The sequence below is a fragment of the Leuresthes tenuis genome, unplaced genomic scaffold (genome assembly GCF_036924035.1).
Source record: "Leuresthes tenuis unplaced genomic scaffold, fLeuTen1.0.hap1 SCAF_16, whole genome shotgun sequence".
Taxonomy (NCBI): Eukaryota; Metazoa; Chordata; class Actinopteri; order Atheriniformes; family Atherinopsidae; genus Leuresthes; species Leuresthes tenuis.
In genome coordinates, this window is record NW_027325370.1 from 14,477,725 (window position 1) to 14,699,065 (window position 221,341).

At 39.9% G+C, this 221,341-nt stretch overlaps 14 protein-coding genes across 29 annotated transcripts; 6 read left to right on the top strand and 8 right to left on the bottom strand.

The window, feature by feature from the left end:
- Positions 1-8,785: 8,785 nt before the first annotated feature.
- On the bottom strand, positions 8,786-12,401 carry ubiad1 (UbiA prenyltransferase domain containing 1). 2 transcript variants are annotated; one of them, XM_072367527.1, is made up of 4 exons: positions 12,215-12,401; positions 11,620-11,738; positions 10,743-11,363; positions 8,786-9,725 (listed from the first exon to the last, which is right to left on the bottom strand). In XM_072367527.1, exons 3-4 carry the CDS (start codon positions 11,305-11,307, stop codon positions 9,238-9,240), a joined length of 1,053 nt encoding a protein of 350 aa, XP_072223628.1. In that variant the 5' UTR covers positions 11,308-11,363; positions 11,620-11,738; positions 12,215-12,401; the 3' UTR covers positions 8,786-9,237. The 2 variants fall into 2 exon arrangements, with proteins under 2 accessions (XP_072223628.1, XP_072223627.1); XM_072367526.1 differs by lacking the exon at positions 11,620-11,738.
- A 2,390-nt stretch (positions 12,402-14,791) lies between these two features.
- Positions 14,792-25,751, top strand: mmp23ba (matrix metallopeptidase 23ba). Its single transcript, XM_072366200.1, has 8 exons — positions 14,792-15,207; positions 20,329-20,465; positions 21,155-21,294; positions 21,748-21,915; positions 22,035-22,199; positions 22,996-23,106; positions 24,086-24,212; positions 24,318-25,751. Exons 1-8 carry the CDS (start codon positions 15,073-15,075, stop codon positions 24,490-24,492), a joined length of 1,158 nt encoding a protein of 385 aa, XP_072222301.1. The 5' UTR covers positions 14,792-15,072; the 3' UTR covers positions 24,493-25,751.
- cdk11b (cyclin dependent kinase 11B) lies at positions 25,469-37,359 on the bottom strand. 6 transcript variants are annotated; one of them, XM_072366195.1, is made up of 21 exons: positions 37,307-37,359; positions 36,162-36,292; positions 35,619-35,758; positions 35,332-35,459; positions 35,099-35,243; positions 34,872-34,922; positions 34,558-34,694; positions 34,235-34,360; positions 34,041-34,139; positions 33,570-33,719; positions 33,407-33,481; positions 32,061-32,278; positions 31,870-31,960; positions 31,664-31,785; positions 31,454-31,559; positions 31,183-31,304; positions 30,205-30,312; positions 29,700-29,816; positions 29,158-29,306; positions 26,572-26,761; positions 25,469-26,032 (listed from the first exon to the last, which is right to left on the bottom strand). In XM_072366195.1, the coding sequence occupies exons 2-21, from the start codon at positions 36,270-36,272 to the stop codon at positions 25,940-25,942; spliced, it is 2,478 nt and encodes an 825-aa protein (XP_072222296.1). In that variant the 5' UTR covers positions 36,273-36,292; positions 37,307-37,359; the 3' UTR covers positions 25,469-25,939. The 6 variants fall into 6 exon arrangements, with proteins under 6 accessions (XP_072222296.1, XP_072222295.1, XP_072222299.1 ...); XM_072366194.1 differs by having other exon boundaries at positions 34,549-34,694; XM_072366198.1 differs by lacking the exon at positions 34,872-34,922.
- A 5,567-nt stretch (positions 37,360-42,926) lies between these two features.
- On the top strand, positions 42,927-47,624 carry szrd1 (SUZ RNA binding domain containing 1). The gene is made up of 4 exons (XM_072366995.1): positions 42,927-43,112; positions 44,392-44,441; positions 44,749-45,015; positions 45,626-47,624. Exons 1-4 carry the CDS (start codon positions 43,065-43,067, stop codon positions 45,735-45,737), a joined length of 477 nt encoding a protein of 158 aa, XP_072223096.1. The 5' UTR covers positions 42,927-43,064; the 3' UTR covers positions 45,738-47,624.
- An 82-nt stretch (positions 47,625-47,706) lies between these two features.
- Positions 47,707-62,736, bottom strand: atp13a2 (ATPase cation transporting 13A2). Of its 3 annotated transcripts, none has more exons than XM_072366611.1 (29): positions 62,605-62,736; positions 58,607-58,683; positions 57,802-57,969; positions 57,270-57,328; positions 57,085-57,151; positions 56,914-56,993; positions 56,694-56,771; positions 56,545-56,614; positions 56,278-56,412; positions 56,104-56,170; positions 55,419-55,550; positions 54,715-54,876; positions 54,294-54,404; positions 54,125-54,171; positions 53,842-54,030; positions 53,561-53,767; positions 53,120-53,230; positions 52,620-52,776; positions 52,330-52,441; positions 52,131-52,255; positions 51,833-52,011; positions 51,358-51,450; positions 51,199-51,278; positions 50,642-50,794; positions 50,450-50,546; positions 49,730-49,953; positions 49,432-49,583; positions 49,077-49,249; positions 47,707-47,998 (listed from the first exon to the last, which is right to left on the bottom strand). In XM_072366611.1, the coding sequence occupies exons 1-29, from the start codon at positions 62,615-62,617 to the stop codon at positions 47,840-47,842; spliced, it is 3,477 nt and encodes a 1,158-aa protein (XP_072222712.1). In that variant the 5' UTR covers positions 62,618-62,736; the 3' UTR covers positions 47,707-47,839. The 3 variants fall into 3 exon arrangements, with proteins under 3 accessions (XP_072222712.1, XP_072222713.1, XP_072222711.1); XM_072366612.1 differs by lacking the exon at positions 62,605-62,736 and adding an exon at positions 60,679-60,690; XM_072366610.1 differs by lacking the exon at positions 62,605-62,736 and having other exon boundaries at positions 58,607-58,699.
- Positions 62,737-64,138: 1,402 nt separating this feature from the next.
- LOC140271389 (succinate dehydrogenase [ubiquinone] iron-sulfur subunit, mitochondrial-like) lies at positions 64,139-67,181 on the bottom strand. Its single transcript, XM_072366588.1, has 8 exons — positions 67,071-67,181; positions 66,016-66,149; positions 65,832-65,917; positions 65,578-65,714; positions 65,315-65,431; positions 65,029-65,130; positions 64,546-64,668; positions 64,139-64,459 (listed from the first exon to the last, which is right to left on the bottom strand). Exons 1-8 carry the CDS (start codon positions 67,128-67,130, stop codon positions 64,379-64,381), a joined length of 840 nt encoding a protein of 279 aa, XP_072222689.1. The 5' UTR covers positions 67,131-67,181; the 3' UTR covers positions 64,139-64,378.
- Positions 67,182-74,341: 7,160 nt separating this feature from the next.
- tmem240a (transmembrane protein 240a) lies at positions 74,342-92,557 on the bottom strand. Its single transcript, XM_072366949.1, has 4 exons — positions 91,631-92,557; positions 91,144-91,250; positions 87,470-87,678; positions 74,342-75,667 (listed from the first exon to the last, which is right to left on the bottom strand). Exons 1-4 carry the CDS (start codon positions 91,685-91,687, stop codon positions 75,513-75,515), a joined length of 528 nt encoding a protein of 175 aa, XP_072223050.1. The 5' UTR covers positions 91,688-92,557; the 3' UTR covers positions 74,342-75,512.
- Positions 92,558-94,845: 2,288 nt separating this feature from the next.
- Positions 94,846-100,853, top strand: otud3 (OTU deubiquitinase 3). The gene is made up of 8 exons (XM_072367585.1): positions 94,846-94,983; positions 96,351-96,653; positions 98,200-98,348; positions 98,633-98,745; positions 98,870-98,992; positions 99,432-99,564; positions 99,797-99,984; positions 100,192-100,853. The coding sequence occupies exons 2-8, from the start codon at positions 96,448-96,450 to the stop codon at positions 100,354-100,356; spliced, it is 1,077 nt and encodes a 358-aa protein (XP_072223686.1). The 5' UTR covers positions 94,846-94,983; positions 96,351-96,447; the 3' UTR covers positions 100,357-100,853.
- A 2,186-nt stretch (positions 100,854-103,039) lies between these two features.
- Positions 103,040-109,386, bottom strand: bcas2 (BCAS2 pre-mRNA processing factor). The gene is made up of 7 exons (XM_072366693.1): positions 109,197-109,386; positions 106,235-106,327; positions 105,739-105,809; positions 104,226-104,387; positions 104,083-104,133; positions 103,914-103,994; positions 103,040-103,812 (listed from the first exon to the last, which is right to left on the bottom strand). Exons 1-7 carry the CDS (start codon positions 109,287-109,289, stop codon positions 103,686-103,688), a joined length of 678 nt encoding a protein of 225 aa, XP_072222794.1. The 5' UTR covers positions 109,290-109,386; the 3' UTR covers positions 103,040-103,685.
- A 5,813-nt stretch (positions 109,387-115,199) lies between these two features.
- On the top strand, positions 115,200-140,712 carry trim33 (tripartite motif containing 33). Of its 4 annotated transcripts, XM_072366370.1 has the most exons (21): positions 115,200-115,808; positions 119,444-119,562; positions 120,287-120,440; positions 121,933-122,065; positions 122,747-122,863; positions 122,979-123,093; positions 123,464-123,610; positions 124,072-124,189; positions 124,400-124,665; positions 126,709-126,906; positions 128,633-128,689; positions 128,962-129,162; positions 129,429-129,561; positions 129,767-129,830; positions 132,601-132,754; positions 132,920-133,335; positions 133,643-133,754; positions 133,835-133,909; positions 135,934-136,086; positions 137,568-137,618; positions 140,013-140,712. In XM_072366370.1, exons 1-21 carry the CDS (start codon positions 115,232-115,234, stop codon positions 140,229-140,231), a joined length of 3,579 nt encoding a protein of 1,192 aa, XP_072222471.1. In that variant the 5' UTR covers positions 115,200-115,231; the 3' UTR covers positions 140,232-140,712. The 4 variants fall into 4 exon arrangements, with proteins under 4 accessions (XP_072222471.1, XP_072222472.1, XP_072222473.1 ...); XM_072366371.1 differs by lacking the exon at positions 137,568-137,618; XM_072366372.1 differs by lacking the exon at positions 128,633-128,689.
- Positions 140,713-143,240: 2,528 nt separating this feature from the next.
- Positions 143,241-151,053, top strand: slc66a1 (solute carrier family 66 member 1). Its single transcript, XM_072367984.1, has 8 exons — positions 143,241-143,341; positions 144,058-144,251; positions 144,340-144,469; positions 145,446-145,533; positions 146,758-146,912; positions 147,016-147,108; positions 148,341-148,526; positions 150,082-151,053. The coding sequence occupies exons 2-8, from the start codon at positions 144,061-144,063 to the stop codon at positions 150,169-150,171; spliced, it is 933 nt and encodes a 310-aa protein (XP_072224085.1). The 5' UTR covers positions 143,241-143,341; positions 144,058-144,060; the 3' UTR covers positions 150,172-151,053.
- A 900-nt stretch (positions 151,054-151,953) lies between these two features.
- Positions 151,954-164,994, top strand: nr1h5 (nuclear receptor subfamily 1, group H, member 5). Of its 4 annotated transcripts, none has more exons than XM_072367986.1 (11): positions 151,954-152,089; positions 156,140-156,279; positions 160,531-160,929; positions 161,009-161,149; positions 161,275-161,399; positions 162,120-162,218; positions 162,311-162,407; positions 163,855-163,971; positions 164,062-164,151; positions 164,245-164,358; positions 164,473-164,994. In XM_072367986.1, exons 2-11 carry the CDS (start codon positions 156,183-156,185, stop codon positions 164,673-164,675), a joined length of 1,482 nt encoding a protein of 493 aa, XP_072224087.1. In that variant the 5' UTR covers positions 151,954-152,089; positions 156,140-156,182; the 3' UTR covers positions 164,676-164,994. The 4 variants fall into 4 exon arrangements, with proteins under 4 accessions (XP_072224087.1, XP_072224089.1, XP_072224088.1 ...); XM_072367988.1 differs by having other exon boundaries at positions 156,144-156,279; XM_072367987.1 differs by lacking the exon at positions 151,954-152,089 and adding an exon at positions 152,804-153,219.
- A 212-nt stretch (positions 164,995-165,206) lies between these two features.
- On the bottom strand, positions 165,207-176,581 carry brpf3b (bromodomain and PHD finger containing, 3b). Of its 2 annotated transcripts, none has more exons than XM_072366378.1 (13): positions 176,268-176,581; positions 173,629-175,190; positions 173,176-173,332; positions 172,910-173,041; positions 171,710-171,838; positions 170,224-170,536; positions 169,259-169,549; positions 167,974-168,570; positions 167,554-167,635; positions 167,376-167,461; positions 167,163-167,257; positions 166,909-167,063; positions 165,207-166,377 (listed from the first exon to the last, which is right to left on the bottom strand). In XM_072366378.1, exons 2-13 carry the CDS (start codon positions 175,164-175,166, stop codon positions 166,194-166,196), a joined length of 3,759 nt encoding a protein of 1,252 aa, XP_072222479.1. In that variant the 5' UTR covers positions 175,167-175,190; positions 176,268-176,581; the 3' UTR covers positions 165,207-166,193. The 2 variants fall into 2 exon arrangements, with proteins under 2 accessions (XP_072222479.1, XP_072222478.1); XM_072366377.1 differs by having other exon boundaries at positions 167,376-167,464.
- A 1,409-nt stretch (positions 176,582-177,990) lies between these two features.
- mapk13 (mitogen-activated protein kinase 13) lies at positions 177,991-188,125 on the bottom strand. Its single transcript, XM_072366547.1, has 12 exons — positions 187,919-188,125; positions 185,728-185,857; positions 185,487-185,545; positions 183,864-183,969; positions 183,462-183,491; positions 182,472-182,519; positions 182,107-182,221; positions 181,442-181,513; positions 180,838-180,917; positions 179,548-179,626; positions 178,848-179,021; positions 177,991-178,395 (listed from the first exon to the last, which is right to left on the bottom strand). Exons 1-12 carry the CDS (start codon positions 188,029-188,031, stop codon positions 178,310-178,312), a joined length of 1,092 nt encoding a protein of 363 aa, XP_072222648.1. The 5' UTR covers positions 188,032-188,125; the 3' UTR covers positions 177,991-178,309.
- Between the last annotated feature and the right edge of the window lie 33,216 nt (positions 188,126-221,341).

Genomic DNA, 221,341 nt, shown 5'->3' on the forward strand with positions numbered 1-221,341 from the left:
ACAGGAGAGTAAGGAAGCAGCTCCGATGTCCCGCTACATAAATGTATCACATGTGGAAAAGATGAGCTACCAGCGGTCCGACCAGCATCAAGGGAGATTTTACAAAACCATTCAATGCAAATGAAATGTATTAAAAAACAGAAAAGCCCCTCTTCAGGGCTGAAGCCTTGTTGTGAAGCTCTCCCTGAATGAACCGGCCGAGGAGGAGGAGATACTGGGGGGCGGAGGAGGACAACAGCCAGGCCAGCATTCCAGGGATGTGATATACAGTTGCGAGTGTTCTTACAGAAACAGCATCCTGCTGCATAGACAAACAGGTTGACGGTAGAGGATCTGAGCAGACGGAGGAAGAAGGGAGACAGCCCTGCTGCTGGAGGATGCAGCCAGCATTTAGTCCTTTGTGCGTTGTGTCAGCAAGGATTACCACCGTGACGGAGGAGGAGAGGAGAGGGAGGAGAATGGCCAGGAAGAGTGGCTGCCCGACGATAGCGCTGCATTCAGTTTGACGTTTCGCTTGCTAAAAACAAGCCGGTGGGCTTTGCTCTGGGCAGGCTTCCTCTGATGCTATATGCTATATTCCATCACTGGGGGCTTTGAGCATCAGTAACACGAGTGTGAAGCAGACACTCTGTCCTTACAGAGCAATATGTACAAACACATGCGCATCGAGCCCTGCATAAGGATGTACAGCCCTCTTCTCTTCCTTTCGTAGCCCGTGGGGACACCATTCGCCCTGCTGCCAATGAGCAGACAAGCAGAGGACAGAGGGGAGGGGGGAGGGGCATGCATTTTGGGGGGCAGGGTCTGGACGTTTCTTGGATGTTTTTTTTGGTTTTTTTTTGGTTGGCGAGGGAGTTAATTTGGGTGAAAAAAAAAGGGGTGGGGCTGGAAATGAATTTGATGAATGGACACCTGCCACAGTCCTCATTTTCAGCTGTAAACTGGATTGTGTCGCCGCTGCTGCTTTTAGATGAAGCAGCTCACAGTCTCCTCCAGGCTCACTCAGAAAACAAAGATCAGGGAGGTTGTGTGTGTGTGTGTGTGTGTGTGTGTGTGTGCGTTTCCCAGAAGCTTTCCTAGCCTTGAACAATTCTCTTAAATGTGGCCACAGCTGTGAGAGACATCGACAATATGGTTCCAAAACCAGCCAAAACGGCATTCTGCTGATAGTGGCGTACACACATGACTGTACAGCTGGTACTGGCGGGATATGAATAACTAGTAAATGAATGGACGCTTAGGAAGTGGTTGAGACACAAGCTTATAATGAAGTTGATTACGCCACTCTCCCATCTAGTCAACAAAGCCTCTGCTGTCCATGTAACGGACAAGTTGGTCGTGAACATACAAAAGGAGGCATTCAGTTGCACTCAACTCCTCTTCACATAGACATTAATGCAGCACAAATGCAAACAAATATTCAATCAAACATTAGTCATCACAGCGGGAGAATAGATGAAATTTTTATTTTATTTTTTTAATTTTAGATGCTGGAATACGGCTGCAAGGTGCGTCTGATCAAAAAACAATTCCAGCACATATAAGAAAACCTTTATTTAGAGCCCTGCTGTATTACAAAAAGAAAAAGGTGGCAGGAAAGTTACTTAGCTCTGAAAACTCAAATGATTGAGTTAAAGATTCAGCAGGTGATCCTTACTACTGGGGACAAATCCATACTATCAACGCCTTGTGAATTGTCATCTTTAACAATGAAAACACACCATTCTGTCTGTCACATACATAATATAAATATTCTTCACGCTTTACAAAATGTATGGAAAAGCAATATGGATCTTGAAATGGATCCTGTCCTCATAGAAACTGCTGTCATCAGTACCAAAGTATTTCACATATAAGAGATGCTCATACAGCCTGTCAAACTGCTTGACTCAATGCTGTCTCTCTCACAAGAGCGTGACATTTTTGCAGCTCAAACTGTCCTCCTTTGGACCAGGAACATGTTGGTCTAACTCTTTATTCTGGCTGGAAGGAAGAAAAAAGGTAAAGGTTGTTTGTATTCTGTGATACTGACGTGCAATAAGTTGCGAGTGTGAGAGTTTTTGGCAGAGTTGGACATGTGACAATTCAAAGTACCTCAGACTGATGTAAAAAGATAGTAAATGTTGTTTTATCTGCTTTAATGAGACTGACACAACCATGACAGCCAAAAATGTAATTCACCCAGCAATTTTCCGACAGATCAAAGAGGCAGCAGGCAAAGCAAGTAGTTTGGACGTCCCTTTGCATACATTATCTAGTTCCTCTCGAGCCAGAGGAGATATAATCTCCAGCAGGTTCTGGGTCATCCCAGTATCTCCCACCAGTTAGACATCCATCCAAAAAAAAGCTCAATGGAAGGCACTAGTGCCATCCTGATGAGAGGTTAAAACATCTGGCTCCTGCCAACACTAAGGAGCAATAGCTAAGTAGCTATAGTACTACTCTTGGCCTCTTCTCCTGTCTGTAAACACTCAGTGAGCCTATCCACCCAATGGAAAAAAGTAATTATAGCCAGCTGTATTCCCAAACTCATTATTTCAGTCTATTAAAAGCTTACTTAACCTCTTTACCTGGAGCAGCAGTTCATTCTTGTTTTACTCACAACCCTGAAGGATCAACAACATCTTTTGAAAAAAAAACCCAAAGGTCTCAGACTCTGAGAAGCATCACTTTAAAGTACTGCAGATGTTTGCTCATTCCTATCATGCAGACATCTGCGCTGCTGGAGGCAACCGCAGCTAGAAGAGTCTGTTAACCCATAAAGGCCGGATGTAATGCGTGCTCGTGTCTTCTTTTTCAGACTGGAGTGGCGTCTACATGCTTTTACCTTTAAAGTCTTTTCAGCCTTTCGGGGCACATGCTCACTTTCGAGAAAAACTTTTTTTCTTAAATACCGATGAACATCAGGGCGTGGCCAATCATTTCAAACAAGAAGTTCAAGGTTAAATGTTTTCTGTTTCTCAGCCAGACAAAGAGCGTTACAGATATCCCGATGAGGCCGCTGTACGTGTTCTACCTTGCGCAAATTGAGCAGACCGGAGTTGGATGCACTGCAACCTGAAGAGGAATTACATTTCTTTTGTCAGTAATTCTGCTTTCAGCAACATAAATCCAACAGTACAGGCTTGTGCATGTGGATATTTAAACGACCTCTTGTGAAAACTTTGCTGACAGCAGCTATTACCCACCTTTATAAGTCAATATCCCAGTAGTCTGGAAGCCACAAATGTCTTCCTCTTTTTTGTTAAATGATGCCTAGTTTAAGCCTTTTTTTTTTTTAAACAGCAACAAGAAACACTGTTCAACACCCTTTGAAAATGTGGAGTAATTCCACCCCCTTCCTTTTCTTATCAAAGGGAATCAACCGATCGAGTATATGTCACTACACAACCAGCTTTTTACGTGGTGGAAACCAACAAGAGCAGCTTCCTAACATAGGACACAGCAGATGACTGAAACTTGAAACAAAGTAGGTGTGGCTGAGGACAATCCCAACTATGACCATTTGCAGCTCCTGTATGTGGCAGCTGCAACCCGGCTTCATCACCAACCAGAAAAGTGCAGCTGTACATCATAATGTTATAATCCTTGCACATGTCAGTTCATCTAAAACAGCCAGAGTAAATCCTGTCAAGTCCAGGCACTTCTTTCTCAGCCATCGCTCCAATCAATAATGAAAATGACTTGTTCCTCATTCACGAATCTGTTTTTACGACTTGAAGTGACGTGAGAGTGCATGTTCCAATAATACAACACAATGAAAAGCACGTACAAGCTGGACGAGGTTGACCTGTTACAGCCCGTTTTCACCAGGAGAGACAATGTGACACATTTGCCATTATTAGGGGTCTAGCAGCGAAGCTGCAGAACCCTATTGTTTTAGTAGCTTTTCCTATTATTATTATTATTGATCTACTTTCCGCTGCAATTGAAGTCTATGGCAGCCCCATTAACGCAATGGTAAAAAGTTGTGAAATTTGGCACATCTAATTAGGACAGTCCCATTAGCAAATTCAACAAATTTCGTGCCCAAATTCAAAACTCTCTAGCGCCACCAACATGTCAAAGTTTGAAGCCCATTCAGCTAAATAACTTTTGACTCGTTGATCCAAATTTCAAAAACAACATATCGCTGGAATCCTTGGATCATGACAAGTCCAACGCACCCTATGACGTCATTTTCCGTCTAACTAGATTTTCCGCCATCTTGGATTTTGTTGAAAACCTTCAAAAAGTTTCACAGGTCACAAATTTTAACCAATTCTCATGAAAATTGGCACACATTATCTCTGGACAAATCCGCACAAAGGATACGAAGCGGATTTTTCAATTTCGACTTTGTTCACCCAGTACATCCAATCAAAGTTGACGGCGACAACGCCAAAAAGGACGTGAGGCCATATCTCAGCAACCGGTTGGTCTTTTGACATCAAACTTATGACACTGACTCATAACTCGATCCTTAACAGGCCTAAGAATTTAAGTGATCTTTGACCTATAGGTGGCGCTATTTTTAGCAAAAATGCATTTTTGCTCATAACTTTACACCTGTTTGTCCAAATATCACAAATGAGGTACCGTTGTAATCCGTGGATATAGCCGAGGTCAAACAATCTCATGACGTCATGCGCGCCATCTTTGATTGTCCGCCATTTTGAATTATATCAAAAACCTTCAAAACAGATTACAGGTCACCCAGATTGTCTGATTTCCACGGGACTTGACATATAGAAGGTTCAGATCAAGCCTCACAAGAGCTATCATGTTGATTTTTTTATTTCGTTTCCGTTGGCCCGTAGCAGCCAATCAAACTCAGCGATGACGCGCCAAACACGACGTGAGGCCATATCTCAGCAACCATTTAATCTTTTGACATCAAACTTCTAATACAGACTCATGACCAAGTCTGTATGAAGCCCAAGAGGTCTGGTGCACTTCCACCCAGTGGGGGCGCTATAAGTAGAAAAACTGCATTTTGCTCATAGCTTTGGAGCCGTTGGTTCAAATTGGACAAATGAGGTACCGTTGGAATCCCTGGATGAAGACGAGTTCATCTGAAATACCAAACTTGGTCTATGGACTCATGATGCCCTCCTGAGCAGCCGCAGGCTTACCTGCTGTTCTGCTAGACCCCGCCATCGCTGCTTGCAGCTATATTTCTAAATACAGTGACAGTCACAAGACGTGAAATGCTGACTAAAACACAATATGTCCAAGGCATTTCTATTTAAAGCGTTATTGTCCGTTTCTAAAATTAACAACTGAAGTTCGCTGTCAGTTCAAGCAGCTTCGTATCAATCGCTATTATGATGGTCAGATTTTGAGAATACAATTAACTGAACGCCTTTCTTGCTTTGTTTTTTTGCAGCTACTGCTTGGTTCACCTCATGCTAAGAGATATTTGATCAGCCATATGCTGTAATCTACCCTCTCTCCTTTTGGTAAATTATGTACAGTATACTGCGTGGCTTTATATGGATGGCAGGGCTGTACGTAGCACTAGCTTGTCTAACGTTGACGGTAGCTAGCTAACTAATGTTTGGCCAAACTGTACTGGTATAAAAACAACTTCTTTCATAGTGTAGCTACTTACCGGGTCTTTGTCAAGAATGTCTACTTTGTGGTCAAATAAAAATCCATGTCGCTGTCTACTACTAACGATGACATGGTTTGTTTTGGGACAAATAAGTATTTACTTGACTGAAAGGTTTTGCTGCACACAGCCATGACAACACGCCCATGCATTGCGTCACTACTAATGCTACCTTCATGCGCTCCTCGTAATAAACAAAACAAATCATGACACGGTCTCAAATAATCATCAACCAGGTTAATGTAACTAATATTTTGTGACACCTGCATTGTTGATTTTAAAACATACAAGGAAAGAAACCATTGGACAACAAAAAACATATTTAGTTCGGAACCATATCGAGGGGTAATCTGATTAATGCTCAATATTTTGATTAATAAACCATGAACAGTGGTAGAAAAAATAGAAAGAAGTAAAACTGCTAAATTATTAGAGTCAGGGGTGCTAAATTATTAACGATGAATTATAAACATAACCTAAATAGATACAAAAAAAAGGTAGAAACATATGTGACAATGTCTCCAAATATTTTATTTAGTAGTAGGCTTGGTCTTTGTGTCTTGGTGGTCATGAGACATTCAAAGGTCAGCAACAGTCAGATTTTTCATATCTTATGCTTGATACGTGCCCTTATTTTTCTTATTTCACGGGATCTGCATTAGATGCAGGAATTACATTAATCTTATCGAGGACTGCGATGGCCTCACATTATCGTAAGCATGGCTATGTTTCATTTAAAAAAAAGAAAGGGGGGGTAGGGCTTGCTTACAGAAGGAGGTCAGCTGCCCAATTAAAGCATTGGAGTCTAAATTTACTCAAACGGTGTATCAAAAATATCAGATAAGGTTCTCAACTTCAAAAACTTAAAATAAATACGCCAAAGATAAACAGCTGGCAATTAGCTTAGCAATATAAAATAAACGCATCAGATACAAAAACACTATGACATTTCTTGATCATCTGGCTTATGTTGGTTGCTGCTGCCTTTTAGTAAAATAAGTTTGTTTTTTTTAAAGGAGGCATAGTATGGCAATTGTTCTTATAGAAAAGACATGTCACCCAAATACAGAATTTGACCTTTGAAATCATGCTGTGTACATATGATCAAACATCACACCCAACAGCTGAACTACAAAATCTGTTCCCACAGATAGGGCATTTAAGAATGACCACACAAACACGTAACAGCTGCCAGTCCATGTTGTTCTAACAGCTGTTCAACACTGCCACCTGCTGACAAATGGGCAAATTCTTCTGCTTTTGCCTGTTGCTAAATTTGCCCTTCAACTGAAACTGAGACAATGATTTTAACTGAAAAGAGTAAAAATCCTCTATCTATAGTTTATCCTCTATCATTATGCACTTCTTCACCCATGTTGTCTTGAATCAAAAACAGTGCTCTTCATATGAATTCCTTTCAATCACACAAGAGGTTATTCTTGACGTGTGGTGTTTTAGGTAAGGTAAAAAAAGTTTATTCGAGCAGGGTTTGTTTGCTGACCATTTTGTGCTTACAGCCAAAAAATGTTGCACTGTAATAGTAGGTACAAAAGGTCGGGGACACTGGCTCGAAGGCTTCCCTTGAACGTGAACATGTCCAAATACTCTGCTGGTCAGTGCCAGTTTTGTATAGTATTGTGCTGATGTCTTTAAGCCACTCCTTATTTATTGCCAGGAAAATGGATAACTGGTGCAGCAATTTCTTTAAGTAACTGGTATGAGCACCATTATTTTTCCAACACTGTCTAAACCCTCTTAGACAAGCTTTCTTGTGATTTCTTTAAGTAGTCTTTTGGAATAGTTCTCCTGGCTTCTTGAAGGCCATCTCAAAACTGTTCTTTGGATGTCGGCTGCCTTTTGTTCCGTTCTCTGTCAGATGATCCCACACTGCTTCAATAATGTTGAGGTCCGGGATCTGGAGAGGATTCATCCCTCCATAAGACCTGTTGTCGCTTATTTTCAGTCCGGTTCTTGTGTCATTAGGCATAGCTCAGCCTTTTCCCACTATTTTCCTTCCTTAAAAATGGCTTCTTGACAGCCACCCTTCCATGTAGAGCATTTCTGATGAGACTTCAGTGAAGAGTCGACTGATCAACTGAAGGTCCAGATGCATCTCTCAGGTCTTTGCCTGATTTTTTTCTATTTCTTAAAGGCATCCCTTTCAGATACTGTGTGTCAGTTGTAGAAAGTGTTCAGGGTTGACACTTTTTATTTTGTCCAGTTTCTTCAAAAATGTTAAGGATACACAGCACATCATGCTCAGATGTGCCACTGTTCCAGCTAACAGCTCTTTAGGTGTCAATTTGTGGCAAAAATACTATTTTCATGTGTGTCAAACTGTGTTATCTTCAGCATTTTTTTGTGTGTGTGTGTGTGGATGCAACTAAAGAAATGAGGACAAATTATGTCTTTGCAACTAGCTGCTGGTAACAAAGTGCTTCTTTGATATGTTATCTGTTATGTGTAAACACAATACTGGTTTGTCCCCTGCATTAAGGTGCCTTCTATTCCTCAAATGGCTCATAGGTCAGTGTTATGTGGTTTCACAGAAAATAGAAAATAATAAAACAAAAAAGGTTCAGGCACACAGACTGGACTGAAAATGAATGAAAAAGCTAAACAATGTCCTAAGAAAAACTGCAGAATTATTGCTCGAGACCACTTTAAGAGATTACAACAGATACCAACCCCAAGGAAACAGAATATAAAGACATTAAGACAAGCGAGACATCTACACTTATGATACGAACTATATGTAGATTACTATTATCTGAGGTGTTTTTCCACATGAAGAAATGTGTGACAAGGCAGGTCACAATCACCAAGGAAATTTTAAAAAAAATAAGATAAGAAGAATCCTTGTATTCTTGTGTGTTAATAGTATATAGATATGATTTTAATACCAACTGATTACTAATAAAAGGGAAATGTTTGCGTTATGGAAGATGAGTGTGGTCGTCCACACCAGACTCAAGCTTAATAAAAACTCTACAGTTCGTACTCTAACTAACGTGTCCAACAGCCCTTTGCTTCCCACAGTTCAAATGGATGTTACACCTCAAAAGAAAGTGTTAATATTCTTTCAGATTCATGAAACCTTTCTATTTGTCTAAATCAAAAGTTTTAACATCCATTTCGAGTTCATCATTAAACTAATTCTTCCGATTTTACCAGAAATGAAGACATGGCAAATCAGCATAAATGAGTTTTATTACAATCCGATAAAATACTATTTGGCTCTTGAAAAATTAAATCACAATGACCAAATTAGCTCTATGTACTATACAGACATAAAGAAAGTTCAGTTTGGTTTATTGATGCTTTCGGGTGTCAATGTTATGTGTGGTGTCTTTAAGAATTACAAATATGGCAACTGCAGGGTATTCGTCCTTCTTCAAATGATGAAAATGTTGCCAGCCTCTTTAAAATGACACTGACACTTTGCATTTACACATCGTGGAAGGCTTAATACTGCAAAGAAACCCTCCTCATTATGCCAGAGGAGCATCTAGACTAAATGTGTTTAGCTTATAAATTAAATAAATTAAAGCCAACAAAATCCTCGTGACAGCCTTGTACAAATACAAAGAAGTACATAAACTAGTCTGTATTAAAAGAAAATTTGAAGTATCAAATCTAGTCAGTCACAGTAATGGCAAGCTGCTTGGAGGTGCCAGAATGATCCCAAACACATAGAAAAGTCCCATAAGGAGGTTGAGCTTGGCTGTTTTCTGGGGGATCTTGGCGTAGCATCGACTCCTGAACTGCTTCTCCAGGGGGAAGGCCATGGGCAGCGTGAGCAGAGGTAGCGCCATGCTGATGGTGTAACGGGTGGCGAGGATGCAAAAGAGCACATAAGGGGCGAAGAGCAGGAGGTTGTAGAGGACGTATGATAGTGTGGGCCCTATAAGGATGGCCAGGGTGACGATGCCCGCTTGCTTGTCAGAGTCCATGTCTCTTGTGTTGTTGCTGTGGAGGATAGCTTCTGTGTTGAGGGCCAGCGGGACAGCGTACACCAGAGGCAGCACCGAGAGGTAGCCAACCTGCACAGCGTGGGCGAACATGACTGCCAGAGGGCCGAAGGTGATGAGGATTACTACGTCTCCCAGGGCCACGTACTTGAAGCCAATGCCTGGGTAAAAAAAAAAGTAAACAGGGAGCCAAATTTAAGCTGGTTATAACTTGTCAACACACCCCAAAAGTACATATTATATAATATATATCCATAGGTTATAATATATAATATCACAGTTTGGTTCATACTTTGCAATATGTGGAACTCAGGGAGGTCAACTGCTGTGTCAGGTATGCAGAAAAATGTCAAATGCTGAAATCATTTTTCAGAGTAAGCTGCTATGACCAAAGAAGTCCTCCAGCAGGTAGCATGACATTCACTTGTGAAACCTTCAGTGCTGCAGGGTGCGACACTGTGGCATCAAGTCCATTGTATGGCTTAAACTTAACACTCACTCGATTGCATTTCCCATAACGTGACTACAATTAAAAGCATTTACTGTCCAGAGATAACACATCAGCAGCGGCATCAGCGTCACCGGGAGAGTAAAATACCTTGTGACGTTCCCACGCAACCAATATTTTACTGTTTCCACTTCTAGGGAATGACCATGGCTTATACTGTGTGAGAGTAGTCAAACTTACTAAACTGAAACAAGTTTCTGAGGAACTAAATCCTTTTTTTTTTTTTTTTTGTCTGCAGCCAAGGTGACATCTTTTGTTTGTGCCTTCTTCCTTGAAACTGCAGCTCTGGATCATAAGCACTGCTCTGTTTATTTCCAGCCATACAAAACACTGCCCTTTACCATCATTATCTGTTAACACTGTGCAGCTTAATTTAATCACCCCAAACCAATGGGCCGGATGTCTCTTTTCTATTCAGTGCCATTTCAAATATTTGTTTGGTAATTGGCAGGAACACAGCTGCTGTTAGCTTTTGCCCTTCAATAAAATATGACAGAGTCATCATGACTGTGCTATGCTTACTCTCCTGCCATTTTTTTTTTTTAAGGGTCATCAACATGAAATGCTGCCTAAAGAAGCTTAAAGTATGATGTGTTTATTTATATTGATTTGACTGACTGATTAACAGTGAGGCAGCAATTCAAGAAACTCAGGTTTACGTTCGACTTACCTCCCGTGTATAAAAAAGAGCTGGAGAGTCCCCCAAAGTAAATCAGGGCTAGGTGCTCCAGCCTAAGTGTAGACAGGAAATAGAGCAGAGTGGCACACAAGCACCCCAAAGAATATAACAAAGCGCCAAACATGACAACATCTTGTGGCGCCAAAATTTCATCCACTAGAGTCCTATCATCACTCTTCTTGTGGTCAATTCCTTTAGAGAAGTCATAGTATGTGTTTACAAGGTTTCCTGCCCCATGGACAACAAGGACAGCGATGGCGCACACCAGCAGGACGACCAAGTCCACAGAACCCTCCAGTTTGTATGCCAAGGCGCTGCCGAGGGCCACAGGCGTTAGCGAGGCGCTGAAGCTCCACGGTCTCAGCGCTAGCACATAGGCCGCACACTTGAGTCTGACATCTGAGGCGACCCGGGCCATCCTCGACATAAAGTCAGTGGCAGAACGGTGATTTTGCACAGAGTTATTCACGCCCGTCTGCCACTGTTGGCCATTATGGCCATTAGATCCAGCCAGTACAAATGTTTCTGCCCTGCTTTGCATCTGCTCTTTAGCCATTCCTCTGCGAGGGCTCTGCACCTTCAGCAAAACTTCCAAGTGTTCGTTCGGTGTTCCTGTTGGAATAAAAAAAAAAACACACAAGTAAGTTCACAAGGCAGACAGCAGCTCTGAAACAGGACAAGTACTACATGTTCTAAGATTTCATTTTTCTGTTAAGACAAGTGCATTGAGATTTAAAATATATTGTTAAATATGTGTATATATAAATTGTTTGTTTTTTGTCAATTTTGTTAATTTAGGGTATCCCTGAAGTCTTTTTAATGCTTCTGTCCCACTGTACTCCCATTTTGCGTCACGCTTTGGTCGTACCGTGTCTGTTTGTGAAAATGTGACCCCTTTTTATCTTACAGATCTTCTGTCTATTCAGAGAAGAGGCCCACTGACTCCTCAGGCTATAGAATCTGTGCCCAACAGGTCCGCTCGGTAATCTGTCCAAACCGCAAATACGGAGTTGATTACTTTCTTGAATTAACCTGACAATTACAAATTTCCAGGGAGCACTGGGCACACTGATGTTTTTTTATTTAACAAACTACTTCGTTTTAGGTATGCATATAAATTGCTTGACAAATCCTGATGCTGCAATCTGAAACTAAGTGTGCTGTCAGACACTTTACATCTGAACTGAAGTGAGTGGTTTTGAAGCAGAGTACTGGCTAACTACTAATCTTGACAGTACACGTGGCATTTCGTCCGGTACCACAAATACTCAAATGTTAATTAAACTACTTGCAGGAGAAAACAACACACTCGTAGTCGCCACTAAGCACAGAGCCGAGGAAAGATAAACAGTCTGAGGCTAACTACTCAGATTATAGGATTAAAGCTAGCAGGCTAGCCGCTGAGCTAATGTTGAGCACACGGAGACAGAGAGGAGGAAATGTCTGAAATCAGCAGTTCTTACCTGCTACGTCTCCAGTATCCAACACAAACTCTGTTTTTCTACGCTTACAAACATATTTCTCAGCACGCCGAGCCTGGTGCTGCTAGAGGTAGATGGAGAGATTACGTGTCAACTCCGAGGGTACGTGACTGGCTGGCCGCTGGAAGCCCTACTGCACCTGACGGGCGCCATTTCCTCAGTCACGAGTGTAACGTCACTTAGTGGTCGAAGAAATCGTATCTCGCACAACTGGGTTCCGCCACCAGTTTGTTCGCATTGCCTCTTTTTTTTTTTTTGGTATTCAGAGGTCTGGTTGTATGAATTAAAACAGATTGTTCCAAACAGTCTAAATTCCAATTGGGGAACACTATTCTAACCTATTTAACACATAATATAGGGATTTAAGGCGTATGGCCAACTGGGGGAATTGGAACTGAGACTCAATCAAGGACAATTGGACATCATTGATACAAGTGTGCTGCTGAACCTCAATTCTGAATTTCCTCCTTTCAGTCAGGGTGTGTATGTTACCATTCACAACACTAATCACATGCACCAAACAGGATTATTTCAAAGTGTCAGCACAGAAGCAGAGATGCTTCGTTTTACTGTGGAGATCCCTGGTCCTAGATAGTGCCAAGGATCCAGTGTTTACTTTTTCTACATGCCGTCTTTGGAAACAATGCTCAGATGACTTATCTACTATAAATGGTAGATAAGGTGAGAATGACACCCCTGTGTACATATTTGACCTATGATCCATTATCTAGAGCTGTGAAAGCAGAAATTCTTCTGTTGAAAGTGAAAGAAATTGAAGGTTTCAGGTTACAACTTAAAGCCATTGTGTTCAGGAATCTAGAGGAAGGAATTCAAAATGTTTTTTCTTGGCTACCTTGTGGCTAAAAGTTATCAATTCTTTCTGATAATATTCTCAAAACCTATCTATTGACTTGTCACCAGTAGGTAAAGCACCGACAGAATTAATGTAGTTAATGATTACATTGTTAGATTTCTGTGATCTGCAAGCCAGACCAGTGAGTCATAGCAACACCAGAACCCTGAAACTGACTGCAGTCGTGTTCATTAGATTTCTACCAACAGAAAAAAGAAAGAAGCTTAGTGATTATCACTACCTACAGCAGGCTTCAGTTGGAGTCCTGACGTGACCTTGTATAATCAGAATAAAAAGGAAGATTTTAACTAAGTAGCAGCAAAATATCACACAATCAGTCCCTTTGAGCCATGTGCTCATTCTAAATGTCAGGATCACACAGATATGATGCCACAACTGGATTACAGACCTGACTTTGGCCTCCACTGGGTATTGGTCCTTTCCCAAGATTTTTAACAGAAATATAACATCATCTTATTAGAATTACGGCCCTTTGAGTTCTATACTAGTTCTGTTTATAGCAGATATTTCAACACACAGCACCCAAAAATCCCTTGACACATGCAATGTTATCAGAGTATCAACAAAGGTGGAATGTAACAAAGTAAATTTACTCAAGCATTGCATTTAAGTACAAAATTGGAATAAACATACTTTGTTTTTCCATAAATTTACCTTTACATTTAATTTACCACATATCAGCAATATTGATCATTTTGAGGTTTGGGCTGTTGGTTCGATTAAGCAATATATAGACTGTTGTGTGATATGCTACATTAGATGGAAGGTCAAAAGTATTTTTCACGTCCTTTTTATGTATAAACCTGGTTGCATAATCTTTATACAAACAATGCAATATGCAACATTCCTCCTCTAACTTCTGTTTACAAGTCCTGCCACCTTTAAAAAAGAAAAAGAAATTCAGCTGTCTGGCCCTTGCAGCAAAATATGACACCTAACCTCTTGTACTCATCTGTTCCTATGTTTCTATTTGATTCCATTCTTCTGTGGCTCTGTTATCTGTACTTCTACTCCCCTTGTTCTGTTTCAATGCCTGCCATATCTCCACCTGATTCAGCGCTCTTAATGCCTTCATATTTGGACTCTAGAGAAAGGCATCTCCATTTCCACAAGTTATGAGTAAAACAAGAGTGCGTTATGATCTGGGAGCCCGCTTGATGTGTGGTTTTACATACTGTAAACACTGCCCAGCAATCTCATATCCTTTCTGATTGTGATACCTGAATTGTTGAAATTAATTCTACTCCTGCATGACCTGATCTCAGATTCTTTTTAGCATTCTTATTAGCCTGCCACAAACTTGTTATCTCATTGAACTCCAGTGACTCAGCTTACAGCACTGTGAACTAAATCAACTTTGCCAAGTCAGTGCAAACTCGGTGGCTCCTGTTAATGTTCAAAACGGTATCGCGGTCATGTCAACAAGAACTTTGAAGCTTTTGAACTTTGCAAAAATTAAACTCATATTGAATTGTTTTACTAGAATCTGGGTCATCCGATAGGTCACATAGTCTTTTCTGCCCTGCCTCCGTGTCTGTGTTTTTTTTTTTTCCTCCTTTCTTTTTTTCCCAGCAGTATTACATAAACCTTGAAAATCATGTCCTGAATAGCCCATCTGATTCTGCTTTAAATGAGCTCTGGTTGCAACAAGCGGCGAGACGCACAGTGCGCGTTTGGTTTTCATTAGATCGTCTCGACACTGACCCCCTGCCCCAGCAGCAGAAATGTGAAGCCAGCCCGCTGGCAGGCGCGCTGTGCGGAAGAGAGCCGAGCAGAGTTGATGTGCAGTCTGCGCTGCTCTCACTATCCGGTCCGCAGGCTGGACTGCAGCTCTGAGAAGCTATCCAAATAACACGCCAATGATGCGTGCCATGGCCAAGAAGTAGTATCCAAGTGCATCGATGGTAAACTAGTCTTCGTAGAGCGAAACTATATTGTTATTTCCTGGAGGTGTGATATCGCAACCATGGTGTGCTGTCGGACTCCCAGAGTTTTACGGAGAAGTGATGGGAGCTTCGCTCCTCTGCTGGCCGCTGCGCTGCTCAGCCTTCTGTTCGCAGGGATGCAACTAACCACAGCGTTTCCCTCCTGGAGATTAGAGGTATGCTGTGACCACTTCATGACATAGAAGAGCTAGTTGGTTAAGAGGCTATTTATCATTTCAGAGAACTCATTTTAAAACTGTATTGAGAACTTCATTCAGAATTCTGAACTCTGCAGAATTCTCTCCATCTACACATCATGCTACATATTAGGAAGGCAAAATCTAAAGATATTAGCTGATTGTTTTATCAAAGCCCATACACTTCTAACAGTAACAAACTATGTTCTGCACTTAGACTGTTTCATTCCTAGTCACCTTCTTCAACTTGGAGAAATTGTGAATGTAAATGTGAAAGATTGATAGGCTATGTATTGAAATCAAGTGATTATTTTGTGGGACGTTTATCACCTGAATTTACCATAAATAGAATATGATTGCTAACTTTTTACAATAGGTGTAGTAGACACTGACGTTGTGTACATTTGGGAAGAAAAAAATCTACAACTCTTTGAGGAAGTTTGTACTTTAGCGGAGATATCCAGATGCTTAGATGAGAAGAAATACTTTATAAAATAAGTTTAAACACTATTCTCTGTCCATACACTTTCAGAGTCTGTGTTTCTCTTTAAATGCATCGTCAGTGAGACATCACTGACTCACTTATAGAAATAGGCATCAAATCCTGTTAATGTTCAGTTAAAGCTGAACTAGATGATAAATAACCAGAATTAGCTCAGGCAGCAGAGTGGATCCCGTACAGTAATATGCTCTTTCACATGCTTCAGTCATTGCCAGCCACCCACTGCGATATAGACCTGGAGGGATAGCTTTATGTAATTTCCTTTGCCACACAACTCTCATTAAGTGTCAATCAAGAAAACAGCCGGCAGGGATTGCATAACTGCCTTAGATAAGCTACAGGCGGCAATAAAAAGCAGCATGTGTAAAAGACTTGGGCGTACCAGTGAATACGTTTGTAGTCAAATGTGACTTATACTGAAAGTACATTATTAAGTACATTAATTATTCCGGAACATGCAAAAGGTATTCAAAGGACCATATTCATGAACACTATTTGCTTTGACAAATTCAAAAGATCCAACTTTCTTTTCAGATTCTGCTTGCAAAGTAAATGTGTGGGCTGGGAGAAAATTCAACTGACACTTTGTGCTTTCAATTATGTACAAAATCTAAACTTCTGAACAGAGCCTTCTGTGTTTTTGAGACTAGGAATGAAAAGCATAATCCCTTGTTTAGCAGTTTGAGGTTAAACTCTTCCAGACTCCCCTCAGGATCCTCTGAGATTTGTCCTCAAATGTTTTGCTCTGCGAGTCAGCACTCACTACTGGCTTCTAGGTTTAGTCTAGAGGGCTTGCTCAGGTCCTCGTGGTTTGTGTTTCATCTCAGTTTGAGCCAGAGGGCGAGAGTAGATGTGCAGTGAATATAACACAACACAGAAAAAGCTGGTCTGGCCGTAATACATCAATCGCCTCATAAGTCACTGAACACATGACTTCAGTGTGTCAACTGAGGTCAGGGCAGCAACTGCTGTATAAAAACCGTGGCCTGTAAATGTTATTCAGTGGAGAAACATTATTCTTTATTTCAGAAAAGGATTCCTTATCAAGTTCAACAACAATAGCGAAACAGTACACCAGACTGCCTGTCCCTGTTTCACTATTTTGGGAAGGAAATAAAGGAAGTACTGCATCTATTAGTCTTGACTGGGCGAAGCAGGAACAGGAACCAGAGGATAGGCTGTAGGATGCAAATTGAAGGGAGCAGCTTTTATTTTTGGTTTCCTTCTTCAGCATTTTACCACAGTAAAAAACAATAATAATGGTGAAGTTTCAGTAGCATAATTTGACATGACTGTGTACACATTTAAATCTTGAGGCAACTTTAAAAACAACAAAGTGTCTGCATTCAGAGGAGAGGGTAAGATATGTTGAGCTGTATGAACTGTGAATCTCTTCATTGAGGAATTTGTGGTGTTATTCTGACACTGAACTGCTCATCAGTCCTGAACTAAATTGATCTGAGGTTATGAAAGTTTAACTGTACATGTTAAAGAAGTTAACTGATTAAGGCTTCATGGGCTATCTTGTTTCCATGTTTTCTATGGTTATGCATGGATTTATATTGGCTATATTTCACAGCTCTGTATCAGAATAGAACAGAGAACAAGGCAGCAGTTTGCAGTCTTTTTGTTTGTTTGTGTAGCCTTTAGCAACAGCAGTCCTATTGAATGTTGCCAGTAGAGTCCAATCAACATTGGGTTTTTTTTAATGTTGATTTAGATCATTATGGAGAAAAAGATTCAGATATCCACATATCAGACAGTAGACGCAGTATTTAATTGCAAAAACAATACTGAACACACATTCCTTCAGAAATCAATATAATTTGCTTTTCAGAGCTGCTGTTCCGTGAAAAAAAAATCTGTCTTCATTGTGTGCGCTCATTTAATTTCGTCTCTCATTTTCTGAGCCTCTGCTGTCATCTACGATCATGTCAGTTTCTTTCTTGTCCTCCAGAATGGAGCACAGCCACCACCCCAAAGCTCTCAACCTAAGGGAAAAAATTGTTAGGCCCTTTGAAGTTTTCCAGATTTCTTTTATGTTTCAGACTCATCTTAAAATGAATGTGATTAATTTTCTTTTTCCTCATAATACAAACAGTTCAATTTTCCACAATGTCTGAGAAAAAGCAGATTTTTGAGTTTTGTAAACACTATAATATCCCATTTGCACAACTAGTCAGAGCCTTCAATTAGCAATTGACGAAAGCACCTTTGGCAGCCTCAAGTCTTCTTGGAAATGATCCTACCAGCTTGGTATACCTTTCTTTTGGAAGTTTCTCCCATTCACAGTGGCACACGTTTTACAGCTAAACCTGACCTAAGTGAGCATGAGTGCATTTTCATTTCTCTAAAGCCCCTTCAAAGAAGAAGTAGGTGAAAGCTATTTTGCTTTTGGGCATTTGAAAGGCTTCAGAACATTTTTTTTTGTGTCCTTCTCCAGATCTGAGCCTTGACATGATGCAGTTGAACAGCTGTTCTGTCAGTTCTATTGACCTCATGGCTTAGTTTTCTGTGAGATCTTAAATTGACAGATGTGTTCACTTGCAATTGTTATCAGTGAATTGAAGGGCACAGATGGATGCCAGACAAGGTGCTCAGTTGAAAATATAGGAAAATGTGGAAAAAAACGTTTAAGTATCGGAAAACTTTATGAATATACTTTCAATAAAATATGTTTGAGAGGGGAAATGATGGGATCATAATGTTCTACCACTGTATTTCCCAATACATTCTCAGTACTGTGCAACAGTCTTGTGCCACCTCTCATTTCTTTATATTTTTCGTCCAAAGCAGCCAGACTTTCTTGTAATCTTTTAAAGTGCTTTCTCCTGGCTCTCTGAAGGTCTTTCAAGTTTTTGGCTTTTGACTGCTGTTTCACTTCATTTCAGTTCCGTCCTTGTACCTGACTATTTTAAGAGAAATGTGGTATTTGTTTGAAAAGCCACTTAACACTGACTTTTGACTCATTCGGTCATAAAAAAGGCATCTAACACAAATGGTGAACCAGTGTTGTGTGTACAGCAGACAAAGTACTTATTTTAAGATGTATACTTAGGCCTTGTTTAACTAGCAGCCAGTTGCAAAATACACATAATTTGTTTCTAAAAGAAAAAAAAGAAAATCAGGCAAAGACCTGAGACAGGACCTGAGAGATGCATCTGGACCTTCAGCTGATCCATCGACTGTTCACTAAAGCCTCATCAGAAATGGTCTCCATGGAAGGGTGGCTGTCAAGAAGCCATTTTTAAGGAAGGGGAACAGGGAGAAAAGGCTGAGGTATGCCAAATGACACAAGAAGTGGACTGAAAATCAGTGGCAACAGGTCTTATGGAGGGAGGAATCCTCCCCAGAGCCCGGACCTCAACATTATTGAAGCAGTGTGGGATCATCTTGACAGAGAACGGAACAAAAGGCAGCCAACATCCAAAGAAGAGCTTTGAAATGTCCTTCTCGAAGCCTGGAGAACTATACCTGAAGACTACTTAAGGACTTCACAAGAAAGCTTGTCTAAGAGGGTTTAGACAGTGTCAAAGTGCTCATACCAAATATTGATATTCAAGCTTGTTAGGATTGTACAAACTCTGTTTTTGCTGGTATTTCCGTTTATTTTTTGCAGATGTTTCAATAAATCCCTTTATTCTTGTTTTCTTGGCAATGTAAAAAGCAATGAGGAGTGGCTCGAGACCTTTGCACCATACAGTATAAAGCTGTTTTGATCAGCAGAATATTTTGACATATTAATTACTGTAAAGACACAACCTGACTCTGCACCATGTGTCTGCTTAGCTGTGAAGCAGTAGGAGCCATTAGAAAAGCTATGCTAACGTTTTATTTCCCCAGATTATATTCTTTGGATATGAAAGTTTGAGGACATCATTAAAATGCATGCAAATACAGTTATAGCGGTCATCAGTCAACAGACGGGACAAGACACATTCTTGTTGTAAAGCACAGAACAGGCTTCTTGGGTCAGAATCATGGCCTCTCTTCAAGTGTTGAAAAGAGGATTTATTACTTAAACCCATCTCCATAAAAAGTTATAGATTTATCAACCGCTGCTATCTTGGAATATTGCATTCATGGAGAACCACATTTTAACTTCAGTCAGAGAATATTTATGAAATCGCTTAAAAGCAAAGCACCCATAGACGGCCTTTTAAAGCTGTAAAAGAGTGCAGAATCCAGATGTGATTATCTGGAGTTGATGTTCCACATCCCCAAAGAGATATCAGCCACAGTGGATCTGTGAAAAGGCTCATACCTAATATTGTTAAAACATCTTTACAGCTGACCAGTGTCCCTTTAGTTAAGATGAAATGCCTTTGCTTGAAAATCAAATATCCAACTCTTTTGTGCAAAACACTGAAATAGGAGCTATGCTTGTCAAAACAACAAATACTGTCTAGCGCCTGCGGCTAAAAAGGTTAGACCCAATAACCTTCACTGTCCTAACAAAATGGAATTATTTATTTCTAAATTCCTTTGAAAGCCTGAGCTGTATTTCTGCTTTCTTCACGAGTAAAGAGTCAGGCCTCAGGTCCTAACATTACTTAACACTGTGAGGTGAATCATTAAAGGTTTTTGCTTTGTCTAAGGAAGAAGCTCACACCACTGTGTTGCTCATCGGGATCCGCAAAGAGGCCCGGTCACAAGTGCTTCACCTGTCCAGGAACAAGCGCTACACCCTGACTCCAGAGCAGCTCAAATGGGACAAGTTCAAGCTAACATACAAGTATTTGCTCACAGCCTCCTTTACACTCAGTACAACAACTTTAAAGAGATTTCATGGATGTTGGAAATATAAAACAGAGACAAAATGCATGCAGCTGTTTATAGATGAAAAGCATCTCATTCTCATGTCATCCAAATACATTAAAGGTTGTCTACCAGAGATTGGTCTAAGTTATCATCTGACAATGATCACTATACAGAACTCTGGGCTTTCATTTGAGGAGAAGAGGAAAATGAAAAAGCACACAGAGGACCTCTGCACTCACACTGCAGTGGCTTTGCTTCAAAACAATTTGGACCGTACGACACCAGCTTTTCACAAAAGTTCCAGCGACTGTACTTTTTCTGGAGCTGTGAAATGATCCCATAAAGTCTTCAATGGGAAGATTAGACTACAGGGTCTCAGTCACTGAGTTTTGGTAATCCAACAACCTTAAGTGGACAGCAGACGAGCATTAGCCAAATTTTGAATAGTTTTTGAATTAGAGAAATATAATAAGTATCGGTGTAAATCTAACCTTGGCTGAGATGTACAAGAATATGAAGTCTCGGTAATGGAGCTGTACTTGCAGTGCTTGTGGGATTTCTGGTGTCTGAACAGTAGCCATTGTGTTTTGGCAGATTCCTCCACTGTGGAGGAATGTGTGCACAAACCTGAACTGACTACACAATTCTGTTGCTTCTCAACAGGTTGCTCTCCTTCCCTACAAACTTGATAAATGCCAGCGACACACGCCGAGGCATTGCCAGGGCTTTTGGCATGTGGAGCGACGTGTCGCCATTCACATTCAGAGAGGTGCCAGAGGACGAAGAGGCAGACATTAAGATTGGTGGGTACACTGCATGCGGCTGTATCAGTCCCCCAACAGATGTTCCTTGGCTCTGAGCTCCAGACTTCTGCTTTGTCGTTACTGTTTCTCTCTCCATGCTGTCATCACCAAAATGTCTTAGTCTCCAACTCATTAAATCACACTACTGTATATTATCAAACTCATACTCAGCATGATTCATAATTCCAAAGTGAATAAATGAATGCTTGACAACTTCCATATGTGTCAGCCCATGGCAAAGCAGTCAAAATCATGCTTTATCTGTCCCTCTGAGTGGACTCAAGGGTCCTCCATAAATTCTCATGACAGTGAGAGGCATAGTTATCATGCAGGGCGAAGGAGGTAAGGAGGTATCTGTCTTTTGTAATTCATCATCTCTTGCACAAAGCAGAAAAAAATGAAATAATGGCTTCCCTTCTCGACTCTGAGATACATGTCTCTTTGTTTTGGCAGGCTTCTACCCCGTCAACCACACAGACTGTTTGCAGTCCTATTTGCACCATTGTTTCGACGGTATCACGGGAGAATTGGCTCATGCTTTCTTCCCGCCAACGGGCGAGATTCACTTTGACGACCACGAATACTGGATTCTGGGAGACATGCGCTTCAGCTGGAAGAAAGGCATGCATCTTCATTATCTTTGTCGAAACTGCTGATATTTAACCCCAGGTGGGATGAATGCAGCTGACTCTGAACTGGACAACAACATGGGAAACTAACCGGCATTATCTTCGTTGCAGGGGTTTGGCTGACGGATCTTGTCCATGTGGCAACTCATGAAATAGGCCATGTCCTTGGACTCATGCACTCCATGAACCCAAAAGCTATAATGCACTTGAATGCAACTTTGACAGGGCGCAAGCTAATCACGCAGGATGAGGTGTGGGGTTTGCACCGTCTCTATGGTACGTCCTCATGTTTCTTACATTCTTAAAGGAATGCAATGCACTTGTTTTTCTAAAGAGCAGTGGAGGACTCGGGACTTATTTGGTTTGAATAACACATCATTTATCCAAAAAGCTCTTGAAAGAATAGAAGATAAACAGGAAGTCCATTTCTCTTGCTGAGATCAGACTACATGATGGGCCCAACTTGACAGATCTGGGGCATTGGAAGCAAAAAATGAGTCTTCAATAGCTGCAGAAATCTTGGACCTGGTGGAACTTTTACAAAATATCTCATGAAATTTTTGTTAAACATGCTTACAGCAAAAGTGGATCCAAATGCCCAATCAGCTGTCATGAGAGATGGCAAGCTCCTATTAGATGCAGTCCAACGTGCAGTCTGCCATGACTGTAGGCCAAGTCAGGGCAAAGCATTTAAGTCTTAAAATGATGTTCTACTCTGACATAGTGATTATCCCAAAGTGCAAACACATTTTGTAGTCTGATCCTGGCATTAGAGGAATTACATTTCTATATACACTTGTGAAGAACCAGCAATACAAAATCTATGATTCATTTTTGGTCAGAGTGAACAAGAATGTAGACCACAGTGTTTGTCTGTGACGACTGACAGTGAAAGCAAACGTGGCATTAATGAATACTGTATAAACTACTCGTGAGTCATCATTAGCGTGTATTAAAGTGAGTCATATTCACTGGCATGAAAAGCAGATCAGGGATCCAGTTTCTTTTGCTGCTGACTGGGATGTGCTGTCTGGTCCTCCTCCTGCTCACTCCATCTCCCCCTCTCTTCCAGGTTGTTTGGACCGGTTATTTATCTGTCCTGCCTGGGCTCGGAAAGGCTATTGCGACAGCAAGCGCAAGCTGATGCAAAAGCACTGCCCCTCCAGCTGTGATTTCTGTTACGGTAAGACAGCAGAAAGCAGCAGCAGTCCAGAGGAAAAGAAAAAAAAAAAGAAGGTTTTCACTCAATCGAGCAGCGCAAGGAGCTGCTGTGAACCGTTTGCCAATGGAGCAACGGGAGCCAACAGGTCCAGCCACACAGAGCTGTGATGGAGTTTTTCAAGAATCTGATTTTAGGGGAAGATTACACTGTCCACTGGAAGAGTTTTATATTGTATTTCTGGAAAACAGCCGCATTTCCAGGGAGGCTCAGTAGAGCCGCTACCTGTCGATTGCTGTATTAATGAGAGCTGCTTTACACTAAGTCTCTGACACATCAGCAATCTGAATCCCTAAGCCTCTTTAGGTTTACAGTGGGATGCTCGGGTGTCGAGGTCTCCTGTTGCACAACAGGAAATGGTTCCTCTTAAGTATCACAGCCCATAGATTGTTGTGGCTTTCAGAGATTTTTGTCAGCAACAAGGGACAGTGTGGAGACACATGATGATACGATTCCTGGCTCGGAGTAATCTGTTCCTCGTTGTTGATTGGGAGACGTTGTACGGCTGTGGAAAATTCCTAAGTGACTCCAAACCGCTGGAATTTCAGACTGTGGCTTGAGGGTTAGAGACACACAAGGTCAATTTGGATTTTTGCGGCATTAACGAGAATGACTGTTTCTTAGGCAGACTATGAGTTGATCACAAGCTGGCCTGTTGTGCTTGTCAGGAACCAGATGCGAGAAATTATAGTGATTTTTGCCATGGCATATGATAAGTGCCTGAGATGATAAAGTTTGCATCAAACCTTTTAAACTTCATTATTATATTTGTGAGGGAAATATGCCATCTCCTGATTATAAAAGACACCGAGGTATGAGGTCATCTCAGATCTCTGTAAGCTCCTCTGAATAGCAGAGAACATTTTAGGTTCAATAAGCCTTGGTCTTTGCATTTATTATCGCGGTGCACCTGTTAAGAGTGTTTCTTTTCGATCCTCCTCAGAATTCCCTTTCCCCACGGTCCCTCCAACTCCGACTCCCCCGAGGACCAAACACAAACTGGTCATCGAGGGCAAGACGCTTACTTTTCGTTGTGGGAAAAAAATTGCATCGAGGCGAGGCAAAGTACAGTGAGTGTCTCTAATTTTTTGATCCGTTTTTAATCAGCCTACCTGGCTGCAGTGATGCAGCAGTGTTGCATTGAATGGTTTCTGAAGTCTGACTCCATGTTGCAGCTGGTACAAAGACGGGGAGCTGCTGGAGTACTCTCGCCCAAACTACATCTCCCTGAAAGACGACCACATCACTATAGTGGCCAACGCCATCAACGAAGGCCTGTACACGTGTATTGTGAGGAAAAAGAATAAAGTTCTCACCAACTACTCGTGGAGGGTACGTGTGCGCTTCTGAGGGCCCCGTCAGCTCCACCGCATGCCGAACAGGACACAAGGGCACATATTTCAGTTTTGTTTTTGTTTTAAACACCCTTCTTGTATCATCCCACATAGCATTATCTACTGTTGACTGCCATTCTTAAATGCATTGTCATATGTGCAAATAATAAACGCTCCGTAACAGGTAGCATTAATGCGGAAACAGGCTACCTGACTGTGAAAAGCTGTTCATGGCAGACAATGAGGTCTGCGTTTTCTTTGGTGATGAAGTCTGAGCAGATCTTGACAGCTGTTTGGGACAATTAAATCTACTCTGGATTTGATTTGATCGCCGATCAAAATTAAGCCACTACAGCCAGAATATGCAATGTTGTCTACAGCCTTTGGATCTATCTGGACCTTTAAACAGCACATGGAGCGCCTCAGACGTCTAGCTTACTTTACTAGCCTAAGAGTGAAGCCAGCAGTCTGCCTCTAGATCCCGGGCAGTCGGTCCTACCAGCAGCTCTTTCCAAGCTTATTCAACACATCAGGTGTAATAATCTGCAGAAGGGGCTCCGGCGGGGGTAGGGGACATATAAAACTGATTAATGAATATTTCCATTTAGTGCTGGCTATAGAAGCCCCTGGACAGGAGGGTTTTTCTGCGCCTGATGCTGTTTAAGTAGCGTGTGGTCTTGCAGGGAGCTGAGCTGTACTATTTATTTTTCTTTGGCTCACAATCAGAGAATTTATTGGTTTAATTCAGATGCCGTAAAGTCATTTAAAAACAAAGGCAGAGCAAAGTCGGGGGCCTCTTTTCCCCTGAAAGAACAAAGTATTATGACAAAGAGTGCAGTGCTAAGAATGACATCACTTTTGGACAGGGACTACTGAGTTTAGATGAGGGCTGGATTTCTTTTAGGCTCAACTTCCCTTCATTTTTTTTTTTTCCCTGGCTGTTTGCATAGCATAGACAGAGTTTATAAATACTGGGAAAATCGTAGACAAAGCAAAGTTTCAAACTTTATTTCTATCAGAAACACTGTCTCCCCATCATCACGTGAGCTGACATTTCCAAGTAAATTTAAAACACAATGTTGAATGGAACATACAGCAAACGCTGCATCATTATACAGTAGCTCAGACAGCCAGGAAATACCAACCATCTATGAAATCTGGTCCTCTTTCATGAAGTATAAGAAGGGAAATAAAACAGAAGTCAAACATGTGAGCTAAATTCTAACAGATTTATGGTTGCCTCCTCTTGAAGAGCCAGAATGGTCTCATTGAAAATGGCTTCAAAATGCAGAGAAGCGCCTAAAATTCAACATGTTTAAGCCATCAGTCTTGCTGTTAGACAGTCCTGACTATTTGGTAACAGTTGCTGTTGACCAGCTACTGATCTGGCCTGACGCAGTAAACCCGCACCAGATCTCTCCATCCTTCTCTGTTAGAAAGCCACGTGTCCTGCAGTTTGGGGCTCAAAATTTTAGGCTGAATCCTGGGCCGACTGCAGACGCTCCCTGGTTGCTGGTGGTGAGGTGGAAGCCTGTGTCCTTCAGATCGTCATCGCCCTGGGGAGATGATGGAAACAAAATAAGCTGATGGGGAAACTTCTGAGATCATCTTTTTTATCATAGACCTGATAAATACTACACTGGTTTACCGCTGAAAAACGACAAACTTGAGTTTTCAACTTGCTATTCCACATAAGCATGCATAAAGATTAAAATTATTAACACTTTGATTATTATTTCTGGCTTTCAGCGAGTCTTTATGAACTTGTGGTACATTTCACATGTCGTTCTACCCCAACGAGAATAAAAACAAGATGACAACCATTGACTGCGTCGCGATGGTCCAGTTTGTGTGCAAATTGACAAATATCTGACACTTGTGCTGAAAAATATCAGTATTAGACTGAAGGTTATAGACGAGTAGGACCACTGCTGAAAACATTAGGAACTTAAGGGGGCTCATCTTGGAAAACACAAAGAGGAAATACTCTGACACAAAGCAGAAGTCTGTAGGTCTGTAATCTATTTAACACACACAGTGTGCAGAAAGCCTGGTAGCCGTATGTAATGGAGAAAGTGGATTCTAATGTCCTTACCAGGTGACTGTAGGCAAGGCCTCCCTCGGGTGGACGAGGACTGGTGCCTCTCTTCACCCTCTGTTGCTCACTCTTGGCCGGCCAGGTGGGGAACATGGAGGGGTCGATGGGGAGTGGCGTCTCTCTGAAGTACTCGTGCTTGAGGGCCTCGTCTGATATGATCCTCTTACTGGGGCAGTAGGTGAGAAACCTGACAGGCAGACAACAGGAGTTAATGTGGATATGCTTCACTCACTTAATTCAATTTGAATGATTTTGATAAAGAGGCAACCTGGCGCCAGACCCCTGTAAGGCTGCCCTCACCTCAGATTCTTTCTGCAATTTAAACAGGCCTGGTGTTTAGCTCACTAAAGGCCGTTTCCCCATTTGGAAAATCAATCAGATCTTTGTAGGCAGGATTAACTACGCAGGAATCATCCTTCTGTGCCAGAGCCAAAAAATAGCGACGCTAAATGGCCAACAGATGACACAAGAGCAAATGAAAATGACGCGGCTGCATAGGTTGTTTGATGAGCCACCAGGCAACCAGTAGATAATACTAACTGCCTCTGTGTCAACCAAAGACTGATTTGATCACAGTCTAATGGTTTCACCGGATGTGTAGCGTTCTAAAAGTAAGAGAAAAACACTTTACAGCCACAGAAAGAAACTTTAATATCACCTGTATTAATAGAGCTACAGATACTCCTGCCTTAAAATGCAGCTCAGACACAAAGGGGTCAGAGTTTCAGCAAAAAGCTCTAATTATACAGGTTTATCATGGCATAGTGGAGAACTGCTCAGTTGGGATAATTGGCTTTCAAGAGAACTGTGTCTGATTATAATCCTCTACATGTGAGCAGGGTCAGTGTGCAAGAAAAAGTGAAAAACTGACATTTTCAATTAAAAAAAAAAAAAAGAATAAATATATAACTTTACTCCACTTTAATGTGGAAGACTCGAGGAAACTTTGTAACGCATTAGGCCAAAGCTGGTGTTGAATTCCTTAAGCTTGTTGACATGTTACTAGAAAAAAGAAAATCACTGCGTTAGTCTGACCAATGCCAAATTTTTACATTGCTTGGAAACATTCCACCAAAAATCATATGCAACCGACGTTCTCACAACCAGACAAACGCGGCCAGATAAGTGGCAGAATGGCTCGTACGTTTGCTCACAGCTCAGTGTCGCTATGTAAAATCAAATCCTATTTATACGTCTAAAACAACCACATTTGACATACATCCAGTGCATGTCCACCGGGACAAAGATAGTGACCCAATTAAATGACCAAATCAAGCCGTCTAAACTTAACAGTGAATGTAAGACCGCCGAATGTTTTGGAACTGGGTGCTCCTTCTGTAAGAGTGACCTTGCTCCTCATCTGGATCGCCATGACGCAGCCAATTTTCACTTGAGAAAAATTCCAGCACCCATGTCACAAGGTGTTGGAACACAATTACTAAAAGAACAGAACACCAGCAGCATTTAACCAGACTTAAACCAGAATGTCACAACTCGAACATTATGAAGCACAGCAAGGTCAGCAATCACTTGTGTGTTGAGATCCCTCCCCAGGTTGGATAGTAAATACCTCGATCTTCTTTCCAACACAGGGGGGTGTGATATTCCAAACAGCTCTGTGATTTCTACCTGCCAAACTACACCTACAAATGCCTTCTGGCTGCTCCGAGGCTTTTCAAACAGAACCTCTCTCCGTGCTGACCTGCTGTGGTCTGAATGTGTCCCTGGGTAAAATGCTTTTTGAGTTTTCTGACAGCTGGAAGGTTTCAGCAGCACTAATCTAATCTGACTCAGAAAATCTGCTACAAAACAGTAAATTCTTCATGTGAATTGATCATTTTATTTAACATTACTGATATGGCACAGTTTGCTTGTTTTGTTTTCCGTCGTTAGCACCTAGTAACTAACGCCTTTTTTGGATAATATCTCAGTCAAAGTTCCAAGTGAGTCAAGCTGATACGATATGGTGACATGAAAACACTGGACAGACAATCATCACAGGATGTGCACCAGGACCAAATAAAAGGCCCCACTTTTAAAAAGTGGAGCACAGCTCCAAGCAGCAGCTATTTCTTTGCTCCAAGGACGTGTCTTTCTACAACAATGGGAGCTTGAACGTCCATGTCAAGGTCAGTTGAAGAGGCCCAGTTTAGAACAGACATACAAAATAACCACCGATTTGGAGACAACTTTCAAAAAAAAAAAAAAATGTTTATGTGATTACAGGAGGATCTGAGAGAGAGAGCAGATCAAACTGTAGGAACTGGAAATCGTAGCCCCAGACGATGAGGTTTTTCTTAAACCACTGAATGTATTTTGCTTGAAATTTTCAGTTTATTTGGTCAGCAATTATCACGTCTCATCTCATACCACAAGGCTTCTATGAACTTGTTCACCTTTCATGAAACTAACAAACAGACACAAATGGTCTTCTCATGATGTCAGACCAGTAATCTGAGCATAATCCAGCTTCAGCAACTTAAAAAAAACCCAGTTTAATCAGACTGACTGCAGTGAAGTGTTCGCATGTAATGTGGCTAATGTGTGGGATATGACATGGTGTGATGTCTTTAAGACTCCTACTTGTTCATGAGGTCGAAGCCTTGGTCTGACAGCAGCGCTCCAAAGCGCTTCCGCAGGTTGTTGTAGGGATACTCTGTGAAAGTCATCTTCTTCACAGCAGGCAACTCATTGTAGCCGGGCCAGATCTTCTCGCTGGGCGAACCGAGGTCCTACAGTCAACACACACAAACACACACATGAGTCTGGAGACATGCTTTTAGTGCAAGGAGCGATAGATATGAGATATATAACTGATCAGATCAGTGTGATGTATGTTTCATTAGTTTAACTGATCAAAGAGTGTGACACGGGAAGAATGAATGATATCAGTCCACACGGCTGCAGTGCTCTATATGGATTAGACACTGAAGGGTATTCAACCAACTATGGAGAGTTGTGCAGTTTCATAACTCCATCAGGTGCCTAACAACAGCTCCACCTTGAGATGAGCTGCAAAACTGCATCCTGAAGGCTTACAGACACTACATTAGATTTTCAGACCGTAAGTTTTACTTTATGGTGACGATTTAGTTCATTGCTTAAGTGCAAAAGATGACATTTACCTTGAAAATCTTGTTAATTTGGTCAATTTCAGATTTTCCAGGGAAAAGAGGTTTCTGAGTGAGAAGTTCGCCAAATATGCAGCCCACAGACCACATGTCCACAGCTGTGGAGTACTCCTGTGGAGAGAAGAACAAACACAGCGGTAGTCCGCAGAAACAAGGACTAGACAGTCTGCCTGGCATGTTTATGTTTGAGTTTGTCTCATGTGTGAAAGTGGATGTGCTCTGACAGCTCGCTGGGCCTCTGCCGTCTGGCTGCATAAATCATACACTCTACAACTCCAAAAGCATTTTGTGGTACTTGGTATCTTACAAGCCAAATGTTTCACAGATGTTGTCTTCTAATGATCTAATGAAAAAACATTTCTGCCCGAAACAGTCGATCAAGATGACGCAATCACCTCCACGAAAGCTCCCCACCTTAATGTGTTCGATTTCAGCTGTCGCACAGGTATTTCATCCAACTCCTAAAGTTTGGATAAGCTGTGTGAACTTGAATTCTCACCTTAGCTCCCAGCAGCAGCTCTGGCGATCGGTACCAAAGGGTCACCACAATGGGAGTGTACGGCTTCAGGGGGGAATCGTACTCTCGCGCCAAACCAAAGTCCCCGATCTGCGGTGCAGAAAAGATGGAGAAAAGACTCTAAAAGACCACAAATTTTTCTATTTGTGGCAAGAGTTATGTTTCAGTAACATTCCGCTCAAGATGTTTGTCATTCTGATATGAAAAACTGGGGCATAAGCCAACTTTTTCAAATTAAAAGTTGCATCAAATTTACATTAACATCCGATTTATTTGCACACAAATAAATGTCATGCACTCTTTGAAGCTCATGGTCTAAATGACCTATAGTTAAGGTGTGTCGTTTCTGAAAAAGTGTGGTTCATGCTGCCAAAATTCAAGGGGAGAAAGAAAAGACGAATGAAAGGAATTTCTCATCCATGTGCTCACAAAAACTGTTTTTAAGAAAACCTGAATACAGTTTTTCAGTTCCAGAATAAGGTCTCTTCTTTAGCGTTAGGACACAACATTCATGAGCCAAATTATGATTCCAGGGATTGGATCTGTCTCAGATTTCAAGCAATACAACTTATTTAGTGCCAATAAGGCTTTAAATGTTCTCTATCCTCAGATTTCACACCCTCTTATTTACAAGTCACATACTTTGGGAAACTCAAAGGCATTTTTAAAAACTGCAGAACATCAACATGAGCTCTAAAGACAGACCACTTAAGGTCTTTGTTCAACATATACTGGCCGATTATTATCTCACAATCAGAAAATATAACTACAAATGCAGGGCTGAACTTAAAAAATAATTCTATGCCAACGTATTTCACATTCTCTGGTACGTGCGATGGAATTTTACTCTTTAATTTGGTTGTTCAGAGACCACAAGAAGAGGAGTCGTTGCCAGGGTAACAGCAAACTAATTATTTTACTTTACAGAGCCTCAGTTAGAGCAGCAGAAGTAAGGCGTACCTTAAGGATTCCCTTATGGCTCAGCAGCAGATTGGAGGTCTTAAGATCACGATGGAGAATCCAGTTGTCATGGAGATGTCGGACTCCTCGAAGAAGCTGAATCATCAAAGTCTTAACTTCTCCTGAAAGAATAAATGTCACAGTTGAGCTTTTTAAAAAGGGGTGCAAACAGATCTTTTAAAACTAAAAAACATCATATTTAACATCAGAACGCATATTTCCTATTCTTCTACACAGACTTGGATCAAAACTCAACAATGAGTCACATTACCTGGCAGAAAGGGCTGCTTCATTGTTTCCATCAGGCTCTTCAGGTCATGTTCAACATAGTTCATCACAATGTAGATCTTGTCCATGTTGCTTCCAACAACTATTTCCTGATAACGTGGGGGAAAGGAAAGAGTAGAGTGAGATAAAGCACTCTGAAAGGCACCGATAACAAGATGATATTAATGTAGGAATCATTTTCTACTTCTCTTACCCTCACAGTGACAATGTTTGGATGCTGAGCTTTCAGAATTGTATTGATCTCTCTTAAAGATGTGATGGGAAAGCCCTCCTTTTCCTTCTCCATCTTCAGCCTCTTCAGGGCAACAATCTCATCTGCGGACAGAACAGATGTTTATCAGCTAAAAACCCAACCGAAAACCCTGAAAGCTAACGTACCGAAGTGCTCATTTTCCTTACCGGTCTTCTTGTCCTTCGCTCTGTACACCACACCATAGGTTCCCTCTTCTATTCGGTTCAAACACTGGAATTCCTCAACACTGCGGCAACCCTGAACACAAAATGGGATTCGGCGCGATATCGTACTGGCAGCCATGAGATACTCTGTGATGATTTGAGGTGCAGAGCATCTGTGCTGTGTTGGTACTCACCTGTAAAGCTGGTAAATATTTCGGCAGCTCCTTCTTCAGCTCCACGGGGGAAATTGGGGGCGAGTCTGGGATGTAGTTCTCCTCGGGAGTGGGGGAGCGGGAATGAGTTTGAGAGTGAGGGGTGGGGTCACCATCTCCTGCTTCATCTTCCTCCTCATCCTCTTCGTCCATATCCTCACCACTCTCCTCTGAATCATGATCAAAACGGGACTCTGGCACTGTGAGAAAAAGTGCATCTGCTGAGGAGAACTGTTGAATTTAGATATGGCCCAATTACATGCTTCTAATGCATAGATTTGATTAAAGAGCAACTAAATGTTATTATCATTATAGTCAATGAATTTGTTATCTTCGACTAATCGGATATATATATATATATATATATACACACACATACACACACAGCTGTTTTTGTGTGACCCACAGCAATCTATTGAATGCAATCTAACTACCGACTTTTTAGCAAAATCATGCCACAAATGATGTCTTTAAGAAAACTTCAGAGACTCCCGAAAAGGTACTTCACAATCTTTCAACGGGATAAGTATAAATACAAATTATAGATGTACGGCAGACAAAGCTGAATAAGCTTTAAATACAAATGTGATTCATGCATTCTTTTTTTTTGCATTTTATATGCACTCTTGCTGCTCATCTTTCTAAACTGACTCACATCCTTCTACTATAATGGAAGATGGGTTTGTGTTTGTGTGTTGGCTCAGTCCATATTCAAACCTCCACCACACACAACTCAGAGGGCCAAGCCTTTGCATATTTTCCTAATGACATTAAGTCTTTGATTTCATTTTCTACATTACATCTTAATATCACAGAGTCTTGGTTCTGAAAGCCAGAGTTGTTGTCTCTTGATCTGATCTAATGTCTCCTAGAACCGTGATTTCCACTTAAGAAGAGCTAAATTTGTTAGCACTAAATATCTAGAGAGAAGAAAAAAGTCTTCAACAAGAGGCCATCTGTGTAATGATTAGTAACATGAATCTTTGGTTTGTCATCATTATGACTCTGCTGTTCCCATCTTACATGTGAGGGCTCTCAGTCAGTGACATTCTGGAAAATGACAGATTTCTCACAAAACTCAGCAGAACATTTAGGCTCAATCCCGGCTTCCCTATTCGACTGTACCTCTCAGTTTTGCATTATTAAAGATAGGTTGGGGTTAGGGTCATCTAACCATCCAAATAGTTCACCAAAAAGGATGAGGGGCAAAGCAGGGAACTGGGCTTGAGCCTTAACGTGAACGTTTTATATCATCTGGATCTTATTAAACTTTTCTCGTTAGCTCTTTTTAAAAAAGGACTGAAAATACACACAGGTGGTTTACTCACCTGCAGGTATGTGGTTTCCATTTTCCCTCTCCAATTCAAAGTCTTCCTCTGACTGTTCTTCCTCACTCACATCCTCTGAAAGAGAGAAACCACTTATGCTGATTCGTTACTGGACACAACAGAACCCCGTGAGACTCAGAAACAGAGAAGTTGTACGTTTTACCTGCACTCTGCTCAGACCGTCCTGAACCTGAAACAGACTCCTCCTCCTCCTCCTCCTCTTCTTCCTCTTCCTCTTCCTCCTCCTCCTCCTCACTTTGGCTGCTGGACTCCCCCTCTTCATCCTCCTCTTCCCCAGAGCCTGATCCTGAGGCTACACGGGATGAAGATGACGAGAGCATAGAAAAAAAAATGAATCAACTGAAAAACTGAAGAGATGGAAAGTGGGTGGGGCTGCAGGCAAGTATGTGATGCAAGACTCATTTGCATATTCAGGATTGCTCCTCACCAAATAAGTCAAATGTTCAGAGTAACACCAAAGTCATTTTAGGGGAAAATGGGACTGTCATCAACAAAAAAAAAAAACTTATAAAGGCTTCAATAAATGCAAAATGAATTTACTGTTGCATAGATTTTGAACATCACTTGAAAGGGTTCTGATGGTTGCTGTAAGTGTCACCAAATGACGTCTTACCCATCGAGGATTCTGCTGTGCTGGTCTTTCTTTCAGTGTCACTGATGTCCTGGAGGTCTGCAAGCAGGTCTTTGATATCTGGCTTCTCCTCCTTCAACGCTAAAAAAAAAAAAAAAAAATGAATAAAATACACTTAGCGTGAGCTACACTGACATGTGAGGAATCTTTACACACACACACGATGGTAAACTCACTTGCACTTTTCCGTGGTTCGCTGTGATCGGACCTCTCCAGGGGAACACGAGTGGGACTACGACTGCGGTGACTTTGTTTTGGCTTGTCGTCGTAATCGTCCGGCAACATCCGATGGTGAGACAGCACTTTGAGTGAGAAAATCTGATTAAATTTTGCCGCCATTTGGCCCAGACAGTTTTGTTCTTGTGCAATCAGGGAGATTTTTTTTCTGCTATGCATTTGGCTTAGCTTCTCAGCATGAAAACTGACAAAAGCTGCTACTTGGCACTGTTCTAAGTCCAAAAACGCGTCGTCAAGTCAAGCAGTCGCTTACCTTCTCGACCTTCTCGACGAGTCCCTCTTTCTTTGCGCCGCTCTTCAATTCTTCTCTCCCGATCTTTTATGTCCCGTTGCTCTTTTTGCTGTTCACGAAGCTTTCGGTCCCGTTCACGCTGGCGCTCCAACTGCTCCAGCCGGTCCCTGTTTTGAATACAAAAATAGCACTGTCCAGTAAACATCTGTTCAGACATCCCAAAACATCATAATAAATCTGCACTATTTATGTAACCTTTATTTAATTAGCTCTTAAGAGAAAACACAAGTATGCTGACTTGTGTTGGTAATAAATGATAAATGTTAGGAACCCTGCAAGCCTACCCTAGTGGTTTTTTGTAGGTTTTGGAGAGTGCATGCACACCGACAGAAAAACTGAGGGGGAAAAAAATCTAGATTAAGTTACATATTGCTAACAAAATGAGGGGGGAAAAAAATTAGGGTACTTTCTGAAAGGCATTTTGAATACAGCAATATCGGTGTCGGTCACATTCAAAATTATAGCCATTTTCCAAGGATGAAATCAATACTTTTCCAAGTTTGGTGCTCACCTTTCTCTGCGTGAATGAGCTCTGGCCTGTTCCCTTCGTTTCTGTCTCTCCCAGTCTCGCCGCACTTTGTCCTCTTCCCACTGACGTTTCCTGCGGTCACTCTCGCGCTCCTTCTCCTTATCTTTGGGTCGCGCATGTTTCCCTCCTGTTTTGGTGAAAACCCACGAGTCTCAAACACGTAATATATCGATGCAAAACGTCTCTAATTCTGTACTGAAGGAGCACGCTCTCACCGCCTTCAGCTGAGTGACTGCGATGACGTCTTTTATCTTTTCTCTTCTCCTCCTTTCTGTGGTGAGATTTGTCCTTCCGAGCTACCTGCTGTGGAGGCTTGATTGCAAGGGATTCATCTTCCTCTCCTCTGTCAGAAATATATGGAAAACGCTGTGAGACTTTATGACGGCAGTAAATATATAACAAATAATGTAACTTTCACAGACAAAAAAAAATCCTAAACCTCTATTTATTAGCAGGCAAGTTATTCATAATACTTCAAATGTTTTAATTCAACTTCAAGTACCTGTCCTCGGTTGAGTCTTCCCGTGTATACGGGGAATTACGAATTGTTATTTCCATTCTTTGATCACGTAGTTCTCCTTCCTCCGGAGTGTCTCGTTTGGCTTCCCGATCATCCGCCTGTGAAACAAGGCTCTGTGTGGACTGTACAAAACACGGAGAGCAGGATTTGTGGTTAGAGCCAGAGAGCTTTACAATGTTCGTAGGATGACTACAATAAGGCTTAAACAGATTGCCAGACATTTATGCTGTTCAGTCTCAACTAATTTCTTGCCAAAACAGAACTACATAAAAACTTAAATGTTCTCACCAGAACTATTTCTTTGCACTACTGTTGTTGCCACAGAAGAAAATATTTAGAGAACGAGATGCTCAACAGTTAAGTTGGCTTCAAAAAAAAATTATGACATCACAACAGCATTATTTGACAGAAATCTTAGCAAATTATAGCACAATATTATGGCATCATTAAAAATGAAATTCACAATTTTGTTTTCATGCACGTGTAATGTGGTTATTAGATTAATGTATCTTTGAGATACTTTACATTTTTCTGGCGCTTAGGATTTGTTCTCTCTTCTAATTCTCTTCTGCGTTTTTTCTCTAGTAGGATTTCATCAAGGGTTTTTACTTTCCAAGTCTCCTTTTCGTCCCCCATCAGCGTCCAATCTACACCGCCTGCGTCACATGACAAACACACAGTCACACAGTGCAATCATTTCAGCTTACGGTCGTTTCAGTGATAAAGACACAGTTGTAAATACAGAAAACAAATATAGTTAGAATAGATGCTTGGCAGAAGACCTGAACAAAAAAAACTGTTATAATCGCATCAATTACACATATATTGCAAAACAAACTGTAATATTTCCATCACTATTTCCACATTGGATGTTTGACTGGTACTCTTTTAATTACATCATTTAGATGGACACCCTCCGAAACTGTAGTTTAAAGGCATCTAAGGGAAGAAACTGTGTCACCATTTGTTTATCTTAAGGAAATTATCACTCAACAGTCAATAATAATAATAAAAAATTTAAAAAAGAGCATCAATTGAAGCAGACTTCATGAATTTGGATGTAAAGCACCACTCTCCATATTTTGGTTTACACCAAATGAAAAATTAGAGTTTCATAAGTTTATTATCATTAGTCAATATTAGAAGTTTAAATTGAAAAGAGAGAAATAAGAAATTATTTAGTAGTCTTGTTTACAATAAATACCCTTTTCACAGTTATCAAGTACGTACTTAAAAGTCAAGTGGTTGTACCTTAAATTGCGTTTGTTATCAATGGGATTGCATAGCAAAATGTAGCAAAGCTAAGTCCGCTAAACAGCCAACATACTTTATTATTTCAGTCAGAGCCGGTTAATAGACTGAGAGGAAGCAGTGTATGCCGGCAAAAAGAGCAAAATGGTGGAGAACTTCATCACTTTTAAACCTGCGAGGATCTGTGCGTCAAATTGTTGATGCTAACACGTTAGCTAGCAAACGTTAGCTAAATTAGCATGCGCGACTGTTGCTAAATAACTTCTGCGGCTAACTACGCAATACTGAAAGAAAATACTAATACAGTCAATACATTTATAAATTGGGGAGCACATTTTGGTATCCATAACTGAAATCAAACGCCTAGATACGGAGCATGATGATATTATTCAACGAGCAGATGAAATGGCTAAACAAACCTGAAGTCTGCGCAGTGTTACTTGTAGCTCACCGGAAGTCTCAATGCGTAAGCAACGTTTGGAAAACGTTCGGTGTGAAACAATGATTTCCTTTAATATAATTTAGGCAAAGCTGCAGTAATCAAACTGATTTTTGCTTCTGATTACCAGTCATGAGTGTAATCAATAAGATATTCTTGCTATTACTGGCACCCATAAATACCTCATAGTTCATCCTGGAAACTAGATTTCTAGATTAAAGAATAACTTTCTAATTATCACAGAAATTAGTTTATACTGACTGTTGAAATAAACAGAAATTAATACGTCAATAAATGTAATTTTATCATAACTTAAAAGTTTAATCTGTGTAATCAAACAAAGACCTAGTTGAAAATCATAAATATCATTATGGGTTACTCTGTGATTATGTTTCCAGGAACAGAATTGCTGGAGAATTTTTTTATTCAACAAAGAAGCCCAACCAGATGTAATCGTTTATCATCTGTTGTACATCTAATGTGATATTGTATTGAACCAAATTAAGTTTTCGTGCATGGGTTGGAGTATCATAAAAGTTTTCAATATTTAATTGTTATGCTTTGAAGTTTCCTATCGGTACAGGATGTGATAAAACCAGAAAGTTAAAGCACAGGATTGAGCCAGCCTTTATCACTGAGAGGAAGTCATATCATAGAGTCAAGGCTGTATACAACCAGTGGCGTTATGAAAGGCTGCCCTCAGTGAACGCATGCGCTATGGCCAAAGTCTCATACTGATCAGGAGGTACAGCTCTCTGTGCCAGTCATGGGTGAAAACAAGCAGGAGAGCAGGTGAGCAAAATCATTTTATTTGAATGAAGGAAGGAAGGAAATTAACTGAATTCTTAACTGACTGGCTTCATAATGAATTTATAATGAATTATAAGCAGGTTTTCTAAGCGGTCAGAAGTGCTTAAAGAAAATGAGTTAACTTTAATAAGCAAAATGATTATGTGTAATGGCACCAACTCAACTCGGCTCAACTAGCCATTTGTGTCTTTGATTGTTTTCAAAATGCTTTTTGATATAATCCAAAATTATGATAAAAGCACAAATGAAGCATACAATGATGATACAATGGAAAAGAAAAAAAATTCTGCAGGTAACTGAAAATAGTACAAAGACAACATATCAATTGCTGAAAGTGAAAATGTATCGTTCAAGAGTAAATATATCATTCTTGATGCCAGAAAAAAAAATAAAGATAAAAAAGATACCCCACAATAAACAAGACTGGAACAATTATATAATGCAAAGAAATAAACACCGATAAAACAGATATCTTACAACTAATTGGGTTAATTGGAAACATGTCAGTTATGCTATTGTGGCGTAAAGAAAGCGCATCCTCGTGAGGAGGATGAGTTTGCTGTAAGGATGAGGAGGGAGTTCCCTCCTCTGTGAAAGAGCACATGGACAAATAATCACCATTCACTGCTTCACAACATGCTATTTGCTGAGATTTTCATAATCCACAGTAGATAGCATAGAGAATCAAGATAAATGTCTACATAACAGTCATGATCAAAAAGCAATCAAATTAAAAAAGACCTGATTCTGTGGTTGATATCAGTACATGGGCCCAGGAACACTACTGAAAACCATTCTGGCTCTGTAGTGAAACAGACCTGTGGCTAAACTAGTCTGTCTGTAATCCTTTTACATTAGGATTACAGTTACAGGAAGAACCCAACCCTTTAACACAGAGAAAACATTTGAGATACCATGAAACAAATAGTACAAGACAGTAGACCTCAAACTGATAAGCAACTTGAGATATATATATAATATGAATGTAAAAAATTTGATGAGTTGTCTTTGTGAAAATTTGAATTAAATGCAGCCTTTACATAAAGCTTTCCAACGCACATGTTTGTTGTTTTATGTTTGTCTTCACTGCATTGTAATCCTTTTATTACAGTTGAACAGTAAAGAGGTGAGCGAGCGCTGACTGCAGCAGACAAACCTCTGAGACAGGAAAAAGAAAGGCTTCCCTCATGGAGACCAACAGTGTCGGAAGTGTGCAGTATGACCGCTGGAATGAGGACAATATTAACATGAGCGTGGAGCCTTCACAGTCCACAGCGAGGAGGTGAGATGAACTTTGTCCTGACATAAAGATAGACATCAAATATATAGTTCACACATATTAAATAACTGAATCATACAGCTGAGGAGAAAACTCAAAAAGCTCTATTTGGATGGGATGAAGTCATATGTTTGGACTAAATTGATGTATGGGCTTTGATGGTGTTTAGAAATATTAATTTTTCTCCTATCAGTGAGTTTTTAAACCCAACATTAGTTTAATTCTAATGTGCTCACAAGCTTACAAAACCTTTACAGTCTAATTCAAGTTATCACATGGTGGAAAAGGGTAATAAGTTGTCTTGTTTTTCTTTTGCATTAACAGAATCTACAACAGAGTCTGTGTGGGCAGTACTGGAAATGTCATGAAGACAGCAGCAGCTATAGCTGCATTGGTGTCCATTTATATCATTGGATACGTCACAGGATACTACATCCATAGGTGCTGATGGTAAAACCCAGTCAGGAAAAAAAATAGATGGACATTGTGTGAAATCAAATCTCAGATCAATCTAGAGATTCCAGGGAAACAATGAAGGATGTTTAAACTGCTCAATCTGAGTGTTCAAGACATGACAAATATTTTCATTTATATAGAAAGTTGTACAAATCTCTTCATCATTTGGAACTCCAAATAATAATCAAGGGTTAACACAACAGTGGTTTCACAATTTTTATGGAATGTATTTGCTTTTCTTTACACTAACACAGATTTTTTTATATATCTATAAGACTGGAATTTGATTTCCCACCCTGTGAATGCACATCAGACACAAAGGGCCTGTGCCACCGTTTGTGAGAGTACATCTGTAGTACATTGTCACTTCATACTTGTCTGGTGGAGTAGGGTGATGTTTTTGTAAGCTTTAGCAGCCTGATTATGCCAAGACGTAGGCACATTAATGCATGACATTAAGTCTTATTCATGTATGTTTTAATGAAAATGTACTCTTAGAATCAAGACTAATTCTGTCTACAACCAATTAATCTTATTGAGACTGATTCTGCAATTCTTAGTTGATGTAGAAACACAGCAGTGATATAATCAGATTTTCACTATATGTATATGAACCTTATAAAACTGTCTTTAAGATGGTATTGTGTGTACAAATTTTGACTCTCAGTCCCTCTGGTGCTATGCAATGAAAACTCAAATCAGTATTTTAAATAAAAATACCATTTTATTTCACACAGTGTGCTTTCTTTATTATATCTCTTTATTGTCATGATTCATTGTTGAGCTGAAGGTGAAAAAGCACCCAACGTAGGATTAATGATGAAGGACATGAGAAAACATGATGAAAAAGAACAAAGGCTTTATTGAAAACTAAACTAAAAGCCTTGCCAAGACAGGAATAATAAACTACAAACTAAACTCACACAGAACAAAGGCATATCACACCCCTTCTTCGAAAACCAACAAAGAAATCCAGAGTACAAGAGTACGAGTACAAAAGTGACAGAAACAAACAACATTTAACAATTTGGCACTGAACAAAGACAAAGCTGGAGGACATATTCTGTGGGGAGTGATATCAGATGAGAATCAGGTGTGGCAATCATTAACTGAAGACTGGGTGTAAACAGGAAGTAAATTAACAGAATATAAATGGGGAAAATGCTACCAAATAAAACAAGGAAAACCAAAAGACAAAATCAAACACAAAAACTCTATGACAATATTTGGTGGAAAAGATGGACAAAATGTCTATCTATATATCTTTACTATATATGTGAAAAAAGCCCCTAAATGCAAAGCAAGGCCACTGTATTTGTATTGCTTATTTCAGAGACAAAGGGAATTCAAATCGATTTACATAAAGCACAAAAGAAAAAACCTGCAGAGAAGAAAAAATTAGAGAAGAAAAACATTCAATGCATAGTATGAAACAATAGCCATCCCAAAGTAAAGCAGCATGAAAACACAACTTAAAAGAAGAAGAGAAAATCAACCATCCAACAAAACATAAGTGCAGACCAGTTAAAGGAAAGTATGGTCAAGTTTGATAGAATTTTTGAGAGAAATAAATGAGCAGTCTAAATTAATCTGATCTGTCACTGACATTTGAACCTTCACTACATTTAGACTGCAAACGTTCATATTTGTTAATGACTGAGTAGACTGCAAATGTAAACTAGAGGCTTCTAACTTACATTTGACTGCATAGAAATCTCTTCAATGTCCCTTGACAGAAGGTTCTCCCTAAGAATTAGGAAGCACTGTTGTTCCCAATTGACTAAGTACAAATATTAGATTTCAATAAAATCTGTGTTGGCTATTGATTGTACTGAATCAATCAGAATGGTTTGGTGATGTAATCACTAACAACACAAGACACTCCAATATTGTTTTTAAAAATCAAGCCTATATAGCTGTATAACCGGCTGATCGTGCATATAAATTGTAATTAAAAAAATGATTGTTCATAGCAAATATTTACATGATACCATAAAACAGAAAAATCTCCAGCCATAAAAAGACAAGCTGACATGCATATTAGCTTTGATATTTGGATGCATCTTTAATGTCGATCCGGTACATCCGGCCCAGATGACTTGGACAGCATAATTTGTCAACCTCTCTTGTCTGAGAACTAAACTCAGACAATAAAGAGGTAATAAATCTACATTCCTGCACACATAAACAGGATAAGAAGTACAGTATGTTGACTTTATGAGCCAAACTCATTTTAGTTTTTTTTACACAACACTTTTACAAGACAAACAACATGTTTAAGATCCTTTTACGATGTAGGTCGGCCTGAGAGGACATTCATCCCTTATCAATACTAAGGTAAACGGATGTCTGTGTTCAGATTAAGACCCTGACAAAGCCAAGTTATTCAAAATGTTCATCTTCAATTTTCAGTGTAAAGAAAACAAAGGATAAAACTCAACAACTTAAAGTTGAGTCAATATTAAAACCTAGTAGAAACCTACTTTGACAGGCAGTAGTTATATCCATCATTTAAACTGGGTCTAATCAAATGATCAAAATCATGCTGACATAAATGTATACAGATGCACTGTAATGTTTCTGTTGTTTAAGTTTGCTTTGCCATATTCTAAAGGTATAATCAAAGTATCTTTGATAATCTTTGTAATTAATTACATATCTTTTCAAATGTATTCTGGATTGATGATAGTAATATAGTGTTTAGTAATCTTATTCAGTCTGCAAGTCAACTAATACTTTACCATGCAGCTCAATAAACAATTACATTATAATGACAGAAATCAAGCACATATTAGATTACATTACCATCACTTTACTTGCAGTTAAATGCCCAGATGGGTTCAGGGATGCAGCAGACCTGTTTTAAAACCAAATTTCTATGATCTGTTACCTTCCTTGTGTCACATGTTGACATTTTGAGTTAGGAAGGTACGGCCACAGCAAATCAGGAAGTAAACAGAGTGCACGTCTGTTTAACACGAGTCGTCAACAGAATATATTTATATTTTTATATATATGTATATATATGATTACTTTGTTTCCTGTCACTTCGCGGGCCCTTTCCCCTAGGTTGTATGGGGTATCACGAAGTGGGGAACTCCGCCAGAGTGATGTCACAGTCTGCAGACGGCGGAGGCGGATCTGGAGGAGCTCCGTAAAGTCAACTCCACAGCGTGTCTGAGCAAAATGAAACATGGATGAGGAGGTCGCTGAAAGTTGGGAGGAAGCTGCTGATAGTGGGGTAAAGAATGAAAGACACATCATACTTTTAGTTTAAGACTATTGTGCTTTGGGGTGCCTTTAAATAAGTCTCATGTAGAAGTTATCTCAACGCCGCTCCATGTTAGCGACTTCCACGGGCCAACAATGTGGCTAAAGCTAACGTTAGCTTCAAGAAACTTCGCGAGTCAAGTAGCGTTAGCTATCGAGTTAGTCAGGTTTAACGCGAATTTAACCAGTCAAGCGACTTTAGCTATGTAGGCATTTTGTTGGAAATGGCGTAAATTTGCCAGTCTTTAGCCAACACTGTCCAGCTAATGAATGTGGCTACACGAGGCTAGCTAAATTCAAGGAATGGGAGTTCAATTCAGAAACGCTATGGTTGATGCTAGCTAACGCAATGCTAAGTTAGCTAGTCATTTCCAGGGTCACGTTTAAATTGTATCAGTTAACTTCGGTTTTCTCATTAGCAAATAAACAAACCTCGGACTAGACTGTTGAAGACCCACTCATAAACCAGTCTTGTCTTGTATTCAATTCGGCACACTTGTATCAAATAAATGACTTATTCTTAGTATGTGACATGTTAAACAGCGACTCTCTGTCTCTTAGTTGTGACAGTTAAGCAATTCCATCGACGAGGACCAATATTGTAGATCTGTTCAAATTAAATGGAAATTATTGTTCGTAAGGTAAAGGTGATTTGGATATATTTGATAACTTGATAAGTTGCTGAAGATTTGTAGCTGATGTTGTACTACACAGTCGTCTGTGTTTCGTTTCGCTTGGCATGGCTTAAATTCGTGATAATGGCTCTCTGAACTAAGCTGATTTCCTGTAGCTTCGAGAGCTTGGTTGTTCGGCAAAAATGACCGGGGTTGCGAGCTGGTAGTGTTGCCAAACTGGTCAGTTGCAACATACGGCTAACATTAGATAACCATCGTCATGGTATTTTGGCAGACTGTCGTTAGTTGACTACGTCATGAACGTGGCTCTGAAGGGAAGCTGATCAGGACGTCAGCAGCTCCTCAGGCTCATCTTACAGATGTTTGGACACATTTTTTTGCTGCGGTTAGTCAGGACTTCACTTTGCGTTATATTTACATCTTTTGCTGGTAACATATCTAAAGTTGTCTAACTGAACACTCTGTTATGACTTGGCAGCTGTCATCACAAGTATAAATAGATTGTAACTGAATCCTGCTTTCCATCTACTCTCTAACTTAGTACCTGCTGCTCCCCTTCCTGTCCCAAATCAGTGTTAGTTTACATAAATTTGTGTTTGCACTGCTTTCCCACAGGAAATGGAAAAACGGTTGGAGGAGAAGCTTCGGATCAGCCATAAAGAAAAGTAAGGTCCTCAAATGCTCAAGAAAAATGACTCAAAGATATATCTGTGTTGTTTTATGTTTGCTTGAGTTACCATTGCAAACAACACTTGACCGTTTATTTCCATAGATATACACCTGAACACAAACAGTATGTAAACAGTTTGCAAATGGGAAAGGGAAGTGGATCCTTACAATTCAGAAATTGCCATGTTGTACCAGATATGTGTCTTCATTGATAAGAAGGGAATATCTTAATCACAAAGATGTTCATCGTCAATCTTTTGGCCATCTTAATATTTTTTTTTAAATGTATTTATTTTCTTCCAGGGAATCCAATAATTCTCCCCGATCTCCATTAAAGACAACAATGGTAATACAGGACAACTCTTTACCAGCAGCACCCCCACCTCAGATACGCATCTTAAAGCGGCCTGCAAGTAACGGGTCATTGGGATCACTGATGAACCAGAACAGGCCCACGCCGCAGGTCAAGTCCCTGGCTCAGCGAGAAGCAGAGTATGCAGAGGCCAGGAAGAGAATACTGGGCAGCGCCTGCCCAGAGGAGACTCCTCAGGACAAACCCAACATTGACAGGTAATAATCATGTATGGACAAGTTTGGAAGTTTACTAACAGTCTAAGAAAGTCTAGTATTTGCTTGTGTTTATCTTTAATGAACAGGTTTTACAACTCACATGTCGGCATGGTTGTGAAAATCCTTGCTTCCCATTCCCTATTCTGCCGTTACTTTTGGTTTCATTATGCAGACTACAGCTGGCAGAGGCAGAATGTTTTAGTCCTTTAGTGTCGCAAAGTCTTCATTAACAAGAAAACGAGACTAAAAATGATTGTTGAAAACTTTCTGAAATGTAGCCTTCAGATTACCTGACTGAATAAAAGGAAGTTTTTTTTTTAAACAAATAAATTATAGGTTGCACGCTGTAAAGAAAAATCTGTAATATTTTGAAAATAAAGTTTCTATAGTCAAGGGTAACATTAAACTCATCCACCGAGATGTGTCTGGTGTGAAACTAGATGGATTCAGTAGTTAGAACAGTTCAGAGGAAGATATGCATTGAAAACAAAACCTGCTGCTGAATTTAGCCAACTGGCAACAAGTTGTGAGCAGTTTCTGTCTAGCAGCTGGCACATGGGAACGGATTTTGTCTTTAATTTATTCCCGTTTTCTTTCTTCCCTCTGCCAGGCCAGGCCGCAATAACTCTACATTGCCTTCAGAGGACACCAGATCTAACAATCATACTGTCCGGCAGCCTGCCGGCCCAGACGGCACCCAAGGGTTCCGACAGCACAGATAAGTGGGCCTCGAGGGTGACGGAGCCATCGAGGGGAGAGAGATCAAGGGCCATCTGAGATCAAACACAGTACTGTATCTTTAAACTTCCTTCCTTCAGTTCCCCGATATCAGACGGGCTGTGAGTGCGGCAGCGCTGCCCTCATCGTCCTTCTTGCAGTCATGTGGAACCATCAGGCAGCGAGGAACTCCAGCAGGAAGTCTGTGGATCTATGCTCTCCTCTTTCCCCACTCCAGTCTGTTTGGCACTGTGATTATGGACATTTTCTGAACTCACTGTGATGATCACCCTTTAAGAGATACCCCCCCACACACACACACACACCTCCATCTCTCTCCTCATTCTGTCCCCATGTGAGGGAGGCCGAGGGGCAGAAACAAAGACTTGAAAAAATTATGGTTCAGAGGTGAGGTGAAATGAGGGGCCATATCGAAAGTAGCTGGTTCCTGTGCAGCAGCTTCTTCCCAGCAATAATACCAGACATCACCTTTCACGGTTTTAATTTTTCAAGTGATGGCTCACTAGATTTTTATTTTTCTCACTTGTATTCATCAACAGTAGGGATGCACTGATATCTTTTAAATTCAGATTAAAGTTCCTGTACATAAATAAGAATCTCTTTATGAAAAACAACATTCAAAATTGAGATTTTATAAATGAAACCTTTTTTTATTTGGTGGTAAAATACCAAAATGCTTCATTTTGGTTTTTCTAGTACAGTTAAAACAAATGATATACGAGACACCATCGTGGCTAAAAACACAACGGAGCTGTTCAAGGTATCAGTGCATCCCTGATATGTAAATTGCCATTTGTTTTTAAAAACAGAGGTAGGGGTCGTGTGTGTCAAGTTGTATATCTGACAAGTTTTGTTTACTTTTTTAATGCTTTTCAGCTGTCTTCCTTGGACTGTAATTTCATAGTTTCTATTTAAAAGTAAAAGAAAAAAAAATGGAAGTGGGGAAAGTGGATTTGTCCTTTTTCTTTTCTTTTTAGTAGCTTTTCTGCCCTTTCTTGTATGAAACGGTGGCGATGTCAGAGCAGTGTTTTAATTGAGCTGAACCAAAAGCCCTTTTTAAAATCAACGATTAAAAGGCGGTGTATGCAGCAATTTAAAGAGGAATCAGATGGTGGAATGAATTTACTGCTGTACTTCACAAAGCCTGTGTGTCTTGTCTCCACCATGTCAGCAGTGTTGCTTGTTTCTTCATGTCCTCCTCTGAAGTACAACGTGTAGGAACTCAGGTCCACATGAATGAGACTGAATGAATGAAATGAACTAAGATTGTATTTTTCCAGCGGGTTTGATTGCTCAGACAACTTATGTCCGTATTTAAACTTGGGGTGGCACTTAAGAGGCAGTGCTCTGTAGAGTGAAATATAACTGAAATTATGTCTGTCTCAAGATAAATGAATGCTAGGAGTGTTTTTTTTTTTTCTTTTTCTGTCATTGTTTGCATCATGGTCACAATGGTAACATCGCTCCCTGTGGGACTGTCGAGTGAAAAACAGCAGGTTGTGAACTAGAGTAGTCGACAACGTGGCTTTCCAGGACCAGTGTGCCCAGTAATGTTTTTTTTTTCACTTTTAATTGTTCAGAAGAGATCTCAAAGCCATATTTAGTGGTGCAACATCATCAATACAAAAGGCTCTTAAGGTAATGGTTGAATTCAGCTTGTGCCTCTTGTATCACATCTTTACTTCATGGTTGTTGATTTTATTGCTTTAGTTCAAGAAGCTGAAAATATCTGAAGGAGAGTTCTCAATATTGGTAAGAAACTTTAGTTCCTGAAATCTAGTGGCAGAGCAGGAACGGATGGGCATAGCTGAGCTCAAAATACAAACTGCCTGTAAATACTGATTTAATAAAATTATTTACTAAAAATGGGATTACATGTTGATGCATGTTCATTACTTCACATTTAAAAAAAAAAGCTAACTTAAAGGCAAACATGTCTCAGAACAGCCAGGCTGTAGATAACATAAAAATAGTTTTTATTTTTTTTACAGGTAAACATGACTTTGCATTGTTGTTCAAGTTCAGGATGTGGTTAGGAAATCCAACATCATTTGGCATCGGTGACCGATGGAGAGCCAGTGAGATGCTAGCTGAAGGAGAGATCTGTTGGGGACAGGTTTTGATTGAGGGGCGGCCATGACGTGGAGTCGGACAGGAGGACCTTTAGACGTTTGTACTGTTTCTTGGATGGTCGCCTGCCACGGAGCCACCGAAGGCAGTTCAGAATGCCCAAATCTATCAGCATCTGGAGAGAAAAATAAAGGATGGTAAATGCTTATAAAGAGGACGATGGGAATGGCACATGCTTCGACATGTTAAAGGTGACGTTTGTTAGCACAGTAACGATGAAAGCACACAAGACTCCAGGTTTATACTCAGAGGCAATTTTTGTAAACAATTTCAGGTGCAATAGAAAAAAAAGTTAAAGAAAAAGTACAACCTGAGGGTTAAGGTCCCTACATATTCATTACAAAAAAAAAGAAGAAATGTCTCACTTTCTCAGACTAAAGTGTCCACTCTGCAGTTGAGATGTTAGTACATCTGATTAAGTAGTAGTGATTTAATATCCAGCAGTTAATGTCTGTGATACATTCTGACAATGGTGTTTTGTCCATGGAAAGATTCAAACAGTTTACTTAAACTTAAAACTGTGTTTTAAGTATTATGTCACTGCATATTTCATAAATCTTATTACAAGCTTAATGTTCGGATCATTCTAACGTCACAAGGCAGAGCCGTTCTCATCATAAAGGAGGTGAAAACAACAGTTGAAGTTTGTTTAATGGTTACCGTCCAATCTGAAAGAGACAAATTACTAAACCAACAAAAGAACTCCAGAAGAGGCACATAAACAACTTTTTGATTTATGTGATCTCACATTAGATTTGTTTTAGGTCAGACTGTGAGTCCTTAGCAATAAACCTGTTATTAGGGTATGAAAATATGTTGATTTGTGATGCTATATATATATATATATATATATAAAATTCTAACATGAAACATTTGACACAATTTCTTTAAAATAGTTTGGTTTATGATGTCTGGATTTGGTACAATTATAAAGCAAAGTTGTGTCCAGACATACAGGTCGTTAAATGTAGCAGTTTTAGTTCTTGCCTTGTTTTTAAACAAAAATTTTAGTGAAGTTGGCCGACCTCTCCAAATGTCCGATCCGTTTGATCAGACTTTTCCATTTTGCAGAGGAACACAGGTAGGCTTGCTTTGCAATATCTAACGAACAAGTGTTTTTAAGTAACAATGAAGATAGATCAGATCAACAACTATTCAAAGAGGGCATAAACGAGCTCCATATCGTCACTCACCTCCAAGACGAAACAAACCAGGAGGTTGAGAGCAGCTACAGCGACGAGCAGCATTTTAAAGTTCATATCAGGGATGTTGTACAGTTGAAGAATCCGGCTGAAGAAAGGCCCTGGATACAACACCAGCCAGATCATGACACCAAAGTGGATGAACAGCAGACAAAGGAAGATCACTGGAAACATGAGAAAAGAGTCGCATCTGAGGCTTCAATCTTTGACAGTTTCCCCTTATAATGTGAGGCTCAACAAAAACGACAATAAAGAACAGTCAGTTGAGAAAGAAAAAAAGCACTGGCCTGAATGCGTCACCCTTACGACTGATAATCATCTGTCCTGAATCTATGCGATGACTCACCGTTGTGGTAGAGAGGTTTCTTGTGAGGGTAGCTCTTGGTGACCACCACTGCCATGATAATGTACTGTAAACCTGACAAGTCAAACACACTCGTGTTCTCCATGTTGGGCAGATTGGCTGTTCCAAATTCAGTTGAATTGAGTGGAATGTACCTGAAAAACACAAGTGATGACGCATTACATCATACAGTTTTATAAAGTGTAGATCGGATGCTGGGCTTTTTTTCAAACTGGAGAGATTTGATTTGATCTAGAATTACATTTGAGTTAAAAATGAAGCTTTCAGTCATTCAACTGACCATTCCTGAGTGGTAGTGATGAAGAACACAGCCAGCTGGCCCATGACGATCATGCATGTGTGTATGAAGAGGCTGCCAAAGACGGGCAGCGCCAGTAGACTGGCAGGAGGTCTGCAGGGGTGAAGCTCCTCACTGGGGCCTCCTCTGCCCATCACAATGGCCAGCAACGTCACCAAAGCAAGGTCACAAAACAGGAACTGTAGGTCGGCTACGCTCGTCTTCACCTAGACACACACATTGAGAACACTCATATAGATCTATGCTTGTAACAAGCGTTCAGTGAATGTCATTAAGTCTGTAATTATGACTTTATTGAACAGAAAGATTTATATGTAAAGTCAGCTGAGCTGCTGTTTGGTACAGATTTTTTATTCCCCCCCCACAGACATCAGAAAATTGATTTGTGCTGTAGACAGGACGTTAGGGGTGGAAAATTGAAATTTTCTGTTCAGTATGAACGTGCAAAATTAACTATTTGCTTCAGCAGTCTGGCTAGATCTCTGGACCTGGTCAAGGCAGTGAAACGTTTTGCCCTGAAAGCGTGAGAAGAAATGCGTAAAAAGGTAGTGGAAATATTTTAAACTGAACAGTTTAATGTTCAACAACATAAATACAAATGTGCTGCAGAAACATGTAACATTTAAAGCACCGGGGATGGAGTAGAAAACGATCACTAGTATGAAAATGGGGTTGTGATAGTTTCCCCTCACTGCTACTCACTGTGTTCAGGATAAGGACGGAGCAGAACTGAATGAGGCTGTACAACGCCATGTACCGGAAGAGACTGAAGGAGGTGACCAGAGAACACCGGCCCTCTCTGCACAGACACAGACAGAAAAAAAAAGTCTTTTTTTTCTTTTTTCTTCCTCTGCTTCAAACATTTTCAAAGACGTCATCCTCCTATGTCCTCACCTGATAAGCAGCGGTACGCAGCTGATGTTTTCAGTCTTGGAAGTAAACGGTGAAGCGACCGAAGCTTCTGCCTCAGACAGGGAAACCCCGACGTCAGCGGCTCTCAGGGCCCCGCAGTCATTGGCCCCGTCGCCACACATGCCCACTCGGTAACTGCAGAAAAAGATCAATTACAGACGTTTGACGTAAAGTCAAGCAGCAAACAGTGTTGTCCAGCTGTGGACTAATTGCATTAGTTCTAACATTCCACACCAACTATGCAGTTATCATGCCACTATGGGAACATCTCGTCCAACATCTTATGTGAACATACCCCATAAGGTAGAGACAGGCAAGTTTTTGTTGCCTCCTTAACTTGAACCGTAGGCCTACACTGTACCATTTGAAGCACCCAAGACAGCAGGGTGTTGAAGCCAGTGCAGATGAGCTTTAAGTTGCTCTCCTCAGCCTTTCACATTGCATCTAAAAATCCATTTATCCCCATCTAAAATATTGCACCATATTATCGCAATCTTTGTTCTTTTCTTATGAGCAAAAAGACGAAAAAAACCACTCACTTCAGTTTCTGCAGCTCTTTCACCAGCTGGGTTTTCTGGTCAGGGGCCATGCGTGCAAATATGGTGGCTTGCATCAAAACCTGCAATAACAGAGTTTCAAGCCATCTTTCCTTTGATGGTAGGGATATTCTTTTGCAGAGATCATACAGCTTACGTTACCTTTGGAAGATACTCTGAGAAGTGCTCACAGAGTGCAGCAAAGGACTTGCCACTAATAGCCAAGTGATGGCCAAAACCACCCTGATACAGACCCTGAGAGGAGAGAAAGAACAATAACGGCAACCAATCTTCATCCAGAAAATGGAGCTCATGACTGTGCTGTTCTGCACGTCACTGCGGTAACGACAGATATCACTGAATACAACAAATCCAATCAGTAAAATCTTGCATGCACCAATGTGTGAATATGAGGTCATCCCATGCAATATTGATTAACGGATAACACAATTATGGCGACAGTGAAAACTGCCTTTGTGTGTAAATGAATGCGCTGAGCTGAGAATCCAAAACAGAACTACAATTCTCCTCTTCTTGGGTTTCAGAATAGAATCCCCCCCCCTCAGATTGAAACACCACTGAACACTTTGCTGTGCTGAACATTATACTGCAGAGCTGTATTTTTAGGAAGACCAACCTGACTGATGACCTCTGTGGAGCTTTGGCCAGCAATGGCCCCTCCATCCTCCAGGCTGAACCTCAGGGTGGGCATAGACTGGGCAGTGCGGGGGGTTACAGTGACGAAAATCACATTCTCATCAGACCTCACCATTCCACAGCTTTTTGCTACATTTACTGCAGTAAGAATGTTGTCTCCTATGAAAGGAAGGGCAAAACAAGATATATAAATGGATGCTATTGGCAACTGAATGCCTTTAAAATGACAATAAACAGAGGAAATCCAAAGAGCAAGCAGGCAGAGAAAATAGTCTCACCAGTGACCATAACACAGCGGATGTGCGCCAGTCTCAGGATGTTAATAACCCCGGCACTCTCAGGCTTCACCAGGTTCTTCATTATAAGCAAGCCCAGGAACTGCATGTCTTTCTCTACTTCACCGCTGCAGACCGACACACAGCCGAATTAACACACATCGAAAATCAAAGACACCAGAGAGGCAGACTGAATTCTCACCGATCGATGGTCCTTAAGTCAGACTTCACATCTACGGGTTTACACGCGAGTGCAAGAACCCTGAGGCCTTCACTGGAGAAGTTGTGCAGTTGGCTGGAGAACTGCTCTGGGACTGTAAACACAAAGCGCACCGTGCTGTATTAACGTAGATCTGATAAAGGAAGCAACTGATCTAAACACATGGAAAATAATTTGATTCCAAATAATCAAAAAAACATTTATATACATTATTTTTTTAATTAAATGAATAGTTCGCCTAAATTTGCCTAATAAAACATATCTGACTGAACCTGTCTCAGCTCGACAGAGGCTGGCCACCATCTCAGGGGAACCTTTGATGAAAGCCAGAGCAAAGCGTCCCCCGTGGGCCACCGTCACCACGCTCATCCTCTGCAGGGCCGAGGAGAACGGAAACCTCTGAACAATGGCCGCTGCCTCGCTTATGGGCTGAGAGCGAAAAACAAAAAGGAATTCATGCAGTAACTCCAGGCAGATAAAGAGTCTTTCATAACAAAAAAAAGCAGGGATTACACTGTAACTACTGTTCTTATTCACCATCTGCTGATAGTGAATTCATGTGATGTCTTTTCAATGCTAAAGCCCTTGACCGTTTATCTAAATTCCACAAGGTCCTGGAATTCTGTTTGTGTCAGGATCATTTTTGCAGCACCAAGGCTCAAGAGAAAGTAAGACTAATACAAGTGTCACAGTATTGCAGTCATTGAAGGATTGTTCACTTCAAAAACTATTATTGTTTGAGCCATATTGAGTGATGTTAGGGGGCACTCACCGTTCCCTGAGCTTGAGGCTGGTGAGTTGGAGGTCTCATAACAGCCAAAACTTTGTGACCTCCAAATTCTGCATCTAACACATCCCCGTCCCCCTCTGGCTCCTGGAGAGTCTGGGAAATTGGAGACAACATTAGTTTAATATAACGTTTCTCACTATTGATTTAAAAGTTACTTTTGATATTCATTCTAGGTTCAAAATGGAAAGCTCTCTCAGTGATGGAAAAGTAAAAGTGGGATACATTAACAAATCCTAATTTCTGAGCGTAACCATCCATTCTCAAGAATATAGACCAAAATGAGTCGGTGGTACGTTAATGTCTTTAGACAACAATAAAACGTCAGTACTTTGGCTTCTTAAGATGAACGACAAAAGGTTTTGTAAGTCAAGCGGCATGTCCAGGTGACACATGCCATGTCTAATAAGCCTTAAAGTATCATACCCAGCCAGTAGACTCAACCATCTTCAGCTCCAAGGGGTCTCCGAGAGGCTGACCTTGCAGCAGTGTAACAGTGTGACAGCAGGCTAGGCCAGTCTGCAGGGGACCCGGGGGCAGGAGTGTGGGCCCCGGAACCAGCTCTGAGAAACCAGCGGGTCCCCCCTCCATCACTCCCCACACATCCAGACCCTCCTCTGTCAGAGTTCCTGTCTGGAAAAGCAAAAATACTGTGATTATACTATAGTAGCACCAACAAACAGTCCATTAACAGATTCCACCCGCACCTTGTCAAAGCAGAAAAGTGAAATCTTGCCACAGATGTTGATGCGTGGTGGACTGATGCAGAAGATACCGCGACTCTTCAACCTCCGCTGGGCGTAGATAGTTCCTGTGGTGATGGCAGCAGGCAGGGCGGGGGGCACTGCAATCGTTACAATGTCCAAGCTTCTAACAACCAACTGCAGCCAGGTCACCTGGACACATGCAGTCATACGTCAGTGGGAACAATTCATTTAAGTACAGACTTATAAGTACAACATCATTTTGCCCTTATATTGTAGCACTTACATTGGTTCTGAGGAGGACCACAAAAATGTAAATGGTGCCAATGAGAGCTGAAGCAAGAAGAACAATATTAGACAGCGTAGATAATCTGAGTAACTAGCTTAAACGTGAAGACTAAATTTGCTTCTTTATACACTCTTGAAACAAATGTGGTAGGGTTGTTAAAGCTTACCAACGCAACCTAGAATGAGCAGGAACTTGACAGCATCTTTGTAAAATCGGAAGTTGATTGGCTGGGGGTACAAAATGGAGCTGACCAGGTCGCCTTTGGCTGTGAAAAACCCTGCAGACGAGGCAGAAGCAGCACAGATGGCTTTACTTGGAGAACACAAAGAAGACGTTAATGTTGCCCTGAGCAGTTCTCTTGGAAATGCCAAGTCTGTGTCTTTGAGGCCTAAAAAAATATAACTCTAAACAACAAATACCAATGCCAGGAATGTGGATTGCTTCATTTCTGCATGTACATCCACTTACTGTCACTGTCCCATACAGCTATTAGAAGTCAAAATCTCCAGAGGGTGCGTTAAACAAGTACAGTGAAAGCCGACAGATATCTGTATTAACCACCACTGCTCTGAAATATCTTCACTAACCAGTGCTTGTGACCACAGCAACAGCCCCGCTGCCTCCTGGCCTTCCTCCTTTGGCCTGAATGAGCTGGGTACCACAGAAAAGAGTGTGTCGGCGCTCAGTGTCGGAGCTGTACATCCTGTCACCAGCCGGCAGTGGGGTTTTCAGCACGGGGACACTTTCACCTGAAACGCATGAATGGGACAGGCTTCGGAACCATTTGGCATCCCACACAGACACTTTTATCACCAGATTTTGTTCATTCTCGGAGTGATTTACAAAATCACAACGTAGAGCCCAGATTCACGACGTGAAAACATCTCTATTAAACATCTCAGCACTATGAAGGGGCAAGAAATCAATTGCTTGGAACGCTCGCATACAGCAAGCTTATATTCTAAATGCACTTTCTAATTAAGAAAACCAATTCGCCCAAAGTCACTTCTGAATTTGTGACTCTAATCACGGTCCAGGTTGTGAAGTGTGGCCTGAGCAAAGTCACGAAAGCTTTATGAATTAACTTTATTAAAATGACTGAAAAGGGCAAAGTTTCCTTTTCAGGGGCGTTCACTCCTCAAAATCTAAAGCTATTGTTAAGAGTTCTGAAAGAATTTAATCACCTCATGGTATCACATTAACACATTAAATGAACTTGTAGCTAAAAACGAACAAAAAAACAAACAAACACATAATCTTTCCAGTTAGTCCTTGAAGGTCTGGCAATTACCCGTGAGCATGCTCTCATTGACGAGACACTCCCCAGCCAGCAGGGCAGCATCACACGGCAGCAGCAGACCCTCCTGGGGGATGATTAGACAGTCACCAGGTACCAGCTCCTCTGAGCTAACACGCTCCTCCACTGAGAGAAACAGAACAAGAGTGAAGAGTCCCGGGTTTAATGGCGACCAAAACATTATTATGTGCCTCTCTGAGGTGCTATTAGTTGCTAGATCTTGCAACGTGAACCATTTCTTTGAAGTTACGCTTACTTTTTCAGCCTTTTGTTGCCCCTGTCCCAAACTTTCTTGAGATATATTGCTGCCGTCAAATTCAAACCCATTTTAAACCTTTAGGGTATAATAAAAAAAACAACTAACAAATAAAAACTTTCTGCCTGCATTGAATTGTGAATATTCATCTGGACGCAAACATGAATCGATTAACCTTTTCAACAGACTCTCAGTTCCATATATTGCAAAGAGTTTTCTGATTATTATGACATACCCCCACTGTTTAAATCGTAATTCTTTCTCAGCAAAGTCGTTAAGATTTTGCTTTTAAATTCTGCTGCTCTGACACATTCAGATCAAACTCGTTATTTCAGAGATTATTGCAGGAATCAAAATGATCCCAAATGTTGGTCCATTAAACAGCCGCACAGACTTTCTGAAACCAAAAGACACTGGACTCACCTCCCGAGGCTTTGCGTATCGTGACGGTTGTAACCAACCGGGCCATGTTGCGAAGAGTGACGCTTTGCTGTAACGAGTGAAGTCAAATGAAGTTTAGAAAATGTTATTTACATCTATATCCAGAACTATATGCAGAACCATATAATTAAATGTTGCTGCTCTCATAAGGCTCACCTTTCGAGTTTCATAAAGTGAGACAGCGATGGAAATAATGGAGATAATAAATATACATAAGGCGTAAAAATAATACGAATCAGTCATCCACAGGGTGATACTGAACATTTGGAACACATAGAATGGGTTGAGGACCTGCAAACACAGAAAAAAATTAAAATAAATCAACTTTCAATCAATTATGACTTCAAAGTATATATATATATATATATATATATATATATATATATATATATATATATATATATATGGGATCTTTCATTTCACCTCTTCGAACAGCATCCTCATGTAAGACTTCACAGGTACATCAATAAGGTTGGCCCCAAATATCTGCCTCCTGAAAGATACACGTTATGAATTACTCAGCAGCCGCCTCTGGGATGAAAAAAAGCCTAGACTCATATATCCTCCCGTACCTCAAGCTCTGTTCCAGGGGACTCAAGCCCTTCTGGAAGCCATACAGGTCTTTACACGTCCAGTCCTCATTGAGGACACTGAGGACAGAGATGAAAGAGTTTTACACCGTTAGAAATGTCATCAGAGCATTCAACAGCCACGTTCACATATTTCAAAGGGATTTGTCTCGAGGTATTTTCTTCTGGTTGCATATGGTTGCGGCACTTTTGCTGTCGGTACCTAACACGACAGAAAGCTCCCTTCCTGTCCAGCCAGATGTAACGCATTCCTTCAAACACGTAGAAGCGCAGCAGCGTTTTCTGTAACGCGGTGAAAAAAAAACAGTTTCAGGTCTGGAGATCTGCATCACTCAGCACATCATCCTATGAAAAACATTTCAACAGTCCTTACCTCCTCCTTGCACAGCAGAACCGTATCTCTCCATTCAGCCTGCTCCAGCTGTCCCAACACCTCCAAACTGGAGGGAAACGATGAAGTAAGCAGAGAATAGGTTACGTTTTCCCTTTAGACTTCTTAATAGGCGTCTCAGAAAGTTTCAAGATTATACTGTTGGAGGACAAAAGCATGGAGCTCACCAGCCCTCCTCCACCTCCTCTGTAAGCACCTCCACCACATGCTGCTGGCCAAAAGTGTCCTGAGGGAAAATATCACATAAGTGCAGGAGCTTTTGTTGGAAACTGGCGTCATGACTGACCAAAATAAGACTCAACTAACAGAAAACACTGGCCTAGTCGACAATGTTTATAAGGTTTCATGCTGGAAATAAGCTTATTATGATGTAAAGAAGTACAAATAAGAACAGTTCCAGACAGTTAGCATATCATAACAAGTGGAAACCTTATTTCTAACATTCCTACTTTAAATTAAGGGCTGTTGATGTCATTTAAATGTTCAATTATGCAGTGCTTTTATGCACTTAACATAACTTAACATATAAGCAATATAATGACTGCACTAAGACACTTTGTATTAGCTTTGACAGCTCATCTATTATTTTACATGCAAGTTTCATACAGCTTTAAAAGGACAATGTGAAGGATAGTCGCAGGCATCAAACTGCAGCTGTCAAACTGGGTTTTAATTCTGCACGTGGATTTATTTTCTCACTCTGAGCAGCAGAATATCTGCCAAAGCCAGAGGGCAGGAGCAGCAGCGGGCAAGGACAGCGAGCCTCGGGCGCCAGTGAAACACAATCAGGAGGAGACCCAAGGACAGCAAGGCAGCGACACGACACAACCACACCCGCCAGCGCACCCACTTATACCCCTGTACGTCCTGCAGGAGCAAAAAGTCACACAGTTCTTTCATTCAAACACAGGCTCAGTTTCATTTTCAAACAGAGGTTCGTTTAAATAGATCTCATCTGCTTATCAAAATGCACAAGATAACTAGAAAGGCACTTTGTCCAAAGGTCAAACTGTCCAGTTTTAAAGACAGCAACCTGAATCTGAGCGTTAATGTGCTCTTCTCTTGCCTATATAATCGACTTCTCTAATGAAATTCGGTTTCACCTAACTTTGCCGACTAACAAATAACAATGATAGATTTGTCCACCTCCATTCTTTTCAAAGAAGAGGAAATGGCCACTGTAGAAAAACACAGATGTGACAGCACCTTGTTTAGCTGGTTATAATGCCACCAAATGTGACTTAAAGTATTTCCAACCACTTGTTCCTCTATATCAGATGTACAGTACCCTGTGCACATACATGTGGCAGGTGGTAGGCACCGCATCCTGTAAACAAATCACACAACCATTACCACTTCAGTCTGCCCATCTGTCCCCATAGACTTTTCTTATGTTGGTTGCACCTTCTTATTTTTCTTGGCCACATTTTGTTGCTGCATTAAGCTTTACTTGCTACATCGGCAGTCACTGTATGTATAGCAGAAACACTAAGGGGGATCTTACCATGTGTGAGTCGGGACTGAGCAGGGGGTCCCGTGGACTGGGTGACGGGAGTCCGCTCAGCGGCTCCACCGCACTTCCTACAGAACAGGACATGAAACATTAAAGGTTCCTCTGCTATCACATTTACAATCAGGAGCAGAACACACACCTCTAAAGTCAATATTAACCAAACACAAAACCACAACACCCATTGTCTCATATGCTAATTCATATATCCTCAATGCTTTTCCTCAACTCCTCTCCTTGCTTCTTCGTCCTTCCAACCAGAGATGTGAGCGGAGGAGGCGATGAGGAGACAAGAGGGAAGGAGGCAAGGTGACAGGCTTTTAACAAACGGGGACATCCTCGCTTCTGAGCCCTAATATTTAGTAGACCGACCATCAGTTAAACGAGAGGTGTGGCACGGCTGTAATCATATTTCCAGTATTCTCTTAAAACCCAACATTGTATTTAAGTATTTCTGTCAGATTATTATCAGATGAAGGTTGAAATTGGTTGATACAGGATACATCTGAGCAGCAGCAGCAGCTGCCTGGCTACATGAGGCGAGGCAGTGGCCTCATATCATTATCTATTCTACTCAGGCTCGGTCTGTGATGCAATGGAAATGTGCATCTTTACCGCTACATAAGCCTGTTGTTTCGAGTGTATAGCAACACACTGCTGGAGTCCAGGAAAACAGCAAGATGCACACAATAGATAGCACAAAGATTGCTACACACACACACACACACACACACACACACAACCACTCTATGTAGTCTGTTTTACAACCATTTGAAATTGATCATCACAGCCATAATGGTAACATCCAAAGACATCAGTCATGATCAGAGCCGCTGACTGTCCCAGCAGCTGGAGGACCAGTTCCGGTAGTGTTTTCTATCAATGTAAAAAAGATGGGATGGTGTGTGTAAAATAAAAATGAAAACATTTACAGTATGTGCACAGTAAATGAAAACAGTGATGACCTGCTCTCCATCTTTGCTTGAGATGCTCTCAAGATTTTGCCACAACTTTTCTGTGGCCCTTGTCCCAACATTTTGGAAGAAAAATAACTGGCAGTAGGTCAGGAGATAGAGAGTTTATCTTCCATTTTGAAGATCGCTGGTTTGAGCCCCAACTTCTCCAGTCTACCTGCTGAAGTATTCTCATCTATACCATCCCTCAATGTGTTCCTCACTTAGAAATCACTTTGGTATTGGGTTCAAATATGGGCTACTTTTAAAGATGTAAAAAGAAATGAATGAATTCAAAAAGGCATAACCTTTTTGAGCTTCAGCAATTGTTTTAAATGTTTGCCTGCACCCCTGAATTTGATGAATGAGTTTTGGTCACAAATGGATGGATGCATTCTGTTTGTATTTTCATGCCATCCCAACTCACATCAGAGCATTTCAAAAGACAGAAAACAAACAAAGGAATAGATTATATGTGCAAACATCCCTTCATGTGTGTGTGTGTTAATTTGGTAATGAACTAAGTAAGTGTGAGGTTTTGACTAAGTTATGCAACTTAACCTTGACCGAGGCACAAAGCTTACTGTGTGTTCAATTAGGGCACAAAACTGCGGTATTAGTTTGGTTTAAAATAGTTAAAATAGTGTTTAAGGACGGCCAATTCGTTTTCTTAATTCACATACAAGCAATGCCATTAAACAAATACATCTGCAAAAAAAAAAAAAAGAAAGAAAAAGATATCACAGTGTTTCTAGTTTTAATAAAACTATAAGAACACAACGCAAACACTGACAAACTTTAGGAAAATACACAAGAAAACACAGTCACCATAAACGTCAATAAGGTCGGTAAACACACCTCAGTGCGACCGAAACACTTGCAGCTCCGAGACAAACATCAGTTTTAAACATCCCATAACGTACTGCAGGTTTGTTATTGTGTCCTGGGAAAATCGGTGTTTGAATAATATGCGATAACCGGGGAGGAAAAAGACGACATGAATTGCAGTTAAAGTTATTTGTTTGTTCGGAAGCGCACTTCCGCCTCCAATTACAAGAAAAATACCGACGACAAAACAATTTTCGAAACGCTTGAAGAAGAAACTGAGCTTACCGTCAACTCCTGACCGTGAGTGTAAATGATTTCCCAAAATGACAAAAGGATCACATATAGTTCATCTGCTAATCAATCCTATCTTATGCTACTGCTTCTGAGCGTGCGCGTAGGCACGAGCGCCACTTGTTCAACTGGTTTTTAAACTGGTACTGGACTATTTGGGCTTTTTTTTTTCTGACAGCAAATAAATGAAAAAAAAGCTCATCTTCTACACTCAAAAAATGAGGCGAAAATAAATACCGTAAACATCTTTTACGCCTGTTGCTACATTGTAATCTTCACGCGCGGAGAAATGGACAGAATAGATAGGAAATGCACGGCAACCCAAACAACAGATGGGAAACAACAGGTATCAATGCTTTGTAGATTGGCAAAGACAGGCATACTTCTCTATAGATTATGTTTTTCTCCATTTGATACCAACCTCTCTCATCGGAGCCATCAAAAATAAACATTTAAACTACTGGTTAAACATCAAGTTAGCATTAAGGTAATAGAAATAGTTCTGTTTGCCCACTAATTACTCCTATAGGTACTTGTATCCTGTTGTGAAAAGTCATTTTGATGCTCTGTCTACACACCGAGCACAAACTACAGGAACAAAAAGCATGGGGTCCTCTGCCTTATGCAAATACTTGTGATATAATCTTGTGAAAGTTTATCTGGAATTTGCGGGTTTTGCCAAATCACATGCTGGGCATTGTCTAACTAGGCCATTCTCAACCAAAAGCATCAGATATGTAATAAAACCCTGCTCAATTCCAGATTCCAGTGTAACAAGAGGAATAACCTGTTAAAAGAAAACTCTCACAATACAGCAATATCAATACAGGTCTTAGGTTAATGTATAAAGTTTCAGCATGTTTTGTGTGACCATTTCAGTGACAAACCTCACCCATAGGAATTCAAGACAACTGCAAGCGATCATTACACTGCTCCTCACTCCTGTCCCAGACATAAATGAATAACTCTGTTCAAACAGAACAAACTTTCCATGGTGTCAAAAACAGGGAACTGTGGTGTGTACAGATGACGAGACAGACACAAGACAGTCAACTGAGCTGAGGCTGCAAAAAAGCATTCCGCAACCTCAAGTAGCACAAAGAACAGGGTTTACTGGAAGGATATGACAAGGCCCACATCCGCTGGATGGACTGTCAAATTCTATCTTGATTTCTTTATTGTAGATGGACCTGGATTTTTTTTTTAATGCCGTTGATAGTATGTTAGGGTATTTGTGACATGAGCATTACAGATGAACAGTCTGCATCAATCATGGTCACATTAATATCTAAAACACAAAATGTGCTGCAGTGATAAAAGCCAAGAACTTACTAGAATCAGCAGTTGTAGACGTAAGAGTAATATTAACGTTAGTTACAGTTGTGCTTTATTTAGCACCTGATTTAAAGGCACTGATGCAGTAGTAAGATCTGTGGTGTAAGCTGTTTGAAACTGAATGGAATTCCCTGCATTCCAATAAGATGGAGGTACATTTGGATATGAGAAAATGTGACTAACTCTTTTCTTTAGTTCTGGTGAATTCAAGTTAAACTGCTTTAAGTTGCACAAGAAATAATCAACATAAGTAAATGTTTTACCTGGTTCTCTGATTATGATAATTCACCTATAATAAAGGTCATAACCAGATAGTTAACTAGCCTGTCTTTAAGCTCTGTTATTGCAGTGTGCATTCACTGACTACTGCAGACTTTTACATCATGTTACTGATGAAAGGAAGTGGTTTTTTCACAGGAACTGACCATAGATTAAATGACTGTGACAGTTTAGGTAAACAGCTCTGAGCACTGGACGGCGGGATATCAACCCCAGCTGTCTGGCAGTTGCTAACAGTTAGCAAACACAACGTGCAGCCTTCTCTGTGAAAGAAACGCCACCTAAAAAGCAGTAAGAACCTCTTACCACGCCTGTCCATCTTCTCGTCACGATGACACCATTCCCATAGTTCCTCTCAATGACGGTCTGTCTTTTTACCACGCATTACACCTCCTTTCAAAACGTGCAGCTACAGCAGCTTCACCTTTCTACGGCAAGTCTAATCGTCCAAAATTGTCACATGCTTGACCAATGAACGTCACAAGCCGTGACGTTAGATTTTGCGTTGCCAACAGTGGTCTTTTTCTTTAACAAGGGATTCAATGTCTTAAACAAGGTCATCCGGAAACTTCTCTAGTCTATTAATTTGGTGCCATGTCGAAAAGTTTTGTGAAAATGTTAAAAATGCAAGTGGCACATGGTTTGATTACATGTATATTGATTAAGATAAGTAATTAATCAAGAAAACGTGGTAAAATAAACACCTAAATCTGTGTTTTGGATGTTTTCTCTTCAAAATATTTATGTTTAAGTGTCGCTTTCATGAAATAATCTCTTTAGTTGCTGGTCTACGAGGGGTTATTGCTGATGTGATGTAGCTTTGGTTTAACCCTTGTTACTTTCTGGTATTGTGGGGCTCAAATTGAGCATCTTCATGAAAAGGCTCCTAAAGCAACAACACCTGTGTCATGGTTTATAGTTTCTGAATCATTAAACATTCAGTAAAGTTCATGTTCAGTTGGTATCTACAGCATTTCAATTTGCCTTTCAATTTGTAAGCGCTTCATTTGTTGTGTAATTTGTTTGGTTTTGCTTCCTGTTCTTGTTCTACACCTGAGTTTATACTTATTTTTCTTTTTAATTCAGTGCTTGCGGTTTTATTCCGGGTTTAAAAAATAATCTACTCGTTAAGCTACTGCTCTTGCCTTTAGGCAATTTACAAAGATCCCAGTTTACTCAGTGTCTAATCGTGTGTGAGAGTGTTGTTTTAGGCGTGTATTTAAGGCTTTATCAGCATAGTATCAGTTTCAATTGCTATTTTGCTTCTGTACCGTGTGAAAAGGGCTACCAATTGTCACTCGCCTGCTTTGTGTTATTCATCACTTCCCGCAGTGTACACACTATTAAGTTTCCTTTGCTCATTGCCAGATTGTTTTTCCTCTTGTCAGTACAGTTCTGTTTTGTCTGGCTTTGTATTTTCTTTGATTTTTCTGGATTCTCTGCCCCATCACCATTTTTGGTTTTGTTCCATTAGTTTAAGCAGTTTTAAGTTTAAGCAGTTTTAATCAACTTTGGTCTTCCTTCTGTGACAACTCCAAATGAGTTATAAAAAGATGTTCAGCGGTAGGATTTCACTGGACCTTGTTCTCATTGCGACAGCAGAACATACAATTATCTAATTCTAACAAAGAAAAAAACTTTTGATAAGATGTTTTCTCTTGATGTTTAGATTCTTAAATATGTTTATTGCAATATAAGTTGGAACAGCAATCAACAAAAGCAGATCTTGTTCTTTTATAATCAGCGTGTGTACCTCCATATACTCCACACATCTTCAGTGAACAGGGTCATGCGAGCCTACTGTTATTACTATGCAGACAATAGGCAAAACCGTGGTCCGTTATGTTGCAGCACACATTAAATTTAGCTTAACAGTTCCTTACAGAATACCTTTCTCACAATGTACAGTTCCTTTATACAACCACATTCACACACATTCACACACAGAGACAACCTCAGGCACTCATCAAAATCATAAAAGGTGCTAATGTAGCAAAGTTTTGTGTCGGTTCATCTCTTCTTCCTAACGCAGCTTGAGGTATTAGAAAGTGGATCTTGAGCCAGTCTAATTTACAGATGTTCATGTGGCTGCTGCTTTCTTCTCTTTGTAAGTCGCCATCATTTTCTTGATCTCTGCAATGGCTTTTCCGGGGTTGAGACCCTGTAGAAAAGTGCGACGAGCAAACAGTGAGACACTGAAACTCCTCATTCAGTGAGAAAATGTGCGAGTTAATGGCTTTCAAATACCTTGGGGCAAGTCTTAGTGCAGTTCATGATAGTGTGGCAGCGGTAAAGTGAGAAGGGGTCCTGAAGTCTAGACAAACGTTCCTCTGTGAATTCATCACGGGAGTCAATCATCCACCTGTATGCCTATGGGATAACAACAGTGTTCATTGTTACTTTTTTTTTTTATAACAAGGAAAGACAGACATTGCTTTTGGAGACTCTCCACCTTCACATTTTCATTTAGAGTAGAGTTTGCTAATCCTCAAACTACAATATACAGACGGATATGGAAAAATTCAGACTGTTATCAACATTCAGAAGTTGATGATGTCATACCAATTCAAATATCAACATTGTGTGGCGTACAGAACCGACTAAAATTAATCTAAGTCTTAATATTTTTTTGTTCATTTTCCCCATTTGTCTTTTATCTAAACAACTGAGATATTCCTCTCATATATAAAACATGAATGATATAGATGTCTTGAGTATGTCTTCACCCACCTGCATGAGGACAGCAGGTCCCAGGTATTTGTCTCCGTTCCACCAGTAGCTTGGACAGCTGGTGCTGCAGCAAGCACACAGGATGCACTCATACAGGCCGTCCTGTTGAGTTAAACAGTTTGTTACAAGCTCATTCGTCACTGTGGCCTGCTGTGACTCTCTACACAACCCATAATTCAAAGTGGTAATATTAAAAAGTAATGTCATAAACTTTAAGACCCCTGTTTGGACTCCTCGCAGTGCTTGGGAGTTATGTGAGGTTAGAGAAGAAAGTCGGTGTATTTACCAGTTTTTGTCTGTCCTCCACTGACTGGTAATACTGCTCTTTCCCCTCCTGAGTCCCCTCCTTCTTCTTCAGGTATGGCTCAATGGATTTGTACTGTGCGTAGAAGTTGCTCATATCCTGGTGGAATTGATGACATGAGTACAGCGATTCTATCTTATGATGTATACTTCCTTATATGCCATTTTAGCTCCTTTTTCAGTCATTTGCGTGTTCTTGCATTAATAAAAGGTGTTGAGAAACATTTCCACTCTTGCAGTACTTACAGGCACTAGATCTTTGACGACATACATGTGTGGCAGTGGGTAGATTTTGACGGGTTTGCTAGTGTTTGTATCAATCTTGTTCAGGCATGCCAGTGTGTTGCCTCCATTTATGTTCATGGCACACGAGCCGCAGATACCTGAAGAAATTCACAAATGTCGGGTCAAAAAAAAGAACTTGAAAAAAAATCTGCTGTGATAGAAGTAGTTTTCAGCAGTATGTGCAAGTTGAGGACCAGATGGCCTTTCTTTCTTACCCTCACGGCAGGAACGTCTGAATGTGAGCGTGGGGTCAATTTCATTCTTGATCTTGATGAGGGCATCCAGAACCATCGGGCCGCAACTGTGTTAACACGAATATGTGTTGGTTGATTACAACAAAGGCATTTATTTGTAATGAGGTCAAATACTGCTCAGAAGCGTTCTGTTAAAAGGACTTACGTATTGAGATCAACATCATACGTCTGCATTCGTGGTTTGTCTCCGGAGGTGTCGGGGTCCCAGCGGTAAATCTGGAACTTCTTGATCCTGGGTTCAGGAGCCGGAGCAGCTGCAGTCTGAGCATACCGCACCATCTGTATGACAGGTAATAAGAGATGCAATGTACATATGTACAGAAGAGCACATCATAATTTGACCTTGTTGTTGGTTACATCAACTAAGGTTAAAATGGAAAGTGTTTGGTAATTTTATCCTGTGACTCAAGACGACAGATATGGTGTTTGTGTATTTTAAGTTTTATTTTTACTTAAGTACATTAGAATGAAGTAACAAAATAACACCACATAATAGAGGTACCAAATCAATTAAATGAACTAACTGTAAGCCTGTGATATGTTTTTGAGTCCTATATTCCATTACACTACTTCCATATGAAAGGACTGAGGCTCCCCCTAGTGGCAGGTCGGGTAAACTGACAGGGAACAGTTACATCACAGCAGTCCTGTGATTATCTAACTGACTTTCTAAGGACAATGAAAGATGATCTCAACAACAATAATTTAAGTTATATGGCATTCTATGAGGCTCAGATAGATAATTGTGTACCCTAGCTACTTTGCTGAACAAATTCCAGATGACATAATAAGTTTAAAAGAGGAGGAAAACTCCCCTAAAAGCTCAGTCTGTTCTCTTTAGGTATTTATGCAAGGTACATTTTTTTGTATAAAGATGAAGATAGGTGGACTGTTTTTGTTTAACTGTTTTTTTTCCCATAGTCATTCACATATGACAATATGACAGTGAGGCAGATAATACACTTTCTGTGACACTTACACAAACCATCTAGCCTGACAGCATGGTGTTATATCACAGCTATATCAACGTTCATTGTACTGAGTTTATGTAGTGATACTGTAGCCCAGCAATAGTTAAACTGTGGAAAAATAATAATAATAATAACACAAACACTCAGTTGTGAATACTAATATCTCTCAGTAAAGCCCATGAGGCTCAACAGCCCTAACACTGAATAATTTTAATAATTTTCTACTTACCACCATCATCCCAGAATTCCTGAAGGCCAGAACATTTCGGCTGAGACAAACTACGGACATCTTGCCGGTTGGATACGTTAAAGACGTTTGAGAGTAATAGCTCCTCAGTCACTGTGAAGGCTGGAAGGCTCACTTTTGTCTGAAGTGTGAGCTGAAGCCGCGCCCGCTATGTGCGCCACGTAAGGACTGCGTCATTGAGGTTGCTTTCACGTACACGCTCACAGCTCGGCCATTCACCTATCAGACTACAAACAGACATATTTTGATTATATTTTGGGCTGCAGATGGAGTGGAATGATTGATAAGAAAACACCAGAGGGTAATATTTTACAAGTTTTATTTCTTTATATAAAATATTATTTTTATAGAGATCTTTTAGACTAAACTTGACGCACAATTTGTTGAAAGGTATATATCCGAAATTCATTGAAGGTAGCATACGTATGAGACTCTTTCACAACTCTCATTGCTGTAAAGGAGGGTCAGTTACGTATATGAATGCAATGTTATGCCGGTGGTTTGTGTAATTATTTTTAATGTGTTTGCCCTTATCTTGCAATCACCTGTTTGAAATAACTTTATCTTTGTTCAAATGTATTGATTTCTTCAGTCATTTTTTTCATACCCTCAGAGGTATTATAGTTTTTACTGTGTTCCTATAGATTTGTCTGATTACGTTGATCTCTATATGTATAACTCCATGCCATATTAAAAGCACACGGTGGATTTTGTGTTGTACTTCGGACACAGTTACTTAACGTGTCCTTGACTCGTAGAGAACAAGCGTCTCGCATCTGAGAAGGAGACCAGACCCAAACCTGCCTGCACACATATAAATGTGCACGGCAATGTCTTCATTTGGGAGAAAGCATTGTGATCTAAATGTACCTGGCCTGAGATTGAGGAAGACGGTTTCAGTTTCCCTTTGATTTCCTGGAGACTAATCTTGTTTAAGAAGCTGCTGTGGAATGACATTACATTTAAAAAAAATCAGTATCTCTTGTCAAGGTGAAGCTACCAGTCTATGTCTAGCGTTAAACTGATTATCTATAACTCTCAGTTGAACAAATAAGGTGCTAGTACTATGTTTATACAAGAAAATAAGATCAAATATACCAAGACAATATACAGTAGAAGCCTAATACGTTTAAATAAAGGAGAGGGCTCTGTCCTCTCTTGTACAAAATAAGGAATATGTATGAGTTTATGCAGCAGCACAACATGTTTAGGTTTATTGAATTCAATAATTTAAATTAAAACTTTAAGGCATTAGATATGAAAATGCCCCAGACAGTGTAGAACATGCAGGTGGTTTATGCATATATCTTTCTAGCAACAAGACAATATTAGCTCGCTGCACACATTTACACATCACAAGTGTAAATGTGGAGGACTTTAAATCAAAGAGAATTGTGAACAGAAGCAGCACCACTTATCATAGAAAAAGGAGAAATCACTCATGTATGAACTTGGGAAAAAAAGTCTAGAGGGTAAGAAACCAGATGAGGGCAGAGCATGACCATGTGAGGGATGAAAGCTATGCAGCAGGAAAGAGGGTGAGCCACATGATCCCGGAAAATAGAGCTGAAAGGATGGCTCTGGTAGACTGAAAGCAGAGTGAAGAACTTGCCTATGAGGGAACTCATGGAGACAGGAATGCACTAGATTGAGACTGAAAGCAACTGATAACACCTTAAAGAGAAACACACAGCAGAGAGACGCAGGAATGGTTCCTTAAGGCCAGCAAGATGGACAGGAAGATCAAGCTCCTTATCCGGAAAAACATGGAGCTGCGAGGGCTTTCCCTAAAAATCAACAGAGACAAGGTTAAGAGAAGAAATGAGGAAGAAAAAGGAAATGAGGCAGATCAGAAGCTGAAGAAACAGAACAAAAAGGAAGATGAAGTATAGACAGAGGAAAGGGAACATTGAGAATGGAGAAAGAGAAACTATGGAGAGAAAGGAAAAGGGAATCATCCTATCACCCATCTAGCTTTTCCTCCTCTTCTCTCCTCTTACAGAGTTGGATGGAAGGTTGCATGTTTTCCTCAAAATATTGAGTAGTCTATCTCTATGTAACCATTGTGTGGATGTTAATACGAAGAATATGCAAACACACCTGCTGTCATGAGAATCTGACAACAAAGCTTTCAGAAGTTTTTAGCTTTTTTATCATCTTTGACTTTTTCGTTGATGTTCCCCGGAACATAAATTAGGAAATGTCACAGAGTCTGTATGTTTTGCTGCTGCAGATAACAGGTTAGTAACAATCTGTAAAAACTACAATCTAAAGCTGTCAAAAGGCAGCAGATCTGTCTGAAAGCTGTGAAACATGTACAAACTGTCCTTGAATTTATAAAGTGAGGTCAAACTGACTTTCTACTTCCCTTAATCCGAGAGGTAACTGGCTTGTTATCGTCTAGTATCGCTCTTGGCTGTGAGTAGCTGTTAAACAAAAATACCAGAGGCCAACAGCGGTAGTAACTGCCAGAGCAGAGGCAGTCGGTGTGATAATTGAATTTTGTTCCTGGCAGGACAGCAGGAGCAGAGCTGAAGGAGGGATTCAGGGCCTTCCTCCCTGGGTGGGATAAACTCACTGCCATATTAGATCATGTCAGACCTGTCATGCTTTGTGTCATGTTCACCGCAGAAGGACTACAGAGGTTTTATTGAAGGTAGTGATCTTCATTTGTGATGTATTCTACAGAATGCTTAAAATATGGTTGCTGGAGTGACCTTGTTGGCAGCAGGAGTGTCGGGAATGCCAGAAATGCCCGATTAACACCCAATCAAAGTCAAGTTAATCACAGATTTTTCTCTGTTTTGTTTGATTTTTTTCTGGTTGGAGGCCAATTGATGAAATCCAACCACGGCAACATCGTCTGCACAAGGTTGTAATACATCAGAGGTAGTTTTACATCTCTGTATCAGTTTTACATGTTTAAATCATATCAATTAGAACCGTCAGTATCGTTCAACTTCAGGTTATTGAAGTCAGCCTGGAGATAAAATCATAAAAATGTTTTCATATTTATGATATCTGAGTGGCTTCCTTTTAATCCTGCCAAATAAACTGAATCTGGAAGATTTGACAACATAACATTATTATTATATTCTTAGAAACCCAATTCACACTTCAAAGATTTATTTCATGGCCAGGTCTTAACTGTCAAAATGATTTGTTTCTAAAACAATTCATCATGTTGCTTCCCTTTGTTTTCCTCGTTGTCTGACAACCAAGCACCAGACAAGCAGATTCTAAGATACTTCAGGGGGTGTGATGCTCAGTGTAAGTGATTTACTTTATACAGTTTTATCATATAGATTCAATTAGCATCCCATATCCATGTGCTTTGGGTATGAAAATGCTGATTGCTACCATTGTACACCTGCAAGAACGACTAAGAGTCATTGCCAGGCAGAACAGTGGTGTTTGGACCCTCTAGGACTAGAAAAAAAAAACTTCTGTTTTGGTTGTGGCCTTAACTAACATGTTTTAATTTTTCTATATTTTTATGTCTATGTTTAACTTCTAAATATAGTTGAACTTGCAAACTGACTTTGCCACGAAATCACAATTTAATGTTACTGTATCATTTATAGCATCACAACAATATTTTTGATGAGTGTTTATAAAGCTGCATATTTGGCTCGTGTAGGCAATGTTTTTCTTTTTTTGCGATCGTCTCTCAGGACCTGTCCTTCCATTCGGGGACCAACCACACCATCATGACAGGTGGAACCCACAGGGCACCACGGAGTCACAAGGTGTTTACTTGGGCCAACACCAGCAGAGCAGGGAAAGGCACTTTAATTTGTTCCATTAACAATCACTGGATTAGCTGTTAAATATTGACTCTGAAAGGTCAATAGGTTAGGCTAAATGTAGTGTTACATACAGAGCTGCTGTTACTTCACTGGCTAATCCCATTAAAGGAAATGTGGGATTGTAAACTCATTCTCTTTGATGTTTTTCTCTGCCCGCAGCCCCCTGCTTTTTGAGCTGATGCACTGCAAGATAAGCGAGCCATAGTGAGTTCAGTGCCATGTGCATGTTGATGATACTCTGCTTTTTGATCAGATATTCATGAGTCATGATTTTTGCATTATAAGAAAAAAAATTGTGAGGACCTCAGTGCCATCCTCAGTCCAAACTGGTAATACTTCATTCACTGTGCATGGCCAGGCACGAGAAGGCCATTTCTATGAATGACAAAGTCACTGGCTGGCTTCAAGTAGCCTCTTTTTTCTTCCCCTCAGGTAACCAATCAGGACAGTGAGACTGGGTGAATAACAACAATATTGATGAGATGGGAAATATAGCGTTATTGTGTTTGGTAGAGAAGGAAAGACATATGCGCCTATATTTCAGCAAATTAGAGTTGGATCCGCTTCTGCAGGGAGTTGGTAAGTATCCTTAAGGTATTTCATTAAGATGCAGGCACTGCTTCTCTGTTGCTGACTTGATTTACCACCACAAAGAAAAGCATCCGTCTCTAGAGATGGCTTTGCTAGCTCAAGTTGCATAATGATGTGCATAATGTGTTCAATACTGGAATCACAGAGGTGTCTCAGTCTTACTCAGTCTTATTGTTTTTATAAAATTACATTTAAGTGCTCGGGATGTTCTGCACAAGCAGAAATGTATGCATCGATTATAGGAAATATGTTAAAGCTCAAAGCCCACTTACTGTAGACCTGTTGTGTTTTAATTCAGTGGGAGACTAAAACTGGCTCAGGCTGACTGTGGCTACAAGTGTGCAGACGACACATCCAGGTAAGAAATCTTCAGACAGGGTTCAGACTGGCAGATAAGTAAAACAAAAGCATGTCGACGCAAAATATAAATCTAATTATAATCAAATCCAAAATCAACCTTTGAATAAAACTGCTCACTGGAAAAGCTGCCACCTACTCATCTAAAGATGGAGTTTTGACTGAAGTAATGATAGACACAAGAGTAGATGATGCAAAAGAGAAAATGGACAACTGATGGAAGCAGATGGGCCCTTTATTACACTAACTCATGCTTCTTCCTGGGACCCAGAAATTGTACCCCCTTACACTATTCTTGAGGATTGTCCAATCCCTTAAATACACATTGAGAAGACAGGGAAATAGGAGAGAGAAGGCTTCTTGAGGAGCTAAGAGCTAAAAAAAAAAAAAAAAAAAGGTGTATCATATGTCCTTTATTTCAAAATGTGATGCACAAATTTTGGCATCGCTTTGGACACCCACATCTGGCATTTTTTTGGCCTCTCGTTGCTTGTGTCCCTTTCTCGCATCTCTTGTTCTTATATCCTGGGAGGAGCTCAGATGCAGGGAGGTAAGGAAATGTGTTAGCATAATAAAAAGCACCCCAGGTGTGGGGGTTGGCAAGGTTGGCATCTTCCTCCCTGTGGAAATTGCAGTAGGAATCACAGTTGCACAAAGGTGTTTCATTTGCACAAGGTGAAGATACAACCTTCTAGGCACAGTCTGGACTATGTGTGCAATGCTTCCCAGGCAGGAGCAACCATTCCATTTTCAGAGATTCAAGCAGATATCATCCTCCAAGAGGCAGCCTCTTTGATGAACCCTTTAATGCCCTGCTCTACCATTTGATAGATTCCATTTTCCTATTTTCTAACTTTATGGCAATTTATCGGAAATCTTGGGATGTCAGCCTACCTGAGTGAGTGTAGGACCTTTTGAAAGTCTTACTCGGAAGTGATTTCCCAACCATTTAAGATGTATTGTCATCATTCTTGGCCAAAGGAAATGAAAAAAGAGTGCAAAGAAACATTTACATACATAAACTGAGTAATTTAGAGAAAAACATTAAATATATTCGGCCCATTTAAATGTGATAAAAATCTGCATGTTTTTTTTTTTGTTCTCATTTTTCTTTCCATCCCAGCTTTTTCTGATTTGGGGTTGTATTTGTGCAGGTTCTGCTACACAGCACAGTGCTGCACTACCCTAGTGTGATCAATATTCTTGAAGTTCTTTGGCTGTCAAACAGGGGTTAGTGTTGTCCTTTTAGCAATCGTACATGCAGTTCACTCTGAGAGTTTGTTCTTCCAGATCCCTGCTTAACCTTTCTTTTACTACAGTTTGTCTATTACATTGTGAACTGTGGAAACAGCTCTGTGATGACATTATGCTCTCTTCCACTAGCCTCTTCCTGCCTTGTGGGTTGTGTTGTGTAATTTTGTGCTTAGAGAAACTCATGACCCGACTATCTATAAAGCTGGGAATTTTGCATTTGTTAGGGTTTGTGAATTTTCCAACTTTGGATTTGATTTCCTTATCTTGTTTTTTTCTTGTCTGTGTTCTTAGAATTTTGAGTTATTGGTTTGAATTTGGATTTATTGTTATTTATACTGTTTGTATTAGTTCATTCTTGATAGTTCATTTTGTTCATTGCCTTTGTTGTTATTCTTGCTCTTGTCTGTGCTCTTAGTTTTGTTTTGCCTCAGCTCTGTACTTGAGTCCTGGTCTCAATTTAGTTTCTAGTTTGCTCTGTTCCATGTCCTCACCAGTAGTTGTCCTCAGCTCCACACTCACCTGTTGTCAATCTGTCACAGGGGCAGTCATCAGTTCCCCACAGTATTTCTGCACCTTGGTTTGTCTCAGTTTTTGTCAGATCCTCGCCATTACCATCTTCTTGGTTGTTCTCTGTGTTTCTGTTTATCACTTGTTTGTTTTCACCATCTGGTTTGTAATGTAATTTAGTTTTTATTTTCACTGTTTAGCTTGCTGTTTTTCGGCTCTGCCCCCTTGTTCCATGAGCCTCGTCTTTGGGTTCACTTCAAAAACCGCCACAAAATCGTTACGGCATTATCAGACATTTCCCCATAATGGTTTTGAATAAACCATAGCCCCGAGAATCTTTCCTTTCTTTTAATCCAGAAATTTACAAAACTGAACAGAACAGTCATCTAGCTTAAAAAAAGTAAAATTTTCTCCTTTATTATCAATTCTATAGAGAAATTTGGCTCAGAGTGATGCCTGAGAAACATGTATTTCCAACAGAATTTGGAGGCTGTCATTATGTGCTACTGGAACTATTCGAGGGCTTTTCTCAGCTCCGTGAACATTGTCAGTCACTTCAGAAGTGCTGTTAGTCAGTGCTCTCGAAATTTTGTTTGAATTTTAATAAACCAAATTGAGGCCGTCAGCAGGACCTCGCTCTATGATCGGCACTCTTAAATAACCTCTCGCTATGAGAACGTGTTCTCATCAGTGCTCATACGACTGGAGTGACACAATCAAACATCAGAGGTCACTGTTGTGCTTCAATGGCACTTTTAATAAAACAGACATTTCATCCTCACAACAGCAATGTCTGGACAGAGAGGGTGAGGAGGGGGGCTGGGTGAGGGTTCCCTCTGCTGATAGGCTGGTTGCTCCTGATAAGTGAGAAGGAATTGGTGACAGAAAATTAAACTGTGCTGTTGAGCACAATATGGAGAACATGAACGGATGTGTGTGTGTGTGTGTGTGTGTTAACTGACTCATCTTGGCTGGCATTTATTTCTCTCTGCTTGACTACTAAACAATGATAGTTTAGCAAGGAGAACCCCAACCAAAACCACACCTGCTCCCCTCCCCCTCACATATTTACAGGAAAAATTAATACATTCAGTTAATTCACTAAGTAACAAAGCTAATTAATCTGTGTTTTTAGCAGAAATCACATGGTTTCACATCCAGTTTTCAAACAGACTCATCTTTCTATTCCTTTCCTATAATCTTTACCCACACAGTCCATTATTCGGTTTTCTATTGATAAACGACTTGCACAAAAATCCCCCCCCCACGCACCCCCCTTTTAAAGACTGGTAAATCCCACTTTCCCATATTTATAACTATTTACAGAAGCAGCAGTCTAACGTCACAAAAACCCACCCACCCTACAGTCTCATTCACCCCACCCTACGCCATCAAAGTTCCTCCGTCCCACCCGATAAAGAAAGAAAAAAAAAGACACCCGTCAGGCCTCCCCATTCCACATACTGCCCACATCTTACCCTGTTCTAAAAGAGCATGCCAAGTTAAACAATGAACACAGAAAATGTCTCTATACAGAAAAACACCCTTAAAAATGTATTTTTTTTCTCTTCCTCCCACAATGGTGGACATGGACTTAAGACAAGATTTCAGTGGCAACAAATAATCGTCATCTCGCTCCATTCTGGGATTCTTTTTTAAGTGCTGATAGGGACAGGGTTTAATCATAAGAAAGTCCTGTCAGAGGGGATTATGGGAGCCATGTTATCAACAGTGGGAGGGCAGTTTTCCAGGGTCTCTGAGGCAACATTTGGCCATGGGGCAGTTTGGAACGAAGGGGGTGCATTGGTTTGGGAGGTAGGGGGAGAAGAATTTTTAGGGGAAGAGGGAGATCTAAGTTTTTTTTTATTTATTCATTTCTTGTTTTGTTTTCTTTCTTTTTTTAGAGTCAGAGGTGTCGGGGACTGGGGTGGCCGTTGTGGTAGAGCTTCTGCTTGATATGGACCATGTTGCCGCTGGAGTCCTCCAGCTGTCTGAGCTGAGCTCGGCGACGGAGGTCTCGAAGATTGCAGAACTGTGGCAGCCATGACCAGGATGGAGTATCTGCATGATGAAGATGAAAGCAAACAAAGAAAGGAAAAAACAAAAATCGTATATGAGTAAGGCGTTGTAGCATGGAATCACAAGGTAAAATGATTCAAGAAAATGCGCCTCTGATGTTTATTACAAACTGGAGTGTTAAAGGTAAACCCAGATTTGGTCATTTCATCTGCATCAGGGCTTCAAATGAAAGAACTGCTTTGATTGAATTATCACAAACTGTAACAAAGAGTGAACAAAATGTGCACAGTGAGCCTCCTAAATGTCTGGCACAGCTGGCCACTTTGTCCAGTTGGCACTGGCGAGGCGTGACAGTGTACATTTACTCAATGACTGTACTTCAGTACAATTTCGGGATACTTAAATGTTTCAACCTTGTGCTACTTTATACTTCCACTCCACATTTCAGAGGAAAATATTGTACTTTCTACTTCACTACATTTATTTGAGTAGCTTTGGCTACTAATAACTTTCATTATAAAGGATTTTATACAATGGATAATGTAAAAATCTTTAAAAAAAACAAAAAACACATTGCTAAAAGATTAAACCACTTGTGTTCAACATTTTTAGCTTCAAATGTCTTACAAAGAGCAAAGATGTGTGTGTCTGATGTTCTTTTACTTTTACTCAAATAGAACTTTTCATTTACCTGCAAAAGGAATATTTTCACATTGCTACTTTACAGCTAATTTGTAATCCAGCCTCTGGTAGCATGCAGTTGGATGAAATCAAAGTTTGTTTTTCAGAAATTAAAAAGGAAACTGCATTTCTTCTTTGTTTTACTGCATGATAAATGTTTCAGTGGATCATTAAAGACAAGGGGCTGGCAGGACTGTTTATTTTTAAAAAGTTTCTTAAGAAACAAAGAAAAGCTAAAAGGTTTCTATTTTCACAGTTACACATGCTTGTCATACATCTTAAAACACATGAATACTAGTCTAATCTAAAATAACACATAAATACGCCATCTTAGACAAGCATTTTCTTTGATAAAGAACAGTCATCTAGCTTGAACAACTCAGTTCTACAGGGTTTAGCATGATATGGCCCTGTTCAATGTGAGTTCAGATATTTTCTAAGCTTATTTTTTGCCTTTAGAGATACTGATGGGAAACATCAGCCATACTGTGTGCCAAGGTAGCACCCAGAGTCTGAGCATTTTAAACAGACAATAATAAGAATATTTGCCAATATTAAAACCAAAAAACAGCAGTGCAAATAAAGTGAAACTGATGACACCTCATTGGAATTGTGTCATAATCACAATGAGTCACAGCACTGATGATGCTCTGTGCTCCCTTACTTCACTCCTACTCCAAAGTATCTATGATAAAGTTTGTGTTGGCAGTAGAAGCAATACTGTCTCTCTTGTGCTGTGCTGACAGAAGCAACAGTAATGAAATACAGGCTTATAAAGACCAAAGCCGAGTAGCTAGATGACACACTCATGGGATAGAGACACACAACAGTGTGAAATCCTTCTTAGTCTGGTTATTTGTCTCAAAATCCAGTTAGAGGCAGACAAGATTTAACAACATCCAGCAACACAGAGGACTATTTTCTATCTTTTTCTATGCAAATGAATCCAAGCCCTTCAATGTCACTTCCTTTGTCCTGCAGTACATATGAATTCAGAACCAGGCTGGCACTAATTTCACAATAAAACTGGAGACTGGCTGCTGATTTGCTTTTCTATGATCTCTTTTCTTATTTCATGTCTTGCTTTGTTGAAGAGATCATGATTCTCGTACATGCCAACCGTGTTTCATGGCAGTAATGTGAACATCCATCGCTGTTTTCATACAGATAAACACAAATTCTACATTTTTCATCATGGCACCCAGAACAACCTTTTAAGCAATGCAATTCAGTTTTGTGTTCGAATCATAATTAACTCTAACCTTTAACCAGAAAAAGAAGATTTGTATGCAAAAGATATCAATATCTGAGCTAAATGTTGAAAGGTCTGATTTCTCCTACATTGTTTATAGCTTTATGTGCAAGTAAAAGGTCTGCAAAGTTACATTACATTACGTTTATTAAGCAGGTTCTTTTATCCAAAGTGACTTACAAGCTAGGAAGGCATTTTAGGATTCAGTGTCTTGTCTTGCCCAAATAATTCAAACAAAAAAAAAACCAAAAAACCAAAACATTTTCCACCACATTATATGCAGCTCCTAAAGTGGCTAACGCACCTCAGACAGTCCGTAGAAGATTGAAGGAACCAATCCTGACTACTTGCAGGATGGCACTTTACAGCTATTTTTGCATGCAGATAGAATAAACATGAAGCAAGATATGAGGTGAAGTTAGCCTGGGGTGAGCAGATGCTTGGCCCATCTGAACGAGCAGGCTCTAAGGGCGCTAATACACCACACAGACGTGAAGAACCAGCAGCAACTAGAGGCTCCCTGCTGGATCTTCTCACAATGCCAACATTTGAAAAAAAAACAAAATAGCACTTGAACACTCCACAAAGATAAGTTACAACTATCGACCAAGATGTACAATCTAAAATCGTGCACAAGACATAGATCACCAGTACAGAAGGAGTTAATAGTATGTGTGTTATACAATAAGGGAAAGCAGATGACTGTGTAGATTATTTAAAAAAAGGTAAACATAGTGTGTGCTTTGTGTTTTTCAATCATTTCAAACAAAGCCTGTCTCTCTTGAGTTACTCAATGTGGACATGTTGTTGTCCAAGTGCTGCTTGTCTGGGATAAATTAAGTTATCTTTCTGTTGTTACTGCAGCCTCTCTTCTTGTGCTCTTATTTGCTACTGAACAGCCAATCAGAATGAACAATTTCACTACATACTGACATACCAAAAATACACAAGAGACAGATATTCAGAGATGTACCAGACATGCCCACTGGCAGATTGTTGGCTCAGTGTGTAAGACCTGCCCTGAAACTTTAAAATTTACTTTATGAAGTTAATACATACAATTCTCAAGGACACATTAATGACTGCTGGAGAAAGATTTTCTGTGCTGCAGAAATGTACAGTATGAGAGACCTTATGTGCTTTTAAATACCCAAATCTAGTTATACTAAAGTTAGTATTTTTAAAGAAAATATAAACTGGGTTTAAAGAAGATATTTACAGATTGTCCAATTTAAAAAATAAAAATAAAAAAAAGAGGACAAAAAAAGGTGCGTTACGGTTTATGTAGTCTATGGAATGCTGTGTAAAAGTGAGTTATGAGCCTCAGACAACAAAGAGGAAAAGCTAATGCTTGGTATGTCCTGCCACCACCAGCTTCATCACGGCTCTAACTTCTAATTCTGGTAAGTAGGGGTTATTTTAAAGAGAGGGCAGTGTGACAGAGGAGGAATAAAAGATTGGAACATTGAAATATTGGATGAGGATGGTAAATGGCATCAAGTGCACAGTGGCATTGGCCTTGACTCTTTACTTTTGTTTTTGGGCAGCTGCCTATGTCTGCTTGTGTCCTAACATTATTTACCAAGAGAAATAACGACTCCTTCTTTCAGTCTTAGGTAGTTCTGTCCAAAGAGAATGCACATGCTTTCTAATATCAAAGTCTGCCAGGAAATAGAGTGCAATTTCATGAGTTTGAGGGACATAATGTGAAGAGGGAGCATAGATTCGGGCTTGTCAGGTTATAAACTGGAGCCAGCAAGGCAGATTGAGGTCCACAGAGACAGCTGGGGGAGAAGGAGGGGAGAGCCCCAGACAGTAAGCCCGGTAGCAAATGGCCGTGCTTGAGGATGAGCAAGAGGGAGTGGTGGTTGAGCTGGGAGGAGTGGGGGTGAGGTGCTGGGTGGAGGAGGGATGTGAGAGAAAGTGAGTTATTTATAGCTGTGAATGGGTATGCTGTCCACAAGGACTGCTCTGAAGGGTATCCAAAGGAAAAGGGGCAACGAAGACAGGTTTATCTCATTTGAATAAAAGGATGGAGATGGAGATAGAGTCAGGAGGAATGATAATGCGAGGCAGAAAATGGAAGGCAAAGACACAATTGTTATGCTGTTTTAGAGCAGAGGGAAGCCAGAGGGGGAGTTAATACTGAACGCCAAGTCATCATTTTCTCAATTTTTGAGAAAGTCCTTGTGTTTTTCTTAGCAAAAGAATCTCTGGCATCAGATATTAACTGCAAATTGGCGATAAGAGAAAAAAATGTTGCTGCAGCAGGAAGCTTCGTAAAGGAAATGGCCAGGAGAAGATTCAATAAATGAGGAGGAGGGGGAGGAGTTAGAGATGGAATTAGGAGAAGAAAAAAAAGCAATGGGAATCACTGTGCATCTCGATGCACGGTGTGTGTGTTCCTCACTTGCCATTCCAGCTGCTCTCTTGTTCTATTTATAGCTGCAGAGGAGAGAGTGTGTATATGTGTGTAAGTGGGGGTAGAGATGTGACAGCATCTCCATCCTGCTCCCACACACACTCATGGTGCCTGGCTCTGTCAGCCTCACCTTCACTCCTCATCTCAGGGAGGCTAAACGAGTCTGACCTAGCTCCAACGTCACAGTGACACACACACTCACACACACACACCCACACACACAGAGGCGAGGGGCATTCCCTCCCAGTGCAAAAAACCCCTATATACCCCATTCTATAAGTGCTGCTAATTAATACAGATGTTCTCTTCACTTTGAGTGTTTTTTATCCTTATGACGATGTATTTTACGCTGTTGTAACACACTGCAGAAAACACCATTGTCTCCTTGCTGCAAAACCTTCAGCACCATCAAATATCAAACCCTGAACCATTTAAACGCCTTATTCATCAGACCAGACAGAGAAATCAAAATACAACATGTTGTATTTGATCTTTAAAAGTTGCATTTGGGCGCTTGAGAATGACAAGTCAAGTATTTACTGTCATTCTTTGGCTTCATACTTTCCCCATTCTGCCTGAGGAGGTTTTCCATGGCAGACCTGGTATTCAGGTCACATATCACCTACTTTATTTCTTAAAAATGAAGATCCAGGCCACCTCCACATCGCAGGCATGCACAGATACTGTGAGCCGTACAGCAGAAAGCCAGTTTGTTTTAACAGTTTTGTCTAGATTTTCAGCTTCTTTAAATTAAACTGAAACTGAAATTAAACTATCAGCGTTTCCCCACTTGAATTTGAATCTGGAAGGGTGGGAGATTCCTGAGAAACCACCACAATCATAAGAAAATGAAATTCTGCTCATCACCTCCCATGCACGCAGATGACTCCAGTGTGTTGTTAGAGGTTGATGTGACAGAAAGCTCTATAAGGGTACAATGAGGGCAAGGTTTCACATGTGTGACTGAATGCTGTTCAGCCTTTTATTTCCTCGCTTGTCTCTACACAATAATCACATAAGCCCAGTGACGTTGGTGAACTATACACCACATGTTCTGTCTCATTAAATCCGCCGCATTCCTTCTCCTTTGCTTTAACAACATGCATCCTTCATCCGTCAGGAGGAGATGGGAAGAGAAATGGAACATATTTCTGAAAGAGTGTGCTGGCAGAAGACAGGAAATGATGGTGCAACTGTCGGGCTCTAAACACACAGTTGTTGGGAATGTAACATTCCCGGCAGCACAACGGATGGTGACAATGAAATATGTCAATCTCTGCGATTTGAACCAGCTTTGAAACCGCAATCACTGATTCTGTCGTAAGATATTTCTTTATGCTAAATGTGCATGAGAAGCATGTTCTTTTGTTAATATAACAACTTTCTCGAACATTTCCACCATTTGCACCTCTCTAATGACGATCTCAGCCACTCTTGCATTGCTTTGCAAAGAAGATCAAACTATCTAAACAAAGAAGATAGTTTGTCCAGATGAAACGGGTCAGGTATGGAGGAGGTACTTTTAAGAGTCCTGGTACTTTCAGTGTAACTGTACTGAACATTTCTGATTAGTTGATTCACCCTACATGATATTTCTGCTTCTCTGTCTCACTGTTACTCACTAAATCAGTTTCATCCGAGGTCTACTGCAGGTATAATTGGAACCGTTAGTGAATGCGACCTTCAAACTTGGCCATTCAGACAGCTCACAGAGAAAGATACAGAAGCTGAGCGAGCTCGAGAAGGAATGAGGACAGAGAGTGTTGATTGCAGGAATAAAACAGTGAATCTGGGAAATAAAATATTATTTTACCATATATGTTCTGGTGATTACTTTTTATCTGTGTGTGTGTGTGTGTGTGTGTGTGTGTGTGTGTGTGTGTGAAGGTGAAGAGTACATCTTCCTTGCCACTGTGGCTTCACTGCACTCTGTTTGAACTGTAACTCAGCCCCATAGCCCTGAAACAAAGTTTTTTTTCTTTCATCACAGGTCAGCAGAGTAACTTGAGTTAGCTTCACAAGACGTTAAACCCCAATGGAAATGCACGCAACACCAATTTTAATGTACATTTGAGTTCCTTCAGAAAAGCCCGTGGGCCTAAAAATGAACAGGAACTTCTGACAGAAAGTGGCTTTTCTCACTGGATGGTGAGTAGGATTAAATGCATCCCCGATATTTTAAAACCCTTTTGTTCCCTTTTTTTAAAAACAAAAATGACCCCTGATTTTGTGCCTCCAAGTCATGCAATAGTTCTCAGCAGGTTTAAAACAGAAGAAATTTAGGTCTGGATTTATTTTTGACCAGTTTGAAGCAGTTGATCAATCAGTTTTCAATCATTCTTTTGTCCAGTTTGACGTGTGGTTACTACGTGTAATTTGAGGAAAAGAAGAGCAATTTAGAAGTTTGGTCAACGTTAGCCAGTAGATGAGTGAGGAGTAAACTTTGATGTATATGTAACCCAAATGCTTGATAAAAGCTCCATTCAAAGTTTCAACTATGTTCATTTTAAAGAATCATCCTTTCAACAGGCTTCATTTTGTTGTCCATAAACGTATGCACTGCATTTCCCGAATTGTTCTATTTAATCTATTCTACATTATCGTCGAGGTTAGTGTAGTATGCGTTCATGCTGAAACCACCACACCAGATTGCTCCATATCAGCCTGAAGCTCTATAGATGTTTTCCATCCTGTTTTTTTCACAATCTGCACCAATTGCTGCAGACTTCTCTTATGTTTCTTCTTAACAATATGTCCTGAATGTGCCTCGACAGTTTTATGACAGTGAAGCATGATAACATCATAAACTGTTCATGAACAGATTTCAAGAACATCGACCATTGCATTTTTGAGACTGTCAGACAGCTCTCCGGTCTTCATCAATGAGTAAAAGAAACTGGAAACAATACGTCCCTTTTTATGCAGTAAAACTGTCATTCATTGGGTAATTACTGTCATGTGAGTACTGAGAATTAAGCACAGGTTAGTCTTATTATTGTCTACAAAGAAAACCTAATTTAATCTCATTAAAAGGTTGGCGACGATTGTGTCCTCCACACATTTTATGCCTGAAACTTTTTAACTTACAAAACAGTCCTTTTTGTTGTTGAATAATTTAGGGACATTTTACTAAAATAATTTAATTATACCCTGTATTAAAAGAATGTATTCACATAGGATTTATAAAGCATATTCTGAATCCTGTAGCTGAAATTTAGGGATGCCAAACATTCTGACTGCAGCCGTATATCACTGGGCCTGCTATGCTGGGTGGGCTGCCATATTTCTGGTTTGTGAGAGTATGGTGTGGCTTCCATTCCACTGAACTGACAGTGGTGTAACCAGGAAAGATATTACATGAACTAATAGCTGTGTAAATAATACAGACACATTTCAGATGGCTTGTCCTGGCTGAAATTATGTGAAAAAGGTTCTGCCTATTGATGGATTAACCTAATTGACTGATATTGATTCAACATCACGTCAGACACCTTGTACGTTGCCTGCACTTCCTTTGAAAAGATTTCCCGACCTTGTTAGAGCATGATAAGCATCCCGACAAAATGAAGTGCTGCCTTTCTTTTTAGTTCTTGGAGTCAGGTGAGCTCACTTGAATTACAAGGACTCCACCCACCTTCAACACGAAGACAGGTCTAATGTGGAGGAATAACTGGAACCAGATGCATACAGAGCAGGAAAAGTATGGGTGTAAATAAAGAAAATAAGGACAGATTGATCAGTGTTAGGTGCTTCAGTTTCGGGTTTTTGAAATTGACAGCTAAAAAAAGCAGACTGTGAAAATGGCAAATGTAGCACCATACACAGTTTTACTAAAGCAAGGGCCCTTAATGCATGTTTGCCGTTAGTGTAAATGGATCAGCGGATGTCACGGCACAAAAGTTTATTTCCAATGGGTGTTTCTACATCTTACAGGTAATGGATGACTGAAGGTGGGGATGCATAGATTTTTTTAAATTCTACACTGATAAAGATGTTTAAAAAAAGAAATTTGGCTAGCTGTTGATACCAATTTTTGTCATTTATTTTTCTTTTAATGCCAGGGAAACAATTCTTTTTTATTCTTGACTAAATTAAATGCGAATGAATCATGTCAGTTTCAGGGCAGATGTTATCCCATTTGTCCATGGGCTACTTCTAGTCAACACACTGAATATCAGCTAACACTGATATTGGTCAGATAAATCGGTTTAGGTTCACCTTTTGGTCATTTGTCATTTTTTTGGGAAATCCTTTATTCAACTCCTCCTCCTTGTATAATCCACTATAGAGCCTGAACCATAGACTTGTGTGTAGATCTTACATCAGTGGAGCTGAATGAGTTTAAACTGATTTTAATTACTGTGTCTTTAACTAAGGAAAGACTTGTTGATGTAAACAACTCTTTTAACTGTACATTTACCTTCATTTAAGTTATGTCAAAATGACATGATATGATATTTACTTACTTTTGGCATTATTGAAGAATATGACAGCTGCCAGGCTTTACATGTCAACTTTTGTACAATTGCTATTCATCCCTGAATAATATTGTGGTGACTTAACAAAGGGAACTGTGCAAGCAGGACCCCATCCAAATAAAGTACTACCAAGCTCCATTTTGATTAAACATAGTATCTCTTTGGCTTGATCTTTATTACATATTTTACTGAATTTCCTCCCAAATGAGCTGTTAATCTTAGATTATCGTTTTTTAGAAAACTGACAAAGTAAAAATGGAAATAAATATGCTTGTGTGCACATAGCTGATTTGTCAATGGATGGTTTGTCAAAAAAAGGCAGTAAGCTGGCACTAATTCTCCAACCAGAATGGAGAAGCAGAGAGCCCATCCAGATGTTGGTAGCTAAATAAATGGGGGCCAGTCAAACTTCAAACTAAGGACAACAAACTCTGAGTGAACTTTAAAAGCAGGAAATAAAATAAATTGGATTTTTTTTTAAAAACTATCTGGCTTCTAACAGCTTTATTAAATATATATATATTTTGATTTCATTATACATTTTAGATCCAATCTTATCCAATCACAGAATGTGAAATACTTGTTATTCAAAAATTCACACGTTCCAGTTTTATTATAAAGACAAAAATATTATACAGTTACTAGAAGTTTTGACCCACAGACATCCCTCAGTACATGGTCGTCCATACCTGTTTCAACCATATGATGTCCACTTTCTGTGCTTTTCTAGTGTTAATTTGGCCACAAACACTTATAAGGAGGAAGAAGGGCATGCCCCTTGGCCTCTTATGCAAGAAATCACAAGTCAAGTCCTGCATGATGTTCAACAGTCATGGTACTGTTTACTTCCCTCCCACTCACGTTTCTATACTTTTCTCCAGTGCTCTCTCAGTATAAAGTCTTAAACTTGCAAACAGTATTTAGGGTTAGAATTTAACTGAAAACTACTATGTTTTGGAAAAGTAGACAAATGTATTCTACAGCTGGATAAATGCAGTTACATTTAGACTGCAGTTGTAAGGGGGTTCATTTCTGAAGCTTTTTCCAGGCCAAGTGCTAGGACTGGTTGCCAGGCAACAAGCAGAGACTCTTTGAAGTTATGACACCAAAAATGATCATTTTAATTCTTCCTGATTGTAGCTTGGTCTTTGACTGAGTGATCTGAATATTTGAATCAATTTCCAGACAAGCTTTATTGTTGTGATGGACTGAAAGTTTCCTTCAAACTTGATAAAAGTGTCTTAATTAGAGTCAGTCTTTGGTCTTCAACTGGCTATACTTTATTTACAGGTTGTCCTTGAGAAATAATTATTTAAAGATTACACTGTTTTTAACCTTTGCTTCAATTAAGCCTTATTTTATAGATGCCTTCTGCACAATTCCATGTTTCTCTCATAATACTCGTTCAAACTTGTGAAAGAAATACATGTAAGCTAGGTCTTTAGCTAACAATATAGGCATTGCCTTGAATGCTAAATCCTAACTCATACTCTCCAACAGGATTGATAATATCACTTAAGTCCCTGCCTCCCTTCTCTGTCTGCGTGTCAATTGTAGAACAGATTTTAAGATCTTGAATAAGCTTATTTGCATAACTGGTTAACCCCCACATGAGCCTGATTGCTATGAGAGATTCTTTCTCAGAGCAACCAAGTGAATCCCAAGCCTTTCTCATCACAATGGAGACAGCATAGGCACCTCAGCAGTCATAGTTATGCGTCATAGCTTTGCTGAGCTAGCATCCTCAATAAAATTCAAAACTTCTTTTATCTTGAGCGTTATTCTATTTTTCATTCGCTGGTTTCCTGTCATGAAATTGCCATTTTGCCCGTTTGCACCCTGCAAAGCCGTTCATTAGTCTTCCCAATTAGGTTTAACTTAATGGAAATAATTGGAGGTTGCAGATCTCAATTATTCTTAATCCTTTTGATATTTTTGTTTCACTCTCCTGCATTGCTTTGCTATTTTGCTGTTGCAGCATCCCAAATGAGATTGCTGAATATTTTAGCATTATTACATTATGTTTAGCATTAAGCAGAGGTACTCTGTTTGACCCGGCCAAAAGGCCAAACTAAATGTTTGATATTTAATCAAAACCACTGCAGAAATGTTGTTACAAAAAAAAATAGATAGAAGTGCTGAGGAATGATTTTGTTTGGTATTAGCTGTCACAAGGACATCAGCTTTTCTGTTTGGTTCAATGTTAACTCAACATTTTGGCTTAGAGGCTATTGCTAAAAGACCTACCAAGGTACAGCGATATAGTTCAGCGATTACACTAATGTATGCCATTTAGTTTAATGTAAGAATGGTGCACAGAAGTATACATCTGTGTGGAATTCAGTGTTAGTCAGCGGTTCAAGTAAGGCTAAAATAATTCTCATATTTTCTCCTCTAAAACAAGCATTTATATTTATTCACTTCCTTTCGATATGACTTGCAATATGCAAAAGAAAAGAGTTAAATTTAGTTTTAATGACGGTGCCATTACATTAGCTGCTTCTTGAAAACAGATTAGTTAAATAATTCTACGTATTTAGGCAGTCCTAAAGTGAAGACAGACGTTTAAATGTTTGCCTTGTTTTAGCTGGTGCTTCTGATGTGCCTGCATCTGATTCATCACACAGTTGGAAGGTTTCCAAGAGGTCGCAGTAAACTGAGAAAAAAAATGGTGAGAAGAGCCAAAAATGGGCCAAGCAATGGGGGGGAGGTCATTTTCCAGAGCTCCACCAACTGCTGTGTTAAACTGGCAAGCCCTGAAAGATGCAGATACATGGTGGATAACCACACATGCAAATATTCCTGAATTCAGGCATTTTGTGAATTTTATTAACCACAAAGTAGATGCTCTTTATTTCCTCTGTCAAAGATTATTAGTTTATTTGGTGTCATTTGGCACTGCGTTCACACCTCACAACTGAACTGAATAGCAGAGGATTTCTGTGCTTCTTAGTGATTGCAGCTGACTTAATGTGAATCTGCAGCAGTTAAAAAGCAGATGGTGTCCTTACCGTAGTACCGGCTCGCCCTCCAGGCCCTGACGGCACAGTGTAGGACTCCGTCCAGCCACAACAGCAGCCAGCTGATGCAGAAGCCCAACAGCAGCCCCAGCATCAAGTCCATCTCCTGCTTGGTCACACTGTCACTCACAAAGTAGTTCTCTGAAGAGTCCACCAAGGAATGGTCCCCATCATACGGGATTACATAGTGGATATGATGCCTGGAGTAAGGACAGACAAGGGAAGATGATGGAAGCGGCAGATATACAGCATGTATATATTTTTTACAAACCCCTCTAATTGGCAGGTTTCTCTTGAGATTTCTGAATTTTAATAAGATTGCACTAATCTGCACTTTGCGGAAACCCCCCGAGGCCTTCTTAAGGACATTTGGGTGTCTGTGGGCAGCACATTAGGCAGAAAAGTTTATGCTTGAGTCGTAATTTCAGAGTTACAAAAGCATGTGGCATGAAAAGAAATTGACCATTACTAATTTAATTACATTTTTTTTGTTACCACTGAGCAAAGTCTTTACACACAAAAAAACCTCTCAGGTTAAAAAACGCAACATGACCTAAAATATTCCCATTATGTGAGCTCTTATACTCTATCACAAGCACTTATTTTGCGAAAGTTGTCCTTGCCGATTTTAATTTAGTTTTGGAATAAAAGGCTGCATTTTAAACACAAACAGCTTCCCAAACCTCTCTTTAACTTTTACTTAATAAGAGAAACAAGAAAATACTACATTTTAACCAACATTACAATTAGAGAGTGCAGATTTAAAGAAAACTGATGTTTCGCACAGATCAGTGAATATATCACTCTACTGCATTAGGATCTCATGGATGATACCCTCACATCGAGGTCTGCACAACAATAATTGCGATTTAGTGGTCAGCGATCATCCAGGTATGCTCGCATTGCAACATTGTCCAGTTCTACTTTAAATCTGACACTTCTACTTAATATCGAAGTCAATATACTGATATTACCAGCCCTTCTGGGAAGGGATGAGGACTCTTTTCAACCTAAAAAACACGAGAGTTGTCTGACAAACACTGTAAGGGAACACAGCGGGAGCTGAGAGATCTGACTGCTGGGAGTGGATACAGGTGCACTCACACACTTGAGAACATTACGCTGATAGCAGCTTTGGACCGATGGAGGGATTCTGAAGATATTTTACCGCAGCGATGTAGAATAGCACTTCTGTGAGTCTGAAAGATAGACTGAATCAACAAAACTGAAGTAGTGGGTACTGAGATTTCCTGACTTTTCCAAGCTCCATAAACAGCAGAATGTGTGTATATAATATATATATATATATATGTATATACATCTTTCATCCTTCATGTTCACAGGGGGACTTTTGCATTTAATTCAATTAAATATTGTTAAACTGATCTCTTACAGACGCCTTAGAAAAGATTCCAGAGTGTCTGATCTTTACTGGCAAAAATGTATGAGTCACTGGACGTTAAGCGGAAGTTATAAAGATGCTTTCTGTTTGTTTGGCATCTACAGAAATAATTTCCACCCTTAGAATTTCAACTTCATTAATAGAAAATCCACCCACGCTGAGTGATTGACAGATAGCTTGGAAACGGAGTGCAGGAACACTGGAGCACTGAACAGGTTGAAAAAAAGAAGAGAGAGAAAAAAAAACAGATCTTACAGATAAGCACCTTAAGTGTCTTACTCAAGTAACATGGCCTCGTGAGGGATCAACCCTCAAAGTTGGACCTCCCTGAACTGGGCGATGCAGCCACTAAAGTCCATTAATGCTGAAATGTTCTCTCAAAGAAGAAGAACAATGTGCCACATAAAATAAGGCTTTTGCCCAAATGCCTGTAAACAAAATCAAGGATGACTTTATGCTACATTTATGAAATAAAACTTTCCAAACTTTTTTGTTTATGTTTATGCATCAACTTATCTTTACCCTGCAAGTTCTTGTGCCCGCTTACTTTTTTTTACTGTAAAAAGAGAGCAACCACGAAGCAATCATTTTAAGGTGGAAAAGCTTCAGTAGCAGCATTTAATGTATCAACGTAAAGAAGACAGAAGCTACTATCGTTGGTCAGGCTTCAGTCTGTTCAAAAGGGTACAGCTTTATCCAGTGGCCTCCAAATCAGAGCATGAACGCTGCCAAATAAAAATGACACTGGCTGTGTCCTAATGCTGTATAAGGTGAGTGCTGTGAGCGTCCCAACACCTCCATGCTTCATGGATGGAAGGACATGCAGGCAAAGCACAAGCTTTTCTCTCTCCATCCACATATATCTGCTGTTTATGTGAGAACAGATGACTGACTCTCATCCAGGGGTGTTTCCAGGTCAATGACAGACACTGTGTGGTTAAAGTAACCTGAGCACTAACAGGAGGAGCAGAAGTTTGACTGTGCACATTTCTTTGATAAGTGGCTTGGTATCAAATAAATAAAAGACAAATTTGTACTGCTGTATCTTGCAATTTCAGAATGATGTCAGCAGGAAGGATGGCATGACAATTTAAATACAAAACAAGATCAGATCAGATATGCATCAACTCATCTCATTTGATTAGTTATGATGTCAGTGAAGCCTTTCCCAAACTTTGACTCAGATTATCCCTCTCTGACAAGAGTAATCTAATATGACTGATGATGACCCATTTATGGATTTACAGGCTAAAAAAGAAAACAAGTTGAACTGACTTCTTAATGCTGCTAATGAACTGCTAACACATCAGCCCCCTTCACTGCAGTATGCACACTGTAGAATGCTGTTTAGTTTTAATGTGCATCTGTTCAGCATGTGCCAACATGAACTGGTTGCTTGCAGGACATGGGCCAATCAGGCTCTAACATCTGAGGACACTTTGACTTGATCCATTTGATATAAAGGATTCTCACTTTAAATTTTTCTCTAACACTGTTGCCATTTCCCCAGGATCTATGGAGACCTAAGTCCAGAAAAAAAAAAAAAAAGTAAAGGCTCACCTCTGCCTCTGCTCACCCACAGCCCTGTCTCCTATGCAAACTGCATTATACTGAAAGAAAATGCATAATAACTCTAATCAAATCCCAACTCATATATTAATTATGAGTGTCTTGCTGCTGTTTTTCGACACTTCAAACAGGCTCTCACTGTGAGAGCAAGCAGCAGGTAGGCTGATGAGCAGCCAATACCTTGAGCCCCCTTCTTAAGCCATAACCCCTTCACTTCAGCTCTCGTTCGTTCATAATTGGCCCAGCTGGTTTTATATTCTCTCCGACACCGTGTAGGCCCGTGTGAGGCGCACAGCGCACTTGATGCTCAGATTGTTTTTGAACGGCCTTACATCGCCCATAGTTCATTACCTATTTATGGCTCCGACACACACCTTCGTATGCAGCAAAGCCTCGCAGCTAGTACATGAATAAAGCACCCACCGATTAAACGTGAGCTCGGACTGTCTATCAGAGGGAATGACAAAAAAAAAAAAGAAACCTCAATGGAAACATCAGTTGCTATGTGAGAGCGCAGACAGGATGAATACAGGTTGGCTTTGCGGGGCTTCACTGAGGGGCTTCACTAATCGTTCAGGCCTCTTTAGCAATTAAGAATTGACGGGCAATGGAAAAAAAAAAGACTTCTCCCTCACACACACACATACACAAGCCACCGTATTTATCCAAGATGTTATATGATGATGGCATTTACCTTCCACAGTTGCAGTGACAGACGCGGTCCTCCCCTCGTAGATGCGGTAAGATGTAGTTGTGAAAGCGATCCAGTAGTGCGTTCATGTCCATTAAACAGGCTATCGCCTGCAAAGAACCATACCAGTCAGCTGGGACATGCCAAGCAGTAGGCTAGGCTATTACTAAAAACAGCGAATTGTTTTCATTGGGCTATTCTTACGATGAATGATGATACAATTCACAAAGAAAAGGGCAGAAATTATCATTGCACATCCTTCCGACTCTAAGAGGTGGTGTACTTGCCTGAAAACGGACTTAGATTATTTATTTATGACAGCAGGTAATTATAGGTAGGCTAACCTACTTCCACATGTCATTGATAGGCCTGCTCTAAGTGTCTCTCAAAAAATCTGGCATATTTATGAGACATTTCCATTTCTCTGATTGCATCTCAGTGAGGAAATTAGAACATCATATTGTGGCTGAGGGTGGTGAAGATGTCTTACCATTACAACTGAAGCACCAAGAATCATAAAAATCATGGTGGTTGTGATCATATGCATCAAAACTTCCAAACTGACCGCCGTCCTGTGGCCCGGGGTTCTACCCGCGGCAGTGGGGACGCTCCGGCTGGGCTTTGGGCGCTCTCTCCCGGCAGGAGCCGCTCATGGAGCCGCCGCGCCGCTCCTGGCTCCCCGTGCCTTCAAACTGCCCGGTCACCCTCCGTCTCCTCCTACACACGACAAGCCACTCTCTCAGCCTTCACTGCGCCCTCTCCATCCAAGTAACCCCCCACCACCACCACCCGGTCGGTCGGTCGGATGCGGCTGCTGCTTGATCCACAGAGGCAGTCAGATCCTAATTACCGATTCAAAAGTGATCCGGTCTTCCAGCTGCGTTTCTATCCCCTGTCCGACTTTTTTAAAATCATAACCTAAAGAAAACAAACGATTTGCTTCTTTGATATCCTTTGATGCTGCCTTGGTATCCTCTTTCTCCTTTTCCAAGTTCCACCGAACCCGGTCTGCGCTTTAATGCCGGTAAATCCTGTCCTCCATCGGAGGAAACGCTCGATTTCTCTCGCCTGGACGTTTCAGAGAGCTGCACCAACTCCTCTCACGGCCGTCGCCCTTGTCTTTCATGGAATGCTTGATAACATCGACATGAGGTCCAAATAGCTCCAGTCCGCAGCTAGACCCACCCTGCGCCCCGAGTCCTGTCCGTATCCAGCAACGGCAGCTGCATCAACACCCGGAGCCAGACGCGCATGATTATCCCATCCTGGCTTCCAGCAGCTACACGAGCATCCGCTCCCACCTCCAGTGCGTGTGCGCGTGTGTACCAAAGAGTGTATACAGTGGGCGGTATAAGGGGGAAGAACTGCAAGCTCCCTTTACGGCATAGGCTCAGGCTATATGCTCATTATTTATAGCCTAGTGGCTACCTGCAGATTCACCAGAGCGAGCTTCGGCTATGGCACTCTTATTATGATTGAACAATATTTTCTCCAAAGGCTTTACCCCGTTTACTCCGCAGTGCCTCCGCACATGGTTTGCACACACGCCTTGCTCTCGATTTGTCTTCCAGCTACTGCTACTCTTCAGATTTTTGACTCTGCGACATTTCTGATGTTTCTAGTGTTACTACCCTGCTGGTGCCATGTCCACAAAAAAGCTTTAGAAGAAATGTCCACACATTCTATAGGCACTGAACTTGTTTTGGAGAAGCCTGCAACTTTAGCTCATTTTCATTTGCAGAGGCAAAGAAATAGAGAAAATGAATTCACGAGGAGCATAAAAGTGCAGCTATCATTGCAATAGTTAGTGGCCACTAACCTCAGACACGACGATCCTAATATCATAAGCATTCTCAGAGAAGATTGTTACTTTCAGCGTCAGCTTTTATTCTCAATATGGTAAAAATTTAAATCTATGACAGAAAATCTGGATGTGATCTATTTAAGTTCGTCGTAGTAATGGCTAAACAATGTAAATTAAGCAAATTAATATACAAATGTGCCATGTTAATCTGAGTAATAGCAATCAACGATGACGTTCACTGTTTCAGCACTATGGACAGCAAACACACAGCATCGTTACACCTGCGAAAATAGAAATAAACATTTAATTAAGTCACTATTGTTTTTGCTGAATAGCTCATATTTAAAGCCAGCTGAACTAAAAATATGAATATACTGTGTTTAAGAACTCTTCATCCTTCATAGTGCAGAAGTGTAAAACATCTGTTGTCACCCACAGGCACGGTGCTACACACAAGAAGATAGCCAAGCAGGGTACCAGTGTACCAGCCTCTAATTAACATCTACAGGGCGTGGGATGGGAGTAATGTAAACATTTAATCATAAAATAGCTTGGAAGGTTATTAGACACAAATATGAGTGCAGCTACAGATATAAAGCTGAGTGCAACATGAAAAAAGATTCCATAGGTTATGAATATGGTCAATCATTTAACGCTCTAAAAACCCAAATTAGCTTGCAAAGGCAAACAAGTTCAAGTTTTAAGAGTCATAAAAAGAAGACAACATTGGCTGCTGGTGGTGTCAATATATATAACCTTAAAATAAATAAATGAACAAACAAAAGATTGATCAGATCATAAATGGACAATATTGAATTCTATGAAATTTTCCCTGATGATCTTTCCTGCTAACTTATTGACACACACACAAACATGCTGTATATGCGTATACAGTCATATATATATATATATATATATATATATATATACAGTACAGGCCAAAAGTTTGGACACACCATCCCAGTCAATGCGTTTTCTTCATTGTCGTGACTATTTACATTGTAGATTCTCACTGAAGGCATCAAAACTATGAATGAACACATGCGGAGTGATGTACTTAACAAAAAAGGTGAAATAACTGAAAACATGTTTTATATTCTATTTTCTTCAAAATAGCCACCCTTTGCTCTGATTACTGCTTTGCACACTCTTGGCATTCTCTCGATGAGCTGGCCTGTACTGTATATATATCTTTATACATATCATTATTATATTCCAAAAGGCTTTGCCCACTTTTATTTTCAATGTTCTTGTAGATTCTAGTTTTAGGATGTAAAATTGTTTTACTGTCTCCACTTGTGTGGTGATGCAGTTTTATACCTAGAGGCTCATTTTTATTGCAGCTTGTCTGCTGGTATTGCTTTCTTTTTCTTTCTTTCTCTTTTTACATGGCAAACATCCTGTTTATTGCTTTTCAGCCCACTCCTCCCCCACATTATAGTCACCAACTGTGTGGAGTCATCACAAAGAGCTGGTAGTGAGTAGTTTTACACGAGTGGCAGAAGGTGGACACATTTTGAGAGGCAAGATGGCTTACAAATTTGTTACAGTCTCCTTCTTCGTCCTGATAGATAGATAGATAGATAGATAGATAGATAGATAGATAGATAGATAGATAGATAGATAGATAGATAGATAGATAGATAGATAGATAGATAGATAGATAGATAGATAGATAGATAGATAGATAGATAGATAGATAGATAGATAGATAGATAGATAGATAGATAGATTTTTTATAACCTTGTAGAATGGTCTTATTTTTAGAAACTTATCAAGTCGTATGTGTTAAAAAGCTCTGTTGTTTTCTATTAAAACGTTTTTCTTTTTTTAAATAATTTAGCCGGTTTCTATCAACAGTTTTTTAACTGGCTTTGTATTTTGGCCCTCACCCTCTTCCGTACGTTTTGACGTACATGGATGGACGTATGCGGAACTGAGTTGTAAACAAAAACGGACAATCACTACATTCCTTCTTATTTTGAGCCAAAACACCCACAAAAACGGGGACATATCTCGTCGACTGCAGTGTCTTTAGGGTAAGCGTCTGGGTTAAGATACCTTGAGGCTCTTTATGATATGAACCGAGAAGATATGATTTGTTTTATAACGTCCACTGGTGTTTTACTAGTTAGCCACTAGCTAGTTGTTGAATCTTATGTTAGCTACAAGCTAACATGACGCCGATGATACTCCAGTTGAATTGATCAACTTTATCAAGTGAAATCACTTTAACGAGTAAAAAACTTTCAGTTCTGGTACTGCTTTATATATATTTAATAATAAGCGTCAAATCTATTGACCGGTTTGCTGTATGTTTGAGAAAACAAACTAAACTGTCATGTAGCTTCGGTTCTAACGTGGCATTGAAGTAATAAATTAACTTGACACATCAGTATTGTCCAAGATCACATTTTATCTCTAAAACATATTTAGCCAAATGAAAAAGAAGGGGACTGAATATCTACTTATGCTTTATTATGAATACCGTCTTGAGTTTGGTAAAGTGAAACTTACTGGATAAAGTTGACAGAATTACCTTTTCTTCTTAAATTTTATTTTCTCAGTGTTGTAAACCTCACAGATTTAGAAACTGTTTGCAAAATCAAAACCATTTGTGCCAAAGAATTTAAACTAGATTGTGGAGTAACTTTGGGGTGTTTTTTGTTACTTTGCAAGCCCCGGCTGTATTTGACCCTTCCTGTTTTGATGTATTTCAGATATTAGTTCACTGAAAACAAAACACACCGTGGCAGAGTATTGTTGAGTATTGTTTTCAATCATTTTAAGCATCCACTGTTTAAAAAGTATCAAACTCAATAATCATACTTTTTTAAAAAAAAGATGAAAAGAATGAAAGGAAGTACAATGTCTCAATTTTTAAAATCCATAATTAAACTTGTACAGATATGCATAAATGTCCTTTAGGTTAAGTGTTATTAAATGAACAGACGCTAAATGTGACGTTTTCTCTCTATTAGTCTGAACAAAGGGCATTTACAGAGGCGAAATAAAACTGAAAAGGTGTTTTGAAGTACCCTTTTTGTATAATATAGTAATATAGTTTCTTTTTTTTGATAAGTGCATGCCTTATTTAGTTATTTTATTATTTTTTTACATGTTTGGACCGGGAGGAGAACTGTGCCCCAATTTCGTTGTGGTTGTGTACACTGTACAACTGTGCAATTGCAATAAAGTCTGTTCAATAAAAGGAGAGGTGGGGAACTTTGATAGACTAGCCCCATAACGCCTTCTACATCAGACATTAGAGAGACTGTGGTGTGGTGTTGGTCTGCAAAATACAGTTTCATGGAGGACTGGTTTGAATGACACCTAATGTATGTTATGATGTCCTTTATCCTTTATTTATTTTTAACGATATACCACTATTTGTATTTTTAAATAGGTCACTGATGAGTGTCAGTGTTTAATGAGGTGCCAGCTCATTACCGAAGGAAGACTTTCTTTGTTGTTGTGGGCCTGAGGAAACGATTGCAGCCAACATGTCAAGGAAACAGACACCGAAACCTGTACGGAGCAATAAAAAGAGTGAACTGGAACGCAAGAGGGATGAGCGGGCAGCACACCGGGCCATTGTGAAAGACCGCAAGAACCGCCCCCAGGATGGTGATGAAGGTGCAGAGTTTGTCAGCTTCTCCAATCAGCTCCAGGCACTGGGTCTCAAGCTCAGAGAGGTCCCTGGAGATGGGTAAGGGCCAAACAAATCTGTCGATTTTAAGCTTGTCTGTTCCTGCAAACCCCGTCCTTACATGTTATAACATGCAAGGACATTATGGCAGACATTATGGTAGATCACTTCTACCTAGAATGCTGTATGTGCTTTTTATTTTTCCAAAACAACCATGCCTCATTCTGTGGGACTCTTGAAGGTTCTCTGTGGTAAAAATCTAAACTCCATGGCTCACTGAATAACACATTTTCAGATTTATGGGGCCAAACAAATGCCACAGTTGTGTTTTTGAGTTGGTAGTGACTCGAGACAACCAAAAATATGCATTCCCACACAGAAAGAAGTCATTTTTTTTATATTGTGTCCCCTTTAAAGGCAAGCTATATAGAATTTTTATTAGTTAGTGTTTGTTAATGCAACAGTTCAAACTTGGCTCTACTGCACTTTGAGCTGCTGTATAATTCTGCATTCTAATGACTTTGAAGCTCAAAACAATTTTATTTTCAACCTTAAGATTGAGATAAACCAAAATAAGTTTTTTGCCATTTTAGGAAACTTTACCCAAGTTACTGAGTAAGAAGTCTGACTCCCTATTTGTAGAAATAGGGAGGACCTTAAGTCAGCCGCAGAGCAAAGCAGTAGATAAAACACAACTTACAGATGTTACATTAATAAATACAAATATTTCCACATTTCCACACAACCATGTAAGCTAAGCTGCTACATTGTGGGATTTTATGAGAATTTTTATGTCAACTTCTTGCTGACAGAGTCTGCATATGAGTGTGTGTGTGAGAAAGAGAGAGAGAGAGAGAGAGACAACACAGTGAAATGATGGCTGCTTTTTAGTCTTTACACCCATGTCCTGTTATTGGCTAGTATTTACACCCCTTGTGATCAAAGGTTACAGCCCAGTGACATGTCTAAAACAACAAAATGTGAAGAAACGGGCTAATACACCTCCAGTGGGTCATAGAATAGGGTGTGATTGGTGTGTGGATGTGAATTACTCCAGTATGGAAGTCTAATGGTTTGTTCCTGCAGGGATCAGTGTTGTTAGGCAGCTGTTGAATCAGTACCGTTTGGCCTTTAAAAAGTCACTCTGTGAACCACAAGAACTGACTGTTCACTGAATATATCCCCACACTTTGACATCACCTTTATTCACTTCATCTGTGAGTGGACATGATGTTTTAAGTCATCTGCACACAGAAAACTTAGATTCAAATTATGTTACCGACCCGAGTCCACAGCAAGTAACGGTGGAATTTAAATTGTTCCACTTTTTTTCCATCTGTTCTGAGACGTGTATGTACTTAGCAGAAGTCGTATTTTTTATATTTACGCCACTACTGTCCAGAGAGTTTGGAAAGCTTGTGTTTTACAAAACATTTGCCTAGCAGTGCTTTTTCTAATGAAGACACCATTCTAATGTTTAAGCCATTTAAACATAAGAATAACAATCCACTGAGAAGAAGAAGAATATTTTGCAAAAACACCGAGCCTCTTAACTATTCTGTTGGCACCACTTTGGTACACCAGTCGTGATCTTTGTTTCCTGCAGAAACTGCTTGTTCAGAGCCCTCGGTGACCAGTTGGAGGGTCACTCACGTGGTCACCTGCGGCTTCGCCAGGAGACTGTCCAGTATATGATGTCTCATCGACAGGACTTTGAACCCTTCGTTGAGGATGATGTCCCCTTTGCACAGCACTGTAAGGAAAAGCCTCACAGGGCAAGACTGACTCTATCCAAACAGAACTAGAATAATGCATTTTATTTTAAGGTTTCACAAAGTCCACAAGGCCACCATTATTGGCCAATTTGAACTATTCTTGGCTTTTATTTGTTTGTAATGACATTTTCATACGAGTATGAATAATGATGAATTCAGCTTTGAACTGTTATTATATTATGTGACAATAAGAGCATTTTGTGATGAAACAGCATTTGATTATACCACACAAAGTGGATCAAAACAATTTCTTTCTTTCCCCAGTGTCCAACCTTTCCCAGCCTGGTACGTTTGCTGGCAATGACGCTATTGTTGCATTTGCTCGCAGTCAACAGGTGAAAGTGGTAATCCATCAGCTGAACACACCGCTTTGGGAGGTAGGCCCAGAGCTTCAGGCAGAGGCTTTCAAATGAAATCACTTTATATAATGTACTATATTACCCATGTGGGATCCAACTTACCTGAAGTATGCCACAGTTTATTATTTTGTTTCCTTTGCAGATAAATGGCGCAGAGAAGCAGGTGTGCAGAGAGCTGCACATTGCCTACCGTTACGGAGATCATTACGACAGCGTGAGACGGATCGGAGATAACTCTGAGACTCCTGCTCAGCTCCGCATTGAGGTAAATAATACACCATGACTAAGGACTGGGTCGAATGCCGACTTTTAAGATATAGCAGTCATTTTTCAAACAAGGTATGAAATCATAGAGGACCGTTCAAACTGATATAATCTAACTCCGTCTGTGTCCCCTGTAAAACTGCCAGTGTCAGTTTCTCCCACTTCTTCTTCTGTGTTTGTCAGCAACACAAAACTTTTGTCACAATTTAAAAGCAAGTGATTGACTCCCGAATATATTTGGCAAAACGCTCGCATATATATATTATTTTACAAGCTCCGTGAAGGACTTCAGTTCAGCGCTGCGCTCCTCACTTTCTATCTCAAACACTTTTTCCAGGACATGAATTTTGGTTCATATCGCCGAGCCCTACAAAGGATATGCATCTTTAGATATCGTACATTTATGGAGGCGTCCTTGATTGAGATGTTTCTGTTCTCAGAATCTGCAGAATTCACATGGTCATCAGCGTGAGTTCGGAGACGGTCAGCGGGACAGGCAGAAAAAACCCTCTCCAACATCGTCTGAAGAGGAAAACGTGATCCTCAGCTCCATCAAGAATCGAGGAATCCAGGGTCAGAAGATGGACTTGACTCTTTATCTGCTGAAAGAATAAGACCATCAGGAGTCAGTTCAGTTAGAGACGTGATAACCCTCATACCTTCAAGCTTGTCTGTTCAGCTAACTTCTCATTGAGCTTGTAAACATGCCAGAATGTTAGTGAGTAGACTGGATTATATGAAGAATAACAAATCAAGCTAATTGATTCAGCTCAAGTGTTTACTGTGTGTGTGTTTCCTGCCTCAGGTGATGAGGAAAACCTGCTCCAGCTGAGTGCAGCAACAATAAATGCTGAATGGCTTGTTGGCTCTTTGCTTGGCCAGCCGTGCCAGGGCCAGTGCTCCTCTGGATCCTGCTCATCCTGCAGAGCTGCAGACACAGACTGCAGTGAGCATAAACAGCCAGCAGAGGGCACCAACGTACAAAAACCCAAGGTTGGCATTCACGTTTTAAGTTGCAGTCCTATTTATTTAGCTTGTAAAATTAATTGACAATGCCCATGGCATTTAATATACAAACTGCATAATTCTTCTCTTTGCTCTCTTTTAAGGATGGAGCTAACAATGTTGGAAACAAATATTTAGAGAAAAATACACTCAAGTTAAGGTGAAATAATAATTTGTTGTTTTCTTTGTCCCCAGCTGTCGAACAAGCAGAGGAAAGAGCAGCAGCGGCAAGAGAAGAAGAAGCGTCAGGAGGAGAGGCATCGGCAAAAGTTTCTCCAGAGTAAAGGAGGCCAGGACCAGAACAAGAACCTGCCAGAGGCTGTTACTTTAGTACCAGCTCTCAACACTCTCAGTATATAGAATGGAGCATGGCCCAAAATCCGCACTGCTACTTTAGCTACCAGTGGTTAACCACAAAGTTTTGCACATAGTCGAATTCAGTGATTCTATCACAGTGGATAACTTTTCCTAAAGAGAGCCCTATAGTTTCTTTGCAAAGAGTATAACTGTGCCTGCAAACTTGTTTGTGTGAGATGTGTGATGTGAGAGACGGAGTGATAGAAACTAACTCACGATCAGTATTTCTGTTGGAGTTTGATTTTGTTCGGTTCCTGGTTTGTGTACGTAGAAACTCCTGGACCTGGTCTACCTACTGCGCTACCTTTCTCCTTTCTATGCTGGACATCTGGCTTTCCGTGACAACCATGCAGATAATCTCGTGCAACCAGACTTTTTGATTTGCCACAGATTGATTGCAACGTTTTTTTTTTTCCGACGATCCTGTTTGTGATCAAAGAGGGACAGAAATGATCGTTATGCTCACTGTGTAAGGAACAAAAATAAATGATTATTTACTGTTTTGGTCTGAGCCAGACAGTGTATTACAAATGATCCAGCTGAACATGTGTAAAGGGCTTGTGTATGTCACATAGGTACAGAAGTAATCATTTTCTGACATCTTTACATTTGATTTTTTTTTTTTTCTAAAAGTGCCTCCTTCAAATTTGGCACCAACATTCACTTTGACTCCAAAGTAAAGTTCAGTTGTGATCTCATAAAAGTCATTTTTGACCATAATTTAAGATTTATGACAGACTGTCGAATAAATGTCCAACAGGATGAAATTATGAAGTGATGACATTTCTTACCCAAAAGGTCAACTTCACATGATGTCACAATGCGCCTCAGAAAAAAACCCACTTTTATAGCCATTATTCAAAGCTATAACTCTGGAACCGAAGGGGAGATATTGTGAATATCTGTGGCACTCGCTCAGATACCGCTGATGTTCACGGGAAATTGAAAGGGATTTCAGGTCCTTTATAATGCCATGTTAAGGATATATATGTCCATGTTTTCTAATTTGTGGCTTCTTTGCAGCAACGTCCATGTTTGAACCCTTGTCCTCTCTCCTGTCCGTAAATCTGTGCTCTCTGTTTGCATTATTGATCAAACTTCAACACATATAATGCATTTGAGTGGCTTTTGTTTCTTTCTGATACCTTACAGATACTTTAAGGTCTTGAAATTAGATAAGTACAGCCTCAGATTAACAGCACATGACAGATTACACAATGTTTTTTAAGTTTCTGAAAAGCAATAATGATTCATTAGGTTGCAGAACCAGCTTTAGCAGCATAGACTTGAGGTAACTGTTTCTGTATGACGTTATCAGTCTGTCACATAGTAGCGTTGTCCACTCTCCTTTACAATGTTGCTTCATCTCATTGAGCTTTGCAGATATTGGTTTATTGCACAGCTCTCTTAAGGTCCCGCCACAGCATTTCACTCAGGCTGAGGTCTGCACTTTGACTTTGACTTTGTTGATTCTTCTCTTTTTCAGCCATTCTGTTGTAGATTTGCTGCTGTGTTTTTGGATCTTCGTCCTCCTTTATGACCTTGTTTTAGCCAAGCTTTAGCTGTCAGACACAGAGGACTATGCAACTGACCCAATGACTGCAAGGCGTCCAGGTTCTGTTGTCCCGTAGCTGCATAACAGGCCCAAGTCATTACCTCTTCACCACCATGCTCGATCACTAGTGTTTGTGCTGATATTCTGTGTTTGGTTTTCTCTAAACGTGCTGCTGTGTATTATGACCAAACGTCTCCACTTTGGTCTGGTCTGTCCAAAGGACATTGTTCCAGAAGTCTTGTGGCTTGTTCAGAGGAAACTTTGCAAATCTAAGCTGTGCTGCCATGTTCTTTTTAGAGAGAAGAGGCTTCCTCCTGAAAACCTTCCAAACAAGCCGTATTTGTTCAGTCTTTTTCTAATTGTGCTGTCATGAACTTTTAACTTGTGAACTGAGACCTGTAGAGTCTGAGATGTAGGTTGTTTTTCTTTTCTTTTTGCTGTTTTGTCTGAGAATTGTAGTCTGACCTTGGGATAAACCTGTTATGTCTGACTGGAAACCGTCTTGCATGGCTTACGTAACAGTTTCTTCTTTTTAGATCATTGCTGAGGTCTTTCTCCTTGGCCTTGTATTAACACACATCCGGTGAAACCTGCAAAACTTCTGCTGTCACGCGTCATCGGATACGTTCCATTATCAGCACCTGGCTGCTATTTACCCCTTTAATTCCTGTGGAATGTGTGTGGAAGTTTTTCCACACTCTAATGCTTCTGCATTTTGGCTTAGCTTTTGTCAGCTTAATATGTCCTCTGCCTTTGTTCATCTGAGGTTGTATCTATACAGTTTTAAGACCTGGTTAGGACCAAGTGATTTTAGTTTTATTATTATACATGTAAAACCTGAAAGAGGGGGGAACTTTCATTCCACACTCACCACTCATATACATCAGAAAGTGGTCTTTTTTTGAAGCTGCCAGTCATTGAAGTTGTGTGTAGCGAGCACAAAAGAATGATCTTTTGGTCAGCTAAGCTCCAATTAGATTGGAAATAGACAGAAGGTAGAGACTGACTTCGTTGTTGTGTCCTCTTATGTTCCAATTAGAAATACTGTTTGTATGAGACCATTATCACACTGGAAGCAAGACTTAAATGTGGACATTTATAGAGAAAAAAAACCCCCCAAAACATTGAGAAAAAGTTTGTTTTATCAAAACCACAAAAATATTTCATGAACTGAAGAGAATGGAGGGTCACCAATTATGTACATGTTTTCTAAACACACTGTTGAAAATGCAATTTAAAAAGGACCTGTAGACTGATTTAAATGACATTTTATAGCAAGACGGCAACATCGGAGGCATGGATAAAATAATGTTGAATTGGACTGCTTGTGCAGTACCACCAATAAAAAGAAGAGAGATGAAGCACTGGCTCACTCCTCTGTAAAGCTCCCTGAGGACCGCCAACATTAGCATTACCTCAGAAACTGCCAGTGAGGCTGCAGCAGAGGGATGTGTACCGACTGAAATAAGTCAAGATATATCTTATGCATCATGCCCAACTTGTAATAAGATGATAAATGTGTTCATTTTTGGAGCAAATTGTACAAAGTCACCCTTTAAACAAATGCAAAAAAAAAAAAAAGTAGTAATGTTTTGACAGGTGTAAAGTAGCTAAATGAAGTTTTAATGGTCCCAGATGTTATAGTTACTAGATTAACTGTCAAACATTCTCCACAGAAGAAACTTCCTCCTCAGTCTGCCTCTTAGTCCAAACAAAGAGAAATCAGTTTCATCACTGGCTTGAGTCCAATGCTGTGAGGCTGAACCGTGCTGCTGTCCTAGAAATCCTGTCGGATGTTCTCCTTGTTCTCGTCCCCTTGCTGTTGTCTGAGCTGAGCAACTTCGTTTTCCAGCTGGACGATAGCTCGCTCGATCTCATAGTTCTTACTGACCAGTGACACCCAGCTGTAAGGGGGAAAAATACAGATGTTAAAACAGAGGGGAATCTAACTTGCATGCTCCCTGCATACAGAGAAATAAACACGTAGGCTCTTTTAATGACGTACTTGGACTCAAGCTCTCGCAGTTTGGCTCCGGCTGCTAACTGATCATTCTTACGCTGCCAGTTCAGATCTTGAATTTGTTTCCTGTGTATCAAAATACAGAGATTCGAAAATGCGAAAAACCGGCCGAACAGCACTTTCAGCAAGTGAATATTATCGAGTCATCATTCACCTGAATTTATGAAGTTCCTTTTGAGCCACCTCAATCATGCAGGCCAAGTTACTAAAAAGGAAGAGGACAGACTATAGAGTCAGCTTTCTTCAGATTGACTACGCGCAGTGTTCCGGTTTATAGAAAAGGCTGTTATCACATACTCATTGTAGACTTTCCACGCATTGGTTCCATACTGCGACATGAGCTCCAGGTTCTCAATGCGGACTGCCTGGTGCTCCAGCTGGGCCATCGAGTTGTTCACACACTCCTGCCACGCTGTAATGTCATTCTTCTGTCCTGCTGTGGGCGCTGGCAGCTCATATCTCCACAGGGGGGGGGGACGGACAAATAAAGTTGGAAAAAAAAAAAAAATTTAAACATTTTGGAAAAACATTCCAGCAAAACTGAAAAGACTTTATAGAGGCTGCCGTTCCATCTGCAGCTGACATTCAAATGTACCGAATGTCTTCAGTTTGAAGGGCAAGAGAACAAAAAGCTTTTCATGGCTCAGTTAACAGTGTGTACTAACGCGGGTTTCATCTTTTTTGCATCAACTCTTCACTTGTGGGCACTGACGTGTGCGAATCATTTGATTTCTATTACTGGAGTAAAAAGGACAAAAGGACCTGTTCCTCACACGATCAGCATCTACAGAAACAGGCTTTTCTGTGCAAGTACACCACAAACCTGCACCGAGCCTTGTGCACAAACACAATTTACATTATGTGACCCTCGCACTTTAAACCATTGCACGCACGTTTCTTTGAAACTTCTTTACCAAACTGGAGTTTATCTAAGTGGATAAACCAGTATGTAATGGTGTATTTTGCACTTTCAATGCCTATTTCTAATTTGTGAACACAGATGTTAAAGGATAACCAGCAGTTTTAATGACTCCACAAGTAGCCACTGGAACTTTGAGAATGAACTCCGGAGACATGTTTTTCCTTATGTGCATCCTCTGTAACAGATTTTAGTTCAGAATAATCACGCATGCTCTTTATGCAACCTTGATTAAGAAGCTATTTATACAACGGATGGGCACGTCTGGTAATGGTTATCAGATCAACCTTGTAAGAGGTGAAGGTGACGAGTTCTACGCTCTCAGGATGGCCTTCGGAGGATAAGATACGGAGACGTGAGTTAGAGACATGGCTATGAAGACAGAGGGCCGGGCCTACTCTGAGGGGGTGGACACTGTTGATGCCTTTTAAAAAATAAACGATGCACAGTTGGAGTTTAAGGTTGATTTATAATGGTGGATAAGGTCACGGCCAGTTCCAAAAAATAATAAGGAGAGGAGGCGGAGACTGGGAGGAGCCCCTTAGAGAATAAGAGACAAAGCCCAGAGGAAGCTAGTCAGTCCATCCAGATTGTCTCATCGTATAAGTCTGGCCTGTATTTCAGATAGTGGCTAAATAAATGCACCCCGCTTTCACATTGCAGTCTTTGGAAAATCATTTTTGCCTCACTATTCTACATTTACCACGGATACATATGAAACAACAATTTCTGATTATTCTTCAACTGAGACTGTTCCTGAGATCCAGACTGACGTGACTAAACTTATTGTCTCACGAATACTTCATCAGTAGTATGTTCATTTTTTTATTTTTACAGATAAAGAAGCTCAAGTAGCAGTACAACTACCACCAGGCTTCAGCAGTGGTTTACCTCTTCATGCTCAGGAGATCCATGGGCTGCCGAGACGCTAACCGCTCAAATTCATTCCTCATAATTTCTGTCTGAGGGGAGAAAAACAAAAAAAAAAAAGTTATTTCTGTACGACTCGCTGAACACTTGAAGAAGTTAATCGCTGTGGTGGAAAGTTCTGTTCACAAAGCACAGCGAATCCACACCAACGTTTCCAAGGTTGATTATGCTTCACGAAGTAGAGTAACTGCAACTCTGAAGAAGTCTGAACTTACACGAGTGCTTATACATACAAAAGGTGGAGTGTCCCATAAAGGTGGGCAACGTGCACAACAGACAGGGACAGATAAGATTCTTACTTGCCGACTTTGCCACCTCAACTGAGCAAGCAAGAAACTTCACTTAGAAAAACATGTTTAAATCACGTGAAAAACACAGGATGAGGCACCCGTTGTTTGTAAGACAGAAAAACAACACATTCTTAAGGAGGCTCCATGACATTTTCCATCACAATCACCTCAAAAGCAGAGAAGTCAGGCGTGGGCAGGTAGCTCAGGTAGTTCTTCGTTGGTCGGTACCTTCTGGTCTCCTCCTCAACCAACGCTGCAGCCTGAACGATTAGAATGAATTTGAATATTTAATACAGAAAAAGCTCTGCAGCTACAAGGAAATGTACATTTTCAGCTTTGTGCAAGTTCAAATATTCACTGATAATGAAACCCATCGAACCACCAAAAACACCTTCACACAAAAAATAATAAATCTATCATTTTGACAGGGGTCAAACAAGGTCAAACCCAATGTTAGAGTGCATCTGAGACTCTAAAATGGCCTCTGATTAAATGATTTTGAGATTCTTGTTGTATTTGAATAGGAACAGAAAAGATTTAAACGTGAACCTTTTCTCATGAGTGGCTTGGTCCAAAGCCAAAACATTCTCATTTCTACCATGTTGAAATATTCCTAAACACAGTACGTTAAACTTTCGTACAAGTTTCTGAACAACAAACAAAACTCACGATAGATTACATGTTATTCACTCACATATTTTCATTTCATAAAAAAAATATTTAGGAAAAGTTGTTTAATTTCGTATGAAGCTCCACCATAGAACAGAAGAAAATTAACAATTATATACTATTAAAAATTATCCGAGTCTACATGAGGGGCCTTATTTGGTAAATAGTCCAGAAGTAAAGGTAGAATTCTCAGTGAAGATGCCCTGATTCGTATATTCAAGGAGTCAGGGCTCAGGAAAGTCATTAAACTCTAAATGAGTAGCTGCTCTCTGTCGCTCTACATTCCTGCGGGTGGAGTGCAGAGACGGCTCTCTGTATATCAGCTGGTAACGTATCAAATCAAAATAACTTCATCCAGAATGAGCAGAATTTGTTTAGAAGCCCCAGTTCCAGTACAAACCTTATATAGACAGACGACAAACCTATAAAAACAACAAATACTGCTTCAGACAATTTAAAAGTAATGAAAATAGTTAACCAATAGAAGATGCCGTTTCTGGGACACAGCTGTGTGAATGCTGACTGCTGAATGAGTGCAATTTAATCTGCTAAAGAAGCAGAAGCGTTCATTATAATATAGAACATCACATGCTTGAGGGACTGGATGAATAGTCTTTTTTGCTTGGGATGGTTTCTAACTGAATTAACTGACCTGGAAGTATCTGAGCAACACACGATTAAAGCTGTTTCGAATTCTCTAAATGCTAAGGAAACGAGCTTCAGTGCATCCTTCACCATCTCTCTTAGCAGAGTAAAATTGGGGTCATCCTTGAAGAAAGAACGGGGATTATTACGTCCCTCCGTTCCTTGGGGTTTTCGCTTTCCCAGTGACACTCGATCATTTTCATCCAGACGTGCCAACTGCCATTTCATGTGGATAAATAGGAGGACAGGAGGGTGCGAATGAGCAGCCTGTGACAACACTATACTTCACTCTTTCCCGTTTTTATTACGAACCTTGAAAATAAAGTAAATTCAATATAATCTCTGATACTAACGTGAAATATAAGAGAAAACCATTGAGTAACAATGTGATAAGATTGTATTAGATGAAGAATCTGAAGCACTTCTGTAGAATACTTATTGAACCTATATATATTGAACAGTTTCATTGCAGCACAGTCACCTCAGTCTAAATCCTAAAGAGTTTATTCCTACTATCTCTCCTTAACCCCATGACGTTTTCCAAAGAGGTCAGGAGCTTAGGAAAAGACTCCATTCTACCCTAAGTCTTAGCTTGAGGTACTCAAGAGCTGGAAGGCAAAAGTGGAAGCATTTTAAGCCAAATTCAGTACAAAATGATGAAGTCTTAATGAGTTGTTCTACAAGACTGAAAGACGGTGTATTGTTGGCATAAGTGGAAACTCAAACAGAATTGTCGACAAATTCAATTGGAAGCTGAAGAGTACTGTGCTCAGAAGGTCAAAGGTTAGGTGAATATTTCTTGAAAGGTGGTGTTTTGTTAACTTATGTGGAACCTAAAGCAAAGGTATTAACAAGAGGAATTGGGTCAAAGGCTAATCAAGTCACTAGAACAAGAATATACATACAGATGGAAAAAGAGTTGATTTAGGTCAAAACAGTTGATTTGATCAAGTGTATGTAAGCTGTAATGTGAAGAGAAAACATGTTAAAGTAAGGTTAAGAAATAAATAGAGTTTTATCTTGGATAAAAGGTTGTGTTTATGTATAAGAGATAAACATAAGACAAATTGGGTTATGTGGATGTGCAAGGCTGTGTTTCTGATGTGTGTGGGTCTGCAGTATGGCTGCGTGTGTCTGAACAAACATGACACACAGACAGAGGATCAAACCTCCACTGAATTTAAGCTGAGTGCAACCCTGTAACTCTGACCTCCTGAGCCAGGGCAGCAAACCCTATTAGAACCATTTTGACACCGTTAGCACTAAACAGAGTAGAGGAGCACATCTGAGTAGGTTTTATATTCAAAGTATCAAAAATGTGGAAAAAAAAAAAAAGGCGCAAGATCAATTTACCTGTTACTCATTTAGGTGTTTCTCAGGAATTTATAGTATTTGAAAGGTAATGGGTATAAGAGCAAATTTCATTGACGGACGAAATAAATTCTCAAAAAAACTTAACATTTTAAAAGGAAAAATAGAATCAGAAATGGTCTCAAAAAGTGGAAATGTTTGACATTCAATTGGTTTAAACAGCGCAAAGGTAAGCGGCAAACAAACGTGGGAAAGTTTATGAATGGACGACAACTAGTATGAACACTGAATTAGCATTTAATCAAACATAATCAAGCTCTCAGTTATTACTGAGTCTGATAGGCTTTTAACATAGCTGCGCTAAAACTAAGTCCTACTAAAACATATTAATTTGAGAATTTAAAAAGAAAGTAATATATGTGTACAGCTAATTGATCCAGTGTGCCATTTCCATGTAGCATGGTCAGCTAACACGCTTCGGTTGTCAAAAGCTCGATTACTCACCGCTTCTCTGACACCTGCGGCATCGTATCCTTGGTCAAAATACGGCAAAGCGTCGACAAACACCTCGCCAGCAACCGAAGCCGTCCCGGCCATTTTTAGTTAGTGCAAATACTGTTAAATTAGCTAATTTAGGTCTCTTTATGCTAAACAAACTAGTCGGCTGGCTGAAGACAAGTTTTTCCGGTGACTTACCCTCAAAATACAAACCTTAACACCGTCACGTGTCTGTGGGTTGCGACACCTGGTGGAGCGGAGTGAAACTGCAGATCGATTAGCCCATGATATGAGATACACTGTAGTAAAGATTTTTGCTTTGTGTAAACAAAATGGACTTGTAATTAAATCAGTTTAGTATTTATTATTTTACATCCACAAACCTATCAGCATCTTCAGTGTGTTCATGTTGTCCATCAGATGGAGGAACTGATTAAAATTCATTGCATGCAGCTGCTTGTAAAGCCATGGCATTTAAACATGGCATTTAAACAGTTTAAGACCCAGCCTGAGTTGCTTGTTTAGAAGATCCTTATATTCAGTACACTGAACTCTGTTCTGTAATTATACTAGCATAAATTTCAGTGGTGAATGGAAATAAGGAATAGTTTTAATTTCAAAGCAGTGACAATGTAATTTGCACAAGATCATCTTCAGCCCAGATAGAAACCTGCAGAAAAACCGATATACAAAAAAAAATTGAGCAGTTATCTTCAACTTAGTTGTCTGATAGTGATGTAAGAATAAAGCACTTAATTGCAATTTCCTAAACATCTTTAAAGGAATCTGTAAGCATGCATTAAGAAAGTAATATAAATGTCCATAGTTTATTGTTGTTTTAGTCAAATGAGGAAGAATTGAGATGAAACTTCTAAGGAAAGGAGAAGATCCCTTATTAGACTTATTTTTAAACCCCTTACTTTTGTGAAGGTTCCTGTATCACACAACATCTAATGTCATTTATAAAAGGGAAAACCTAGTGAGGAACCATGAGAAACAATTGGAGATGCTTAAATGTCCTTAAACATTATCTATTATAATCTTAAAGTTGGACTACATCAAACATTCAATTTAGAATAAAAATTTGTTATGGTACTGTAGTGTCTGATACTTACCAGCTGTGCGAAGGAGTGCAGGAAACAGGGCGTCTCAAGATAGCAAATTCATATAGTCGAACATGAAACATTTTGAGACTAACACACTCCTCATTAGTGCATCCAGCGGAGGCTCGCCAAATATGTATACCTTATCTTCTGGCTCTGCACCTGTGGACAGGGATGCGCATCATCTTCAAGGTCACCAAATAAGGAAAGGTTTTATCTTGATAAAGGGAAGAAACACCCACAGTGAGACAGAGATTGCATTTGAGCTTTGAATATCTCTCGAGACTTGATGCATCATTCTGTAATTCGGATACAGACTTGGTTGACAATAAAAGGTTTAGATCAAGTCTGTGTCAGCAGAATTCTTCCCATACCATCTTCACATCGGCTGTTTGAAGGCGACCATCCCCATTACACCACAGCACCTAATTCCAAATCATAAAATTAGAAAAAAAAAGGGGGAGTAAAACAAAAATTAGGTTATATAATTCTTTCTCAAATGCAATTTAGCTAGAAATAGATTCCTTCTGTTATCCAGTGTTTATGCTGGGTTGTTATTTTAAAACTGTACCTCTAATCTGGTTTGCTTCGCTGTGTCAGCCCTGTAAAGGATTGGATGCTGTGCATGGTGCACCCCTCCTTTTGCCCTCTTTTCATTTGAATAACCTTATTTTGTATGGCATGTTTATCTTCCATAAATGTAAACCGTTTAACAGTAAACCCAATTTTCACCACATCAAGGATCAGATTATACATAAAAACACTAGGACTAAATGGTCAGAAGGGCAGCATGAATTTGTTAAATACAATGCACAAAAATGTTCATTAGAATATGTATCGCTCATTTCATTCTGTTTATTTTCTCCAGCTCTTTTCTCTAACTGTATTACTTGCGTTTTGTATAATTTGTGTTATCCATTTATAGAAAATTGAAAAATGAATCATATTGAAACTAAAGAAGCATTTAGGGTGAGCCTGCTCCAACCACAATAAAGTCTCCTTGTCAACCAGACAGCTTTCATTTTACTTATTATGGGTGCCCAATGCCAAAGGCAGGGCACACATATTACTATTGATCATACTTATTATTCTCCCGCTTCCGTCACGTTTTTCGGCGCGCGACTCGTCCCGCAGCGAAGGTCCGACTAAAATAAAAAATACATGGCTGCGTGCGCGCCGATCGGGAGAGGTGTGCTTGTATTTTTCTCTCTCATAACTCGAGCGGAATAGCGGATAAATGGGAAAAAGCGGGCAAATTGTCAATGGGAAAATGAATGGAGAAGGCCTTAACGAGGCACTTTTGGGCTCTTCGAGCCCAAAACTGCCTCCCCTTGGAGGCCTCTGAACTCAGCCATACAAGGTCACACACACATCATTCAAAGTTTGTGTGTGACAGGAAAGACTTAGCTTTAACTGTGGTAAAGGGCTTGTTAATAGCTTATACGGCTTTGACACAACGGCAGTTTACGTTTTAGGTGTCCAGAGGAGGTCGTCTCATGTCAGTTACACTGTAACTGTCACTCTAAAAATCTTTAAAAATCAATTTCTCGAACAAATTCCTCTCACGTCCAAAATATCTGTCTGATCTGGATAAATTATACATCAAAACGTAGGTATTTTAGTTGTCTTTCACCCAAATGTGACTGTCATTGAGCTGGGCCTCACAGATTTCTCACAAATCCCCTCTGAGCGAAGAGAGGGAACATTCCATCCCATTATAAAACGGCCGAGCCCTGAAATCAGTCGGAAAAATCATTTTAAAACTGCCATAATAAAGGAGCCACGGGGGGTAGAAGAATAAAAATGACACCGCTGGCTTCCCCCGTCCCTTCTGGCGCTCACGGTGAAAGAATTATTCGGATACGACTTCTACTTTTCGAACAGCGAGCGTTTTTATCCAGATTTCTGCCTCAATATGAAAACCCCATGATTTTAAGGGGACAAAGTGAGGTGCAGATTTGTCAGTGGGCACGTGCAGCTGTTGCCCACAGCAACTAATGAGGAGGCCAGAATCAACGAGCCCCAAACTGTCCTATTTTAGAGGGCAGTAACTCAGCCATACGGTATCACAGAGACATCATTCAAACTTTAAAATGTTCACAAGACATTCAGCTATTATGTGATTATACAGCTTTTTCAAATATTAAGCCAATTCTGAAATATGACAGTTTAAAAAAACATGAACATTTTTGCTCCTTCTTGATTTTTATGAATGAGAAGATTAGAGTGGCAGACTGATCATTTTAACTTTTTCTGATATTCAAACAAATGCCTCTAACTTTCATGCTGTTTAACTCAGACAAACATATTATACCTTAAAATGTAGGTACACTTGTCCTCTTTCAGCTGATGTAACTACTAAATAGCTCCCATTTACAGAATTACAGCTATGAGCCTTGAAGCGAGAGAAACCTTTCAATTTCTCTCACTAACTCCAATGGAAATTTGGTGGAACGCCAGAGACAGGTTCAACTGTGTTCAACTCGCTGCCGTTTAAATTTTTTTCACTCCATTGAAATAAACCTACATTGCCGCGTTCCTCCAAGCCTTCTGCTTCTTACGGTCTTCAAATTATTTTCCTCGCTCTTCCGGTTTTCTCACAGGAGGTCATAGTATCCAAAATGCAATTTCTGCAGGTTATACAGGGAGAGAGCTGCAGCTGTTGACAAACATTGCTATCACTGATGACATCACTCTTCCACTGAAGCCATTTTAACTATTAATCACTTGATTTCTGATAAATTTCCACTAGATTCAGCTTTTTGAGCATGTTCAACTAATCCATTCAGCTACTTTTCTGCCTTCTTAAAGCTCCAGCTCCTTTCAAAAAGACATTTCAGGCCTTTTGAAACAACATGGCGGCCCTATTGTAAAAGCTTTATGCCAGCCTGTGTTCACTCATGTTTTCCATTATTCAGAACATATTAACAGGTTCATGCCAGCCCCTGATGAGACAAATGCGCGCGATAGCGCGCACTAACTCATGTTTTCCATTAATCTGAACAGATTAATAGGATCAGGCCAGACCCTGATGAGACAAATGCGTGCGATAGCGCGCACTAACTCTTGTTTTTCATTAATCTGAACAGATTAATAGGTTCAGGCCAGACCCTGATGAGACAAATGCGCACGATAGCGCGCACTAACTCATGTTTTTCATTAATCTGAACAGATTAATAGGTTCATGCCAGCCCCTGATGAGACAAATGCGCGCGATAGCATGCACTAACTCATGTTTTCCATTAATCTGAACAGATTAATAGGTTCAGGCCAGACCCTGATGAGACAAATGCGCGCGATAGCGCGCACTAACTCATGTTTTCCATTAATCTGAACAGATTAATAGGTTCAGGCCAGACCCTGATGAGACAAATGCGCGCGACAGCGCGCACTAACTCTTGTTTTTCATTAATCTGAACAGATTAATAGGTTCAGGCCAGACCCTGATGAGACAAATGCGCGCGACAGCGCGCACTAACTCATGTTTTTCATTAATCTGAACAGATTAATAGGTTCATGCCAGCCCCTGATGAGACAAATGCGCGCGATAGCACGCACTAACTCATGTTTTCCATTAATCTGAACAGATTAATAGGTTCAGGCCAGACCCTGATGAGACAAATGCGCGCGATAGCGCGCACTAACTCATGTTTTTCATTAATCTGAACAGATTAATAGGTTCATGCCAGCCCCTGATGAGACAAATGCGCGCGATAGCGCGCACTAACTCATAAATTTTCATTAATCTGAACAGATTAACAGGTTCATGGCAGCTGCTGACGAGACAAATGCGCGCGATAGCCAGCACTAACTCATAAATTTCCATTAATCTGAACAGATTAACAGGTTCATGCCAGCTGCTGACGAGACAAATGCGCGCGATAGCACGCACTAACTCGTGTTTCCATTACTTTAAACACATCAGTTGTGATAATAGGTTCATGCCAGCCGCTGACTCATATGTTTTCCATTATTCTGAACAGATCAACTGGGCCTTATGTGTCGAAAGCAGGCAGATTTCACCAGAACAACCCTGTCCTCCTCTGTCTCTCTCTGGCTCAGGCCTTTTGCGTGGTTAACCTCACTCATGCTGTATAAAGCAGGCAGGTTTCACCAGAACAACCCAAAATCTCATTTTTCAGACTGGATTTGAAATATCTGGCAACTAGTAGCTCTCAGCTCTCATCTGTGTGTCTGTGTGGACGGGCAGAAGACGGGCAGCAGCTGTGCACCCATCAAAATTTCTTCAGAAATTTTCTAGTTCATTATATTCTGTTTGGCTCAGTTATTACCAGTCTTGTGAATTGCGTACAGCTGTTTGACGAAAAAAACAAAAAACTCATCACTGCTGTAATATCGAAATTAGCTGATGTGCAGATATATTACATTAGATTTCGTTGTCTACTTTGAACTGCTCTGATCTTGAATCACATTTAAGTACATAATGATGCTGTAATTTAATAGCAGGCTATATAATTGCTGATGAAACTTAAACCCAGATGCTGGCCAGCTGTGCTAATTACATGCACAATCTCAATAAGGTTGTCATCTCTCTCCTTCATCTACTTTTTATTTTATTTTGCCTGGCTTTACACACTTACTTGAGTCCATTCTGTTCATTACTGTTGGGGGAAAGTAAAATATTGAATCCACTTCATACTTTTTAAGTAATAGTTTTCTATATCCTATTTATTTAGACAAGACAGATAGAAAACACCTTTTTTCATTTCGTAATAATATAATTTAACAAATGGTAACATACAGTAAAATCAGCAAAGTCACCGTATGAACAAATTAACTTTCATAAGAACAACGCTATAGCCTTGGATAAAAACATGCTGGTGAACATGAGTCTTGTTTTGACGTCATGGCGTAATCATACGTACTCCTGGTTCGACAAGTTACGCAGGACGTGAAGTGGTTGTAAGAGGAAGGAAGATGGCGGATAACAAAGGCGAGGAGGATATGGAACCGTCTGCTAATTCGGACTCAGTACCTTCAGCACAAGAAAACGAGCAGTCGGATACAAAACCCGATAATTCTGTAATAGTAATAGAGGCAAATACAAAAGAAGACGATGAAACAGAGTCCCTCCAGAATGCTAACGAGGCACCTACACCCACCAGCGAAGGAGGGGACGCTAGCTGCGGTGGGACTGTTGTTGCGGCAGGGGAAACCAATGGTAGCGTTAGCAACGCAGTTAGTCCAGCTGATACTAGTAGCACCAATGCAGAGTCAACGGCGACAGAGACTCTCCCAGCCGCTGATGCTCCGGGTAGCGGACCCGCCACCGAAATGTCTCCCCCTCCCACTGCCCCAGCAGCCACACCGGTACCCGCGACCATTAATTTACTGGATACCTGCGCAGTGTGTAAACAAAGTCTTCAGAACCGAGACTGTGAACCAAAACTTTTGCCTTGTCTGCACTCCTTTTGCCTAAAATGTATCCCACAGCCTGACAGACAGATAAGCGTTCAGGTGCCAGGGCCACACGGACAAACTGACACACACATAGGTGAGTGTTTCTTGAGTAAGGATTTACGTTTGAGTAATCTGTCAAAGGGAAAGACGAGTTCCTGTATGTTGGGATTTTTGGTTTCAGTTGTTGGTAGTGTAAATTTCAACAGGTTTGTGTATGATGCTTGAGTATAACTTCTAACATCTGATACTGACTATTACATTTCTCGGAAGGTAGCTATCGCTGGTGAAAACTACGGTTAATCTCCTCTCATATCTGAAATATTCGGGCAAACATATGGTTATAAATCAGATTTATTGGAAAATTATTCAGCTATTAAATTGACAGCAGTGTAATAGTTCCAAGGCTCTGTCATAATTGGTCAACGACGAGGCTTTTTCCTGCCGAAATGTAGTCATTGCTGCAGATTTGAGTAGAGTATGTAGCAGCGTGATCACAAGGGCATCAGTGGATGCCGATCGAGTTCTGATAATGCAGCACTGCATAGTCTCCTGCATCGGTTTTTATGCTACTTACTTGCATTAATATTCTAAACAAATGTGTTCACAGGGGATTGATAGAAGTCCAGATGTTATGTTACAGTGTAAACAGAATGTTGTGGATTTACCTGCAATACCCTTACCTTGAAATTATGAGGCATTTCCTTGTCTTTTCTAATTATTGGGCTTTATTCTCAATGTGTATGCCATATGTCTGACGTGGCATCCATGTTGTGTACTTAAAGCAGTATTTTCTTTTATTAATGGAGTGCAGAATAATTTTTGCTGCTCAGTTAAATATGAACAAATGTGTCTTATTACTTCACAGCTTTTTAAAGATTCATAAATCACTTGGTCTGCTCAGTCCATTTTTGGAAAGCTTAATGGTCAGTTACTTGGCAGAAACCGCAAGACTCAGTAAACAAGAGATGAGCTTTTGTACTAGAGACTACAGGAGTGCACACTAAAGATAAACTGTAGTCTCCATGTGTTTATCAGGTCTGCTAATGATGGCAGGAGATGAAAAAGTATTATCTCTGCTCAAGAGTAAATTTATGTGTTCTCTCTTTTTTTAAAATTTATTTTTGATTTTTTACTGTCGAATCAAAAACTATCCTGACCTAATCAATCTCCTAAAGGCCAATCCAATAAATTAAACATCAGCCATAATTGTCTGCCAGCAGTTGACATCATGTCATGTAGCATAACTGACAAGATATTTAGTAGTATCTTCAGTCATTATAATACTAAGCTTGGCAAACGTTTATATGAAACTTATCTGTACAGCGGCAGGCTACACCTAGTAAGTGTTGTATTTCAGGTTTGATAAAGGCACTTCCATGTGTTTCATTATGTCACATCTTCAAATTCAGATTTTTAGATTAAGCTTGTTGTTTTACATGCTTACAGTGCCCACCACCAAGCTTTGTAGAATCACTTTATGTTCCATAAAGATTTTTATCTAAATGGAAAGTGATAAATTGAAGTGATCTAAATTCTGGTTTTTGGATTATATTGGCATCTGTCTTCACTTGAAATATTCGTTTGGCCACAGTAGCTGCCAGACATATCTTAAATCAATAGTTGGAAGTTGGGGTCTGATGGCATTTCATTTATATGATGATGAACTGCACTGTAACTTTCCACAGTACTGTCCTCTGTGATCACGCTATCAGAATAGAATTAATTGGCCACCTCCACTTGAACAGTTAAATCATTTGAAAGGTTTTAAGTAACCAAGATGAAGTATTTATTAACAGGACTTCACACAAATTATTAGAAGTTAGGCCATACTGGGGAGGGTCAGAGCATTTAGCTAGGCTACTTATTAATGATATTAAACCTTGTGCTTTAATGGTTAAAGTGGCTTACTGATGACAAGTTAACAGGATGTTGCCAAATTTAGTACAAGATTAATTATCATGTTTGAGTAGAGTCTGTTGTCTAGTCACACACACAAAAAATGTAAGAGCAGTAAGCTTCTTCCTTGTTACATTTAATTTTATCCATTTGACTTTTATAGGTCTTCTGAATTTGTTAATTGAATTTAACAAATGAATTTGTTACAGTTGACAGAATCCAATTAATTTTCAGGTTTGGTTTATATGACGCAGAGTGTGCAAAAGACATGAGTAAATGGTTTGGCTCTTATGGAGTTGCGGTTAGAAACAAAATATGGTGCCTTTCTTCTGAGTTATTTACTCGAGAATTGATTTAGAAATGAATTGTGCCACCAGACACCATGATCGTCTGGTCAAATTGGCAGACGATAGTAGACACTTGTGATGTGGAGGTTATCCTTTATCTTCTTACTTATAAGTCTGAGTATTTCGAGGTACCTGACATATGTATCTGAACAATGATGAATGATATGCAGAGTTGGATGCTCTGACTAGTACAATACTGATTGATAAGGAAACCTGTTTTCCTCATAGACTTACTCATTTCTTGTGGAAAACACTGATGTGATTAAAACACAAATAATTTGCTGCTGTCATGAAATTAATTTAGCTCAAGAATGGTGCATCAAAGCTAAATCTGCTTTGTGACCATTGTATTTTCTTTTTGCAGAGTTGAGATGTAATTTCTTCTCCATGTCTTTCTCTTTTTCCTTATTCTCCTCTTTCTTTAAATTAGATTTCTTCTTCTTATCCTTTCCCTCCTTTTTTTTTTTTTTTTTGCTTCTACATAATATTTTCATTAGCGGAGCGGTGTGCTTTTGATTAATTTAAGGAAACAAAACCCTGGGCTTTGATTGTGTCTGTATCATACATACAGCCATGGAGCAGAGCACAGAGTACTCCAGCTGTACCACACAGCTGTCACAGCGTGGTGCATTTGTGTTTGTACATACATGCGTGTACGTGTGCTCTTTTGGGTTTTGTGGTTCTTCAACACAGTTCCAGTCCAGCTGCTTCCACAACCAATCCCACAGGGACCTGTGCAGATGGAGCCTACACAAACCGGCTGTGTGCTGCTCACGCCAGTGTAGGCTGGCTGAAACCGGCTTATACTGGTTTTTTTTTTTTACCTCAGCTGGCTGACTTTAGGGGGAATTTATGGGTTCATGAGGTAGAAGAGAGGCAACATATAAAGCTGACTTCATTTAAAACGTTGATATGAGGTTTGATATCGCGACTGATTTTAGACTTCAGAAATTAAGCGGCACAGTTAATGCACTAAACTAATTATTTGTTGGCGCGTATGGTTTTAACACTAATTCATCTAAATCTATTACGAAAGCCAAATAAAATGATTACGTAGAGCAGCCGTTGTTATTGGGTCATGTGATTTTTTTTAAAATTCTGATTTTAAAAAAAAAAAAAAAAAAAAAAAATGCCAAGGATGATGAGATTGAATCTTCAGGAGACGAGCACTAAATCGATTAGCCCCAATGAATAGGCACAGATTTTCCTCTGTGCCAAGAATTTTTGATAACGGGAATTTGCTGAAAGGAAATTAGAAGTAGTTAGCTAAAGGCCTGTTTTGTTTTGAGCTGGACCATTCTATGAGACTGAAGGGGGGTTTATAAGTCAGGTAATGACTTGCGTATGATGTTGTCAATGATGGGGATTGACTGCTGCCATAGACTTTGTTTCTTTAATCATTCATTAATCAAATATCACTGAAGGCTGAATTCAACGACCAGACTTTTGACCCGTGTCTCCCTTATCTTTCCTTTTCCATCTCCAGTAAATGTTATGCGGTGTGCGGTTTGCCACCAGGACTACAAACAGAGTGACATTATTGACAACTACTTTGTCAAAGATACCACTGAGAACACCAGCACGTCTGATGAAAAAGCTGCACAGGTATGTGAGAATGGAAATGCTTCTAATTAAATCTTTGCTGGTTGGTGAGCTTCCAGGTTTCTGAGATTCAACTTCTAATGACGTGAAAACAAGTTTAAGTCTTCTCTTAATGTGTTTGCCAGAACAGAAGTGCATGACTTCCAGTTTGTTGCAAAAATAAGATCATACATTCTATTAACTTCAACTATGTAAGCCAAGAGGGTGGATAGATATGACTAATGAACTGATAATGCATTATTGAAAAGGCTGGTACGAATGTGACACTGTTGGGGGGGAAAAAAGTCCTCTACAAGGCTTTATTCTTGTTATAAGAATAGTTGTGGATGTTTCTTTTGTATGGAACAGTTTTATGTACAATTCAAACTACTGTCATTGTTCAACAAAAAAGAGCTAGAGAACAAGACTGTTACTTTCAGCTGTTGAAGTCACAAAGAGTCTGTTCAGTATACACACTCCAAAGAAAAGCACACACTAACATTTTGTTGGACCATCTGTTCTTGTGGCACCAACAAAACCACGCTGTGCGTCGCCTGAAGCGTTACTCAGACAACTAACTAATTTTAGACAGTCCATGACCGCTTATTTAACGGTACCATTCGCGATTTCTGAGAATACGACGGACACGGGAGCCATATCAACATCCGCGTTGTTTCTAGAGAAACTGCATCCCAATCCGATTCTGTGGTAAGTTATTTTAGCTGCTTATTGTTGTTATCTTTCCAAGGTTTGCACCAGTTGTGAAGATAATGCAGGGACCATAGGATTTTGTGTGGAGTGTGGAGAATGGCTGTGTAAGACCTGTGTGGAGGCCCACCAGAGAGTCAAAATAACCAAGGACCACAAAATTCGCACAAAGGAAGACACTGACGCGTCCTCTGGTAAGATCACCCTTTCTCACAATCTTGTAGAGCTGTGAGCGCGGCACTCGTGCTCATTCCTGCTTACCTTTGTATTGCTCGTTGTTATTGTAGCTGGAACTCAATACATATGCAGGGACAGATGCACTGGTGGAACTTGCCAGCAGCATTTTTAAGTCAGTGATTTGATAGGCAGCCCGCAGTAAAGACTGAAATTAGCTTAAATTAAAATTCAGTGTATCCACATAATAAAAGAAGAGCTGCCAATCACTAAATGGATGAGTCATGTTTAATGGTGGGAGGAAAAAACAGTATTCAAGTGAATTTGACTTGCAGAGAAGATGCAGCACATGTGCATGTCATGCAGGTCGAGATACTTAAATCAAATTGCACGACAATGCGTTTGTCTTTTACTGCATTCCTATGAAATGCATAAAAGTTTACAGAAATGCCAAACTGCTGTTTTATTTGAAAGAAAGAGATTGAGATTGGGGATTCATTCTTTTAATGAAACCTCAAGGTTTGTTTCTGGTTAAGGCAGTTACTTCCTCTGCTGAATTACCACCACTAGCAGCATAGCCTATAGCACCACCCTTTCTTTAATCTCCTTGTTTATTGTGTTCAAACCAATTCCTGAAAAATTGTCTCTCCACATTTTTTTTTTATGCTTTTGCTCAGGATGGCTTCAGATTTGCTTGAGGAATGGATAGAAACCTGACTAGTGCATCATTAAATTTATATATAAGAGTTTGTGATGGGAGGTTATATTTTCGTATCTTGTGAAACTCTAGGTTCTCTGCAACTGAATAAGACCGTAAATACTTAGGTACGAGAGTATCCAATGGTTTTGTTACTCTCCTCCCTTTCACACAGTTGGAATTAGAAATCTGACGGCAACTCATCAATTTTTGGCAGCTTAGTCTGGTTGGTTTTGTCCCTCTATGGTGTATGTGTTAGGTCAGGATGAGAACAGCTATTGAGGTTCCTCATATTAGCTTCTGCTGCTTCCTCTGCTGTTACTTCATTGTTTTACAGGAGTTTAATATCAGGTAACAATGTAACTGCAGGTTTCTTGTTTTTCACCAATTAAATATTGTACTCTATATTATAATTTTGTGTAGGCGGCAGTGTCATGATCAAAGCTTACCTTTCATCTTGTCCTGCATCTTGTGTGCTTTACTCAGGCGACACTGAAGTATTTACAGCTGTGAGAACTCTTCTCCTACAGAGAATCTTCTGCTGTGAAGTGCATGTGTGAACAGCAACTATAGGGAAAGTCTGGACCTAATTCTATACAAATTCTTCAGTGTTCATGTGTGAAAGCACTTTAGTTTCATGCAGGTGGACAGAAACGATTGTACAAAAATGTTATCAGATGATTATGTAGTAATTGTTATGACATAACTTATTCATGTGATTTCACCACTTCTGTTTCTCACACTCCAGTTTCTTCTTGTTACTTATTTTTTTTTCCTTGGGCGTTAATTATGACTTTTCATCTGTGTTTCGACAGAGTCCGTCACTACATCGGGACAGAGGCCTGTTTTCTGTCCTATTCACAAGCAGGAGCCTCTGAAACTTTTCTGTGAGACGTGTGACACATTGACCTGTAGGGACTGTCAGCTTCTGGAACACAAGGAGCACAGGTAGATCAGTGTGGACTCACCAACTTACTGTCAGTTCTGTTTTTTCAGCTTCCTTATCAGGTAATGTACCAGTACTTATAAAAAATCTTGCCAGCAAAGGTATTTGTCCATATACTCATAATTAATCAGATTAAAGAATCATTAGTTGTTTATAAAATTGACATGTTGCAGGCCACGGTTTAGAGTTTTAGATATGATTTAAAACTGAGCAGATTCAAAAAAAAAAAAATTTTTCCCCACAGCAAAAAAATAAGTCTTTGATGGGATGCCAACCCAGCAGCCAGCTACTGGTTTCAGATCATTATTATAATCATTATAAAATCAGTTGCAGAAATATGAAAGATGCCATAGATAAATACAAGGCAGTCACAAGTTGCGAATGTGCACAGTAATCTGGTCAGGTTTTAAGATGTGTGCTTTACAAACAGACAAAATGGTAATAGCTGCTATCTCTGTGGCACAGATGATATATTTTCAACTACATAAATATCGTTGTACTCATGCAACATGCTGGAGAAATAAGACATTTTGAGCATTCCCAATTTTAAGTTTATTATCCAAAAGCCTGATTTATTACTTTTTTATTACCCCTCCTGATAATTTGTGCTTTCCTGTTATATTCAAACCAAAGCTAAACTGTTCCTTGAACATAATGGTGAGTTGTTATCCTCCTTCTCCCAGGTATCAGTTTCTGGAAGAAGCCTTCCAGAACCATAAAGGATTCATTGAGACCAACATGGCTAAGCTACAGGAAAAAAAGAACTATGTCCATTTCTCTCTCACTCACGTGCAAAGCAGGTGAGTTTTGCATGACCAGATTCCTCTTCGGCACACACAACAGCCAGTTTCTGAATGTCTTTACTGATGGCTGTTATTTCTAAGCAAAACATTGACTATGTTTCTTTAAATCCAGGTTAAAGGAGCTGAATGAGACCCATAAGAAGGTGGAGCATGAAATCAAAATTGCAGTGTTTACTCTTATAAATGAAATCAACAAAAAGGGCAAGTCTTTGCTGCAGCAGTTGGAGGTAAGAGCATATGTGCTGCAAAATGACTCAGAAAGCTGACTGCTTTGTTGGAGTGGATTTAAAGCCGTAGTAGCGTCTATTTATGAGAGCTCCACCTGTGCCTGTTTATGAACTATAACCTCACTGATACAGTCATTTTATCTGTGCAGTCAGTGTTGACGTCACTGAAATGATGTGCTTGGCACAGTGTTTTTGTGTTGTGTGTCTGGACTACATCCATACATACAGATATGACGAGACATCCGACATCATTTGTTTTTTATTAAAAGAACCTATACTTACTATTTTCATAGTTTACTAAGTTTAAACTTTAACAGTATGATTTATTTATTTATTTATTTTTGGACAATCTCCCTCTCTCTCTATTCAGAGTGTGACCAAAGAGCGCAGCATGAGGCTTGTAGCTCAGCATAAGGATACCACCCAACTGGCCCAGCAGATCCACCATGTGCTAAACTTCTGCCACTGGGCCATCACATCCGGCAGCAGCACAGCACTGCTCTACAGCAAGAGACCGGTATGTTTCTCACGGCCCCCTCGTGATTAACAGTTAAAGACACTAAAACGTGATAAAAACATCAGCCAATGTGTGACTGCTTTGTAAGCACGGAAAGATACGCTGAGCTTTGCTTTGAGAGGAACATTTGAATCGGTAGGGAATGTATCGGTAGTGATTGTGTCCTGAAAGTCTCTATTAAGGCATAATCCAGGACCACAGCACTTTGTTTGGGGTATGTTTCTGGCCAGGATAATTCTATATACATTCATATACATTACAAGTTGCCTTTTTGAATGTTTTTATTTTTACTATGTGAATTGATCTCTTAACACAGCGCAGTAAGTAAATGATGATGCTGATTTCATTTTGGGATTGTATAGTATTGCTTCTTCAATACTTTTAGATGGATAAACTCATTCACTCTGATGTGGCCAAGTTGAGTTACTGACAAACATTATTCTCTCTGCATGTGCATATAGATCATGTACCAGCTTCGTCAGGTCTTCAAGGCGAGACTGGAGCCAGCACCACAGTCCAATGGAGTTGTGCGATTTTTCTGTGACCCCACCTTCTGGGCCAAAAATGTGGTAAATCTTGGTGAGAGAAACTTATTTTCTCAGTATCCATCAAAAGTCTATGAATTTTAATTTTAGATGTGGTCTTTAGGTTTACTTTGTTCTGGTTAAAAGAAGGTTTTATATATTTCTACATTAAACTGTCCTTAGCGTGTGATCGGATGAAAAAGGAAAAAAAAAAGAATGTTTCAGGGCTGTCTGTAGCTCATTGACATCCATCTCATGTTTTTAGGTAATTTGGTAATTGAGAAACCCCCACAGTCTGCACAACCTCCCGGTGTGATTTTGGGAGGACCAGCTATTTCACCAGGCCAAGGTCATCCAGGCAAACACCAAGGACAGATCAATCTGGCTCAGCTCCGGCTGCAACACATGCAGCATGCTTACGCACAGCAGAAACAGCAGCAACAGCAGCAGCAGCAGCAACAGATGCGCATTGCCTCCCAAATGTCCCAGCAGCATGCCAGACAAGCAGGTCCCCCCATGGTTCAGCAACAGGTATGGACATTTTGTAAATTTTGTGCTCCACTTGGTACATTTACTGTGGCGAGACAAAATATTAGGGAGTCTTTCTGTCATTGGTATTTTATTGAATGCATTTTCAGTTTCTCTTTAGACTTCAGAGGAGCCTGATCTCTGAACAGTTTGTCAGTGGTGGGAAGTTGTCTATAGAAGATTTGAATTATTTCACAATCAAGGACTCCTTGAGATTTTATCAGATTTGAACACATTTGGCTCCGAATGCAGGGCTTCAAGGAGAACCTTCTAAGTTTTCTAATTTGTAGACGTTTTGTAGACACAAGTCGTTTTAAATTTTCAATGTCCGTTACAATAAATTATAATTTTGATGAACATTACTCTCAATTACATTTCAGAGAAACATTTGTTTTTAGATGGACTTCATACCTTGTAAAAATGCTTTCAGTTCACTGGGAAGCTGAGTTCTAGTGTTGGGAAGTTCGACTCTTTTGACTGAATCGGCTCTTTTACTCTCGAACAGTAAATTGAACGAATCTTTGAACGAGTCATTTCGTTCATTTTTCCCCTGCTGTGGGCGTTTCACAAAATGGCCACGGTTCTAAACACTTAACACTGAAGGCAACATAGTTTGCTTCAGCTGAGCTAACAAAATACAATACACAAAATGCCACAAACAATTCAAACCATGTGAAAACCTGGGAAAGCAAATAAACAATAAGGTGACTTGTGTCTGTATCCTCCCTGCCATTGCTGTTTAAAGCCCGACACTGACTCAGTAGCTGTCACGTGACAAATTAACGAACGAGAGCGATCCGTTCAGCCCTGTCACGTGACAGCTGGTAGAGGACAAGTGAATGTAAAACTCACATTGATTTTGACAATTAGTAACACAATTAAGTGAGAAAAAAAGTAACAATAAGTTCCCTAAAATGTTACATAGTGCATTTATTATTATTATTATTATTATTATTATTATTATTATTATTATTATTATTATTATTATTATTATTTTATATAATTTTATGGTAGAGTATAACACAAAATCAATATGTTGATATAATTTTCAAAAGTATCTATTCACATTATAACATTATCATTTATCTATTTACACACTTCACGCATTATATACACAACAACACTATACATATCTACAAGAACCAAAGACCACTAATTAATTATGATTTCATGACAAATGAATGAACATCACAAATCGGACCTCATTCATTTCCTCCTTCGTTTCTCAGTCCACAGTAGAACGACACATCACTACTGAGTTCCAGTCAGTAGTTACTTTTGTTTTCGTTTTCAGTTGTTATGCACCGTGCAGTAAGTTTTACTGAGCAGAAGCAGGACATTATTTTTGGGGGTTTTGTTTAAGAACAGGTTATTTTTCCTGCCACAACATCACCACTTGACAGTAGCCGAATACAAACAAACGGCTATGAAAAAAAAACATGTAGCGACATCATTCCTGTGCTGGATAAGTGGATATCAGACAGAATTTAGCCAGGCGTTGCTCTCTCTTTACATGTTCAGCCTGATGTTGCCTTCACTACACTGATATCTGTTGGGAAGCTTGTGTGTCAAAGGGATCTCTGTAACTCTCATTCAGTGCACATTGCACTGCTTGGACAATCACTAGTTCCTCTCTGGCCCTCACTGAACTGATTCCCATTTCAATTAAGAAACATTTTTTTGTGTCATGGCACCACAGGAATTTATTAACTCGGGGGCGATGATTAAGTGGATTTAAAAAGTCTAGACTCAGGAAAGGATTATCTAACTCGCACACATTTCAGATTCTTGGAGGCTTGAGAAGCTGTAATCAAGGTTTTTCTGTGAAATCGATGACTGAAATGATGAATTGATATTTCAGATGTTCAGTTCACTTTTGGCTGATTGATGATTGAATTTTCAACAGACCTCCAACTATTACATATTGATTATTTTCTGCTCACAAATAAATTAATCTGTAGCTTGGCTGCTGTATGATAATTTGCTTTGGTTGTGGTATGTTTTTCATGCACCATTTCTCTCTCTCTCTCTTTTTTTTTTTAATAGCCCCCAAGACTCATCAGTATGCAGCAACTACAAAGAGGGCCTGGGGGTATGAATGGTGGACCCGGTCCCTCAATGTACCCTTCTTCCCATCACATGCGTCTACCTGGTCCACAACCACAAAGTCGAATGCCGACCGCTCAGCCAAGACACAATGGACAGCAGTATTCCCCCATGATGCAGCCTCAGTTACAGAGACAGGTCAGTACCAGATGCACTTCTGTGGAAATGGAACATCCCAGATCTCACTATTAAATCAATTATTTATCCAAAAATGTCAGTTTTGATATAATAGCAGGTACTGTATAGATACAACTGGGAGGCTGGTCTGATGCAGCCAAACAGCCTACTTAAATAAGCAGTTTCCTGTATTAACAGAATCCTGTTAACGCAGCCTTTTTCTGCCTAATACATATAATGATTTGAGACAACTAACTGACATTAAGGCAAAGTTTTGCAAGTATGTTTTTACTAATCTGCATAATTAATGCCTGGGCTCCTTTTGGTTTAAATTGTTCAGCACATTTTGGCTAGAACTTTGTTTGTTTGGCTAAAAAGTAGTAGATAATTTCAGGTGCCGATCGAATTAAATGTTATTATGCATCCAAGATAAATGTGTTTGTCAGTCAACAAGTAAGAACTAGAAATGTGATTTATTATTAAATAGTTTTTCTACTGAAGAACTGCAACCGAGTGCAATTGTTAACTTTATTTGTTGAAGTATTTGCTTGATACAATACCTGACAGTTAAAGTTTGGCTGATTTTTCATTACTGTCCCCGTATGAAATCTTTATATGCTAGAAAAGGCTGAACACTATCTTTAACTTTCCCAAATGTTGTTTTCTGAGTTGCCACATTTCAGATAAAGTCATTTATTTAAAGTCAAATTTCATTAGCTGTGTGCCTGGTGTAATTAATAGGAAAAGGATAGGGAAAAAGGGAAAATAGGATTTACTTTTTGGTATTGAATATGCATTATTATTATTATTATTATTAAATACGGGTTACTCTATTTTCTACAATCATGTCTGGTCACTTTGATAATTAAAATGAAATTCAGAGTGAAATGGACATTTCCTTAACATTTAGATTCACACACACCAGAGAGCTCAAAGAGAGCTGACGGGCTAAAAGCAAACCCAGCCTGTAACCAGATTACTTTTTCCTCTAAGTTTCTTTAACCCTTTCCCAGAAATGCTTCAAGTGTTATCTTTGTTTATGCCAGATGTCAGAAAGGATATTTGTTGTAGTTGCTATAATTGTTTCCACTTGATCTCTCCTAACATGCACCAGTTGTAATCACTAAAAGTGTTTGGAACTTAACTTCACAGGTGCCTACAAGTAAATTGTATTTTCTTAAGTTCATGCTGTGGAAACAGTCCCATTAAATGTCTTATCTGCCCAGAAGTTTTGATGGTTTCTTAAAACCAACCCTGGATCAAGGCTGCCGTTATTCTTATAAAAATACAAAAGGCTATGTTAGAATTAAAGTGTAGGAATTCAAAATGACATGCAAAATCCTGCTTGGGGAGAATGTTCTGTGCAAATTTAGCCATCAAACATTCCCAACTCGTGTTACATTTAGTCTCAGTACAATTATTTGTTCTATGGAAAACACTTTTTAAAGAACACAAAACTGTCTCAGTTAAGTTTTAAGTGCAAACGAATGGTAAGAAGAAATTTAAATTCAGTGAAAGGACTCTATTTGGATTGATACATACGTACCTTATTTTACAAAGAAACAGTTGAGACAGCTGAAACAGATAATTGTTAATTCAGGTCTGCAAAGCACTGCCTCACCAGTGTATCTATACTGTTTGTCTAGTGACGTATGCAGTGCAGAATGAAAATGTTCATTTAATTTTCTGCATGTGAGACGAGGTAAGAGAAACATCCACTATATAGCCCCTTTTTCTTTGTGTCCAGATGTCTATAGAATCTGAGATGAGCCACCAAAGGTTTCGTTTCTTACTGCAATCAGGGGTTTGGCACCTTTTTCCTTCTTTGTCATTTACATGTCTTGTGCAGCATGTGTGCTCACTCAACTGCATGATAATGACACCATGATGTTTCTGTGAAACAGATATTTAGTTCCTTTTTTTTTTTTTTTTTAAACCTCAGAGTGACCTCCCTTATTGTTTTTGTCCTCCCTCCTTTCTCCCATTTTCCTTCCCTCTTTTCTGGTCATTAACCTTCTTTTTTACTTTTTGTATGAATTCCTTTTCCTCCATCCTTCTCTGTCTTTCCCCGTGTAGCATTCCAACCCAGGACACGCGGGGCCTTTCCCAGTGGCATCGCTGCACAATGCCAATCCCACAAGTCCTACAAGTGCCAGTATGGCTGGTGCTCATGCTCACCGTGGCCCTGCCAGCCCCATTATTGGTCCCATTGAGCTCATCCCCTCTGTCACCAATCCTGAGAATCTGCCCTGCCTACCTGAGATCCCGCCAATTCAAGTGAGCACATTTCAATCTTGCCTCAGTTTTCTTTTCAAATTGATAGAATTGTAAAATCATAAATGATTCACCTAATATTTCAAATCTGAGTTATCTTGTTTGAGAGGAAAAGTAAAAAAAAAAAAAAAAAAAAGAAGTAAAATGCTTAAAATAAACAAAAAATATTACAATTTGTTAGATGGTGTTCGATAATATTAGTCTTTTCCAAAAATCTGTTGACCTGTGGAGTAATCGGTACTCACCAGTATGCTCTCTTAAATTGCCAGTTGGAAGATGCAGGTTCCAGCAACCTTGGACACCTTCTTTCTCGTTACATCACAGCCAGCACGCAGCATCAGCTTGGCTCAGTGGACATGAACCCCTCACCTGGACCGTCCACACTCTCTCCTGGATCGTCAGGTACCTACAAGCTCAGAAAGAAGCGCTCATCACATCCAACAGAGCTTCTGTTTTTTTCTGTATTCTAAGGCTGAAATTTAAAAGAACATTATCGGATATACAATACATTCCTGACTTAATGAAAAGATTACCATGTTATGATAAACTGTGTCATATTAATTGTAAAGTTTGACCTCATCAATTCCTACCTTTTTTTTGTCTGCAGGTCTTTCCAATGCCCACACACCAGCACGGCCCTCCAGTGCATCCAGCACAGGCAGCAGAGGCAGGTAGGATACTTTGAAACGTCTTGAACAGCAAAACATTCATAGAATTTCATGAAAACTTTCACACAGACGAGATCTTAATTTGACTAAGATGAGCAAATGTCCTCTTTATGAGTTATGTGTAGCATAAATGCTTTTGATCATTTGTTTTTTTTTTCCTTTAGTCAAATAATTATTAACCATGTATTCAAATTTGCCCATAAATAAGATGTGTATAGGTTTGATCTGGCACTAGGCGCTGGACTGTCTTCCAGAAGCTCACCATAATAATATGGGATGTAATATCATATCCATCCCCATATGTATTTGGATAGCTACATTTTTTGTTTAGACATTGTGCTTCATGATGCTAGATTTTTAGATATTAATGAATAAATGCTCCCATAGACAGTCCTCTTACTCACCGTATAACCACTTCAACTACTTCAGTGCAGTAAACGCATAGTGTTCAAAGATTAAAAACAATTGGATCCTCCTTCGTTAAACAGTTCCTGGCCTGCTGTGTGTCTGTTAAACACCAATTCAGAAACGGAAGAGTTCACAAATACCACTTTGATAAGTGTCAATATGAGGAGTGAACTGTAGTTAAAAAGCAGGTGTGCATAGGTTAGAAATGCCTTAATGACTCAATGCAAGACTGCAGTTTGCACATGAGGAACAGCGTTCTACGGACTGTTGAATCAAACAAAGCTGGCAAAAGGAACGTGTAGTGAAAAAGGAACAGCTCATAAGATAACAACCTCAGCTGCCAAAGCTGGCAGTGCTTGTGCTGTGGACCAGGCTTGTGCTGTGGGCCAGGCTTGTGCTGTGGACCAGGCTTGTGCTGTGGGCCAGGCTTGTGCTGTGGACCAGGCTTGTGCTGTGGACCAGGCTTGTGCTGTGGGCCAGGCTTGTGCTGTGGGCCAGGCTTGTGCTGTGGGCCAGGCTTGTGCTGTGGACCAGGCTTGTGCTGTGGACCATTATGTGCTGTGGGCCAGGCTTGTGCTGTGGGCCAGGCTTGTGCTGTGGACCAGGCTTGTGCTGTGGACCAGGCTTGTGCTGTGGGCCAGGCTTGTGCTGTGGACCAGGCTTGTGCTGTGGACCAGGCTTGTGCTGTGGACCAGGCTTGTGCTGTGGACCAGGCTTGTGCTGTGGGCCAGGCTTGTGCTGTGGGCCAGGCTTGTGCTGTGGGCCAGGCTTGTGCTGTGGACCAGGCTTGTGCTGTGGACCATTATGTGCTGTGGGCCAGGCTTGTGCTGTGGGCCAGGCTTGTGCTGTGGACCAGGCTTGTGCTGTGGACCATTATGTGCTGTGGGCCAGGCTTGTGCTGTGGGCCAGGCTTGTGCTGTGGGCCAGGCTTGTGCTGTGGGCCAGGCTTGTGCTGTGGACCAGGCTTGTGCTGTGGGCCAGGCTTGTGCTGTGGGCCAGGCTTGTGCTGTGGACCAGGCTTGTGCTGTGGACCATTATGTGCTGTGGGCCAGGCTTGTGCTGTGGGCCAGGCTTGTGCTGTGGACCAGGCTTGTGCTGTGGACCATTATGTGCTGTGGGCCAGGCTTGTGCTGTGGACCAGGCTTGTGCTGTGGGCCAGGCTTGTGCTGTGGGCCAGGCTTGTGCTGTGGGCCAGGCTTGTGCTGTGGACCATTATATGCTGTGGACCAGGCTTGTGCTGTGGGCCAGGCTTGTGCTGTGGACCAGGCTTGTGCTGTGGACCATTATATGCTGTGGGCCAGGCTTGTGCTGTGGACCAGGCTTGTGCTGTGGACCAGGCTTGTGCTGTGGACCAGGCTTGTGCTGTGGACCAGGCTTGTGCTGTGGGCCAGGCTTGTGCTGTAGGCCAGGCTTGTGCTTTGGCTGCCTGTAGAACTGACACACAGCCATTTATTGATGATTTCACCACTAGATAATTGAAAATATTTCCGAAACATTTCATCATCTATGACAGCGGACCTAAACACATCCTATGTCCAAAACTGCCATGGACCAGATGAATATCTTTGAAGGGGAGGATGCATCACATGTTCTTGTTGCTTCAGTGGAGACGATTTTTTTTTTTGCTGTATTAAATGTCATCATTTTGTTTGACTTTACGTATGATTGTGCTCTCAATATCCAGCGCAGTTCCTCCATTATTTATGCAAAGCCACATAAATTAAGATGAGTCGTTTTCCCTTCGATAGTTGTATCGATTATTTTATTTATGATTTTATTTTCAAATGAAATGTCCCAAGCAGAGAGCCTAAGGAACAAAAATGCTTTCCAAATATCTACAGTTTCCTTTGTTCCTCTTTAAGTTATGATATTAAAAAATCTATCCATGCCAACATTATAGTCACTTAGAACTTAATAAATATCGATGCAAACGGGACATTCTGAAATTTCAGATGATAAGAAACTGCAGGAGAAAACATTCAAGCGGCAGGATGCAGACGGGGCCTCATTAAATTTATATTTTCGCTGTTTGCTTTGACCTCTTCTGTGCTGCAACATGAACCAGGTTGTTAGTGTGATGACGGGATATGAAAGAGCATTTATAGTATGAAAAGTTAAGTGTTCTCAACTGCAGTCGTGCCCTTTATTTTACAATAACCATTTTATTTTTAACCTTAACTAGTCACTCAACTAGTAATTGATTTACTGTCCTGTCTGCAGAAACTGAGTTAAAACAATTGAATCCTTTTGCTGTCTCGGTTTATTAGGACATTCTAGTTACAACAAGTAATTGATCATTTTGATGTCATAAATGAGTTTAAGTGGTTGACAATTTCCTCATGGTTTGCTGTTGTGTGTGTTTCAGCTGTAGTTCTGCAGGGAGGGCGGGGCCTGGAGGTGGAGCCACTTCAGAGCAGGTTAAGGTGAAAAAGGAGCCTGGTACAGAGGACAGCTACACCTGTACAGCTTCTTCTATGAAGACAGAGCGGGGCCAAGATGCTGGGAGGAGTGCCTGCATGGTATGATCACCGTCTTTCACCCTACTTTTAAAATAAACCATACAGTATGGAAATGTGATAATAAATGAGACAAAACTCCATGTTCAGAATCTCAAATCTTTGCTTTTGATATAGTGAGCCTTGTCCATTTGACTTTTACTTCCATGTTTATTTGGTCGTACGCAGATGAGCAGTCCAGAGAACAGCCCCCTGGGAACAGTAGCAGCAAGCCAAGATCCCCACAAGGTTCTTGGTGAGATCATCAAAACAGAACCCGAGTCAGAAACGCCTTGTTCTGGACTAAATGGCGACGGTGCCACCACATCATCTTCTTCCATAATGAGCTCCACTACCTCCTCGTCTACTGAGAACACCAGCAGTAAAGCAAACCCTCCACTCACCAATGGAAACTTCAACAAGGGGACTAAGACCACAGATAACGCAGGATCTGAAGCTACAGGGGGTCCTGAAGGGAAAGAGGATGATCCCAATGAAGACTGGTGTGCTGTTTGTATCAATGGTGGTGACCTTCTATGTTGTGACCACTGTCCTAAAGTGTTTCACATGAAATGCCACGTACCCACTATAAAAATCTTCCCAAGGTAAGTGATCAGTGGAGCTTAATCTGATCATATAAAGTTATTTAAGAATATAACAAGTATTACTTTTTTTTTTTTTTTGTTTAAACTGAGGGAGCCATTATTTGGGATCATCTAGATAAAAAAAAAAAAAAAAGATGTTTAAATTTTACTATGTCACAGTTGCCACACTTTAGACACTGACTAATTTAATCCCTGATTTTTAGTGAGACCCCCAGCGGTGAAGATGAATATATCAGCATGAACATCTTGCAATACCCCACTCTTGGTTATTCTTAATGTTCTGGTCGGTGTGATTTTTGTGTCCCAGGGGTGACTTTCTCTGCACGTTTTGCCGGAATCTAAGCAGCCCTGAAATCGAGTACTGTGACGACAACAGGAAACTCAAAGGAGAGGAGAGTCTAAGTCCTGAAGACCAAAGGGTCAGTCCAGTCACCACATCCTCAGAAAGCGCCGTCATGATTAGTTTGAGTAATCTAATTCTCTCTTCCTCTTTCTGCAGCGATGTGAACGCCTCCTGTTGTACATTTTCTGTCATGAACTCAGCATGGGCTTTAGGGAACCTGTTCCCAGCTCTGTAAGTGTTTCCACCTGACACACACAGCATCTGTCCTTTTATTCTATGCGATGGCTCAAAGGTTGTGAAACATTTTTCCTCGCTTGTCATTCACCACATTCATGTCCACAGCTAAGCTGAGCAGGTGGTGCCTATTAGCTTTGAAGCAGCACGCCACAGATGGCTCCAAACACAATTGATCGGGCCATTGATTTCAGCTTGCAGCTTGCTTTTACTTTTTTCCTCCCCTGCTTGTGGTGAAAATCAAATTTTTTGGGATAATATGGTGGCACAAAGAGAGGAGGAAAGACTGAACAGCACATCACAGCAGAAACATTTTGGCCAATCAGGGGATGCAAGGAATATCTGTTTATTTTAATTTATTTCAATGCTTCAGACCTCTGGAGAGAACGAAGAGGGGGAGCGACCCTCATATCATAGCACTGAATCCGATAGAATAAATGCTATTTTCTTACTGTTTCACAGTGGTTATATTCCAAGGGAAAAAACTAAAGCTTCTAAACCTAATCATAACCTTGCGGGGTGGTGCCACATGGATTTAGTGCCCTGCCTATGTGTGATTTTTAAATTGCATTCCAACCTGTATGCAGACAACCAGGCTATGCATTTCCAGGATTTCCAGTTAGTTTCCCCAGCTGTCTCTTTCTACAATAAATTCCCTGTACTATCACACAGTGACCATCCACAGCCCAGCCATATACACGGCTGTCATACAGCCTTGTTCTGATTAATAGCTAGTTGGTAGTTCTCTCGGTCTAGGAGCATTTTTATGAGCTCTCAGGCTTGCAGACGCAGTAGAAGAAAGGAAAGGACGAGGGCACTTTTATTTCATACTCGCTGACCTGATACAGGCAATGCTGAGATAAGGCTCCAATCGGTGAGCCATTGACAATTCATTTACTCGCCAGTTATGGACCTAAATCAATAGGTTAGTGCTCCAGTGAGCCTGTAAAGCTCCACCTGTCACATGATTTAAACACCTAACCATCTGACTCCTATCACTGAGGCCTCACCAGGCACCACCACACAGTGGACACCATGTATGAAGTGTGTGTGTGTGTGTGTGTGTGTGTGTGTGTGTGTGTGTGTGTGTGTGTGCCTAAACCTCTCAGTGGTGTTGCTGCAGTGTGGCTGTGCTGTCTGCCCAGATACTCTAAACTCTCACCTAGGAAAAAAACTAATTACACAAGGACTTAGAATGTTTCATGGGCTTTTATTCAGTCAGTAGTGTAGATTTATAATGTCAATATCAATAAAAAAATTAATGAATAAAACATGGTTTAAGCCAGTCTGTTCCAGTTTTCATGTGCCTTTTAGAATTTAGGCTTATTGGTTTAATCAAGGCCAGGTTTTCAGGTTGAATTGAATTTTTAGTTTTAGCCCTTTTTGAAACAGGATCACTGACTGCCTGAGAGAAGGAAAAAAAACAACTGAACTTAAACAAATATCTGACTGATAAGTGTGTGTGAAGCTCTGTGACAACAAAGTCAACATAACTCGGCACATTGAGATTTATTTATTTATTCCATATTAACATCATCACTGGTAACTTTTTTTTGTTATGAACAGTTTAACCTGCGGAAATACCAAACTACTGTTTTTATATTAAAGAAAGGGATTCATCTTTAGGGAAAATTTAAAAATCTTTAAGTAAATTGTTTGTGTTTGTGGCGAAATCGTTTCTCATTAAGTTTGCTTATTGATTTTAAACAAATTTTCCACTTAATTTGACATTTTTCAAGAGCATCGAAAACAGTATGGATTATTTTCCTGATGATATGTATCTAGTTTGAATCTAGTCTCCATTTAAAAGGGCTGAAATAAAGGCAACTGTTAATGGTGTATAAGTAATTTATGCCACAATTTGTACGGAGTCATTGTACTATTTCACAAGCTTCCAAAACCTAAACATCGGTTCTTCACTTTGTGCACACAATTCTCTGCCAGTAGCTTTTAAGGCAAATACAAACACTTTCATCTGAAATAATTAAAGATGTCATCTGACCCACTTTCGTTTAACTCAGGTACCCAACTACTACAAGATCATTAAACAGCCCATGGACTTGAAGAGGGTGAAGAAGAAGCTGCAGTTACGAAGCTCTCAGTACTACAAGTCCATCCAAGAGTTTGTGTCCGATATGCGCCTTATCTTCAAAAACTGTGCAAAGTACAATGAGGTGAGCAGCATGAGTTTCAGCCTGCTTTGGGGAATGGCATCTGGCTTGTGAGTGTGCATGCAAACACGGATTACACCGACATATTTAGAAGTTTTAAGTGCCACAAGCTAAATGAAGACCCCGTGCTTGCAGTTTTGTACAGCGACTAACATGGTTGGAGGAGGGAGTGTTTAGGTATCACTGTGTTCACTTCACACTGGCTGCAGGAACACTGTCTGCACCCCATTAACACCGTCTGCATCTCAACACCACACATTTGTGTTTTAATCCGTGAACACTTTATACTTTCTCAGTAACGTATATTTATGCATATTCTTCTTTGGGGGAGAAAAATGTATTTCTAATTATGATGGATGCATTTTGTTTTGCTGTCTCCTGACTTTGAGGTGCTACTGTGGATTAAATTGCTCGTGATATCATGTCTGTCTGGACTGGAACACAGTTGCATACATAGATCCACAAAGTACACTGTGTGATCATGTATTATTCCTTCCAACATCATTAAGGACAACCCTTTTTTTTTTAAGAAGAAGCTCAAACTGCCTGGAACAAATTTCTTTGTCTAACAGCAATTTTGAGGGATCTGAACCTAAACTATACCTATATTTTAATATAGCCTAAATTAACAGCAAGTAAATTTCTTATATGTAAACAATATTGTAATGATTGATAAAACGTTTGAGAATTTTGTTAAAATCATTTACTAAAATATAGTAATGGACATTTCAGCAGGAATGTAACTGATATTGGTCATTTGTTTGGTTTGGTGGTCATTCATTCCTTTTTTTTCCGTTTTTGTTTTGCTGTGGATAAAAGTGTCAGTTACATTTGTAAAGGTAAATTTAATCTGATGTAAGAAAACGTCAACTTTTCTTAGGGAAACTTACATTTTGAATAAAGTACTTATACATGTAATATAATCCGTGTACCCAACACAAAGTATTCCAGTTTCCAGATTCAGCTTCACAAAATTTTGGTCAAATAACGCCTACAAAATACAGCAATACAGTCTTCTTTTAACCCCTTAAAGAATGTTCACGTTTCCTGAGAACATTTCCTTCTGAAATAAAATACTATTAGCTGCAGCAGCTTAATATATGATTGAGTAAGTCCTACAATGGTGTTAAACCTACAGACAACACATGCAATGATCTATTATTTTTACAAACGGGCTGCTGAAAAGTTCAAAGCAGCATTATAGGAGGTGGCATCATGTAAAACAGAAAGGAAATGTTGCTTTAAAACCTGTCTCTGTGTGTTTTGTATGGTAAATTTCATCAAATGTAGCCTCTGTGACCTTTACTTGCTGTTAATTTCTGCATTACTGACTTGGTGATTCACACCTCATATTTTAGCACGGTAAAAAAACAAAAAAAAAACAGATTTCTTATCTGTTATTATCTAACCTGCCTGTGCTGTGAACTCTTCTCTCCCCCCTTCTGCTTCACTGTCTTTGTTATAATGTTATTGCCCCTTTTTAGATGTCTCGAATAATCCAGGTTTATGATGAGGAGAAAGAGATTAATACGCAGGTAAGCAGTTTCAAAAAGAGCATAGGTGTCTTGTCCCATCCCACTGAGGCTCCAAGAAATGTTTTTACACTTCTTAAGACAGAGCATGAGTAGCAAACATTGGCAGCAAAACAGTTTTCCATGATTTATACTGTTTTAAAACGGTGGAAATGGATTGTGGTTCATGCCACCTGGGATTTAAGTTAGGCAGATAATAAGGTGTCTGAGAGGCTGTGAGAACCATTAATTCTGGTCCTCTGAAGTGTTTTGCTCTTACTTGTGATTTATTTTTATTTTTTTTACCTAGAAATATCTAGATTTTCTGTTTCGCCTACATTTTATTTTTTATTTTTTATGGAATATGAGTGTAATCTGAGGCTGTATGACTCTGTCATGGTATGCTATCCCACAGCAGACTGAAAATACACTGCCTGGCCAAAAAGAAAGTCACACTCTTGAATTTTTAGCTTCAATTGTGGCACAGTATCCAGGGCACTGTTTCTGTAAGCTTGTGCAGTGCTGCAACATCAGCTCCACCCAGAGTTGAACTGTGTCATTTTTCTAAAATGACCAAATGTATTGAGTCAAACTGCTGCGTAAAGATTCAGCTCTCAGGTGTGCACTCTGAGCTCGCCAATCCACGTATGAACATGAGTCTCATGTTCCCTGAGCCAGCCTTGCAGTTTGAGCCCGATGAATCCCAGAATTGTCATCTTAGAATATTTCCGTGGCTTCAGTGAGGAAAAGAAACGTTTGATGAAAAAACCTGGTCATTCAGGCAGTCGGCTGACCTCATTTTTTGGGCACACGATGTTGCTGAACCTAAACTTGACCAACTGTTTTTGTTTAGTTACATCTATGTGAGTTCTGTCTACTTTTTTTTTGGCCTTGCTTTGTATATTGCTGTGATAAAGACTACCTCAATTTAAATCCTTTTGATTTGATCTAGTCGTTACGTCTACATCCATCCACATATTTAATATGCGAGTGTGTGACTTATTCATCTTGGAAATGTACCAACATCTCAAAAATAAAAACTTCCATATCATAACATAACAAACCTAAGGAACTAACCAACTTAAAGAGTGAAACAAAGTTTTTTTTTAACAGTAGCAACACTCAAGAGAATGAAGAGTTTTTAGCAGTCGAGGGCGAGCAGCTGCGGCCGGGCTAGCGGTGGACATGCAGGACGGGCTGATTGGCATATTCTCTGTTTCATACGTGAAGCAAGATGAACGCTCCCAGATGCAGTTGCTCTGAGGCCTTTTAAAGTTACGAGGGAATTATTTTCCTTTTATAATGTGCATTCTTAGCGAACGTAGACGTTCATCAGGACTGAGAAGAAGAGTTTTTGAGATCATGTTCTGTATTTACAAATGGGTCAAATGTGATATTACGAGTAGGTGAAATATCAAACGCATAAATAATGTTCATCTGTCAAAGAAGGATGTGCATACTATTTACCGTCTGATTACAGTCACCTCATTTCTTTTCAAATTGATATTAAACCACTGGATTAAACTAACAAGCGCACTTCTCACTGTCTCCACGTTGTTTTCCACAGTTTGAGGTCAGAATGGAGCATTTTCATCTTGTCGTGCCCCTTTCTTTCACTGTGTTTTAATGGCACCTGAATGGGGGGGGGGGGAGAGGTAGCACCGCCAACTGTCTTATCTCAGGGTGTTTCACTTCTTTCATTTGATTTGAGCAACAACATTTCGATGTCTTGGCTGTATGGTTTAGTTTAGCAGCAAAGCCAAAGCATTTTAAAGACCAGAATTTAAGAAGCAAATAGGCTTTATTTTAGATGTCATTGTGATGCTTTAAGATTTTTATTTATTTATTTATTTTTTTAAATTTTTCAAGATGTGGGCTGATGTTTTTTTGTTTTAAGTGGTGGTAAAAGAAGCAAAGTGAATCAGGGGTGCCAATCCCAAATCCTTAAGAAGCCAGGTGGTTTGATTAATTCTGGTTTGGCGTTTAGATTTGACTCTCCTTAACAGACAGCCTTTTATGTGTCAGCGGTATTTAAAATGGCCTGATGTTCAAGTTGACATTAAAGTTATTCATCGACCTTTAGAAATTCAGATATATTTTTGTCACTCTACTCTTTGAGTCATCAGCTGCTGAAATTTGGGAAGTATTTGAAGACAGTCTCATTGACACTTTAGTGAATTATGGAAATGCTTCATGGAGCCACAGTGGGACAGGAAGGCAGGATATCCCTGCTCTGTACAGCAAAGTTGAGCTGGGGCCGCCCTGCCACCAGGAGTCTTAACCAAATCTAATTTGTCTCCTCATTCTCCTCTTCCTCTTCCCTGCCTCAACCCATTCATTCTTCCCACTCAATGGTACACTCACACCTTCTTCCTCACCTTCTTCTTCGACCTCTTCCTCCTCTTCCTCCCCTGGCAGGTGGGATCAGAGATGGCGATTTCCGGCAAAGCAGTGAGCCTTTACTTTGAGGAGAAGTTGGAGGGGATGTTCCCAGGCCAAAGCTTCCCCGAAACGCCGGAGTCCGAGTCTCCGGACGACCAGGAAAAGGAGAATGACACAGACGACTCTGAGGATGACTTCGTACAGCCCCGGCGCAAACGGTTGAAAACGGATGAGAAAATCCTGCACATCAAGTAAGAAACAAGAGAAGTGAGAAACTGTCTTCCTCTTGTCCCACACGTCTCGTTTCTTTTGGAAGCAACAAACGAAAAGGACAAGGTTTTCTATACAAGCCGGTGAAGCGCGTTGTTGCCTTTGGAAGAATTATGGTCAACAATACTGCTTCTCTGAAGGACTCTTGAGGACTGAAGGAAGAGCTGCATTCCCTCTGTATTTCATGGACATTCAACTTGCTTGTACAGATTTTGAAGTAGAACTTGATTTGCTGTAGTTAGCAACTGATTCTTTGTTTTCTATCATCCATTTACATTTGTAGATTTGTTGTGACAATTGCTTTATAAAACATTTAAACCCCATTACCCTTATATCTATACTTTGAGCCTACCAAGTATTTGTATGACTTTGTGGAAATGATATATAAATAAGAGTCTAACCCTCTGAAGGTATTCCTACAGTATAGATGTTTTGGTGCGTCGTAAATAAAAAGCTGTACTTGAAATCTCTCAAAGTAAATGTGTACGTGGAGTCAGTTTGAGTTTAACTGAGTTCACCCAAAGCTCAAGAATGCAGCGAAGATGTGCTTCGCTGTAACACGGGACTCTGCTACCGTTCCACAGCTGTTGTTTCATACTTTAACATGTAAAGAGGTACTCTGGCTGACGTATGCTACGACACTCCAAAAATAATGGAATCGCCGTTCCGGGAGGATGTTTGTGCATCTGTTTTATTTAGTAAAACGAATCACAGATATGAACCAAAGTCGTTGCATTTAACAGCTCTGTAAAGTGTACCAAAAAAAAAAAAAGATTATATTGCTACAAAGGTTTGCTTTTCTTTTCCCAGATCAAGTAGAGGGGAAAAATGGAAATACTCTTATCATGATGAAAATATTATGGAATCTTGAACCAAGCAAAAATGATGGTTTGCATTCTCAGAGGACTTCACTGACCCAATGTTATTCTTCATCAATGAGGCTCCAACTTTCTTGTGAAGCAGTTGATGGATCGGCTTTGCAGGATGGAGCCTCTCCGTCCTGAACTTGGATTGAGATCTTCTGGACTGTTTCCTGGTCAAGTCATTGAGTTGATATGTATTTTCTGCCAAAAGGTTTGCTTTGTGGTGAATGAATCGTCCTGAAAAATGAGCTCAGCGTCACCAAACCTGGTTTTTAGTCATGGAATGAGACCAAAAAAAAAATAGTTGCCAGTGATTGTGGAAATCTGTTTGTTTTCTTCTTTAAGTTTTCTTTATGTTTCAATGGACCTGAACCACACTAAGGTTCCAGCATAATCTCTTTGTTTAATACCGATCTGTGATTCATTTCTGAACATCACTTTCATCCATGACTGCTTCTCTTTAGCCCACTGTGACCTTGTTTTCTTCTGTTTAAGCGTTGGAGATGGTTTATGTGTCCTTCAGCTGGTTTCTGACACTTTGATCACGAACAGTCCTCTCCTTTGTTTCCTCTGACTCTTATTGGGGGCCGTTTTCCGTTTTTCTACGTGCAACAGCTTGTTAAGGTCTGCAAATTCTCTCCTTGAACTGTGGACTAATTTGCTTATCAAATGTTGTGCAGACATTTGTTTGAGAAATGCAAATAAGGGGAGTCTATCATTTATTTTAACCCCCCCCCCCCTCTCCCCTCGCTTGAACTGAAAACTTTAAAAAAGTGTAGCTATTTTATTCTATTTTTAAAGAAATCTTTTACAAACTCAGATCCCTAAATTTAGATGAGATAGTTTTATGTCATAGCTGTGATTCATATGCCTATTTTTTTTTTTTTATTAAAATCAATTAAATAGGTCCATTGACACTTTCTAAGACTGATGCTCCCATCATTTTGCCAGGGGTTGTGTTAAAGAATTAAAAAAAAAAAAGCTTAATAAAACACAAATTAGTGAATCAGTCTCATCTACATTTTCAACAACAACGTCACAGATTAAACCTATTGATCAAAATCGCAGATGTTGTTTCTACTTTAAGGGGAACTTTAGCGGTTACAAGTTCCGTGAGCACAAGCTGTTCTAAAAAAACAAGAAATGTCCAGCTCAGCTTTTGCGTTTACATTTGACAAAGGAGCTTATCCACGAAAGGCACGTGATGTTTGAGGAAACATACAGCAGACCAGAACACAAAGTCAGTGAAGTTAGGTGCTGAGTCTTCAAACTGAAAGCGTGTCAGCTGACACTTCTTTTTGCATCTCCTTAGAAATTTAGAAAATGGCAAGTGGAAACTTTCCTACTGACACAGCGTCTGTCGTCGGATATAAGCGTCTTTCTTCGGTAAATTGTTTAATTTCTTTCTCTCTCTCTCTCTCACACACACAGCACATATATTTATAGACAAAGACATAAAAAAAATAAAGTTTATATCAACTTCCTGGCATTTCTTGTCACACCTTTGTCTTACTGATGACATGCGCCATCTTCTCATCTTTAATAACAAAAGAAAAGAGCTGTTGGTGAATGATGAGGGAAGATCACGTTGAGGGATTAGATTTTATGAACCTGATAATGGACGCACATTATTTTTCACGGCTGCGTACTAAAATGCAAAGTTTAAAGTATGTAGGAGGCCACAGGACTCATGACGGCTCAAGGCTAATTGCTGAATTACCATGCGGGGACGAATAATACAGTTTAACAAGACTTGCTGATATGTGATGAGGGTGTGTGAAATGTGCGTCCCTCTTCATGAAAAAAAACATTAAAGCATTGGTTCGTTTCTCAACCTGAAATCTACAACAGTTGATCGGTCTCGACCGGGGAAGGATTTGCACTGATATACTGCTAATAAATTATTTAAAATCCCCATCCGGTGACTTGTATTACAGGCTGGAGGAACGACACTAACGGAGAATCGTTATTAAACAAGTAAAATGTACACTTTTTGGTCCAGAGCCGAATAAAACTCGTATTTTGAAGGCTGGCGTGGCTCGTTGTTTTGGAACTTATGTCACGTGCCATGAGTCACATGACGAACCCCGCGGTGACGTTTTTACAGAGCTGACCAATCAGCTTACGGGCACTGGTCGTACTTGTTTGTTGGCTGTTTCCTTGTTATGTCCTCAGTCTTGAAGAGGTTGTTGTTCTGCTCAGGACTCCGTTGGCTTGTCATCGGCCACACAGGCAAGCTAAATACGATCTGTTTTCTTTGGGGTGTACAGATGAGACGCTGGAATCCATTAGTCGGCTGTTGATGTATTTACTAGCCAGCTAAGTAGCTAACAAGTAGAGTTTGATGTATTTTCTGTTTTCCGATGATTGTATTTTTTCTGTTCTTTATAGCTATTATTTCGCAGCGTTATCTGACGTACAAATGCAATTTTACCATATTTATTTAACCGTCAGTGTCCATTTAATTGAACAACAGCAGAGCCAGCATCCAAACAGCCTGGTTTTGGTTTTAGGTTTTTAACAACCTTTGAATGCGTCGCGACAACATTACCTGTAAATCCGAGTTTTTTCGCTATTTCTGGCCCACGTGATGTTTATTATCATATTCATGTGGATGTTTGTGAGTCTGTGATGGCGTCAAGAAAACTACCCGTCGTCACCATATGGTTGATGTATTTACTCAGTGTTTAACCGATTAATTATTAAATTTTTTATTTAATATTTTTACGTTTGTTTGAAGTAACACTTAAACACTGTTTAACTTGGCCACACAGTCGGAACTGAGGTTTTATTTTAGTTTCTCTTTTTCCTTTTTATATCTCAGAAAAAAAAATTGAGGTGGTGACGTCATTTACAGTAACACCAGATGTGCTATGAGGAAAAGGTTACTTTTTAAAAAAAACAACTAAAAAAAAAACTGTAAACTTAAAGTCTTTCTCCATCAGCAGAATATGTGGAAGGACGGAGTCCTCGCGAGGGGGACCTTTGGATGGACCGCTTCAGGAAACCTCTCCTCTTTGTGTCCTAATGGGTCCAAATGGGTTTGGGAAGGGCTCGGCGAATGCGCCCAGGATGGGAGGGATATGGCCAGCATCTACCTTGGCCTCTTGTCCATCCTCTGTTTCATGGTGTCCTCGCTTCCGTAAGTGTTTTTATGTCATTATCTCTTTGCAGACTTGCTGTCTCATTTGCATTTCATGTATGGTTTTGTCTGTTCTCTCTGGTTGCAGACAGTACTACAGTTCATGTCGAAAGGGGAACATGGACAAGGCTCTCTCGATTTGGTTTCTGCTGCTGTGGTTGGGAGGTGACTCTTGCAATCTAATCGGCTCCTTTTTGGCGAACCAGCTTCCACTTCAGGTGACTTGTAAAGATGGGGTGATGGCTTCATTGTGAAGTTGTGTCATGTGATCCTTTGTAGAGCTACACATTGAGCTGCAAAAATGTGAAAAGCACTAGTCAGTCCTCAATAGAGGATGTAAAGACAATAAAAAATAAGGTCTTAAGGTTTTAACTGCTTTCAATTAAAGAAACAAAAATGTTTGCAATGTCATGATTAATGAAGGCTAAATAAAGCTTCTTGAAAGATTGAAGCTTTCCATCCATTTGTATTGAAAAATATGTGACTCTCCAGCTTTAAAATGCTCAGTCGTGCCACCCGGCTGATTAGAATAGCTTTTAGATTTAAAAAAAAAAAAAAAAAAAAAAGGTAGATGAATTAAAACAAGATAAAATAGACCTTTTCACCTCACCACTTGTTAAATTCCAAATGTACAACATATGATGCACTGTTCTATTGTGGTTTAACTCTCAAAACAATAATTTAACATAATTTCCAATTTTCCTAAAGTATTTGAACTTTTATTCAATACCACACTTTTTTTTTTTTTTTCGAGCTGTCAGACATGTTACTTTTTTGTTTGTTTAAAACCACAGTCTGACCTTACTAGATATGATTTCAAGCTCATTGTTTGGGATTTCTTTTTCCCTTTATTTCACATTTAATTGGGTGGGGGACTGTCTGTAATGGTAGTGAGGCTCCATTTATCATTGATCACTTATTGCTGGGAATTAATACAATCTTCTAATCAGGACTTCGTTAGAAAATCACTGTTTTTCCTCACACGCTTCAGAGCTTTGGTCGATGGGTTCAATCATTTGTTATGATAAGAAAGTGTCACATTCTGGAGCTGTTAACGACTAATTGTTCTAGTTGTCCTGATCAATGAATAAGCTGATTGATTGTTCAAATTGTCATCAATTGTCTCTATACTGAGTTATTTAGCATTCCAACATTCTCTGACTTGTACTGTGTGTGTTTCTCCTGGTCATCTAGACATATACCGCCATTTATTATGTTTTCGCCGACCTGTTGATGCTGGCCATGTACATGTACTACAAGTTCAAGAGCAGAAGGTCTGACAGTGAGTATTTTGTTTGCTTTTCTACTCAATATTCCAAACTTCCACTTTAAAAACCAAACTGGCGGTATCTTTCCTTTTTTTTTTTTGTATCCGCTTCGTTATCTTACTTGCTTTCTCATGCCTCATTTGGTCTCGTACACGGGTGTAAACCTTTGTGAACGTTACACACATACCCAAAACATTTGATTTATTCACTGCTTTAATTCTTCAACGATTCAGCTGCTACCAAGGCTCAGATTATTTGTAGATCAGTTTTTCTGAATCAGTTTCATGATGAACAAGCGCCTCGTATCACTGCTGATGAGGGCGATACGACGATATTAAATCGTGAACGATTGCAACGTGAAGACCATCCGTAACGATCTGTGAAACTGCAGAGATCGTGGGATCGTCTACAAAGTCTATAATTTGCAGTTCTATGTTGATGCACCAGACGTATTACGTCGTCAATATGACCGACCAATCACAGCGAATTAGGGGCAGTGACGTGCTTTCTTACCCGCCTCCTTGTTTGCGTGTGTAGCCGCATGGAGAGCCGTGGCTGAAAGCCAAACGGAGGAGTTGGTCGCTAAAAAAAATTCCACCTCCATTATATGGAATTGGTTTGGATTTTCCGCAATTGATCAAGCGCAAGCAAATGTAATTTGCAAAGTTTGCACAGAAACACGATGAATCTGTTCAATCACTTGAAGAGGAAGCATCCCAAACAGTATGCTGAGAGCCAAACAGCGAGGGGCCCTGCGGCACCGGCACCGCAGGCAGAGGCAGCAGCTAGCTAAGACCAAAACAGACAACATTAACACAGGCATTTGACAAAGGCACTCCGTATGACAAGTCAAGCAAGTGATAGAAAGAGGTAACAGAAGCAGTTACCTTTTATCTTGCTAATTATTGGTACCGTTCAAGACGGTAGAAAAGGACGGGTTCGAATGTCTGACCCGCGGTACGAGCTGCCCAGCCGACAATACTTCTGCAACACTGTCTGTTTTTCACTTTTCAATTTAAGATTGTGATAAAATCATGATTTTATTTAAAAAAAAATCGTGATTTGATATTTTTTCCATATCACCCATCCCTACAATGGGCCACCGCTCGTCCGGATTGCGCTCCCGTGGCGTTTCTTCTCTCGCCGGTGACCTTTAACACCGTAGACCCCGTTTTATGGGAATGTGTTGAGACGTTTTTCTCATTTGATGCTGAAAACAGTTGTTGTCTCTCCAACAGGCAGAAGGGTTTTGCATGTGGTGGGTATATCCTGCATTTTGGGCCTCACTGCAAGCCTCACCCATCTCCCGGGGGTAGGACCCGGACCTGAAATGATTTCCTCTGGATTCAGAAGTCGCTCCTTGCTCCAAACCACTGATGTTGGCTCCGTCAGGGTGAGGTCTATTTATTTGTTAGACTATCAGTCTGCGGGGGAGTGAACTAGTTAAAGCCTGGTTGTTTTTCCTGTTGTGATGTTGCATCTCTCTGTCATTTCAGGTTTTTACCCCGAAAGAGATTATTGGTTTTTCCATTGGGTCAGTGTCATCAGTCCTCTACCTCTGCTCAAGACTTCCACAGATGTACACTAATGTGAGTATGACAAAGTTTTCTCTGTGTAGATTAGTTATTGATTTTCTGCATTAAAAAAATCATGTTTCAAACATAATTTTTTAGAATTTTATTGAATTCATTGATTTGATCATTTTTTGTTAATTTATTTTTATATTTGTTCTTTTATCCCTGTATTTATATCTCCATTATTTTCGTTTGCGTTTTCCCTCGATTTATTTCCCTAAACTTATTTATTTGTGTATTTCATTCTCGCTTACAATCTACTTTTATGATAAATCCTCGTACATTTGCCTTTGAGCTGGAGTTCGTCAGTGAAAGTCTCCAAATCACAGAGTTTCATATATGAAAAAAATCCACTATTGAATGTTCGTTTTGAACATTTGGGCCGGTGATTGAGAAAAGGTTTCTCTGTGCTTCTTTTTTTTTTTTCTGAAAGCCCCCCTACTAGAAAAAAGCTGCACCCTTAACACATTCCAACTTGAGCTTGGATGCCTCGGTCCAGGGTTAAAACTTGCATATGTGGCCAGTCTGAGAGCAAGTCCAAACCTGCTGATATCCGTTCTCACAGAACATTTTTCTGTCTCTGAATCTGCTTGAATGTGAGCTGAGGTCCAGCGTTTCGTGATTTCCTTTGATACGTCAACATCAGGAAAACCAGACTTTGATAATTTCCTCACAAAGCATGTTTATATGCTAAGTAAATCTGTGCTCACCCCCCGTTTGACATTTTTCCTTCTCTGTACTTACGTTTGCGCACGAAGAGCATCTTTGTTTTGCATGATGTGTGATTAAGGACCCTGTATTCGCTTGTTGATCTCCCTGCGAGGTATTTTGATAGAAAACAGATCAGACTGCCATTTGTACGTGTTGTAGGCGCACTATTTCAGGAATTCTTATATTACCTTCAGTCCCATAAAACACTCAAACCACTCGACAAACGTACCTCCGTGTGTAACAGCAGTGTCTGTGCACTCTGTCCTCACACGGAAGATGATAATCGAGTTTGTGTGTTATGTCTAAAAGGCATTACCAGCAAATTCTGCGTAAGTTTGCAGAAGAGTGAAATGACTGAGTGGAGCGATCTGAAAGCTGAGCAAGCAGAAATGCAACTAACTGTAATGCAAACTTGAAGGTGCTGTTTATACGAGTCTAAATGCATTTGTGGTACGTGGCAGCTGTGTGAAACATAATCCATTCCTTTTTTTTTGCCATCTTTACTTCCCCTCCCGTTGTCTTATTCCTCCCTGCAGTACATTAGGAAGTCCACAGAGGGAGTATCTTTCTTCCTATTTGCACTTGTCATCCTGGGAAACACTACATATGGGCTGAGTGTCCTTCTGAAGAATCCTGACGAGGGCCAGGGTGAGAAGAATTACCTAGTTCATCACCTGCCGTGGCTCATCGGCAGCCTCGGCACCCTCTCCTTAGACCTCATCGTATCCTTTTAAAAGGGAAAAACGTGATGGCTGCAGCGGGGCCTCAGAGCTCTCGGTAATCCCATGTACATGCAACATTTTAGGCAAGGCTGAGGTGGAAGAGAGGGCAGTTCATCTGATAGGTTCAGGTCTTGTGACTGTGCATGTATGTAGAAAGTAATCCGTATCGAAGGACCAAACACACGCAGGGAAATTGGTCGGTGGCCAGCAAAGAAAAAAGATGCCAAGTGCCACCCTGGCAGCTCTTTGAGGCCACTTTGTTTCTTTGCACAAAGGTGCTAGACTCAATTATCAATTTGCCTTCTGCTAAATATGAAGTTGGAGCTGTGAAACCACAAGGTGTTGCATTAACACTCGTATTGATTTAACAAATGAGAAATAATATTTTAAATAACAAGCTTTGGAAGCACAGTGCCTTCGCACCGAGTTGAGTAAACAGCTTCCCATCTTCAATCTTTACCTTTCAGTTTATTCATTTGTTTTAATCTAAGTTTCGTTAACACGTTTAGAGCTCCAGCTTTACATTTGACATGCAAACATGTAGTCATTTCAATCAAACTTTAATGACTTCCCCAGCTATTTAACTTAAACCGCATCCAACTGCTCAAATGAAATGTGTAAGCAACAGGTTTTGCTTGTTTGAAGCAAAGAAGACACACCAGTGTGTTCAGCAAGGCTTTCCTAATTTATGTCAATACGAGGTACAGAATTCCCTAAAATGAGGAGATTTGAGACAAAGTTTGAGTGCATATTCAGCTAGATGGAGCCAGATGGAATGTTGCTCTTACCATCACCATAGCAACGAAACTGACACACAGAACACAGCAGCTGTTAGAGCCGAGTGTGTAGAAGCACACACACACACACATATGCAAACGCTTACATTTAGCAAGCTGCCTTTCTGTCGTCTATCACATTTTCAGCAAGATTTGACACCTTCACAATAATCTATTTTACTAAAATACATAAAAAAAAAATGCTGATAAAGACCCATTTATACAGATCTCACTGGAGATACTTTCACTCTACCATCTGTTAAGGTCCGCTTGCTATTGGTCGACTCAGAATCAGATAGCAGTCAATTTCTGTCGGTGAATTTTCACAATCAAAACACGCACACACAATAGACCGCCCAAACAGATCAACACATGGCAACAAGTATGTCCCGGGGCACAAACCAATCGAACACACCCAGTCTGACAAACACAAAGAAACAAACACACACAGATCAACTCAAATCACTTCACTCCAACGCTGCATATAGTTCACATATCAGTCTTTCGGCCTTTACTTCTCAGCTCTTCAAAGTCCAAACTGTGTCTCTGTTTTGGTATAAAATATGGCTTCCCTTTATTCTCTAACTTAAAGTTTTTTGTTGTTGTAATGCAACACTAAGTTGACTAACCTCTCAACATCGTCATTCAGCTGCATCCAGGTCTTCGACGGCTTCCTCAAAGTAAGATCAGCCAGCGATCAGCATCCAAAACGTTCTCTAGTTGCTTTTGAATCACTCTTTTGCAGGATTTCCTTTGATTTCCTCAACTTCGACGTTCAGATCTCGGTACAGTTCTTGATTTACCGCAAGGCTACGGTTCGGCACGTGAACATCGGAAGCGACGAGGCGGCGCCTCTGATTGGGAGTTAAACCAACGCACAGGAATATGCTGATGGGCCTCGAGGAAAAAAAAAATCACCTTCCAGTCTGCATTGCATGTCCAACAGAATGTCTGGACAAAAAAAACTGTAATCTTTAGTTAGATTTTATAGTTTTATTTATTATTCACCCTTTTTAATGTTTACAGTGTATTTTTTTTTTTTTTTTATCTGCAAACTACAGTGATGGATGAAGTGCTTCGTTTGAGTTTATCTTGGACACTTGATTCCAACTTTTAAAGGGGGTGGTTCAGGTTTAAGGGTGTCGTTGCTCATAACCTGATCAGTCTAATGTCAAACCATGTATGGATGTCAGAAACTACACCACAGAGAGATTTCTCTACAGTTATAACGGTGCTTTTACGTTTCCAAACACTTGGTGGCGAACGACTGCACGCGGCCCCGTTTCATCTCATTTACAGTGTTTCAGAGTTCCTTCAGTAGCTTGAATCTTTTGTTTTCTGGGCTCTCAGACATGTAAACGCTGCGATTGTTTGTATTTAGTCGGAGTCGACTGACGGTTTCACCCGGTGCCAAAAATGAAAAAAAACTAAAACAATGATTTCAGAATTTATTATATATGCAATTTAGTTGGCTTGTTTTTTTTTTTGTTTGTTTTTTGTTTTTGTTTAGTTTTTTTTATTCAAATTCTCCACCAGCTTTGATTGCACTTGGTGATAAAAGTTCTTTCACACACATTTTCCCCTTCTTTGTTTAAATCGCACATTGTCATCTTCCCTTTTTTGCACATTTTTAAGGCAAAAAGTTGGTTTCGTGCTCTGAGAAATGTAAAACGTATTCATTTGGTCAGTGTACTGTGACGATTAAAAACAAACGAAGAACACATTTTCTCTGTTCTTTTCATTCTGGTAAAGTCTGGATTGAGTCATTTCGGATTATCCCACCTCTGTTAGTCTTTTTGCCCTGTTTTGATTTGTACATTTTGATGTAACTTCTGTTAAGAAGGAAAAACTCTGTGGGAGTGCTTCCTCTCCAACGGGTCACTCGTTTCACCTCCCACTTCTTTCAGCTCAGTGGAGGTCAAGGTCTGCTCTTGGCCTTAATGTTGACCTGCGACCCCTAGCCTTCACTGACATCAACCCCCAGTGGCTGTGCTTGACCCGCTCCTGGGAGGCCTTGACAAGCACGTTGTTTTTCTTCATTAACAGATCACGCTGGCCTCTCCCCCACGTCCTCTCATTACACACAGTCCCCCCCCCCCCCCCCCCACTATTAAACATAATGCAATCACACACACTGAAAACAGTAAGGGCCCACCCACCGAGGATGTAAAATCAGAACAGAAAATATCAAGGGTTCAGTAAGTGTGTGTTGTGTTGTGAAACAGTGGCAGAAAGATTGTTAGGCGGGTTGAGGAGTCAGCAGGAAGAGCCGGCGATAGGGCGCATCCATCCATCACCAGGGAACAAGAGACTGTTTATAAACACTATATGCTGGGAATTTCTTAATGAGATGGTTAGAGTCCCTGCAATCGGGGAAGGGGAGGAGGTCCTTTGTGTCTCAGTGGCTGCCAGTTCAAATCCCCAGTGTCAAAATAGCCCCATGTGACAAAATTGTAGGGAAATGTCGAATTTCATAAATATTTCCAGCTGTTTTGTTTCCCAGGTTTATTTTTAATGTCTCTTAATCCTCTCTTAAATAGCCGTTTCCTTGCTCAGGTTTACAGGAAGAGAAGCTCTTTGGTCATGATCCTGCGTGTCTAACTAAGGCGCACATCTCATGTGAAAGGTTTTGTTTACTTTGTGTACGTGTGTGTGTGTGTGTGTGAGAGAGAGAGAGAGAGATGAAGAGCAGAGGCCACGCTGCTGTCAATATCGCACAAAACAAGTGAAAGTTGGACAAAGAGACGGGACGTCGGAACACACACTCCACGGCTCCAACCATCACCGGTGAGTCTGCAGCCTCTAAGGAAAACCAGACTTTCAAAAAGAACGTGTTTGCATTTAAAGATTTGATGCTTATAGTAACTTGACTTTAAACCTGGAGAGAAACAGACAACAGTGAAGGTGAGGAAGCTATATGATGAATAAAACCAGCTGCAGAGTCGCTGTTGTGTACCAGACTTCTTTTTACTACTGTGAATGAGCTAATCTCATTTTATTGGTGTATATTTCTGTATGAGGCAGTTTTTTTTCCCACTTATTAAGGTCACATGTACTAATCAGAGACCTTACGAAGGTCAAGTCTGGTACTGTTTTTTGTAAGCAATTACATTGATTTGATTAAATCAAGCATGAATAGTCTCAATAAAACCAGGGCTGGAGAAGAAAATGAGCAATAAATCTGATGCAAAAGCCCAATATTCTTGAAAGAATGGAGGAAATGGTCTCAAACGAATGCTTTAAGTTATATTTGGCAGTTTACATTCCTCCCCAAATCGTGCTCATTCAGAGACGGGCTATGGACTTTACTCAATAAATCCAGAGGCCACTTTATTGTGAGCGTTGGTTTCCTGCGACGTTCAGTAAACAGAACAGGCCATTATCGAGCTGCAGCTACCAGGCAGCAGCTGTCTGATAAGGACAGGAGCTGACCACATGGAGAAGACATCCCAAATGGGATTTATGAACTGCTGAATTTATCTCTGAGCTTGTGTTGTGAGTGATTGGAGACTAATGAGTTTAAGAGTTTGAACACACCACCCGTTCTTAGTATCTGGGCAGAAATTCTTTACTAAGTACGTGTGTAGACATGCCAGATTTCTCTCTTTCCATGGTGTGGGACTTAAACACATATTCAAGAATCTTGTTGCAATTGCATTTCAGAGGCCTTTTGAATTCACCATGGCTGGAGTGCGAGTGCTCTTAAAGTCCTTCCCCCTCTTCTTTTCCTCTTCTTGACACTCATCTCCCACAGGACAAGCCCTCGTAGCTCGGCCTTTGTTCAAAAATGTGTCCGACAGCGTGACACCTCCAGAAGATCCATGGCGACATTTGCACAGTCTCAGATATTGTCCCCATCATTTAGAGTCACTCTGAACATTGCTGCCTGCTCCTTGCTCTCCTTCTCATCCTCAGAGGTCAGAGACAGTCAGATAATTTATCATTATTTTGACTTGTTTTGCTGCTTATATTAAAGAGACACTGCTTTTTTTATTTCTTTTTTTTTTACAGATAAATATCAGTAATTCACATCTACTATCAACAATCTCTCATCTATTCACTTTTCATGTTTCACCATCTTTATACAGATTATAAAATGCTAATAAGTCAGGGAATAGGACAACTGCTGATAAGTCAAAGTTGTCAGTTTTCAACTGAAACATCCCAATCTACATCCATCATGTTACCACAGGATACATCCCAACTCTTCCACCAATTAGTTGACATTTATAGTAAAGAAATGTGATGAATTGTTACATAACCAAGCAGGGCGTTTAACTGTTAGAGCATTTTCTTCAGCATCGGCTCTACCGTTCCATTCTGATGGCCAAATATCTTTTAGATACCCTTAACTTCCTGGTTTACTTTGTGTTTGGTGATAACAAATGACAGCAAATGTTTGCACATTCGCACAGTGAAAACAAGTTAACGTGGTAATCATTTTATCTGCGGAAGAAATGCATGTACATACTGTCATTGTGAGTAGGTTTGTCTTCCATGCTGATTATAGCATTTAGTTAAAACACAATTACCCCTAAGTACAACTTCTCTGAGTAGCTAGAGTCTTAGTCCTGCTGTTTCATTTGGAGCCACTGAACTGAAAAGTAACTTAGATTAATTTAGGTGTTTTAACTGTCCAACAAGAACCGTTGTCTCATAACTGTTCCCTGAAGTGAGGCAGCACATGATAGGGATATTTAGCCCATACACTCATGTGTTGTGCTGGATGAATTTTGTAGCTCAGAATGACAATATTAACTCGAGTTATGTGAAAATAGAAAAAAAAACATGAAATACAGTATATTTGTTTTCTTAATTTAACTTTTTATCAATTGAAACAGCATGTGGACAATATATATATTTTTTAAATGGTTCATTCTAACAAAATGTCAACTTGAACTTACATTTTTTGGACAGACTGCCCCATGTTATCTTTAAGCACAGTGATTGCAAGTCTGTTCAGATGACAGTAAGGTTGATTCTCTCCTGTTTGTTCATTGACAAACTCTTGTTTTGCTCTACTGTTCTTTCTCAGAACAGTAAATGCACACATCTGTTGATCTGCTCTTCCACTTATTGATGTGACCTGTCCTGCATAAACTGACAGATGTTTGAAATCTAAGTTAATTGTAGACTTTACTGATTTAAATGTTTTGTTTTTTTTCAAATCAATTTACAATCAACAGCATCCACAACCTTTTTCGTCACGGCCTTAGATTTTGGCATGAAGACACCACACACTTCAACAGCAAAGAGAACTTTTATGTCAGAGGTTTTTAAATATGACAGGTTCCACTTGTCAGATTCATATAGGAGCGTACTTACTTTTATTCACTGTTTCAGAGGATCAGTTTTGTGTCCCTTTTGTCCCTTTTTAAAAAGTTTTGAATTTCCATTGGATCTTTTTAAGTGCATGAAATTTTCTAACACAAAATTTAAATAATTCTAAAACCTTATAAAGTAAATGATGGTTGAGGTATTAAGGGGCAGTAGGGCATTATATCCCTTGATAATTGTCTTTCTGCCTTCCCCATTTCTCCCATTCTATAGATTAAAGATATTTTCAGAGATGAAATGTGTCATGTGTAGTTTATTTTCTTTTAATTGTATCTATACTGCTCTGCAATTAAAATTCAAAAGGTCTTAAAATCTAACATTTGGCTTTCTGAGTTCTGCCACATAAGAGCAGATGTAGCAGCATTTTTCTTATGTTCAACTTATCCTGAAGTTGTGTTATCATTGCACTGTGACCATGGTGTGTGTGTACCACTTTAGACCTTTGGACATGCTCTTCAAAGGAAAGACACCGTGTAAGCTTAACACTACATTCCTGTTTCATTTCTCACTGAGATTGATCATGATCGTACCAGTGAAAGCTCCAGTTTCAGTGAGCATGATTGGCCCTCCCTCTAACCCTCTGCCATCCACCAGTCAGTCTTGGTTCCCAGAATGAGCCAGTGAAAGGGATGATAGCAGGGTGGGAGGACACTATTTATCCTCAGTAAGCATGCTACATGTCAAATGGTCCTGCTCAGAGATTTACAGACCCATGTTGGGGTCAATCCTCTGTCTTCTTCGCGCAGTTCAGGCCTCGACTCCTTTCGATCTTGTTAACTGTCTGTGGGGGAGGCAGAGGTCCCAGAGACCCCTTTAAATCTAACTGTCCAATATTAACTGCAATGCAAACAGAACAGTGGTAAACAAATGGCAGAGTAAACACACTCCCAAGGTCTGGAAAACAAACATAGGCAGATATGTTCACTGCAGACATCTAAAGTACGGTAACATGGTTTAATATAAGGAACAGGATTAGGTTAATCTAGATTAAAACTCTCATAAACTTCAAAAATAGTATTTAGTCTATAAAATGCTCCTAAAAACACTTTCATGGTTTATTTACTTTCCTAATCAAGCCTCCGCATGCACACAGAGACAGAAAATGAGTGTTGAATCGCTCTGCCTCTGCCCATGAGGGTTAAGGTCACCATCTTTCCCCATCATCCCTGCTGTCTTCTGATCTATGAAGTCACAGCCAGGTCCAGCTGTTTGGATCACAGTCCCAGCCCTGGCCTTCCTGGGTGTCCCTACTTTCCCTTTTGTCTACCCCCCCGGGACAGTTAAACCCTCCTCTAGCACTTCTTCCACCACTGACGAAGAGCCTCAGCTGCACTCTTCCTCCCTGCTTTTTTTAAAAATAGGCTGGAATATCAGACTGGACGGCCGAGAGACCTGAGCGCATCCTGGGGATTAAGGAATGTCTCTTTACTTCCCAGATCCTTCATTTCTGTGTGAATCATCCAAGTAATTGAGTGTGTTTATATCTGCGTCTGTGTGAAGATAGATCCCGAGTTGCTAGCTGGAGAGAGGATTTTCTGTCCAGATGAGAGAGTGGACTGAGCCTGAGATGAGCTTTTCAGCGGGGGGTTTTCTCTCCACCTCAGATGGTTACTGCTCCACAGAGCAGCTCCAGTACTACGGTGAGTCCACAGTCACACTCGTGCTTCTCCTTTCTCTTCAGCTCCGTCTGCAGGTGTTTCTTTCCCTCTTGCCTCTTTCCCTTTTGCTGTTGCTTTGCCTTTTACTTTCACTTCTGTTTTTTTCTTATTCTTTAAGTACAGCAGCACTCTTGGGTATATGTTAATATTTACAAAACTACAGCTGTGTCTGCCCAGTATAAGAAGCCCTGACTCTGCTATTAGTGAACTGTTTGCATGTGGAAGCAACACATTTGAATCAGCACTGAAATGTATGCAAGTGACATCAGGAAAATGGTCATGTCTCATGTGTTTTGCACGCAAGAGTTGATTTCACTTGCAGAGCACCCTCTGCATTATCTCTCTGTTTTAAACGGATACAACGAGCAGAGAGATTTTCTACCCTTTAATGTCCGAGCAGAGAGATTTAGCTTTAACCTGTGCAGGACTTCTGCCTTCATTCCAACACAACGAATAAAGTTTAATTTATGGTGTTCCAAGAAATGCAGATACATTTTTTTCAGAAGCTTGAAATGTGCATAATTTGCCAGAGTCTCAGTCAGTGAATCTTGGCGCAATCTGCAGAACGCATTTACTGTGACATTTGTTCACTCACCTCAGCTGTGCGAATAAAATGAAAAAGATGTGCTGGCGTATCCCCACCAGTGGTCAGAGAGAAAATGTGAATACTTTACAAGTTATTAAACTCCTGTTACCTCGGTGCTAAACTAACAATGCTTCCGCATCTATGTATTTGTAAAGTTTTACAGCCCTTCCCTCTGGGAATACTCTGATAGAGATTATCTTTGCTTTTGGAAACAGTAAATGATCTCCAAAGTTGACTTAAAAGTGAGACTAAATGAAGAAATAACACATTCTTCTTATACATCTTCTCCTTGAATTTCATTAAAGGCACTTCTGCTTTGACCTAAAGTGGAAGAAAAGAGGGCCAATTTATTCTCCTCATCGTTTTATTGTCTCGCATTGAGACATGAGTGGACTCTGACTGCCCTCTCTCTGTATGCAACACATCCTCATCTCATTCACTCTGACAGCTGATGAATGTCTGCTAAGCCTTTATTTACAGCCTTTGAGAACTCGGTGACATGGAAAAAACGGTTCTTGAGGAGGTTCAGCCGGCTCGCTGCAATCGCTGCACGCAGGGAGGGGGGGGGGGGGGCTGAGCGTGCATCAGAGGATCTATTTATATTGACTTGTATCATCAACATATTCTCCCTGTTGTTGGAGGGGGAGCCATGGGGGGTAGTTTGCTGGTGTCGTTTGGCTCCCTAGCGTGCGTGGGATGGAAGGGAGGCTGAGGAGTGTTTAGACAGTGTTCAAATGGTTTACAAACAGTGCGAACCACGGCTCTGTCACACGCCGAGAAAGCAAGGACCCCCCCTCCCCTCTAACCCATCGCCAGCATAGTCTGGTAACGACAGGAAACATCTGGACACGGACCGAAAGACTGGAGAGACTGATCAGAGCAGAGACATCAGTCCACTTAAATCTAAGAAACAGCGGTTTTCTGAATGTCCAATCCTCAGACAATCAAGACTAAAGATAATGATTCACGGGTTAGAAATGACAAAGTAGAACCTCAGCAACCTGCAAGATTACTGAAGGTTAATATTTAGTTTAGTGTTACTTAGCATTATGTTATTTAAGTCAATCAAAAGGGAGATTTGGTGCATGGTAACAGTTAAGTTTTACATTATAAGATTAAAATCAATTAAAATATCTGAACCGTGCCGATGCCTCTCCGTCCGTTACATCTTCAGTTCTTCAGTCAGAGAGGGCCAACTTGAAATGTATTGATTTATTTTAAAAGGCGCACCAAGATACGAGTAATACAATTTACTAAAGCATTTACTAATTTTGCACATATAACTGAATTTACTCATTAAGGAAAGTTCTGCCCAGGTGGTTTCACCAGCATGACAAAGTGGGTTTCAGGGTGTTGACATTTACAATAAAAGGCTCTCATTCTTTTAGGCTTCACTCAAATGAACAATGTCATTCATTATGTGTTAATTAGTGAGTTTCAGAGGACTGGTTGGTGTTTTTTTTAAACTTGTCATGGACCCAACCCTCTGTTTTTCACTCATCCGGTGTTTGAGCTAAGCAAACCCAACCTGCTGTGAGATATTGATCACTGCTTGCAAACATATGTTTTAAGAAACATAAAACAGAATAAGAGATCCCATAAGGGACTGTCAACAGATTCCATATTGGCCCTCTGCTAACTGCACATACTGGTTATACTCAGGTACATTGATAATGTATTGGGATGAACACAAAACGGGTATTTTATCTGGATCCCAAGGCTAATGGCCTACGTGTGCAAGGGGTCGAAATGGGCCAAACAAATGGAGCCAGTTTGGGTTGTAGAAATGCATACGGCCCCTCTTAGTACCCATATGTGGGCTCAAGTCAGTTAATGTCAATCTTATAAGGAACTTGTATAAATCCATGGAGGGCTTATTTTTCAGTATAAAATATAGTACTATGTTTTTTTTTTTAATGAAGAGCATATACTTTCAGATTAGCTTGTACAATGACCCTTACACTTATGGCCTTTCTCCTACAATCTTTTGTGCGGTCACAACATTTTTGCTCTATACACACTGTGTATCAGTGTGAGAAACAACTCTGAAGAGGTGCTCAAATTGCAGAGCGGAGCATTTGTACAAGCAGCAGTGAGTCTGAGAGCAGAAACACGGTCTTTAGGGACAGCAGAGCATATGCAACTTCTTGTGGGTGAGGGAGACCTGCTGAAGACCTGCTGTCAAATAAAAAAAAAAAGTACATTCGTGATCAAAGCTATACCCCCATACAAAGGCCACATTGTCCATCATTCCATCCATTGGCAGTTTGGCTTATCTCTACTGATGACAAAGCAGGCACTAAAAGGTTGGATATGGTGACCTTTCTGCTTTGGTTTGAACTGTTCTTTGAGAAACACTTTCTTTAGTTTCCTCTGATTGCCTCCATTTGTAAGTGCTGTAACAGCATCAAAATCCCAAATTATTTGCATAGCAGCCTCGAGATAACAAAGCTCATTTACTTGTGAAAATGAGTTCATTCATCTCGCTGTTCAAAGAAATCAGCCTTTTGCTTGCTTTTGAGAGGAGAAAATAGAATTCATTATTCCCAATATCACTGAGGTTAGATTAAGAACTTAAACATAAATGTCTGGTTTTCTTTCCTGACGCATGATTTCACCTTTTTTAAAAGATAAGGTTGACCAACTCCCACTTATCTGCGTCAGCCAACTGTTTGACATCAGACTTTTTATCCTTTTTATCTTAAACCAGCTGCTACAGCTGTCAAGATGCCATCAGCGCACAACACTCCTGATGAGACAATCCTATGAAGACACCCGTTTGTTGTCTTCAGATTACAAAATAGTCAAGTTGCAACAAGAAAACGAGCTTTGTCACGCTGAGATAACAAGATAATTTAACTCGTTATCGCGTCTTCTGTGCCTCTGCTAAGACAGTCCAGGCTGTGGAAAAACAAGCTACAAAGCTTCAAGGATGCTTGGGTTCCCCGACAACGCTGACTTGACAAATTTGACAGTTTCAAGTTAGAAATTTCCCATTTTCAGATTGACATTACCACCCTTTATTTTCATGTAACACAATTCCCCCCTTAACTTCCCATCTTCAACTGAGACTCCTGACAATTGGGTTGGTTCTGTTTAATCAGTGCATGACAAGTCCCACAGCGGTCTCCGTCATTCTCGTCCAGCTGTACTTTCATAGGCTGCCAGTGGCCACACATGTTTTCTCAGTGGAGATGGGACTTTGCAAAACACAAGCTGCTGCTGACCCACACTCCGAGATGATTCGGGCCGCCCCAACGCTGAACGGCCATTAGAGACTGAATGGAGGATCCAGGAAAAGGGGATCAAAAAAAAAAAAATCATAAAGGGCACCGGGAGTTCTCAGCTGCATCCTGTTTCAGCAATCTGAACAAGTTCACAAGTTCTCACCCTCATCGTTTTATTGCATCCCTTAAGAACCATAAAAACCGAAGTCACGTAAAATCGCAGTCCTGCGGTGCTCTTTGACTTTGACCAGCGTCATCGTGTGTCTTCAAATGTTCAGCTTGGTTTTGGTCACGCTAGTTGCAATCCGTCTGACTCTTTTGTTTCATCTGAAGCTTAAATATGTGTGAAACATTTTCACAAAGATGCAAAAAAACGTCCGAGGATGCAAGATGTCTTAGGACTTTATCATTCTCTTCCAGACATGCTGGCTGACCCTCTGGGATATCCCCTGCAGGACCCTGACTTCCAGCTGCTCCCTTACAGTCAACAACAGTACATCCCTGCCAACCTGCCCTTCTCCCTCTACGGCTCTCCTCCTTCCTCCACCCCCTCTCCTTCCTCTTCCTCTTCGTCCTCTCAGCTCTGCCATCCTCCATATCAGTACAGCCCTCACTGCTTGGAGGCTCCCTGTGATGCCACCCCAGCGCCCCTCTGTGGGGGCCTATCACAGGGGCTCGGAGCATCAGGGCTGCCCCTGGGGCGGAGGTTGCGGGTGGGCTCTGGAGGGAAGAGCAGAGGTCAGGACGAGCTGTGTGTGGTGTGTGGAGATAAAGCATCAGGGTATCACTACAATGCCCTCACCTGCGAGGGATGTAAAGGTATCTGTTTGATCGCGTGTGTTTTTCACGTCTGTTGATGTACTTTTAAGTGTTACGGCTTTCTTTTTTTTCACTGCAGGTTTTTTCAGGCGCAGCGTGACTAAAAAGGCTGTGTATCACTGTAAGAGCGGCGGCGGCTGTGAGATGGACATGTACATGAGGAGGAAGTGCCAAGACTGCCGGCTGAGAAAGTGTCGCGCTGTAGGAATGCTGGCCGAGTGTAAGAGACATCTGGTTCAAATACATGAAACGAACCGTGGAACATGATGTAATCGGAGAAGTGATTCGCACAACATCTAAAATGATACATGTGCTGAAAAAGTATACGTTTTTTTTTCCTCCCAGGCCTTCTGACCGAGGTGCAGTGCCAGTCTAAACGACTGAGGAAAGGAGGTAAAGGAAGAGTACAGGAGGAAGAGGAGACCACAGACAGCAGGAGAGTCAGTTCTACCAGCAGGTTACCTGGACAGGTATGACACATCTGGATTCAGCATTTAAGCTCAACTATAAGGATTTCTGTGGCCAGCATGAAAGATGGTTGCTCAGATTGTCACATGAGGTTCTTATTTTTCTTAATAATAAGTGTGCGATCTCATTCTGTCATATTGAAATATAAATATTTAGATTTAGATATACCACAGTTGTGGAAGATCTCCTAACAAAGTGCTTCTGGGCAAACAGCCAGACAAAAATGTACATTTTTAGTCCAATCCTGACAAATCACGCACCACCCCAACCTTATGACCCACGAGATCTGTGACGACTGACATTTAGAGTATTTTGATGGTTAATCTTCATTACGATGAGCCCCTGTTGGTTGAGCAGTGTGTTTGATGACACTTGTGATGCGGGTTGCTGAGTGTTTCTTTATTTGATATAAGTGGTTATTTGGTTAGATGAGTGGCTGGTTTATTTTTCAGGCTTGTTGGCTGGTGATTACGTTGACTGAAAGCGCCAGAACACGGATGATTGCATGTTGTTTTATCAGATGTTGATGTTGATCCGGTGCTCTAACAGTTAGTATTCATGGTTGAGAGCTGGTTTATTGGATGACTGGGTATAATTACAGGCTCCTCGTATACATCTCCCATCTAAAAACTCTTCTGTCTGTCTTGTTGTTTTTCTGGGAGTAAGTGACATTGTTAATCTGGGACTAGTTTAAGCCCGTCTTCACTTCCGTTCTGCTCCAGGCTCTGTCCGCAAGTTTGACTCGAGAACAGAAATTCATCGTGGACAGGATGGTGGAAGCTCATCGTCTCTACAGGGATCAGGACAGCAGCAGTTACATGGTGGGTCACTCCTTGGAAGCCACACATTGGAAACCTCATTTTGTGCAGTTTTTCTGTTATCCTGATGTTGTATCTCCTGTGTATGCGGGCAGATGTTTGGGTGGCCGTGTGCAGCAGAAGGGGAGGGCCCGCCTGAGGTTTTATCCCCACACCTGCAAAGACTGCTGCAGTTTGCCAGAACAGTCCCGGGTAAAATGGATCAAACATCCACAATCTATCATTCTGGAGTGTTAAAAAAAAAGAAGAATAGAGGATGATATAAGAGGGTTAATATTCACATATTTCAAAGAGATTAGGGGCATTGTCTGCAATTCTGTGCTGAATTGAAGAACCCTTTGTAAATGAGACCCTACCAGCTGTTGTTTGTTTTTCAAATCTCGGATCATTTGGATTCTTAAAGCCAGAATTTACAATGAAATAAACTCTTAACTACTGCAACAGTTCTCATTAGCTACTTTTATACTTTTAAAGGATTAGTCTCAGTGTCATCTATATTCTTTTGTTAAATTCCTCATAACAAGACCAAGTTAATACTGCGTGAGTCCAGCTCATAAAACTCTTCAACATCTCTGTCCTTGTGTTTGTGGCAGCGAGAGGACGCAAGTGGATTTGACTTGAAATTAGTGTAGACAGGAAAGAAAAAAACCCACAGATGAAGCCAACACTGCGTTTATATTTTTAGCATCATTTAGCAGCTATTTTATGTAACTTGGGTCAGATGTTTTGGGTGGTCCTCCACAATAAGACTCAGTTCGAAGTCGCATCGTCAGACATGCCTCCTCGGTCACACGCCTTTTCAGTTCTGCCTACAAATATTTAAGGTGACTGCGGTCAGGCCTTTCCTCTCGTCATCTTTTAGCCACACATTTGGAAATGTGCCTCGTGTCTTATTTAACTTCCTGGTTTGTGTCTTGAGAAGCTGCTCAAATTTGAACAGAATATTCCCTTCTTATAACAACGTATATTAGGTTCTTCTTGCAGCATAACAGCCCTGCAACATGGTTCTGCCACCATCTGATTACGTTACAAGCCTCGTCCTCTTATGTTTTCTTCATCAGACCAAAAGAAAGATCTTTACCTCGTGGGTAGCTGCAAACTGAAATCTGAGGTGGTTTCTTCCTCTGTTTCTGATGTGAGAAGGCAGGTCTCCCTGTATATCTGTAGGTACACTTCTGACAGACTCAGATGATCTTCATCAGAACCTTTATCAGCCATAAAATAATCTCATGGAATTTCCCAAGCTGTTAAAAGACGCATTCGGCTTGCCAACATTTTTTAATGTCCCTCTGGAATTGTGATTGAGTGATATTCATTTTGTGTCCTGGTGAAAGTTGATGCCCCTTCCCACTTTTCAAAACGTTCGTTTGCTAAAACAAAAGATGTGCCATGGTCATAAAAATGAGTTTTTGACGACAAACTTTAGCAGGCATGTGGTGTCATTTCATACAATGTTGGTGTTGTTTTTCACATTCGTTTGTAGATGCAGTGAACAGAACTGTATTTTGTTGTTGTGCATAATTCTGTAATTAGATCATATTTGCTATTTAAATTCTGTACATTAATCAACATTTCATGTATGGTGAACTGGAACAGTGCCAGTATAAGAAAAAACAAATAATCATGCCCCCCCTCACAGGTTTCGACCTCTTAGATTTCTCAGACCAGAGCGCCCTCTTGTCCGTCTCTTCGCTGGAGGTCATGTTCCTGCTCTCAGCTCAGCAGTTCTCCTACAACCCAGCAAGCCCCAGTCCAGGTGAATAACCCGCCCCACTTCTTTCAGAATATCAACACATTGATATTTGATGCGGACTTGAAACAATCCTTAATCTTACTTTATTGTCAGTCCTGCAGCTTTTTAGCATGTCAACACACAGTTGGGTCAGAAATGGAGACTCGAAAGAATACATCCAGAGCAGGACACTGATCAGCTCAGGTGAGCTCCCGCACGCTCATTAGCCTTACAAGCTGTGGAATAAAATGGCTCAGTAAATGAATTAGGCATTTCCCAATTTGGCGATACGAACAGGAAGCAGTGAGGATCTCCTCGGGCCAGTGCTCACCTTCCTCCACAGCATGGCGGCGCTGCAGGTGACGGAGGCTGAATACGCTCTGCTCACCGCCACGGCTCTGCTCTGCTCAGGTCAGTTTGTAAATGTTCTGTAGGAGATAATCCAATCCAGGCGACCTGATCCTCTGCAGTGTTGTGAACCTGTGTGTCTCTCTATCTCGCTCTGTGTGTGTCCCTGAAACGCAGACCGGGCGTCCCTGCAGGCAGCCAGCTGTGTTGAGAAAATGCAGGAACTGATTCTGGAGCTCATGTCCAAATCGTGCGGGGCCCAGGCCGGAGCGGCGCGAGGGGCCCCGCAGCGGTTGGGCCGCTTGCTCGGCAGACTGACGGAGCTACGGACCCTCCATCACAACTACCTCCTCCTGACAAGACAACAGCGCGGACACTGACCGAGAGGAGAAGCAGGAAATTATTGTCATCTTGGTGGAGCTACGGCGCCGTCTTCAACGTGAAAGAGCTTCATCTGTTGTTCACGGGACAATGTTGGATCAACAGGATTGACTTTTGGGGAAAAACTGACACACAAATCCTTCTCTACAGTGACTTTAGTTATGCACTTATTATAGAACTTCAGCTTCTCAGATGTGCTTTTGACTTGCTGTAACTTGGTTGAGCTAAATCCTTTTCTAGACCTTTTTATACTTGTTGTGTACAGTTAAGGTACATACTTTCTGTACTTTTCACTTTGTTGAATAATGTTAAAATAAAGCAACAAGTGCTGACTATGTGCCAACTGTAGTGGTTTCTGAGTGAACATTTAAATATGAAATACAAGAATCACCTTACCTTTGGGCTTAGAGAAAAAAACAAAACTCCCAGTAAGTACCCAAACTGTTCTTTTTTTTTTTTATTTATTTCCCAAAACCAGGAAATAACTGGTTAGATCAAATTTGGTGAGCAGGTAAAATATGACACTGGTACAAGCTGATGAAGGTTTACTTTTTGGTGGTTGGTCTTGAGTAAAATCAACATAAAGCAAACGTCTGTTAAAATATTGGCTGCATGTTTTTAAAACCTCACTTTGCTCGTTTTAAATAAGATTTAATTCACAATTTCACCAATATAGCTTTATTTCTATAGTCTTCCATAAATAAATTATTTCTCTCTGTATCAAAAAGAGATCTCAAATATAAAGAACAACGGCTCATTGTGTTGTATGCTGAAAATACGAATAACACACACACACCACAATGAAATTACATTAGAGACAAGCCAAGTACACTGCAGCAAGTCAGGAATTATTTCATCTGCACAAGTAAACACAGCCTCGCTTTGTCACTTGTGGGTTGATTGAAATACGCAATTCAAAACGGCAACATTAAATTAAAATGAGTTTGATAATACACATACATATGTACACAAAGTGTGCCATTAAAATATACAAGAGTCCTTTGCAAAAGATTTAAATGTTAAAAAAAAACAAAAAACTATTTTATAAAAGATGGCAGTGATCCATTCATCAGTCATCTGCAGTTCATATAAATGTCAAATCTCTATTCTGATAGTTTGATCCCTTGGCAGTAGCATTATACAAAATAGTGGGAATTCTTCTACATTTGATCCAGACACATAGATTTATGACATCCAGGTGGAGTAAGCAGACACCTTGAAACATCCCTGAATGGGGGAATTTACGCTTACCGACTGCAGCAATGTGGGGCTTAAGGTAACTTCATTTGCACATCTTCAGCGGACACAAAGGCAAACAGCGCTGCTCTGTGTGTCATGCACTAGTGGTTTGTTAATGAACTACAGTCCAGGACTCAGTGCTGCCAGGGCAACCTCTCCAGACCACAGTGTGAATACTTATTCGGTTGGCAGCAGGACTCGGCCCACCTGCTGCGTTACAGGGGAGGAGAACTGAACAGTGGCCGACTGTGAGCGCCCGCAGGGCTCTCAGTCGCCCTCTACAGGTAGTTAGAGGCCACAAAGCAGTGGCTGTGGCTGACTCGGCTCTGGTGGATCATGGCGCGGTCGTACGCCACCTGTACGGACTTGCGGATGCTGGACTTGCGGCCCTCCATGATGCGCAACTTGTCAGCTGTGTCATCTACACCCAGGGGGGTCACCTTGTCACGAGGAAGCCACTGCCTACAACAGCAGGGAAAGAGATCTAGATCAGCAGAACTGTAGAACTTTTTTGTTTGAGTCAGTGTTAGACCGTTGTGTTTTTGGTGTGAACTTAAAACTATAAAAGTCAACTCAATAAAATATATTACGTCTTGATTTTAATGTGTGCTTCATGACCGAACGCTGTCAGACCCACACGTATCCAGCAAAAGTTTCAAGTGCTCTAATATACAGCTTTCACTTATGAAAAACACCAGGAACTAAGAGAACACTGTATAGATCATCTTCTTTAATCTTGCCCAATCCAATCCTTGTGTTGGGCCTTTAAAACACATTAAAACATGTTATTCCTAGCAAAATAAAATTGTACCAGATTTTTCTATATCAACCTAACACACCCTGAAAGGCAGGTGACGGTGCATATTGTGGCAACGAGTCGTCAAACGCAAATGAACAAAACCAAAGAAGAAGAAAATGGTCTGTGGTGATCTTAACGCAGCACTCTGGAACGCCTTCCGACAAAACACCAAAGTGTGTTAGTGTGAAACTCACCATGTCCGCTTGTTGTCAAAGAAAAGCACCAGGTAGAGTCTCTCATTGGTCTCCTCCTGCCTCTGCTCCCCCAGACAGAGCACATCTTTGGGTGGGACCGGAATGGGCACCCCGTTGTGAAGCAGGCCCTCCTCAGGCATCTCAGGGTCAATGATCTGAAAGACAAAGAAAAAGGAACATCCAACAGGTCATTCAGAGGTACGCATTTGTTAACAGCTCAGATAGCAGCAATATTTCGTATAATAAGTGAATACCAGAGCAGGGTAGGAGGGATATCCCCGGCACTTGGCCCACACCAGGTCAAGAGGCTCCAGCTCTGTCTCATCCTCTGACATTTGGCTACAGTTACCTTTAAAACAAAAGAAGACACTCTGATAATCAATATCTAAGAAAATGAACAGAACAAAAAAAAAAACAAAGCAACATAGTTTTAGATGAAATTAGAGCATAAAAAGAGGAAAAAGTACCAGTGTAATCTGAATCTCCATTGACTATCTCAAGAAGAGGGATTTTGGACAGAGATGGTTTTCCGAGGCTTCGTTTGGGTGGTGAGCTACTGCAAAACAGTTCGGTGCATTGTCAATGACTGTCAGTTATTCACATAAGCAAATGGACAAGAGCAAAACAGCAACGGACGCAGCTTACATTTCTTTGTGGAGGATTGGGCATGGACTGGACTCGGAATCGGATCCGCTGTCTTTGTGCCTGTCGAAGCCGTTCGTCAGTCCTGAAAGCAAAACGGAGAAATCAGCAGGAATAAAAAAAAGACATTTGAAAAAAGGACATCTTAGCATCAATCATCGCTGGCCTTGTGTTCGTCACAATCAAAGAACACTGCTTCATTATAGAGCTGACTGTTTTAGTTTGCTAAACTGAGGTGATCTGACATTTTCATTATTTTTAGCATGGTTACTGAGTCGATCTACAGACAGCTAAATACAGCCCTCAGCTTTTGATCACTTCAGTGTTTTGCATAGTCATTTCTAAATGATCTCTTTGGGTGGGACATTTCAAACTTGGTTTAAAAAATGTGGTTAATACCAGTAACTAAGTTAAGCTTCTTACCACTTTCCAGTGTATGATTCAGTTTCTTGTCCAGCCCAGTATCTGAGCACATGTCTTTACCAGGGGTCCATAACTCATTAAGTCTGGGGGGTCCTGGGCTTTTCTGGGGGGTCTTTGAAGGAGTGGACAAAGGTGTGGAGGATGGGGTGCTCACAGTGGAATTGGATGCTGTAGGGTTGTTGCTTGTATTCTCATCCTGCAGCCCCTTTCCATTCAGCAAAGTGTTGTCTCTCTCTCGGAAAAGCTTAGCTCCATTTTTTGCTTTCCTAAACAACACGGAGGTTCGTCGTCCAACTCCGGTGGGCCGTGGGGGGACACTGAGCCCTGGCAGGCCGTTGGCCATCACCTGTCCTTCACTGTGCAAAGTGGGTGGCGGTGTCGCTGACCGCTCTTGTGCTTTAGTGCAATTAATCTTCTCCATGGCGCTGTTTGAGAGGTCGCTGTCCATCTTAAGGCGCTTGCAGGGCCGGTTGGGGGACTCGGGCTCCCCTGTGATTGGCCGTAGGGTTGGAGGCTCCAGAAGTGCATCCGCCTGTCGTGGAGGAGGAGCCGGTCCCGTAGGTTCCAGTGTCGGGGGAGAAGTGGATTTGAGGTCTTCTGAAAGACGAGCAGACAAAGAATATTTAATCTCACTCCTCATTTATTTCAAATGAACGTCTACATTGTACGTAGTGTGATGTGGTGGTGTAGTAGTCACACTGGAAAATGGTGTCACTTCGTGATGATTTACGTTTCATTCTTACACACTAACCACAGCCCAAAAGGAGTTGAGGAATTCAGTTAAAAAAAAAAGAGCACCTTTTCAAGACAAGTGAATAAAAAATGTTGCTCTCACAACTGTACACCAGCAGCATGGTAGCATGGCAGTTTGTTCATGACTAACGTCACAACTGTTCTGCTGCCGTCCTCTATGGAGGCAAAAGACTGTTTGACTGGCCTAGTCTGTAGTCAGACGTGGAATGATATGGCATGACTGTACATGGCCAATGGAGAGTGGTGAGTCCATGAGAGTGATGTACAAAGGAGGTGCAGACACAGAGTGCACTGGGAGAGAAGAGTTGTGAGGCAGCCATGGCTAACGAGACTCTGTGGGCCCCTACTTACTAGACTGGAGACAGTGGGGTGGTTGGGGTTGGTGCGTGGGGGGGACCCTGGCTCAATTACCTGAGGACAATGTTCCGTTAGCTCATGTTCACAACTGGTCTTATAGAAAAAAACGTGGCTTTTAAGGTTCATGCATTGGCAATTACATACTCTTGACATGTCGGTGGTCCCCATCACCCACCTTTGTCTGAGGACGAATGGCCGTTATCTGCCTTGGCGTCTTTGTCGTCATCTTCCTCATCATCTTCATCCTCGTCCTCTTCCTTGAAATGTCCATTGTGGATGCTGTGGCGGGGGTTTTGACCCTGTTTGTAGCGGATGTTGTTGATCTCGCGGCGAAGCAGACGGATGCGTCGAGTTCGAGCGCCACTGCACCGCATGGATGTCACGAAGTCCAGCTTTTCCAGCAACTCCTTCAGCTGTTCTTCCACTGTCATATGGAGTCGGTTCTCCGGATCCAGCACACTGTCAACTGAACACAGCAAGGAGGTAACTTTAGTATGTGTATGTAATATGTCAAATATGCAAAGACAATGCTACTGTAGAAGTGGGACAAAAACTTTTACACCACAGTTATCAGTTTTCCACAGATATATACAATATCAACAGATGCAGCAACAAAGTGTCCTCTCCACACATAAGTAAAGTGGTACTAGAGTCAGAATATCAAGGACACCAATTTCCAAGTATCCATGAAATTGTTCCTATTTCTAGTACTTTGGTGTGCTTTTGCAGGGTACTTTTTATTCAAATGTGTGTATTGTGCTGATAATGTTTGTTTGTAACTGTTCTGTGATATTTTATGCTTGTTTCTCTTCAGAATGAGACTCAAGGGTCTCAGTGACATTACAGATGGCTGAAAATGGCTGAAAATGTTAAATCAAAAAGAAAATGAATAAACACACATCCAAAACAGATTTTGTGAGAAATGTGTCCACCCATCTGCTGTCTACATGCTAAACACCGCAGCTCCTTTAATACAAACACTTCCAAACAGAGAGAACTCTCACAGAAAAAAAACTGTTGTGCATGTTATAAAAACGCAATATGCTGAAATCTTAATAAAGTTAAATATGCAGAAGAAGACACGCCGCAGTAACACACCACGCTGCAGCTATCCAACAAACCAGAGACACTGTGTCTTACCGTCCTCCCAGGTGCAGCTGTAAAAGTCTCTTTTCTGGGGCGACTCTACGAGATGCATGCCGGTGTCCAGGTCCAGGCCGGTGTTGGCGGCTTGTCGTTGGGCATGACGCAGCACAGCGCCCCCTAAGTCTCGAAGACGCAGTGCCGCCCTGTGAAAGACTGTGTCTTTGGCATTGTAGAGGAGGCAGTTTGACACCATGAGGTTGAAGTCAGCCTCAAGGTCAGCCACTGAGCGGTAGGTATGACTTTCAATCTTGGAGCGCATAGCGGAGAAGTCCATTGGCTGGCTGATAAACTCCAGGTAGTCTGGAACCTGAGAACAAACATCCAAATGAATTCATGTGTAAAAAACTGATGTTAAAAGAAAAAAAGAATCCTACTTATATCCAAATCAACACGGTATTAGTAGCTCTTTGAGATATGATGTTACATTGTCTGGCCACATATTTTTCGAGCCATAGGGACTCACTTTAAGGTAATGTATGATCAACCAGAATGTATGGACAGGTGAAAAGGAAAAGCAAATATTAAATCGTGTATTTTTACATCCATCTTTACAGCATATTGTAGAGATGTGATTTGGGAGCTGCTATTTTGGGCCCCCCCTGCTTCTGGAAGTGTAAGTCTCACAGTGTTTTACAACTGGCAAGTCACAGTTGTTCTGCAACAAAATTGAAATTACTGAAATTGGTGAAATTAAAATAAACTTATTTTGTTCCAGAAAGTATTTTTGGTTGTGTTGCTTTTTTTAATGTTAGACCTTTACTCCACAAAATGATGGATGTATAGATCATGGTTTCTATCTGCTCGTCATGAATATTTTGTCACCTGACAACTAGTTTGGAATCCATTTTAAGCCCAAGACATGTGTGATAAGGAAACTTGAAGCTGTAGCCCCACACTTTCAGACTTTCAGTGATGTAGGAGATATCTTGGAGCTAGTAGGTCAATTTGTAAGCAGAAACAAACTAAATGTTTTGGCTGTTGGATTGTACGGCTGCACAGTGTGATTCTGCAGGGAGAGGCTGCTTGAACGCTGTAGGGAGAAAGATTAGCTTTCCACTCAGTTTCTGTTTTTCTAATTTAAAAATGTGGATGACGCCCTTGTAAATAATTGAGAATGTCTGAAGTGTTCCCGCTGCAACCTCGGCTGAACAATTCAACATAATTTGCTGACAGCAGTGGTATCACGAGCCCAGCTGACAAAGCAAATGCTATAGCTGACCCATTAACAACACCAAAAATGCCTGGGGTACAACTTTGGTCCCCTATGGCATTATTAATCTTCATACCACATATTTTTCCCCCACACATTTGGGACAAAACCACATAATTACAACTTCTGGTATTAGTATCACATTGTTAAAGGAATATGTAAAGCGAATACAGAGTGGACATAATTCCACAGCCACAGAGCCCTCCCACAGAGTAAAACCTGGGTGTGAGTGCATCTGGAATTAGTATGATCATGACAAATATAACAAACCTCCTTTATGTCAACTGGCTGAGCAAAAATCTGGGCTGTGTCCTTCTCCTGAAGCTGGTCCAGAGTGGAGCGAAGCAGCACAAACATCGGAGTCAACTGCATCTCTAGAGCTGTCTGGTGAACATTGACCTGCAATTTTCAGATTTATATGCAAGGTGAAGAAGATTAACTTTTTATTTTTCCTTTTTAAAAAGCAGAACAACTAACAAATATGCTTTTGGATTAAATGCCATCTTTGATGAGCTTTCTTGTTCCTTGTCTTGTTTTCCATATGGGATTGCTAAAGAATGAATTTGCAATGGTGCTTTTCCATTACATGGTATCGAATGGTACGATAAGGCTTGGCTCACTATTTTTGGTTATCCATTGTGGGGAGTACTAAGACTGAGGAGGCATGAACGACGTCTCCACAGCAGCATACACAACGACACACCTCCTTGTTCCATGTAAAAAGCCTGGCAGATAGTTTGCAACATAAATGATGAATATCTCATCTGTGCACACAGATCACAAACTGCGTTTATTACTGATAAATATTTGTCTATCAACTGCGAGAATGGATTTACGGTTCGAGTTTTATTTCTCTGCTGACAGGAGTTGAGCTCTGTGTAGGCTCAGTCATTATGTTCCCTTCCAAAAGACATTCAAACCCTTCTGAACTAAAAGTCTGTCACAAAACCATTCAGGGCCACAACTACTTTATACTCCTCTACAGTTCTCACTTCTAAGTCATTTTGGTTAAATGCTCTTGCTAAATCAATGTAACGTAATAAACACAGGTTACACGTCTCAACTGTGATGCTGCAGTTGCACACCGTGCACTGACAAACAGAGGATACCACCCACAGTGATGAGATACTGTATGTAATGGAAAACGAAGCGAGTCGGGCTGTACTGCAACGTACCATGTAATGGAAAAACGCCATAAAAGCCACCTGTTGGTTCATTTGGCCACTCATAACAATGGCACTGGGATGACATTACTGGGTGTAAATGAGAAAGACGGTCATCCAAATGTGTGAGAATCTCTGATTAATAAAAATTTTAAGAACATGCTGTATATTTTTGCTCTAAACTATTTTGCATTGCACACGTTCAGATTTTTCTTTCAAAACGTTGACGGTGAATGAACAAGCCTGAATATGAAACATTTCACCTTGTGAGCATGATTTATTCATATTTTTGTATTTTGTATATTACCTGCTCTCTTTTGAGCTTCTCTCTCTTGCGTATGAGCTCCACCAACAGCCTGGCTTTTTCGAGGTCGTGCCGAAGCTTCTGCCAATATCTCAGTGCTTCTCTGGCCGCAGAAATCTTCTCGTCCACTTCAGGCTACAAAGGACAACTCATGTTAGAGCTTGGAGAAACACTGTCAGAAATGCACCAAAGAGCTATCAATTGTTTTTTTTTAACAGTCGTTTTGCTTCATTGTAACCATTAGAAAAGGATCAGTTTCCTGGCCTGACCTGCTCTGTAGTCCTTTGGGACTGGAAATTGGAGTGCAAACGCCGGACCAGCGGCACACCGTTTCTCGACTGACGCTTTAGTAACCAGTAGTTATGCAGCCTCTGCATAAACTGGTTTTTCCTTTGGAGGAGGATTCCTTTGCAGATAATATTCAACCTGTAAAACAGACAAGTTTGTCTTACTGTTATCACAACTGACATTCATTTAGGTATCTCCCCAAAAGAACTATTAGAATCGTACTTTTAATTACAATTACATAAAAAACTAAACAAACAGTTACGCTTTTTAAAATGATGTTTTCACCAACTGAAGCTTCTTTCAGAAATATGATTATTTTATGAAAACCATATTTCTTAAAAGTTGGTGAAAAGAAAGTATTTTTTCAATTTTCGTATAACAACATTTTATCAATCACTATCACCAAGTTTTATCCAAAATAAACATAGCTTAACCTGCTTGTGGGTATCTGAGGCACTGTCACCTGAGGTGAACCAGTGTGTTGTGCCGTTGACTCTGTATTCTTCTTCCCTTTCTTTTTATCTGTCTTGGCATCATCTTCAGACTTTCTGCCTTTTTTCGGTGTGGTTGGACCCTCTGTATAGGCACTCCGCCCTCTGCTAGCTCTCCCTCTGCTGCCCACGACTCGTCCTTCAGTCTCATCGTCTGAACCAGTCTCTTGTCCTGGAGGAGAGTGGGCCTCACAGAACGCTGTTTTTTTAACTGAGAACGTTGTGCCATTGATGTTTGTTTCCCGCACAGGATCGATTTTCATAAACAGGCCAGCACGTTGAGCACAAGTGACATGAAAAGCAGTGTAACAGTTGGCCTTGTGGCACTGAATAGATGCACCGCGGCCCTTTTGCTTGCACAGGTAACAAGTCAATTTCCAGCGTGCTGGGGGAATGTTATCAACCCCTTCCACTGGTTCCAGAAATACAGTGTTGGCAAAGCAAACTTCAGGGATCCATATAGCACAGACTACATGTGCCCACCGACCATCACTCGTTTGTTTGAAAGCTCCTCCCCGATTTGGACACAGAACACAGTCAACAGGTTTCTGAGGGGACTGAAGGCAGCAGCGGCACAGCCACTGACCTTCAGGAACGTAGGGCACTCCGTAACACTCCTGGTGCACAGCCAGGTTGCAGGAGTCACAAAAGAGGATGACATTGCTGTTGAGGCATTCGTCATCCAGGCACACGCAGCAGAAGGCATCGTCATCAATAGTGTTTTGAGAAGGCGCCCGGCTGCGGGCTTCTCGGTATGCCTCCTCCTCCAACCGATCCACCAGCAGCTCAAAAGTGTCTGATGAGACAGACGAGAAACCCTCCGATGTCCGTCCAGCATTTACCATCTCCAACCAAGCAGTGTCCTCTTCGTCCATGTCATATTCTGCCTCAGCTTCCTTCTCCTCAGCTGAGCGTTCAATGTAGCGATAATATGCCGCAGGCAGTGGAGGTGCCTCAACTGGCGTGAAGGTTTCCAGAACACGGAACTTGGGTTCAGGAAGAGTATTGTGATGATAGTGTGATGTGTTAAGTTTTTCAGGTGACTGAGGATGAGAATTAGCACGGTGGTTCTTAGAAGGTTGTGGCGACTTGACAGAGGAGCACTTGGAGTCTTTCCTGCGGCCTCTTGGTATGACGGATTTACGTGGTGTTTGGGTACTGCTGGTGGGAGAGGATGTCTGCTCACTGTTCTCTTTGTTGCTATTGCACTCACTGATATCCTGAGCCATCATCTCATCTTCTGTGATGACCTCCAAAGGCTCCAGGATGGAAATGCGGTGAAGTCTACCATCCAGTTCCACCTCCACCACTTTTTGAGCCTGGGCATATGAAAGGGTTTCTCTGCTTGGAGATGCTTTAAGGCTGTAAGGGGACGGTGATCGCTGGCGGGCAACCCCACGCCCGCGGGCCGTCCCATTGGATTTTTTGACATCTACTCCACCTCCTCCGGCCCCCTGGCCTTTTCGACGTGGCTTCCTCATAGGCCACTAGTCACACTTTCCCACCTGTTAGTTAAAATGAAATGAAATCAAGAAATTGTGGTGCCAGACTATTAATAAAGATCAGTATAACAATAATTTGCCTTAGTGTTTGATGATGCTGCATAATGTAATACATTTCCCACTCATACTGTTCATGTATTCATTCATACTAATTGTCTTTATCATAAAAGAGAGGCAGAGAGGCTGTAACTATTTCTTATATTTCTATTCATATCAACATTAGCTTGCTTTAATTGAATTTTCCATGAAAAAAACTACATTTACAACAGCAAGCAAAATGTGACGACTGTACTGCAGCAACATCCAAACCTTAGACAAGAAAGGTTGAACCTCCTAACATGTTTAATCTAACAAATACACATTTTTGTACATTACTTAAGTGTTATTAGTTAATATCGCTGTTAACTGCAGCGTAAACATTCCTTTACATCAGAAAATCAGACGTTTAGCTAGCCAAACAAGGGAAATTAATAAACTACTGTGCTGACAGCAAACCAGCGGGCATGCGATGCACAGCATTTATAATTAAAACACAAATGGACAGTAAAGTTAAACGTACAGCAGATTTTTCTCGACTTTATCTCACAAACGGTTCGCAGGCAGAATCAGGGTTTGCTACATCGCTGTGGTCCAATCAGCTTTCAGAAAAGTCTGACTGAGCCATCAGAGAGCCAATCAGCTTCTAGAATATCACAGTCTCAGCAGATCACAGCCCTTATTTCAGGAGTAAAATGTCAGCCATATTTACACTTTTAAAACACTGTTAAAAGCTCTAATACGGTTAACAGCTTGTCAGTCGTTTAGAGAGAATGATTCAGTGTTTCACCTGTCAAGTCAGGATAAGAATGCCATGGTAATATGACGGTCCTCTAGCATAAAGCACCGTGGAAAATAAAATATCAACTGGCCAGCCTGCTAACTTTAAAAGGTGGACAGTACTAACGTTAGCTGGTTTATTATTTTTTGACGTTGACAAAATAAATACATCAGTAAACCGCGCCGACATAAAACAGAGACAAAAGTTCATGACTACTCAACAGTAGAGAAAAGTAATAGGGCGATAAATTTAAGCTATCTTACCTATTATGGCAACTGACAGGGGTACTCGACAGCCGCCGGTTTGAAGCCGCTTTAACAGTAATGGTTGCCTCACTTGCTATACTTTCGAAGCTAATAGCTACCGTTTGCCTGCCACAGTTTGCTGATACAACCTGTATATTTTGCCATCATAAAAGACTTCCCTTTACTTCACGACACGGTATTTGAGAGGCCCACAGTCATTCCTAAAGGCACACTGAAAACAATAATGATATATCTGCACTAATAACCTGAGAGACAGCTTATATTGTGAGGAGGAATACTAGCCTCTTTCGGCTAGTTGGCTAGCTGTTTGGAGTCTTGAGTATGTGTTAAACCAATTCTAGCCAAAGTAAAAGCTTAGAACTTCCGGATGCATATTTTATAAAATATTTTTTTATAATTTTACTACAGCTCAAATTAAGATGATTTGAAAAAAGGGGCCAAAAATTATTACAAACCTGTATCTTATTTTCCTAATAACATTTCTGTTTCAGATTATTAGTTATAATTCAGAGTATAAGGGCCGACTGGCTCAATATCACATATGAACAACTTCACTATATAAATATTCCTGCATTAGCTATGAAAATGATATAACAATAGTACTACAAATTAAAATACCGCTCAAATTCATCTTTAAGTTTTTGTGTTTTGTGCGAGTTACTCTCAGAATACAAGTAGCCTCAAGTCTATAATTTTAGTTGTACAGTGCACTGAAAGAAAAGATAACTGAAAGTTATGAGCTATTAAACAATATATAAGAATTGTCATTAATAGTACATCAACTGAAGTAACATTATGTGGATGTAAAATTAATGCATCAATAAGTGCAATACTAATTAATATTGTACATTTAATGTTTTTTATTGGTGTTAAAGTTGTTTTTGTTCTTGCCATAGATATTTATTTTACAAGTTGTTATTTTATTTTTTACATGTTATTCAGCTATAATGTATATAGATAGATATATAGATAGATACACAGCGTGTCTTTTACTTTGATGGTGGGTTGCCTCACTTCCGCTTTATGGTAACCTGTCGGCTACCTTGATAACACCAGATTGGTAAAAGTTCAGTCTGCCCAGAGCCTGCCCCCCTGACGTCACCAGAGCATGATTTTCGCGCGCAAGCCACTTAGCAGGGTCAAGCCAGATCACGGTCAGTGTTGACCTTAAAACTGCATCGTGCCCACACGTGTCGTTTTTAATTCGAAACAGCCCTTTTAAATTAACACTCTCTAGGTATATCTCAAGTCAGGTGCAACACCTACTCATGATTTGATATGTATACAAACATTTAGCTAATAAGAGAAGTAACCGGTGCTCATAATGGGAATTAAAAATTAAAAAAAGGTCTCAGGGGCATGTCCAGTAGAGAAATACATTATAAACAAATGAGTACTAAACTCTCAAGAATGATTATAGAAAACGTAATATTATACAAGAAACAGAAGTCTTTACGTTAAGAAACAGATTTTTAGTTAAATTGGCAGTTGGCAGGGAAAGACCTGCTTTCACCATCCCACACATTCCAGCAGGTACTGGTTGTACATTCACACCCTAGCTGCTCACCCTTTGAGGCCTCTGGCATTCATAGGCAAAAGCCAAACATGACAACCGCACTCTGTATTCGATGACAACATGTTAGGATAAGATTCCTAACCAAAGACTGGCATCATTTTAATTGTACGGTATGTGATTGCCAAAAAAACAAATAACATCATACACATCTGGTTTTGTTGTTTAATGAAAACAAATATGACAGTAATTCTTACAGGAAACCCTGCAGCATATGGTCACAATTAATTTGCAACACGGTTCACTTGTGGGGAATGTATAACAATCTACGTTTCGCAAACAATTTCACATTACAAAAAAAAAGAAAAAAAAAAGAGGGATTGTTTTAAAATAATCACTTCTCAACACGGATTTAAAATCTAAATATCTCAAAAGTGAAAGAAATAGTGTAAATCCAGGGCTAGAATATACATTGGCTGTATGCTGTGTTGGTTGCAGCGTCAGGATTCACATCAAATTCATCAGATCACGAAGACATAGTCAGAGTGTTTTTTCTCTTGGAGTCCCGCCGTGGGAATGGCACGAAGCTTTTCACCTCTTTGAAACATAACCCTGTGATAAAAAAAAAAAAGGAGGAAACAGTTTGGTGTCTGCATGTGCAGCACGTTCACAGCCGCGGTGATTGTTTAAATAGAAAGCCATTACAGACATAAAAGGCATGTCAACATCAGGTTGTCATTTTTATAGAAACTGAAGAACCACAAGAGATCATGTGGTTGTAGAGACAAAAGTGTAAAATTACTCTTTGTGCAGTAGTCGTCTGAAAAGTATGACGGAAATGCTGTTTCAACGTTTACATTGTCCACTGTAAGACACACATTTGTGACTTATATTTGTTACTTTGTCATGTTTTGATAAAAAAAAGTAAAGCCTGATTAAAAAAACCCAACATAAATACTGTGAGCTCTATCCAGTAGAGGGCAGTACATTAAAACAGTGCATTGTAATTACATGCTCGCACATTTCTTACATGATGGCCACTTCATTCTAAAACTGTTACTTACGCTTCCACTCATCCAGGGACAGTGTGGCGTTGTCGTGGCTGTCATCGTACGGCGCAGGTTCAGGAAAGTCGTCTGGTTCCCGTAAGCTGTCAAAATAAGGATGCTCCAGGGCGAGTTCAGCTGTGGGCCTCTCATCCCCGTCCAGGACCAGCATCTTTTCCAGAAGATCAATACCTGAAAATGATCAGTGGCAGCAATTTGATCAAAAGGTTTTTTTGTTAGAAAAAAAGCTATTTTTAAAAGCTGGAGACTGAATGGAAGATTTTTATTGATGTTCGGCAGATGGCAGGTTGCCGCAGCCTCTTTAGCTGATAAAGATTAAACGGTGCTTGTAACAGTCACGTCATGCAATTGTTTTTCCACCAATTTATTGTCACATATTTTGACACAAAAAGATACAATTATGCCGGTCTGTTATTCCAGGGACATAAAATGAATCACAGAGAATTTATTCTGCTTTTGACCAACAAGCTACCAAGTATGTAGAGCAGTAAGAGAAAAAGCTCGAAAAATCACAGTCATCGTTCTGAGTCAGAAAGCATGAAAACTGACACGACATCCAAAATTAAAGAGACAACAAACCTCTGATCCCAATATGCTGTGGTGGACCAGTAGTTTGGACAGGAGGAGACCATCATTTTAAACAAAGTTGATAAAAAAAAAAGTTGTGGAATAGGGAAGAGAATATAGATAAACTCACCATGTACACTGGCCCTGGGAAACAACGTTGAGAAGTCTTTTCTGGGATAGCGAGGGAGGGCTTTGACGTAGTTTCTGGCCTGTTTCAGAGACCCAAAAATAAATAAATGTGCATAATAGAGAATGATATAGAATTTGTGTATAGTCTCTGTAAATATGAACCAGGATTATTTAATTTCCATACTGTTCAACAGATAAAAAAGTCACTAAACCTTGTGTGAGAAAATGAAAAATATCAATGAAATAACCTTTATACATCAGTTGATTATTTGATATCAGATTGTGAGTAAAGCTTATGTGTGGAACTTTGTCTCGATGTTGTTATATCCTTGCCTTTTAAAAATCAAATACATTTATGGATAATTTAAAACAAATACCAACTAAAAGCAACTACAGTGTTATTGATAAAATTCCACAGCTGGTTCTCCATTAAAAAAATGACTATCAAAGATTTACATGGTAAAAAAATGAGATAAATCAACTGGGTAATATGACTATTCTCACATTTCTTTTTAACCCATTTTATGACATAAAAGGGAGATTTCAACCTTTAGTAGGAGCTAAAATAACGCTACAGTTACAGAATTATATTGTAAGTGCGGTACAAGAATCCAAGAATTTCCATCAAATTCAGCCCATCGGGAAACATCTGTCAGGAAATTTGACAGTTTCTGTCAAATCGTACTTTCATGATTGCCTGGATCCAGACCCCTGAGTCCACTGAGCTGACTGATTCAGTTCAATATGATTTTTTTTACACAGCGGCAATCTATAACAAAGTCATTTTAGGAGACTTTACAAAGAAAGAAAGCCAGCTTGTCTTCTTTTCTTCTTCAGCTTCTCTGAAAAAGACGAAAACCCTCAAATCACACAACTAAAACAATCAAATTAACCACAGGGTAGAACTAAGACTGAGCCAATCAGCACCATGAATGCTCTTGTCAAGTGATGTCGAGCTGAGAGCCATAACAGGGATGCTTCGCTTGCTTAGTTTTGGCACTCCTGAGGCACAGCTTTGCAACAACAAATGGAGAAACTTGATGAACCTTGCTCCACCCCACTCCTAACACTCCAGTGAGGCAGGTATGCTGACAAGGTTACACGTCTGTGATGATTTAAAGTCATGTTAAATAAAGAATGAAGAAGCGCTTTCACTCAAGAAATGTGTTAAAAGAACGCAATGTCAGACTGAAGCTGGACGACGAAGGTGAGATGGATTCTTTTTAATATCAGGCAGCTTTCAGGACATACCTGTATATTCATAGAATACATTTACTGGAATTTGTCTTACCTCTGGAGTGTCCAGCTTCTGAATGAACTCTGGTGCAGGGACTCCGGTCACTTTCATGATCTGAGTCAGCTGGTCCATGTCTGGTAGTGAAGGGGTTACAGTCAAGGACTTTTAAAACCTGATTTAATAATTGAATGTCCACATCGGAGCAGTGGAATATACGGATCCAGACAGGCTGATAAGCACAATAATAAAGGTAAAGGAAAGCCACAAAGTGACCGAGTGGCAGTTTTATTTGCTAGTAGGCCTAATAAATCAATAAAGTGCACCAGGTGCAGAATGTAATAACTATATTACAGTGAAGCAAAAGCAGCACTGGATTCTGCCTCAAGGAAATGTGTTGCTTTTTCTGTGTGTAATTTACCATAATTGCTTCTTGTGTTCCATTTTGTGCCAAATTTATTGCACTCACTGTCAAATATAACTGCCATTGTTTCAACAAGAGGCAATCAATATCCTTTATCACTACAAATGTTTGAAAAAGTAATCTCTAAAACGCAATAGAGTTATTAGGAAATCACAGTTTGTTTTCATCTGTACCTACTGAAAGTCCTTATTTTACATTACGCAGGCTTAAAAATAGGAAAATCACATGAAAGGATACAGTCTTTCCCTTTGAAAAGGGTTCTTCCATTGATCATTTCAGCCATGATACACCCTACAGACCAGATGTCCACTAGAAGAAAGAACAAAGGAAAGAAACATCAGCCAGAAGCCAAGCAGGAATACACACCAGAGTTTTAAGTTTAGCCAACTGCAGTAGAAATGAAGAAGTTGGCCTTTCTATGCCACAGCTCAGCTCCTGCTCGCAACAGAGCTGAATCTGTTCTGCTGTTAAAACTGGGGAATATCTGGTGAGTAATATGATCCAGTGCAGGGTGTAAACCTGCTTTCTGTGCTGCCTTACTCCAGAGGAGGCTGTTTACGAAATGAAAAACCACCATCTCCGACAGAAACATAAATCCTGGGAAAGTCAGTCTTATTGCACTGACAATTTTGTCAGTGGAGTCTCAGCTCTATCAGGCTGCTGTCAGACCTGTCTGCATCAACTGCTGAGAGAGTGAGGGGGAAAAAAAAAAAGATGTTGTTTCCAGAGTGATACCCATGAATCCTCAAAAGCGTTTTAGGAACTAGTGACAGGATTATAAAACTTGCTGATCCACAAAGCTCCTTCTAAAGTAACATGTTTTCACATGACAAACACCAGCACTTACAGTACAGAGAGGCCAACAGCGAGGTAAGAATATGTAATAGCTACAATTGTCTTGCCAGTCTGGGTGTAGTGCATCCAGTTCAGAATGACCTCAGGCGCCCGGTACCAACGGGTCACCACGTAGCCCGTCATCTCTGCATCAGTACTGCGTGCGAGTCCAAAATCCAGGATCTGCATTGGCATCACAGAACCTGATCACAATCATAAGCACTGCATGCACCAGACATTTGTTTATATATATTCAACAGACTGAGAAGGTGTTGATTTCTAAATACAAGATATAATGCACGTACATGTATAGTTTTTCTTATGTTCAACATAATGTTACGTGTTTCTACATCAAGAATTTTGAGCCACATTCACATGTTTGCTGATTTTTCTGCAGAAGCTGCCCGATTATGTAAGTATTGAGTGTGCAAACCTTCAGTTCGCAGTCTTGATTGACAGCCAAGTTTCCCGGCTTAAGATCCTGTTAAAGAAAATGAGCCCAGCGAGGGTTACTTAACACACAGAGTAATTAACAAGAGGTTTCATTTATTGGACTACACACTCTTACGAGAGCCAGAAAGAGCTTAAGGGTTTTTGTTCCTGTTGTATAATATGGTTCAGCTGTTTGTCTAAATGCATATTTAAAAAAAAGAAAAAAAGAAAGAGACTTCACTAGTGTGACTCAATTACAAGCCAATTGGCAGCTTTTTTTGCATTATACTGTGACCCAATATGTGATAAGTGTGACACTGTCAGAAAGCTGTCAGTGTTGCTTATACCTTAACTCACTCATCTGTAAAGCATACCTAAGACCTTTTTATAAAAATCGCTGCAATTTCTCTTTTTTGATTTCCTGTCTCTCTCTTCTTAAACAAAGAGAGAGTTCCGGAAAAGGGAAGAGTCAGTCTGATACTAGTCTCCTGTGCTCTCACCTATGCCTGGTGAAAGATCCCTCTTTGCTCCTCTGAGTTTTAGGAGGGCCGGGATAACAGGGGCTTAAGCTTCAGCTTAAGGAGTGAAGAGCAACTAATTCCAAAAAAAATCTAGGCATTAACAATGTAAGTCTTGGTATAACATTACTTTCTATAGTCCACAAATACATTCCCAAGTCTTGACACTGGAACTTAAGGGAGTGGCCTAACATCTTGAGACATGCAGTCATACATCAGAGGAGTCAACTGATCCTACCTGTTAGGGCAGGATTTGATCCTGCTTGTTAACAGTGATTAATTACATAAATATTCCCAAAGCACGGTAAGAAATGTGTGTCTGCAGTCTGACACAAGAAATGTATGAAGTACCTTAGTGCTGAACATAGACCTATCGTTTTTTTTTTTAAAGATAAAAAAAATGCTCCCAAAACATTGTTTTTCTCTCAGCTCTGATGGCAGCTTTTAATAATCACACGCCAACTTGTACTCACTCTGTGGATGATTCCCGCCTTGTGAATGTACTGCAAAGGGAGAAACAGAGCAGGTAGCAGACACTTTTACTGCAGATAAAAAAAAAATAAATGCATTTTGTGTTCTTTATCAGCCTGTTTGCATCACAGTTTAACCTGCACATCTGGTTACTCGACAAATCTATTAAACAACAGCAGCCACGGAGAGTTTGATCCCTTTCACCCATATAATATTGCTGCAAATGCGTTTTTATTTTGGGGAAGCGCATTAATCAGTGTTTCCTTGCTTTTACACCACTGCATATCTCAATGACCACGTTAAATCCAACAAAACTTTCTGTTCGAACTGACATATTTAAATTATACTTCTCTCGTGTAATTCTGGCGCTTGATGATAAAACTGAGTTAGGGGAAAAGTCTCACTCGAAGTCCACACAGCATCTGGTAGACGAGAAACTGGACTTTGTCTTCAGAGAGATGACCTCGCACCTTCGACAGGTCAGTGTACATGTATGGCATCACCAGATAGCTGAGAAAGAGTTGAAGAGAGGCAGAGCAGTGGAGAGGGACAGGAAGATGTCATGTTATTAACCAAATCATGATAGTGCCGTAAATTGCTTCTTCACATCTTCAATGAGAGGTTTCGGGTGCTTTTTGTGTGTTAAAAGTAACTCTCAATACACAGTAAACATTCGCTTTACTGCAGTTTAATGTGTTCATGTGGCACACTAAGCCTAGTTAGAAAAACTCAATAAGGATATATTTCCGTATTACAGTTTAAAGAAGAACTGTTCCGCATGATCATGATTATGTTGGGTAAGTAAGCATGAATAAAGTCGGACAATAAAATCAACACTAGTTTTCTTGTTCTCTCAAGACCTTTAGTCCATTCAGGCCCACAGCGTTGTTTTGAAAAAGCATGATAAGACCTCAGGGTTTTCTGAAAAATGAGTTCTGATTGTATACCCTAAACCCAAAGGCTTTAAAGGTGACACATTTCTGGCTTTTTTTTTTTTTTTTTTTTTAACAATTTGAGACAATTTTCTGAGGTATTATTGAGACTTATTGCCTTGCCTCTACCCTGTTTTTACCGCTGTCTGTTAAGAGTCTGTTTGGAGAGGTGGAGACTTAGCAAGCACTCAACCCTAGGTGCTGGACCAAGTTATGTAAAAAGTCTGACAAAAATAAGTTGTTGCACATGCACAGTCTTTAGCTAACCCTCACTTGAACATTACCCTCGAATGCATTTTTCTCCACTGGGCTCTTATGTCCTCTGAGGCTGGGGGTAGATGTATAATTCATGTTCCTCCTGAAGCGGGCTTCATCGGTCTAGCAGGGTGGATGCAAGCGGGTGGGGCTCAGAGACAGAGGCTTAGCAGATGAGTGTGGAGAGAACTTGACGAGTGATGTCATTTTAAAATGAAAGTCAGAACAGCTCATTAAATTAGGAACTTATTAAACAAAGGGGTACTAAAAAAAAAAAAAAGCCAGGGTTGTGTTTTTGGGGAGTTTTATACTTACTGGTTAAAGACAACAAAAGATACGCTCCAAAGAGCAGAAAAAAGAGATTTTTCCTCACCTTTAAGTTTAAAATAATGCAAATTTGATTGGGTTTAAAAGGCAGATGCAAGCATATGTTGCATAGTTTTTTGTCTTCCTATGATTCCCATGATTCATCAGCTTAGTTCTCAATTCCAGTTAAGGTACATAACACCACTGTGCACAGAAATATTCCAAGAAAACAGAGTGCTTCCAGTTTGGGAAAATGCTTTTTCGCTGGCATGCCGATACCTTTCCTAAAAAGCTAAACACCAAATACTTTCCCAGACTCCTGAATTGCTGCGGTATGATGTTACAGCGTGTAAAACATGAAGAGTATGTGTGTCAGATAAAATTTTATTTTGCCTGGTCGCCACAAACGGGCAACAGCCTGTTTTGCGACACCTCTAAAGATAGCGCTTTTACGGGTGTGTGCTTGCCGACCATCATAAGCGCTAAATGTTTACCTGTGCTGGAGGGGTTTGCTAATGTGTCAAAAATACTCACAAGTCTTGGAAGTCATCCAGGCCTGAAGCAGGCGTGAACACATCCAAAAGTCCTATTACCTATATGGAATGAGACGGAGGCGACAAACATTATAATGTCGGAGACACGGGAACAAACGAGCATTTGCAGCATTTCATCATGTCAAAAATGAACAATAAAGTGATTTCAAGACCATAAACACATGTAAAAACCTACCAGCTGTTGAAAGAGGCAGGAGATGAATTGGGCTCAGTTTACTCACATTTTCATGCTTCATGTGTTTGAGTAGTCGGAGCTCTCGATAGGCCCTCTTTGCAAAGATCTCTGACTGGAAGGGCCTGTGGAGCTTTTTGATGGCCACCTTCTCTTTAGTCTTCTCATTTATTGTTGAGCTGTGGTATAAGATGAAAGGTGGAGTAATGACTCGTCAGCTCAGTGCTTTCTAGTTTCATTTTGATTTCCCTCTAAGTCTGTCAGTCACATTACATCTTCATATTCACATTACAACGTCACTAATATAAAGTCATGTAAAATACTAAGAGCACCGCGTTTCAGTTGACATCTTACACCCTGAAATGATCTATTTGACAAAAACTAGACCAAAAACCACCACGTCATCTAATCAGGTTGAGGTCCAAACTTTTGACTGCATCATTGCAACGCCTTGATTCTTTTCTATTTCAGACATTCTGTTGTAGATTTGCTGCTGTGTTTGGGATGATTTCCTGTTGCCTGACCCACTTTCACACAATCTTTAGTTGTCAGACAAATGCTCTCACATCTGACACAAGAATACTTTGGTAAACAGAGGAATTCATGGTGGACTCAATGACTCCAAGGTCTCCAGGTCCTGTGACTGAAAAACAAGCCCAAATCATCCGCCCCCCCCCACCATCGTTCTCCTTGGCACTGTGCCAATACAGACTTGAATGCCAAAGACCAGCAAACTGCCAAAACTTCTGCTTTAATCGAGGCGCTCACATTTACTGATGATGATCAGTTAATCAAGTGCATTTGATTAGCACTACATGGCTGTTGCTTAGGGGTTGCTACAAGGGTGTGCTTAGTTTCTCACACACTGCTTCTGCATTTTGCCTTAGTTTTTGTCAAGTAACAATAACATCTGATCCAGCACCTGTGCAGTGGCAATATTTAGGGAATTTCACAAGATAAAGAGGGCGTGGTGCTTTTACATACAGTGACGGGATGTACGAGTTACACACGCAGTGTTTTTAAAGCTTGCACTCATACATATTTAAACTAAACATATTCATATTTTACAGCTTCATGCAAAAACTCAGTAAAGCCAAAGAAAAAAAACATAACTTATTATGAGAGCGGGATTCTTCTTCAGGAACGTGGACTCATTCATGACTAGTGTTTTTACAGTCCTGGTTATGGCTCAGTTTACTTCATATATTCATCTGGCTTGTTGGAGAAACTTAAACTTCTCCATTTAATCTCACACTATTCAAGTTACATGAACAGATTTTTGAGGTTTAGGACAAGATATCATCAATAAAACATCATTAGAGACAAAATGTCTTTAGGAATATTAACAGTAAAGTATTCTTTTGTGAATCATTGTATGTCGTGTGAAGATTAACAATCTTTTTCATTCCATTTCTATATTCCCTTTAGATACCCTGCTCTGATTCTGGCTTTCAAGTGTGATGATGTTCAAGTGTGAATGGACTTGCTAATGTACAATTATCTAATGCCTCTGACATATTAATTATTATAGCACATTATAGAGTATTTCAGCTATTAAGCATGGCTTTCCTTTAAAGTTATCATAAACTTTTAGGTACAAAGTACTGTGCACACCGCATGCACTAATTTACAGAGGAGAAAATATCATGCTCCTCCATAAATATCAATATATATAATACAAAATGATCCCATGCTTTTCCAGGCTCCATAAGACTCTGAAAACAACATTGTAAAGAAGCAGAATACATAAAAACTTTGATTTTGTTCATAAAGAGAACCGAATAAAAGATACTGGCATATTTTATTCAGTACTGATGAGTAATGGTGACTGACTCCAGCAGGCTATGGCTTTATGTATACGTAGAACATGCTGAGTTTCTCAAAGAGCAATGTCATATCTACAGTGATTATAATATAGACTCCATTGCTGTACAGTGAAATATATGTATGGCTGAATGCACGTGTTATGATGTATGTGGTCTTCGTGCTAAGATACCACTGAAGCTGTTAGGATGTGGTGAAAGATGCCGATTTCTTTAAATGTTCTTTCCCGACTGTGTCATCAGTGTTCACAGCATGTTGGTGTACAGGATATCGCCCAGGCCCACCGAAGACTGCATGCAGCCCGTGTAGCTGACGTTCATGACCGCTGTGCTCAGATAATACACCATTTGCACACAGTACAGTCCCAACCACCACACGCACTTCATGCAGCGCACAGTAAATGATAAGTCACTCACCACACTGAGCCGTACGCCCCGGTGCCTATCTGTTTAAGCCGCGTATATTTCTCCGGGACTTCCCACACCGTGCTGTTGATTTCCTCACGGGAGAAATGTGCCTGAGCCTCCATGATGAAGAGGTGCAGGCGAAGCTACAGAAAACTTCTCCTCCCTCCCACAGTTCGCCTGTCACTTGTTCAGACTGCACAGCAAAACAGTGTTCAAGTGCGACACGTTACTTCCACTTCCGATAAAAGTTTTCAAAATATTCCCCAGTTGATTTAAAAAAAAAAATGTTGAAAGCAAACGGCCGAGACGTTGCTGTAAAAAAAAAAAATCAAACTTGCTGTGTGATTTTGATTTTTCCAAATTGTGTTTAACCTCCGTGGGCACTGCCTTTTACGTTCATTTATTTGTTTTACATGAATAAATATCGTTCTCTTAAACCGAAGCTTTAATTTGAAGGAAAAACAACACAACTTCCGGACGAAGATGGAAGTTGAATTTATACAGCACCTCAATGGCATCAGATATGTTTTGGGTTTTTTTAAGCCTATAGGACTATTTAACATGTGGCCACAATTCACAAGAAAGTATTTCACCACAAACAGTCACGTCCACCGTGTTGAAAATAACTAATAATGCTCAAATCATGAGCTCTCCTGTGAGAAATATCTGACGGCTTGCTTGCTGAAACATGTCAACATGACTCGATTTTCTCCCACCCACACATAGTAGGTGTTACTTGTCATGAATAATTACCGTATATTGCCAGAAATGTATGAATCATGACGGCCTACAACAGTATATTCACACTTGCAGAGATGTAAGCCAGGACATTTAGACTTTGTATAAATACAGTGCACGTTTAATATCAAATTGACAGCTAAGAATCTAAATCTATAAAAACTCACAACAGTCGAGCATTTCCAGACTTTTCTATCTTGAACCCTAATGCTTAAGAATATAAATGTTTATGATTTCTCAACAGGAAAACAGCATATACTCGTGCAGCAAATGTATCAGCTACTTTGATAGGTGTGGGCTCACAGGACTTGTGTAAGCTTGTTAGACAATGTGGGTGTTGTGAGTAGGCAGAAACTATAATGTGAATGACTGAGCTGGTTAAAGATGAAACGTTTCAGACTGTATGTGTGTCTCATTGCAGACTGAGGCAAAAGTAATGCTATCAAGTATAAAAAAAAATAGTTGAATTTGCCTGGAAAAGGCAAGCAAACACAAAGGTGCACAAATAGTGCAAAGAAAGTTTAATAAAGCTAACTGATTACATGGTAAAAAAAGAGATAATGTGAACAATGTTCTGACATATTTATCTGTCATGCATGTCATAGGGGCAGTGTTTAAAAGGGTTTCTTCGTGATGATACAAAATGAAAATACTATATCCGAGGGTTGAAAGCATTATCGATCAATACTGGTGACTCAGCCTTTGCTTTGCAAGCTGCTGAACTTTTGTGCTCTCAAAGCCCACTTTACAGGCTCTGTCGCTGCAGTGAAAACACCAACGTGGGTTTCAAAACCCTACCTACAGCACTCTGTTTTGTCAAGTAATGTTGGAAAATAAAGTGTAGCAAGGGATTAAAAACTAAATAAATAAATTAAATGGACTAGTTTATCTGCCAATATGTACATATATGGCTGTACCTTGCAGAGGTGTGTCAGTCATTTGTTACACTGACAACACTTATTCTGCAACTCTGTGTTATTTGTACAACTCCAGGTAAGGAATTTAGTTAGTTTTAGGTATTAGTTTATATGACGAGTTTGCATATACCCCTGACTGTTTATATATGGACTCTTGTTGCTCTTGGGGAGAATAAATGACTCATTTCTCTCCCAAAATCAAAATCAAGGCAGTTGCCTTGACTTTGATTTTTCAGGTCTATTATTCTGTTATCACTGTATTAAAGATGGCTTAGTCTTAGTTATGACTAGCTCTTGAAATGTGTGGTTTCCTGCTGCTCATTGTTCTCACAGGCACTCAAGCTGAATGCCTGTGTTTTTTTTTCACCCTCTCCTTATTCTTTCCCTTTCCCATCGTCTCTTTTCTCTCTGGCTTCTGTGCCAGACGTAACCACCGTCTCTCTAGTTCTTGTCCAGCTGTTGATGCCACCTTATGCCATCTTTTGAATTTGGAAGTTTGTCCTCCAGGAATTTCAGGTTCACTACATATTTTGTATCCCTTGTGTATTGCTGGTGTCCTTGATGTCTACCTCTTCTCTGTTTGTGTAGTCTGTTTCCTTCCCAGGTCTCCATAGTCACGTTGGCAGGAGGTTTTACAGGTCCCACTTTTGGATCTATAAGCCAGTATCTTCGATATGGCTTCTGATTTAGATATTGTACTTTATTATCATTTTAGTGCTCTTCTCCTCCTTTTATTTTCATTATAATTATTATAGTTATTGTTATTATTATACTCTGTGTAGTCTCTAATCTAATATTTTGTTTCTTTTGAGGATTTTTTTTCTATTTTTTTGCCATTAATGTCTGCAACTTAGGCATGGATAAAAGTACTGTTTACATAGCAAGAGTCACTTATATTATATAATGCGCATATGTCTCATGGTTTTTAAAAAGAATATGTTTGTTTATTTCTTTTGTTGTTCATACATCCATACACTTTCTATACCATTGATGGGTCTCCAGTTTCATTCATTTATTCATTTATTTATTTGCTTTTAAATTTCTTTTTAAATATCATTTATTGATCTTGTCATATAAACTGTAAATTAAAAATTACAAACTCTCTTTTCCAGATCCTTGCAGACTGCCAGCCTGGGCTTGGTGCCAGCACGATCACGAAAGAGTTCTATGCCAAAAATCCAACACGTTTTTAAGCACTCAAACTGGCCAATGTGAGGTTTTACTTTGGCAGCTTTAGCAGAATAGCAGCTTGTCTAAACTGTCCACCTCTCTCTGTTTGCACCACCATTATTTAGTACAATGTCTGGTTCCAGTGAGGATTATTAAAGTAATTTAGAATATATCCTCTGAGGAGCATGAAGGTCTTGACAAATATTTATTGTAATCCATCAGCTGATGTTGAGATAGTTACCATAATTAATGCAAATGTTTGAGCCTCTGGTGGGGCCAGGGAAAAAGTCAAGAATCAAATTGATTTATTGGGATGAAAGAACACAATTTTATGATAATCTGTTCAACAGTCTGAAAGCAGACAGCTGCACCACTAATACTGTATGTCTGAAAATAGAGTGTAATAAATTTCATGTGAACTTGCAACACACCACAAAAGCCAAACCTCTTATTTGTCTGAAAAACACTGCTGTTGTTTTGACTTAAACCCAATTTGGTGGACCTCTTTAACCCACTGGCACCGGCAGAAAACAAAGAATAAAGCAGGGCTGCACACATCTAGAGTTTAAAAAATTAGCACTGTTATGTAAATTCATTGTTTGTGATTTACAATATAAAGATTAAAAATCAGAATAAAACATGTCCAGGATCTGTGATCTTCAAAGGAAAACTTGCTGCACACTAAGCTTCACAGTCTAACTTTGAAATGATTTAAACAAGCTTTAAGTTTTCTTCATGACCTTATTTACTTTGACCAAACTTAGAAACTAGAAACTTTCCATTTTTCTGGAAGACATAATGTCCTTCTGTCCTTCAGTGGTGTTATGCATTTGATATATTAAATTCACACTAATATAGAGGCACATTATACAGTAAGTAAAGCTGCCTACTCTGCATTGTTCTGTGTTATTCCTTTGCTGCCTGCTGGTTAATATATCCAAAATTGGAAAAAAAAAACAATTTGACAGGCATCTGCCATTGCCAAAACTAATCATGAATCCATTTTCTCCTCTCTCTTTATTTGCATTTTGTCAGTGTTTTTGGGTCACCTCCAAAAATAGTTTCCATCAACTGCTTACAGAAGGCCACTCTCACTCTGTCTTGGTAAATGTCAGTGAAATACCGAATTTCAGAGACGTTTTTACTGTCTCTGAGACACCACACAGAGGATTTTGATTAAGTTCTACTGAATAAATCAAATCAGTGTATCTGAAATCAATACACTGAAGCAAAATGTATGTTAGCAAGATTATACGTTATATTGATACTAAAGTATGATGCGTTGATGAGTTAGACTTCAGTACATGTAATGTCTTTGCAACATAAGAATTACACAAAGGTAATTATCAATATTTATTCATAAAGTGACAATATGATATATTAAATATGATAGATTACACTCAAATGATGTCATGTGAAAGCAAAATGGATTAATCAATGGCATTCATTTGCAAACTTGATAACAGATGCAGATGGACTAATAAAAAAGAAAAAATCATATTCTAAATGCTGAAACTACATCTAGAATGATCCAAATATGTGTTGATCCAGGCTTAGCTAAAAATAATACATTACATGTTTTATAAAAAATCAGTCCAGTTGAGTGGACATCCCATGTACCAAGGATGAAGTCTTCTTTGTAGCTGGCTAAGGTTTGACTTCCGACCTGTCTGTCTCCGCTTTCCTGTCTAACTCCCATTGCTGAATAAAGACCCCCTTAAGCCACTGAAATTCCTTAAAAAATTAAAGATTAATCCAGTTTTGAAAATGGCACAGACAGCTTTTACATATTGAGAGCCTCAGCCACTTCTGATCCTGCTACACGCCTCTATCTGTCAGTGCATTTCAAGCTGAGTTTATCATCATCAACAATGGGTGTTGAAATATCAGAAGATGTGATAACAAGTTGCAACTCCGTATTTTCTTCAGCTTAGTTAAATAGCACACAAGATGGAGCTATTGAGCCGCAGGAAGAACACAAGTCTGTGTGGTGCATTTTTGTTTTATTTGGACTGCGGGCAAATCTGTCCATGCCTTACGAGTTTAAAGATAATAAACTAAAATCGAAGATATGTGCTGGCTTCTACTCATAAGATAAAAACTATTCTGCGATCCAGTCTTTTTCCTTATAATTTCGCTCAGATGATGTTAGAGCCTTTGAAGATGCTGATCTTTTCTTTCAGCAATTGCTTCTTCCTCTGCTAATGCTAATTACCAATTTCTATTCTTTATTCATGACAAATCAGAAATGTAAAACGCATCACTTCTTGTGTGAAGGAGGAAAGATCTCCCAGACACTAACTGCTTAGAACAGCTAAAAGCTTTTTATCACTTTGCTCTAATAATTGGCAACAGATTCAAAGAGAGTGAATGAGCCGGTAGTAGATGACACATTTATTTATGTGAACATGTCAAAGAGTATTATTTTAAAAGAAAAAAGCCTGTGGGTGGCACACTGCATCAGCTCTATTCATACAGGGTAGATTGGTAGAAAAAACACAACAACTTGGCTTGTCCTCTGTTTTTGCTTGTGATGCAGATACACTGGCATGACTGGTGGCTTACATGTGAACAAGACAAAGTCAGACATACATAAACATCACTACAAACATGAATGCACACATCAGCAGTCATACAGTCATGCACTCGCTCTGAGCTTGTTCATCCCCCATCATGCCATTCAAGGCAGCTGCCAAAATCTTCTCAATCAAAATTTTACTTGACATTTAGTAAATCCTGAATCAGCAGACAAAGTAGGCTGGCACATAGATGGAATGGCAGGGGAAGCAAAAGGAGGAGGATCTTGTTTCACAAAAGGCCATGACTGGAGGAAGACATGTATTTGTCCCCTATGCCACTGGAGCACCCGATGGCATTAACCTAATGAGTCTTTACATAGTAATTAAAGGTTCCCCACTGAATGATGCTCTTAGTTGTTCTGTACCGACTGAGAATTAATTATTAGTATCAATCTATGATGTTATCTGTGGGTGTTACTTGGTTAAGAAGGGAGACAGGCAGACATTGGCATTTAGCTGTGATTAATGAAGTGACCTTCCCTACAGCCTTGGCTGAGATCTTGAAAAATCTATTCCATTTCAAAGTGACCTCCGGGGGGGGGGAGGCTGGTTGGAACACCCATACACTCAGCATCCAAATGCAGCAAAACACACGCACATACATGACCTTCAGTGCAAGCAGCAGACAGTAGTGCAAATCTTAAAGCTGATGTCAGAAGACATCACTTGTGATGTTCCTTAAATTCAGATGACACGTGACTGAAGATTATCCTCAATATAGGGTTGTGAACTGATGTCATTCTCTAAAGCCTTAGCTAAGCTAAATGAGATAGTGGAAGAAGCAGTGGTGATGAGGATTCTAATGGGTGCCAAAAGACCCTAAATAAATTCCCATTGCTTATCCACTGGGCTTCAACTGAGAGATCACATGACAAGAAGAACACATCAAGTAAGATTCCATTGATTCCATATTTTTAAAAACAGGACGAAATAACTGGTTTCCCATATGGAGAGGTTCACAAAGAATACATGGAATTCATTTAGAAAAGAAGAACAAAACTATTAAATGCTGTTTAATCATACAGACCTAAAATATTATTAGATATTTGCAATGTTAAATACTACAGATCCTCCAGATACATTATTATTACTTGTGATTGTTTTAGGGGCTGTAGTGGATAATTGACTACAAGTCCTGTTTACAGAACAGCATTAGCTTTTTTATATACTTATATACTCGCTTAATTCAATTCAGGGTTGCGGGTGGCTTAAAACCCATCCCTGCTGTCATTGGGCGAGAGGCAGAGGAACACCATGTACATGTCGCCAGGTCCACACAGAGACAACTGAGACAAACAACCATGCACTCTCACACTCACCAGAAAAACCAGTTGATCTAACACACATGCTTTTGGATGGTGGGAGGAAGCCACAGTACGCAGAGAGAACCCCCGCATGCATTGGGGGAACATGCAAACTCCACACAGAAAGGCCCCAGCCAACATTCAAACCAGGATCCCCCTTACTGTGAGGCAATGGTGCCACCCACCATACCACAGCCCACATTGCTGTTATTTATCCATTTACTTATTGGCCCCTTCAAATAAACTATGAATTAAAGATTATAAAGCATCTCTTCCAGATCCTTGTGGAATGCCAACCTGGACTTGATCTAGTTTTTACATATGTACATATCAATGTATAGATTTCAAAGATAAGAAATAACAGTATAATTTTATTCAACTATGGCGTATACATTATCCATATGTGGATGTTGTAAATGTACATGTATTATGCTTTCCTCAATATCTGACATAAAGCTGCAGAACACAGTAGATAATGAGGATTGCATTACGCTTTTACTGCCAAAGTGCTTACTTAGCTACAAAACCCTTATATTATATTTATTACACTGCAGAAGCTATTTGGAGAAAATTGCTGGATGTTTAATGCTTCTATTTTATGATATCTTATGCCTTTTATACTGTGCAAAGACACAAAGAGAAGCTGAGATAGCAGTAGATAGGAATAATAGTAACTGTGTTTAGTGAGCAGAATAAGAATAAAAAAAAATTCCATTCATCTGGCAATGACATGGCATATAAACATTATGACTCTTTTAAAAATTGTGTTCACCTTTCTCCAAACTTTTTGGACCCCTCATCCAATACCAAATCTGAGGTTAGATAAAGTATCACAAATTCACAGTAAAAGCAAAACCTTCTTGTTATTTTCCAACCAAACTCAGAACCTTCATAGCCAATTAAAGATGAAGGATTTACAGTCATTAAATTTGATGGTATTAATGTTTTAATTAGTGCAACTTTAAGACATTTAATGTGTCCTCTTGTGAGCAGCATATTCCATTACTACAGTATGATGAAACCATTTACCATTTTACCATATGTCATTTGTATATTTTGACCTCTTGGCAGCTGACAGCACAACATCTTACATGGCTTTTGTTACTGTATAATGTAGCTATGACCAGTGTGTTCACTATCAATTGCCTTCTAAAGAATATTAGCAAGAGCAGCATCTATTCCTGAGTTGTGCTTGAACCTATGTAGAAAATCAGAGTCCAATAATGACTCTTCTTTTAACCCTAATTTTGATGGCAAGGCCTGAGAAAAACACGACTGTTCATTCGTTTGGTTGGTAAATATACATTAGTTAGGTGGAAAAATGATCTGTTATTTTATAGTTGTTTTTACTGAAAACACTTAAGTTGTGAGGAAATTATATGATTTACTTTAATGACAGCAGGGGTACACGCTCGGAAACCAAAGCAATAGCTACAACAGAAAAATGCAGGTTCCAGTTTTTGATTTCCTGTGGTTTTTGTTATTTTATGCAGCCCATTTCATATCATACATTAAATATGAACATTTCAATTTGTGTGACTTTATTTTCTTTATGATTTAAGACATTTTACTCAGGTTTGAATGACCAATGGGAATTTTAGTATGACAGGATGATGCAGTTAAATTTGGACTTGACTGTGTAGACATCTGTCACTGAGGATCAACAATTAAATAATCTTTGACAATCAGGACCCACGCCATGCATGGTTTACAATCCCAAATGTGTTCATTTCATTCAGGCAGCCACCTGGCTCTCCTTCCGTCTCACCCATCACAGGTCAGCACAGATCACCCACTAATGAGGATGAACAGGGAAGTACATCATTTAAAATACCTCTTCAAGCCTTGCAGATGTTGCATTTGTTTTTTCATAGATTAACTTTCAGTAGCAGATGGGTAATTCACACAGACAATGCCACCAATAGCTAACCTGCTAAGCCTGGTACATTTCCCAGACAATGACAGCTCCTCATGCAGTACAGGAAGTCCCTGTGGTGCCACTTTACAGAGCCTCAGAGGCATGCAAGTCATTGTGCCATGTTTCATCAAACCCACACTTTAATGATGCTCACTGGCCGGCACATAACAGACTTCAACTTTACCATGTTTGTGGGCTGGCTGCTTCTGTAACAAAGTCAGCCAATTTTAATAGCATGCGTGGCATGTAATTGTAACATTTCTGGAGCGTTCGGCAACAATGGGCTTTTGGAGGCCAGTACTTGGGTGACCTTTGGCATAATGATCCTACTCAGGGCTTATAAAGTATTCAGGAGATTGACTTTTCATTCCCGAGTGTGAGACTGCGGGAAAAAAAAGATTATAATGAACATTAACCAGCCTAGGGTACTCTTTTGTGAAGAGGATGACACAAATAGTAACAGAGGTTACAGGGCCACAAGAGTGAAGGGATGTATTAAGACAGTTCTATGTGTCTGCAAAATGTCTCTGTCTATATTCAACACTAACACAGTTTAAATGGTTATTTTATTGCAGCAACAGTGGAACAATGTGATGCTATTAGGCTACTCTAAGGAGAAAAGAGCAGCAAGTGCTGATCAATAAAATTTTACAGTCAATCCTGAATTACCCTGGTAGCCAGTCAAGTGAAGCTAAAGTGGAGTATTAGATGTCTTCTCCACTTAGCTCCCATCAGAAAAGTGGCTGCAGAATTCTGGATAAACTGTAATCTGGATATAATCTGCTGCGTTCGACATCTTTTCAGGGAGGAGTAATTGAAGAGGAGCATGGGTTGCAGTTTTAGCTGGAAATTAAAGGCATAAAACCTCTGGTGTTAAAGTTATGGGAAACACAACAGTCTAACTACTTTAAGAAGTTACTTAAAGTAAGAAGTTACTAAGAAGTTAATACTTGAAAATGCGTTAGTCTTTGTTCAGAGAGAAGTCACACAAGGTTATATGCACATACAGGCAAGTATTAACAGGATAATGCACTTATACTACTAAATATAATTTTTGTGTATTTCCAATTAGGTCTTATTCACATACATTTGTCCAGAATTTGCTTGTTGGAATCACTATAAAACCTTGAAAACACAGTAACAGCAACAACAAAGGAGGAAATGTAGGTAAACTGGTGTTGTTTTAGCACTTAGCACTATCAAATAAAGACTCTGTCCCATAGCATAAAGAATGCTACTAAATTTATATACTTGCATCTACTGGTATTGTCTTGTTTCACTGTCAGTTGCATTTAGTACAATTTACCAGCAGTGTTAGGATAGTATTTGCTATGTGGTGTTACATTCAGCAGTTCTGCTCTTGTTTTCTGATTTTTGTTATTTTTATTTGGCAACTTTTGTGTTCAAATTAAAGAGCTGGGCTGGAGTACTGCAATAACCATGATTTAGATCTCATTAAAAATCACTTGAGAGGAATGACCTACGATACATTTAAAAATGAGATATGGTGCATTTTTAGATTTAGAGAAATAAATAAGAGGAAAAGGGGTAATTACAAGTAGAGGCAATCTTTTTTTTGTCTTGTAAAGGCTTAGATCATGAATTTGAAATAAATGAAAACTTTAGATTTTAATGAACAAATACATTTAAAGTTACAGCTGTTTCTTCACGGCTTTAGACTGTCGAGAAATGTTTTCATTTGATTTAAGGGTATTGGCTTCAAACAGCAAAAAAATAAATAAAAAGAAGAAAAACAAATTATAGTTAGAAGATTGCACAACTGTAAACCAATTTCATCTACTCGCAAACAAATGGCTAATTGATCACAAAAGTCGAGAAAAGTACGAGAAAAGGTTTTCATGCAGGCAGGAAGAAGAGTTGCAAAAAAAGTGCATCTATACAAACTCTCTGCAGAAGTTTGTATCACTCTAAGACAGCATCTTATTCTTCTGTATTGATCACACTACATGAAATTACACTACACTGACTTGGTTTGAGAAATGGCTGCAGAGATATGAGTTCCAGACTCCAGTGTTCTCAGACTTTATGGGCAGACAAAGACAGTGAGGCAAGAGTAAAGGAAGAAGGCTTGCAGATGGCAGTGCCTGTTACCAACAGATGTTGTAAGAGGTAAGAGAAGTACGCTTGATATTGAACTGTTGCTTGAGTTTCTGTCCATGTTTTCTACACAGAGAGTTCACTTGTGTTGTTCTGGTAGCTACATGTGTTGTCATGTGCTGCTTCATGTGATGTCATCAGTTCAGTTGTTGCCAAGTTACTAACACAACAACCTCAATGAATTCAAGATGATCTCTGAAGATTTAAATTATGGCTCTCTCTTAGCTTAACTTAGAATTTCCAACAATCTGTCAACTAGACATTTATTTATTTATCTATTCATTCATTCATTAATTTACTTATTTATCCTAAATCATTCATACTGCAGCAATATAATTAATGTAGTTTCCTTTTGGAGAACAATAAAGTGTGACGTTATTAAATTCATTTACATTTTCCAAATGTGGTAACCTGTCAGTTCTCTAACACACACATGTCATATATCTTAGAATCACACAAATATTCTCAACTGTAGCCTCAAACTCATTTGATCTAAATTCCTATTTTATAGAAATTTAGATGTCACCCACCTCCAGAATAACAGACAGGATGCTGTTTGAATGTACAGTTAATTCAAAGATTGATGAATCCTATCAAATACTTTGTATAGGGTGATTTAAGACATACAATTTTGATTTTGATTGAAACATTTTTCTGAATCTTTTACATGAGACAACAAACATTTGTGCCAAAATTGAAATGTCTTCATATGCCAAGTCACTTTGAGCAGTGGTGGCTTATGAAATGTCACATATTGTTGTAATAGAGGTTATATGCATCATATGAGGTTAAAAGGAAAGAGCTGCAATGCAAAGGATATTGTGTGTCAATAAGCCTCTCAATCGAGATAAATTGTGGGTTTTCAGTAAATGAACAAATAGAGGCACATCAACCCCACCTGCCTAAGATGTGTTATTACAGAGCTCCACTGACTGGTCCCGTCACATCAGGAGAGGAACCGCTCACAATAACACTGTACCTTGTATTTGTTGATCTCGTTTAATTTAATCCATTTAATGTGGACGCATTAATAAAAGATTAATTTAGTGACAGATGGGTTTTCATACACACCTAGATTAAATGTTTACAGCTTTATTTTGCTCTAGCATTGCAACAATGCAAAATTTGAAGGCACAAGATAAAAAAAAGAGGGGACAAAGCAGAATGAGGAAAGTGGAGTGCATCACAAAATTACTCCCAGCTCATTCTGAACATTATGGATTGATGGTGCACGGTACTGTTCAAGACAGCACAGCGGTGTAAATTTGCTTTAGCTTCCCACTTTCTATTTGCATGATGATAGAGCCCATTAGCTCTCATTATACTTGCTGAGTGAATTTACAAACAATAAAGTGTGCACAGTATTTTTTTCCCTCCCAAATATAAACTTGATTAAGAGAAACCAATGACTTGTAAATTTTTTCTACTCCAAATACTTCATTTGTCATCTCTGTAAGTGGTGTTACAAACAAATTTGAGGCATTTTATCCACGACTTCTGCAGAGGAAACATTTTGCAGCACATACCTAGCATTGTGATATTACTACAAGACGCAGCTATTGGAATAACAATACATACAATCATTTGATTGTTTCACCCAAATAATTGCATTTCACTGAATATGATTGTGCCTATAATTATGTGAAGGGACTGCAAGTGATGAGTGGGAAGCTTGTGTGTTAGAGAACATATGTCACAGTGTGTTAGTGTCCAGGCCAAAACGTGTTACTTACGCCTGTCATGGCCGTCCTGGCACACTCTCAAACCAGCCGTGTGGTGACAGTGATGCATCTTGTCTGTCCAGCTCAGTGGCCCAGAAGACCTGTAACCTGTCAACACACAAACATACACACAACTTTTTTCCTCACTGGTGAATGCAGCAGAACACACTACTGCAGCATCTTGCAAAAGTGTTTGTATAAAACCTCCTGTCACCCAATAAAGTCTATGTTACAGTGTTATAATGTAGAGTGACAGCTCACCTGTAGATCAGGCTTCACTCTGTTTCACCCGTTGCATTTTGGTTCCGCCGCTTGTCTCCAACCAGCTGCCCATGTTTTTTAGAAATTCATGATAAGATGGCGTCTATGAAAACAAACATGGCCTTTTTGAGATTACCCATCACAGGCTAATGATGGAGTCTGATGTGTTCGGAAGTCTCTGCTGATTTCTTCAACCTGACAGAAACTAGAAATTGTAAAGTAGAGTCAACCCACAAGATTTTGGGGGAAACAATACAAAAAATAACCTTACCCTATGATGTCTATGAGAATAATATGATGCAGTTTTTCCTCATTAAAGCAGTCTGTAGAGTTCAATATTTTTAAAGTTGGCATTTAAAAAGCCATGTATGATGTGATAGTGACAAAGTCACAGATAATTAGGACACAACTCTGTAGTTTTCAGTTTTAAACTCTTATGGGTCATGTTTAAGCATATTAACAAACAACCTACACAATTGTTTCCATTTCAAGAATTGTTTTTAACTGTCTAATTTGCCTAAACTTTTCTGTTCATCAGACCTCAGGAGAAATGTCTGAAGTCACCTTCAGCTCGGTGAAAAGGACATTGAAGCTTTGGTTAAAATGGAAATTAAGTGAACAGAACATACACATACACCCTCCATTACAATAACAAGCAAACAATAAAACAAAGGTAAAATGTTAAAAGCATAAACAACAATTCTTAACATTGGCCTTGAAACCTTAACCAAAGGATGGAATATCATTGAAGTCAAGGTTTTACTGAGCCCATGTACAACAGAGGAAATACAACATGCTTTTAACACATTTTTGATCAGGCTGCCAACTGCCGGCTGGCAATCACGCCACTTTTGTATTTCCACTGGTGGCAAATACAAACAGAAATCCCTTGATCGTTGTGGATCTCAGGGAGGCTGAGACCCTCAGAGAGACCACAGAACCGTCTGGTGCCAAAACATCTGAAGCTGAGTATCATTATGTTATATTCTCATAATAAAATTAGTCATGAAATAAAATCGTTTGATTTTCACTGTATAATGAACAGATTTATAGAAGGTGGCATTAATGGCAAAAAAAATACAAATACAAGCTAATCTAGAGTTGAAAAAACAATTATCTGTTATCAGTTTTTGATTAAGCATATTCACCAACAAGCTCTGCAATTTCAACCTGTTTTTATTTCAGTTTTATCAAGCTTTTCTGCATCCAAACACCTGCAAGAGGCTGTCCAAGTTGAAATAACTGAGGTTAACTTTCTTCTCCATCTATCTGTTGCTGTCGATGGCCCTGGTCCAAACCTCTGACGCCTACCCTGCACAATCTGTGATCAGAAACACTTATTTTACTTCTCTCTCAACTTATTTCTCCTCCCCCTCTTCCTCTCTCTCCTGTCTAGTGGCCCTTGTCTAAGTACATACTTGTGCCTCTCTCAGAGCCGGCCCAGTGTGTTATTGCCAGATGACCTGAGGCCACCCATGACCAGTCGTCCAAGGCTAAAATAATAAGGCAGCGGACTCCTCTCCATGCTGTACCTCCTTGTAATTAATTTTCTTCATGTATTACTTTTTTTTTCTTTTTTCTAACGTTTGCAGATCCAAACACTTTGGTGTTAGCAAGGCACTGAATTAAAATTAATTTGAATTCTTCACATTCAGATGGAGGTTTCTTTCCTTTATGCAGTGATGTCTTTAATTATTAAGTACTACATCCCTTGGAGCATTAAAGGAGTGTAACTCCTACAAAGGAGTGTAACTCCTTTAATGCTCATGAAACCTCTGAAAATATCAATTCTTTCAATCCACTTGTAAAAAAAAGAATCTCTGTAGCATTAATCTAACTTTGGTGAGGTTGTCTGCAGCTTTGCAAAGTACCAACTAATACCCATGTGAGTCCATGAGAAATCTATGTATTTTGTCCCCAAATCAAATCCTACAAATCTTGCGTGACCTAGTGGAACAGTTCGTGAATGATTTTGGTAGAAATTTCCCCCTATCCCCATTGACTTTGACTTCAGCTTTTCAGTCCCGCACAGGCTTTCAGAAGCCCCAGAGAGTTTTGATTAAGCACATCTGGTCCCGCTTTTTATTAGGATTCATCACTGCAAACTCTTGTAATTAGAAAAACCGTCCTTCATGTCAAATCTAAAACATGACTGATGGCTAATTGTAATCTTATGAGCGCATGTACGTGTGACTGCTGGAAATAAGGAAAAGAAAAGTTGGATTAATGATGCTCATCTTGGCCTCCTTTGGCTGTTCAAATGTAAACAGGACTCAACTGTTTACTTGCAGTGTAATTAGTCAACGGTGACAGGTCCTTTTTCTCTGTCTTTTTCCCTCTCTGTCTCTTTACTTGTCTTGTCAACAGGACAGATATGCACCAGGCTGTCAACAAGCCTGATAGCCAGCCCTGGTAGAAAGGTTAAGATTTACATAAAATATAGCAATCTGCTTACACAGACATCAGACAGATTTCCCATTATTCTGTTTTTTTTTCCCTTTTACTTTCCCCATGTGCGCTTGCCTTTATTATCTCTCTTTTCTGACACAGACTGTCGCTCTGAATAACTCATTCTCACACACAGAGGTAAGAATACACACATGATTGGGTGCACACACATACAAAGGGTCATAAACATTCCTCTTACTTCGGGTAGAAAGCAGAATGACGATCATCTGTCACAGTCAAGGTAAACATCATTCTCGTGGTATACAGTAGCAATACATGATAGTTAGTAATAGATTGAGCACTCTGGATTAGCTTTTTGACATGTCTAAAATTCAAGGTCCTTCATTGCTGGGCAAACCAGGAGAAAAATGTACCTGGAGCACAGACATGCTGTGTCTGTTTTCCTTGGCTAATAATTTCTTGGCACTGAATATATTAAACTATTCAAGACATGAAATAAATGTTGAAATTAATGAGAAATGAAAATAATCCTAAATGTGGATGGACCCTGGCTCTGGTCAAAGAGAGAAAGGGCTGTATTTGAGATTGACCGCTGCCTTCTTCCAGTGAAATGTCAACTTCACAATGCCTGCACAAAGCTAACTCAGCTTCACATTAAGGCGAACTTGCCCTTGACATTTTGCTACACACTGTGGCCCTTTTAATAGGTCTGCCTCATGATTCAGAGTAATACCCCATTCTAGAAAGAGAGCCTCCCATGAATGAGAAGTGAAGCATGCTGACAGGGTTGAGACGCTAAGCAATGTGCATAAGACTTACTTGATATGTATTTGTTGTTCCTCTATATCTACACACACACACACACACACACACACACACACACACGCACACACATATATGTATATATATATATATATATATATATATACATATATGTGTAGATGTGTATACATGGCCTTAATTGAGTTAATCTTATTGTAATTTATAAGTTCAGAATTCTATTTTGTGGGACATATAGAATAGATGTACACGTTTTAATGTAAATAGAAAAGAAAAAGAATTTTGTTCATATTGTGCATTGTTATGTACATTTTTTTCCATGTAATGGAATGTGATGTCATGTAATGAAGCTCAGGAGTAGCGTTTTTTCTGCAGAATGTTTGACAGTAGTTGCTTACAGATCACATGAATAATCATTTCATAGTTCTTTTGAGTAATAAAGGATTTATTCAGTTTTTAATGGGTTTTTTTAAGCTCATACCTTATGGTAGGAGTCTCTCAACAAGTTAGGAACCATTTGAGATGTAGCAGCACGGTGATTAGTCTAGATAAAGTAACTTGTCATTACAAAAACAAAAGCAAAACAAAGCAAAGTAAAATAAATCTTAGAGACACCATTCATTTTCTTTCCATATAAACAATAAACAACACTGAAGCTTTGGGTTTACTGAGCCTGTGTATGACTGGCTGGCTGATATGTTACCTCATCATCTTGTGTCTGTGATTAAAATGAAACCAGAAATAAAGCCTTTGATAATAAAAAAGCCCTTGAAAGTATGTGAACTCCCCAGTCCAATAATGCTCAGAAAGCCTCTGTTATGAATATTCAAATGTTAGAAATTTCTGGTCCGAATGTGCTTGATAACTCATAAACTTGGCAAGGTGATACTGATCTAATGCACTCGATTGCCTGATCATCAGCAGGTGTGAGCACCTCTGTAAATGTATAAAAATGCTGAAGCTGGACCTTAAAAGAACTGTGTTTCAATAAATGCCTGCAAACCTCAATGAACTGAAGAAACTTTGTAAAGAGGAGTGGGCCAAAATTCTGACAATCTTGTTAAGAAAATGATTACCTTAAGTTAACTGCTATAAGATAAAGATTTTACAAGATATTGAACTATAGCTTGTACGTAGTTTTTCTTGCTCTGCTTTTGTATTTTGACTAGGCTTTTGTTCAATAGATAGTAACAGAGTGTAATCATTTATGTTTTGATTATCATCTGATGTTGTGTTTGACTAATTTTAGGACCTGGTAACAACCAGATCTTTTCTAAATTACAACCTCATATCTTAAACTTTAGCACTGAAAGAGAGTATTCTTTCTTTTTCACATGACTGTATGTAATCCCTATAATTCAGCGTCTCTTTTAAGAAGGGGGTGGTTTATTATTCTTTTGAAACACTGCACTTTACCTGCATTACTTATGCTTTCCCTTATTTTGTGGTGTTCATAGCTGGAACCTTTGGGTAGTTTACACACTCCTGTCAGAACATTAAGATGGAGAGAAGACAAAAACTTACAAATCATACACTAATCCTTTCATACTAATCCCAGCAGTACATGCACAAAAAGAGTTTTGTGACCTCTAAAGCTAACTATTGTGCTTCAATGTCTGTATTCTGGAAATAGCAGAGTGTGAGTCATCATCTTTAAGTGCTCAAAAATGCCCTGTGGTCACACTCACTTCTGCTTTTGTTTGTTCAGGGGATTGGACATGTTTTTTTGTAATGGTTTTAATTAGGGAAATAAGAATATTAGAAGACTTTTTTATGTACATATCAGTAAATGTTAACCAGAAATGCTCAAAATTTGCTTTTATGCTCCATATGAATCTATTATTAATATTTGTTTTTCCAGCACGAACGGAGCAAAAGATTTCTTTTTCTTTCAATGTCGACAGATAAGATAGAAAATGTTATTGTTCTCCAACTTTAAAGAAAATATTTCACGAAAAGAAAAGTTAACTACCCAACACAGCAGAAAGGCTATATAGGAAATGCAATTTTGTGATGTATTTCATTAATGGGAAATTAACTCGGTGAAAGACTCAACCACTCAGCTATTTTCATTTGATTCAAAGAAATATCAACATAAATATACTGTACATGTTCAAAGTTTTGATATGTAATGCAAAAACAGAATTGTCATAGAATTGTCAAAAATTGTCATAAGCTCTATAGCTCGATAGCCAGTGTTGTTAGTCATCTCGCTGGCTGTTAGAAGCTGCCAGCTTTTTGTTTTTAATGGCTCAGTTTGCTGGAGTACAGATAGGACTGTTAAACAAATGTAACAGTGCATCTGGACTAAGGAGAGCTGCAGTGGGATTAAAGGATGATGAATTAAAAGCCTCACAGAATACAGCTGCTGTATGATCATTGAGAAAGCAAGAGTGTTTTGTAGCATGGGGACTGGAAAAAAAAAGAACAGAGGTGAAACTTTATAAACAACAGATTTATCGTACGTTACTGGATCAAAGATGCTTGACGCTTGGAAACTGTCCTCCTGCTCAAAATGTGCCCATGTGGCGTTTTTTCATGCACAGGATTAAGCGGGTATAAAAAAATGCATGGATGGGATATCCGGCCTCTCATGGTTGTGAGAACAACCAAGTGTACAGGGTAAAAATGGCATAACTGATGGTGTCAGTCGCACTGCAAAACAATATTTTAGCCATAACTGTGACAATTCTCTGAACCTTCACAAGAGTCATAAGTAATGATATGAACAAACAACATAAGTGATCATTTCAGTTGGAGGACTTGTTGGACACTTCAGATACCTTCAAGGTGAGAGTATTGGGTCTAAAGTGTAACATTTAGACTGTGTAGCCTCTTCAACAGACTGATTGTTATTAAATGAGTCTATAAGATCTTAGAAAATAAAAGGTAAACCGTCTAAATATGTGCTGGTGCCACTGCTACCTTCCAGCAGCAGAAGGTAAACTGTTATTGATCTTTTGTTAGCTACTAATGACCTAAAACAACTAGATAGCTCTTGAATAACTGAGTCTTACTCGTTGATTGGTTATATGCATAACTTCAAATTAATTTGAGCATGTTTGCAATGAAACATCACATTTGTCCTTGAATTGTATTGAAGTGGCAGGAACGGGTGTTAATATAAAAAAAAAAGGAAGTGGCATAACATGATAGTACCTGATTCACTGTAGTTAATATGGAGTTAAAATTCTGAAGTAGCAATTACAGTTGCAACTTTAACTCATCACAGGGCAGATTTACTTTCATGCCAGGTGTCTCCCAGGTCTCTATCCTAAAATCCTCCACCTCCCTTTCTCTGCCAACCGCCTCCTTAAAAGTACCCAGACACCCTGCTGGCTCTGAAGCAGGGAAGAGAGAGAGCTGGCATTAGTAAACATTCTCACTGAGATTTCTCCTCACTGATGCGCCACCCACCCCCATGAATGCCAAGCAGCTCCTTTATTATCTCTGCATTTACATGGTTTTCAGGAGCAGCTCGAGCTTTAGTCCTCGACCACTCTGCCTTTCCCATTCTGCTCAATCAAAGTGTGGTATCATTACGCTTGGGATGATCCTGAGTCCCTCGCCCCTCCTTCCTCCTTAAAGTCTCAAGACTCACTCTTCAAATTCTTCTTGTTTTACACTGTGTTCAAAGTTGGAGGAGGTGGGGGTATGTTTGAGGGGCTGGGATGTCTTTTTTCTACTTCTACTGCAAAATGATGATGAAACCATATGGAGGGTTGTGGTAGTGAGGTTTGCAGGGAGGGAAATGGGGAGATGGTTGGGGATGGGGAGGTGGGGGTTTGGGGAGCTACACAGCAGAGTAAATGACTTCTTAGCAGTGCAGCGAGATGTGAAGGACAGACTGACGTGAGATGGTGTGGCGAGCAAACTAATGAGCTGCACATTTCACACCGAGAAAGAAAAGGAAAGAGGGGAGGGAGTGGAGAGTGGAGACAGGGTGGGGAGATGGTGCAGGAGAGGCGAGGTGATGACAGAGATAGGGAGATGAGAGGAGGAAGGAAGAGGAGAAGCAGGAGGAGAAGAGAAAAGAACAGAGGAGGAGTGATGGGGAGAAAATAAGAGACTTATGTCTGTAAAGCTGGGAGAAGAAGGAGAATGGGTGGAAAGAAACACAGGAAAGTGAGAGAAGGAACAGGATAAAGAGTGACATGAAAAATGACCTTTCTTTGCTAGCTTCTCTCATTCATCCTCGGCTTGACAATCAACAATAAAGTAGCTTCAACAGAATATTGCATGGATACACAATCTCACTGGCGGCTCATACTTTTCATCCTTAATCATTATGACTTTCAAAGATTTCATTTGACTGTAAATGAAAAAGTTATTTGATGCAAAAAGTTCCAAAGGGATGTGCAGCATCAGTGTGAAGCTAATATATGCCTTCCAGATGGACTGAGAGATACCAACAAGCTCACAACTGATAAGATACAGGCTTTCTTTTGCATTTGTTTGATTAGGGAATGCTAAATTCATTGAATATAAGATGTCCTCAACCTAACAATATAGAGGTTTTTTTCCCATTCTAACAGGATTAAGACACAAACTATACTGAACATTACATGCTATTTGGAGAATGAAACTCATAAAACATAATTTAACTGCAAATTTACCAAAGTTCTAAATGAGTTACATAAAATCAAATTAGTACTTGTGATAAAACACATTCTGATCAAATATATAGCCACTTTTTTTTAAATAAACACCTGCCTAAACACACAATCACCTGCAAGAAAAACAAAAAGCCCCATATAGCTATGGCACATTTACAGAAAGGAAATTTACATTCCTTCCCTCCTCCACAGCTTCCAGCAGTGCCAGTCTCTCAGTTCCTGATGTGAAGGCTGCTGGAGGAGGTCTGTGGTGCACTGTGGTCTAAGTTTGACATGAGCAGCAAAAGACAAGAGAATTCTGTGGATAGAGAATCCAGAATCCAGAATTTACAGTTCTTCACTTATGGTCAGAGGCAATCAATTCAACTACTCCAACCCTTACTTCTGCCGATGCTAATATCTGAATGGAAGTTCATAACTGGGGGGCTCAAACTTCGACACTGGCTGTAAGTCTGGTGTTTTGAAACTAAGCTGCAGAGTTGGTAGGTAAAATAAGGCTATGCTGCAAGTAATTGTCACAACTAGAAAGAGAAAGAGAAAACAACTCTTCAGGAATTGCTTTCTTCTATCTCTGGGTAAATCTGGGCTCTTATGTTACATCTGGGAAGACACATGTCAGTCACATGATTATAGTGCTTGCAGTCAAGTCATTTGTAAGTCGCTTTTATTGTTAGCATTTTATATAGCTTGTTATATCTTCATTTGTAAGTCGCTTTGGATAAAAGCGTCTGCTAAATACATAAACATAAACATTTTAATATTTGCCAGGTCAAATGCAGGGTTGTTTCTAATTTGCATCAAGATGCCTTCAAACAGGCAAACACCTCTTTAAGTAAGCATGTGAAGAAAATTGCACAAAAGAAGAAGATTTTTTTGATTTCTATAGTTTCTATTCACCTTTTCTTATAAGAGCAAATCAAAAACAGCAATCAAAACATGGCTGGTACAGGTATGTGACTAATCTGAAGTGAGAATGGGTTGAGTCAGTTCACCTCCACCAGATAACCTGGCTTTGATGATATCTTAACTTTCTCTCTGATGCTCTCATATTTCAATTTGCTTGCCTTCTCGAACATATACCTTTTTTAATCATCAGTGTAATATTAAAATGTGATGTGGACCTATTAGATTAGCCACGCCTCTGCAATGCACTGTTACCAACTGTTTCTGTAGTATAACTGGTTCAACCTAAAAGGGCTAATGTGTGAGTAATCAGCCTTTCCTCTCTCTGTCTCTATTCACCCCTTCCTCCCACCTCCCCTGTGCTACACTGATATATTATGCTATTTAAGTCTACCTCTTTTTCTCTTTTAGTTGAGATAAGAGTTCATTTCCACTGCCTCTTCTGCTTCTCTCAATTTTGTAAAAGTCCTTTTCATGCCAAGGAGTTGAGCAAAGAAGCAAATTGCTTGTCCTGTTAATACTTTATTAGAGGCTATTGGTGTGCGCATACTCAAACTCAGTCAGACTCTGTCATCCTCTCAATCAATCACATGTCCTCCCCACAGCTCACTCTACTGTCTGGTGACTACTTGTGCTAAAAATAGACGCAACAAAAATGATAATTTTAGTTTGGAATTATACCTCGTATTGAGTCTTAAAATGACATCTTCCTGAATTTGTAATGTTAATGTTTTTGTAAAAATGTAAAAGTCTGGGCAAATTTTTGCCATTTCTATCAAAATCATTCATTCGTTCAGTTAAGACACAAAAGGTATAAAACATTTCAGCTTGAATTTTGTAGGTGTTTTGTTGGAAGCATCTACAGAAAACCATCCATCTGCCTGTGTTTTCGACCCCTTATCTATTCGTGAACTTGCAAGTTTGACATCTTTGTAAAAATATTTAATTACATTCACACCAATATCAGCATCACTACTCATGGTCCTTTCAGACCAAATCCGATTGTGGCACTGTTGTCATTTGAAACCCATTAATTCTAATGGCTTGCACTGTGCAGTGATGGTTTGTCACTGCAAGCAAGGTGCACGTGCAGCACGTAGCTAGACAAATAAGTAATGTGCAGTGTGCCGTGATGAATACTCATTCAGTCAACAGACACAAGACATCCATCCAGGCACAGAATGAAAAATGGAGAAAAAGCTGTTATTCTGTGTGTGTATTCCCTAAATTGTATACACAGTTTTGTGGTGATGTCTCCTGTGCCTACAAGACAACCATGTAGGAGCGAAGCAGTTTGCCCTCTTCTTCTCACAGGCAGAGCAATGCTAACACTTGTTGACTTTTTTAAGCACTGCACAGGCACATCTTCTTTGCGAGTAACATATACACTGCATAAAAAATGGGAGCTCCCACCAGCCCCAACAAGATTCCACGCTTAAAGTTTCAAAAACTCCCCCTCTTTTGCTCTGTACCCCGTGACTCCTCTGACCAGTGCGCTAAGCCCTGCAGCAGTTTAGAGTTTTTAGAGGCATGTTTTTTTATTCAAGAGCAACTGCATTTGGAGGGTCATGACCTTTGTATTTAGTTGGTTGCCTTGCAAAATGTGTTCACAAACAACACTCTTACAGGCTTGTCATGATTAACAATTGATCACATAATCACTATTATCCAAGATAATCGTGACTGAGTCTACAAAACTGTCTAATAATTGTAGTGATTAGCCTGTATCAGTACAATTGAGTGGGGCTAAGAGCAAAGGTATATTTTCACATTATGTCTTGAAAGAAATCATGTACAAGCAGAGTACATTATATTATGGTATTGTAGTACAAGTGATATAATGTGACTTTCAAGGACATTTGAATTCTGAATCAACTGGCTTTTGTTGAATGATACATTATGTTTTGATCGACACACACTTGCAGACCATTTATTGGCTTGTTGGTAAACCTATGTCTCGATTTCTAATTTGGGGAGCTAGAGATGTGGGGACATGGTGAGTTACGATTGTTGAAAGGCAAAGTAATACTTTTCAGAGCCCATCTTCATTCAGACACCCATCACATACGGTCATTTTGTTCGGGAGCCTTCAGTATCAGGTTAACATTTTCACCTATGAAGCTCGACACTGGAATGAAAAAGGATTGTTTATTGATCAAACCATCATATCAAAGTACTGCATATACAGTACAGTTACATTCTATTGAGGCATAACTTGGAAAGCAATAGTAAAGTATCAAGGAGTAAATGATGACACTAATCAGGTAACTTTCCCTTCACTGATAGATACAGTTCACACAGACTTGATAAGGTTTTACTCACACTTGAACGCAACTTGAATTTCAAACACACACACATCACATATTTCATGTAAACAGAAGCGTAGAACAATAGGAGGCTTGTATGAGTCTGGAGGATGAGGAGGACCTGTCATGACTACTGGGGGCTCTAACCAGCGTCTGACAGGGGGAGGTGAAGCAGCTCGTCTAATTGACTATAGGCAACATCTGCACTAAGGGCTGCTGCTGTGGCCTCCAAGATGCAACATTGATCTGATGGAGAACATTGTCTTCCTCTTACTCACCCTCTTTCCTCATCCATCTGTCCTCCTTTCCACTTGCTTCATTTACTTTCTCCCTCTTTCATCCAATGCCCCTCCTCCTCTCCTCCTTTCACTCTACTAATCAATCCTTCTTTCCATCTCCCCTGCTCCCGTTTCTTTCTCCTTCATCAACATATTTTACTAGGTGGGATCTAAGCCAAGCCTTTAAGACAGATGGATGATGATAAATGGTGAGACCAACCAGATCTCCCTCCTCCTCCATCTTTTTCTTACTCCCTTTCTTCCTTTCTTTCACTTGGTCTTGACTTTGTTTTCTTTGATGCACCTTTGAAGCTGATGAGAATGCACCTTTGGGAGGGAGATGATGCACTTTCAAATGATTAGGGCCAAAAGCTACTTCCCCGGCCATCGAACATCAATAGAACAAAGCCAGTAGGACACAAATAGGGCTGAGATTGAAAAAAGAAATCTGCACTCTGAAGTCGGTTTAGAACCCTCTTGTGGAAAACCAATGAGAATTGTTGCAAGAATTGTCTTGTTAGAGCTTCCACCCTTTCCGTCTTCTTTACATCACTATAATAATGATGTGATTCTACTTGTATTTCGATTGGACTAAAGGCATGAGGAGGATAAAGATCTGTGAGCAGAGTGACATGTAGCTGTTGCCTTTGAAGAAGCTCAGATTAGGCTGTCTCAGATATCCTCCAAGGACCCAAGATAGACTCCCCTTGGTCTCAATTATACTAGGCTCTGCTTGGCACTGTAGAGCTCCCTCTGTACAGTCTCCAACTTTTTCTGCATGACATATCTTTCTCTCTTCTAGCTCTACAGGACATCTCTGTCCTTCACCTTTTGATACAGGCCAGATCAAACACCACCTGCTCTTTGATGATAGCAGAGATGGAGGTGGTGCAAAGGAACCCTGGGCATTGGATCCCCTTTGGTTTATCAATGGAAAACCCTTACAACTTGTAGCAGCAGGCCTGCAGTTAGGCTGGTCATGGCTCCCAGCAGGAGGCAATATAAATAATGCCGCCTGGCTGTGGTGATGCAAGGTGTGGGGGTAAATTTTGCGAGCTGCTTAGGTTCAAGGAGTGTTTGAGAAACTGCTGTGCAGGGGTACACTGTGATGTAGGTGGTGGTGCCAAGAACCATGTAAGACTTAATGAGTGACAGAGTCTGGGCCCATGCCTGAAAGCTCTGAAAGCGAAGATCAGTGCTGTCTGTAATTGTGGGAAACAATCACTTTCAAGCACTTGCACTTGACTGTTTTAAATTAGGATTTCTAGGTTGTTCTGATAGATAACAATTGACAATTGGCTAAAAAATTTTGATCATTAAGATAATCGTGATTATGCATTTATTTTTTGTTCATTTGTTTTTATCTATAATGTTAAGGATGGCAATGTCAGTTGGTCAGTGAGTAAATCCAACACTCTGGTGCAGGCTGAAATCCCAAAGAAACATCTGGATGGATCGATATTTATTGCCCCTGAGGAAAGTTTATACATACAATTTACCTACTGACTGTCATAAACATAAAGGTGACAACGACAGTTTTGAGACAATTGTTTGAACAACCATGGGATGGATTGGAACAGAATTTGGTTCTAACTCTTATCATTGGGATGAATTATAATAACTTTAGGGACTGATGAGACAAATCTACAGTAAGAGGCATTAGAAGTTGTGTCACTTAACCAAACTGCCATAGGCAGTCTTGCCAAAGTCAGCAGGCAGCACCAATCATCAGTAATATCCACAGGCTAACACGTTAACATCCTACCATTTGAATATATCAAGCTCTGTAAATCCCCAGTTGGTCTGTTTGATATTCCGTACATGCAGTATTTATGTAAAGTGTCATGGGCAGCATGTATAATGAACAGCAGTGCAGCAGTGAGCATATAACAGTTACAATAAACCCTAGAAGGAAAACATGTGTAAGCCACTTCAACTGGTAACCCGAACTATGGTAACCCTAGATAGATAGATAGATAGATAGATAGATAGATAGATAGATAGATAGATAGATAGATAGATAGATAGATAGATATACATACATATATTACTTTTTTTACTTTTTACTATGAACTACTTACGAGCTGTGAGTATTGTAGAATGATCGTGGATCGGCTTTTCTCCTTTTATGTCCGGCTTTATTTCTGAGCTTCAACATGCAGTTTCTTGTGACAACATACAGCTTTTGCATGTTTCTTTCTATCAGCCTGAAAATGTGTCACAGCAGTAAACATCACTGTCGTAAAACTGTCCTAACCATCAACATTAGTTCTGGTCTATATAAACCGAGTAGCTCATCTCACCTGCATTAGACAGTGGTCTGACTACTCTCAGTCTGAAGGATCAGGGAGGAAGTGTGATGCAGGAGTTAAGGTATGAGGAAAACATTATTTGTGGAATTTTGAATAACTCAAACCTCAAAAATTTTCTTTTTAAGTTATGCTTGTACAATCTCTACCTCTTTGTTCACAAAAAAACTGAAAATGATTTAGTATAAACAACAGCTGTCTTTGATATTGTTTGACAACTATAAACTAGAGTTTTTAAACTGCCAAGTGTTTATATGTGGTTCCAAAACATAAGAAAATATATTTTCAAGCCACTGACTACATTCGTCAGCTGTATATTTTCCTTTCACACAAATTCTATGACATATTGCGCCAAATATTTGCATGAATGATGTAACATCTTACAGTTTAATGAACCCTGATTTTCTGAATATCTATATAACATTTAATAGCGTATCAACCCATTCATCATTCAGATTACAACATCTTAAACCCATGGAAAAATTTAGGTGAAGATTAGAATGAGCAGTACAACTTTTAGCCACTGCACATTGGGAGATTTATGACCATAATCATCATCTATTCAGACCTTTGCATCACCTCGAGTAGTTACCTTTTCAAAACCACACTAATACAGCCCTGAATGGCGATAAAAGTGATTACAGCTGATTTGGACATTTACAGTGCCCACATTCATACACAGAACAGACACAGATATCTCAAGGTCAAGCGGAAGGAGGGGCAGTCAATTTCAAAGAACCTTTTGTCAAGTCCACATTGAAATTCATCAGTAAAAATGGGCCGCCCTAAGCCTTTTCAGAAATAAAATTGTCATGCTAATTCATTTTGATTGCCACATTGGAATAGCTAAACAAAATGAATGGCGGGGGCCAGATGTGCCCACTGAAGCGTAACCCTGGATATTTCATAGTGAATTACCCTTGATCGACTTGCCTCATGGACTTTGGTGGAAATTCCGATCAAATGCTCATGTGTGGAATTCCAATTGTCACTTTGCTAACTCATTGGTTTGCATAGCAAAGAAGTAGAAATTAAAAACCCCTATGAAAACCAGTACTGCTGATCGAGTCCTTTTTTTTCATCACAAGCATGTACTTCCTGATAGTAAATTAAATACATTATTCAGCTGTTTACTAAGCAAATTTTGAATATTCCCACTTATTATCTGTGCAGATTCTGAAACATTTGTACAAAGATGTGTATTTTGTGGCAGCTTTTATGAGGATTGACTTACTTAAACATAATACTTCACAAATCAGCACACTGCTCTTATCAAGCAGAGACTTAATAAGAAACACAACAACTGATGCAAGCTCAGAGCAGAGAGCTGAAGGATGCCCAAAATAAATGAAGGCTCCTATACCTGTAGATTAAAAACCACAGACTGTAGAGTGGAGGAACAGTGAGGAATAACAACCGTTTGTGTTCTATGAGAGATGGAGCTCTCGTGGATGGAGGGGGAGGATACTTTCCGATGAGCCATCTGGACATGGAAGTCCCCAGGGGACAGAGAGCGAAACATGCTGAATCAGTCCGCCTTTCTCTCCCACTCGTATTTTATCTGTCTATCTTTCTATTCATCTATTGGGAAATGCACCAGTACATGTCAGTGGTGACTCATTTCTCATTTCAAGCTGTTTCTTTTTGAATGGATCATACAAAAAACAGTCATCCCATGTGTACGACTGCGTGTAGATTGGATTTCTGACTATGGCTCACAGAATCGTTGTAATTACTTGCCAATTTTTACTTTAACTTTTTCATCTTGTTTACAGTGGCTGTTATGGAATGATCATTAATGAAAAATATAGACATACCAATTGAAAAATTTAAAACAGAAAACAAAAAGTGGTCCCCTGTATTAAAATTAATAGTTTTTTTTAGCGCATCGATCCACCTAAATCTCCTATGTAGATTTTGTTACTTAAGTGACTTCCTACTCTCATCCCACTCATATACAGTCTAGAAAAGATTAACATATCTTCTACCTGTCAAATGATTCAATACCTCAGCAGCTCTTTTGCCTGTGAGGTTATTCTCTCATATTCTAATTTCACACCGTTTTTATGCCAGTGTGGTGTTAATTTTTTAGGTTATGGTCCCCTTTAGAGTAAAATACACAATAAAGTTCAATACACTTTTATGATCAAAGCTGAATTCACAGTTACCAAGTCCTCTCACCCTAAGGGCTCACGCATGAGCCTGTGTGACATAAAATATGTCATCTGCAGTAGTCTATAAGGAGCCACTGGTTACCTTTGCAGTTGACTGTGTGCAGGCCAAACACTTAGATCTCTCATTCAAAGGAAAGAGGAGACAGTCCAAAGTATATATAGCAAAATGACAGCAACATGGATGGTTGTTCAAAGAGGAGACACAGCAAGCAAATTGATGCTGCCCGCACCTTGATAATGCTTCACCGAATGAGTAGAAGGACTGTAATCTGATTCAAAGTGCATGCATGTTTTGCAAATTGTAGAATTAAGAGATCTGACTTTGTAGATTCCAAGTCAGCTGGTTCACACTGACCATGAATCTGGCTTAGAAAATGACAACCCCATGCAGGTGTACAGTTCCCTCAAATCTACCACTCATTTGCAATACATTAAGCTTCGAAGAGTAGTCCACAAACTAGTGAGTTGCATCCATCTGTTTAATTATAAAGTTCTTGCTCCCACCTTAATGACTATGTCCACCAGAGGGTTTTACAAGATTGCATCATGTTGCTAACAGCTATGTAAAGCCTGGTTCAAGTTACAATGTGTACAATGATAAAGATCTATGAGACAAAATGTATCAACTGTTTCTATTGGTATCCAATTATTCTGCTGAATGAATTGTTAATTTTCTTATTACTTCATAATGAACCAATTTTATCTATATGTGCAGCAGGTCCTTCTACACTGAGAACGGCCACACGCCAGCCATAAAAACCACACCATAAAAAAGAAGAGTACAGTTAAGAGGGAGACATAGAAGAAAAAAATGGGAAGAATCAGTGGTTTTGGATGCTGTTATGTGAGAAGTTTGAGGGTACACATTTGAGAAATGTCGGATCATACTTATTACATGATGCAAGAGCAGGCAAGAGCATATGAATCAACCTCATCAAAACATGAAGAGGTAAAGCAAATTCAGAATAAGTGAAGGTAGAAAAAAAACCCATTACAGTGGCTTTTTTTTTTACATATGGAAATTACTGATGAAGAACAAAAGTCTTCAGAGAGACATGATAGTTTATTTCTTCTTCTACAGAAAATTTAGCCTGCCATTATAGATGCAGACTGCTGCTAGATAGTGAACAGAAAGAATCTGGGATGGTTGCTATCTTCAACGTCACTGCTGCATATCAGTAATTGTTGCAAACTTTTCCCAAAAACATTTTTGGTGAATGCACCAAAGATGTGTTTGTTTTTTTTTTTTTATGTTTGATGGAATCTTCTTCACTGGAAACCTCAATAAATTGAAAATGACTGAGAGGGTTTTTGCATACATGTTGAGGTTGGTTTGATAGCAGATTTATGCAAGAATAATACTAAGGGCCCCTGATGAAAAGTGTTGCATCAGTAACACTCTACTACAGTCCATTGCTGCTCCTAGTAAGGGAGTTTTGGGGGGCTTTTAATAACCTGCGAGTCAGGGAGTTCATGTATGTGCAAGACTGCTGAATGGAAAAGTAATTTTTTGGGGGGCATTTTTTTCTGGTTCTTGTCAGTTTATTTTTTCTTGAGAGCAGTGATATCATTCATTTAACCTTTAACTTTTCAGAAGTTCAACAAAGTTAAATAATGTGTGCCTACGATGAGCACAGTCCAATGATTATTTTTATGATTTGCTTTATTCAGTGAAATCGACTTCTGCACTTGTTTATTTGTCTCCTACTAAAAATGTGTTTTTCTGTTAAAACTAACATTTCACATGATCTTTGCAAATCAAATATAAGAGCAGAAATCAGGCAGGGACACTTCAGCTGCAAAGTAAATGTAGGCTTGGAATGTTATCAATCATTCTATAAGTAATTTCTCCAATACACTCCCATTGTCAACCCTTCTCACCCTCTCTCAATCACTATCTAGAGTGTCTGTCTCTGTCGTTCAGTTATAGGAGTTGAAGGCCTTCAGGGTATTGATTTAGCTTGACTTAATGCTGTCAGACTGATGGAAAACATGTGATGCACAGATGAGATCTTGGCCATGGTACACTTGGCCTCTAACTACAATCGTATACACACATTTAGGACGGCTTGTGCATGCTCTCAAACTAACAACAAATACATGCTGGTCACAGCAATGAACACATCAAGATCATGAATTGATTCACAAAGGTAAATGCGTGCGCACACATACTTGAACGATTATGCCACACATGCACAAACGCACTCACTGCCATGCAAACCTGCACGAACACACACCCTTGGGAGCCCCTCCTGACACTCTCAATCTGTCATAGCAGAAAATCTAGAGGACCTCGCCTTTGAGTCAGGAGGGTCGAGACAGTCCTCTGAACTCAGCAAAGTTTGAGCTAATCAAGACTGGCAATGACAGACTGCCTGCAATGACAGACATTTTTCTTTTCCACTTACATATTTCACAGTTGAGGATATCTTGCTTTGCTTTGTGTGGAGGCATGGAAAAGGGAGTTTGTCTTGGTTGACAGGTATAAATTGTTCATCACTGCCATGGGAGGCACTCAAGTCTGAACGGAAGGACAACTTCAGGTTATACAACCATATTTACTTCTTATTATCACAGCAAGTCAACACTATGACTATTTAGGGGTAAAAAAAGCAAATTTTTAGACTTTTAAGAACAGCAAGTTCTGATAATAGAACATTTTGAAAGTCATTAAGATGTGCCTGTCCATAAAAAAAATATATGTTTCTATATCTAACCAAAAAGAGATGCACACAGGATTTTGAAGAAAGATTTTAAAATGTAATAATGTTAGGCGGGGTAAAATAAGCAATGTTAGACTGAAGAAATGCAAACAACACCTGTCAGAGAAGGATAATTTCAGTTTTGGTTTTAATCTTTCAATGGGAAATTGAAAAATATACTGTAGACCATTGATTATCTTCGAAGGATGTTTGCCATTCTCTTTCTCAGTATATCATATATACCATAATAAAACAATCAATGCACTGCTGCACCAGATCTATTTTTATTCATCATGATATTCATAATGTACCTACTGTGTTTTACTCCATAAAAAGAAATACAGCTGACTGAATCACATACTTAAATAAAATACATTGTGTTCCAACTCTGCAGTTCAAATGAGGCTTTGCACTTGACTTTAAGTTTTAGGTTTCCTTGCTCTTCCTCATATAAAATGTACATTGGTTCCTCTCATATAGATGTTCTGTTTGTCTGGTGCTCAGAGACAAGTGAACGCTGTTCAGTACAAAGGCAATAAACAGCTGAGTCCTCCACAGTATCCATGTTAATTGTCGCTGTGCAGGGCAGAGGATCAGTGAGACAGATGTGGCAGGAAGCAATCATGTGATGAATTGACCCGAGTGTTAACTGGTGTCACTCAACCTTTTAAGATTCGATAAACAAGCCACTGGGCCTGTGTGGAGATCAACACACTCATCAGGGTGAATTTCCTGCTCCGTAAATGGGTCAGTGTCAAAACTTGACCCCTGCCTTTTTTCTTAGCATGGTCCTAGAGGCAGACTTGACATTTACCAGTCACCATAAATATGGTATAATATAGTCCTGCAATGCTTTTAGGTTTGGCTTTTGGACATTACAGTAAAACTGATTAATTTGCTTATGATAAATTGATAAATTAAATCTATCAATAGAATATATATTTATATTAGAATAGAAACTAAAATATAATTTTGTATTGCTCTTATGTTAACCTCCAGTTAGCTTTGATGATATACTACATAAAAATCTCTAACTCTATTGAAACTACAGCATTACAGTGTTATCTAGTAGCTATAAAAATACAAGCAACTTTATGATGCTGTCAACAGACACACATACTGTATTTTGAAGGCATAAACAGGCCTAACTGGCTCAGCTAACATACTGTCTCAATTTACCGTGTTCATTGTATCAGTTTAGGGTGTTATTACTTGGCAAGTAGCAGTAAACATACAATATTAGTTTTGAAGGAACATGATCACAAAGATCAAAGTACTGCACAAAATATTTTTTTTTCATTTCATCTAACCTTTATCTAACCAGAACTCTTAAAAAAAGAACAATTTATCTTACGAGACTGCCTGGCCAAGACAGTCAGAGGCTCAATTTATGTTTGCTTTTGTTATCAATACACACACAACTTACATACAACAATATGCATACCTGATATTGGTATTATATGGATGAATTGCTGAGACCAATCATAAATACTCATTATCAATCATCATGGGTCAAAACAGGGCCAATATAATCAATTATAAAATCTGCAGCCAGATGTTACTGCCTCCAAACTGTAAGCAACAATTTGTTAACAAAATCAACTCCCTCAGATTAAGCTGTTGCTGCGGCTGATTCCAAGCAGAAGAAGCAGTATGTAAGTCTTTTTCCCAACTCAGTACAGGATTTAGGGATGGTTACAAGGAATAATTCTTGGGAGAGAAGACACCGTCACCTCACTTACTGCTTGCTTTCTGTGAGGTGACAGTGCCAACCACTACAACACTGTGCCTCAAATTAAACAATTCATCCAAGATAAATATAGCCTAGCACTAAATATTGTTATTTCTGCTTCATGAAAAGCCAAAATATCAGTCTGATAATGGAGTTGGATGAAATAGAATAAAATCACATAAGATTTTAAAACTCATCTTCTGTGGACAATGGAAGTCTGCTCAAAATGTAATTCACCCCCCTTGTTTTATATTCACGTTCGTCGGTTTGATAGAAATACACACAAAATATGATTAATGGTCTGGACAGATTGAATAAACCTGATGGAGAGGCAAAGGATAGAAAAATGAGGAGCCCGTCAACTTTTGGCGCAGATTTCTTTCTCTAAAACTGCAGAATAGGGTGCTGGCCGGGACTGGAGATATTTTGTACCAGGTTAAAAAAATTAGAAACACCGGACTTCAAAATCAAATTACCAGCCCAGTCCCCTGAGAATT

What these genes read in the sequence shown, in the direction of transcription:
- otud3 (XM_072367585.1), top strand. Translation starts at nt 96,448, where the DNA reads ATGTCAAGGAAACAGACACCGAAACCTGTACGGAGCAATAAAAAGAGT. An exon ending in TGAACACACCGCTTTGGGAG is followed by an intron (nt 98,746 to 98,869) that starts GTAGGCCCAGAG and finishes TTTCCTTTGCAG; the next exon opens with ATAAATGGCGCAGAGAAGCA. An exon ending in CCAACGTACAAAAACCCAAG is followed by an intron (nt 99,985 to 100,191) that starts GTTGGCATTCAC and finishes CTTTGTCCCCAG; the next exon opens with CTGTCGAACAAGCAGAGGAA.
- mapk13 (XM_072366547.1), bottom strand. Translation starts at nt 188,031, where the DNA reads ATGGAGGCTCAGGCACATTTCTCCCGTGAGGAAATCAACAGCACGGTG. An exon ending in GGGGCGTACGGCTCAGTGTG is followed by an intron (nt 185,858 to 187,918) that starts GTGAGTGACTTA and finishes CTTATACCACAG; the next exon opens with CTCAACAATAAATGAGAAGA. An exon ending in AGATGCTGTGTGGACTTCGA is followed by an intron (nt 183,492 to 183,863) that starts GTGAGACTTTTC and finishes CTCCCTTTGCAG; the next exon opens with TACATTCACAAGGCGGGAAT.
- trim33 (XM_072366370.1), top strand. Translation starts at nt 115,232, where the DNA reads ATGGCGGATAACAAAGGCGAGGAGGATATGGAACCGTCTGCTAATTCG. An exon ending in ACAAACTGACACACACATAG is followed by an intron (nt 115,809 to 119,443) that starts GTGAGTGTTTCT and finishes TTCCATCTCCAG; the next exon opens with TAAATGTTATGCGGTGTGCG. An exon ending in TAAGTCCTGAAGACCAAAGG is followed by an intron (nt 133,755 to 133,834) that starts GTCAGTCCAGTC and finishes CTCTTTCTGCAG; the next exon opens with CGATGTGAACGCCTCCTGTT.
- szrd1 (XM_072366995.1), top strand. Translation starts at nt 43,065, where the DNA reads ATGGATGAGGAGGTCGCTGAAAGTTGGGAGGAAGCTGCTGATAGTGGG. An exon ending in CGGATCAGCCATAAAGAAAA is followed by an intron (nt 44,442 to 44,748) that starts GTAAGGTCCTCA and finishes ATTTTCTTCCAG; the next exon opens with GGAATCCAATAATTCTCCCC. An exon ending in GACAAACCCAACATTGACAG is followed by an intron (nt 45,016 to 45,625) that starts GTAATAATCATG and finishes TCCCTCTGCCAG; the next exon opens with GCCAGGCCGCAATAACTCTA.
- mmp23ba (XM_072366200.1), top strand. Translation starts at nt 15,073, where the DNA reads ATGGTGTGCTGTCGGACTCCCAGAGTTTTACGGAGAAGTGATGGGAGC. An exon ending in GCGCTTCAGCTGGAAGAAAG is followed by an intron (nt 21,916 to 22,034) that starts GCATGCATCTTC and finishes TCTTCGTTGCAG; the next exon opens with GGGTTTGGCTGACGGATCTT. An exon ending in CAGCTGTGATTTCTGTTACG is followed by an intron (nt 23,107 to 24,085) that starts GTAAGACAGCAG and finishes GATCCTCCTCAG; the next exon opens with AATTCCCTTTCCCCACGGTC.
- cdk11b (XM_072366194.1), bottom strand. Translation starts at nt 36,272, where the DNA reads ATGGGGGACGAAAAGGAGACTTGGAAAGTAAAAACCCTTGATGAAATC. An exon ending in ACGGTCTGAGCAGAGTGCAG is followed by an intron (nt 33,482 to 33,569) that starts GTAAAACGTACA and finishes TCTCTCTTTCAG; the next exon opens with AGGATGTGAGTGAGGAAGAA. An exon ending in GCCTTGCCTACAGTCACCTG is followed by an intron (nt 26,033 to 26,571) that starts GTAAGGACATTA and finishes TCATCTCCCCAG; the next exon opens with GGCGATGACGATCTGAAGGA.
- LOC140271389 (XM_072366588.1), bottom strand. Translation starts at nt 67,130, where the DNA reads ATGTCCGTAGTTTGTCTCAGCCGAAATGTTCTGGCCTTCAGGAATTCT. An exon ending in GGAATTCTGGGATGATGGTG is followed by an intron (nt 66,150 to 67,070) that starts GTAAGTAGAAAA and finishes CCTGTCATACAG; the next exon opens with ATGGTGCGGTATGCTCAGAC. An exon ending in TGGAGGACAGACAAAAACTG is followed by an intron (nt 65,131 to 65,314) that starts GTAAATACACCG and finishes TTAACTCAACAG; the next exon opens with GACGGCCTGTATGAGTGCAT.
- slc66a1 (XM_072367984.1), top strand. Translation starts at nt 144,061, where the DNA reads ATGTGGAAGGACGGAGTCCTCGCGAGGGGGACCTTTGGATGGACCGCT. An exon ending in TTCATGGTGTCCTCGCTTCC is followed by an intron (nt 144,252 to 144,339) that starts GTAAGTGTTTTT and finishes CTCTGGTTGCAG; the next exon opens with ACAGTACTACAGTTCATGTC. An exon ending in CCCTCTCCTTAGACCTCATC is followed by an intron (nt 148,527 to 150,081) that starts GTATCCTTTTAA and finishes TTCGACGTTCAG; the next exon opens with ATCTCGGTACAGTTCTTGAT.
- ubiad1 (XM_072367526.1), bottom strand. Translation starts at nt 11,307, where the DNA reads ATGGCTAAAGAGCAGATGCAAAGCAGGGCAGAAACATTTGTACTGGCT. An exon ending in CTCTTTTTTATACACGGGAG is followed by an intron (nt 9,726 to 10,742) that starts GTAAGTCGAACG and finishes TTTTTTACCCAG; the next exon opens with GCATTGGCTTCAAGTACGTG.
- bcas2 (XM_072366693.1), bottom strand. Translation starts at nt 109,289, where the DNA reads ATGGCCGGGACGGCTTCGGTTGCTGGCGAGGTGTTTGTCGACGCTTTG. An exon ending in CCGCAGGTGTCAGAGAAGCG is followed by an intron (nt 106,328 to 109,196) that starts GTGAGTAATCGA and finishes CTAATCGTTCAG; the next exon opens with GCTGCAGCGTTGGTTGAGGA. An exon ending in AAGGAACTTCATAAATTCAG is followed by an intron (nt 103,995 to 104,082) that starts GTGAATGATGAC and finishes TTTGATACACAG; the next exon opens with GAAACAAATTCAAGATCTGA.
- nr1h5 (XM_072367986.1), top strand. Translation starts at nt 156,183, where the DNA reads ATGAGAGAGTGGACTGAGCCTGAGATGAGCTTTTCAGCGGGGGGTTTT. An exon ending in AGAGCAGCTCCAGTACTACG is followed by an intron (nt 156,280 to 160,530) that starts GTGAGTCCACAG and finishes ATTCTCTTCCAG; the next exon opens with ACATGCTGGCTGACCCTCTG. An exon ending in CAGGACACTGATCAGCTCAG is followed by an intron (nt 164,152 to 164,244) that starts GTGAGCTCCCGC and finishes CGATACGAACAG; the next exon opens with GAAGCAGTGAGGATCTCCTC.
- brpf3b (XM_072366377.1), bottom strand. Translation starts at nt 175,166, where the DNA reads ATGAGGAAGCCACGTCGAAAAGGCCAGGGGGCCGGAGGAGGTGGAGTA. An exon ending in AGAAGCTCAAAAGAGAGCAG is followed by an intron (nt 171,839 to 172,909) that starts GTAATATACAAA and finishes TGAAAATTGCAG; the next exon opens with GTCAATGTTCACCAGACAGC. An exon ending in TGGAGATTCAGATTACACTG is followed by an intron (nt 167,258 to 167,375) that starts GTACTTTTTCCT and finishes TTTGTTTTAAAG; the next exon opens with GTAACTGTAGCCAAATGTCA.
- atp13a2 (XM_072366610.1), bottom strand. Translation starts at nt 58,699, where the DNA reads ATGTCCTGTTCTGTAGGAAGTGCGGTGGAGCCGCTGAGCGGACTCCCG. An exon ending in GAGGAGGTGGAGGAGGGCTG is followed by an intron (nt 57,152 to 57,269) that starts GTGAGCTCCATG and finishes GTTTCCCTCCAG; the next exon opens with TTTGGAGGTGTTGGGACAGC. An exon ending in GATACGCAAAGCCTCGGGAG is followed by an intron (nt 55,551 to 56,103) that starts GTGAGTCCAGTG and finishes TGTTTCTCTCAG; the next exon opens with TGGAGGAGCGTGTTAGCTCA.
- tmem240a (XM_072366949.1), bottom strand. Translation starts at nt 91,687, where the DNA reads ATGCATATGATCACAACCACCATGATTTTTATGATTCTTGGTGCTTCA. An exon ending in TGTCACTGCAACTGTGGAAG is followed by an intron (nt 87,679 to 91,143) that starts GTAAATGCCATC and finishes TCCTTACTCCAG; the next exon opens with GCATCATATCCACTATGTAA. An exon ending in GAGGGCGAGCCGGTACTACG is followed by an intron (nt 75,668 to 87,469) that starts GTAAGGACACCA and finishes TTCATCATGCAG; the next exon opens with ATACTCCATCCTGGTCATGG.